This window comes from Micrasema longulum, unplaced genomic scaffold, assembly GCF_059751315.1.
Source record: "Micrasema longulum isolate JH-2025_06_02 unplaced genomic scaffold, ASM5975131v1 h1tg000112l, whole genome shotgun sequence".
Classification (NCBI taxonomy): Eukaryota; Metazoa; Arthropoda; class Insecta; order Trichoptera; family Brachycentridae; genus Micrasema; species Micrasema longulum.
This window is the reverse complement of record NW_028277318.1, coordinates 1,214,205-1,502,562: the sequence shown is the minus strand read 5'-3', so window position 1 is coordinate 1,502,562 and position 288,358 is coordinate 1,214,205. Positions and strand designations below refer to the sequence as shown.

At 31.4% G+C, this 288,358-nt stretch overlaps 1 protein-coding gene and 2 non-coding genes across 3 annotated transcripts; 2 read left to right on the top strand and 1 right to left on the bottom strand.

Annotated features, from left to right (window-relative positions):
- Positions 1-19,611: 19,611 nt before the first annotated feature.
- On the bottom strand, positions 19,612-19,684 carry TRNAA-AGC (transfer RNA alanine (anticodon AGC)). The gene has a single exon. It is a non-coding gene; the product is annotated as a tRNA-Ala (tRNA).
- A 46,759-nt stretch (positions 19,685-66,443) lies between these two features.
- On the top strand, positions 66,444-192,367 carry ham (hamlet). Its single transcript, XM_088238714.1, has 8 exons — positions 66,444-67,116; positions 84,600-85,267; positions 126,607-126,735; positions 128,992-129,115; positions 155,456-155,564; positions 187,239-187,395; positions 189,877-190,047; positions 190,188-192,367. The coding sequence occupies exons 1-8, from the start codon at positions 67,089-67,091 to the stop codon at positions 192,225-192,227; spliced, it is 3,426 nt and encodes a 1,141-aa protein (XP_088094840.1). The 5' UTR covers positions 66,444-67,088; the 3' UTR covers positions 192,228-192,367.
- Positions 124,964-125,034, top strand: TRNAG-GCC (transfer RNA glycine (anticodon GCC)). The gene has a single exon. It is a non-coding gene; the product is annotated as a tRNA-Gly (tRNA).
- Positions 192,368-288,358: the final 95,991 nt, after the last annotated feature.

The window sequence follows — 288,358 nt, the reverse complement described above, 5'->3', positions numbered from 1 at the left end:
GGTTCTGTGTGATACAACAACTCTCATCCATGAAATCAACTCAAACTATGTAACTTCATGATATATTATATTATATAGATATATTATACATTACTTTAATTCATAGCTCATTAAAAAATAAATTAAAAATACCATTATGAATTCAGTCAATATTAGGTATTCAATTGGAATGTCAACTGGCCGCATTGTTCTAGTTATTAATAGTGCTTAAAACAGCCGCTTGGAGCGCTATATGTCCTGCAATATGACTCATGAAAGTAAATATGGTCTTATGTCAAAAGTATCATCTCAAAGAAAAATAGTCCTTAAGAAACAATGTTTAAAATACTTTTTTTCAAATCAAAAATCTTCAAATAATTTGTGTAATCTGCGAGTTTAATCTAGGAGAAAAAACCCGCACTGGGGTTAATACATTTAAAATATAGTAAATTTATTTCTATGAAAAAATAAGCTGGAATAATCGTCTAGTTTCTTGACTCACCGCAGGCGCTGGGCGCGTTTTATTAAAATTTACATTTATATTAGGATAAAAATAGGAACGGTGGAAATTATTTAAAATACATGGTAATTATTTATTCGTTTTTCTGTAAATAAAGTTACAATAAAACATTATTATAGTTAGTCAAATATAATAGTAAGCTGTGCATAATCGCTTCTATACACGGTTTGCCCCTGGTATCTATTCACATATGTTTTATATTTTATTTACATTTAATTTTTACCATTTTTGTTGATACGAATTTTTTTGGATGTTCTTTTACTATTTTATGTATCGACCACAAGAATAAGAATTTGCGTATCTGCGAAGCACGTTTTCAAGAGATGGAAGAGTAGAAAAATATGTTGAAAGGAGAGTGAATGCGGGCAACAAAATGAACGGCGCACTAAGCACAGTAATTACTAATAAAACATGTCAATCAAAGCCTTACTGGCAGCGCACAACGGAGTTTTAGTCCCAACACTTATGTATGGAAGTGAAACATAGAACTGGCAGAGGAAGAATGAAAGCCGAGCGAATGCGGTTGAAATGCCATCTCTTAGACGAATGTGCGGGAAATCAATGTATGACAGGGTTACAAATGATGAAATAAGGCGAGAGTGTAAATCTGAATCAAGTATAATTGAAAAGACTAAGAAAGGGTCTTTGAGATGGTTTGGTCATGTAGAACGAATGGACGTCGAAAGAATGGTAAAACAAGTAAATATGGAGAAAATGAACGGCAACGTGAGGCAAGGACGACCAAGGAAGACGTGGCATGCTCAGATAAACCAAATTCTTAAGTCTGGTTATGTCAAAAGTAGACAGAACCGAAGGGCATGTATGACAAGATGTATGAATGTGGAAGAAGCTAGGAATATATGCAAGGATAGACGTGTGTGGCAGTCCATTCTCTCTGCCTACCCCTACAGTAAATGGCGTGATGGTAGAAGTAGTAGTAATAGATCATCGCAATTTTAGTGCAAGTACAGACTTTTCTAGCATTTCATTAAGTGTCTGCTTATAAATAAAAAATTCTTACCTGATATTCTTCTTTCTCAAATCTTGTATTGTTCTGCATTCATAAACATTTACATTTTCAATATTTTTAGCCGTTCTTTCGCCGTCCGTTCGCTCTGCATGTCAAAACCAACGCAGAAACAATTTCTCGATTTTGTCGATAGTGTTTATCTTAGTCTTACATAATGCACGGTTTTCGACATTTGAGCACCTTTCGTACAATCATTTGGTGAACAAATAAAATAGTAAAAAGTTACAATGAATTTCATAAATAAAATTTTTTTGGTTACGTTTTCGCATAAGGTACTTATTTGAAACATGTTGCTTCTAGAATGTTATATGTAGGTAGCTACACGATATTTACAATTATTTATCATTTTTTCAGGAAACTCCAAAAATATTTTCTGAGCTCGGGCACACTTTTAAAACGTACAAAACATGTTTTTTTATTTAAAGAATACAACTAACAAAATAATATTTTCATTCATGAAGTTTGATGATTTCAAAATAAAATATTGAAAAGTTAAGCTAGAACAACATTTTATTATTATTATCAACATTGTTTTGTATTAATTTCGTAGTACAAAAATTGATTTTTTTCAATTTAACGGATAAATTTAATGACCAACAATGTTTTATTTTATGAAGTGCTATAGTAATAGTAATAGTCATAGTAATAGTAATAGTAATAGTCAGTGTATCTGTCAGAAAGTCCATCAGATCATTATGACCCCATAATCCTACATTTCTACCTCCGTTCCACCCTAAGTCTTGCTACAGACACATTAATCACACTTATTGATATACTTCATCAGAATTGTTAGCTACCCCATCAAGTACCTATCTTATATTTTTATATCCGTTAACTCATTAGATTACATGGGTAATTATTACAAATTAGATATGGGTTAAAATCTGTCATTGTTTTTTAACATTTAGATATTACATGTGAAATTGAAAATACCTACATAAATTAATCATGACAACAAATTAAAAAAATAATTGTTTACATACGACTTTATTTCGACAATTTTGATATTGCGAGTTGTTTTGAGATTGTGATATGATTTTCACTTTCCAATTTTTACACCGCTAAATTGTCAATTTGTACACATTGGTTTCTTGTTGGCTTGTTTACATACTTCAAAAATATCAGAGTATTAATTTACGATCAGGTCATTTCAAATTAAAAATCACTTCTTGGTAATTATAAATCGAAAACGATGTAACTCGTTCATTTTAAATATTCGATTTTGAGATTTTGATTTTTTTGGTTTGGCTTAGATATACCTATTTTTATTAAAAAATTTCTACGTGTTTCAAAATCACTTTTCTTTTTTTACAAATTATTAAAATTTCAAATATCTAATGTTAGATTCAAAACTTGTATATTTTTGTATAAAAGGAAATATTCCTCCCTTTTTAATGTAACGTCAGTAAGTTTTTTTCCATATTATTCTGGCCGCAAATGCCATTAGGGCGATTTGATCGTATCAAATCGAAGGACGTAAAAATGCGGTTATCGGGAGCGCAGAATTATAAAGGAGGTGTCTCATTGAAAAATGGAGTGACTCTCTTTCCTTTGGCCGGGATTAAGACATCAATTCTTCCTTGACTGGCAGTCGCATTGCGATTCCCATCGTCTCTGCTTATTCCCCGTGACGGCACGCGGCCCTGACATCCCTTTGCTTTCGGCAGACCCTCTCGATCGTCTACCCACCCAACCTCCTGCACTTTCTGCCACCCCGGTACTTTGGTACTGCCTGTGAAATGTCTGATATCAATCCCGATGATCTAGGAGGTGATAATGGAAGTTTGAAGGAGTCAATTCGGAATCATATAACATAGTATAATAAGTGATTTTTCTATATTGAGTTGAACGTTTTTTCCATACTATAAAAATTAATTTAAAAAAAAATGTAGGTAGTATTTGTGTCATGATATTTATAATCATGAATACTGCAGCTAACGAAAAATGAAATTGATAATTGAGAAACGTAGTTGATATCGATTGCAGAATGTTAAAAATGTCAAAATTACTATTTTTTGGACTGCAGGTTTCATTATTTTTATTATTGTGCATTAAAAGATCAACCAAAAGATATAATAACATTGTAAATAAATTAATATGGAAACACAGTAAGTAGGTATATAAACCATACTATAATTAAAATAAGTAAAATAAAAATTTTGAAATGGTTTTAATTCCATGTTTATGTACATAAAATGAGTTTAAAAATATTTCATCTATTAGTTCAAGTTTGAAATAAAATCGTATTACATGTTTTTTTTCATATCACATTTACCTACACACTGATGGATAAAAAAATATACATACTTAAATGTGAATAAAAAAATAATTTGCTTAGATGTGACATTTTTTCACCACAACTTAAAGATAAAAGTTAAAGTTAAAAGTTAAAAGTTAAGTTGAAGTTAAAAGTTAAGTAAAAGTTAAAGTTAACTTAAAAAAAAACTTAAACTTAAAGATAAATATTATGTTAATATTTATGTATGATTTTGGAATCTTTGCCAGTCGCATTTTCACAACATTAGTTTTTTGAGCATCTGCCTATAAATTAACAAATTTATATTTTTATAATGAGGAAGTTCAGTGCTACGGAAATTTGGATATAAAACATGTTTTATTACGCACGATAAAAATTATAGCATTGAATTGTACGGCGAAATTTCGATGAAATGTAAGAAAAAAAATATTTTGATAAAAACGAACTAAGTACCTTAAACGGCGTAACTACTTCTTCCGAATCAACCAATGATAGTGTTGTCGTAGATATCCGGTTTACGGGAAACCAATTCGCAAATCAATTAACTACCTATATTATAATAACAATATTTCGAGTTTGTCCAAATTTTTGTAGACAAGGACTGGATTCAACTCCCCGGGGAGCTGTTTATATTAACATATTACAACAGAGATAAGAATATTTAAGAGAATGTAATATGGAAGTCTAGGCATCTACAGGGCTTATGACCTGTCAATGGCTGGTTAAAGTGGCCACTTTACACACTGGGTAACATTCACCATTTTGCCCATATTTGAACATCCATATTCCTTCAAATATAACAAATATGGGCAGAATGATGAATGTTACACAGTGTGTAAAGTGGCCACTTAAACCAGCCATTGACAGGTCAGAAGCCCTGTAAATACCTAGACTTCTACATTACCTTATCTTAAATATTCATCATCATTGTTGTAATATGTTAATATATTATAATAAATTATAAAATTAGTAAATACTTCTAGAATTTGTAGTAAAATAAATTATCTCAAAAATCTTAAGTAAACCTCAAAAAGACACAAAATACTTGAGATTGAATTTATTGTTTTCCTGTTAAAAGGGAGATTTTTAATATGGGGGTGTTAAGGCGCTTGAGCCTTTCTTAGCAAGTGTCGGAATATCACTGTGGGACATAAAATTTATAATTGAATCTCGTAAATTAAGGTGACAGTAGCAGTTGCCTCTTCCCCACTCGAGTTGTATGAAAACTTGTCGGTTATATTAGTGGGGTTAGGGGGTTTGGATGTTAAACCGACGCGCGACGGGGGTTCTTGACTTACAATTTGATGCTTTTATTTTCTTTCTGATTTAGACTACGAAACTTTTGAACTTTGCGTTTTGCGTTCTGGAATGGAAATTAAATTCTAGAAAATAATTATTTTTACTTTATTTGCGTAGAAGCGTTACAAGTTTTAAACAATTATTTTTTTACTTACGCACCCACACACACGCACCCTCTCCCTCATTCATTCACGCATACACACATTCACATACACATGAATACAAACGTCACACACATGCAATTACGTAAACTCTTTTCTTATAGATGAATTTATAAGAAAAGTGAACACTTTTTTTGAAAAAAGCAAAACTTGCCGACACAAAAAAATCTTTTTGATACGTTTTCGTAAAAAAAATCTAAATCGGTTCTGTTGTAGTGTTCGGAAAACGAGAATACGATAAGTTGATTTTTCCGATTTTAGTTGGACATAATCAGGTGTTTATAGTTAAGTTCTAATATATATATACATAATCTTACCTCTTATTGTAGAGAAATGCTTACATTCATAACTTTAAAAAAATTAATTATTAAAAAAATGTATCCCTAGAAAAACGCGACATGTTTGGCATTGATAACTGTGACGTCAATATTCATAGCGATGTTCGATAAAATTTTTACCAGTTACCAAAAAACTTCAAAATTAATATGAATCGTGACGTATTAGGGGCGTGGCCAATGCAATGATAGTTTTCGCGGGAATTCAAAATTATAAATTTAAAAATATTTTTTATGCTACTAATAAGCAGTAAACGAAAAAATATTTTTTTTCACTGAACCGTATTTGATAAATCCTGATTACTTCCCTTTTATAATTATTATAGTACGAAATAAATTAAAATGAACTTTATTAGGAATGTGACCAATTAGCTATTTGTAATTAACTTACACTGTTCACACCCCCCTTTCGTCAAAATTATCAGCTTAGCACTTTCATCTTGTCTTTTCCACGCTACACCCCTTTGATCTCACCCTCTCCACCTCCCGCTAGCCGTGACGTCACACGAGGGGTGTTGTAGAAGCCGACAAACATATGTTACGACGATTTTACACTCTATTATATTGATAAATGAAGCATCACCCTCCCCTGTAGTTTTCTCACTATTGGTACGTACATATACTGATTGATGGAAGCTATCAAACAGTCAAGTTTATAGCCGATAACAGAAAAATCGATTGATTTAATGTGCCCTGTTCTTAATTGATTGTTATCATAGAGATAATTATAATATTTGGAATTTTTTAAGGTCGTGATTTTTGTCGAAAGCCATTTTACATTGTAATTAAGCTCTCACTACATTTTAAACTGACTGATTTTAAAATTAAGGGTATGATAAACGAAAAACATAGGATTTCAGTTGAGATCTGAACTGACTGGAGCAGTTGATGATTTGAAGATGTGAAGGCAATTGATTTCTGGCAGAGGAATTGGCTTTGGCTTTGATCTCCCAACTTATTTAGAGTTTGAGCAGCGGAGTTCGACAAATTTTCCTCAGCCTGAATCAAATGCTGACCTAGGAGTAGATTTTCTTCGACATGTATAATATTTTCCCTAAAACAAAGTCAAAATCACTTTAAACACGTGTTAAAATATTAAACTGATTACAACATTTTCCAGTTTCTATTACTATGTCAAAAATATGAATTCTGTGGTCCAACATTTTAACTAATGTCAACAAATATTAGTAAATAACTACTTAACGACTTTTTACGACTTCCGTTTTTGAGACGTACCCGTCTCTATTTCTATAATATAGCCCACTTTTTTACTTAAAAATTAACCAATCGTGTAACTTCTAACCTCCTAGCCCTTTATTTTACCAACCGTCCTCCCCATACCTATTCTCCAACATACCACTAAATAATATTGTCTTCATTTTTAGTGCATGTTTGGACATGGTGATGATTGTATCCTCATGTAACTCGGCATGTAATTTATGTATTTTTTCGTAAAAACTATGTATGCTACGGTGGTGGTTAATGGTAGACTATAAAAATCACGTAGTCAGACTTGCTCTGGATATTCTCACACAAGTGACAACTCGAGGTTGTCCACAAGCCACCTGGTGGACCAATATTGAGAGGGACCTGAGGAGAGAGCAGCTGACCGGTGAGATGACACGAGACGGGGAGAGTTGGATACTGCGTACCAGAAGGGCCGACCCTAGATGGACTGGGAAAAGGCAAGGAAGAAGACTATGGTAATGGTAAAGGTGAAAGTGTATTTTGGAATTTGAATGTTGGTGAAGTGAGTATCCTGACGAAGAGACGGGTACGTCTCGAAACCGGTAAAAAGTCTGTAAGTAGTCATATACTAATATTTACTAACATTATTTTCCTTTCATCCTGAGAGTAGTTTAGGAATCAAGTTAAATTTCTCACACAGAAATGGGGCAAATGAACTAATTCGTTTTGTAAATTCATTCGTATTGTACGAGAAAAAATGAGAGCAAAATACGATTTTAATTGCGTTAGAGTGAGTTGGGTATATTATGAATGAACGAACTTACGAAACGAAATTGTGAAAGAATAAGCGTGCTGTATTTTTATCCGCCCGGACACGGAGATACTTAAAATAATTTTCATAAATTTAGCTGAAAACAGTTTACTCTGTTTTTTATTTTACTTTAGAGGATAAAATTGTCATTCAAAGATACAAAAGGGGGTGGATAGCTTCTGGAGTTTAGTTGACATTCTTTTATGTTATTTTCTTGAATTTCTGAGATCATCAATTATTATTCGTATCCCTGAGGATGTTGGACAACAATCAAGTCCCTTCTCGGTATTTATCTTGTCAAGATAGATTATTGTATTCAACGCTGGACGCTCCGCCAAACAATTCATCTTCTTAACTCTGCTTCTTTGTCGACAATGTAGAAAGGTGAATAAATGCGAATTAAAAAAAAATATTACGCACATCATTATGAATAGTAAAGGAATTCAAAATAAACTATATTTTATTGAATTATGTGCATTTAAAGATACAGGTAAGTCATATCTTGTAAATTGTTATTCTTCGACATAATGTTTTGCCTGTTTTAATTACATCTCGTTATTTTTATTAAATTATATGTAGATCGGACGATTTGTTCTTTTTAGACTACTCAGTCTCCCGCAGGACAGTTTTGGTATTAAATTTCTGGTGAGGCTACAATGTATTTTATATTATTAATATATAAAGAATTAACGTTGTGTTCAATCATTTTATCTCTAATTCCAAGCTAGTCAGAACCTAAAACAGAGAACCTCTGTTCACTACAAAAAGAGTGAAATAATTTTATAAAATAAAATAAAACAAAATTCACCAGCACACCACAAGGCGGGCAAATCTCCATTCGATTTTCTTTCAGGATTTTCACAAGGAGAATAGAGAATAGAACTATCAGCTATTGACTCGAAAAAACTCAGCCATGGTTCTAGTTCTATTTTTTTTTTATACAAAACTGTTTTCTTCATATAATGTAGGTTTAACGTAGCGTTTAACATTTAACATTAATAACATTTAACGTAACGTTTAACATTCTTCATATAATGTAGGTTTTCTTCATATAATTTTTTTCATGAAACTACTCACAAAATGTATAAAAACTGGCAGAAAGGTGAATCATGATGTTTGAAGCGGCTAGTATTTGATAGTAGCTATCAAGTCAAAAACACTCATCTAAGATTCTGTTTTTATTTTACAAATAAAAATATTATATTTATCTGCCAGATAGACTTATAATTACTTCAATACTTAGAAATTTGATCTGTTCAAAGGTGCGAAATAGGCAAATATTATAAATACTGTGAGCGTAACTAGTGGCACATACAGGTAGTGAAGTATTAAAATATTTTGGGAAATGCTACGCTAAGAAAAAAAATCTTAGTTTACTGTTAATAAACTATAATTTCTGGCGTCGCGGGTTTGATTCCCGCCAGTTGCAAGAAAAAAATCCAAGCAAGATTTTTATCTCAATTGGTCTGGGTTTTGTGGTGTATTTTCCTTTACTTCCTTATATATCCCCTCCATCCCACCTACTGACAAGCCTCTTATTTGAGACTTAGTGGGTTATTCAATTGAAAAAAAAATGCTTACATAAATATGGGCGAAAACGCTGTAAGCACAATTTTATTAAAAGTCATATTCGTACAAGCATATTTACTTCATAATTATTCATTAACACTTAAGATAATATATGAAGAACATTATAAAGTCCATAAAAAAATTAATTAAGTTGTGCATTTGTTCTGTCATTTACTTATTATAATATTTCCTATTATTCTTTTTTTATTTTATTTTGCTATGCACGATTTTCATATAAATTTGTAAAGAGTGAGAAAAGTGAATAATATTATTTTCTGATGAACACAATCATGTTTTTTTTAAAAATCGTTAAAAAAAATTATCTACGCGCACTTTTGCGTTCACTATACCACCCAAGGAGACCCTATCACCGGCCAGCACTTTCGCCTCCTCTCGCGCCAATTCCGCGTCCTTTAATTCCGCAGAATAAAGGCGAAAGCTCATCGTCGACAGCCTTCCAGGACAGCGGGAGCCCGTATGATAAAAGAAGAGGCCACTTGGGTTTAGGTTCTCCTGAGGCATGCGCACCCACGAGTCCAAGGCGCTCGTCATAGAAGGTTACTACGTCCGTTCTCGGACTCCATTAATAGTTATGAAATCGAACCAGCTTATGCCTAATGCACGTACTCTCAAAACTCAGAAGTTTGGTATTTATTCATCTACTATGAAAAACTTCACGCGAGCTCGCTAGCCTAGTGCCTCTCCTTAAATGGCTAATAAACATGGCATATGATATAGTGACTGACCAAAGTTTCAGTTTTGATTTTGGCCAGTTTCGGCCGGGGTTTCGGTTTCCGCCAAAAAATGACTGAAACTTCGGCTCAGCCGAAACCTGCGTTCGGGATGTGTCGGATTTCGTTCGGCTGTACTCGGGTAAATCATGTAATAAAACTTTTTTTAATGAACTTGCAAGGCTTAACAATGAAAACGCCTAGTTTTGGGCGTTTTTAAGTGATTTTCAACTTATTTCAATAAGTGTTGGTTTCGGTTTAAAATTATGTTTCGGGCGGTCAATAATACGATATGACTTTTTCTATGGGTAATAGATTTTTCTAACATTCGTTTGTATCGATCGTTATGTCCATTTCGTCTTAATGTTACATCTCCCTTTCGAGAGTTTTTCAATCCCATCACAGAGATACGTCACAATAAAACTTTAAATGAATTTAAAATCCTTTTCGATTCGAAATTCAAACGCATGGGCGGGTGTGAATTTATGGCCCCTTTCCATTGTCGGACCCGGTCAGATAGCGCCACTTTAGTTTTTAAATCGCCTCCCATTCAGTGTAGGAGCCCCTTCAATTCCATTGTAAACTACAAGGTATTGTAACGCGGGCGTTCTATCACCGATCGTTATGCCAAGGCTGCTTCACAATCGGCACCACTCCGCCAGGATCAACACTCGTCCATGATTTTTGTTATATTTTACACACAGAACTGTATTTTCATCCGCTTGGACACAGATAAATCACATCAGGTTGGAGAAATATGCGTTTTTACCAAAGTATATTTATTTCAAAATTCTAAACATTAATTTACCTTTAAATGTCACTTCTTTCCTATCCTCACTTACCCCCGAAGGAATTCGCCATATAAGAAGATTTCTGAGTGAGAATAGCGTGAAATTTTAGGTAGCTGATATTCCTACTTAGATCTTCTGAAATCTCAGTCTACATAAAATTATTTACAGGGATGGCAGAAATCATCCTTCATATGATGAATTGCAATATTTTTTATTTTTTTTAAATGTAGTATATAACCATGCAAGATTTTTTTTATTAACATCAATTTGAGGTAGAGCTGTGTTTGAACCTCGAACCTCTGATCCGGAGATCGCGATACTATAAGACGACTTTATTACATAAATTCAATCACTTGGTAAAGCATATTTAAAGATAATACAAATGTTGAGTTTTGGTAAATTAAACTTTGATAGATAATTTATATAGTTTTTGAAAATATTAATTTGTGGCTATCAATGAAAGTTGTAATTAATCTGAAATATTAATTTTCTAACTGCGTTTGTTAAAATAAACTTGAAAATAAAAATTTTACACGTAGAACGGATTTTTACGATTCTAATGATATCATACTAATTATTGGATTTAAAGACGAATAATTACAAAATGGCTAATAGTTGGCGTTACTTCACTTTGACGTCACATGTCATGTACCATTTTGACAAACATTAGGCTCGGTAATGTAACACTGCTGTTTGCCCCATAGGGCGGGAAATGTCTCGTTTTCAGGTAAATCAGAATAATATATTCGTATTTTAAACTATTGTAGAAAATTTACCCAACCTCGCATGAAAAAAATTATACTGTTACTATCGTAATTTAAAACAATTAAATGGTGAATTTTACTGAACACAATAAATTATCAAACCGACAAACTTTTTTAACAGGCCATTGTAAATTTTTCATAATTAAGGTCTTTTATGCGATATTAATTTTACTGAAACATTACGCACTGAATCCTGAAATTTAATTTTTAATAAATAAAACGTTTTTTCCCTATCTTATGATAAAAAATAACGTTGTGAATCCGTCCTTAAACAGAGTTCTAACAAAAAGTAGCAAGTCTCAAGTCGAGGAATGGACAAAGAATCGTTCTAGCAAAAAGTATTGGATCTGGAGCCAATAGAGTTTTATTTGAGTATTTTGGAATGTACGCCGAGTGAATTTAAAGTGGATTCGGGATGGTATCTCAAACGGATCGGATTGATTTGTGCTCATGCCCGGAGAAATGGACTTGGCTAGAAAGAGCTGAGAAATAAAGACAGAGAAGGGATAACTAACAATAGGAAATAACAAAGGTCAAAAGGTCATCATTTATATTGTTTTATTTTGTAATATAAATAATTCAAAATTGTATGTTTAAAACGATTAATGGACTTATCGGAATATTTGATACCATGTACCAGTAAGTGATAGTGAAACTTTTATGTACAATTTTATATAATTCGTGGTTGACTTTTTGAGCTATTTCTACAAGGCTCTTCTTTGCGTTATTACCCCTACAACTTAGCAAAGCACAAAGCGGTAACAGTCAAACTTTCGTGAGAGATGATTAATTAAAAAAAAAAATACTGTCATGGATACCTTATAAACCAAATACAATTCAAACTCTCGAGTATAGAAGAGTGTTTGCAGATCAGTTATTCCTGTTTTAACTAGTTAACAACGTCATAGACTGCCCTAGACTCACAAATTCTTTTGAACATTTTGTACCGAGCAGAAATAGACTCCATACTACATTTAATTTTCCAGTACCTAGGACTAACTCACGGAAAAAACTACTTTTTCTTTAGAGCATGTTATTATTATAATACTGCTCTCTCCGGTTACGCTGACATTTTTCTTCTCTTTTATATGAAATATAGAAGATTCCTTATAGACAGAACACCCGCTTAATTATACGATGTCAGTAATTAAGCATGAATGTTCATAATTATATTTTGTACGTTTTACAATATTTTTATGTAATTGTATTTTTTATCTTATTCTTTAAATAAAATTTATTTTTATTACTTTATATATATATATTTTTATACATATATGTATTTTTATTATATTATTTATTTGCAACTTCTAAGTGTCTAACATTTCTTCATTTTTAAATTGCTTTTATTTTGATACCTTTTATGTACTTAATTAATAGCTGACATCAATGTGAAAAATTTATATTGACTGTTTTTATAAAAAAACGATTGTTTTTTCCCCAAATATTTTTTTTATATATTTTTTTTAAACAATTTGTGGACTGTGTAAGTAAATTTGAAGTCGATGCTGCATCTAAGCCGCAACATATTTTTAAATTTTCCAAGATTCTTAACAGTAGGGAATCTGGAATTCCGTCCACAGTGTATTACAAACGCAAAATGGCAGACACACCACAGGAAGTTGCCAATTTATTTGCTGATTACTTTAGCAGTGTTTATAGTTCTACTTCTAATTCTAGGTTACACAGTATTGATAATACAGATTTAATTGATTTTAACGACTGTGTATTTACTGATTCTGATGTAAAAAAGGGGATTTGTGCCTTAGATCCAAAAAAAAGCGCTGGGCCAGACAATATCCCTACACTTCTTCTTATACAATGTTGTCCCTCTTTAACTGGTCCACTTACAAAAATTTTTAACTTGTCCTTGAAAACTGGAAACTTTCCCAAGAAATGGAAGATCTCATACTTAACCCCCATTTATAAAAAAGGAGATAAAACTGACGTCTCCAATTACCGACCCATTTGTATTCAGTCAGCCATTCCAAAGTTACTGGAATCTGTTTTGCTAACTAAGTTCACCAATGAAATTAGTAAAGTTATCACTCCGTTACAACATGGTTTCATAACTGGTAGATCAACTCTTACAAACCTTATGTTGCATCAGAATCGGTTGATCACATCAATGGAGAGACGTCATCAGACTGATACAATTTATACTGACTTTAGTAAAGCGTTCGACAAGGTTTCTCATACAATTTTAATACACAAACTTAGTTCATTGGGAATTACTGGTAATATCTTGGAATGGTTTAAAAGCTACCTGTCATCAAGGAAAATCTTAGTAAAAGTATTCGGTTATAACTCGTATCAGTTTGAGGCATCTAGTGGGGTACCCCAAGGCTCCCACCTGGGACCAGTACTGTTTTCTTTGTTTGTTAATGACATTGTGTCGATATTTGAGAAAGTAGACATTCTTCTCTTTGCCGACGATCTTAAAATTTCAAAAACTGTTACCTCTGATACCGATTGTGGAGTTCTTCAGTCTAATTTGGTAAGGCTGTACAACTGGTGCCAGAAAAATGAACTTTATTTAAATGTCGACAAGTGTTGTGTAATATCATTTACAAGAAGTAAAAAACCCATAATATTCGATTACAACATTAATAATATCAATCTGGGAAGAGTTACACAAATAAAGGATTTGGGGATAGTTTTTGACGAAAAATTGACATTTATTCCTCACATTGATACCATCACTAATAAGGCAATGAAATGTCTTGGATATTTGCAGCGAACCGTAAAGGATTTTAATTCCATCACTACCCTCAAAGTGCTATTTACTGCCTTGGTTAGAAGTAATTTAGAATTCAATTCAACAATTTGGTCACCTTATTACAATGTTCATATTTTAAAGTTAGAAAGAGTACAACGTAAATTCCTTAGATTCATCAATTACAAACTTAATATACCCGCTGAAAATATTGATTATGATAATTTATTATGTACACTAAATATGTCAACTCTATGTAAAAGAAGAATTATAAATGACTTATTAAATTTATATAAAATAGCGAATGGCGTATTGGACGTCCCGGAATTAACTAGTGTTATCAGCTTGAAAGTACCTCTTCGAAATACTCGGCAGCTAACGTTATTCTTTGAATCTCCTGGCAGTCACAATTATTATTACAATTCACCAATACCTAGACTACACCGGCTAGGTAACGAGTATGGTGAAGTTGATATATTTTGTCTGTCTTTATATAAATATAGGTTAAGTATTCAAAAGGTTATAAATTAATTTATGTAAAATTTCTTAATATTTTTCTTTTTTTACTATTTCTTTTTCTCATGTATCTCTTTAATAATGTATAAACTTATATGTATGTATATGTATGCGTGTATGTTTTCATATGTAAATTTTTTAAATATTTTTCTATGTACCATATACCTATGTTGGTACATTTCCTGATTTTTACTTATTATTGTATCTTTTAGCTTTTCTTATGTTATCTTTTATTTTTACCAAATTTACATACTTATGTTTCACTGCTGCACTTAAATGTAATTTCTAAAATATGTAAAAGCCCATTGGGCGTGTAAATCAATAAATAAATAAATAAATACTCAATGGTTAAAAAAAATGTTATTTGGAACTATTAGGTACCAGCTTCTCCTATCTATAAAATGCTGGAGAAGGGCCGTCCTGTATATAAAATACTCAAATATTACGAACCACAATCGGAATAACAACGTAAGCGACAAATAGTGAATTGTGCAGAAGTTTTTTATAAATTTTTGTTCCGTAAATATTTTTTTAAATAATTCAGTAAACGGGATTTAAAATGTTACTGCCGAAACTGAAATAATAGCTAAGTTGTTAAAATACCTTCCGCTTTTAAGATAATGGCGGTAACGCTGTTTTGCCAATAACTCTTGACAGTGGTGCGAGCTAGCGTAACCCCCTACATTGTCGGTGGTTACGTTGTTTTACTTAGCTAAAAAATAATATGTCAACATTTTTTTTTAAATTGGAATGATGCGGAGTAAAACATATTAAACTATAATTGGCCTATAATTTTGGTTTATTTGTAATTATTGTATTTTTTTGTTGTTATAATCGTGGTTGTTTTATTTTAATAATTAAAATAAATGAAAATAGAAAATTTTTAATGTGGCAGGTGAATTTAATAGAGCTTTGTTTTTAGCACTTGTGCAGGTGCAGGGGGCAATAAGGAACACTTTTCCTTAAAAAAACGCATTTCACCAAAAATGTCGTTCACGGTGTTCTGCCGATTATGGCTTGATTAAGTCAGTGTAAGTCCTTCTCCAAGAACAAGTCTTTATCTCTTTATTGGAGAGGAATAGCATAAGATAAAAATAGTAAAAACTGCAATAATATACACAATAAAATTGTTATAAATGTATTTACATGTAATATATTTAATAAATAAAAAAAACTGTAGGCCTTACCAAAAAGTGCGTTCCAGAAATGTTTCGAGGGTTGGAAAAAATGCTGGCGGAAGTAACTGGTGGTCATTTCTTGAAAGCAAACAATATTAATATTGAGGGACAATATATTTTTTTAAATATCCCCATTTTCCGTTTTCAAACACGCGGTTTCAAATCTTCTAGAATTTTTTTGATATTGTGTCGTTTCGAAGAAAAGCACATACGTAGAATTCCAAAGACTTAAAATACTTGGTACTTATTGAAGGTACCCGATTAAATCAATTATCACATGACAGTACTAAAATAAGACGAAAAATGATTAAAAATACCACAATAACACCAAAATAATAAGTCCGGAAAAAAAATATCTTTCAATGACGCACGTTAGATAATTATTGTCTTTATCAATTAAAATTACGAGCGAATCCCAAATAATGATGTGAAAAAGTTCGTATTATCTTTGTTAGATAAATTTATTAGCGTCGGTAAACCGCAAAATGTCAACAAATACACATACATTAACAACAAAACTGATGATTGTATCGACTACGTCATAAGTTCATGTACTGTTGTATTTATCGTGTGATGATTGTAACATCCGACATTCTGAGTGATAATTAACATAATGAGATTTAGTGAATCAATGCCCAGACTTCCGTAGTCCTCCTCAAAAATATTTTCCGTCTCCGTTGCAACAAATTTAGATCCAAATAAGACTCCCTAGCAGTGGCGAATGGTGATTTTATTTACAGGTATGCTAAATATATTTGTACCTATATAGAAGGTAAAAGGTAAATAATACAACGTAAGTAATATATACTAAAAATTTACATTTTTCTGTGGTTCTGTGTGATACAACTACTCTATGAAATCAACCCAAACGACGCAACTTCATGATTTATTATATTTTATAGATATATTATCCATTACTTTAATTCATAACTCATTAAAAAATAAATAAAATATAGCACCATGAATTCAGTTGATATTATGTATTCAATTGAAATATCAACTGGCCGAATTGTTCTAGAAATTAATAGTGCTAAAAACGGCCGCTTCGAGCGCCATACGTCCTGTAATATGACGCATGAAAGTAATTATGGTCTTATGGCAAAAGAACCATCTAAAAAAAAATAGGCCTTAAGAAATAATGTTTGAAATACTGTTTTCCAAATCAAAAATCTTCAAATATTTGTGTAATCTGCAAGTAGGAGAAAAAACATTCAAAATATAGTATACTTATTAGTATGAAAAAATAAGTTGGAATAGTTTCTTGACTCACCGCAGGCGCTGGGCGCGCTTTGTTAATATTAATATTTATAAGAGTATTAGGATAAAAATACAAACGGTGGAAATGATTTTAAATAAACAGTAATTATTAATTTGTTTTCCTGTAAATACAGTTACAATAAAACATTATTATGGTCAGTCAAATATAATGGTAAGCTGCGCATAATCGCTTCTATACACGGTTCGCCCCTGCTCCCTAGAGAGGAAATCCAACATGTATAAACATTTGGACAATCTCAAAACATTGTTGATTAAACTAACTGGAATTAGAACAATTTTCAGGCATTGCCTAGTAGGTGTGGTGTATTGGTTCAGCCGGATGAATCTCTCCCAAACGACAAAGGTTTCAGCTCCTTTACTTCACAAAAGTCAACGGATGGAAGATCTGAAGAAATGTGGATGTTTAAACATAGGCAGAATGGTGAAAGTTTCACAGTGAGTAAAGTGGCTACTTAAACCAGCCATTGACAGGTCATAAGTTTTGTAAATTTCTAGACTTCCATATTCTCTTTTCACAAATATTTTCTTTCTCTGTTGCCACAGATATAATAAAAAATTTATGTACTGTCAATATGTTTAAAAAATAATAATAATACACAGTTTGCTGACAACAAGACGAGAGCCTGTTATAAGGCTAACAAATTTTGGATTTACTGGTTTCAAAGAAAATGGAACATACAGGTTAATAAAGAAGAAAAATTATTTTAAGCATCAAAAGAAGAAAGAAAAAAATAAGTATTTTTATTTGGTTCACTGCGTAACCTGGATTGAATCATAAACCTTTTTTGTAGTCCTGTGCAGCAATCCACTTGGTTAAATTGACCTTTAACATATTGGAACGGATGGATATCACAGACAGCGTCAGCACAGATTTTTATTTCCGGGTTTCCAGAACTACCTTGCTTCTGGTCATGTCGATAGTAAGAGCAGTCGGGCAGCTGAAGATGTTCACTTTGGAGACGATATGTTTCACATCAGCGAAACTACATATTATATTCAAGAAGCAATACTCCAATGTAGGCCTTCGTAATATTGAGCCATTGTAAGAGGGTGCCAATTTAACGCCTTAAATATTTTGTTTTATTTGTGATGTTATTTCGATCCAATGAAAATTAATTTTAAGGTGCTTTTTTCCCCTTCATGTTTGGAAAAACACGTTACACAAGTTCTCAATAAAAAAACAAAATATTCAGTTATAGAGTTGGCAAGAAACACAAAAAAAAGTTTTTTTTAAAAATCGGGAAGAAATGGAAATGGAAAAAAAAGTATGAAGATCATTTTTAAAAAAGGTTTTGAAACGGAATTATAAGTTATTTATGGTCTCCTTTATGTACTGCAGTTTTCTTGAGAGTTAATTGCATAAACAGTAGAGGTGATGTTTTTACGTATAAAAGTTTTACCCTCTATAGACCAATTGTATGTTTTTTTCATTAGCAGCTATTCTAGAATGAAAAAGATTATTTTTTGTGTTAGGCTTGGCTTTAAGAGAATTGTTCAACTGTTAATGAATTTCAGAGGACAGTCCAGCTTACTGTACAGCCTCAGTGAAATAAAGGTGTATTGCCAAGTCCGTTTTTGCTCAAGGGTTACATAATTTTCAGCCAAAGCATATCTCAATTATCTGTTTTTATTTTTCTTTGTTCATTACATTAAATTAAGCATTTTTATTTTTTAATATAACGTGAATTCTTTTTTAAAAGTATTGAATTAAAAATTAATTAAAGAGTCCTCACTAGGGAAACCTGTTCTGAAAAGGACTTTACAGTGTTCAAATTTCATTTAACATATTTCATATGGCACTTAAATATTTATTTATTCTATGTAATTTAGTTTGTATTTGAGTTCAGTTCGTTTTTATTAAAAAAATATATTGTAATTACTTTGAAATTTGTAAAACAAGGTCTTTTACTGCCTTGAAATGTTTTTAATATAGTAAAATAGCTTATCGCTAGCGTGTGTAGAAAATAAAATAGTAATAATCATAAATGAGATAATAATATTGTAACGAAATATGTACATTTTGATTAGCGGTTATTTCTGCGGCTTAACCAGACAATCCCACGGGAAAATTCAAAGTTATCAAATGGATATGAGGATGATTTGTGACGTCACAGTGGGTGGGTATTCCACCTACGTTTTTAGAACAATGTAAATTCCAACATATTTTTTTTAAAGTTACTTAATAAGTGATACTGGTTTGTCCGTCTTGTGGTCTTATGGTCATCGCGTTTAAATACCATGGAAGAGGTCTCGGGTTCACAGTGTATATAGAGGACACTTAAACCAGCTGATGACAGATCATATACCGTGTAAATGCCTAGACTTCCATATTCCATTCTCTAAAATGTTCGGCATCTCTGTTGTATTATCTTAAAAATATTAGTCTTTAGATGTTTAATTAGCTGTACTGGTTGGCTATACATATATTAACAAATAATTTAATATGGATATTTAAAGAATAAAAATATGTAATCAATAAAAAAAAATATCTTGGAGGCGCCGGGTATCGATCCCGGTACCTCTCACATGCTAAGCGAGCGCTCTACCATCTGAGCTACGCCCCCGGTGGGAAAAGGAGTGCAAAATATCTATCTGTAGATTCGAATGACCTAGTTCTTATCAGTGACGTCAGTATTGATTAATGTCCTCTCATTGGACAAGATAGGTATCTAGTACTTACCCACCTTTCTCTTTTCATAAACAACAAAATATTGGTCCGCATTTTCATTATTGTCGTGCTCAGTAATGGGAACTAATAAAAACTTGTTTTTGAAATTTCCATACGATATATTCATAGTGGTAAATAGTTGGATTGTTTATAAAGTGGTTCAGTATAAATAGCAATTAAATTAAAGTGAGAAAAGGTATTTCAATCTTACTTGGAACTGATAATAATTATTAAATATTTTTATAATGTCTTTTAATATTCTGTATATTGCAGGAGACTGCTGTGAGCCATTGCATGGATTTATATATACTACAATATTAATCGCGTCATCCAGATGTTCATGTTATAATTTTTGTTGTAGTATTCTTTTATAAAATGCATGCTTCCACTTTCTGTTTTGTTGTATCCCAACTCTTGGCCTCACAGTAAGAGATACGTTTTTTTGTAAAATATTTAGATATCTTTATATTAATAAATAAATACACTTATTTGTTTATAAATTTGTATAAACCACTTTAATTTTTTCAATTACACTTCGACCGGTTTCGAAGTTACTACTTCATCGTCAGGAATTTAACTAACTTATAGTATTCTAATAGTGAGTTATTTACAACTCGTTGAAAATGGCCCTCAAAATTAAATATTTGGGTAAATCATAAGAACGCAAATATTTATTTTTTCTATAAAAAAAATAATAATAATTGCATGCGTTGCTATTTATATAATAAAATATTGTATGAAAGAAACAGAAAATTGAAAGAAAGAGAGAGAAAGAAGATAAAACAAATCATAACGGGAATAGTTTTAAAAAAGGACTCGAAGTTAAATTTAATTGATTATTTATTATTTCAAGTTTTTGATTAATGGCTTCACTAATTTCTAATCGTTCTAAATTATCTAAACGAAAACCATTTTTATTGACATGCAAAATTTCTACACCAGTTTCTTGATTAAATTCATGGTTTTCGGATATAAGATGATTTGCGAATTCTGAAAAATTATTATTACTCAGACATCTTATATGTTCTTTGATTCTTACTTTAAATTTACGTGAAGTTTTTCCAATATAGAAATTAGGGCAGTTTAAACAATTTAATTTATAAATTCCCGAATGATTTAATTTTTCATCCTTATCTTTACAATTTGTTAATATTTTACCTATGTTATTGTAATTATAAGTAAGTTTAATTCCTGGCGATGAGGTAGTCACCTCGAAACCAGTCGAAGTGTAATTGAAAAAATTAAAGTGGTTTATACAAAGTTATAAACAAATAAGTGTAAAATGTCATACCACAAAGTGAAAAATGTTTTTGATAACAATAATAAATAGATAATTTAAAAAAAAAACGTCATGGGTAATCGAATCCAAAACGTCAATCGTTATAGTTCTAACCACAACTCCACGATCAGAAAAAAAAAATACACGGAAAAAATAAAACGATTCAAAACATATATGTATGTACCTCAGAGGCAAACGGATGCAAATCCAAAACGTCAAATATTCAACAATAGCCTAAAGAATTTTCTTTTCCTGAGTAATTTCTAATAATTCAGCACATTTATTTGTATTTTCAGTATCTTAACACATTGATTCTTAAATTGTAAGACTTATATTTCTTCAAAATCAATGGAAATGATCATAAACTGGATACGAAAATTGAAATGTCATTTCATCAAATTTTGGATATGCATTCGTCTACCTCTGAAGTACAAATATTAACATCTAATTTCTACAATTGTTTAAATCATTAAATTACAAAATACAAATAAGTGAAAAAATCACCGTTATCGACATCGTTTCCCTATTCAAATTCATTGTTGCATATATAAGGTACTCTATTGGTACTCTAACAGCGTATCAAAATATTTATTGTTGCATGTAAGTTAAGACGACCAGTTTTACGCTTCAGGTGCCAGCGCGGGAACAATGAAGTATTGCAGCGTAAAAACATCTATAACACTAATATTTCTTGTTTATCCTGCTAGAAATATAACCCAGGACCTCAAAAATGGTAGGGGAATGCACCACAACACAACAAGACCGCGTTTTCTCTACTCTATTTCCTTTCCTTCAGAACTTTTACCCAAAAGTAGCTTTAGAGTCAAAAACACTCTTCTAGGGTCACGGTTCTTTTTCACACAAAGAACTGTATTCTTCATCCGTCCGGACACAGAAAAATAAGAATGTACACTAAACGTCTGTGAGTGCATTCTGTTTAATCGTATTTCTAATTTAGCCTGATAAAAAATGCGTGACTTCTCTGTGCCAAAAATGCGTGACCTCTCTGTGCCAAAAATGCGTGACTTCTCTGTGCCAAAAAATGTTTTCTTTCACTTGCAAATTTCTTCACAGCGGAGACCAAGGTGGGTATAAAAATAATGAAAAGGAATTTTAGGGTTAAAATAATGAGCAGGTGTGAGAAATATTTCGTTTGATAAGTTTGAACATATATAAGTAGGTTCCATTGCCTTAACGGTGTAATCAATCAACAGTATTTTGAGTATGTCCAAATTTTCGCAGACAAGGACTGGATTCGACCCGCTAGGGAGTTGCTAATATTGTCATTTTACAACAGAGATGAATAACATTTTCGAGAAAGGAATACAGAAGTCCTGGCATCTAGAGGGCTCATGACGTGTTATCAACTTGTTTAACTTCACAAACATCAAGAGATGGAAGAGTTGAAGAAGGATGTTCAAATACAGACAGAATGGTGAATGTTAAACAGTGTGTAAAGTGTCCACTTAAACCAGCCTAGATTTACGTATGTCCTTCTCTGAAATGTTCTTCATCTCTGTTGTAATTCGATTTTTTAATATGACACAGTATTATTTTATTTTTTTTATAATGAACCTTGAGGTTCAGGAAAAAAAAACGTAATTTCAAATGAAGCTCGAGGTGATAATAGCCTCAAACCTGTTGCCAAAATACTCTTATTTGTTATAGAATGTGATACATAAATTGTAAAAATTGGTACTCAAAGTTATTGTGTTTAGTAATAAGTGTGTTTAATCTATAATTGTTTTTTTTATATTAACCGTATACAGAAATTTACTTAAAACTAATTTCGAATGGTTAATTATAAAAATACATCTCTTTGCTTGCTTCAGCTGCTGATAACAGAAGACGGAATACCTACTTATTTTTAATTAACATAATTATTACCAATAATCAACCAATCAATCTTTAACAGCAATTGATAACATCGCGATGTATGTAATGTAGGTAAATTCTTTATTATTTCTCTGAGCGAAATTAAAAATTATGAATAAGAAGTTTTTTGGAGCGAAAGTCGAATGTGTTTTTATTATAAAATAAAACAGTAGGTATTAATTGAAACACTAATTCAAATATTAATTCTATTCAATTTGTTTTAGAAGCAATACATTTTGAAGAACATTGACAATTTTTAAATTTTTTAAAAATAATAATGGAACAAGGTGGGCTCCTTGAAGTACTCCAGAAGTAACTAAAAACAATATCGCTTCTTTTACATTTATACATCTTTTCATGCCCGCGCTCCAATGATTCAGACTGTTGATATCTCTAACTTCTAAGTATTTGTTGGATTTGGCCATGCCATGTCTTTCTCGATTTTTCTTGATTTCTGCATTCATCTACATTCATCTCGTTAATCTTTTTAGCCGTTATTTTGCTGTCCATTCACACACATGTCTTAACCAACGCAGAACTCCTTTTTTATTTCATCGATATTGTCTATCTCAGCCTCATATACACTGCTTCAGAGATTTTAATATCAATGAATTATTTTTCTAAGAAATGATTGTAAATTACTACTTACGGTAATTGAAGCGTATCTCAGCTTTTAATAGTTAGTAAAATTTATAACTGTATTTCTAAAAGAAAGGCGCTCTGATTTTATTTCAACTTAATACTGTGTGATGCATTATGACGCCAAATAACGGTTGCAACTAATTAAAGCGTCCCTTTTACCGAATCCCAAGTTGCATTCGATTTGCAAAATATCATTAGAGATAGAGGGGCAATAGAAAAAGTCTGTTTTCATTCAATGCGTCATTTGACCCGAGTCATTCTCGACAAAATGGGAAGATAATAACAGTGTTTAACTTGTAACGCTTTTGTTGGGCGCCAACAAAACATGAAAGAAACGTCACGTTATGTTCTATTGTGCGGTACTGAAAAGGTTACAGTTGCTTCCGAACTCCAAATGGCTTCCTTCGTTGTTCTGTCGTTCACAGTGAGGAGTGAGAGCTACAGTACTACAACGGTGCGCCATGAGAATCCGTCAATACCTTTTATTCCGTATTCAGTGATAGGCAACCTTTTTTGGAGTTCTATACAAGATAGTATTATGGCCAAGTAAAAAATATACGAGAACTGCTCGCGCAACCGCTTAAAGAAATACCGAACAGGAAGTCAAAATGACATAAACAGACTACAAAAACAACAAGATAAAGTTTTGTTAGTATCAGAACTCCCTTATCTACCAGCAACTAAAGAACTCTTTAACTAAACTAAACTATGAAATATTACTGAACTATTTTAACTAGAATCTTTACAATTTATTCATAAATTAGCCTTTTATTTCTGCGTAAAGCATGTAGAAAATAAGACGATGGAATATGTGAGAATTGTGACAGAATAATGAAATAAAAATATGCATGAAATCAGTGATGCAGTTCCACGTACTGCAGATTTCTTTGGAAGATCGTGTTAAAGCTGATAAGAAAATAAATAGTGTGGACAAATTGATTTCTCAAAAAGCTGAAAGAAGTAAGTTGTAGTGGGAGCAACGATGAAACTATTATTCTCGTGAACACAAAAAACAATTATGATCTAATGACCAATGAAGGTGATGCAGCGTGTGTTTACTGAAACACAGCGTATTTATTTAATTTCAAAGTAGAAAAATGTAGAATATGCATTGCATGAAAAAATTGCATGTTGTTTTATGGTTTATTTGATCACCCTACGATCTTAGTAAGATGGTGGAGTTCTATAATTGAGAATATATATAAAGAACGTTAGTAATGCTTACATAAAAAATGTATGTATTTTATGTATTCTTGTTGAACTTCAAAAAAAAAAAAAAAAGATTATTTCGCAATGGCTTGTGTTGTAATTTTAGTACAAAAATAATTGATATGTTTAAAACTTAATTTATTCCCTTAACACATCCTTTTTTTTAGTATTCTGATTAAATATTATGCCTGTTACTTGATATATGGACCTTCTTTTTTAGACAAATATTTCCTTTTTCATATTTATCCTTGTAAATCTTTAAGCATAGTCGTTAATTTATTTTCATAGTGCAGACGTGATAAACACTGAGTACAGTTATGCACTCGCATACATTTTTTAGGAATTTCGATCATTTTCTTCATTTCAACGCTCTGTTAAAAAAGGTACCCGATAAATGGACACTTTCCTCAATGGTCTTTTTGGTAGTTTGGATGCGTTCCGACTTTGGCTACCGTTGCAGGACTCGAGCTAAAACGTCGGCGTCGGAACGAATCTAACCTTGACGGGATTACCTAAAAAAGTCTAAACATATTAACAACAGTGACCGTGATAATCTACACACCTTGTTCTACTTTTTACTTTAACATGAAACTTAAATAATTCGTATGTTGTGAGTCGGCTAATATACCAAAATGGTGTGTGATATCTCATTAGCCTAAAAATGCCCTTAAAAAGGTTGGGTCCCCCTTTCACTACATGAAAGGAAGTACATTTGACTCCCCGAGTAGTGCACGAAGAGGGAAGGAATCTTGAATTGAATTGTTTGGTGGCAAGTGTATCTACCTCCGTAAGTATAATACTGTGTTTACGTTTCCTTTACGATTGTAAAATATTCACAAACTTTAACCATAGGTTAAAGAAAGATTGATTAACAAAAGCTGGTGCGTTCACAAAACTCACACAAACGCATTTAATATCTACAAGATGGTGATTTAAAAACGTTATATGCAATTTGAACCAATCTACTTAAAAAAAAATCTCAGTTGGATTGGTTGCGTATATAAAAAAAAAAGCAATGGATTAAGGAAATGTAATGAATTTGTTAGTCAATTTTTATTTAATATTTTGTGTTCATGATATTATAATAAAAATAAATATAATATAATTAAAATGCATAGCACAAGTTACATTTTTATAGTAGATTGTTTTAAGTACATAAATAATGGGATTTATTGTTTATCAATATATGTTTTCCCCAGTATAACTTGTACCATACATTTTATTTACTCGTATTGATTATTATTATAATAAACAGAAAATATTTTATCAAAAATATCCTAATATGAGACATTTTCTTAACAAATGTTTATTTTTCATATACACAACAGTCTAATACAAAAGATTTTTTTTAAAACATAGAATATTCTATTAAAATCTAATATTAAGGTTATTTAAGTCAACATTCTGTGCAATTAATAAAATAACTATTGTGATATGCTAACTTAGTTACTATATTTTTGATACTCGTAAAATATTGCTGTATAGATAGTAAAATTAAAATTTTTGCAGTTCTGCTTACGTTTGAATAGTCACATTTTTTAAATTTGACATATTTTGCTAATTACTATGAAAAATAGTTAAAATCTATTAGTTTAGGTGAGATAGCTTTCGAACTAATGACATAAACCGATGATATATACATACATATTATGTAAAAAGAAAGCGAGGAAAGGAGAGTAGGAACGGCATTATAACCATGTCCTCTCCCTTACATACTTTTCATTGAGTTTTTTTCTATTTTTTGTTGTTTAATTTTCCCTTCTCCTTCTTTATTCATATGAATATGTATGTAAAACTGTTGGTTTCCAAATAAAATAAAATATAAACAAAAATAATAAAAATAAAAATTAATAAATAAAAAAATAAAATAAAATAAAATAAAATAAAATAATATAAAATAAAATAAAATAAAGGGCTATGTATAGCGTGTGAGCTCGCCAATATATGACAGTTAAAATTTTATTGTCTTTGAATTTCCTAGATTTTTAACCATCGAAAAAAAAGAAGATTGCAAATCAAATCAACAGACAATGGAAATTTGATGTGTATTATTTTAATAGATTGTTTATAACAGAAAAATACATAGAGAAATATGCATTTTTATTTTTTGTAATAAAAACAGTCTAGTAAATTCGAATAAATAAAAATACGCTTTATATTAACAATATTATTTAAAATGCAAAAATAACATTGAATACTTGAAAAATAAATATTATTGAGTGTTACAAACATAATTTAAAAAACGGATAGCGATTTAAAATAAAAACTATCTTTAGTTTAATTCTTATAGCGATAAAAACATAAACATTATAAAACAGGAGTTATACAAATACAAAAATAATATTGTAACTAGGCGGCTACCTACACGGTTAAATTTCGAAACACCACGCAATTTCTTATCTCGGCTACGCTATGTAAAATGAACAAAAATATTTAAATTAATAATTTCATCACGTCATGAAGTCGCCCCTGGGTAGCGCCTGCTAACGTCAATCAACAAAAACATCCTCGTTTTAATTACAATATTTTGGCTACGCCATGAATCTCTTTTTTTAAATAACTTCTCACGTCAAAAGTCGCCCCTGGGTAGCGCCTGCTAACGTCAATCAACAAAAACATCCTCGTTTTTATAACAGTATTTCGGCTACGCCATGAATTTCTTATAAAAAAATGTCAAAACGTCACAAAGCCACTCTCTGAGTGTCGCTACTGACACCATTTACAAAAACATAATTATTTGTGCTTTTTTCAGGTACGCAACTTTTTTTTTTAAATACACCTACCTAACCGATAAAATACTATTATTAATTAAACCAAGGTGTGCTTTAAAGTTCCGTATGGCCAAATAATATTATTTATCATTAGAATATTATTGACATGTAGTTCAAGCATTGCTGCATTCACGTTGCTTTACTTCTGAGAGCTCAACTGCTATGTTTTTCTATGGTTATGTTTTCTGTCATCTGTCATGTATTGGCGAGCTCACAGGCTATACTTACGCCAAAATAAAATAAAATAAAATAAAATAAAATAAAATAAAATAAAATAAAACAATAAATATGAATGTGAAATCTGTAAATAATCATACTTTAAATTGTTCACTTGTGCCTTGTGTTTGTCAAAAAGACTACGAATTCCATAATAAATATGAACCGGGTTGTGGTCCCGCGGCTAGTGTCGCGGACTAACGGATCAAAGGTCCAAGGTTTGCACCCCGCTCTACCACAATTTGGTTTCATCATAAGAACTCACATATTTCTTTTACAAAATAAACATGTTCCTTCTTGATTGATTGAAAAAATATAAATATATTAAATGTTTCAGTGGTAAAAAATATATTTAAAACATAATTTTCAGAAGGTTTTACAAAAAAATATTTAGTTTTTCATTACAGTACTTATTTACATTCAAGCTGTGTTTTTAAATAAACTGTTTCCTTAATATTTTATAACGTGTAACTGAGGTTTACCATTGAGAAAATTGAGAGGCAAATGATTCAAATTCTCTACTAAACACCACACATTCATCCATCTACCCATAGTAGAATCTCAAAGAAAGAGTTCTTTACCCCCACAGAATTTGTTTCTCTCAGTAGTCTTTTTCTGAACCCTTTGAAGACTCCCACTTTGCACGAAGAAAAGTGCGTTTGCTCTTTAAAAACGAATAAAGACATTAACTGCTTTTTAAATTTATTATTTGCACCATGGAATCTTCGAATTAAAACATTCGATTCCATTCAATATGACGAATTGCTAAATATAATCGTTATCTTGTAAATAATTACCAATAAATTTATAAATACAAAAATATTTGTTCTTCTTACCAACTGTCTTATTCTGTTTAAAAGAAAATATTTTGTACTTATTGTGAATTTGGTTGATGGTAGTAGGTCGAATTACATTAAAATTTTTGGTAAGGAACAAAATATAAAATATTATTACTGAATGCAATTCTAATACGACGAAACGACTCCCTGTATATATTTCAAAAACACAAACAGATACATAAATTTACAGAATATTTTATTTATTTATATACGCATTATTAAGTTAGTTCATAACGTCTTAAGAACTAATAAAAACTTTAAACAATATTACAATTTTTTATTAATATCCCTACAGAGATGAGGTAGAATTTTTTCAAATTCAGGATTATGGATATTCTTAACTTCAATATCAATACATAGATGGCGCTCCAACACGCTTGTGAATGGTTTCTCATTTAATAACATATATACAAAAATCAAAAATGTTACCTGTGTCGATATTCGCTAATAAGCGGAATGGGGAATGTTGTAGTACGTAAAGTGGCCACTTAACCCAGCCAATGACAGGTCATAAGCCCTGTAAACGCTCGAATATCCATAATTTGGCGGCCTCCGTGGTGTAGTGGTCAAGACGCTTGACTCACGCACGGAAGGTTCCGGGTTCGATTCCCGGTGAGAACACAAAAATTAAAATGTGATTTTTCTCAAGCCTGGGTGCTCTGTGATGTAATTCACCACTGTAATTAGGCCTCCTGGCCTGTTGTGGTGCAAAAAAAAAAAAAATGTAAAATGTAAAAAAAAAAAAAAATCCTGAATTTGAAAAAATTCTACCTCATCTCTGTAGGGATATTAATAAAAAATATATACCTACTCCCCCTTGGGAGAAATCCAGATTTGCGTATGTACAAAATACACGTACCAAAAATAATATTACAATTGTTTATCAAAATTTCTCAAGAACATATTTTTTCAAATTAAATTGAAATATTTCAATCCTCTCTATTTCTTCAGGTAACTCATTGTACAGCTTCAATCCCCTGTACAACGAATTTTGAGATTCTGTTTTTCTCCTCATTAGTTTTCTTATCTTTATTTATCCCTAGTTTCATATGTATGATATTATGGTTAAATTTAATTATGTTTTTACTTTATTAATCCCCTTAAGTATTTTATCCATAAAAATTGCTTCATTACATTTTATTTGTTGCCTTACTGTATGCAAGCTAATCTTTTTACACAAGAATACAAATTTCCTTTGAGTAAAGTCCTCATTGCCTTATTTCGAAGAATTCATATATTTTTAATTTCCCCTTCATTAGATAAAAAAAATCAGTTTGCTATTATGTTACGACGAGAATAGGTCAAACAGACAAAGTGGTGTGGTATAGCAAAATATTTGTTCGGATCTATCGGTTCCTATATGGGCAATGTCTGTTCTAAAGGAACCGATATGCTCGTGCATAAAATAAAAATGAAGAAATGAAATTCAGTATTTTTTTTTGATCCATTACAAATAACTGTTACTTAGTAACAGTTGTTTGGTGTCCGGGCAGATAAAGAATGCAGTTTACCTTTATCTAGATTCGCTGCAATTGGAGAACCAGTGCCTTATGCACCACTGGGTGTGGATAGGGGAATGAGGATGACTGCTCATAATTAAAAACCACCAATATATTTTTTAAAATAATTATTTACAACCTGTGGTGTATTAGGAACTTCATTAGTACTTTGATTGCAGAAAAACTCAAACTATCCAGATTAATGAGTGCCAGACGTTATCCGGATAACGAGTAATTGAACAAATCATTAAAGCTGCTTGGTTTAATAACAATACATGTGCCAGCCAGGATTTGTAGACGGTACCACCTGTTTCATGTACCAATAAGTTAAACATCGTATATTAAAAATGCTTTTTTTCGTAGGACTTTTTCAATGTACAATACAAAATTTAAAAATATAGATTACACAAACATCACTCTGTCAGATTTAAAATTTACACTAAAAATGTATTATGTAACTTAGTAGACATTATAATAATAAATATGTACATCTCCCCTCCCCTCCTTATCTTCTCTCAAGCATTCTTGTCCTTATCCCGCCCAATTTACAGTAACTTAATGTTCTTAAAATAAATATTAAAAAATCTTTGATTATTGAGTACATGAAAATAACATTTTTATATGTATAAATTGTGTGTATTTATTTGATATGTAATATATTTTCTTTACTAACTTTGTATACTATGTGGAAATCTGTCATTAGTTCTGAGTTTATACACTATATCTGTTTGTTTACTAAAAATATGTATGTAGAACTGTTGATTTCCCAAATAAAAAATAAAATAAAATAAAAATCAAGGCAACGTTTTGGATGAAAATTTACTGAAATATTATTTTTAAAAGCTTTTGAAATAATACAGCAAATGAGAATCACATTAAAAACTTATTTAAACATGTCCAGCAAAGTTAATAGTTTTGACGAAGAAACATGTTTACGATTATTTTTTTGATAATTTATTTTTAATACAGGAATCTACAGTCATATATACAATAATACAATTATAATATAATAGATACTTAATACTAGACTAAAAATTATTTCAAACTTATAATTAACAATATACGTAACGTGTCATAAATAAAGTTATATTATAAAAGAATAGAATTTGGAAAACCATAAATAAAATGTTTGTACATATTTACCTTTGTAAATTTAAAATAAAATAAAATAAATAATATTGTATTTACCCATCACTACTCACCCGCGAAGACAATGCCCGTATGCTGTCGCTGATTTCCCTTTTTAATTTATTATTATTCAACTTGGATATATCACTCGCATTGGCTCCAATAATATTATAACACAAATTGCAAATTCTATGCATCCAAGAATTTTTTGCTGCATTATGCACATCAGTGCAGTTAAATAATTTAACATATCCTTTAATTTCAATAATGTTTGGCAATTCGGATTACTGGAGTTCGGACAAATGGAGTTCTACTGTAATTTGATCAGTTGATAAACTGATGAAGGCACATTTACAATAATTTATGATCAGTGTTATAATATTGATCCCGATTTACTTACGAGAAAAGTTTAATAATTATCCTTCTTTGATTAAAAATGATTTTGTAAAACTTATTACATAATTTTATAATATTTTTTTATTTATTAACTACATTATACATACATTTGTTAAGGACAGAGACACAGTTTCTATAAACTGTGTCTCTGTCCTTAACAAATGTCGCTATCGACACAATCAGGAACGACCCATGTCTGTGAACTTGCTCCGACTCGCTAGGAAATCCGTGTTGAGTCGGGGCACTTGTAATGCATTCATAACCATACATTCACACATACATATACATATATATTCGCAATATTCGCATACACATATTTATATTATATTTTATACATATATATTAAGTTTAAGTTTAAGTTTATACACATCATTGATACTTTATACAATATTACATTTTACATTTATAAATACATATTAATCATTTACCAGTTAGTCCACATTTGATCGCAGAAATCCATTCCTGTTCGAGCAAACCAGTTACTTAAACCAGATTTAAATTTCGAAAATGACTCAGATTCCTTTGTTACCTGATCTAGTAAATTAAAAGTTCTTGGACCTACCACAGAGAAATGTCTCTTGGCCAAAGTCATTTTACTTTTTGGTACGTAGTAATTTACTTTTGAGGAATCTTATTATTGTTTCCTGTTGTGTTCTTTGTTTACTACTTGTGATCCTAAAGTTGATCAGACATTACTTATAATAGATTTGTCTAATTGAAAGGACTTTGGCCTCTTTAAACAACATATAGAATATTTGAATATTATTTTAAATATGGTTTTTTGGGTTATCATGAGCGGTCTGAAGATTGTCTGAGCACAACCACCAATTATGCCATAATACCTAAAATTAACAATTTCCCTAAAATTTTAAATACATCTGATGCAAAAAAATTCAATGGGTTGCCAAAAATCGAATTTTCGAGGTGCTTTAAGAAGGGTTGAAGACTCCTTTCTCCTCTCACCTTTTGTGGGGAGGTCTGGCTTAAGGGTGAAATTGGAGGGGTGGGTAATTACCCTTGTCTTACATCCCCAACTAACCACTGCACCGTTGACTACTCCAAGACACCGTCCCACTCACTAGCGACATAAATCTCATCTTAATTCGTGGGGTGAGATAAAACATTCATTCAAACATCGGCAAAATTGTGAATTTTACATAGTGTGTTTTGCGGTACGACTGTATTTGGTAAGAAATATTTGCGCTCTTGTGATTTACTCAAATATTTCAATTTTGGGACCTTTTTTGATGAGTTGTAAATAACTCACTATTAGGAAATGAGAATCAAGTTGGGGTAGGGTGGGATTCGAACCTCGGACTTATATCCATGAATAAATCAAATTTAAATAATCTGAGAAATAATATAACTAAACGTCTTGCAGCTACAAAGCGCATGGACCAATGGAATTTTACCTTTTTTATATAAAAAAATAGAGCATTTCTTTAAATTTTAATGTATTATTTTTTTCATCACATCAGGCCAGGAGGCCCAATAACAGTGGTGAATTACATCACAGAATAACCCAGGCTTGAGAAAAATCACATTTGATTTTTGTGTTCTTACCGGGAATCGAACCCGGAACCTTCCGTGTGTGAGTCAAGCGTCTTGAACACTACACCACGGAGGCCGTTATTATGGTCAACGAAAGCGATGACCTTCTCAAGAATATTCTTTATTTCTGTTGTAATCAAATACTATTTTACACTCCACTTTCCTGTATTCTTCTTTTTCGTCATTTTCGTCATTTTATTTATTTTCCCTTCACACTTTCTCATTGTTTCGTCAGTATTTCTTTTCTTTGAATTCTTTTCAAAAATATTATTTTAATTACTTTTTTTAAAAAATGTATTGTTTGAACCGTCGCGTCTCTTTATTTTGTAAAATTTAAGTGAATACATATAATGGCAGGCCCTGTTATGTATCCTCTTTTTTAATATTTATTTCTCTAATTTGTTGATATGAAATATTATTTAGAAAGGTGTTTTTACACTAGAATATTTCATAGTCCCTAGACTAGTGCCTGAAGCGTAAGACTGATCACTTTACCTTCATGTCACAAAATTGATCAAGATACGCTGCGATTCGAGTACCAATGCATAAAGGGAATGATGATGATGATGATGAAGCATAAACATTTTAACCTGTCCAGCTGTTCGTATTCCAAATAAAATAAAATATCCACCAATTTGGATTTCGCTTTAAAATACACATCAAAAACAGATTTAAATTTGAGAATTAACTTTTCTCAATACGTTCTACATACTTGTGTTATCCAATTTCTTCAAACGATCGTTTCAATTCAAATTTCTTTAAAAACACTATAAATTGACACGCTGTGCTGACCCTTGGCTTTGTCCGTCGACCCCCTGTGGCCATACAACCACTACTTCCCTATAGCCACTAGCTAACCCTCCCTTTATCCTTCTACCCGGCCAGGGAAACGGAATGTCCGCAGCCTTTGCGAATAAAGGGAAATCTACAAAAGCCATTTCTGATACAAATGTCACGCCCAGAGAGTATCTGCCCACTTTTAAAATTGAAAAACCCTCAAAAAGAATCACACACACATATTTATCACGTACCTACTCTCTCGGCGAGGACGAATTAGGATTTAAAAAAAAAACAATTTTAACACACGAAAAATTTTAAATTACTATTTAATCAAATGAATATAAAATAACTTTGTCTTTAGGCACTTTTTTTTCTATAGACCGGTTTTAAAGCTACACAAGCTTCTTTATTTATTATATTTAATTTATTCAGGATTTTTACAGCTTTTACTTTTTTACGAAATTAAAAAGAAATGTATAAACAATACTAGAAGCAATTAGAAAAATCCACTGTTAATCTTATAATACATAATATATGAGAAAATAGTGCACAAAATTGTACTTGAGCGACGTTTGTATTCATGTGTGTGTATATAAATGTGTGTGAATAAAAGTGTGAGGGTGCGTGTGTGTGGTGCATAAGTAAAAAAAAATGATTTTAATTTTTTTATAAAATTGTAAGATTCAATATGTCCATGTATTTGTAATTTTCTCAAACTGAACGGTTTGGGTAGATAGGAAAAAAAATAAAGATTATAAAGTGTTAAATAAATAAATTTTAAAAAAGTAATTTAAAACGTGTATTCATATTGAAAAGGGTATAAAAGACAACTTGGTAAGAGGTTTGAATATAAAGAAAATATTTTGTAAATGTTTATACAGACTTTCGAAACCTTTTTAAAAATATTTTTCTCAAGTATTATTATGATGTTTTGATTTAAAAAAAAATAGTATAGTAAGTTTCAAACACTTATTTTGAATAAAACACTTTTATTTAAAATTTAATTCGTACATATCCAATGAATAATGTGCAACGAGTCCCATATACTTGTAATGCGTTAGGTAACCACAAAACGCAGTCCATCCGATGTATTGTCAGCAGTAAACAAGGTAGGCATGACAATATGCGTAGGTACGTTGGTTTAAAATAAACATAAATAATATATGGACCTACATAATAAAAATAAATACATATAAGTTTAATTCATATATCAAAGTTTAATTAACTAATGAATTCTATCCTATTTTATTTTAATAGTGATTACTAAATATTTTATTTAAACATGTTGGGCTAACGTGTCATGTCTTTTTGTCAGATTGTCTTGTAATTATGGGAAGAAGAGATCCTTTTTTATTCTAATGTGTAAAAGTTAACTTTATAAGAAATTTTAATATTTTCTGGTATCACCAATATGTGCTGCATTGGTACACCAATCGCAGCGTACCTTGATCATTTTTGTTGTATAAGGGTAAGATAATCAGTCTTACGCTTCAGGTACCAGTCAAGAGACTATAAAATATCCCCGGGTTAAAACACCATTTTAAATAAATATTCCCTATCAACCATGACGGGAATTGAACTTGAGACCTCTTGCATGGCAGGCAAACATGATAACCATTACTCCACGAGGACGATTCAGAATTAGAAAATGGGAATCAAGTTGTGATGGAGCGGGCTGCGAACTTCGAACCTTTGATCCGCGAGTCCGTGAGTCCGTGACGCTAGGCACGGGACTACAAGCTGATTATAAATATTATTTAATCTAACAGTTGGACCCAGTTCTTGCCCAAAAAAATTTGGATAAATTTGGATGTCGAAAAAAAAACGTGTCATAAATTTAGATGCGGAAAAAAATTGCATGGCTTCAGGAAAAGTAATATTTTTGTCGTTATTTCAACATTTTAAATAAGAAAATACTATTACCATTTTCAGTTCTTTCTCGCTTTTGCGCTGTAAAGCAAAACACATCGCGATTCATATTGAAGCAATATATTCGAATTAAGGATTCATCGCAAGCGGGGGAAGTGAAACATGAGGATCAAAGCATACGTCGAAGGGAAAGAATATTTCCCCTACGAAAAATATCCGAGGAGAAGTTACAAATATGTTTCGACTCGGGGGTTTGAATTGAATAGTTGCTATGACTTCTTGAAATCAGGTTGAATTTTCTATGCGTGACGTTTTCAGTTGTCGAGACAATTTTAGTAGATTTATGGTGAGATTTATCCTATCAAATAATGTATTCCTAACTTTGTACTGTCGTGTCGTGAACGAAGGGTTTATAGGAAGGTATGCGGCGTTGGATGATTGCATAATGTTTGACAATACACGAAATATATTGCGCAGATATATTTCAATTCCTGTGGTTTATTCGTTTAAGAGTAAAACATTCGCACGAAAAAATATTTTAAATTTCCTTTTCAAATAGAATAGGGAAATATCCATTTTTTATAATTTTAAATAAATAAGGGTCTATGAAATACTGTCGAGTAAAAACATTTTTTTTGTAATTAATTATGGTATAAAAAATATTTTTTCATTTATAATTTTAAATTCCCGCGAAAAAGGTTTATTGCATAGGTCATGCCTCTAATACTTCACGATTCAGTAAAATTTTGAACATTGTGATCATTCAAATTTTAATAAAACATCGCATCGTCACGAATCTTAACGTCGCATAGGGAAACATATTTATATATTTTTTTACATTTTTATTAAAATAAGGGTCTATAAAATACTGCCTAGCAAAAAAATAAATTATGACACTAATGATAGCAAAAAAATTTTTTTTTGCTGCTTATTCATTCATTATTCATTATTCCGTATCTTGACATTTTTTTGTTACATGAAGAGATAATCAGTCTTACGCTTCAGGGACTATGAGGAATCTAGTGTGAAAACACCTTTTTAAGTAAAAAAAAATTGTGCTACTTATTAGAAGCATAAAATATATTTTTAAATTTGTAATTTTGAATTCCCGCAAAAACGGTCATTGCATTGGACAGGCCCCTAATGCGTCACGATTCATGTTTATTTTTAACATGGTTTCTGGCCGTTCATATTTTTTAAGAACACCATCACGAATATTGACGTCAGAACTATCAATGCCAAACATGCCGCGTTTTTTTTAGTGACGTATTTTTGGTAATTTCTTTTTAATATAAAAATATTTCTCCACATTATCCATATTGATTTTGAATGTACAATTAATTATTCTAAATCAATTTCTTATATTTTTATCGGTATTCGTGGTATGTGATATTTCCCTATTGTCAAGGAGCATGTCGCGTTTTTGTAGAGACATGTTATTCAATAATTTTATTTTAAAAATTATGTATGGAAACATTTTTCCATAATACCCATATTGATTTCGAAAATACAATTATTAAAAAAAAATCCATTCCACAAGTTTTTATCGGTATTCGTATATTTCTCTATTGGAATAATATTCTGCAAACGTCAATCAATTATACTTATACAGTTAAATTTTATAATTTAATACAGAAAAACGTTTTCTTATTGCCAAGATGTATTATTTTTTAAATATTCTGTAATTTTATATATAGGCATTTTTTATAAAAGTACTAGATAATTTTACATTGTTTCTTTTTGATAAAAAATATTACATTTACAATATTTTAGGTTTGTCCAAATGTTTGTAGAGGAATAACTGGATTTCCATACTCCCTTATCCTTAATGTTCTCCATCCCTGTTGTGATTTGTAATATTAAATTTGTTAGTTAAAAAAAAAATACTGTTTGGTACTATAAATGACTTTTTACTTTATTGCAAGAGTCAGGGAAATTTAGATTTAAATAACAAGTAACTTAAAATACTAGAATCTAGCATGTTAACCAGCCAACGATAGGTCACAATCCCCTGTAAATGCCTAGACTTCCATATTCCCTTCTCAAAAATGTTCTCCATCTCTGTTGTAATTTGTTGATCATGGCTCCCTAAGGGGTGCATCCAGTCTTTTGTTTACAAACATTTGGATAAACTCAAAATATTGTAATAAAACCAACTGTTCCAAGAAGAAGATTACATATTTAAGAATTGATTTCTGGCGTTGCCTAGTATGTGAAATAATTCAATCAAACAAATCTCTTCATAACAATAAAGGTTTCAGATCTTTAACTTCACATAAATCAAAAGGTGGAAGAATTGATGAAATATGGATGTTCAAACATAGGCAAAATGATAAACGTTAGTTGCACAGTGTGTAAAGTGGCCAAACCTGCCAAACCAGCCAACGACGGGTCATAAGCCCTGTAAATGCCTAGACATTAATATTTCCTTCTCTAAAATGTTCTCCACCTTTGTCGTAATTTTGTAATCCACCCGAGGGGGTGAAATTCAGTCTTTTGCCTACAAACATTTGGATAAATTCAAAATATTGTAATCATCATCATCATCAGCCGTCTCTTGTCCAATGTTGAACATAGGCCTCCCCCTTTAGTCTCCATATTTCCCTATCCTGAGCCAACCGCATCCAACCACTTCCTGCAACTCGTCTTATGTCATCAGACCACCTTGTCTGAGGCCTGCCGACATTTCTTCTACCCGTTCTGGGTCGTAATATTGTAATGAAATCGAAAAAGTATTGATTTAATTTGTAGAAATTATTTTTTTTTAAATGGTGGAATTTACAAATTGTATTTGCACAAATGACATTGCACTATTCAGGATGTATAATATATAAAAAAATAGTTCACAAATGTTACCAAAGAAGTGAAGTTATAAATGTTTTAAAAAATACTTATGTGTATTTTTACATCACATTACCCCTTTGAAAAATGCGTTACGTATTAAAAAAGCTCACCCTTTCCAGCGATTAATTTTCTAATTTTTGTATTTATCAGCTATTAGATGTTCACTTAGGATTTTAAATGTTCCTTAAGTGACGCATCCCCTTTAACTGTATGCTAATAACACCTTTATAAGAAGCATCTTCACTATTGCTGTCCTTTGACGCGTAAGGATAAAAAAAACCTTGATCTGTTAGGGTAGCTCATCCTTTATTTAATTTATTTATGTATTTCAGACCAGTGACGTAGTGATAAATTGTGAACAAACTTGAATTTTGCCCGTAACACAAAAAAAGAAATTAAGATTTAAAAATGATTTGAGATGAGTATACATTGCGCACATAAACGACAATAGTGGCATAATTCCTAAATTTAAGTGCTAAGTTGTTTTTGTTTAGTGTGAAACAATGAGAATTTTTTTATTTATTAAGATTGACATACATACATACACATTTATTTATATGAGGGTATTAGAAGCAAACTTAGAAATCTCCACCAAAAACGGAAAATTAGCTGGTGTCAAAATAACCTATGTATAAAAACCTATCTACCTAAATAATAGCGTAAATCAAAACAGTCTCTAAATCTTGCGAAAACTGATTTCATTTATACGCATAAATTATGAACGTATAAATAAATGAATAAAAAAAATAGATGAAAAAGTACCATCAGGAATTTAAGTTAATTAAAAATTCCGTTGACCCAACAATCATTTATACAAAGAGGGCCCATATGAATTGCAGTCAAAAATTATAACAAGCTACCCAGAAAAATTAATGATACCAAAAAAAATTTAAGAGCGTCAAAAGTATCTCAAACAAATAAATGTTTCTATTTTCTTCTTCTTCTTCAGCCTTCTGTCCTCAACTGCTAAATATAGGCCTCTTCCATATCGTTCCATTTTTTTCGGTCAGTTGCTACTTGCAGCCAATTTTTACCCCCTACAGCAGCTATGTCGTCGGACCATCTTTCTTTAGGATAAATAAATATTTGGAAGATGCCATTGAATAAATTTTAATGTATTCAATGTAAATAACGTAAGCCATAGATACCACAGTAAATACAGTGTTGTTATAGTTTGTATTTTCTTAATTTTATATTGTTTTCATAGCATTAACTTTGTGTTCAAATACACTAACTTATGTGACTAAATAAACACTTAAGTGTTTATATACTGATATTTACTAACATTAAACATAATTTTATTTACTTATTTTTTATACGCCGCGTGATCAAATGGTCAGCCCGTTCGCCTACCATGCAAGAGGTCTCGGGTTCGATTTCCGACAGAAGGTAGTAAAAAAGTATTATGAAATGGAAAAAAAAACATTATTGAAGAAAAAAAAATAAACTCAAATATAAGGTTAAAAAAATGTGTGTTTAACTTATAAATTAAATATACGATTACATATCCATTGTTATTATTAGAACACAAAAAATAATAAGTTTTTGTGTAGGAAGCTACTATTTCAAGATTCGAAATATTTTTTTAAAAATAAAATGTATTATGTTAATATTTCATAGTCCCTGTCAGTACAGATCGTTTACCTTCACGTTATAAAATACGCGGCGGTTCGTGTACTAATGCAGTGCCTTATGCACCATTCGGTGCGAATAAATAATAGTGTTAGAACGTTATTATACTTTTATTTATTTATTTGTTGTTAGTTTTATCTTACGCCACTGACACAACTTGAAGGTACCTACTAATTCAGCTTCGGTACACTCCCACTTTTAAATTTATATCTTAATTTTGCAAATTTGTTTTCCGCGTGTATTCTTATTATTTTTTATTTATTTGAGAACGTATCGAAACTTTAAACATAACGGCAAATAAGTTTTAATATCGAGGTCTAAACCCATTTTGACAAAATTGTTACCTGCTCACATAAAAAAATATTTACGTCGGTATTTAACGGTTTCGATTTTATCACATTATTAATTATGTTTATAGTATGGCATTGCATTGGTAAAAAACAAACGACGCTTTTATAACGCCCGAATAACAACTATATTCGTTATTTTATTATTAATTATATATATACGCGAAAGTATGTGCATTAGTCTATGCGTTTATGTTCATGTGTGTATGTATGTATTTATACATATATATATATATTCATGTTCATGTGTGTATATGTATGTATGTATGTGTATGTATGTATTTATATATATATGGATATGTGTGTATGTATCTATATGTATATATGTTGTATGTGTATATTTATGTACTTTTTTATTTCTTTTTTCATTGTTTTATTTTTATTTACTATTTCTTCTTTTTCTCTTCCTTCCCTGTTTTCCTATCCCACTTCCTTTGACCCCTAGCGAACTGTACGTTTTGTTTTTTATGTTTTTGTTCCTAAATGAAACCCATAATTGGTCATGTTATCTGTTGTTATTCTTTTTGTATTGTTTATTACTATGACTGTGTTGGTTTTAAAAATAAATAAAAAATTTTTTTTTTTTAAATATTCTTTTATGTATGTGAATCGTGTTTTAAGAATATGTGTCTCAGAAGGATTCTGAGAGTGTGGTATTTTGTAAGGTATGTAAAATAAGATAACCGACGCAGCAACCTCTGTTATTGACTGTAGCTAATTAAGTGGGTACGATACGGCTTTATGAATCAGAGTGTATTTGAAACTGGCAAATAAAAAAAATGTGAAAAGGTTGCTCTGTATGAGCTGTAACGGAATGGCCGGTGGAAGGGTGGTGACGGGTCTGCTTCTCTCGGTTAACTAACAAGCAAACAAACAAAGGGTATGTTAGTTACGTCAGAATTGGGAAATTTAGATTAAGGGTTTAAGACAAATTCACTAAATATACGGAGGTGCACTGACGGTGATAAGGGGATAGAAAGCATTAAATGTAAATTCTAAGAAAACGTGAATATTTTGTACATAAATAATTTTAAAAAAGAAAAAAAAAATCGTTTAAAAACCGAAAAAATATAATTGTTTTTGCATTATGCGGATCTGAAAAGAGGCCACAAAACCTATTAAACGGATCCGGGTATGTGGGTGGGACTGTAAATGTAATATTTCATTGTTTCTGGACGGGCAACTGAAGCGTAAGGCTTATCACCTTACCTTCAATTTAACAAAAGAACATGTTGGTACCTAAATCGTATTTTTATTGTTAAACACTTAATATGCATAAAAGTATATTTTATATATACATACCTAATAGATATAAGGGCGGGCATATTACCTTTTTTTATTAAAAAAAAAAAAAAAAATGCATTCTTATGATTTACCTAAATTTTATCAACATTTTGAAGCCATTTTCAATGAGTTGTAAATAACTCACTATTTGGAAATGGTAATCAAGTTGGGGTAGAGTGTGATTCGAACCACGAACCTTAGAGCCGTTAGTCCGAGACTCTAGCCACGGAACTACAACCCGATTAAGGTGATTTTGTCTACCTACCCAAACTGTTCAGTTTGAGAAAATAAATAGTGAGAATATGGACATTTTCTAGGTATGTTCATGTAGAATCGTATAATTTGATTATAAAATTGCACTAACACTTTTATTTTTAGAAACTAAAATTGGCTAAAAATCTACCCTATACTATGAGGTGAGTAGGGGGAATGGAAGGGAAGAAGGAGGAGAAAGGAAATAATCAAATATTATTATAGTGAAATACACTGCAAATTAAGTGCCCTATGCATCACTGGGCGCGTGAGAAAATGATGATGATTTTTAAAAAGTACATTGTAATAATTTTGTAATACAATTTCGTCTCTTTTGCGATTTCAGTTTTTTCAATTGTCTCCTATTATCCTTGATCCTTTCTCTTTTCCCCTCAGCCGTCTCTTCCTCCCGTACGGAAGACACGTATATTCATCTCACCCCCTCTCGCGCAGATGCGCCTGTCTGTGCGCGTCATCTCGCTCGTGTCATCATCGGAGACCACGCCCCCACCGCGATCCCGCCCACTCACGCCCCGCCCACCGACGGAGACACTTATTTGAGTGACATCTCGCATGTCTATTCGAATGTCTTTGATTGAAAATTGTCTGTTATTATTACGCTGTCTCTAATTTGTATTTTTTTCTCTGGTTTTGTTTTCTGTCTATTTTAGTTCATATTTATTTCGAAACGGGTTGTGGTCCCGTGGCTAGTGTCGCGGACTAAAATCAGAAATCCGAGGTTCGAACACCGCTCTACCACAACTTTATTTTGATTTTCCTATAGTGAGTTCCTTACAACGAAAAATCTCAGTTGAAAATCCTCTCAAAATTGAAAAGTTTAAGTAAAACAAAAGAACGCAAATATGTCTTAAAAAATATGTTTAAAAATATTACAGTTTTAATTTGTTTTATTTAATCCTACACCAAGCGCAAGAGATTATCTTTTTATTTTGGTGTGGAAGATTGTTTTTTTTTGTTAAAACATATAATACATGAACAATATATTATACACTTATTTGTTTATAAATTTGTATAAACCACTTTTTTTTTTTTTAATTAATTACACTTCGACCGGTTTCGAGGTTACTACCTCATCGTCAGGAATTTAACTAACTTATAATTACACACGTTGCTATTTATATAATAAAATATTGTATGAAAGAGACAGAAAAGTAAGAGAAAAAAGAAAGAAAGATAGAGAATTGTATTTATAAGTTAGTTAAATTCCTGACGATGAGGTAGTAACCTCGAAACCGGTCGAAGAGTTATTAATAAAAAATAAAAAAATTAAGTGGTTTATACAAATTTATAAACAAATAAGTGTAAAATGTCATACCACAAAGTGAAAAATGTTTTTGATAACAATAAAATATATTATACACCCAGGAGTTAAAAAAAAATCATCTGGGACGGTACATAAAAAGAAAATATGTTTGTGACGATAAATAATATCAGTTATACAATCCAAAATTCCATTAAAACATAATATTAGAAACATGAAACACAGTATTGAACACAATTTAGAAAAATTATATGAATAACTATTACCATAAAAAAACTATTGGTACTCGTAGTTTAATTTCATTTGGACTTTTCATCTAATATGTATTGTTTTTATTTTTAAAAAATCAGTTTTAAAAAAAAAATACATTACCCAATTTGTTGTTTTTAATATTATTTTTATTAAAAAGTATTTTGCGAATATTTCAATTTGTATTATCTGTAAACAAAGTGTGTACTGTACCATTGATACCTATAATAAACAGTATAGTGCAGTTTTTTTTAAAATATCATCTTAATTTTATCGGCCTGGTAGTATAGTGGTCAGTACGTTTGCCTACCATGCATGAGGTATCGGGTTCGATTCCTGACGGTGTTGAAATAAAACATTTTATTTAACTTATGTGGGCTGTGGTGTAACACGAATCTACATAGGTTACAAAGTTTGAAAGATTTCAATTAAAAAAAAAAAAAAAAAATTGTTTTTTTACAATAAACATAAATGATAAAACAGAGTATTGAAAAAATAAAGCATAGTTACATAGCAATTAAATACATATTAATAGCAAAAATATTAAACAAATAATCCCACAAAGGCATGGCTTGTTCGTGGGTATCCAAGAAAATGTTAATGAATTTTTGCTCCTATAATAAATAATGGACAGTTACAACATTTTTGTGTAACATAAGAAAGAAAAAATAAGATATTCTGTAAAAGACAATATGGTATTTTTTTAAGTAATTAAAAAAGGAAATAAAAAATATTAAAAAAAACACAAAATATTCATTATTAATAAAGGGCAACAAAATAAATCATAGAAAAAAAGAGTTCATATCTTTAGTTTGAATCCAGGATAGTGCATGTTTTTTAAAAGAAGTATTCTTTAAATCTTCAAATGGATATTTCCATTGCAAAAATATTGATACAATTTAAATTTTATAGAATTTCACTCGTCCATGCGCTTTGTAGCTGCAAGATAATCAATATTCAATATGTAAATACTATCAACCATCAAATATGTATCAAAATTTTGTAAATGGGATCCATGAGTTCAGTAGCTGCAAGACCAGTTATAAACTAATTCCCACTTTTTGAAATGAGTTTTTTTTATTTATTTTAATATCATTCTAGTATCAGTTTTTTAGCAAGCAGCAAAGATGATTTGCAACAAATAGTCTCTAGAATGTGTGATGTATGCCTAGAGAGCGAACTGGCGATGAAGGAAATCAAGTCAAAAGTTATGGTATTTAAAAGGGATAGTGAGGTTACTGACTGCATAATAAATGTAAACAACGAATGTCTTGTGAACAAGTAGAAGAATTTGTGTATCTAGGAAGCATGTTTTCAAGAGATGGAAGAGTAGAAAAAGATGTTGAAAGGAGAGTGAATACGGGCAACAAAATGAACGGAGCACTAAGCACAGTAATTGCTAATAAAAATATGCCAATCGAAGATAAACTGGCAGTGCACAACGGAGTTTTAGTCCCAACACTTATGTATGGAAGTGAAATATGGAAGTGAAATATAGAAGAGAAATATGGAACTGGCAGAGGAAGGATGAAAACTGAGTGAACGCGGTTCAAATGTGATCTCTTAGACGAGTGTGTGGGAAATCAATGTATGACAGGGTTCCGAATGATGAAATCAGGCGAGAGTGTAAATCTGAGGCAAGTATAATTGATAAGATTAAGAAAGGGTCTCTGAGATGGTTTGGTCACGTAGAACGAATGGACGACGAAAGAATGGTAAAACAAATAAATATGGCGAATATGAAGGGTAACGTGAGACGAGGACGACCAAGGAAGAAGTGGCATGATCAGATAAACCAAAATCCTAAGTCTGGTCATGTCAAAAGCAGACAGAACCGAAGGACATGTATGACAAGATGTATGAATGTAGAAGAAGCTAGGAATGTATGCCAGGATAGACGTGTGTGGCGGTCCATTCGCTCTGCCTACCCCTACGGGGAAATGACGTTATGGTTGTAGTAGTAGTAGTAGTTCAAATACTAAATTTCATTTTCAAATTAAAACATAATATTACTGGGAACTTTTTTAACCGTCCATGAGCTTTGTAGCTGCGTGACGTGTTAAAATCTAGCTCCTATCTGTTAAATTTGAAAAATATCGTAATCGGAAACGAGGAACTAGAATCCCAATCGTCCATGCACTCTGTAGCTGCAAGACGTGAAGGGGTATTCAATTATAGTAAATATTATAGTACAATCACAAAAATACGCTATGTAAATTATCCAACGTATAAATTAATCATAATTGATTCCTTTTCCGCACCTAATGGTGAATAGGGCACTGCATTGGTACACCAATCGCAGCGTATCTTGATAACTTTTGTTACATGAAGGTAAGATGATCAGTGACTATGAAGTATTCCGGTGTGAAAACAATCAATAATTAAATATTTCATTTCAACCATGTCGGAAATCGAGCCAGAGATCTCTTGCATGATAGGCAAACGCGCAAACATTTAATTACAGCAAGCCAAACAATCATTGTGTGTATATTCAATAAATATTCTTTGTGTCGTATGTTCGAAAACGCAAAAAATACAATTTGAATTGTCGTGTCTAAACGAAAAGAAAACGCAACGTATCGAATTTCCATCGAACAAATCGCTCCTTTAATAATAAACTGAAATAACTCAAAAATCATGATTGTTGGGAAATTGCAGTTAAAGTTTTGCAAGTTTGGCGTCAACTATGTTTTGAAGAATATTTGTAAATATGGACATTCTACAGAGATGTAAAGGTGTTTCACGCATTGTGAATAAAATATTCTTTCAATTTATATTTATAAATATCTAGTGTTAAGCATATTTTATAAGATATTTAAGTTTAAAAATACTATTAGTGACTTAGTTCTGTTTTTGATTAAAAAGAAAAATTATTTTTAAATTTCGACTTAACACAAAACTTATTATTACAGTTTTGTTTTAAAAAAACTGATATTATGTATTAAACTTTAGGATATAATGTACTTTATTAGTAAAATATAAAATGACAATATTTGACTTTAGGAGTTATTACTGTTTAACACTAACAAAAAAGTCAATTATTATAATAACTTAGGTTTAATTCTATTTAATGTTAAATCAATGATAAAATTATGAATTGATCTGTAATTTAAGGTACCTATATAAAAAGTTAGGGGCTTAGAATATCGCTCCTTTAAAAATAAACCGAATTAACTCAAAAAATAGGTAAAACGAGATTTTACAATAAAACGAATTAAACGCGTGAAAAGAATAAGTACAGTTCAACAGGCTCCTTATTTAAAGCTATACAAGCGAGATAGAAGATCGTCCATCTCTTTTTGATTTACTCGGCCGCTTCCTTCGGGATTCACATCACGCGACGAATCAGTGTTACGCCGACAGTGTTCAAAGTGAATCCTTGTTCCCGTGGACGAATATCTATTATTTCATTTTATGATTAAAAGGTAAGGAAATAATTCATAATTATTTTAATTATAAATCGTGTTTTTGAGACTTGTTCCTCTTTATTTTTTTAAATCGTATAAATAATATTGAACTACTTAGACTTAACTCATTTTTTTATTAAAAACTACGATAGATTTGAAACACTAATCAGACTTGTTGCATTTTATTTCTAAAAGAAGTACAATTAGTTTGAGTCATTATAGTTTACATCGGTTTATTGTTAAAAATAATAATAAAAAATAGTTTGATTATCATTTCATGCAGTTTATTTTAAAAAGTGATGTGAATGTTCTTTAGCATAATTTAATTTGTTTCTGTTTTAGATAAAAATGTCATTGCGAATCCGAAAAATTATGGGCTTAGTCCAATCATCCGAAATTTCTGAAAGGGAAAAAGTCTCTAATTCAACGCCTGGAGAAACCTTATCGAATATTGATAACGACGCAGTAAGTAATTAAATACCTACGTTTTTTTTTCATTTAAAGCGTGCTACTCACACACCTGCCGCAGGGACAATCTGGCCCGTTACACGTAGCCCTACCAGTAAGTTATTGTCCCCACCGGTAGGACTAAGTAAAATTTAATGTATTTAATGTAAGTTTAGTCCTACCGGTAGGGACAACAGTCCCTGCGGCAGGTGTGTGAGTAGCTCGCTTAACATGGGCACAATGTATAAAAAATTATTATTTTTTCAGCTGCCTAAAAGTAAAAATGTGAACCTGTGCGACAGTGGATCTTCGTTGATTATAAATAATTTAACAATAAATGAAAGTCATTCAAACGATACAGAAGTAAGGTTTTACTCATTGCAAAATCTGATATTTTTGTGTTCACTTATTGTATTATATTATTACCAATACTAAATACCTAACTATTTTCCAGAAACCAACAGAAAAAGACGAGCTACACCCTATGCGGGATTCCCCCCAGAACGATGTAAGTTAAATGTTGCCACTTTTTCTGCTCGTATTATGATAATTAATTCCATAAATTACCATCGATAACTTACTTAAACAAAATTACAGGATCCTCAACTATGTACCTCGGTTGAAACTGAAGTGTTGATAAATAAATCGCGGCCTAACATTGAAATTAAAAATAAATCTTGTACCGGAGTACGACAGTGACAGCTTTTCGTATGAAGACGAGAAAGAAAATACCAAGGTAGTTGAAGAAATGAAGCTACCGTCGAGACGGATTTCTTCTTCTTCAAGTTCACCATGCTCGTCCTCGTCGTCGTCCTCATCATCGTCGTCGTCTTCGTCTTCGAATTCATCTCAAGAAATTTCAACCGATCCAACTGGAGAGAGCGGCAAGTCACAGGGTCACTTAGCTTCAGCCATTATACGCACGGCTACTGAATTAGAAGAAGATAATAGTATGGAGAATACAGAGCGAAGCGATTACAGATCTGATGTATGTGATATAATATGAAATAATTAATTAATTTTCTCTTTTAATTTATTTCTTATTTAATTAATTAATAAAAATATTCCTCTTTTAGACTTCGAATGCCACTGGTTCACGAATACGAAGATCTTGTGCGATGAACTCTTCAATAACCATTTATTCTCCTATGTACACTGATGAAAGCGACTTAGATGACGACGTGGATGATCCTAATTTCGATTTTGAGGACAGATTCGGAAAGATTTCTCAGCACAGAAAAAATAATTTCCTAATTCCATCATGCTCGGATTCTTCAAGCTCTGATATTGACACTGCAACACAGAGCTTAAAAAAAAGAGGTCTTAAGAGGGTAAAAAATCCTGCTAAATGGAGACAAAACAGAGTAAAAAAGATGCGTAACGAAGGAAGAGCTTATGTGTCAATGTCTAAAACTCGCAAAAATAAGCCCTCACGTTGTCTCAAGACTCCCTGTAATGAGAAGTGTAAATTAAAATGCATAGACAAAATAGACACTCAGGGAAGATATGAAATTTTTGATAAATTTTGGCAACTTGGTGATTTAAATAAGCAAAGAGCATTCATAAAAACTTGTATGGTTGATATAGAACCTAAATATAAATATACTAACGCCCAAACTCCCCGTCGCCCCAATAAGGCGTTCTACTTGACACTGGACAATAATAGAATTAGAGTGTGCAAAACTTTTTTTAGAAGTACTTTAGATATCAGTGATAGAATGATTTACACCATCATAACGAACACAAATGAGATGGGCTTCATAGAGGAGAAACGTGGCAAACATGGCAATAACAAAAAATTGGATCCTGAATTATTAGCTGAAATCAGAAAACACATTGAATCTATTCCTCGAATAGAAGGACACTATGTTAGAGCTCACAGTACAAGAGAGTATATTGAAGGAGGTAAGACAATTAAAGATTTGTACAGAGACTTTACAGGATTGCAAACTAAAAATAATAAAGAGGTTGGTAACTACATTGCTTACTATAAAATTTTTACAACAGAGTTTAATTTAAGTTTTCACAAACCAAAAAAAGACCAATGCGACCAATGTGTTGCCTATGCAAACTTAAATGGTAATGAAAAAGAAGAAGAAAAGTTTCAAATACATCTTAAAGAGAAAGAACTAAGTAGGAAGGAGAAATTGAATGACAGGAGAAATGTAAACAATGAAAATTTAAGTCGTAATTTACGATTTAGAAGCGGTATTGCAATGTCCCAGAGGTGACACTTCGGCTTTTTATTATAAAAGCAAGTTGAACAGTTACAACCTGACATTGACCGAACTCAATAATAAAGAAGGCAAACATGTATATGACAATGTTTACTGTTATTTCTGGACTGAGTCAGATGCAAAAAGAGGAGCGATTGAGATTGGGTCGTGTGTCTGGGAATATTTGAAAGGCATTAGTTCTGATGGAGAAGCTGCGAAAAACATAATATTCTACTCCGACAATTGCTGTGGACAGAACAAGAATAAGTTCATTGCAACCTTATATATGTATGCTGTGTATTATTTAAACATAAACAGTATAACTCATAAATTTTTAATTAGGGGCCACACCCAAAATGAGGCCGATAGTGTACACAGTCTTATAGAAAAAGAGGTCAAGAAAAATCTCAAGTCTGGCCCTATTTACACTCCAGACCAGTATATTGCCTTAATCAAAAACGCAAAAAAGAGTAGTCCAGCTATAAGTGTTCATGAAATGAGTTTCAACAAGAGGAGTGGGGGGGGGTATAATTTCAGTACCAACACAAATGGTCAAAATGTTATGTGGAATGAAATCAAACATTTAAAAATTACTAAAAGCGATCCATTTACATTTTGTTACAAAACGTCTTATTATGACAGTGAGTATAAAGAAGTGAACGTTAGAAATAAACGAAAGAAAATGATACCTCTCGAAGAAATAACGATTAAACAAGTATATTCTAAAAAACAGGAACTAAGCGCAAATAAAAAGAAGGACTTAAAAGAGTTAATAACTAAAGGATTAATCCCCTCATATTACGCAAATTTTTATAATTCCATTTTTTAATAAGATATCGTTACATACTGGTTTGTGATTGACATCCTAAATAAAATGTAATCACAATCATATAAAAAATAACGACATCTTATTAAAATTCGGATTTTTTTTACTAAATGTTTATTGATTATTTTTTAAATCTATTCTTAAGAATTATTTTTGATCTCGTTTCTGCCAATGAATATTATAATATTACTAATACGTAATACCCGACCCCGCAGCAATTTTCAAATATCCCTACTTAACGGATACCTACGTCATCATAACTGCTATCTGTATGCTAAATTTGAGCCCGATAGATCAGTCAGTCAGTCATGTTTTCCTTTTAAATAAAATTATTGTTTCATTACTGTCAATATTACAGAGTTCTAAGAGAAATATTATTTACTGATTGTGATTATAACTGCTGCATTCCTAAGTGATCTCAATATTATTAAGATAATAATATAAGAGAACAAGACTGCTATTATAAAAAAATAATAAAGGTCTTTTATAATGCTAAGCAAAGTTCATTTTTAATTATTTTTTGTTGATTTTGTATTAAGATTTCAATAAAATTATTATAAAAATAAAATGTGTTTCTTATTATATTTAATTATTAAATTTATTTGTAAAGATATTTACAAGTTAGTAGTCAGGTTATTATATCGCTCCTTTAATAATAAACTGAAATAACTCAAAAATCATGATTGTTGGGAAATTGCAGTTAAAGTTTTGCAAGTTTGGCGTCAACTATGTTTTGAAGAATATTTGTAAATATGGACATTCTACAGAGATGTAAAGGTGTTTCACGCATTGTGAATAAAATATTCTTTCAATTTATATTTATAAATATCTAGTGTTAAGCATATTTTATAAGATATTTAAGTTTAAAAATACTATTAGTGACTTAGTTCTGTTTTTGATTAAAAAGAAAAATTATTTTTAAATTTCGACTTAACACAAAACTTATTATTACAGTTTTGTTTTAAAAAAACTGATATTATGTATTAAACTTTAGGATATAATGTACTTTATTAGTAAAATATAAAATGACAATATTTGACTTTAGGAGTTATTACTGTTTAACACTAACAAAAAAGTCAATTATTATAATAACTTAGGTTTAATTCTATTTAATGTTAAATCAATGATAAAATTATGAATTGATCTGTAATTTAAGGTACCTATATAAAAAGTTAGGGGCTTAGAATATAATAACCTGACTACTAACTTGTAAATATCTTTACAAATAAATTTAACAATTAAATATAATAAGAAACACATTTTATTTTTATAATAATTTTATTGAAATCTTAATACAAAATCAACAAAAAATAATTAAAAATGAACTTTGCTTAGCATTATAAAAGACCTTTATTATTTTTTTATAATAGCAGTCTTGTTCTCTTATATTATTATCTTAATAATATTGAGATCACTTAGGAATGCAGCAGTTATAATCACAATCAGTAAATAATATTTCTCTTAGAACTCTGTAATATTGACAGTAATGAAACAATAATTTTATTTAAAAGGAAAACATGACTGACTGACTGATCTATCGGGCTCAAATTTAGCATACAGATAGCAGTTATGATGACGTAGGTATCCGTTAAGTAGGGATATTTGAAAATTGCTGCGGGGTCGGGTATTACGTATTAGTAATATTATAATATTCATTGGCAGAAACGAGATCAAAAATAATTCTTAAGAATAGATTTAAAAAATAATCAATAAACATTTAGTAAAAAAAATCCGAATTTTAATAAGATGTCGTTATTTTTTATATGATTGTGATTACATTTTATTTAGGATGTCAATCACAAACCAGTATGTAACGATATCTTATTAAAAAATGGAATTATAAAAATTTGCGTAATATGAGGGGATTAATCCTTTAGTTATTAACTCTTTTAAGTCCTTCTTTTTATTTGCGCTTAGTTCCTGTTTTTTAGAATATACTTGTTTAATCGTTATTTCTTCGAGAGGTATCATTTTCTTTCGTTTATTTCTAACGTTCACTTCTTTATACTCACTGTCATAATAAGACGTTTTGTAACAAAATGTAAATGGATCGCTTTTAGTAATTTTTAAATGTTTGATTTCATTCCACATAACATTTTGACCATTTGTGTTGGTACTGAAATTATACCCCCCCCCACTCCTCTTGTTGAAACTCATTTCATGAACACTTATAGCTGGACTACTCTTTTTTGCGTTTTTGATTAAGGCAATATACTGGTCTGGAGTGTAAATAGGGCCAGACTTGAGATTTTTCTTGACCTCTTTTTCTATAAGACTGTGTACACTATCGGCCTCATTTTGGGTGTGGCCCCTAATTAAAAATTTATGAGTTATACTGTTTATGTTTAAATAATACACAGCATACATATATAAGGTTGCAATGAACTTATTCTTGTTCTGTCCACAGCAATTGTCGGAGTAGAATATTATGTTTTTCGCAGCTTCTCCATCAGAACTAATGCCTTTCAAATATTCCCAGACACACGACCCAATCTCAATCGCTCCTCTTTTTGCATCTGACTCAGTCCAGAAATAACAGTAAACATTGTCATATACATGTTTGCCTTCTTTATTATTGAGTTCGGTCAATGTCAGGTTGTAACTGTTCAACTTGCTTTTATAATAAAAAGCCGAAGTGTCACCTCTGGGACATTGCAATACCGCTTCTAAATCGTAAATTACGACTTAAATTTTCATTGTTTACATTTCTCCTGTCATTCAATTTCTCCTTCCTACTTAGTTCTTTCTCTTTAAGATGTATTTGAAACTTTTCTTCTTCTTTTTCATTACCATTTAAGTTTGCATAGGCAACACATTGGTCGCATTGGTCTTTTTTTGGTTTGTGAAAACTTAAATTAAACTCTGTTGTAAAAATTTTATAGTAAGCAATGTAGTTACCAACCTCTTTATTATTTTTAGTTTGCAATCCTGTAAAGTCTCTGTACAAATCTTTAATTGTCTTACCTCCTTCAATATACTCTCTTGTACTGTGAGCTCTAACATAGTGTCCTTCTATTCGAGGAATAGATTCAATGTGTTTTCTGATTTCAGCTAATAATTCAGGATCCAATTTTTTGTTATTGCCATGTTTGCCACGTTTCTCCTCTATGAAGCCCATCTCATTTGTGTTCGTTATGATGGTGTAAATCATTCTATCACTGATATCTAAAGTACTTCTAAAAAAAGTTTTGCACACTCTAATTCTATTATTGTCCAGTGTCAAGTAGAACGCCTTATTGGGGCGACGGGGAGTTTGGGCGTTAGTATATTTATATTTAGGTTCTATATCAACCATACAAGTTTTTATGAATGCTCTTTGCTTATTTAAATCACCAAGTTGCCAAAATTTATCAAAAATTTCATATCTTCCCTGAGTGTCTATTTTGTCTATGCATTTTAATTTACACTTCTCATTACAGGGAGTCTTGAGACAACGTGAGGGCTTATTTTTGCGAGTTTTAGACATTGACACATAAGCTCTTCCTTCGTTACGCATCTTTTTTACTCTGTTTTGTCTCCATTTAGCAGGATTTTTTACCCTCTTAAGACCTCTTTTTTTTAAGCTCTGTGTTGCAGTGTCAATATCAGAGCTTGAAGAATCCGAGCATGATGGAATTAGGAAATTATTTTTTCTGTGCTGAGAAATCTTTCCGAATCTGTCCTCAAAATCGAAATTAGGATCATCCACGTCGTCATCTAAGTCGCTTTCATCAGTGTACATAGGAGAATAAATGGTTATTGAAGAGTTCATCGCACAAGATCTTCGTATTCGTGAACCAGTGGCATTCGAAGTCTAAAAGAGGAATATTTTTATTAATTAATTAAATAAGAAATAAATTAAAAGAGAAAATTAATTAATTATTTCATATTATATCACATACATCAGATCTGTAATCGCTTCGCTCTGTATTCTCCATACTATTATCTTCTTCTAATTCAGTAGCCGTGCGTATAATGGCTGAAGCTAAGTGACCCTGTGACTTGCCGCTCTCTCCAGTTGGATCGGTTGAAATTTCTTGAGATGAATTCGAAGACGAAGACGACGACGATGATGAGGACGACGACGAGGACGAGCATGGTGAACTTGAAGAAGAAGAAATCCGTCTCGACGGTAGCTTCATTTCTTCAACTACCTTGGTATTTTCTTTCTCGTCTTCATACGAAAAGCTGTCACTGTCGTACTCCGGTACAAGATTTATTTTTAATTTCAATGTTAGGCCGCGATTTATTTATCAACACTTCAGTTTCAACCGAGGTACATAGTTGAGGATCCTGTAATTTTGTTTAAGTAAGTTATCGATGGTAATTTATGGAATTAATTATCATAATACGAGCAGAAAAAGTGGCAACATTTAACTTACATCGTTCTGGGGGGAATCCCGCATAGGGTGTAGCTCGTCTTTTTCTGTTGGTTTCTGGAAAATAGTTAGGTATTTAGTATTGGTAATAATATAATACAATAAGTGAACACAAAAATATCAGATTTTGCAATGAGTAAAACCTTACTTCTGTATCGTTTGAATGACTTTCATTTATTGTTAAATTATTTATAATCAACGAAGATCCACTGTCGCACAGGTTCACATTTTTACTTTTAGGCAGCTGAAAAAATAATAATTTTTTATACATTGTGCCCATGTTAAGCGAGCTACTCACACACCTGCCGCAGGGACTGTTGTCCCTACCGGTAGGACTAAACTTACATTAAATACATTAAATTTTACTTAGTCCTACCGGTGGGGACAATAACTTACTGGTAGGGCTACGTGTAACGGGCCAGATTGTCCCTGCGGCAGGTGTGTGAGTAGCACGCTTTAAATGAAAAAAAAACGTAGGTATTTAATTACTTACTGCGTCGTTATCAATATTCGATAAGGTTTCTCCAGGCGTTGAATTAGAGACTTTTTCCCTTTCAGAAATTTCGGATGATTGGACTAAGCCCATAATTTTTCGGATTCGCAATGACATTTTTATCTAAAACAGAAACAAATTAAATTATGCTAAAGAACATTCACATCACTTTTTAAAATAAACTGCATGAAATGATAATCAAACTATTTTTTATTATTATTTTTAACAATAAACCGATGTAAACTATAATGACTCAAACTAATTGTACTTCTTTTAGAAATAAAATGCAACAAGTCTGATTAGTGTTTCAAATCTATCGTAGTTTTTAATAAAAAAATGAGTTAAGTCTAAGTAGTTCAATATTATTTATACGATTTAAAAAAATAAAGAGGAACAAGTCTCAAAAACACGATTTATAATTAAAATAATTATGAATTATTTCCTTACCTTTTAATCATAAAATGAAATAATAGATATTCGTCCACGGGAACAAGGATTCACTTTGAACACTGTCGGCGTAACACTGATTCGTCGCGTGATGTGAATCCCGAAGGAAGCGGCCGAGTAAATCAAAAAGAGATGGACGATCTTCTATCTCGCTTGTATAGCTTTAAATAAGGAGCCTGTTGAACTGTACTTATTCTTTTCACGCGTTTAATTCGTTTTATTGTAAAATCTCGTTTTACCTATTTTTTGAGTTAATTCGGTTTATTTTTAAAGGAGCGAAATAAGCAACAATAAAAATAAATTCTATCAGTAAACCTTCATTATAATAAATATTCGACGGTAAAAGAAACCTTTATTGAGACAAATCGTTATGGCAAGCAAAATCAAGCGCAAGAACGTAAAATCAAACTCACGAAGCCCCCGCTGCGAAAATGTTTATATGACGGAGTTAGACTTTTTTACTGCTCGGTGCTTTTCTTAATTTTTTGTTTACCCAAAGAGTATTCAATCTGGCTCATTGGTCGAATGTTCGCCATTTGTACAGAGAATGATTCTATTTGAGACTAAGGCGTTGTTTTGAAGAAAAATTCAAAGGTTTTGATAGAATTCGCCATTATTTGAGCACTTCCTGTTCAAGGGGAAGCCATTGATGCTTGTAAATAGGTATATTTTGATGTATAAAAACTTTAAAACAGTTTGACAATGGTAGTAAGTGTACTTAGTCAAGCGTATTTCTTACTATAATCAATATATTAGTTTATCTCTGCCTAACTTAAAAAATAAAGTGACCAACATATTTTTATCAAAAAGAGCAAATCATCTTCAGAAAATTGGGTTGGAATAGTTATAATTTAATTGATTAATGTATTTTGTTATTGTATAATTTCTTTAAAATATATATGTATTTCAAGTAATTAATAATGTGTACAGTACGAGTATTTTAATATTTCATACTCGATTTTTTTAAAATATTTTTATTTTTCAGCACTCTTTATACCACATATATGTAAATGGCAGAAATGCCGTATATAAATAAATAAATAAATAAATAAAATATAGGGTCAAAGCACCAGTAAATGACCACCCCCCAGTAAATGACCATTGGTTAATAAAACACAATATAATAAGAATTGCTGCATGTGTCCAGTCAAAAAACTTTTAACACTAGAAACTATGACAAAAGCAGTATGCGGACACATCTTTTGGTAAGAAAAAAATCTATCGGTTATGAACTGTGAGTTGTCAAAAGGTAATAGTGCGTCTTCCCGTCATTGTTCTGAAATTGATAGTGTTTTTATAAGGAAAGGTGTGGCGTCGTGGCGCAGTTGGTTAGACGGCCGACTGTGAAACTGGCGTCGCGGGTTCGATTCCCGCCAACTGGCGGAAAACTGTAAGAAAAAAATCCATGAAAGATTTTCTTCTCAATTGGTCTGGGTGTTGTGGTGAATTTTTCACTACCTCCTATCCATATCCCCCTTTTCCCACCTGCTGACAAGCCTCTAAAATAGAAGCTTAGCGGGTTATTCCTTTTTAAAAAAAAGTGTTTTATTTGATGCTATTTCTAATGCAAATCCTTGAATATATCCATATTCTAATGTGTTAAGGTGTTTTATAATGTTGTGATGTAACTAAATCTGAGTATTATTTTTACTGGGATAGTAGTGGTCATTCACTGGTGATTCTAATTGAGGTGAGTAATATTAATTATAATTGAAATACTCGTATTTCAATAAAAAAGTAAAAGTACTTAGAAAAATTAACACAATGTGTATTTTATTTTTACGCTTAAATAATGAAATTTATACCTTTAATGTGGATTTCACTACAAGCTGAACCTTAAACGGTCATTCATTGGTGCTTTGACTCTATATTTAAATCTAGGTTCCCTATGTTCGTGGCCGCAAATTTTGGAAAGTAACCGATGGATTGACTCAAAACTTTTACAAAACATTGAGTTTTAGCATAAGAGTGTTTCTATATCCTTCTATTCAGAAGTTTTAACGGAAACGGAACATTCTATGCGTTTAAAATTGACCCATAATTTGTCATAGTGAGTTTTTCAGAAATAAGGAAATCACAAATAATCTGCAGGCCAAAGTCTACAACTTTTGTGTTCTGCCGGTGGCAACATTCGGTCTTGAAACCATGTCACTCACTGCTAGAAGTGTTCACAAAATTAAGTGCACTCAGCGGTCTATGGAAAGACAAATGCTGGGCGTCTCCTTAAGAGATCGAATAAGGAACGAGGAGATAAGACGTTATACAAAGGTGACCGATATCGCAGAAAGAGTGGGAAGACAAAAATGGCAGTGGGCGGGTCATGTGGCGAGACAAGAAGTCGATAGGTGGACCCCCAGAATACTAAACTGGAGACCCCACGGAAGTAAAAGGAAAGTAGGGAGACCACAAAGGAGATGGACTGACGACGTCGTCGAACTCGTAGGCCATGGATGGAAACAGAGTGCCCAGGACAGAAGAACATGGAAAAAATTGGAAGAGGCCTATATCTAGCAGTGGAGAGAAACGGGCTGATAAGATGAAGAAGAAGAAGCAAGTACTGAATGACAGATACAATTTTCTTTCTTTATATTCGTCAGCATAGTCATAGCAACGCAAAATTAGATATTTAATTAAGCAATGTGTTTTCTCGGTAAATGTATAATTGCTGGACTATTTTTATTTACTCCCCAATAATTAATATCAGACAAAGCCACAGCGAAGCGTGATCGGGTTCAGCTAGTATAAATATCAAACAAATTAGTTAATTATACCTTGATGAAGAATTGTTGACAAACTGCAGGAAAACTCGTCTGGGTCTTAATGTTGATACCAAAAGACTCAGATCATGTGCAACAAATCTCGTCTCGACCCTGATCAGCTTATCCATAATAATGAGCAGAGGATCAAGCAAGATGACAGCTTTAAATACTCGGGAGTTCACATAACTGAGGATAGAAGCATGCCCAAAGACCTCTCAACCCGCCAAGGAACTACTAGAGCAACTTTTAACATGATGCGTGTTGTCTGGAACTCTACTCGGTCAAAACGAGGTGCCGATTATTTAACTCTTGTATAATACCAGTGCTCCTATATGGGCGCGAACCTTGGCATCTTGCATATGCTCAAAATACCAAACCTCTGAGTTTTGAGAGTAAGTTATTGAGGAACATATTAGGCATAAGATGGTTCGATTTTATAACTAACATTGAAGTCTGAGAACAGATGCAGCAGCCTCCTATAACGAGCGTCTTGAGGATGCGGCGGTGGATCTGATTTGGAAACGTGCTGCGCAATGCTTTACGGGAATCCAAATCCAAGTTCTTTTTCTCTTCTTCTTTACACCTACGGGCCCCCACCGTCGTAGAAGGTCGTCGATGACGATCTTTCGGCTTTATTTGGCGGAACTAAGGGACGCGGGGTTAACATGGGAGGAGGCGACAGTGCTGGTTGGTAATAGGGTCTCCTGGAGGCGTCTGGTGATGTCAGCGGATGCGGAAAAGAAGACGAAAAAGAATAATAATTTAATTGTTACGTATTTTTATGATTGTATTATAAATGAAATTAACCGACAACTATGTATTAACTTCCACATTAAATATTATGATCTGGAGATCAAATCACATACCATCTCAGTAAAAATAGATAATATTTATATTAAAATACTCGTACGTAGTGAACTCTTGAGTCCCTTCTTTTAAACGTTTTTCATCTCAGTTGAAATATATGATAATACATAGTACCTAGGTAACTAGATACTTGAAATTCAATTAAGAATACTGACATTTAAATGTAAATATTACTAGATCGGCCTAAAGTTAGGTACATGTACCTTTATTTCTTTGTAATTTATTTTGGGCAATTATTTAGTGTGCCAAACTATGAAACGTATTTAACCTGTTGATAAGTTCTTAAACAAAACGTGTATTTTAATGACGTCGACAAACATCTATCGTTAAATTAAAAATGGTTTTATAAATAAAACTTAATTGGTCTAATTTAATGTAAATCCATTATTGTTACCGTTAAAATAATAACTATCGGTGGATAACGTCGATTTATTACCATTAAACTATAAAACACCACCTAAAAGGCATTACACAATATTGGCGAAAAGTTAATGGCTGAAAAATGTTTTAAAGTCTTTTATTATCAACAGGTAAGTTATTAAACTACCGTTCTGAAAATTTTGGGTGTATTTTCGTATTGAAAGTTTTTGCTCGAAATTAAGGTTTGAACTCGACTACGACGTTGAATCGAAATACAGTGGTGCCTCGCATAACGAACGCCTCGCACAGCGAACGCTGCACACAACGAACTTCCTTTTCGTTCATTTCACGATTCATACAACGAACTTCGCTTCACACAACGAACTTCGCTTCACACAACGAAGTCGCCCACTTCACACGATCACTGCCGATTTATTGCATCCTTCCGCGCAGGCAGTCGTTAGTCACTGAGCAGTACGCTTAACTTACGCACGTGTCGCAGCAATCGTTGAAGAGGATGTAGAGGAGCTTATTGAGGAACACAAAGAAGAGCTGACAACTGAAGAGCTCCAAACACTTCTGGCCCAACAACAGGACAATGCTCAAAGGGAAGCGTCATCTGATAACGAGGAGCAACAATCAAACAATCAACCAATTCCAACTGCTGACATCAAGAACATCCTGGTCAAATGGAAAGCAGTTCAGGAGTTTACCAATGCCCACTATCCGGATTCCGCTGAAGCAAACAGGATCAACGACCTGTACTCCGATACTCTTGTCCGTTATTTCCGGCAGATGTTGAAGAAAAGAGAGAAACAAACGACATTGGACAGGTTTTTCACTGCATTATCGGCCAAAAAGCGGAAAATGGATGAAGATGTGCAAGATTCGATTATTTCTTAAAATTAAAAAATGTGTGTTTTTTTCATTATGTTTTTAGATGTATCTAAATAAAAATAATAACAAAAAAATTATCTTTTTTTTATGTCATCTTACCATATTTTATGCTACAGAACGAATTTTTTTTTTTAACATGTATTGTTATGGGAAAACGCGTTTCACATAACGAACTTTTCGCATAACGAACTTGCTCCTGGAACGAATTAAGTTCGTTGTGTGAGGCACCACTGTACTATCTTATTTGTGTATAAAGCATTCACTTTGTGGTCAAACATTTAACTAACTTAAGTAAATATTAGTATATATATATATATGTATATGAATATATTAAATACAATCATTTAATTCCCTTGTTTGTCTTTGCTTCATACGAGCAGTTTTATATTATTTTTGTTCGGTTTCTTGTACATATGTTTCTTCATATAACTGCTGTAATTGGCTTAGGCCGTATGATAAATAAACAAATAACCACTCAGTGACTTTTTATGTCTACCAGTTTCAAGAGGTACCCGTCTCTTCGTCAGGATGCTCACTGTACTAAGCTGCAGCTACTAAATACTATGTACACTACGGTGATGGTAAAGGTGAAAGTGTATTTTAGTATTTCAATTTTGGTTTAGTTAGCGTTCTGACAAAGAGACGCTCTCATGCACGCACGCTGATTATTCCTACTTTTGACATGTCCATCTTCAAGTATTTGATGGACTTAATCGTGCCATGTCTTTCTCGGTCTTCCTCGTTTTCTGCATCCATCAACATTCGCACAGTAGGTCCTTTTAGCCGTTCTTTCGCTGTCCATTCGCTCTCCATGTCCAAACCAACGCAGCACCCCTTTCTTGGTTTTGTCGATAATGCATGTCTCAGCCTTATATAGTTCACGGATCTTGATATTTGTGCACCTATCATACATCGTTTTACCACACATTCGCCAGAGGGATCGTATTTCAACAGCATTTAACCTACTTTCATTATCATTTTTCCAATTCCATACTTCGCTCCCATACATTAGAGTTAGCACTAGAACTCCATTGTGAACTGCTAGTTTAGCCTCCTGCGATAAACATTTGTTTGCCCAAGTAGATTTCAGTGCACCGTTCACCCTGTTCCCGGTACTCATCCTCCTTTCAATATCTTTCTCGGTCTTTCCATCCCTAGTAAACATACTTCTCAGATACACAAATTCTTCTGCCTGATTCAGAATATCTTCGTTCACACTGATCTCACATTTAGTTATATTTTCATCCGTTTCAAAAACCATCACTTTCGTTTTATCAACATTCATAAGCAAATCGATTTTCTTGCATACATCGTAGACTTTTGTTACTAAGAATGGCATGTCTTCTTTGCTGCTAGCAAGATGTACGGCATCATCCTCATATAGAAGACAGTTACCAGTTATACCACTTATTTTTGCTCCCATTCTTAAATATTTCAGTTCTTTCAAATGGTTATCGATGTATATACTAAACAACCATGGTGATATGATAACTTTGTTTGTGACTGTTTAAATTCAAACAGAGCATCATGGTCAAACAATGTCGCGTTTTTGGAGGGACACATTTTTCAATAATTTATTTTTTAAAGTCATGTATACATAACATACATTTTATACATTTCTCCACAATATTCATATTAATTTTGGATTTACAATTAATTTTTCTAAATCCGTTTCATATATTTTTATCGGTATTATTCTTAATGTGCCTGTGTACATTCAACATAAGTGTTATTTCATTTTTCTGATTTATAAATGTTATAGAACACGTAAATACATACATACATTCTGAAATAAACGTCATAAAAGTACTTAAATGCACGGCTCAAAAAAATAATATACAAAAGTGACCATAAAGTTCACGTAAGTATGAAGTCGTACAAAGAGAAAAATAATAGAAACGCCGTAAAAGAAGAAATGCATGGGGAAAAATCTATTCTGAAGTTTGAAAAAAATATTATACTCTCAGTGCAGGATGTAATTATTTATTTTTTTTCTTAATAATCCAACAACAAAAAAATACAAAGGTAGTGTAGGTTTCTACAAAAACACACTTTTTTATGTTTTTGATTCACGTTGATGCTCCACTGGCTATAATATACCCAAAGGGTTCTGGATAGGGCTCCAGTCTCGACACTAATTTGAGTCTCGAGACTAAGGTGAGACTCGAAGATTAGTATATAAATTTCGAGACTTTTTGCTTCGGACGTCTAGTACATCGAGAACCTGATGCCTAGTAAAGTAGGCAAGGGTTAAGGCTCTCAGGAGGCATCCGCAGTACGTGGCCAAGCCAACCGTATTGCCTCCGCTTGATGACAGCTGTCGCTGGAGTCTGCTGCATCCGTTTTTTTATTACTTTATTCCTTTCAAAGTCAAACCACCGCACACCCAAAATTCTTCTGAGACACCAATTCTCAAAACTCAAAGTTTTGCTGTTTTGAACCCTAGTGAGGTGCCACGATTCGCATCTATAGAGGAGAATAGATGTATGCAGGCGCTATAAAGTCGGCATTTGGTTTTCACTGAGTAAATACTAGATCTCCAAACAGGCTTCATACTGTTAAATGTGGTGTTTGCTTATCCTAACCGCACTTCCAGTTCTTTTTGAAAGCTGCCATTTTCTGGAATATACTATACTACCACGTATTTGAAACTCTCGAACCTTTTGGTGATTTGGTTTAATAAAATTAGATGATTCTGAGCATCAAGGCACTGAGTGTTACAAAGGACATTGGTTTTTGCAATATTGATTTTTAAACCCATGCATGCGGAGTATATATTAAGATAATCTACTTGTGACCTGAAGACCCCTAACTGAATCGTCAATTATAACCGCATCATCGGTCGCAGAGTTTTTGAGAGGAGGAGATGGATTTCCTCGATCTACTGGAATCGACTTCCCCAGGATGAAGTCCATAAGGATAAAAAAAAGGAACGTTGCAAGGACGCAACCTTGCCGAACTCCGGTGGTGACTTCAAACCAATATGTGAAAACACAATAGCCTTACTAAAATAACATCCTCGAAAAATCTTCTTACATCAACAACTACTTAAGGGCTAAGTCGGCTAGCAACCATCAGCCATCATGCTTCAGAGCTAAAATAAAATATGTGCAGCTTTCGCATACCTACATACGAGCAGTACCGCGCTGATCCAGCCTCAGTCTAGTTAAAAAATTGCAGTTTTCACCTGACGTCAATTTAAAATGCAAAGGAGATTCCGTTTCCGTTGAAACTTTCGAATAAAAAGTATAAAGAAACACTTATCTAGTAAAATGCAATGTTTTGTAAAAAAAAAAGTCAATCCATTGATTACTTTCTGAAATTTGCAGCCACAAACATACGGAACCAACATTTTTTTTATATATATATAATATATAGTTATAGTTTTTAACAAGTATTTAAATTACGCGATAGAAACGCGTTCTCTGCCCCCTAGAGATAGTTTAAAATCATTCTGCTGGTCTGTAAATTCCGATACTAGCATCTCAAGTCTCGATATTAAAAATGTCTTAAAACTCTCGAAATTTCGAGAGTTTCAAAACTCGAATTGAAGCCCTAGTTTGGGAAACAAATTATTATTTTTAAAATAAGTGTATCTCTCACGTTAATTACCTACAACGAATTTTTAGTATCGATAATGTTATATATTTTGAACAAGAGATTAAATAAAACAATCTATTATAATCAACTTACGAGTTTGTTCAATATTTTGTAAACAAGGGCTGTATTTCATTCCTTAGGGAGTTATGGATTGACATATAGAGAACCTATTGAGGTCTATTAAGGACCTCGGAGTTATCATGGACTGTAAACTTATCTTCAATGAACATATTGATACTATGATTAAAAAGTCACTAAAACTCTTTGGTCTTGTAAGCAGGACATCTAGTGACTTTATTTATATATTCACGGTTAAAATACTATATTGCTCACTTGTTCGTCCTCTTTTAGAATATGCATCCGTAATCTTGTGATTCTTCAAACACAGTTGCACAGATTCGATAAATCATATCGAATCTGCGCAACATCGTTTGCTAAGAAAGGTAGCATGGATGATTGGCCTCGAGAAAGGAGACTACACTTACGGAGAAATGGAGTCCATGTTAACAATCTCAAGTCTACAAAAACGTAGAAATAACATTAACTCCATATTTATGTTTAATACTGAATGGCTTAATTGATGTACCATCGTTACTGGAACAAGTGGCATTCAATGTGCCAATCCACCAGTTGCGAAATAATAATGTGCTGTTCCTTGATCAACACAGCACAAACTATGGCTTGCATGCACCACTGTCTTGATTGTGTCGTATTGTTAACTCGAGACAAGATCTGGAATTTTTTGGTGTAAGTCTTCATAGATTTAAAAAATCACTAAGATAGACCGGATCTTATCTTGAGGTAGTATTTTTTTTTTTCTCCTAGCTTTCATTTTATTTAGTTGTATTTTATTTTATTAGTGCCTGTATTTATTATAAAAAATGTATTTACCATCGTTAGAATGGACTGCATAAGTCCGTCAACTAAATAAATAAATATATGTTATAACAGATATGGAGAACATTTTAAAGCAGAAAACATGTAATTTTAGGAATTTACAGGGCTTATGACTTGTCATTGGTTGGTTTAAGTGGCCACTTTACGCACTGTGTAACATTCACCTACTGCCTATGTTTGAACATTCATATTTCTTCAACTTTTCCATCGGTTGATTTTCGTCAACGGTTAGAAAATTATCTTCAAACATAGTTAATATGGTGAATCTTACACAGTGTGTAAAGTTGCTAACAAAACCAAGGCCCGTATTACAATGGGAAGTTTACGTTCGTTAAAGTTTTAGTAAATTAAGCTTTTTATATTAAAATTAATTTATATTAAAATGTTCAATTACAGATTATCGACGAAGATAATTTTCGTACATAAATATGGATTTTACGTAATGCCGTCTCGTTTTGTACCGATGAAGATGGCGTTTGTAATTGCCCCCCAGGCAATGACAGGTCATAAGCCCTGTAAATGCCGAGACTTACAAATTTTTTTATTTAAAAAAAAAAAGAAATATTTGAGTTCTTATGATTTACCCAAATATTTAATTTTTTGAGGGCCATTTTCAACGAGTTGTAATTAACTCACTATCAGAAAATGGGAATCGAGTTGCGGTAGAGTGGGATTCGAGCCACGGTCCTTTAGTCCGTGAGTCGGAGACACAGCCACAGGACCACAACTCGATTTTACGATTCACGTCTCTAAAATGATCTGCATCTCTGTTGTAATATGATAATCTATGTTAATGTTTAAATATAAGATATAATATCACTCTTCAAATATATAATACCTATCGTAAATTTTATCGAATGATTTTAGAAATCGTTTGTCAAAAAAACTTTCCTCATAACGGCTTTTTTTTTCTCAAAAAAAATTGTTGATTTCATTCAAAATTCCATTGCCACGGAGGTCCATTGTCGATTGTCCAAAATACTATTTGTTCGGGCGGATTCTGACTAAGGGTGGGAACGGCGCAGTGTCTCCGCACTAGGCGTGGTCAGGCCGGGGGTGGCGCGGGGAGGGGGAACACCCCTTACCGGGAGGGGGAACCGAGGAAAAGAGGGGGGAGAGAGAAATCTCGCGCGCGACGGTTTATTCGTGTGCGGAACACAAGGCCGCACGCGACCTCTGCGCGTATCGTTGACAGTCGGAAGCGCAATCTAACAGCGAACGCTCCGTGAACTCTGACTGCTTCGACCCGAGTAAACAGTCGAGACGTCAAATTCAAATTGGGAAAAGAGGAGATGCAACGTTTGTGACTTTAATTTTAATTCTTCGCGAGACTGTGACATCAAATTCAAATTTAGAAAACACAATCTGCATTCTGTGCGGCGGATTCGAATTTGAAAGGCCGATAAAATTCGAATTTAAAGAAGACGATATCCAACTTCTTTGTGAGATTTTAAATTTAGAAGACTGTGACATCAAACTCAAAATTAAAGAGTGATACGAAATTTTTTTATGTTGATGGAAACATTAATTAAAATCGTCCAAGGTACATTCTAAGCGTATTTTGACGTAAAATTGAATTTAATGTGGACCGCTACATCGAATTAAAATTTTAAAAGACTGTTTCGTGAGTGTTGTGATTTCAAAATCGATTATTAAATCGTTGTCAAGTGAACAAATTTAAAGTAATTTCAAACCATTTGCCTTGTGTTATTTACAAACTGTGACATTTCAAAACAGTGTTATGGTTAACAATATTAGTGATTAGTGGAATATTTTGGTTCAATGGTTGACGCTCGTTATAGGATGTCAGGTATGATTATTATTATTTAAAAATGTTATTATAAATTCTTTTACATATTTAATTATCAATCAATATTTTACATTGAATAATAATTTTAATTTATTTTGTTATTGTTTTGATTTCGAAATAAAATTATTAATCGACCGATTAGTATTTTGTTAGTATTTGAATTGGCAGTTAAACATGTTTTAAAAGCGAATGTACTTAAATAAATTCTTGATTTCGTTTTAGTGGGTTTTTTGTCAGGAACATATTTTTATCGGTTTACTTATCAAAATCATTAATAAAAATTTCACTTTAAATATAATTTCCATTGAAAATGGCCTACTATAAACTAAAAGCAATAAATTTAAATTTGTCTTCTTAATGACAATTCGTAAATATTTGTGATTTAAGGTAAAATTCTTAGAAATGATTTTTGAAATTTTAAACAATAAAAAATATATTCCTGCCAATGAATGCACTAAAACGTAACATGTAAATTTATTTGAGTACAAATGTTTTTAAAACATTTTTGACTGGTATTACAAACGCCCAAAAAATACTGATATTTTATTTTATTTTTGCACCACAACAGGCCAGGAGGCCCAATTACAGTTGTGAATCACATCACAGAACACACAAGCTTGAGAAAAATCACATTTTAATTTTTGTGTACTCATCGGACATCGAATACTCTGACAATTTACGAATTGTTATAATATCGTTATGGGAAGATAGGTTATTTTTTTTTTGTTTTCACATTATTATTTTTAATAAAAGGGTGCGGAAAACCACCCACGGCTGATTAAAACGGGGTCAGGATAAAGATAACGTAAACGATTTATCTTTATTTTACATAATGCTATCTAATCACATATATGACGTTGATAATTACATGTAAATACATAGGTAAGTACAGCTAATAGTAACTTAAATAAAAATAGAAGTTATTAATATTTAAAACTTCTGGTATCTTATCATTAAATTTTATCGTTATGCGTTTTCTTATCATACATATCCTGTAAAAAACGTTGGATATTTTATTATATGCAATGGTTTAAGTACCTACCCACTTATATATTGTATACCTTTGTATAGAACGTCTGAATAAGGTACTATGGTTATAAATACTTTTAAATAAATATATACAGCAAATGGTAACTTAAACATTAAAGCTGGTTTCTATGCTTGTTCAAACCATTTTTCATGTTTTTTTTTAAATGCCACTATTCAATAATTTTAAAAGTCGTTTCACTTGAAAAACGTCGTTATTTGAATATATAAAATATGACTAAAAATGTAACATAACAAACATTTCTGAAGTTATTACTAATTAACATTTAAAGCATTAACTTTGTGGTCAAAAATTTTACTAAATGTTATTAAATATTTGTATGGAACCACTTAGCGACTTTTCTACGTCTACCGTCTCTTTGTCAGGACACCAATTAAGGTTTTATATTTTTGTGCAACTACTATGGTAAAGGTGTATAGTGTCCTGACGAAGAGACAGGTACGCCTCGAAACTGGAAGACATTGAAACGTCGGTAAGTGGTAATGTACAAATATTTGGTAACATTTAATTAGTAATCAATTAAATATGTTTTAGGGTTACTCTAGTATTTTACGAAATCATTGGACGTCGTATAAAAAATAAAATATTTAAATTATCTTAAATCTAATGTTCAAATGTTTTTTTTATTTTTTTAAATAGTTTCGTTTATAAATAATTATAAAATGCCGCAATAAGTTTTAATTAATTAATTAATATATTTCAAGCTACAAAAAGTGGCTTGGTGGGATTTTAGTTTTAGTAAAAAAATATAACAAGAGAAATATTTTTTTTTCAATTGTAAAAATGTATAATTATGCTATTAAATAAAAACATAAAAAAAAAAAAAAAAAAAAAAAAAATGAAAATATCTTCCATGAATCTAAGTGGATTTGAAATAATCTACCAATTAAAATTCTAAAGCCTTAACGATTATAATATTTATTGAATTTGAAAGTAACATTGTTTGGCAATGCAAAAATAAAAACTTTTATCTCAATCATTACCAATCATAATCTTATCAAGCTGTGACAAATTTTAGCATAGAATTTGGGAGATACCTTCCTACTTATGATTTTTAAATGGTGTTTCACCAAAAAAATTACGTGTTATTAAACATTTGTTTAAATTTCTTACACGCTTACGAAAGATGAAGAATTCTGTGTAAACTATGGCAATATTATGTCATTTGCTTGCCCGTTAACAAAATGGGGATATTGCTCAGGTGTCGCGAGATAAGTGTCGTATATCGCGCGTAAACCAGGCAGGATAGGTTGTATAGTTAGCTATGTGTTAAAGTATTATTATTTTTTATCGGTAGGTACTGTAGGTACTTAATTCAGTCAGTAAAAAGATGTGTGACAACCGCCATTAGAGTTAATTAGCCAACCGCAGCCGCCGGCGGCCTGCCTTATCTACCGCCCGATAACGGTCATCCCGCCGCAGAGAAAGTTAAATGCTCACTTATGTCCCAAGGGACGAACTGTCGAAAGGGTGCTAAACCACCTGGGCAAAGGTGAGAAGAGCTTTTTGCTGAAGAAATACGACTTAACTGTATATTAGTCGATTCGAAACTATTGCGCTGATTTCTTCCTACTTAGATATTCAAAAATAAATAAATAGGTAGGTAAACTATTTTAGTGGCAATGCATAAATTATTATTATGTAATATCATAATTTATTTTAGTGTTATTGTAAGTACTTGGCATGTTAAAGCCTTCTTTATTTAACACACCTACCTACTCTGATATCTAACCTGCATTTTTTTGTTTAAAATGAAAATATGTAAATGATAAAATCATTTGATTTTTTTTACAATCGGCCATAAATTCCTATAACGTAGGTACCTATATTTTATTAATGGTTGATATTTTGCAGGAAATTTAAAAATTGATAAAGCAAACTTCTCTTGCAAGTATTTAAGTGAGAAAAAGATACAAATTGTCATTTGTCTCATCATCATCATCATTCCATGTCAACTTCCTAGTTGGAGCATATGGTGTGCAGAGAAATCCTCCAAGTATATCTGTCATCTGCCAGTTTCTGTTCATCTTCCCAAGTCAGGCTCTGACACGAAATGCCGATGAGCAGTCAGCAGTGGATGTCCAGGATGTCGAAAACTTGATGCCTAATAAAGTGGGCAAGCGTGGTTAAAGCTCTCAGGAGGCATCCGCATCACATGGCCAAGCCAACCGTATCGCCCCCGCTTGATGAAAGTTGTCACCGGAGTTTGCTGCGTCCGTTCTCGTATTACTCCTTCCTTATCCTAATCCTTACAAAGTCAAACCACCGCACATCCAATATTTTTCTGAGACACCTATTCTCAAAACTTAGAATTTTGCTGTTTTGGACCCTAGTGAGGTGCCACGATTCGCATCCGTAGAGGAGAATGGGTGTAATGCAGGCGTTATATAGGCGGCATTTGGTTTTCACTGTGTAAATATCCGATCTCCAGACCACCTTTAAACTGTTGAATATGGCGCCTGCTATTCCTAGTCGCACTCGCAGTTCTTTTTGAAAGCTGCCATTTTCCGAAACATATACTTCCTTTCGATGACTTGATTTGACAGTCAAGGGATTTGGGGCATTGATTGATTTTTAAACCCATGGATGCAGAGTACCTATTTCGGCTATCTACAGTAGCCCGAAGACCCCCAATGAATCATGAATTATTACCGCATGATCGGCATACTCTAGGTTGCAGAGTTTTTAGGATATTCCTCGATCTTATGGAAGTGACTTCCTTAAAATCAAGTCCATGAGGATTATAAAAAGGAATGGTGCAAGGACGCAACCTTGACGAACTCCGGTGGTGACCTCAAACCAATCTGTGACACCATCGTTGATTCTGATTCGGCATTCGCTATTTGATAAGTCCGACTAGTTTTGTCAGTAGTCGACATAATGTTAAAAAAAACTCTTGCAATTCGCCCGTCTGTTAAAAAGTTACTGTTAAATAATACAGTAGGCAGAGAGGATGAACCACCTTGCACATCTATCCCGATACGCATCCCTAGCATCTTCCACATTCATCAATTTTGTCATACATATCCTTCGGTTATGCCCGCTTTTGACATGACCAGACTTTAGATTTTGGTTCATTTGATTATGTCACGTCTTTCCCGGTCGTCCTCGTGCTGCGTTACCATTCATTCTCGCCATATATATCTATTTTACCATTCTACATGACCGAACCGTCTCAGTGGCCCTTTTAAATTCAATCAATTAAGCCTGTCTCCAATTTGCACTCTGGGGTGATTTCGTTATTCGTAACCCTGTCATAAAATATTGATTTCTCTCGCATTCGTCTAATTATATCAAAAACATACCTAAATATGGTCATTTTTGATAAACGGCGGCATAAATATATACCTAAAAGGTAATAATTAATACATAAAATATTCGTTCCCACAATTTCGTTGTTTATAAACATAGGTGTAATGTGGTGCGGTACATATGCGGTTACAAAGATTTTTATATTTATATACCGAATCTTGAAAACATAACAGAAAGCGTAATATTTAATATTATAGATGCTTTTCATACAGTGTATTCCAAGTTACATAACGGCTCATGTATTTTTATCTGACCAATCTAATCACTTAATTAAATTTTGGGCTTTATTTGACGAGGTCCTTAAGTTGAGCGTATCTGTCCAATTAGAAACCGTTGTTTACGTTTTGTGGTATTTGCGGTGAGTGTTCCTATAGGTACAAAGATATGGAGAAATACGCATCCTATGGGCGTTTCATTACTTCCGCTTTTAGTTGAGGACATAATTTGCGTAATCGCGAGGTAAAAATAAAAAAAAACGTTTTAATTCATTTTTGCGTTCTTCGAACACAGTCCAATTCAAACATGTCTACAAGAAATATATTAAAATAATTTACAAAATAACTTAAATCCAAACAAAAAACAAATGGCAAATATATGAATGTAGGACAAATAAGACGGTAACATATAGCACGAATTAACTCAACAGATCTTTAAGTTATTTTATGACAAATGTTAAAAAACCGTTCTCACGTAGACAATACAATATTGTTTTGTCACAGGACTTGACCATTATCCACGGGTGAACAGCAGTTTGTAGGGCAAAACATTGTCCCGAGACATCGCTACCGAGACAGACGGGCAGGCTATCTCCGCGGAACAATGATTACTTCCACCTCCCACCACTGCGCGCGACCGCCAGCGGGCACATTGTCGTCATGTAAACAAGTACGAAGAGGACCTTGTGACAATAGCGATTTGCTTGACGTGAACATGTCGCTCCAAAAAAATTTAACGAAAAATATCATTTTTTTAACCAAAAATTCATTCTTTTACAATACCAGTATTAAAAGTATTAAAAGAATAATATCACAACGGTGATGAACCTATAGCACAAATAAACTCAACAGATCTTGAAATTGTTTTATGACAAATGTTCACTTCACTTCAAAATAATCAAGACTGAAATCGTCGCTTCAGTTCGTTTTTGTCCAACAGACCAAAACATAAATCTGCAGAAATAGATATTTAATGTTTTTTTAAAATGAAATATGCATAAATAATAACCACAACTTAAGACGACATTCGTAAAACAACACCTAACTATGAAAAAAAATTCTTGTCATGACCGAGAATTATTTTATTATTCCTAAGCTCGCAAATAGGTTGTTAGTTAGCCAATTGACCGGCTAACTAAAAGTACTTAGGGTTCGGCATTAAATGTAATAATATCTGTATCTTAGAAGATAGACTATGGGAGCCTATTTTTTACCGTTTTGAAGTTAACAATGAATAAATTATCGCAATTAGCTATTTTATTCGTGAATAAAACACTGAAGTCCACATTCGTCGTAAAAATGTTTTTAAAGTTGATATAAAAATCTGTCCAAATTTTTTTAATGCAAAAAAATATAAGTAGTCCCAGATACGTTATTTTAATATATAGTATATTATTATTTATTGAATTTGGTAATGTATCCAAAATAAAACACGTTTATTGGATTTTTATTCAACTTTATTTTTTAAGATATGCAAGAGGGTATATTGTGATGCGTTTCATTTTGCTAGGACATTTTCAGACTTGACATTTCAAGAGTTTGAAAATGTCCTAACAAGACAAAACGCGTCCCAATATACTGTCTTGTATATTAAAAAAAATAAAGTAGAATTAAAATCCAATAAACGAATTTTATTTTGGATACATTACCAAATTCAATATGAAATTCTACCAATTGTCTGAATACACAATAAATATTATATTATTAAAAAAAAACATTATTTAACATTGGAAGTTCTTTATAGATTAAAATTATCTCATTTGGTTCAAAAGTAATGATGATTTGGAAATTGTACTTTTGTTTCCTGAACATTTAGTTTAATGTGACTCCCGTGGTTTATCCTAAAGGTATAGATATAATGCTGTCTGAACTTAACCTAAAAACAATAAAGTTAATTATTTTAAAAAAAGTAAAAAATAATATACATCGCGCGGTAACGGCATGATCCAAGCAGACATGGCATTGGAAAAGTGAATTACTTTTAAAAAATAACAAAATATTTTTCTGAGTTATAATATTTTGCAAGGTAACCACCAATACGACATAATATTACGGAGCACGTACAATAGGTATCTTATTTTTTGGGAAAACATTAAATAAGACATTTTTACATACATCATGTGAAAGTATTACTTGCAAACCTGAGCGAAAACCAAAATCTTAAAAAGTGAGTTTCGAATTAAAATTTATTCAGAATACATTTTTTTACAATAACTATAACGTTGTAAGTTCAAAATTCGGTTTTATTTGTGAGAATCTGACTTTCAAACCATTGAGTTTGTTGCCGATCTTTACTTGAGTATTGCGAAATTAGCAACCTCCAAAATTAAATGAATTATTCCACTATTATTCATTGACACAATCATTATTATTTCATCACTAGTAAAATATACAATACTAACTGGTTATAATAAAAATTTGAAAACATAAAATAAATAAAAAAACATAAGATAAAAATAAAGAAAGATGGATTTTGTCGGGTTAGCAAATAGTTTCCTCATATATACGTCGAAAAAGCCCAGAAAAAAACATTACTTATAAATACAAACATTAAGAAATAGATGAAAAATAAATCTGTAGAAAAATTGTGCTTTAAAGAAAAACCAATCAAAAATTATAAAACATTAGATCAAAATGATTGTCAACATCATTAATTCCAATTAAAAAAATATATTTTAAAATTTCCAATCATTATTTCAAAACTTTTGAACATGCAAACGAAATAACTTTTTTGTGGTAAAGTATTATTTTATCTATTATAATCTATTATGAATGTTGAATACAATACCGCAATTAATTGAGGGATTGAGATATCAACATTGCACGTCGTCATAAAACAGCCCCATCAAAATATTAACAAAAGCCAAAAAATGATATCTGATCGTATAAGGCGATAAACTCCGATTCCAAACTAAGGGTAGATGTACGAATTTTTCATTGTTATAAATACTGTATACGTACAATTGAGATGTTTTTGATAAAAAAAAATGTTACATTGAATCCTATTATCGCTGTAATTGTAGTTTTTAAATTATAATTTAAGTTTTAAAAAGTGATTTAGTTCGGCCTTCAGAAAATTATTGGTAAAAGAAAAAAAATATGTAGAAGTCTGTGCACCTTTAATGTGGAGGACCTGTCAGTAGTTAGTTTGACAGATCACTTTACAAACTGTATAATATTTACCATTCTCATCAAAAGTAATATATTCATAATCATCATAATTCCCTTTCTGCACCTAATGATGCGTGATGAAATATTCTATTCTACCGTATTAAATAAATATTTCATGTCAATCATGTCGGGAATCGAACCCGAGACCTCTTGCATGGCAGACAAACGCGCTGACCCCACGATACACCACGAGGCCAACTAGCCCATTAAAGCTTATTCTTATTCTTAAATCACTATTTTTTTAAATTATAAGCGTTCGTAATTAAAGTAGGTATAATAAGCTTCGATTCCCAAATGGCACATGAAACGTAAGACTTACTTATTTACCTTCATGTAACAGATTTTTTTTATCAAATACGCTGCGGTTGATATAACAATGCAGTGCCCTATGCACCATTAGTTGCGGAAAGGTACTGGTGATGATAATAAGGTTAATTGTAAATCTGCTCGTATTAACAATAACCGATTGTGACATAGATATATAATTTAGGAGCGATTTTTGAATAGTTTTACCTTTTAAAAAGTCAATAAAAACGTTCCGTTTTTCTTTTACAGCAAATTATTATTTTTCAATTTCGTTTTTATATACCTAAGTACAATGTGCTTCTGTTGCATTTCACTAACCGTAATTTTGTATAAGAAAAAGCCCTTTGGGCGTGCATCAAATACGCCGTTCATTGGATCCGTTACCTCATTATTTATTATCCAATATTTTTTATTGCTTATTCGTGTTTATCTGCGAATATGAACCCAGCTAACGCCTTATCTCTAGTAAACACATCTCTTTCTTTCTGTTATGTTTTCTATCTCGTTAGCACCCGTTTCGAGAAAACGGTTTTGTTTACAAAAGACCCTCAAACGTTTTCTTTAATTTAGCATTCATTAAACGATATTTTGAAAAGGTACATGTGGGGGTCATGGGACTTGCTTTATTTGGTTAATTTGGTTTGCTTTTTGTTTTAGTTTTGTAGTAGGATTTTAGATTTGCGACGATGCGACAATGCGACGTCGCCATAGACTAACGGACAGTCCTTTATTTTTCTCAGCGATAGTCGGAGGACTGCCAATCTATACAAGCTTCTTTCTGTCCCGAAAAAATATATCATTCCATTGGGAAAATTCTTGTTGCTAAACGACAAAACTAATTCATTACCAAATTAATTTCTCCCTAATACCACGTGAGCGAAGCTGCGGGTAAAAAATTGTATGAATATATTTTACAAAAATAATATAAATATAAAAACATAATAGTACAAATTCAGAAATTATAGAATTAAAATGTAAAATCATTTAAAAAAAAAATCTTAGCGCAGAAAATAAGATTTACAAGAGAATTGCTGATTGAAAAAATCGAAAGAAAAAATATGTTTAAAAAAAAAAAATGAAAATAAATATTTGCGTTTTTATATATTTAATTTTGAGGGCCATTTTTGACGGGTTGTAAATAACTCACTATTAGAAAATGGGAATCGAGTTGGGGTAGAGTGGGATTTAAACCACAGACCTTTGTTCCGTGAGTCCGAGACACTAGCCACAAGACCACAACCCGATAAACCAACGTTGCTGATATCGATATATTGAAGAAAAATGGACAAATAAACATACTTGGAAGTTTGAGAATGCTCTAAAATAGGGGCATTATTCCAAATTGGGGTCTAGTTTTACGCCATGTTGACAAACCCTCTTGACGCGAAAAGCTGATTTGATTTGTTCCGGCGATTTTGGTTCCTGGTATCGTCGCGCGTCGGTTCCTCAAAGGAGATAAAATAGTCCTTTTGTTTGTTCGGCACATTTCGGCGTTTGCTCGTCAGTTTTCGGCTCTCTCCGCCGTTTGGTATCGGGAGGACATTATTATCTGTCAATATGAAGATTCCCGGAATTTCGACTGTGAGAAATATTTAAATATTGTTTATAGTATTCTTGTAAGAGACAGCTATCTCAATTTAAGAGAAAAAGTAAAAAAAAATTGAGTTTGTTCTAATGTTTGTAGACAAAGATGATTTCAATCCCTTGGAAGTAAATACAATTGAAATATCACACCAGAAACAAATAACATTTTAGAAAGGCACCCCCATCAAATGAAGTTTCAGCTCTTTGACTTCACAAAAACCAACAAATGCAAGAATTAGACATATGGATGTTCAAACAAAGCGAATTGGTGGATGTTACACATAATGTAAAGTGGCAACGTAAACCAACCAATGACAGGTCATAAGGCTTATAAATGCCTACACATCCATATTTCCTTACACATTAAAAAAAGTTGTGTTTGTGACTTTGTATAATATCTGTTATTTTATTCTTTTTTAAACGTATTCAATTTAATGTGTTTTTTTGGACTGTTATTCTTAATGTTCTTACTGTACAATATATATCTACTTCTTTAATTTACTATTTTTCTCATGGTAATTATTATGACTTTACACGGGTACAGCCTAAAAATCCATTAAAAGTTTATAAATGTGTATGAATTTTAACTTAATTTGATTTTTTAAATATTTTTTTTTAGTTTTATAGAGTCTTTATTCAATAAAATATACATATTATTACAATATTAATACATTATAAAGAAAACAAAGTATTAAGATACATTTTGTCCCGATAAACTATTCAATAATAGTTTGTCAGCGGGTGCTCAGACATTAGTTTTAATTAATAGTCAAATAAGAAGAGTACAGACAAAATACTGTATACGTATAAAATAATAAACATAAAAATAGTTTATTTATTTTTTTTTTTTTAAGTAAGAAAATAGAGTAAAATAATACAATTAAAATTAAAGGATAGTAATTTACTTAAATATATTTTAAATATAAGAAAAAAAATAGACACATATATATAAATAGTGTGTGCTCATAAATGTAATCAAAACAAGATAAAAAATAAATAAAACAAATTAAAGTAAATCGAGAATTTCAATTCATATCTACAGAAAAAAAAAATTAATAAGAAAATTAAAAGTACATATTAAAATTAAGATCTAAAAAATGTAAATGAAATAAGAAAGTAATACAAGAAAAGAAAAGGTTAACCCAAGAAAATAACAAAAATGTATTCAATGAGGGATAAAAAAAAATATATTAAAAAAAAAAATATATATAATAATAATAAATAAAAAATATTTTAAAAAAAAAGTATTACATAAATAATAAATCAATATAGGAACGTTTTATCTACTAACCACTTACGTAATAGAAACTTAATTTTATTTTTACTATGACATGTTTTCATGTCAAGTGGCAACAAATTAAATACTTTTGGAACAATATAATCCAACGTACGTTGTCCATATTTATTTTTAAATTTTGGTACTACTAGGCCATCAACAGATGTAAATCTTGTTAGATAGCTGTGTTCCAATTTTATTTTTATAAATCGAGCTGAACATCTGTTGGATACTAATTTTGCTCCATAAAATACCCTTGACTGGTAAAACATTTAATTTATTATACATAAATGGGGTACTATTCCTCTGATTGTATACATAATTGGTTGCAATCAATTTGACAAGTGCATTTTGAACATTTTGTACATATTTAATGTTTGTTGCACAAGAATGTCCCCAAGCGGTGATCCCGTATCTTAATATAAGTGTGGAGAGAGGAACTAAAAACTTTGATTTGTGTAGTTGACTAACTACAGATCTTAACCGTTTGCATGTTTTCATAACATGAATATTCCACTTAAAAATGTTATCAATAGTTAAACCTAAATAAACATATTCATTCACAATTTTTAATTTTATGATTGAATGAATTGATTATTAATTTTGTACATTAATATTAAAATACACCGTAATTTTCACCATCCTTACACAATACATGGTAGAACATGTAAGTTTACCTTTGTGGACTACCTACTTTGTACTATGTTTAACATATATATTTACGTATTCCATTTACATGAATGTATAAAATAAAAGAACATCCAAAAAAACATTTATTAGAATCAATGAATTAAACAATATTTGTTAACGTATTTTTATTTTATTAATAACTTTTGTTCGGGACGAAAATTCTTCTTTAGTTTTTGGTACTTAATTATCATAATAAAATGATTATAAAATATTAAAAAATATCCAAGAAATAGTTTTAAAAATATGTAACGTTAATGACGCATGGCACGTGTATAAATTACATAATTGAGTGACTTTGAATATTGCGATCCGCAATTTTAGTATCTGCTACTGATTACTGAACAAATACAAACTGAATACTTCCACTTGTTTGAGTAATATTTTATTATTTGCAGAATTATTTTGATTCACCTGTGCAAAGATGCATCGCTATATAAACATGATAATTTCTGCATACGTTTACAAACATTTGTCTTGTAGGTATCATGCAAAACCAGTACAGAATTATGACCTGCTTTTATTATCATGGACTGTCTTGAAAACCACAATATTTTTAACGTTGTATTTCGTATTTATGAATGGTTTTTCCCTCACCAGTATCATAAATTTAATTATGAATTAAAACTGGTGGCATTTAAAAACAATTTAAGGCTTTACATTAAGTATGTGTCGAAGCGGATAAAAAAAAACAGCTATGCGTGTGAAACAAAACCGGAATCCCAGATGAGTGTTTTTGACTCGATCGCTACTCTCTGGTGAAAATCAAAAAAAAAAAATTGAGTGGAAAAAAGTCCGCTTCGTGGTGCAGTGGTCAGCGAATTTGTCTACCATATTGGAAATCCTGGGTTCGATTCCAAGGAGGGTCAACAAAAAACATTATTTTATTAAGAGTTTTTTTTACAGCAATATTCCACTGCCTCTTGTAAGACTGATCATTTTTCCTTCCCGAAACATATAATCATGACACTCACTATATAGTTAACCAATGCAGTGCCTTATGCACCATCAAATCGGGTTGAGTTTCCGTGGCTAATTATTATTATTATTATTATTATGGATAACTTATAAAGCGCCATTTTCGTAATAAAATACCTCAAGAGCGCTTTAAATAGTGATTCTATTGTTAAATTAATTTGATTGAAGTTTTTAAATTTGTAATTTAATTAAAACAATTTATTTTGTTGTCACATGCTACGGATTTATTCAAATGATTTAGAGAACAAGTGGGTTTTAAGTTTTTTCCGAAACATCACTTCACTTTCACAGCCTCGCACCTCTGCTGGGAGAGCATTCCATGCCATAGGGCCTGCGACCGCAAATGCGCGTTCACTAAATTTAGTGCGCTGTTTGCGTAGAGGTATAATAACTTTTCCTCTTGCCGTAGACGTAGCTGATCTAAGCGTGAGAAGCCTGTCAGTTGTTGCGGACTAACGGATCTGAGGTCCGAGGTTTGAACCCTACTCTACCCCAATTTTATTTCCATTTTCTAATAGTCGGTTATTTTTAACTAGTTGAAAATGGTCGTTTGTTTTTTTTTAACGTGGCATGCTTTATTTTATTTGATTTCAAGCCTTTAAAATAGAATGTCAATTAGACAAAAGTAGGTAAGCATTTTCGACACCTTTTCTATTCGCGTTCAATCAAGGAAATAAAGTTGTCAAAGTTGTTCGCGATATTTGGGTAGTGTAGATGCTATAAAATTGACTGATTTGTTTTAAAATAATGGAGGAAAATACATTATTATGTAGCTTGATGAATTTTTTTTGTGTCCTTTTGTTCTCTTAATTTGGGAAAAACGGACATAACTTATGTTTTTAACATCTTTAGACCGGGCTAAAAATATCATCTGTAAACGGTGCTGTAACGTCTTGTTACATTAAGCAAAAAAAGGGATAACTTGAAATATATACAGATATTTAAAAAGTAATCATAAATAATACTCGTATACTGTGTTATAATTTATTTTCCATTATTCAAAAATTATCATAATACTTAGGCCAAAAATACGACTTCATTATTTAAAAAATTAAAGATGTACATATATCATCGCCGTTCTCGTAAAAGTTACTAAAAAAGTCAGCTTTGTGTTAAATATGCGTAAAATTATGTTTTTTCAAAGGTAAAATTCACCAAGTAAAAAAAAATGTTACTTAGAAAAATGTTGCGTAAATCCAAATGATTTTCATTAGTGATAAACAACAAAAACAGTGGAGTGACTTTCAATAAAATCTCAACAAGCATAAATCACTAAATGCAGATAGAATTTATTGATAGTGAAGGCAGATTTTTAAAAAAATTTTAGTATGTCAGTTTTCTTAGTAAAAACAACATTTTGTTTGTGTTTAGGTATTTGAATAATTAAACACAAAACGATAAAAAAAATACTTATTTGTTATATTTCCTTTCTGTCACTTACTTTTTGGGTTGCATTGTCCGGATTATAAGAAAGCAAAAGTCATTAAACCAAATTTTAGCCACCTTGCCACAGTCAAAATCTTTCAGATAAATGAAAATATATCTGAAAGAATAAAATACCAATGGAATTTATAAAACAAGCACTAAAAAATGTGTTGCATACATTAAACTTATAAAACGTGAAAAACATTCGAATGCAATTTCTCAAAATGGTGTTTTTTGATTAGAGACTTTTGCGTGAACGGCGACGTAATATCTTGTATTCTATGTAGACTCATGTAAAACACACAAGAGTTAATGTCCTGCTTTTTTTTACTTTTTAAGAACGTAGATTGCTATATTAATAGCGGGTATTATCCTTGGCTCTACCCGACCGAGTTTCTCCAGGGTATGCTTGGCTACAACAATTTAGAGACTAGAAGGAATGTGTATTTGACTACACATTTTTATCGATTGTTGCGCAGTATGATCGATAATTCTGAAATTATGATGAGCATTGGTTTGTATGTTCCTGATAATTACCTAAGACAACGTCAGCATAGATTGTTTCATATTCCGATATTCAGGACCAACCTGCCTATGGTTATGCCTGTTGGAAGGGCTACCGCTATGCTGAACAACACCGCTCTGGATATTGATCTGTTCCATGTATCCGAAGGGGTTTTCCGGAGCAGGATTCTTCTACTACTTTGACATGAGTCTCTTTCGTGTATTTTTTTTATCTTTTTTATAATGTACGTATTGAATATATTTTTGTAATGTATATGTTATATTTAAAATAAATGAATTGAATTGAATTGAATTAAAACTCACAACTAGCAGTTAGTTCATTTCACCACATTTTAGGAATTAACTATATTAAATATATTCTGTCAAACAAAAAGGGAGAAATTATATGCGTCGCACCGAAGTGATCCATTTCCAGGAAGAAATTTGTATTAAAATGAATATCCCAAACGTGACTCGGAGACCAGACTCTTCAGCGATGATGGCCAGCGATTCTCCACGCCTTGTACCACCTGTTCTGCTGAGATGCAAAACAATGAGTTCGTTTTTGAAATACTCCATTGTGAGACCAAATCTGCATCTGAATGCACGTTAGATTCGAGTTGCCCTTTAGGATTCAATAAAGTTCGAGATATCTTCTGACCATAACTTTAGCTTTTGTCTGGCGCGTGAGCGAGCAAAATTAGCGCGTATGAAAATTAGGATGACAATGGGTGCGAATATTGAAGATGGCAGTTTATTCATTCATAATTTTGTAACGTGTTTAAAAGGCGTACAATGTACATACTGTACGTGCCATTTTCATTCCATTTCTCCCTTTTAATTTCCGTATAAATGTATTATGTATGATTGTAAATAAAACTATCGAAATATATTATAAGTAAATCACTTTGTATGTACACACGCAAATTTAGTAAATGGGGTCTAGAATTTCAACCGTCCATGCGCTCAGTAGCTGCAAGACTTGTTGTAATCTAACTTCTATTTTTAAAAAAATGTTTTTTTTTCGTTTTTTAAAATTTCACTTAAACTCTAAACTTCATTGTTAAATAAAAAATAAAAAAAATGTAAATAGGTGCTAGATTTTTTACTGTCAATGAGTTCTGTAGCTGCAAGACGTGCTGGAATATTTATTTCTTGTACAGCGCCCTTGAGGTGATGTTCACAATAATGGCGATATATAAATGATCCAAACAAATAAGGGTTTAACCCTTTATTGCATGATATTATTTTTTGTGCTTTTTTATTTTATTGAAAATGATATTTCATTCACTAAAAATGGATGAAAAAATAGTTTCAAAATCCTAGATACAAAATATTAGTAAAAACAGGGCCGCGATTATGAACGGCTATCTTCATCGGTATATACTGAGACGGTAAAACTAATATCGATATTTATGGACAAAAGTGTGTATATTTGTATGCAAATTTAAAGTATCTTCGTCGGTAACCGGTAATTAAACATGTTTAGAAAAAAAAATGTAAACATATTTTATATTTCATACTGAAAACTTAATTTTACTTTGTAGAATAAATTGAAGATAAATTTTAACTTCCCTTTAGAATACGTACCCAGGTATGTATTAAATTTGCTACACTATGCAATGGTTACATTCCTAGAAATATTATGTATGAAAAAATGCATTTTTCTTAAGTCCGTTTATTGATAGAAAGCGAGAAAGTATTTGGAATATTTTGCTATACATAATTGTACAGCAGATTGACATTTGAATTTAGGCCATTTACAGCCTTACCTTGTTGATTCATATACCACCCGATGACTCGTTTCATCTTTGTGAACTTAGGATGGAGGAATCTGAGCCATAGGACTTTCACGCTTCTTTTGTATTATCTCGGCTACGTATCTAATTCGTAACATCACTAAATCATTTGTATTATTTGTTTTAGGAAATTTTATGATAATTTTTGTGGTATGTATCAAATTAAATACACCATGCAGTTAAGGGAATATTAGATAGAACACAACCCGATGCTGGGTTATTTTGAATACTCAAAAGAAGTTGTGATCTGACTAATATTAAATTCATGTAAAACATATATTTTTATAGAAAGTTACTATTTAAAACATGTTTAAAATGTTATTCCAAAAAAGCAAATGTTTAAACGATAAATATTAGAAAACTATCAAACTCTGATTGCGTTAAATTATACTACAATGTGTTTTTTATAAATTCTCATACAACCTTTTGAAAGGGGGAAAAGAACCAATATACATATGAACAGAAATGCTTGAAATTTTGCTTTCTACTGCAGTCTGAATTATATTTTTTGGTCCTTTTCGATAAAACATCTACAGAAGTATCATTTATTATAATTTTTGCGAAACCCATCTAAGCGCTAAAAGTAAATTGAACAGTGTAAAATAAATATAAGATATGAGCGATAAAACTTGCACCTGCAATCACCTGTTACCCTATTCTATCCAATGTTTGTTCTACATACAATAATAAAATTTTGTATTTGTGTACAAATAATAATTATTAATTTGAACTATCAAATATAGAGCATTTAACTATGCACGTATTATTTTATTGTTACACTGGTTAATTACTCGCTAAATTGCGGGTGAAAAAAATAACCGGCAATCCTTTGTGCAAAAGTAAATTTTAGATTGATTTTAATTTTTGCACAATTTAATGTTGACTGTGGCAAAGGGGCGATAATGTCACACCTGTCAAAGTTCCACAGTGGCTCGCACAAATTTGTCATTTTTAGAGACACCCTCATACGTAAATTATCAAAGTAAACAGAAATGTTATAATACTCTTATTTGTTTTGCAATTTTTTGTGGTGTTGTAAAAATAATCTATTATTTAATACGGGGTATTTAGTCAGATGAAGTTTGGGATACTTCTTGCTGTATTTTTGTAATAAATCAATTATATGCAGCACTTTTGAATTCGGAACACAAATTGATTTGAAATATTTTTGATTACAGGGAGTAGCGGTGACGAGATGGAAGTATCTGGAGTAACCACAGGTGAAGAAGAAGACCCCGATTCTATGGATTCAGGACAACTGTCTCCTAAAACTTCTCGAAACCAAAACGCAATAGAAATAATACCGATCACAACTGAAAGTCAACCTTTACACAGCCAAGAAAATTACCACAGAAGAAAGAATACTCCCCAACAAATAATAGAAAACTCGTACTATCAAACCGGTATAAATGAAAGCGATGAATCAGACACTGTGAAACAAACTAGATTACAATACAGCCCGGCAAGAGTGACAGTTTCAAGCTCTGAAGAATCTCATTACAGTCCTAGAGAACATCCATTCACTGAAACGCTCAAATACAGATCTCACGAAGGTATGGAGGAGTTAGAACAAAAACGTAAGTCAGTAGAGCAAAGAGTAGAAAACTTGAGGGTCAAATCTACCGAGGCTCTTTTACGAGGACACGAGAAGTTCTCAGAAGCGAGTTTAAAGGATATCAGACCGAAAAACCAAGATATTGGTGTTCCCGCTGAGCTGCTAGTGAGGAGTGGCAGAGATGGCATTGAAGGAGTTTGGGCAAGAGGAACTGTTTTGCGGGGAGTTAAATATGGACCGTATGCTGGAAAATGGGCTTCTCTACCAGCTGATCCTAAGTATGCTTGGGAGGTAGGTGGAAATTTGATATGTTTGAAAAGGCGGATTTATTTTAAGATAATTAACGGATTTCAGAGAACGTGTACCTTTATGATTTCGGATAGATTGTAATTAGAGAATATCATCTTTTTAGTTTCGGTATTATGACTATTGTATTGGGGACAAAACGATTAAAATTGAATATTTAAAACAAAGTATTTGAAAGAAATCGAATTATTGCAAGATAAGAGCATTCATCAAATGAAGTACAGATATTTTCAGAAATAAATGAATTGCGGCTATCTAGGAATTCAACTTTGCACAAATAACATCGTTTCTGTTAGAAATGCCATCAATTCAGTTTTGCTCAGTCTTGATGTATTCTATTTTATTGACGAAAAAATTGCCATTATTGATTTTATCGCTATGTCACGTTTTTAATCCGATTTTCTAATAATTGGGTAAAAATCCTGAAAAAAACTTAATCGTGTTAAGTTAGTTAAATCTTCCCCTATTAGATCAAAAGCTCGGAAGCAAACGTTTTCTAAATGATGCCACTTCTGATGTTCGCTCAACTAGAAAATCCCTTTGTACAGATGGTTATTAGTGTTTGGTTGAATTGTGGCCATGAGTTACATCAAGTATATTGATGTTCTTTGTATTTCCGTTTACAGTAAGTTATATATTTAATAATATAACAAAAACAATGTTTTAGAAAATCGTAGAAACATGTCAAATGTTTGAGTTGGTCGAAATGGCATCCTTTACTTCATAACTCATTAAAAATTCAATAATTAAAGGGGTTCGAAATAAGTCAATTTGTATTTGAGACAATAGAATCAGCGAATTTCTTCAGCAAAATCATGCATTCAAGAAGCAAGCGGTCTATCACTCCTGACTTGAAATGACACACGTTCCATGTCTGCCTAGATCATGCCATGACTATCTATACCCATTGTACATTTAAATAGATTCAAAGATTGTTGAGGTTACGTTCTACTACTACTACTACTACCATCACGCCATTTCCCCGTAGAAGTAGGCAGAGAGAATGGACCGCCACACACGTCTATCCTAGCATATATTCCTAGCTTCTTCCACTTGTCATACATGGCCTTCGGTTCTGTCTGCTTTAGACATGAACAGACTTAAGATTTTGGTTTATCTTATCATGCCACTTCTTCCTTGGTCGTTCTCGTCTCACGTTACCGTTCATTTTCGCCATATATACTAGTTTTACCATTTTTTCATCGTCCATTCGTTCTACATGACCAAACCATCTCAGAGACCCTTTCTTAATCTTATCAATTTTACTTGACTCAGACAATTTATGTAGCGCCGTTTTTGTGAAAATCACCTCAAAGGCGCTGTACAATAAATAAATATCCCACCACGTCTTGCAGCTACAGAGTTAATGGATTGTTGGAATTCTTGTTCCTCGTCTCCAATTATGATATATAGGAGCTAGATTACAGGACGTCTTGCAGCTACAGAGCGCATAGACAATATGAAATCTAGCCCCTATTTACATTTTTTATTTTTTATTTGACAATAAAGTTTAGATATTTAGTGATATTTAAAAAAAAGAAATAAAAAAAAAATTAAAAAAAATAGAAGTTAGATTACAAGTCTTGCAGCTACTGAGCACATGGATGGTTGGAATGCTAGACCTCATTTACTAAATTTGGATATTTGATAGTTGATAACATTTACTTATTGTAGCTAGATTACTAATCGTCTTGCAGCTACAAAGTACATGGACGAGTGAAATTCTGGCAACTTAAAATTATCCATAAATTTACAAAAACAAACCTGGAGCATAATAGTAAATTTGTAAAATGTTCGTGCTAAAAAGTAAACAATAAAAAACTAAACAGATAAAGCACCGTTTCAACACTATATTATATATCATTAATGCCAATCTTTTAGGGCTCTTATAAACCTGTTGATTGGCTTAAAAAACCATTGATATCTTTCCAATTTATATCCAGTGGTGCATAGGGCACTGCATTTGTTGGCACTCTAATCGCAGTAACGAGAGAGTTACGTGCATAGTGAGATGGTAAAAAAATGTTGACTTACCTTATTTAGGTCAATTGCTGATTTATATGCGGCAGCATAACTTATCTATATTCAACCATTAGATTTTTTTTACAGTACACAATAAAAAAATGGCGGTTACTAATTTACAAGATACCGTAAAAAATATACGAAAACCCGTTTTACCGCTTTTTTAGTTTCCCGGAATAAGAAATTGTGACAAATAAAAATCGTTGCACAAATAAATGAAAATAATTAGATAGAGGGGTCACACACAAACAGAAGAATTAGGGCATGAACCCGAAGTGGTTACACGGCGAGAAAGAACACAATTGTCAACAGTTTTTTTTTTGACATTTCGTCAATTTTTCACAGGAATATTATTATTGGCTCTATCTTTTTGAGTGGTGTTTGACGAGGGGTTTATTGTTGAAGAATCACATAAAAACAACTTGTAATCTCGAGTAGGTATGTACGTATACATCACTATAAAATTCTAAAGAATGGTTCCTCCATCTGCAAACATTTTATTTTCCTATTTATCACTTTAATATTATTAATACGATTAATCATACTTAATCAAATTCAAAAGTAAACTTAAATTTATTGCAACAGAGAAGGAAAATATTTTTTGAGAAGGGAATATGGAAGTCTAAGCATTAACAAGCATTCAAAGCATTATTTAAAAAAATTACAAATAACATAATCCTAACACTGCGCTCATTATTACGTACTCAATACACAATACAATTTTCTAACAAAGACGTGGTGGTATGTGGTATGTGTGTTGTATATATGTTAAAAACCGATGTTTCCTTTTAAAATGATAATCGATAAAGTAGCATGTCGTTTTTTTGGTCAATTACCTGGTGTATGACTGATTGAATAACCATATTATGCCTCTTCCGTTTGGTCTCTTCAACATGTCACACATTCAGAAAGGTTCGAGAAAATTCAATGGACATTTCTTCGACATCTTTACTGGAGAAGCTGGTTGACCGATCTAAATTATACGTCTTCCTGCGAAAAGCACCACTTGCTTAGTTTAGAAGATCGTCGTCTACTATTAGACATGGATTAGGGGTCCTTCATGACATACTTAGTGGACGCCTTGATAGCCGGCTCTTATGCCGGAGTTATCATTAAATGCCCTTGGCTACCGCACCCGTCACACGTCAAGCTCTTTATTTCATGTGCCAGCAGTTCGCACGAACTATGCCTAGAACTCTCTATTTAAACGTTTAGCTCGTGAGTATAATCTGAACTTTTTTCATATCGATCACTTTCTTCTTCTTCTTTAGCCTTATTCTTTCCACTGCTGGAAAAAAGCCTCTTCCAAACGTCTACATTCCTTCCTTTCACCCGCTTGCATCATCCACGTTTTACCGGCAATAGAGGCAATGTTGTCGACCCATCTTTTCTGTGGCCTTCCAATACTTCTTTTGTTTGCCCATGGTCTCCACTTTATTATTCTGGGTGTCCACCTGTCATCATTTTGCCTCGCCAAGTCTCCTGCCGACTGCAATTTCAATTTCGCTGCACGACATACGATATCCACGACTCTGGTTCGGCGTTTTATTTCTTCATTTCTTACTCTGTCTCTTAGACATACATAAATTAACAGTTAAAATGAGCATTTTATAACACACATTTTTCTCTTATCTTTTCTCTATTTAACTTTAATAAAATCTTATTTTATATCTAATTGTTTATATTTTATATCTTTTTGACACTTGTGCTATAATATACACATACATGTCTACTAACCTATGCAACTAATTTCTAAAACATATTTTACACATGCAAAGACACCGATTTATGTATATTTCATGTTTTTCTGTGGATATCTGTCATTGGTTTTGTTCTCTGTATATTTTGTTTGCTAAATTTTTTCACATGTAATTGTTGATATCCCCAATTAATAAAATATAAAAAAAACATAAAATAGAATCGTTTTTCGAAATTTGATAAGTAGAAAATTTACTCCCTCAATTCTTTCAACAAGCTGTGATTCAAAAACGATAGACATAACACCAAATATAGATACAAAGATAAATAAAGGAGTCGGGATTTGTGACGTGTCGTCCCAGGTCCCCAGGTGTCGATATGATTGACAACTATTCACCCGGCAGAGTTACCCTTACCGTGCCATTGTATGGGGCAATCTAAGTTCCTAAACATTTACAAATTTTACAATTATTGCCTTTGGTGTCAATGCCAGGCTGAAGGAATCCGAATATACAAACATATACGGATAGTGAGAAAATAACTTTTTAAAAATCTACTTATTTTGAACGAGACACTTAATTTTCGTTTTGGTTACAAATAAAAAATAGAATCATCATTTCATCGGATTTCTGGCATAAGTTGGTAACTAAATTTTACTAGTTGTGAGATGTTGGGCTTTTAAAGTTAAAAGCTTAAGAAAAATGATTTCCCTTACCTACTTGTGCCAGAAACCCGACAATATTATATACAATATTTTAGATACATACATATTATATGGATTGTGGTAAACCAAAATTTATTCGAAATTATTTAGGTATAACAGAAAGGGAAAACATTTCGAGAAAGGAACTTGTAAGTCTAGGCATTGAGAGGGCTTACGACCTATTGTTGGCTGGTTTCAGTGATCACTTTATACACTGTGCAACATTCACCATTTATTCCAATTGAAGGTATAAAAATAAGTATTATCATCGAAAAGTATGCCTGGTAGGTGCTTTAACTTAGCTAGATGAATCTTAATATTGGCACCAATTTTCTAATTATGTTACTGTAGATAGAATGGATTACAAAAACCGAAGAATATTAGATACTTAACTATTTTACAAAACCATGATATTTGTAAAAAAAAAATATTTAAAAAAGTAGAATTTAAAATTAAAATTGTCAACTGATGTCCATCAATAAAACAAATAACTTGTAAAAAAAAAACGAAGCCACAAAATTCGATTTTATATAAGGCAGTAAAAATATTATTATTTGATATGGGAAAAAACATTTATGTAGAAAAAAAATCTAATTTAAAAATTAAAGTTAATGTATCTGTTAAATAATTTATAATTAAGAGATATAATATAAAGATCGTTATTATTAGAGCACACAAAATAATATGTTTATGTGTGCACTATTTCAAGATTCAAAATAAACAAAAATGTATTATTTTTTTGTAAGTGATATTATCTAGATGACGAAGATAAAGGATAACATCTATTCCGTTATTTATCTAAAAAAAATATAAAGATATCAATATAACTGTCAGTGATCCTTCCCGTATGTGGTAGCAGGACATCAAATAACAAATAATCCTCGCTAAAAAGGCGATAATTCCATTTCGGGTGAAATATTAGTCCTTGGGGGAATCTATACAACACACTCCTTTTTGTAAATCTTCACTTTGTGTTCGATTTAAAAGAAGAGACATTCCTCTAGGCTGAGAAAACGATTTATTATACCTGAATACTATACGTTCCATCCTCTCCGCCTACCCCTACGGAGAAATGGCGTGATGGTAGTAGTAGTGAATACTGAATACCATACATAAAAGAGCGATGTTATTACTTTTATTTTATGTAATAAACATATATTATTTTTATTGTTTTTTCACATACCAACGTATTAACAATAAAAAGTTTTAAAAAAATCGGTTGGCTGGGAAATGCCATTTGCCCGCTAATGTACGGTAAGTTAAATAAATAATAATATTTTTCCACCAAATGTCATTTAATTGATAAGAAAAAACTTTGATTTTATTGCACTGTTAAGTGATATTTTTTACTAATCTTCTGCTTTTTTAAACAAATATATATAGTTAGGAAAAAACCCCTATAAAATATTTATGCTCATATGTAAACTTACCAACAATTTAAAAATTACAATAGAAATAAAAAAACATTTTAGAGAAGGGAATATGGAAGTCGAGGTATTAACCGTGCTAATGACTTGGCTGGTTTAAATGGCCACTTTACACGCTGTGTAACATTCAAAAATTTGTCTATAATTTAATTTTTTATTGAAAAAAATATTAATAAAATAAGTACAAAATTACTAATGTTTTGTATGTACATAATTGATATTAACGTTTCTACCTCTCCAATATAGTGAAAACTCGTGTTTAGAGAAGGAGTTCGTTTTTATATTCATTTTCATTTTTATTCATGCATTATATTTTATTTACACTTCATTTTACTATCTAAAACAGATTCATTTAAATAAGATATTCTTTTCTAAAAGATACACAATTTTTTTCCGTATGGAGTTCAGAATAGGGCGGGTCTCGTGTAATTTTTAAATTTATGTCGAAATGTTTTGATATTTGCCATTGATTTTGAGATTTTTGGAAGATTGTATAGCATAAACGAAAAATGTTTTTTTTTTGTCAATCTAGGGTTTAAACACTTTTGTAAATGAATCAAGCATATCTCTTTAATTCTTCCACCTGTTGTTTTTTATGAAGTTAAAAAGAGATTTTCCGACTTAATTATTTCACGTACATACTAGTCAACGCCAATCAATTTTTAAACTCAATTTTTTGACTATTCCAAATGTGTCAAACTCCCCTTTAGTTTTACGGGTAAACTGATGATGTTAATATTTATTGCAGGATAATATAATTCTACATAGATTTAAATTCGTAAGTTACATTGAATAATGATTCGCATATATTATTAGACGTTTCATAAAATTGTATCATGCAAATTCACAATGGAAGCTCATACGGTTACTCCTATTGTAAACTCAATAATGTCGTTATATTGAAACTACCTGTTTTCGACAAGAAAATGTCCAGCCAGAGTCACCCAATGACAATCAGAGTGTCAGGGCACCATTGTATCGTGACATATCAACTTGCTTATGATATTTGTATAATTTCTGTCTCCTGGCTTGACCGACCTCTGAGAGTCGCGGACAATGGCGTCGAACGAGGGTATCTTTCACACTGACAGACAATTCAGTTCTTACACAATACGTAACTGATTCCGTGGAAACGTGTCCCCATAAAAATACTCATTTTTAGGGATATGTCATATTATTTGATGTGAAAAAGACAAACTTAAACTTTCGTGTATTTATTTTACATAATAATTCATAAGACGTTCTTAAGGTGTAAAATTTTGTTTGATCAGATCAAGGGGAAAGCTAAATGCGATAGTGTACCTTTGGTTATATTATTTTTGTAATGTAATATATTTTAGTTAGTCATATAAATAAAATTTAAACACCCAGTTATACCTTAACTATTAAACAATACACAAAAATAATTTCAAAAACAAAACAATGTTCTAGCAAAATCTAGACGCTTTCCGATGATACTCAATTTACCTTTTTATTTTTATTTTTTGTTTTTAACAAAAATCATCGCCATCCCACGAAACGATGCGATGGACTCAGCATCCTTTTCTCTTATGGCAACTCATCAAATACCTTAAATCCTTTATTGAAAAGACCGGACATATTTTTTTATTGTAATTATAAGTTATACTGAAAATATTTACTAATTAAAAATTAAATAAACAAATTATTGTACGACGTCACTTCCCATTATGGGCACAAGAATTTTATTTTTTATGTAATGGGAAACGTTCATGTAAATATATGTCTTAAATTATATTTATCATCATTCCCTTTCTGCACCTAATGGTGCATAGGGCTCTGCATTAGAGCACTAACCGCGGCATATCTTGATATTTTTTAATACATGAAGGTAAGATGATCAGTCTTACGCTTCAGGTCCATGGACTATGAAATATTTTGGTGTGATAACACCCTTTTTAATAAATATTTTATTATCAACCATGTAGGGTATCGAACCCGAGACCTCTTGCATTATAGGCAAGGGCGCTTACCATTACACCACGAAGCCGAATTGTAATATGGGATACTTATATTTTTTACCTGAATTAAGTTTAAAAAAAGAGATTGTTTTGGGTTGCCTGGATTCTTGCATTGGGGAATCTGAAACCTTTACCTACCCTCGTAGGATAGCGATAGATTTTGTAATTACGCTGTACATTACTAAATATGTATTCGGGTATCAAGTTATATTTTTATCAATTATTTACATCGGCTATTCTCTTTCATAGTCCATGACACCCAGATAATATAGTTTACTTACGATTTATTTATTTTTTTAAAATTCCTAAACACAAAAAGTCTTACACACAATAAAATAAAACATTGCTAATTATATTTCATTATCGATTGTTATTGCTTGGATTTCATAAGTTACACTTGACATTTGTTTAGTTATTTTTATTTTATTTTTTTATATTTTTTATTAATAAATTTCATAAAAGGAACATGTTTTTAAAAAATTCTATACATATCTACTTTAACACATCTAGTAAATGTTATCACTGTAACTCTTCAGAAAAAGAGACGAACTCTTGTGCTTGGAGAGAGACATACGCTGTTGTAGTTGTTTATTTATAAGAGTTTATATAATTTTAAATACGAGTACATGAGAAAATAAAACATTGAAAATATAAAGATAACGCATAAAACAATAATATATTCATACTAATTAAAATTTAATGTAGTTTTTGCACGTGTTTAAACACGTGTTTTCAAAAACTTCTTTAAATTTATTTTAAATTTATTAAGTTTGTTTGGTTTTTTTACTAATACTTACACAAATAACTAATTAGTATTTGTAATTGCAAATAAAGCCGTAAATATTTTTATAAGTAATTTTTTTCTTATACCGGGTATAAATTGTTACGCCGGTTGAAGTTATTCCTTTGTATCCAAATCTAATAAGTAAGGCCCCATGTCTCTGAAATTACATCCGTAAAATAAATGCGGAGCACCTAAGAAGGTTAGATAAGAGCCACAGATTTATTAAATACATCTATTCAGTGCTCCTTGCCGACCCTTGCGTAAAAATGATTGCATTCTCGACATTGTACCATCCTTCACTTGACTTCAAAAAATGCATTAAAAAAACAACATTTAGTCCCCGCTCCTCATAAATGCAAAAATGTACTGAATAATTAATACGGAGAATATCGGTTAGTTAGGGTGGCAAAATATCTGTTTTACAAAGTCATCAATACAGAATTAAATTATTCAAATTTTAACTGTCAAACGTCAATCACGGATCTCCGTGGCAGTGCCAATTCTAAATTATAATCTAATCAAAAATTCATTTGTTAAATTACAAATCGATGAGCAACCCAATTTTTAATAACCGTGGCTCAATTAAATTTATTCATAATTCTTCTTCTAATAATTGAATGGAATCGCTTGTGACAAAATAAGCGTTGCTGAATTATTTATTTGTAAGTAGGTAACTCGTTTACGTTTAAAATATACATGTTTTGATATGGTTTACTTGTAAATTTATGATGATAATCCCATTTTGAATAATTACATGCATGAATGTATCAATTTATTGAGATGAATTACTTTTATTTCACACGACCATAAAAAAATCGTTGGTACCTACACTGATATGCATTTTTTATTAACTTTTCATTGAGTAGGGTTGCTGTTTCATAGTAAAAATATTCAATAGTAAAGATAAAAAATATTTAATAATACAATTATGTCCGTGGTCATGGTCAGCGGAAAAGCAAACTTCTAATTTGTTATGAAACGTTGTTTTTTTATTTATTTATTTTATCAAAAAACAACGACAGACTGCTGGATATACATATAAACAAGTCATTATTATTATAATTATTACGGATAACTGATATAGCGCCATTTTCGAAATATAATACCTTAATGGCGCTTTACATATTGATTCTATTAATAAATGAAATTAATTAAAGTTTTAAAATTTAATTAAAACAATTTATTTTGTCTTCACACGCTACGGTTTTCTTAAACTGTTAAGAGAACAAGTGGGTTTTAAGCTTTTTCCAAAACATCACTTCACTCTCACAGCCTCGCACCATTGCTAGGAGAGCATTCTATGTCATAGAGCCTGCGACCGCAAATGCGCGTTCACTGAATTGAGTGAGCTGTTTGCGTAGTGGTATAATAACTTTTGCTCTCGCCGTAGACGTTGCTGGTCTAAGAGAATGTATTGTAGAAGAGTCGAGTACAAATAGACATTCCATTGTGACTGGTGGGACATTTGATTTCAGAATTTGACCAACTTTGAGTTGTAACTACGTCCTCAGAATTCATACAAATTCAAAGAGTCAATGTGTTATGAATCAGGTGATCTCGTGTAAGTTGGATTCGTTACGACGTTTCGGCTACCCATGCATGAGCTATATTTAGAATAAACTGTGTGTTTTGTAGAAAAAAACATGTGTTCATGTACTTGTAATTTGTACCGTGTCGCAGTCGGCAGCGGGCACATTCCGTGTCATTTTTGTGGTGTGTAGTGCCGGGAACCATGTTGAGTTTAATGTTCGGAAATAACACAATGTAAATTACTCGATAATCCGAGTTTTTTTTGTTGTAGTTCTTGAATTTATAGTTATACATTTTTGTTTTTAAAGAGCTTTTTAGGCGTATATACATGTTAAAATGAATTATCGGAACATTGTGATTTGATACAAATGTGTCCGATCTGTCATAAGTTTCGGCAGAAGTATGGTCACCACTGATCGATGTTGTCGGTGGGACAGGAGCGGTGAGGGGGAGATGGGGGTAGAGACGGTGACCATAACTCAACGGGACGGCGACTGTTTGTAATTGCTGGGTATTTGTCATAGATAACTGGACAGTGTTATCAGGGATGTGCCAAATTAAAAAAATATGTTTAAAAAAACAAACGATGGTTTTTAAGAAACTGTTGATTCATTATCTTTATTTCGATTCTTTTACCGATGGTGGATGTATTTTGATTGAGAGTAATAGCCGCAGATCTCTGGAGGGTGACGCAGCTTATGCATTAAATAAAGTAGCCGATTGTGGTATTCGACACAAATTGAGTTTTGCTCCCAAGAAACCTAATTTTCACTGTTAAAAGGCAATTTCGTGTGTTTCATTTCACGATATACTCATTGAATATTTGAGTTGTGCATTAAATCAATTCAAAAGTTTAAAGAAAACAGTCCTTCCACGTATCCGAAAATTATTTTCGTTTGACTAATTTTGTTTTAATTAATAAGAACTTTTTTTCCTAAGCCAATCCATATTCGATACATCTCCTTTATTATTTTCGTACATTTTTTTCTTAAAATATAATATATTTAAATTGGCAATTATTCATTTAAGTAGATATTGCGGATATCCTAATCAATCTTCTGAACACATCCTGTGGTCTTGTCTTGTCATTCCCCCTCTCTATGACAACCAAATGAAACTTTTCGGTACTATCTGTAGTCCTGTTATTGGTCCTATCAGATAAACAGATCTGGTGGCTTCCAAAAATAATTTCAAGGCTTTTAAATAGTTTTGTAATAATTTCCGTAAATTGATCATGTACAATCAGTTTAATCTCAGTCGGTACAGAATTCACTTCCTTTTTTTCTCAATGCAAAGATGCTAAGGCTACCAGGTTACAGAGAGCTCTTTCGGACACCTTTCGTTTGTTCTTTAACGAGCTATTTTTCCGTGTATGTGGGCACCGTCACGGAGACTTATGTCCTCAGATGCGGTGTGCGGTATGTGGTGGGCAAGCTATCTTTATTTCGATGGCCGATATTTGACAGTATACACAGAAGTTTAAGTTTATCTGAATGTCTAACTTTTTTTTATTATGTTATTCTTTTTTTGTAGATGGCATTTTTTGTTTCTCATGGTGCTTAAACATTATTAAATACATCTATTTTTGTTTGCCTTTAAGTAGAATTTGTTTGCACACAGGCACATGAGTGGCAATTTTCTTCAATAAAACAATTTCTAAAGCATATTGGCATGCTATATGAAAAACAATGACGTACTTGCTGCGCATGTCTTCACACAATTTTCGGCAAAATAAATTGTACAAGAAATAGTACAAATTACGGTACCATTTACTTCACACTATTAAATCTAACTTTACAGTAATCAATTATAGTAAAATATTTTATACAGCACGTAAGAATCATTTCGAAAATGCTCATTTTTAGTAATTTAAGGTTATCTAACATAACTCTTTATTCATAAATTTGACAGAATATTTTTTCAAAGCGCCAGCCCTAATTTTCTAGCTGAAATCGTAATTCATGTGAAAAAATCATAAGGGCATCAGATGCTACATGAGGCTGGGTGGGAGAAATATTAACGGTGGGGGTAGAATCTAGTTCGACGGGGAGGGGGGTACACACATTTGTCACGTGACTACTAACACAAGCTGGTGCCCTTGGAGCCCCGATCACTCTAATAGATGTGTTTTATGACATCGCAAAATAAAGAAATATTGATATAAAGAACAAAATACTCAACAATATTTTGAGTTTGTCCAAATGTTTGTAGACAAAGACTGGATTTCACCCCCTAGATATTACATTGGAGGTTGAGAACATTTTAGAGAAGGAAATATGGAGAAATATACCAAGAAAGGAGTGTTGCGTTGGTTTGGACATGCAGGGCGAATAGACAGAGGAAGATCGGTTAAAAATGTTTAAGATACTATTTTGGTAGATGCAGAAAACGAGGAAGACTGAAAAAGACTAGTACAAACAAATTCAACAAATACTCGAAGATGGACATGTCAAAAGTTGGAATAACTGGCGTGCGTGCATGAGAAGAAGTATGAATATAGAGGAAGCGATATATGTGTGCAAAGACAGAGTGATATGGCGTTTTATCCTAGAGAGGATATCCCTATAGTGAAACGGCGAGATGGTTCATTTGTTTGTTTTGTTTTAAAATATTAAAGTCTAGGATTTTTAGAGTTTATGACCTGTTATTGGCTGGTTTCAGTGGCCATTTTACACACTGCAACATTCACTACTTTTCCTATGTTTGAATATCCGTATTCCTTTAATTCTTCCATTTTTTAATTAACTCCTCAACATTATCCCAATTTAGCTGTAATAATGAAATCTTAATTTCTAATAATAAGGTATAAATTTATGATACATTGAACTGCACTATAGTAGAATGGCATATACCATACGAGTATTTTCACAAAAATGGCGCTATATAAATTTATCCAACTATAGTATAAAAACGAAAAAGAACAAAAAATGTAAAATGTTATAAATTGTGGCAACGAGGTACCATTGACAATCATTGAATTTTATATAAATTTATATAAATAAGTGTAGTTTTATTTTTAAAAAAAACGAAAAAATTTACTTAATAGAGGTTTGCCATAAAGTTTCTGTCGAATTACTCTAAAAAAACCAAATCACTTATGCTCTTCTACGTGGGCATAATTCAATTATAGTAGGGCCAATTTAATAGGTCACATTTGACACTTCATCAAAATTCAACAACATAACCATATAAGGGCGGTAATAACATATTATTTATTTTTTCAATGACGATTACATATTTATTGTAATAATGACAAAAGACGGTAATTTTACGATTTACTTTTACTAATAAACCATTCTAAACATAAAAACTTTTTCTGTTCTAAACGTCGTTACAATGTTGCATCAGTGAACCCCATTTCCTTTTAAACACTAGGGATGTTACCCAGAAAAATCGAATATTGATAATTTTGTTAATTATGTACTTATCTTATTTTGTTCCTAAAATTTACGATAGAAAATAATATTGGGGCAGGGATTCGACTTCTGATTTTAAAAATAAAATTACAGTACCTATAAGTACTTTTTATAGTAACTGAATTCAATTTACATATCTTATGTTTAAAGTAGGAATCGATTCATTCACTTTAATCGATGTTTTAAAGCAGGTCACCTCACTATGAAGCTAAAACCGACAACTGTCAAATGTGGCCTATTAAATTGGCCCTACTATAATTATAAATGATACTGTTATAATGTAAATTTTAAAAAGGTACTTAAATGTTCAAATATCATTAGTGATATAAACAAATGAAGCAAATTCAACCAACTTTTTACCAATTTTGTTTTTTAGTATGAATTTTTTACTAACTCATCTTTTGACCAGTGTATTTTTTGGTTGTCTGGAAGATTTTTCTTTCAGCAATAAGTTAGCTGAAGTATTTATTGCTTCTACACAGTTAAAGATTTAAATACCCCTAATAAATATTTAGAAGTAGAAATACATTTAGATTAACCAGTCAGAAAAGTCGTCTTCTATAACTTTCCGTGCTTAATAATTGAATACTTATACACCACCTTGAAGTTTCTGTATTCATATTACACGATGGGACAATAATATTTTATTTTAAAATATTAAGTGTCTGATTAAAGGTAACTTGATTTGTCTGGTAGACGTTGTTGTGCCGAGACTTGTTAATTATACTCTGATCTTATTAATAAATGCGCGTAATTGCGCATTTGATTCATTTCAGGCGCCACGGAATTAACCTTCGTCAAATACTTCAATTAAGAACATAAGGATTACAAATTAATGAACTGTTAAAACTGTCATGTGATTTTTTAATTGTGCAGCATAATATAATGTGTATAACATGAACCCCGAAAGATATGAGTACTCGTACGGAGAGTTCGTAATTAAAAAGTTTAGTACAATGTTATAAGATAAAAAAATAAGTGATTCCTCTCAAGAATTTTATTCGTAAGTAAAAATCATATTTAACGTAACGTAAATTGTACTTGGCGGTAATTAATGTTCTAAAAACTGTTTTCTCGTGCCGCGAGAGCGGTTCAGAATAGCACCCCTGATCTAATATTGATTGAAACTTCATACAAACTCAGAATGTATGAGGTGACATTCATTTTCACGACATTTTGACATCGTGGAATTTTCAGAAGGTGATTATTACAGTTTTTTGTAGGAAAGCGGCCTGGCTGTTTTAAGCAGAACATAGAGTTTACCTTTCTGATAACACCAATATCTTATTTTTCCAAAATCCGAAACCAAAACCGCGGGAGAAACTCGTTTTATTTGCCGAAACTGGTCGAAATCGAAATTAAAACCGAACCTTCGGTCCGTACCTATACTAACTTACTAAAGTCTGTTCATTATTACAAGAATTTCCAAATAAATAAACCAGTCGTGTGATATCCGACGGAGCATAGCCTATTTCACACATATCATCTTAATATAAACGGCACGGTAATTATAGTGGATTGACATTAATTAGGTTTGTTTGTACCTATTAAAATTTGATAATGTTTATATTTTTAGTTTTTATTTATAAAACTCCGCAGTTTATGAATTTCATAAAAATATCAATAAAATCGCCTCGGTTAATATATTATTTAAAAAATATATATGTATAAAATTTACTCAAATATTTCAATTTTGGTGACCATTTTCAACGAGTTGTAAATAACTCACTATTAGAAAATGGAAATCAAGTTGGGGTAGAGTGGGGTTCGAACCTCAGATCTTTGATCCGTGAGCCCGCAATACTAGCCACGGGACCACAACCCGATTAAAATAATATGGCAAAACTTAATAAAAAAAAAATTAATGACAATTTTATCAAAATCATTATTTATATTTAGCGAGTACTATCAGGTAAAAAACCTGCAAAAGGAAATCGACGAAGGTTATTGCGTTTGCCAGGCATTAAATAAATAAAAAAAAATAAAACAATAAATATCGATCCACCGTATTGTATTTTATCATGCCGTGTAGATTTTTGATATCACGCAGTGGGCTCATGGTTTGCACGCGTACAGCGGGCCAGTCTCGTGAATGTACGGTACTTATTTTATTCATATTAATTATAGTATAGATTTATCAAATTTAAGCAAATGCACTGCAAGTGTATCAAGGTATACTTGTATATAGGTAATGTTTAGGTACAATTGTACAACCAGGTAAAGTCTATTTTGTTTCCCTTTTCTTTACAAATGTTTGAATTTGATTTGATAAAAGTCAAACGACCTTCATCCGTGCAGATTATGATTCTGCCCAGACCTGTAGGCTAGCTTTTTTGCATTTTGAAAGCATTTAGCGCACTTTCATCGCTGTTTTTCCCACTCCAAATCAACGCAGGTAATGTAAATACTGCGGTTTTGGCATAGAAATCCAACTTCAATATTTACACGGTAAATTTTCCCATTATTTCAAAGCATGACAAGGGACGTGGAAATGATTTTCTATGTTTTCACTAAACCAATATGTCCCCAGTCAGTAAACACTGTTAGTTGGTTGCATTGTGGCAACACGAAACACGGTACATATTGATATTATGGCCCACCGCACATTTGCCGAGTGCGGAACTGTACTAAAGCGTACATCATGCGCCGGTTTCTATTTACCTAAAAACAAAAATATTAGGTAACGTGTTCATTTGTTCGATCACGCGGTAACGTGTGTAAAATATGGTTTTCAAAAAATAATAACTCTGTTGTAAAAATAAAGTAAAAGTATATTAAATTAAAAAAAAGAAAATCACTGTATGAAGGTTGGAGATAAGGGAAAAAAGGGGAGGAGTGGAGGAGAGGGATTTGAAATTGATATACGATAATAACATAAACATAGTTAAAGATACATAAATTAATTATATACATACAAATATTTTATTTTAGAATGTTTCAAAAAGGTTTTATTTAAGTCAGAAAATTTAGTACGAAAAATATCTAAATGAGGACAAATAAATTTCAACTTCTTCTTTCTTCTTTTCTACATCCGCTCATAAGTGGAGCATGTGGACATCACCAGTTGCCTCCAGGAGACCCTATCGCCAGCCAGCATATTTGCCTCGTACCACGTCTATACAGCGCCCTTTAGTTCCACCGAATAAAGCCGAAAGATCGTCATCAACAAACTTCCAGGACAGGGTGAACCCGCAGGTTTAAATAAGAGGCAGCATGGGTTTAGGTTCTCCTGAGGCATGCGCAGCACGTGTCTATGCCAGGTCTACCACCGCATCCTCAAGACGCTCGTTATAGGAGGCTGCTGTGTCCGTTCTCGGACTTCAATTGCAACAGAGAGGAAAAACATATTAGAGAAGGCGAAATGTAAGTCTAGGCGTTTATAGGGCTCATGACCTGTCATTGGCTGGTTTAAGAGGCCACTTTACACGCTATGTAACATTCACTATTTTGCCTATGTTTGATAGAAGAGTTCAGGAAATGTGGATGTTTAAACACAGGCAGAATGGTGAATGTTATACAGTGTGTAAAGTAGCCACTTACACCAGCTAATGACAGGTCGTAAGCCATGTAAATGTGTAGACTTCCATATTCTCTGTTCAGAAAAGTATTTCGTCTCTGTTGCAACAAATTTATATGTAAATAACTCCCCAGGGAGGAAATCCAGCCAGTTTGCAAACATTTTGACGTATTCAAAACATTGTTGGGGACAAATTTAGTTAAATTTAGAACCGGTAGGATAGATAAATAAGTTTTAACATGTTTTTTTTGGGATTGGATTATAAAATATAAGAATATTAGGAAAGTCAGTGAAGGTTGAAATGAGTTTCATATGATTCTATAGTTTGGATTTGAATACTTTTTATTCCAGAATGTATCTAATACTCGCATGTTGAAATTATTTTTCCAGATAAGGAATTGTGATTTTATGCTGCGCTTACGTTGCATAGATGTGCAACGTAAGCGCAGCAAAAATCACTGATTAAAAGATTTTTCTTATTTTGTCGCTTACACCGTAGGTTGGCGACCATCATTCTGGACGCTTGAATCAAAGAAAAAATCAGTTTTTTAGGATGGATCATTTAACTTAAGGAGATAATAAAAATTCTGAAAAGAAAGAACATTATGAAATTCATAGCATAAATTATCAAGGCTTTTAATTAGTCATGAATTAGTTTGAGTTTCAACTTTATACATTGTGTAACATTGTTGATAAGGAAAGGATATGAGACTTTTATTAAAAAATGATCATCATTTAACAATAACAAAAGAGGATGAATATACCGAGGGTAAAAAATAAGGAGTAAACAAGAAAACAGGGGAGACTTTCCTAATTCTTCATCTTTCATATTTCTGTTCTATCAATTTGTCTTGTCTTCTGCAGTGTTGCACGGACCATTACCTCTAACTACGAACAGAACAATAACAAACCAATACCAAATCATATCTCGTGGTAATAAAGAAAATAAGACAAATTATGCACACTTTATTATTCAGATGGAAAAAACACAGATTTAAGAATTAACGCGTATTTAAAATAAATATTGATAGTTTTGATTTTCCAATCTAAACATCTCTTCAGCCAAACACAAACGATTTTTAGTTTTAAATTAAAAAATGCTCAACTTATAAATATTAAAAATGATAACTTTATATTTTTGAGTTAATCATCCGTGAAGATATTTATTGGATATTAAAAATGGAAAAATCATGAGAAAAAAACAAAAAATGTATAATTTCCGCCTTCAAAATAATAAAATTAATTTACATTTTTTTTTGCACCACAACAGGCCAGGAGGCCTAATTACAGTGGTGAATTACATCACAGAGCACCCAGGCTTGAGACAATCACATTTTAATTTTTGTGTTCTCACCGGGAATCGAACCCGGAACCTACCGTGCGTGAACATATCAAGCGTCTTGACCACTACACCACGGAGGCCGCCAATGGCACAATAATGGCACAACAATGTTTTGAGTATGTCCAAATGCTTGCAGATTGGCTGGATTTCCTCCCTAAGGAGTTATTCATAATAAAATTTATTGCAACAGAGAGGGAAAACATTATTATGAAGGGAATATGGAAGTCTAGGAATTTACAGGGCTTATAACCTGTCATTGACTGGTTTAAGTGGCCACTTACACACTGTGTAACATTCACCATTCTGCCTATGTTAAAACATTTACATTTCCTCAACTCTTCCATCTGTTGACTTTTGTGAAGCAAAAGAGCTGAAACCTTTATCAGGTGGGTGAGATTTATCCGGCTGAACCAATTCACCTACTAGGAAACGCCTGAAAACAATTTCATCAGGCAGTTGTTCATTGGCAGAATGGTGAATAGTATGTAAAGTAGATACTCAAATCAGCCATCACAGGTCATAGGCCCTGTAAATGCTCAGACTTCCATATTCCCTTTTCAAGAAAGTTTTCCCTCTCTATTGCAACAGATTTAAAAATAAATGGTACTTTATATAATTCAGGTTTGTATTTATGAATGGTCAATTCGGTAGATATTAATTAATTTTGAAAATATGTTATTAAATTTATCAAATAATAAAAGCTTCTCTAAAATAGAGACAACGACATTGTTGGACAGAAAAATAAGGCATTTACAGGGCTTACTTGTCAGACGTCTATAAATAGGGCTTACAGAAATCTGGGCTTTATTATACGCACCACTGAACCATTGAAAACAACCGCATCCCTCAAAATCTTATATAATGCATACGTTCGCAGCCATCTTGAGTTTGCATCTGTTGTTTGGAATCCTCGATATACAATTTATGTATCACAACTAGATAAAATATAGAATAGATTCCTTAAACTTCTGGATCGTAAATCTCTTACATATTTTGACTCGTATGAAAACTCTTCTTCCTTTCATAGTTTAACTTCCCTTACTAAACGTAGAAGCATTTCTAATCTGTCTATCCTCTTCAAAATTTTGAACACTTTTATCGACAGTCCATATCTCTTGGAGCGTATTTCAATCAGTTGTCCCGTAAAGTCAACACGATAAGTTCATTTTTTAAATAATTTATTGCCCAAACAAAATTATGTTCAAAACTTGTTTATTTATCGTAGCTGCTGCAAATTTAATTTATATTTTTATAGATATTTTTAATACAAAATTTTGTGACTTCAAAAAAAAACTTTTTGAAACACTGTGAAATAAAAATTTGTCAGTGTGTAATATGTTTATGTTCCTTTAATTATGTTTATTGTATTACAATATCAAAATTTTGAATTGGTCAACTATATTATGAAAATCCCCCTCTTCCACTCCTCTGCTCTATTTCCTCATCTTTTTCAGACCTTTTTTTTTTCTCATGTCTTATATAATATTTTTTTTTTCTCTTTACTGTGTAACATGTTCTCTCATTATATTTGTGAAAAACTTTAACTGGATGTATGTACTATTTTTTATATAACAACTGTTGTTTTTCCTTAATAAATAAAAATAAAAAGTAAAAATTAAAATAAAATGTCTAATTTAAATGGTCACATTAAACACTGTATTTGGTTTCATGGATTTTTTCATCTATATATTATATATATAAATAGATAAAATATTCCATTATTAATAATGTATTGAGCCTTTTGTATTACATCGGTCCGTCAGACATAACATAAGTTGCATAAAAGCGTAATGGATGAGCGATGATCTAGCAGATGTTTCTGGCGGCCAAGCGAAAAATCAAACCATATCCATTAAAATAATTAATTTCCACACCGTCTTACTTTAGATGTTTCTTAATGGCGTTTTTTGCATGCGCGTGCATAAATCTGAAAAAAATACTGTTTATAAAATTTCAACAACCACTTCTCATACTATAGTATTATTTTTTGAAAACACGTAGCAACATTACAACAGATGACGCTATTTATTAAATGCAACACTTTTTCGTCCACGTAAAAAGTTATCTTATTGTGATGGTTTATAAGTATTAAAATAAGAAATGTACGTAACAAAAAAATATATTCCAACCATTCTAATTTACCCAAAAATTATTATGATACCTGAAAGGCCATAATAACGAACACTAAAATGTTACTATGCAAAAATAAATATTCTCTCATTGCGTGCATACTTGAAACAACCAGCAATAATATAATGGAGATATACGTAGTATTTTTTGTGTTTATAAGTTCCTAATTTAACTTATTTTTCATAATAAGGACTTAATTTCTAAAGGCAACAATAATGTTTAAAATTCATCTAAATCAGTTAAGTACTCTAAACCAGTGGCGAATAGTGATTTTACTTACAGGTAAGCTATAAAAAAATATAAAATTTTTTCTGTGGTTCTATTTGATACAACAACCCTCATCCATGAAATTGACTCAAACGATGTAACTTCGTGATGTATTATATTATCCGTTATTTTAATATATAATTCATTGAAAAATAAATAATAAATACCACTATGAATCAGTCAATATTAGGTATTCGATTGAAATGTCAACTGGTCGCATTGTTCTAGTAATTAATAGTGCTAAAAACGGCCGCGTGGAGCGCTATATGTTCTGCAAAATGACGCATGAAAGTAATTATGGTCTTATGTCAAAAGTACTATCTCAAAGAAAAATAGTCCTCAAGAAATAATGTTTGATATACTGTTTTCCAAATCAAGAATCTTCAAATAATTTGTGTAATCTGCAAGTTTAATCTAAGAGAAAAAACCCGCACTGGGGTTAATACATTCAAAATATAGTATACTTATTTGTATGAAAAATAAGCTTAAATAATCGGCTAGTTTCTTGGCTAACCGCAGGCGCTGGGCGCGTTTTATTAATATTAATATTTATATTAGGGTAAAGATACAAACGGTGGAAATGATTTAAAATAAAAATTAATTATTTATTCGTTTTTCTGTAAATAAAATAACAGTAAAACATTATAATGGTTAGTCAAATATAATGGTAAGCTGCGCATAATCGCTTCTATACACGGTTCGCCCCTGCTCTACACATATTTATAAAATAAGCCGATACGACGATTGTTTAGCGGAAACGTGATCTGACTTTTCTTCATCTTTTTTTTTCTGGCGGCCTCCGTGGTGTAGTGGTCAAGACGCTAGACTCACGCACGGAAGGTTCCGGGTTCGATTCCCGGTGAGAACACAAAAATTAAAAATGTGATTTTTCTCAAGCCTGGGTGCTCTGTGATGTAATTCACAACTGTAATTAGGCCTCCTGGCCTGTTGTGGTGCAAAAAAAAAATGTAAAAAAATACAAACGTATTCCCGTTTTTTCTCCCTGGATAATGGCACTAGAGTAGTGACGCACTATAGCTGTTTATTTACCTTTGGCAAGTGCCCGTCGTTTTTCCTTTTTGATAAAATGTTTCTCATGGAAGCTAGAACCATCCAAAACACATAAAAGCGCCCAGCTTTATCTGCCGTATTCGGACGTACGGAATACAAATACGATAAATAATTTTGGAAAACGGAAAAGGCACCTACACAAAAAAATTAATTCTGAAACTTTTTGTAAAAAAAAAAGGCAAAATCGGTTCACTTTTGGGGTGCGAAAAACGGGACAGTGAAATTTCGATTTTAGTCAGGCATAATCAGTCTAATGTGCAGTTGTCTTTTCTGCACAATATTGGGGAGGCGTCTGCGATAGAGCAATAGAAAACTATGTTCAAGTACCTAAATATTACATTTCGCTGCAACCGCATTACCTCTCAATACTATTTTTTAAAAACACACGTTTGATCTCCGCGTATAAAAATAGAAGGACGGCCTTCACATTTCACCAGACTGACCTATTTTTTTCCCAAAAACACGTTTATATTATAGATTATTTTCAATATTGATTGCTCGCTTAGTTTACACAGACTCATCGTCTGAAGATTGTTTACGTTGCATGATTTATGTATGCGTCTGTACATAGTGATGCCATCTTGTACAACAAATGCAACTACATATTTGCTTTGGTTCAAATAAGACAGCAAAAATGCACGTCTGCACCTGGTAGGAAAAATGAAAACGTTTTTGGAAACGCATTGCGCTGAAGTTTCTATGAATTTGTATTAAAATACATATTTCCTTTCTTATTAAAAAAATACGTTTCTGAATCATAAATATTAAATTAACAAATTACAACAGGGATGGAGAATACTTTAGAAAAGGGAATATGGAAGTCTAGGCATCTACAGGGCTTATGACCTGTCATTGGCTGGTTTAAGTGGCCACCTTACACACTGTGTAACATTGACCATTTTGCCTATGTTTGAACATTTATATTTTTTAATTTCTTCCATTTTTTGATTTTAGTGAAGTTAAATATTAATCTTAATGACTCCCGAGGTGGTTAAATCCAGTTTTATGTCTACAAACATTTGGAAAAACTCAAATATTGTAATATTATATTGAATAAAAATTAGATTTGTAGAAAAATGCTTGAGTGATTAAAAAAATGGCAGGAATGTATATAATTTAGGTAAAATATGGTATTAAAATTACAATTTATTTTCCTCAAATTATAATTAGGTACCTTCGATTTTTTTTCGTTTTAATTTGTCGAAAAATTAATAAGGTTAAAATAATCACTTTTTAAAATCAATATTCATTTTTTTTCTCTAATTATAATGTGAATTTTAGCTAAGACCATAAGCATTGTGAAGAACTTCTTACTAAAAGATAAATTTTTTCTACTGACATTTCTTGGTGGAACTGCATTTTAATTATAATAATATTATAATTTGTTACTACTTTTCTAAATCCTAATTTAATATAAGGACATCATTAATCTTATGTTTCCGGTTGGTTTCAAAGGCATCATCTTCATGATTGCACTAAATCTGATATAACAAGTTGTTAAACCGTTTGCTGAAGGGGATCAAATCTATAAAGAGAAGGGGATGTTTTTCTATCCACCCTTGAGGCTGTAGTCCGATAAAAAGTAAGAAAATCATACGATTTAACCATTTTGAAAAAAACGTACCGTTAAAAAAATAAAGTTTTATAAATTAACATTAGATATCTACAATTATTTTTTAAGGTACGACTGATAAAAAATATTTACTTAAGTTTTATATAATTACATTTCTACAGGCAGATTACGCCTTTTGAAGCCTATGCAGAACTTACATTGGTACTAATATAAAAACAAAATATTGAATTAAAATTTGAAAAATATTTTTTTATTAATGTCATTAAATATTTGTAAAAAACCACTTATCGACTTTTCTATGACAGATAATTACCGGTTTCAAGACGTACCCGTAGAGACGTAAGATTCGAACACTTCAAAGAGTCGTCAGGACTTCAATCAAACTAATACGCAAAACTCACCTTCATCATAGATTTTGTACAAAAGTATACAACCAACACGACATGCATTTCAAATATTCAATTACATTTAGTAAAATGTTTGACCACAAAGTTAATGCTTTAATTATTAATATAAATATTTTTTTGAAAAAAGAGTTGTGGAAAAAAACAAGCAAGTTTTGATTTTTTTTTTAATTACATGCACTACACAAATTTTGTGCATTTTTAAAAATTAAATTCTGAGTTAACTATGTCTTCAATTAATTAAAAATAATTGTTTTAAAAAAAAATTACCAATAAATATGAGTCCTTATGACGTCACGTCATTTACTTGTAAGGATATGCAGAAAGAAAAGGACGCCAGTCTTTACACAAAAATAATATTTATATGCGAATAAGCAACTTTATACAAACAATCCCATTATAATTGTTTTTATAAAAGCAGTTGGTTGAAAAACAAGTAAGAAAAGGTGTTTTTAATGAAAGGTTAAAGTCTTCGACTTCACAAAAATCAGCCAGTGAAATAATTAAAGGCATGTAAATGCTAAAACACATTAAAGAGTGTAAAAATATCTCCTAATTGAAATATACCTTTCAAAAATGTTTGTCCATTTCTGTTGAGATATCGATCTATTTCGCTAAAATTATCATTGTTGAATTAACGTAGGTATGCTGATGAAATCAAATTACATTGATATGAAATATTCAATTTACGTGTTTTGTTTTGGCATAATACCTTTGCAAAATAAACCACCCTGATTCAGGAGGGGAAGTTCAGAGGGTACGAACCGCTCAAAGGGGTGGTTTAGGGGTAGCCTTCTTCTCCGGCAAATTGTTTTATGATTCCTTTTTTCTGCGTGTTATTTAAGACTGATTTTAGAGGGAGTGCTAAATGCACCGTTAAACGGAGAATGGGGGTTGAAAACGCATAAAGAAAAACAAAGCCAACTAAAAGACTAATTAAAAACTAAAAGTTTGATATCTTTGATTTATCTAGGATCAATATCATCCCCCCTTTCACACCCAGTGGTGCATAGGGCATTGCGTTGTTAAACGAAATGCATCGTGTTTTGATTATCTGTTACATGAAGGCCAGGTGATTAGTCTTACCCCTCATTGCATAGGAACGATGAGTTCCAACAGCTTAGATAGAAGGAATGCGTATTTGACCACACATGTTTATCGATTGTTGCGCAGTATGGTCGATAATCCTGAGATTATTACGAACATTAGTTTGTATATTCCTGATGATTACCTAATACAGCTTCAGCATATATGGTTTCATATTCCAATTTACAGGACTAATCTGTCGATGGTTATGCCTGTTGGAAGGGCTACCGCTATGCTGAATAACATCGTTCTGGATGTTGATCTGTTCCATATTTCCGAAGGGGTTTTCTGGAAAAGGATTCTCCCACTTCTTTGACAAGAGTCTCTGTTACGTATTATTATTTTTTTTTTTATATTATGAACGTCTTAAATTTAAGTTTATAATGTACATATTATTTATGAAATAAAATCGATATTAATGAATTTTGCTGTTTAGGTTGTTAATCGTCAAAATCAATACTTCACTTATAATCTAATCCAGAGAATGTAAATATGATAGACATAGGTAATTGGAATGCTTCATCTAAGGTTCGATCGGTGTCCGGCGGATAAAGAAAACAGCTCTGTGTGTGAAAAAGAACTAGAATTTTGAACGTGTGTTTTTGAGTAGATTCCTTCTCTTGTGTAAAAAATGCATTAAATTAGATTTTATTGCAGTAATTTATATTTATTTTATTGATTTGACGCTTTAAATACTCGTACATATACAATTTATTTAAGGACGGGCATATTTCCTTAAGGCAATTTCTTCCTACCTACCCAAACCGTTCAGTTTAAGAAAATTACAAGTACATGGACATATTCGAGGTATTTTTTATGATAAAATTTTATTTGTATCATACCGTAAAATTTGTATTTTTGAAATTTTATTTTAAGTTAAATTAAAATGATAATTTATTTTGATTCGTTGAATAATCATTTGAAGCATCTTGTATTTCCTATGTGGCTGAATACGGCAGTAAAATTGGAGGGAATGTTTTCTGGCTGCAAATATTGGCGCGGTAAAAGTTGGCGGGCAAAACCTTCGGAGCATGAAAATTGAGGAGTTTAATCAACGCTAGACGACTCTGGAGCAGGGTCGGGTTCACTGTTACCAGTTTACATTTTAAAAAGTACCTAATATTTTTATTATAAAGATAAAATTTATTTTAATAATACCAGATCGCACTAAATTCGCGTATTATGTGGTGCTTATTTTTTTAAAAACAAATTGTACATTAGGTTTTTTCATATGTTTTGTCGGTTTTTTTACAAATTTAAAATAAGCAGCAAAAAAAAAATAAATAAAGGTTTGGCGGCCTCCGTGATGTAGTGATCAAGACGCTTGACTCATAGACGGAAAGTTCCGGGTTCGATTCCCGGTGAGAATTCAAAAATTTTAATGGGATTTTCCTCAAACCTTGGTATTCTGTAATGTAATTCACTACTGTAATTGGGCCTCCTGGCCTGTTGTGGCGCAAAAAAACGTAATACGTCATTCGAAAGAAGGTTTTCTGCTTTACAAGATATTGTATTGACTTTTACGTTACACGTGGTATTTTATTTGATTACAAACCTTCAAAGAGAAGAATATTCCGGTGCAACGATAGTGATGGAGGGGGGTTATGGCGTGTCACAACACAATGTTTCTAGAAATGTCTCCTTATTGCATTGAATCACTTTACTATTCGTAGCTAGGCAAGAATGTTGGAAGTAAATGCAAGTAAACACGACAAAAACGCCGTCAACACACCAAACCACTCTACAGCAGAACATAAAAATGTAATCCTATCTTTAGTTTACCGATAGCATAGGTTTGTGTTTTGTGTAAGTGCTCTCGTAAGTGAGGTTTTTTAGTTGTGCCGCTGTTTTGGTTCACTGACAGGCACCAACATATGTGAGAAAATAAATATACTGTAATATCAATATGTTTCGTTTCTTTATACGTTTATAAATTTTAGTGGAATTAATCAATAAAATCTATACATTCATAGTAATGTTGTTTAATTAATATATTTATTTAAAAAGATCAACTTTAAAAACATCCGATTCAGCCCTGTCCGCTTATATAGGTTTTGCAGGTTGCACAACTCCATTCATATAATTAATAATATAGGTAATAGGTACCTACACATTTACACATAGCCTTTCATACCAACATCAACGACATGGTTAATGAGTTATGCATGTGTGCATAACACGTGTTTTCATGTACTCATTTCGCAGAAATGATTTTCACATCAACGTGCATTTCGACGTCAAAACTCAATACAATATTTTGATACATTCTTTTCTGGACCACAAAAGCAAGCATTTAACGTTCCTTGCATGCACTCAGAACAGTAAACATTAAATTGCATTAAAATATGAAAACGATCAAACAAATCATTACTGTATTTTCCTCAGGGGAAGGCAGAGAGGATCAAAAGCCAAATCTATTTATTTAAAACATTACATTTAAAAACACACTTAAAAACATTTTAATCTTAAATGACTTAAATCCCACCAAGCCACTTTTTGTGTCTTGTTGGAGGAGGTTTATATTAGTAAACATTTTATTATGCCTTTCCTGCACCTAATGGTGCATAGGGCACTGGTAAGGTGATCAATCCTACGCTTCAGGTACCAGTCCAGGGACTGTGAAATAATCTGGTGGGAAAACACCGTTTCAAATTAATATTTTATATCAACCGTGTCGGGAATCGAACCCGAGACCTCTTGCATGGCAGGCAAACGCGCTGATTATTACATCACATGACGTAAGACCCACGGTCTTTAAAATGGTTTCGGGTATACCTCGAAAAAAAACATTTTTTTTCTGATTCGTGATTTCGGGATTGATATAACTCTATTTTCGTGACGTCGCTATGACGTTTAGTGCCTATACTCTATTCACCACTAGACGCACTCGCATCGACACAGATAGTACATTATTGGGGTGTGGAGTATCAGGGACCCAGCGAGGGGTCAGGTCAGGGATAGCGATAGACTCGTGACATCATAATAACGAGCATAATCCATTATGTCATCACACTGCTCCTGTGGTGTGAATGATCTATATCTCGATACTAACCATAGGCCCTTCAATAACATTGTATATTTTTTCAAATCTATTAAAACATGTTTTTTGGAAAATGAAAATATTTTTTTGTAAGAAAATATTGAAGTCTAAGCATCAGTATTACATATGGCTTTTCAGTGCCATTCACAATTTTACAATAATTTTTGTTGTGTTTGAACTTTTATATTTATTCAATTTGTTTGTGTAAAAACAAAATTGATTGCTGTACGACAGGCGCCGTGGCGTAGTTGGTTAGACGGCTAACCATGAAACCGTCGCGGGTTTGAATCCCGCCAGTTGCAAGAGAAAAATCCATGAAAGATTTTTTTCTAAATTAGTCTGGGTGTTGTGCGGAATTTTTACAACTTTTTTATCCTCTCTCTAATAGTAGAGGCTGAGCGGAATGTTACTCAGTGTGTAAAGTGTCCACTTAAACCAGCCAATGACAAATTATTAGCCCTCTGTATGTCTAGACTTCCAGATTTCCTCTCCTCAAATGTTATCTTTCTCTGTTTTAATATATTACTCAATGGATTTATAATTGTTGTCAATCTGATAATAACGCTATGGAAATTTGTATAAAAACCTATTTTTAAAATAAAACAAATAATTTAATTTTCCTGCCGTTCAATTGAAAATATATTTTTTACAGTTTGAGAACGCGCGTATTGAAATATAATAATGCATCCTTTTTTATGTCAGTTTTTCATTCTACCCTGCGAGGGGTGGAAAAAAGCAAGAAAAAGCTTTTAATTTTCCTCTGTCCTTTCATCTAAGGTTTCTGAACCCGACAGACATCTGAAAAATCTTTATTGGGGTGTCTGGCTGCCAACTTAGATAGAATGTAAATTATGACCACTTTTAGACTCATTTTTTGATGTGGCTATGTATAATAAACTCCAATTAATTCGAAGTTGTAAACTTACATTGGTGAAGAAGGTTTCTTTGTTAAAACTCCCGATTAGTCAAATTGAATTTATGTATTGACCCTTTGCTCCCTGACGGTACAATTTTGTCCTGGTACAAAATAACTCATATATCAGAATGTATTTGATGTAACTAATCACTTCCGTTACATATTAAAACGTTTTTGAGAAATTTTGGTCAATTTGAAAAAAAATAAAAAAGACTCCTGGGGATCAGTTTTACGTAAAGCTGTCGCCCGTAAGTAAGGTAGCAAGTGAGTTTTTTTTAAAAAGATATTTTAGTTTTTTGATTACATTTTTGGTTTTTCACCTATTTTTGTAAATTCATCGTATTAAAAAATAACAACTTATTTAAATTGCAATTTCTTGACGGAACAAATTTGTGCCACTATTTGTTTATTGTATGTAAAGTTAAAAAAAAAAATACGATTGTTTTAATGCCATGAATAACATAATTCAAAAATAAAAAAATCTAAAACTCTTTAAGCAATTATTTGTTAGTGTTATGACCTTAGAGTATATATATCTTATACTCTAAGGTTATGACAGTAGGCTAGAAGTTCATTACTCTCAGAAACTAGTCTAAAATAAATTTTGCTAGTCATCTGGGTAGGCTGACGATTGTAAGTATTTTATTGTTACAAACACAATATCTACACCTCTCACACGAAGGAATACTAAGCAAAGTATTTGGGTTGTGGTCCTGTGGTAATTGTAATGTCGTAGACGGAGCCGATGGTTCTATGTTTAAACTCGTCACTACCCTAGTTTTTTACTCATTTTAAAACGAAGTTATTTACAACTAGTAAAAAAAATCATAATTTTTTTTAAATGAAAATGCGTTTTCTGTGACAATATACCGCAGTTTGCACAATTTTATTCAGCAATATTTGGAACATATTTAAATCTTTGTAGATGATCGCGCTACTCGTCAGATAGCTGATGGACACTCGAATTTTGCGTGGTTTGCCGGTTCGCGGGATTTGGCGTTGCTATGCGTTCTCTATATTTACTTTACCACCGAACCCCATTACAAAGAAATGCAATAACCTACCTTGTACAAGGAATCTTCCAACCTTCATGTTCGAACTTCTCTTGCGGCAGGCTCTATCAGATCCTGTGGTTAGATCGGCATTTGTCGGTTTCTTGTTTTAAAATTTATGCGATAACAAGACACGGTGGATTGGAGTGACTTATTGATGGCTTAAATAAATCACATGGCCATTCATTGACAGTTCAGTTGTTATTGGGCAAAAGATAAAAACATTGAACCCACAGTAAGATAATTACAACATTTTCACTAGGGCTCAGTAGGTAGCAATAAATTTAACACAGCTACCTACATAGTGTGCAAAACACAATAAACATAGTACATGTGGCGCGACTAGTAGACAAGTAAGTGCAGACGTATGAGAAGAAAATTACGTATTTATCGGGCCCATTAATGCTATTAGCGGAAGTGATCACATTACGACGGAATTTTTAAAGAAATATAGATGTTTGAACATTGTCTGAAAGTACAGTGCGTGAAGTAATAACTAAAACAAACTGACAGTTTGTAAGTCCTGCAATTTTCAAATTGTCCAAGAAGTTTTAGTAACCCAAAACGAGAACTGTATTATGTTACGGCTTTATATTACATATATCAAATAAATAGCCATCAAAATACTAATTATTATTACAAAATGTTATAATTATAATATTAAATGAGTAAAGGATAATGAAATAACTAACTGTATTACAAAATAAAGCCTTTGGATTCATTTTGAAAAAAAACAGATATACGAGGGTAAAGTCGATGGTAAATGAAATGAAATTATTAACATATAAACAAAGAATATTTTACAATACAATGATATTTGTTCATAAAATTATAAACTCTAATAAAAAAACAGAATTTTGGAAAAAAATTGATCGGAACCAGCATGAACACAATCACAATACTAGAGAAAAGAACAAAATTAGACTTCCATTTAGGAAAAAGGCAAAGTCACAAAATTCAATTTTATTTAAAGCAATTAAAAAGTATTACGAAATGGAAAAAAATATTTATGAAGAAAAAAACATATCAAAATTTAAAATAATGGTCAAGACATATGTGATAAACAATTTATAAATTAAATATATTTGCAATGTTATTATTAGAACACACATAACAATATGTATGATATGTGTGCCCTATTTTAAGATTTAAATTTAAAAAAATAAAAAATACATACTTCATTATTCCAGTACAAAAGTGTATCAAAATCTCCTGAAATTGTAGAATACTGGGGTTGCCGTTAGTTCTAAGCCTGAATAGTTGGTAAAGGGAACGAAGGTTTTCCTGACCGGAAACTATCATAGACACGATGGCGGCGTTCCTTATGGAGGTATCACTTCCGTTACAACTTCCTTTAGAACGAGTGTTGTGGATGACTCAAATTGTCGTTTTATTTCTTGTAGTCTATTTTCAATTCAATTATAGGGTTTTCGTGCTTATAATTGCATCGTAAATTTGTGGCAAACAAGGGGTTGTGTTTACGTTTTGTTATTTAAACAAGGATTAGAATTAAGTACTTTTATCAAATCCCATGGATTCGTACCTTTAAAGGTTCGATTAATTAATGTTTTTTTAATTAAATGTTTTTTAATAAAGTTTAAAAGATAACTTAAATACTAGATATTTCGGTGTTGTGTTTATTTTGGTGTTGATTAAAAATTTTAAAACATTTTTAATCTTTGTGTCCGGGCGGATTAAGAAAACAGTTTTGGTGTGAAATAGAACTGGAATCCTGGACGAGTTTAAGGCTGATCAGTGATGATCGATGTACGCTGCCATAAGTGTACAAATGTAGTGCCCTATGCACCATCAAGATATTTTATCACGATAATGTTTATTTAAATTATTCAATAAAAAATATTATTTTAACGTGAATCTTGTAATATGTATACTTACAATTAATTTTTAAAGAAATGAAAAGAACGAAACGTTCATTTCGTCTTTTTTTTTATTTTTAAAAGCTTTAACTCATTCATTATTTCAGTGCTCTACGCACAGTTGCAAGTAGACAGGAATTAGAAAGCTTTCATAAGTGAAAGTATCAAAGATAGGATATTTGCTTTTAGAACCAATAAATTTTATTCAAATAATTAAACGGTTTAAAGTCACATGATGTACTTAAAAGTAAAAGCAATTCACATCTTCATCCAAAAATAGTTGTTTTTAAGCTGTAACCAATACTGTAAAAACGTCGTATAATTCCACTATTTTTCGAAGGAAAAACCGTGTTTGTTATCTACATTTTTACTCAACCGTGACACACGATTTCCGGCGCTGCGCTAACACTTCCGGTCGGATCTATCTTCGCATCTTATCTTCGTTTCCGTTTTCCGTTTCCTCGAATCAGAGCCTTCACATCCCTCATGACAGCTTAACGTAGCGGTTAATTCCCCTCTAAATACTGTTGAAGGCTTTCTTACAGAACTTATCGAGGAGACAATAGAAAAACTATCTGATAAACACTCATGGTAGTTTTTCGTCTTTAAGGGTTGATATTTTGTTTTGTTTAGGTTTCAACAATTTTTTTAGCGTGCTCAGGATATTTTCTTGCAAGGTAAAAGGTTACCATAATAATGTTTATTCTTAACTACAAAAAAAAAAAAAATGTAATCATTCTCTCCGATGGCGATACAACCCATATCGAGCTTTGGTCTCCTGTTACTTTCACCTTCAACTCCGTCTATCTAATATCAGCTGAAAGCTGCTCGCTTAAAGTTAACATTATAATAACAGCGATCCTAAAATCGTTCAAATGTTGCCATAATGTCTATTGAATATTCCTGCCTTCTTTTTTTCCCATTATTAGGGTCTTTTAACAAAACATTATAACATCAGCCGAAAATAAGCTACGTGCATTAATTTGCAAATTACAATAACAATAACAAAGCCAAAAAAGAGAATAAATAACAAAATGTACAGAAACATAAAAACAATGATAGTGGTAATAATAAACACTCAACTAAACTAATAAAGTTTTAAGATCAATTAAATTGAGCACTATAAAAAAAAAACCCACCAAAAACCTTATAGTGCCTATTTAACAGAAAATGTATCATTAAATTAAAATACATATAGATAGATAGAACTTCTTGTCTTAAAAATCGCTAAAAAATAGAACACAAAAATATTTTTTATGAACGATAAATTTTGTCAAATTCTAAAATAATATTTCTAAAATATTCAGTTATTTTTTTCGATTTATTTAAAAATTGGAATACCAATCTTGCGTAGGATATTCATAATTTGTTAAGCACAACCCGGGTAATATTTTACAGTACTTATTTATACATAATATTATAATTCTAAATACAGTTATGTATAATTTTAAATTTAGTTAAGTATCGTATGCGAAGGTATGCACAAGACACAGGTCAAGGAAAATTATGTAAGAACATTATTAATGATTCTAAACAATCGAATTCGTCAAAAAAATATCTAACATAAACATCTTTGAAAGGGTAAACATTTTGTTTATATGTGACAGAGAACACTTGTGTCATTCTTGTTTTGTGTTCAAATTGAGTGTTGTAAAGTATTATAACAGAATAATAACTTATCGCACGGTCTCTTTGAAATATAATAAATTTGTCACGTCGCAGTGACAACAGATCGATCACATCTCACAACGTCAACGCCCCCAATACAGTCCTGCCCTTACATTACCCTATTCATGGTCTTTGTGGATAATCATAGAAAAGTAGGGGCCTTTTCAGCCCATAACCCACAACTGTAAACTGATTTTGTTTATTTACAATATTTATAGTTTGGTTTTACTAGACTGTGATTTGGTTTCATGTTGGTACTACATACATAATGGAACCATTAACGTCTAATCGGGTTTATGGATTTTTATTTTTAATAGTTACTAACGGGTAGTATGCATCTACTGCAAGTTGCTCGTCACTGGGCAAATCAATACATAATATTTGATATAAATACATTTACTTCTTCTTACGTTGGTATGTGTTGTGAACTGCTCATTGAGAAAAACGACTACAAAAAAAAAACGACTACACCAATCTGAATTAAAATTTTGATACGCCACGTTTTACTCGATCATTTAGAATAACCGTTGCACTCAAATGGTATACGCACATAATTCATACTGTCGCAGCCATCTTCAGTTTGGTCCTGTTGTTTGGAATTCTCAATATATAATTTATATAATCACTACTAGAGCATACAAAATACATCGATTTCTGAAACTTATGGATTGTAAATCTCACATTTATTTTGACTCATACGAAGACCCTTCTTCTATTAACAATTAAACTTCCCTAACTCAACGTTAAAGCATTTCTGATCTCTTTTTCCCGAGTATAATTTTATCGATATTCCATATACCTTTATTTCAATACATTGTCCACCTAAATGAACACTTCAGCTTTAATTTATTCATAATTCATTGCCAAAAAAATCTATGTTCAAGTTAAACCAACCCTGTCTCGATTTCGATTTTTTTAAAACTAAATTTTAAAATGTGATATTTATCAGAGTATAATTAATTGAGCGATTAAGTAGGTTAATTAAAAATTTGACAATTTTTTTGTAAAAATTCCTCTTCCTCTTTTGTTTTATCTCCTTAGCACGTAATATGTTTGGTTTAATTTCTGTTGTTTTTCCTGATAAAAATAAAATACTATAGGTATGGATTCTCGCAATTAGGTAATTTATTATTTTACTAACCGAAGCTATTAATCTAAATCTACCTTTTCTAGTCTCGGCTAAAGTAAGGACTTGAGGTTTAGTGCCTAACTTCGACGGTATGAAGCGTGGCGTCACAACTGCGGCGGCTCCCCGTACCTACCGAAGTGACACTCACAGCTACCTCCCTTATCCGCGCGGGCTTTACTTGAACGAAGCTTTGTCGAAATTTCGGGAGTTATCAATGCTCACAGCGGGACACCGCTCAATGGAGGTGTCAAGCGATACACGTTTGGTAAACTGTGCCTACACTAATACAGAGTTTCCTAAATATCATAAAGCATAAATTATTTCGTATGAATATACGCAAATACTAAATATTCGTCAAATAACTTGTAATATTGTAAGTCAAATTATTTTTGTACATATTGAGAATGATGTAAGTTGAAGTTGTAACTAGTTGATAAGTATTTTTTACAACTATCTATTTAATATTATGTAATGTATTTATTTAAATACATCACATAAAATTATATTATTCTTCATTAACCCTTATTGCGTTGTGTATCTGATTTGATACATACCACAAAAATAACCATAACATTACCTTTAACAAATAATACAAATGATTTTGCGATGTTACGAATTAGATACACAGCTGAGATAGTACAAAAGAAGCGTAAAGGTCCGATGGCTCAGGTTCCTCCATCTGAAGTTTACAAAGATGAAACGACAAGGCAATGCGGTAAATAGTCTAAATTCAAACTTCAATTTGCTTTACAATATTATGAATAACAAAATATAATAATTAATTTCTCGCCTTCCATCAATAAATGTGTTTAAGATAAACACATTTTTTTATCAATATGTTTCTATTTTGGGTGATTCCGTGTCCGTGGCTACCATTGCAGGAGCCATTTTCAGGGTAAAATGTGTGTTTTGTTTTGTTTCACACATTGAAAACAGTGACCGTGAAAACCTTCGCTCCTATTTTACATTTTTTATGTCTAATATTTCCACAAGTGTCACCATTGCACACTGTAGCAAATTCCAAACATATGTACTTCTTTTTTCTAATATTTTTTATATATTTAATTTTTACTTACGCTTTTACTCAATACTGCAGTGCAAAACCACCTTTAAAATCAATATTTCAAGTCTACCCTGCCATGAATCGCAACCGGGAAATAGGTAACTGAATCCGCCGACCACTACACTACGAGGGGGACTCATCTCCACTCGATTTCCTCATTCCTGTTTTCGTAACTTAGAGCTGCTATAGAGTCTGGTTCTGCATCTATTTCACACACCGAAATTATTCTTCATACGCCCGGACAAAGAGAAAACTAACAACGCATCCCATCCGTAACTTTTAAACCGCATTTATTTATCTCTGACTAAAAATAGGCCAATAATTGAATCGTCAACAAAAAAATAATAAAATACGAAACAACAAAAAAAAACATACAAAACATTTTACAGTTTTAAAATACGTTTTTCGGTTTGTCTTACTCGTATGTCTCGTATTAGTATAAATACAGTGGTGCCTCACACAACGAACTTAATTCGTTCCAGGAGCAAGTTCGTTATGCGAAAAGTTCGTTATGTGAAACGCGTTTTCCCATAACAATACATGTTAAAAAAAATAATTCGTTCTGTAGCATAAAATATGGTAAGATGACATAAAAAAAAGATAAATTTTTTGTTATTATTTTTATTTAGATACATCTAAAAACATAATGAAAAAAACACACATTTTTTAATTTTAAGAAATAATCGAATCTTGCACATCTTCATCCATTTTCCGCTTTTTGGCCGATGGTGCAGTGAAAAACCTGTCCAAAGTCGTTTGTTTCTCTCTTTTCTTCAACATCTGCCGGAAATAACGGACAAGAGTATCGGAGTACAGGTCGTTGATCCTGTTTGCTTCAGCGGAATCCGGATAGTGGGCATTGGTAAACTCCTGAACTGCTTTCCATTTGACCAGGATGTTCTTGATGTCAGCAGTTGGAATTGGTTGATTGTTTGATTGTTGCTCCTCGTTATCAGATGACGCTTCCCTTTGAGCATTGTCCTGTTGTTGGGCCAGAAGTGTTTGGAGCTCTTCAGTTGCCAGCTCTTCTTTGTGTTCCTCAATAAGCTCCTCTACATCCTCTTCAACGATTGCTGCGACACGTGCGTAAGTTAAGCGTACTGCTCAGTGACTAACGACTGCCTGCGCGGAAGGATGCAATAAATCGGCAGTGATCGTGTGAAGTGGGCGACTTCGTTGTGTGAAGCGAAGTTCGTTGTGTGAAGCGAAGTTCGTTGTATGAATCGTGAAATGAACGAAAAGGAAGTTCGTTGTGTGCAGCGTTCGCTGTGCGAGGCGTTCGTTATGCGAGGCACCACTGTATATCTAATGTCAGTCAGCGTAAAATTACGGTCAGAATTTCTTAGGCAGACCAATGGTCGCCGCACTGGTGTATCAAAGATCCTGGGTAGCGAGGGATATTGGATTTCTCGCTTGGAAGAAATCAGTGAAGCCTCAAATTCTTTTAGTATTTCGTAGATTTAACAGGTGGCGTGGGTCTGCGAAAATCCTTTATGATTTTACGTGTAATCGCCACTGGAGGCACGGCGAAAAAAGGTTAATTGTTGAATTTATACATTTCTATTTAAGTACAAAGTTGTTGCCTATTTGTCCACATAATTTTAAAATCGTTATAAATATTGATTTGTTTTTTTTTTTATTATTAAAATAAAATAAAATTTCGCATAAAGAATAATAAATTACAACAGAGATGGACATTTTAGAGATGGAAATATGAAAGTCTAGCCATTAACAGGCCTTTATATTTCAAAAAGGGATTATTTAAATAAAAAGTAATAATTTGATAATTAATTTGCCCACATCCACCGTTGAATTTTAATAAATTGACACTTAATACATTTCCTAGCTCCATTTTAGATGAAAAGAAATATTGCTTTTCCCTCAACGATTAGTTAAAATAGAGATAGCGAATCACGATATACATGAAAATGTTTATGAGAGAAAGATATGAAAGGAAAGCCTTCGAATTGAAATGTCATGTAGAATGTCACGCGTTTGTAATATTCATATTTAATTATACGTCTTCATCATTTCAAATAATGGTAAAAACTAAAGGGATTTTTGTATGCAAATAAAAAAAATCACAAATTTGTTTGTGCAAATCGTAGACCATCAAAAAGATTAATGCCAAATATGCGGAATTCAGTATAACTCGTAAGCTAATCATAAAAAAGAGGACCAATTTTGACCAAAAAAATATTGTCAGGAATATAAAGTTTTAAACACCCATCTACGGTAAAAACTAAAATTTCTTAAGTTAATAATGCTTGACAAATGATTATAAGGCGAGTTGAAGTTTAAGTTGATGAAAAGTATTTTTTCATCAAACAAACAAAATGAGTTGCATAGTCCAAAGTTCTGTTTTATTTTTCTTTTTGTTTTATAAAACAAAAACAAAACAAACCCAATATAAAAATGGATTAACTTAGGTACGCTTTTAATCCTTACTTTTTATCCTGCAACTGCCAAAGCTTTTGAAAGTCATGTAATTTATTTATTTTTGTCTGTAAATTCAGAATAAATCGTTCGAAAATTCAGAATTTATATTGTTGTTTATTATCTTAGAGACCATTGCAGGAGACTGCTACGAGACATTGCATAACTATATATTTATATATTATTAATCGCGTTTGTCTAGATGTAAAGTAAAATTTACGTTTATGTAATACATAAATTGTTAATTTTGTATCCTTGAAAATATATAACCTTTGTATTTAAACAAATATGTGTGTTTATGTAAAGTTGTGAGTTAGTTACCAAAAATACGGATTTCCATATTAGCTTTTTACAAAGTGGTTTCGCCTTGTTAAAATCTGTTTTGCAGTTGGCTGATTATTTTAGGGCCCACGAAAATATCAAATGTTAGGCTGGAGGATGTCCTCTATTATATTAACGTAATTCAATGTGCATTCGGATATATTCCCAAGAAAGGGACAAGTCCCATTGTGTGGGTGCGAAATATTTCCGGTACGAACGGTTCGCTCCACCCCAGCATTTTAATTCTCGTGTTCTGAACGCCCGTTTAGCGGCTAACCTCCAGTTGGATGCTGCAATTTCCTAGACGTTATCTGCGGTTCGAGTTTGATTGTCACTTAACAATGAGACACTGACCTGGTACCTTTGAAAGACATTCGGATGGTTCGAGTCTTCTCGGGTTTCGCCAGAAAAAAAATATGAATGGACTGTATTAAGATAGCAGGAAATTGAATTCTTTTGTACTTTTTTTGGACATTGCACTTGTGTAAGTTCATTCAAACACTTGAACAACATTATTAGGTCTGATTATATTTTATAATAACAACATCCAGAAAAGCATAAATTATGTACGTATTTTTTCTTATTTTTGGCTAAGTAAATTATTATCATAAGGAAGATATAATAATTAAAAACAATTATGTGGGTCTTAAACGTAACAAAAAAATGACGCTCAAATAAAGAATATCTTGATAATTATTACCTATATTACCCTAATTTATTTAAGCCGAAAATATATCTTACGAGCGATTAACAATTTATTTGAATTATAAACTTTTATTTTTGGTCAAAAAAATTTAGACGCAATAAAATTTCATGTTAGGTATCGATATCGATTACGTCTTAGACTGATAATATTTTGAATTATTTAAACTAACTACAAATAATTTTGGTATCAATTACAAAATATTTTTCATAACAATTTTTAAACATTGAATATTAGCGCCATCTGTTATTTTAGCCAAAAGTATCCAAGGTATCCGGTATTCAAACCATATTTACTCGCATTACTTATGTACTTCAAGCTCAGTTCTATAGTTACCTTAATCTTGCACAGGTGGCACTAGTAACACTATATTTTTTAAATCATTTTTATACTTATCGTTTCGATTGTTTATTTTACTTAACTTGATTCTTTTATTCGACGACAATGTAATAATACAACAAACAATTTGAATGTATTTTTGGATAAACAGCCGTTTTTGTTAAAGTACATTTACACAGAGATTTCATGCATCGGTGGTTCAGTGGTAGAATGCTCGCCTGCCACGCGGGCGGCCCGGGTTCGATTCCCGGCCGATGCAATCTATTTTTGGCTTTACATGTATATTTTTAGTCTGATCAATTTTAAATGTAAATAAAAACATAGTTATCAATTATATTTTATTTACGCTTTGTTTATTATATTTTTTCAACTTCTTACCACACACGGTGGTTCTTATGGCACTGTATTATTACCTTCACCAACCGTACGTATCTTTATTCATTTATCTTATTTTTAAGCTTTATTTAGAAAACATACTTCATAATTTCATATTACATTCCCACGGAGTCCACAAAAAATCGTTTAGTGTTCACATTATAAGCGTTTAAAATTTATATTTGTTTCTAATTAAATTATAATATCATGTTTTAACCGGGTTGTGGCCCCGTGGTAGAATTGTGGACTCATGGGCCAAATGTCCAATGTTCAAATCCCACTCTACCACAACTCGATTTTCATTTTTCCAGCGCAAGTTATTTATGATTATAGGAAATAGTCTGAAAATTTCAATAATTGACTAAAAAATAAGAACTCGAGTATTTCTCTTTTTTAAAAAAAAAAATTAAATTACCTATAATTGTGTATCGACGAAACAATTTTATAAATATTATATCTGAGTGATCATAAGTTTGTCATAATATTTTTTTGAAACATCATTTCACTCGTACAGTTTTGCAGGAACCTACGTCAGGGCCATTATAAACGTTATGTTCATCGGTACATATCAAAACGGTATAAAGTAGCATCGATATTTATATACAAAAATTACCAAATCTTTGTATGAAAATTAAAAGTATCTTCGTCGGTAACTTGTGAAATGAAAATTGTAAACATACTTATTCTATTTTCCATACGGAAAACTTAATTTGACTTTATAGATAAAATTGAAGATAAATGTTTACTTTTCATTGTTATCCGGGCCCAGGGCCCCGATTACAATTGAAATTTAACAGAGTTATGTTCGACTGTCAATGAAGAAAAACCGATATTTGTAAACGAAAATGAGTATAAATATACAAACATTCAGAGTATCTTCGTCGTTAACATACAATTGAACAATTTTATAAGAAAAAAATGTACGCATATTCTGCTTTTTATACAGAAAACTTAATTTTACTTTGCAGATAAAATTGAAGATAAATATTAACTTTTCATTGTAATCAGGGCCCAGGGCTGCTATTCCAAACACTCTCGCGGCCGAAGAAAGACTTTTATCTCGTGTGTTTACATACAAAATACGCTAGATAAAAGTGTTTTCTACGGGCACGAGAGCGTTCGGAGCGTGTATTTAGTACGTAAGAACTCGTTAAAAATGCATTTTCTACCCGCGCTTTTGCGTTCATAATACCACCCCAGGTGAGAGACATTTCCATAGGGTCTGCAACTACAAATGCAAATTGAGTGAATTTAGTAAGCTGGTTGCCCACAGATACCAACGTCTTGGTAGCTACTTTTATGTTCGTATCTACCTATGTAAATATATAACAGAGTCATCGTTATAGGTATACGTATTTGTATAAAACAAACTTTGAAAAATAGTTTATTTTATGAATATTTATGTAATACCCATAAATATTAATGAATTATTAATTGAATCATCGTGTGTTGACAGGTAATTGCCGGAACGGGAGTCCGCGGTTGGCTGGAAGCATCACACGAGCCATCTAATTGGCTGAAGTTCGTCCGCTCATCCAATCACAGCCATGAGGTCAATTTGCAGCACATCTTATTGGCCGGACAGGTGAGATATTAGAAATTAGAATTCTGAATTCAGAATACACCGTTCGCGTCGCAAAAACAAAATGCTAACAATTTTTAACCACATACTAAAAAAGCATTAATAACAAGTTAATAAAGTTATTTCGAGTGTTTAAATACTGAATGCCTTTTTACTCAAAACTTTGCTAAGGTAGATTTTTTTTTTGATTTTTATATTGTGCTAATGAGCGTATCGAAGAAGCTTCATTGTTACTCTTATTTACTTTTTTTACATATTATTATTATAACGTTCAACTTTACGAATGGTTGAGCATATGTGATTCATGAAGCGTGTATATATGTTATTATCTATTTATATTTCAATATGGCCATCTGATTGGTTCAAAACTAAATAATAGCTCAAATTTTATATAATCTGCAGTCTCATGAGATGAAGCCATAATAAAGCTAAAATATAATGTATCTATGTCTAGATTCTAGATTCTAAATCAGCAGATGTTTCTACAGAAATGAAAAACATGTTTTAGAAGATAACGTTTTTTCTAAATTTGTTGCAACCTAAACAATTTTGTAATTTTTATACTTTCTAAAACTGGAAAACTGTTCAGGCGTTGCCTAGTAGGTGAATTGGTTCAGCCGGATGAATCTCACTCACATGATAAAGGTTTCAGCTCTTTTACTCCACAAAATTGAACAGATGGAAAAGTTGAGGAAATTATAAAATAGGCAGAATGGTGAATGTTACACAGTGTGTAAAGTGGCCACTTAAACCAGCCAGTGACAGGTCATAAGCCCTGAAAATGCCTAGACTTCCATATTCCCTTCTCAAAAAGTGTTTTCCCTCTCTATTGCAACAAGTTTAGACCTAAATAACTCCCTAGGGAGGAAATTCAGCCCGTCAGCAAACATTTTGAATTAGTCAAAACATTGTTGATAATATTTTTTGACCATAGTGATCGTTTTTATCCACTTTATATTACAAATAATTAAGACCACGTTCTAAAAACATCAAATTTCCAAAATTTTATTATTCTCTGTCTATGCGTCCATACAATCGTTTTTTCAATTAAAAAAAATAAAATCGTAGATACTTCAAATTCACTATAAAAGTATGGTGTTTTTGTGAAAACAGCGATTTCCCACATGAATGAAAAGAGCAATTGCCCATTCAATATTTTATGAATGAACTAAAATATCATTTAATTAGCATTTCTACTACTATGTATCGCCACTTTCACTCATTGTTTGACAGTTCAAAAATATTCGGGATATACGATTAGATGGGTTTTTAGCAGTTTGTTTAGTTTGCACAAAAAACCACAAAGGTTCAAATATTATCTAAAAACTGCCATGTCTCACAAACATTTTATTTAATATTTAAATACACATACAATATTTAAAAAAATACGATTATTTTAGTGCACTTAAAGTATATTTTGGATTTTATTTCATTAAAACATATCAAAACAATAGTAAAATCGTAGAATTCAATTCAAACACTGCAGGAAAAAATGTTGGTTTATGACATTTGAGGTTTTTCAAGGCTTCAATTAAGCTACGCTGCTTTTGGCGTACCAAAGAAGTGTCCTATGCACCTCTGGATGCGGATAGAGAACAGACAACTATAAGTAGTATTACATTGAGGGGGTTTTTTTATGACCCAAGCAACAATTTAATTCCGCTGAAATTCTTACGAATTACATTATTTTAGTGGCTTTTTGCAATCTTACTAGTGAATTAGATAACATTTTTTTACATAATTCTGCATAGATACTTACCGTACTTAAAACTGGTTTATTTGGATCTTGCATAGTAAATTGAACGACCATTATTTCAAGTTTTTTTATAGGGTATTTTCACGAAGCGGGAAGAACGTTGAAATTATATTTTTTATTTAAAGCGGATTTTTACGATTCTAATGATAAAACTATAAATGAATAAAAAACAAGTTTTAATCGTTAATTATTGGGTTTAAAAACAAGCTCATATAAAACAGCTCGCAGTTGGCGGCACGTCATTTTGACGTCACACGTTATGCCCGCTGAGTGCGCTTCTTACAAACATTGCGTGCAAGTATTGCGCGTTAATGTAATACGTGTGGGAAACTTCTCGTTTTCAGGTAACTCAAAAAGTGCACATTTAACTCCATTGTCGAACATTTATTCGAACTCGCACGGAGAAACAAAAAAATAAAAACTGTAATATAAAAGTGGGAAAAATACTTTTCAGTCGGTTGAATTTTTGGGAGTAACATGAGAATACTTTGTTTTATTTTCAGCTATGGTATTCTGTTTCTCGAGACATTCCTGTGGGGGCCGAGCTGGTGCTGGGACCGAGGGATCCTCTTCTTCTGCAGGAGCTGCTCCAAGCTCCTCAAGATGATCGTCAGGACAGAGATGCCGGTAAGAAAAAACTGTTTCGCTGACACTTTTTTGTCAACATAAAATATATATATATATATTTGCGTTCCCAAATACCCGTTTACCAATCCCGTTTACGCAAATATTTAATTTTGAGGGCCATTTTCAACGAGTTTTAAATAACTCACTATTAGAAAATGGGTATCAAGTTGGGGTACAGTGGGATTTGAACAAGGGACCTTTGGTCCGTGAGTCCGATTGTTGATTCAGCGGAAAAAAAATAAGTGACGCGTAAAAATTTAGTATAAAAGTACTTTCAGGCGTTGCCTAGTAGGTGAACTAGTTTAGTCATAAGTAAGAAAAATCATATGGATAAGCAGCTCTATTTTTTAATTATATTTATATTTACATTAATTTTGCATTACAATAGTCCAGAAGGCCCCATTACAGTAGTCGATTATAAGACAGGGCTCAGGCTAGAAGAAAATAACATTTCTATTTTTGTGTTCACATCTTTTTTGTTTTGTGAACCGAACTTGGAAGATGGGGATGATGAAAAGAATTAGAGGAATTAAGCAGAGGGATTTTTATAATGTAATTAACCAATTCGAGATTTACTTACGATATTAAGAAACATATTAAAAGGTACATACATTTATTACACAATGACAATTGTTTCATTTTTAGAGTGTTTCAGAAAGATTTTTTTTATTATGCCCAAATACATGTTTAGTGATGTTCAGCGTAATTAAGAAATTTATCGCTATCCTACGAGGGAAGGTGAAGGTTTCAGGCTCCCCAAAACAAGAATCCAGGCAACTCAAAACAATCTGTATCATAAAGAATTTAAGATGTTTAATGAGTTGCCTAAAGATATTAGGGATGCTGAGTCTATCGCGTCGTTTCGTGGGATGGCGATGACTTTTGTTAAAACCAAACATCTATATAGGTAGAGTGTCATCGGAAAGAGTCTGGATTCTATAACAATGTTTTGTTTTTGAAATTATTTTTGTAAATATTGTTTTCATTTTTGTTTTTGCACCACAACAGGCCAAGAGGCCCCATTACAGTGGTGAATTACATCACAGAACACACAGGCTTGAGGAAAATCACATTGATTATTACTCAAGCTATAACTAGGTGTTCAAATTTTATTTGTACAACCATCTAAACAAATAAATTACATTTCATTAAAGACGAATTACTTATCTTTCATAGATTTTTGTAATGGAATTAAAAATCTGGTTATTTTGGGGGTTATATTATGGGGTGGACAGCGGGTAAAGTCACCTTTGGTTTATTCACTCATAATAATCTTTTCCCACACAAATATCGTTATTATAATGTACTGAACGGGGGTGTGCTCGTGTGCTGACCCCCTCCCCATCTGCTAGAATTATTTTAAAAATAATCTGTACACGGTGAATACAAAAATCAAGTACTTACGTGCTCTTGAAAAATAAAAATTCAATATATTCAAAGCAAGAAGAGAAAAAATGACAAAGCACCCAAACAAAGTTGCTAAAAAACGTTTATGTGGTCAATTTTCACAATACTTCGTGTAAATTCAAATCTTTGTAGACAATTGATAAATATGTCATATAGATTTCATAAACATAGGTAGGAAAGTGAATGTGACGCAGTGTGCAAAGTAATAACTTGCATTTGTAGACAGCTTGCCCACCACATACCGCACACTGCATCTGAGGACATAAGACTTCCACATACACGGAAAATTTGCTCTTTGTCAAACGAGAAAAGCTGCCCGTAGGAGCTCTCTGAAATCTGGTAGCCTTAGCATCTTTGTGCTGAATGAAAGAAATCCAGAAGTACATAATTTGTACTTCATTGGATTGAGAAGAGAGGGAAGTGAATTCTTCACTGACTGGGATTAAATTGATTGGACATGATCAATTTGCCGAAATGATAACAAAACTTTTGAAAAGCCTTGAAATTCTTTTTGGAAGTCACCAGATCTGTACATCTGACAGAATTTATAATAGGCCTATGGATTTGTAGACAGTACCTATTACAATGATGTAATAACCTATATTTACATTTAAGTTACTAATTAAAAATACTAGGTATACTTCCACTTATTTGTTTGACCAATTAGCGCTTTCACCCTCTAATGGACATCTTCAGCCAAAGTACACAAATAAATCGCGAAAAACATTCATATCTTAAAATTATTGTTGCCGTACATAATTTTTTTGCAAATGAATACCTCCTGCTTTTATTTTGTTCACACTACAAATTTTCTTTTTTAATTATTAAGTCAAGTATTTATTTTATTTTTGCTTCATTTTATAATTCATTTATAACTCGTTATGAATGTATCTTGCATTTTTGGTTATATTTTTTGTTGTGTATTAATTAATTTATTTATTTGACAATAATTGAAAATTATTGTAGTCTGCATTACTTTACTGGCTACTGAAAATAAAAGTTAGAGTAACATTGCGCATTGTCATTACAAGTTGATGAACCGAGAGCAGATAGCTGCTGAACTGCCAATATGTACAAAAAAAAATTGGTTTATATCGGCGCTGGAAAGGAAAAAGTTACCAAACGACATGTAGCAACTTAGTATCAACAGTTCTGTTTGTGAAATAGAAACATAATCCTTGACGAACGTTTTTGACTTGATGGCTAATCTAGGTAAAAATACTAAACAAAATATATCGATTGGGAATAAGAGTAGTAGTTGGCGCGTTCGCCTAACATTCTTGAGTTCCCGGGTACGATCCTTTGCCGGGCCGACAAAAAATATTTGTTTAAATTGTGTTTTGACACTGTAAAATTTCACTGTCCCTAGACGAAACTGAAACGTAAAACAGATCACCTTACACCACTGGGTACGGATACGAATAAGAAAATTACGATGATGATGATGTGTTATTCAATTGTATTGCCTCGGATATCGATATATTTCATGACGGTGGGATTTCTCTTAGGAAAGCAATTTCCCAATTGTAATATATGTATTTCCATTTTAAATGACTTTTTTTTTTCTCTTTTCTATTTAATAAATCTGCTGTGTATATTTTGTAATGCATTGAGAATGACTTGAATACTCTGTTATGTTCGCAATGTAACTAAAAATTAAAATTAAATGACCTTAAAATTCTAAAGTAAGTCATTCTTTCCCGTCAAATACTGAAAAAAATCAGAATAATTGGTAACCGTATTAAATCTACAAAAAAAAACAAACTGTGATATTCACCCTAGAAAAAAGTTCGCAGACAAACGTTCTTACTACAAAAGGGGATTTTTATCCATCCGATGGCTACTTCCGCAGCGTCGGCCATTTTACTTCCGGTTGGCGCGTGTGGCTTTCCTTCCCCTGTATAAGTTTGTCCCCAATTTTACCTGAAATCGTCCGATACAACCCGCGAAACTTGTAGATACTACTGGTCGAAACATTTCGTGACCGTTTAGAGAGGGATTGTATTGGTTTGTCGTTCTGATTCCTGAACTCGAAAATCAAATTCAAAAGTCATTCGAGGGAGCAAAGGTGAGGGTGTATGTTCCTAATTGAGAAAATCACCTGGCGGCATTTTAACCCCAATTTTGATTTGTAATTTTATTCGTTATTTCACATGCAGGGAAAATAAAACCTTACCAAAGATATTTTGCACATGTCGAAATGTTTGTAGACACGAATTGAAAACTAAATTGAAATAAAGGGATTTTTAATAAGAAGAAGAAACTCTTTTACTTTTTTAAAAAACATCGATAAATTAAAGAAAAATGGATGATTTTCCTTGTCTTTTGTAATATGTAGGTATAAATATTGAAATTTATTGCAAAAGAGAGGGAAAATATTTTAGAGAAGAGAATATATTAGTCAGGTATTTAGAGGGCTTACGACCTGTCATTGGGTGGTTAAATTGGTCACTTTACACACTGTGTAACATTCAGCATTTGTCATCACCAAAGTACTTTCGAAACGACTCAAATTTTTACCGGACACGGAGCTATGAGAAGTTACCTACATACGTTTAAATTAAGGAATGATGACTTTTGTCCATGCGATAATATTTCTTCACAGCGTATCGAACATCTGTTATTTCAGTGCCCATTTATCAGTTTATAACGACATAATCTTGAAGCAGAACGCAGGAAAGATGGAATATCCTTAACAAATATCCACACTGTCGTTAAAAATAGTTATCACGCGCCATTGTTCTTGGACTTTGCAACAATGGTGATTGGACTCATAAAGGTAATAAACCAAAATCAGTGATCGAACATCCCATTTCTAAGACAAACAAAAACGATTTTTTCCGAGTACCTTAGCTTTGTACATGACACGTAAGGCTACTAAACACAGGGGTCCAAATATATATTTAAAAAAAAACATTCAACATTCTACTTCACCCTTCAGTGCCAAATTGATCTAATTTTAACTAAAAAAATATACTTGTGTATGTTTTTTTATGGACGTAAAATAATGTTAAAAAAACAGTTTTATTTTCAAATTTTAGTTATGTAGACAATATGATACATCTGGCATAAAAGGTTTAAAAATACAAAAATACAAAAAAACCATAAAATAACCTTTTTTATTAACATTTTTTTTATCCAATCTTTATTTTACTTTTATTTGAGTACTTTGAGGAAACAATTCGAATTAAAAAAAAAAAAGAAATCACCATTTGGACTTTAGCTTAATTACACGTCTGACAGAACACGTGCAACTGACTTTTTGTTACATATCGATCAATTTTTCCATAGTGGCAATTTTTTGAATAAATTATAAAGGCTAGTGATAAAATATTTGAAATCACATTTATACTCCGATTATCGGTATGTAGCAGATCGTCTACAGTGGGCTCAACTCTTTCATCTGTTTACTTTTTAGATGTATTATAATAGAGCTGAAACATTTTTTGATGTAGGCAAGATTGACCTGACTCAATTATTTCACCTACTTGGCAATGCCTGAAACCATTTTTTAAATTTTTGTACTTCCTCTTATACCTGTTAGTTGAACCAACATTATTTTTTAGTATTATCGAATTTTTAGACAATGTTGAATTTCACTCCCTAGAGAGTAATTAGCTTATATTTAATTTGAAAAAAAATGCGTGAATACTTTAATATAAAGTAAATGTTTTAATTTAAAAAAAATAATTCTCGCGTACTATGGCGCCAATTTGAAATGATTGTATAACTCAAATCTAACATCTGTCCCAGCGGGTTTGGTGAGTAAGCGGTTTAGTTGATGCAAATCATTAAATATAATAAATCTCCACAATGATAAGGGTAGTGGAACATTCAGTTAACCCCTTCGATCTGACAAAGATAAGAAAATCGCAATAGCGCTCTGTTCAGTCAGTCACGCGCCGCGAAAGGGTTATAATTATTAAATTGGGCGGATGGGGATTATTTTTTCGAATGAATAAGTCAAAATCATGTAGGTGCCTATTTATTGCGGTGAATCGAATGACAAAAGTTTATAAAAAGAAATAAACAGATTTTTATCTTGTTTTTGTTGACTCCCTAAAAATCTGCATACTTCTACGAATGATGCATAGGGACGAAATAAATATTTAGTTTTTCTGAATACAAATATATTTAGTTCGACATATATTTCCTCACTCTAAACAACAATAAAGAAAATGCTAGAAACTTAATTGCAAATAATAGCTATAATTTAATTTAACTATACCCATTAAAAAGGTTTTAGATGCTGAACTTTTTTTGTATACTTTCATATTATATTATATTTACTTTATCTTGTTTGAAAAAAGAAAAGAAGAAACGCTGGTGTGGGGTTACTCCGTGTGCAACCGCTGATGAAAGGATTTTTTAAGAAAGAGTCAACAAAAAAAAATCATAACTGTTTTATTTTATGGTTTTATAAGTGGATAATACGGAGTAGTGGCTTTTCACGGGTACGATTTAAAATTATTAAAAAAATATATATATTTACATTAACTTATATTTATTTGTAAAACTATAATTGGCATATAATTCGGGTTTATTTGTAAATATGGTATTTTTTAATAGAATTAAATACAATATAAGATAAATTATACAGTTTTACAAGGGAAATAGATACAGAATCCTGAACAGGTGCTTTCAGCTCGATGGTTACTCTCAGGTAAAAGTCCTGAATAAGGTAATCGAGTGGAGATAAATCCGCCTCGCAGTGTAGTGGGTAGCGCGTTTGCCTATCAACCTTAAAGCCCCAGGTTCGATTCCTAGGAAGGTCGTCATGAAATATTGATTAGGAAGGTGGTTATACACTGCAATATTTCACGTACCTGGATTGGCAATTAAAGTGTAAGGCTGATCCCCTTACCTTCATGTAACAGCGGATTGTTATACTGCCTTTCCAAACTTAAAGGCTGTATCAAGCAAACATTAAAAAATGTGATTGTTGGTGATTTCTAAACAACCTATTGTCAAAAATGCATCTAAAGTTTTTAAAAATGATTTGTTGTCAAAAAATACCAAATACGTAAAAATCCACAATTTCCTCAAAACTTTAAAAACGTTTGTAACTGTCTTCTTGCTTGGAACGGCAGTGTACGCTGCATCTAGTGTACCAATGCACTGCCCTAAGCACCGGGAATCGAACTCGAGACATCATCATAATTTCTTTTCCGCATCTAATGGTGCATAGGCCATTGCATTGGTGCACCTATCGCTATCGCTGTGTATCTTGATCTTTTTTTTGTATTGAGGTAAGATGAGCAGTATTTACGCATCAGGTATCAGTCTAGGGACTATGAAATATTCCAGCGTAAAAACACGTTTTAAAATAAATATTTCGTATCAACCATGGCAGGAATCGAAACCGAGATCTCTTTCATGATAGACAAACTCGCTGACCATACACCACAAGGCAAACAATCTTATTTTGATTGCGCCGGGAATCGAACCCGAGATACCGTTACCATTATTAATGTTAGATATTTTTAATTTTTCTTTTAACTGTTTTCAACAATTACCATTGAATATAATTCGAGCTCAGGTTACCTTAGACAATTACTACCCCTAGATGTTATTACAATGCACCTACCCCAATAATAACACACATAACATGGCAATGAGGGGGTTGGCAGGAGGGTTGAAGCGACCGTTTGGCTTTTGCCCCGTTCCACATAAAGCAGTGCGGATGGAAACGATTGATACAAATAAAGCAGTCAAGGGATGTTAAAAAATATATTCTCGTTCCTTCGCAACCTTAAATTTAAAATAAATTTTAGGGAAACCGAATGGAAATCAAATAATGTTTACTTTAAAGCCCCCTCGAAAATAAATAAATTGGAAAAAAAGAAAACAATATTTAAACGAAATACGAACGTATGTATAAAGAAAACACAGCTTTGAAATAAAATAAATTATGGGTAGTTGTAATTTTTTTAAAGATATTTAGTTTTTATTGATATTTGAGTACGTCAATATTAAAAGGCACCTAACCACTATTTTACATTTTTTAGTAGATTTGAAAACAAATGATTTCTTCGCAATCATTGCTTTAATTAAGAACTTTAATGATTATTTAATTGTATTTTAATCAGTTATTACTTGTTAAAATATCAACAATTCATTGTTTCGTTTCAAAATGTACATGAATCTACGTGCTTCTGTTTCAAAAACTACTTTAATACATCGTTTAGTTTTAAAACGTTCTTATATTTATGATTCAATATTAAATATTTAATCATGTTTATGTAGAGTATTGTTTACATGTGGACAATACAATAAAATTACAATATTGTCCTGTCTCAGCTACGTGAACAGTCCCCAAAGCACAGATCAGAACGCTGGGACAATACGAAAATTCAGCCGCAGTTCACACATGACGCGTTTATTAGGAGCGAGTTCACGAAAAATACGGTTTATTTTATGCCAAGTTGTATTGAAATAGCTAAAGAACGTACCAAATAAAAAAAACCAAAGAAATAAAATAGTAAAAATAAAAAAAGTCTGCCGCCATTTTAGTTGAAAGTAGAAAAAATGAGCGGGAGCTACACGTTTACGTCGATCAAATCGATATTGACACAAGGTCCCGCCCGTGCACGTTCACAATAGCCTGCCCGTCTATTTCGGTGACAAAGTCTCGGAACAATGTTTTGTCCTACAAATTTTACATTTTGTTTTTTTTTTAAATATTTTCGCTCCTATATGAAACCCGTAATTGGTCTTGTTTTTTATTGTTATTCTTTTTGTATTGTTTATAACTATGACTGTGTTGGTTTCAAAAATAAAGAAAATAAAATAGGGTTGTGGTCCCGTGGCTAGTTTTGCGGACTCACAGGCCAGAGGCTCGAGTTTCATACCCCACTCTACCCCAACTTGATTTCAATTTTCTAATAGTGAGTTATATAAAACTTGTTGAAAATGGCCACCAAAAGTTATATATTTTGGTAAATTATAAGGACGCTCATATTTATTTATATACATTATTATACACGAAGACAGTAGTCGATTTAAGCCAAAACAATATCGTCCACTTGTAAATGGTCATGCCTCATATTTATTTAAGATAGTTGTGCAAATAAAATTTGAACATCTAGTTATATTTTAACTAATAAACAAAACCATTTCAAAAACAAAACATTGTTATAAAATCCAGACGCTTTTTGATGACACTCTACCCACATGGGTAAATCATGCTTTCACAAAATTACTTGTACTCACATTTGTATGTATTTTATACAATTACACATAATCATAATAAATAAATAATTTATTTTTTTTAAATACAGTCGTAATTTATTACTTAAAATAATTCATTTTAAATTGAATAAAACACCAATTGAGATCGAGAATTCAAACGGTTTAATTTAAATTGTCCGTTTCGTAGTCTAATGTCCGTTAGTGTTTTTGGTAAAACAAAGGGGTTCCATATTAAACGCAGGTTCCATTTTCCCACCTTTTCCCATACCATTTTATATGATTTGTAACTAATATAAAAATATCGGAGTTACTACAGAATATTTGTATCTAATATACTAAAAAAACGTTTTATTTATTCGAAGATTTTCCCGTATCCCTGTTATTTCTGCGTGTTCCCGTTTGGATGGGTGGAATGGCGTCAATGAGATACCGATCAAAACATTATATGACGCAATCAAAGCGTGACGACACGGCGCGCAGCGTCATCTGGTGAACACTTACCCTAAGCAAGTACTTTTAAAAACAATAGGCCATATCGCTACCAGTTTCAGAAGGTGATTAATACAATTTTTTTTTATGAAACCGGTCTGGCTGTTTTTAGCAGAACATACAATTGACCTTACTACACCCGATAACATCAATGTCTCATATTTTTTTAAATTGTGGACTAGCTGCTATCTGCACATAACTAAGTTAAATTGTTCTTACATAATGAGTGCGTACGATAATAACCTACTACGTTGCTTTTTTTACAACTAAAAATTACAGTGAAGTTGCGCTTTATTTTTTCTTTAAAAATGTTTAAGCCCAAAAAAACATTTGATTCCCTATTAGATACCAATAATATCTAAAATTATTTGAAAATTGTATTGACAAAAAAACGCGAGTGATTGTCATAATATGGTTCTAGGTTTTTTATTCTACTTACTGAAATTGCTATGCAATCTTTCACAAACAATGTAAGTGAACTTTTAAAACGTAAAATCACAAACATGCCCCCTTCTAAAATAAATGAGTGTTTTTCTCAAAACTAAACTGAATGCACCTAAAAATCTCATTGTTACTTAAATTTGATGAAAGTGTTTCGAACAGTAAAGAAAAGTGCATTAAAATATATGTAAATCATGTTGAGTATTGTAGAATTGGATTTAATATCAGCCAGAGTTGAGAACGTGCAATCAATTGAATTTGTGTATCGATGTTATAATTTATATATTGGTTATTGAATATTTAAAAAAAAACAGGCTCGCATTACAATGTGAAGTCAAAAGAGTTATTTTCAACGGTCCATTAATTTCAATTGAGTTTTCTGATCGACAAAAAGGATATTAATATATATTTATTTCAAACATGTTTAAATAATAAGTTACCAACAAAGATACTTCAACTTTTCATTAATATTTACAAATTTCCGTAAGGAAAAATAAATTTTACTTTATTAATAATATTAAGGATAACTCCGTTAAGTCCACATTGTAATCAGGGCCCTGCCCTGATACGAGTAGTATCTACTATTAATAGTTTAACCTTAATTTTATCTACAAAGGTAAATATGAACTAATTGGGTTAAAACTTTATATTTTGTCGTAAATTTTTATACTGTACGTCATGATAATGTTTTGTCTATAAAATAGTATAAAAAAAACAACTTTACTTTAAAAAAGTAAGTAAATGAGAAAACCTAATGCAAAATATACTTTAATTCCACCGAGTTATCATGTAGAGAAAACACTAGCGTTACTTTTTTGAAGACATTTAATTTTTTTTTTATGCCCAATTACTGTTATGCCCAATTACTGAATTACATCACATAACAACCAGACGAAAAATCCCATGAATTTTTATGTGTTCTCACCGGGAATCGAACCCAAAACTTTCCGTGTGTGATTTAAGTGTTTCACTACACCACGTAGAACGCCAATATTAAATAAGGAAGTTTTGAATGAATTGAATTGAGTTGATTCGTCTGAAAATGTTGATACATATATATTGTCGTGGTCATAGAACAACGACGAATGTGCAAAAAATGCGACATTGACTTTCTTTTATATTTAATCTTAAAAAGGTTTTACAAAGGCTTCGAATTCCAGATGTGAAAAAAATATATACGTAAACCAATTATTAAAGGATATACTTTTGTTTTTGTCGAGTTGTGATATAAAACAGTTCTTATGTAAAATTGAAGAAAGTCAGATGCATCGTTTTTCTACGATTATGACGATATGACTTTAATTTTTTAATTATAAAAAGTACAAAGTAACTCATTAGTAAAGCTTTAATTCTTCGAAAAAAGCAGGGAGGGAGAAAATAGACGGCAAAAAAATGAAAAAAAACTAAGATTCGTTATTGGAATACATTTATTACGTCTGTATATGACATTATAGTCATCTTAATTTGAATGGAATAGCAGATAGTGTCAAGAATACTTTACTTTCACTCACGTATAAATTATTATAAAAATGAATTTACGCAATAAACTTTTTCCATTTTATGTATGTACATACAAAATACAAGCTAAACACTACTTTGAATACGGTAATGCTACAAATAAAACTGATCATGTTATAAAAAGAAACGAATCTAAATAAATAATCATGAATACCTTTGTGGTAGAGAAAAAAACAATGTTGCATCAGTGAAAGACATTATAAAAATCATTCTTCTCAAATGATTTATTGAATGATTATTTTCTACTCTGAAGCCTGTGCGGTTAGATTGCAAGTTCCGTCATATGCTTTTTTACGATCGGAAATCCGACGTGGATTGAACATTGCGCGTTGTACAATCTCGCCGTATCCGGATCTTAAGTTTTTTTAAGATCTTGATAGAATGTGTTATGGATATCAGTGAACAAATACTTTAACCGTAGCCAATAAACTATTGCAGTTGCATTTGTTTGCTTGTTTTAGTTTTTCGTTTAGTTGTAATATTTTAACAATTTATTACTTCTAGTTATAAATAAAATAATAGAATACAATAGATTTCATTTAATTTATTTCAAATTTGAAAATAACGGAATGTACAAATTAACATGTACTTGTCCTGGTTTATATATAGGACAAAGCGGGAGAGCAATTAAATATAGACTGAAAGAACATTTAGCTTCACATAGATTAAATAACGACATATCAAACTATGCATCTTTTTTAAATGAATTAAAACATAATTTTGAAAAATCAAACAACATAAAAATTTTACATGGTGGACATAAAGGTAAAAAGTTAGATAGATTGGAAATTTTAGAAATAAATAGGAAAAAAAATAATAGCGATAGAATTTTAATAAATCAGCAGATAGAATTCAAAAACTCACCCTTATTAGCCCCCTTAGTTGGACCATGTACATTGTAATAAAACAATAAATATTTTTCATATAATAGAATATTCTCTTTAAGTACACCACCAACACATGTTTCAATATTTTGTCTCACTCTGTTCCATTCAAATATTGGGTATTGTATTTTTTTCAATTAATTTTAAATGTACCTACACTTAAATATTTGGTTTTTAAAAATTATCCTTACACTGTATAATATTCACCAGTCTGAAGATGTCCATTAGAGGGTGAAAGCGCTAATTAGTCAAAATAAATAAGTGGAAGTGTACCAAGTATTAAAAAAAAAAAAAAACTTTTATATAAAAATATAAGTTATTACATCATGAATACAATAGAAATAAATTACGGTATCAAAATTTAAACAGAAATTTAGTTAAATTAAAATAAAACACTCGGTTTTTAATTACTCATTATTTATTTAATTACCCACCATTTTCTGAGGTACTACGGGCTCTTTTATCAAGGTGTTATTTACAATTGAATTATATCTTGATAAAGGAGTAAACAGTAAACCAACAATGTTTTAAGTATGTCCTAATGTTTGTGGTCTAGTTTTACTGCTAGAGAGTTTAATTTAAAGTTATATCATCTCTGTTGCAACAAATTTACATCTAAATTACTCTTTAAAGAGGAAATCAAGCCTGTCTACAAATATTTGGACATACTCAAAACATTGTTGATATAACTTACTAGTAAAAGAAGAATAAAAATTGAAAAATTGTTTTCAGGCGATGCCTAAAATGTCACCCACATGATAAAGTTTACTGCTCTTTTTCTTCACATAAAACAACAGACAGAAGAGTTGGGGAAATCTGGATGTTTTAACATAGTGAACATTACACAGTATGTAAAGTGGCCACATAAACCACCCAATAGCAGGTCATAATTCCTGTGAATGCCTAGACTTCCATATTCCCCTTTCAAACGTATTTTCACTCTCTGTTAAAACAAAAAAGACTACAAAGTTGCTCAGAAACCGGCCGGTAAATAAATATGTAATTTACGAATAAATTAAATCTTGATAAAGTAGCACGTAATGGCTGAGAAACCTGCCGACAATTTAATAAATAATAACAAAGTACGGCAATTTTAATAATAATAAATAGGTAACCACAAGGCTTGCGCTTTAATTAAGAATTTTATAAAAACAAAGTATTTTAACCACCCAAGAAGCCGATTTAGATAATAATATGTGGGTAAATATATTTTTTACCATACAATTCCAAGTACAGCTTAAAAAAAATAACATAAAAATTTAGCTTTTCACATAAAAGAATCATTGCTCTCAGTCCAATTAAATGAACGTATCTTCACAAATTTAATAGTGATTGACACCTTATCTTAAGGTTTAAATTCCTGAATAAGTTTCAGCACTTGGTTTATAATATTCAGTTTAATCTTCGTCACACGCTGTGTTCAAAATAATTTCTTCAGTCAGTCGTAAGTCAGCAGAGATATTAGAAATTACTGCCATTTGTAGACAGATTGAATCTACTATCAACTTGAATGCTTTCCTTCACGACACAACTCCAGTAATTATAACTTAATTAACGAATGTTGCTTTAACAGCTCCCAGTTTTGCTTTGGCCATTCGTTGAAGCGACCTGTCACGCTAAAGAAGCGATTCCCAACTGGCGTTCCGCAAGGAAAGCCATGGGTGCTTCCTAAGTGAAAGAATCTTGAAAAACAAGTTTACTTGTGTTATTTATTGTTTCGGCATTTACTTATATAAACGGGATAACATGATTAAATTAAAATTTAAAATCAGTTTGTATTTTTCGCCACGAAAGAGTATTCAATAAACATTACTAGTTTTATACGTACACCTGATGATGGGTAGGTTTGAAAAAATACTTTGCTCATTAAATGAAATATTGGCAATTTTTATCTAACATTTTCATTTGAACAATAAAAACACTAAAAAAATTATGTTCCGTACAACAAATCATTTTTTAAAATTTGATGTAGGTATACTATTAAAACTTTAAATTGTTTGAGTGATATTGAGTGGAAGTAAAAAATGTATTTTTAAAAGGTTTAATATTTAAAAACTATGAAGGAAAAACAAGGTTTTAGAATTTTATCTTGTGCTTATTTGAAAACGAATACCAACAAAATACCAATAAAATTCTTACCAATAAGTACGCAGTTTTTTATAAAATATAATTAGTGAATCACGTTAGTAATTGGTTCTAATCGAATTAATTACCTGACTACAGGATTTAGAATTGATAATAATAAATTTTGTCGATTTTGATACGCCGGTTTCTTAAATGATTACTTTAGGGGCGCTGTATATTTTATTAAAAAAAGTGTATCTATAGTCTAACTCTTAGCCAATATTTACTTACAGACTAATTGATAGTTAATAAAAAAACAAAACAGTCACAATGTTTGTATCATGATAGTTAATAAAAAAACAAAACCGTCATAATGTTTGTATCATATGTCTTTGCATAGATTATATCAAAACAGCACTTTAAAAGTCACACGGAAACGATTTCACCAGTAAATATATGTAGTGAGAACTTTAGGTCTGAATAAAATCAACGATTCCCGTAGAAACGAATTTCTTTCAACAGCAGATCATCAAAATTTCATAATTTCAAAGCACGAAACGCACGAAGAATCTTTAATTGAGGATCCCTGTCGTGTCGGGTTTATCGTCTTAGGGTAGAGTGTAAAGTGGAGGAAGCCATAATGATTTTCCGAGGGTTTAACAGTTCAGATGAAGCACAGATGCTTTTTATTGTCTTTCAGTTCCATTTCAAAGGAATAGAATTCGTAACGATTTTCTCAGATTTAATTTCTCTTTCGAAGATTATTTAATAATGTATGCAGCACAACTCACGAGTCAGCATTCTGTAAATGTTTATGACTGTTTATCATGAAAATAAAGTGCTTATTAAGATTGCGAAAACGCCGTTAATAATTTTGATAATACTTTGATAATGATATATTTATGACTTGGAAAATGTTATGAACTAACACATTTTTATTGCGTCCTTAAATAAAGTCTAGGTTTCTCTTAAATGGTATCTACTAGATCAAAAATGTCAAATAACATTTTTGAAAGGGTGATCTGTAGAGTAAAAGTTTACCGGGCTTACGACCTGTCTGTGTAACATTCACTACTTTGTCAAATTTGAATATCTATCAAACTCTTTATGGGATTTTGCATCCAGTACATATCTACAAGGATTTGGATGTACTCATAATAGCGAAAATAGTGGCTACATCCAAATCCTTTGTAATGATGTAATAACTTATATTTACATAAAAGTTGTGTTAGTTTTTTTCCAAATGTAAAATCAGTTACAAAAAAAACAAAATAGTAAAGGTCATACGTCATTTGAAAGAAAATTTTTGACTGTGTGTTCGCTTTTATGATTACGAGCCTTCGAAATGGAATTTCAAATAGACGAAAGTGAGCATTTTCGTACGATGTGAGCACCTCCTTCTGTTTGCGTTTAATTGAGGAATAAAGCTGCCAAAGCAGCTCGCGATATAAGCGCAGTGTACGGTGAAGGTGCCATGAATGATTTACTGATTTGTTGTAAAATAATAAAGGAGAATAGATTATTGTCTGATTTGCGTTTCTTGATAATTAGTATTAGATTTTATTTTTTATTTATGATATCTTACGTTCACTCCTTGTACTGTGTATGGTAGATATCCAAATTAATAAATATAAAAATAAAATAAAAAAATTCACAAGACATACAAACTTCAGACCATCCCACGCCTTTCTACTTATCCATATACACTGTTGGCATACATTGTAAGAACACTAACTGGACTTTTTACGTAAACAGTTATATTAAACCTTCCGTCAATACAGAACCCTTTTCAATTGTCATTGTATGCATCGTAAAGACTCAATGCGGGGGATTATTTTATGGAATTATAATATTTTTAATTATTTAAAATGACGGTCGTGCTCAAAGGAAGAGGATTTGTCAATCACAGAGACTTATAAAATTATTCCGAATGATTAACACCATTTAAAATTAATGCTCCCAACAGATATACGAAGATAAATATAATGTGGTCGTCCATTTAACACAGTTTCTTTAGGATGCAACTGTAAAATTTTTATAAATATTTTGAAAAGTGTATTTCTTTTTATTAAATAAAATTTAAAAAAAACAATTATTATAAGGTTTAAAAAAAAATATTAGTAAAATGCGAGCAACGAAATCAATTCAGTTTTCGTTACTATATCTGTATGCGAAAGGTAAACTTCAGTATCTCTAGCTATTAGTGTTTTTTTTTTTTTTTAACATTTTTTTTTCTTAATGAGAGGCATCCAAGAAAAATTGTTTTTTAAAATGAATAAATTTTTATGTGCTATTAATTTTATAATGTTTTTTTTAATTAGTTTGAAGCCTTTTAGATTACTCAAAATGGGGATACATTTGTTTTACTCTTAAATATATTTGCGGTACAATATTTAATGTATTAGAAAACAACAGTAAATCCAAAGAAATTTTTATCCAGGGTAGAAAAAAACACTGATTAGTAAAAAATAAGTGTTTTTTATTAATCATATTTTTTTTGTAAGGCCAAAAAAGTTAATTACAAAATTTTAAGAGGGTGTTAAACATCAACAATAGGTTTTAAAATTCATGGCTTTATTGTCCCATAAAATTAGTTTTATTTTATATAAACCAACTGTAGTCATTTTCTTTGACAAAAAATAAGTTTAAAGGTATTCATAAGTAATACTGTCATTATTTTTTTCTGTAAAAAAATATTAAAAGTGTTTTATTTTCAACAATGTTTGAGTATGTCCAAATGCTTGCAGACTGGCTTGATTTCTTCCCTAGGGAGTTATTCATATTAAAATTTATTTCAACAGGAAGGGAAAACATTTTTGAGCAGGGAATACAGAAGTCTAAGCATTTATACTTAACTTAGAACTGTTTGTTTTCTTACTGTCCTTTACCTCTAATGTGGTATGGAGTAACAATAAAATATAAAAATATATCTTTGTTGTTAAAGAAATTTAGGAGTTAATGCTATTTACCCGGTAATGGAGTAGAAACAATTTGGTTTCGAAATACTAATAACTCAATTTTGTCATATTTGGAGTGACCCTAGTTATATTTGAAATTCACACATTTAAATGGTATCTTCATAATTAAAAAAAAAAAGACTTATACTTACTTGCAACCATGCATAGTAATAAAGAACCCGTGTTTATATTTAAATTGATTATTTAATTCATGTATTTTTTTATCACTCTATTAAAGAGTGGATCTGTAATCCATCACGAGGATATAATAAATGCAAATCCCGTCCTTCGTTGTATGTACACGGTACGCGTTCTAAGCACACACTACACAATACAAGAAATATGACAATAATTTTAAGCGCCCTGTAAAAAGATTTTAAATGACCAAACCATAAAAATGGTGTTTCGCAAAAATAAAGACTCACCCCTGCTAATACGACATAGAAATCAGTCAAGTATTCTCAAACATTTGATAATTGAACCGATTTAAAAAAAAATAAAATAATAATAATAAATTCAGGCATTGCTAACAGTTTTTTTTATAGATTTTGTCAAGCACAGCCTGTTTGGAAAGATAAATAAGATTTATAGTTATAATCCTATATAAATTATAATAATAATAATATACCGTACGCCTGAATACAGCTGATAAAAAATATAAAAAAACGTTCAGAACACACCAATAGTAAATCTATAGCGCGTAAAAAATTCATTACTCTAGTGCTATAATCCAGGGAGAGAATACGGGTATACATTTGTTTAAAGGAAAGTGAGACCGCATTTCTGACTCTCTTCTGAATTTAATATTTGACTATGGGTTCCGAATTTGATTCCTGAAACGAAAATTCAAGGAACTCAATTTTGACCACATGAAATTTTGATTTCAAAAAGTGTTGTTGGTTTGTTTAATTGGACATTTGACACTATGAATAACACGAAACATTTTGCCAATTTTAAATTACGTTTTGGTTCATCATGCCATAGCCGCTTCTTAAGGCAACTGCTCTTATCAAGTTCGTAACGGAACCACCAACCGGGCCGTGGACCAGTATCAGAACTTCAGATCAGAGGTGTGTGGTTCGATCCCTACTCTACCATCCCGTGTAATGGCACAGATATTTACGAGCATTTAAAAATAGCCTTAATTTTGAAATATTTGTGTGTGAGATCCCGGTTCGATTCTCGCCAAGAGAAACGTGGTATTTTTTCACGCAAACATTTTTTGGTCCCTTAACTGGCACTTGAAGAATAAGACTGGTCATCTTACCTTCATAATTGTAAGATGACCAGTCACACATGTAATAAAAAACATTACGGTAAATGCTGCACTTGAATACCTTTACGTGAATACCTTTTAAAGCAGCGAGGAAAGTTGCACGAAAGAAAACCTCGATTTTTTTTTTCAATCGTTCTGAGTGTTGTGGTATATTTTTCATATCTTTCTTCCATGCGCTCTTCCCCACCTGTTGACCATTTATTTTAAATAGAAGATACGTGGGTTATTATTATATAATTATATTAAAATATACCCAAAATATATATAAAAATATTTTAGGAACGTTGATAAAAATATGAAAAATAAAAATATGCAATATGTCATCGGCCTCCTGTCATAATCCTCATATTATTTCAACAAAGACTTTATTATCAAAAAGGGATGGGGCGCGTGCAGGACTCTACATTTACAGCCCTTCGGTAGCTCGTTGGTTAGATGTAATAAAGGGTTTGTATTCCCGTTCACATCCCGGCAGGAGATTTATAAAAGACAATGTGCATTTTCACATTTCTGACGCGTGAAATGAATTTATCGTTTTGCCGATACGAATGTGGATATAAAAGAAATGTGTCGAGTGTTTAATTCTGGTAGTTAACTTTGTATTAGATTATGCATAGAACCTCAATTAATAAAATATGAAAAAAAAGCTAAATGATCGTGAAATGTCAATTTTTATTATATTTAGAATAAATAATAATGTATTATTGTTGATATTTCGATATTTTTATCGTTTGGAGTGTGGTTGAACATTTGAAATATTACTATGCGTAATTTTAAAATTGATAAATTAATTATAAAGAAGATACAATATTTCATCTAATATGTTAATGAATAAGAGAAGACAATATATTTCTAGGCCTAGGCTAAAAGTCTAAGCATTTACAGGGCTTATGACTTGTATCTGGCTGGTTTAAGTGGCCACTTTACAGATACTTACTATTCTGCCAGTGCATGTTTAGTTTTTATACTTCTTGAATCAGTGAGTTAAATCTGCAATATTTAAGTGCATTTAATTTCCATATAGAACTAATGAAGTTTACCCCTTAGCGAATTTAACAAATATTTATTTTATAGAAAATAAGAATATGTCATATTTATCATCACTAAAAAACAAAAACTTTTCGTTGATCAAAAATTTGGCAATGATCAAAAATTTTGTAGTGAACAAAATTTAGCGCTGACCAAGATATTTATCATCATCATCATTCTCTTTCCGAACCTAATGGTGCATAAGGCACTGCATTGATACACCAATCACAACGTATTTTGATGAGTTTTTCTTACATTAAGATCATTCACAGAGCATTATCAGTCCTACGCTTCAGATACCCGTCCAGGGACTATGAAATATTCTGGTGTCTGCTTTTTGGGTTCTTTCTTATAATGTCTTCGAAATAGCTTGCTTATCATATACTACACACCGCATTTAAGAACTTAAGTCACCTTGACGGTGCCGACATACCACATATAAAAGATGGTCGAAGGAGCTCTCTGTAATCTGGTAGTCTTGGCATCTTTATGCTGAACGAAGGTAATCCAGAAGAATATTTCCAAAACAGTATTCCGCTAATTGATGTTCCTAGAGAATAAAAACGTTGATGCCCAACTCAGTGACGTAATATTTTTTTCAATGAGTTAAATAACCAAATAGAACTAAAATAATTCCAAATATTGCACAATTGACCATAACGGGTTAATTCAGCTCCCCTATTTTTGCTTGTGATAGTTGAATGTTATAAACACCGTAACCCTACGATGCGCAAAAGGGCACATAGTGGGGTTTGAAATAACACGATTTTTTTTTGCTCCCATGTAACAATTTCACTCCCAAAAGGACATAAGAGAAAATTTTGTGGTAAAGGGTTTTAGGATTTATTGCAGTTATGGGTTAAAATGATCTGTACATATTACCATGAATAATTCTTAATAAATGGCATATTTTTTTCCTCGTATGGGCGGGTTTGACAAATGAATTCATTATTACAATTGTATTGTTGCATTATTGGTTATGTTTATTTCTATTGTGTAAATTAGTTTCGGTTCCCTTAGATAATATTTGGTTTGTCACGTGGTAGAAAGGGATTAAAACAGTCTCCCACTAAATTCGTATATATTTTTTTTAAATCCCTATTTATTTTTAATGTTGTATTTTTTTTTGTCTTATAAAGTTAAAAGGATGCCCGTTTTGACTTTTCTTCATACAAACGTATTTCCGTATTTTTTCCCCCGATTAAAGTACTTTTTTACACACAATGGATATCCACCATTGGCGTGTTTTTATTTTGGTTTTGTTAATAAATTATTTTTCTTTTCGAACTAGAACCATCCAAAAAACCCTTGAAGCGTCTCTTTTTATCTGCCATCTTAGAACGTATGGTATAAAAAATGAGAACTGTTTTTAAAAAACGCAAAAAATATGATACATTTTATTTTTAAAAATCACAATCGGTTCAGTATAGTCGTGCAGTTGTCTTTTTTGCACAGTATTTGGAAAGGCATCTGCGAGAGAGTGATAAAAAATATATTTTCAAACACCCATTCATTAAACCGCTCTTCGACGCATATCCAATTAAAAACCCAATTTTAGTGCGTGTGCACAGTTCAGTTCGTTTGAAAGTTCAAAAGCCTGTATTAACATGTCTGTCGCTGAACCCGGAAATAAACGAACGAATTTTATTAAGGATATTTCATACGCATATCCAAATAATTTATTAGAAAACTTTTTGTTACTGCTCTTTCTACTAATATAAACAAAGATTTAAACAGGCTGTAGTTAATTTGAACAAGTATAAGTAAATATAATCATTTAACCACTAACCGACCACTTAATATTTCACTATGTATAAAGTGACTATATATTTTAGTATTTACATGACAGTATCGTAAGAGTCCTGACGAAGAGACAAATACATCTCAGAACCCGTAGCCTTAAAAAAATAATTAAAAGATGTGAATTTTTAAAATTCACATTACTTCGTTTTCTTAACCGTTCCTAATGGTACATAGGGCACTGCATTTGAACACCAAGTGCAGCGAATCTTGATATTGTTTTTGTTACATTAACAAGATAATCAGTCTTATGCGTGAGGTGCCAGTTTAGGAGAAAAAACATTCTCGACTTCTTGCATGGCAGGCAAACGCACTGACTGTTGGACCACGAGGCGGATAAAACTACAAATTCATTCATGTGAGTTTATTCCAGATGTTTTGCTACTGCAAAACAATTCACAAAAAATAAAAACAAAAAATAAAAAATTGCTTTGATTTTTTAAATTTGTAAGTTCTTATACCATTCATCCAATTACGATGGAACGATGAGTTGTTGCGCGCAGGCCCGCGAAGGTTTATGAATAAAAAAAATATAGTAATAGTAAAATAACAAAATTTATAAAATCCATGCTTTTCAGATGAACAGCTTTATGTGACCAGCCCACGCGTCGGAAAATTTTCTGATTTATTCGACTACGCAACAGATGGAAAATAAATAAAAAAGTGTATCCAAATGCAATTAAATAAATATAATGTATTAAATACTATCTTTGTGAACTAACTCGAGAATCTTTTCCGCTTGATTTTGAGATGTTTGATTACTACATATTCGTATTATATTTACCTATATTTTGTAAATGATGCAACAACATGTTGTTAACGTCTATTAGCAATAATAATCGTCGGTCTGTCAATAAGGGTGCAGCAATGCAAGGGATGCAGAAAGGGGTAGAGGTCATCCATCATCTCGCGCTCTTATCATTAGTGGCGTGCGCGACAGGCGCGTGTCGTGCAATGTGGGCCCGCCAAAATTAATGGATCGATTTTGGGAAAAAGAATTGCGCAAATATAATCTATTTAATAATGCAACTATGGAAACAAATACAATAGTTATGGTGGGTGAAAATTTTAAATGCAGTTAGGGATAATGTGTGAATTGTTTAAAAAAAAAAAGATTAAATAGTATAAATTGTTTCTCTCAATATTAAAACATATTTTTTTATTAATACTAAAATAATAATAAATCTTTATTAACCATAATATTTACATACTATGTAATACATATAAATATTTATTTTAATATAAAACAAAGGTATACACGGTTAAAAAGTGAACTTATTGCCATTAGCGATTTCTTATAGTCCGACTAAAAACATCAAAATTACAGTAATGAACAATAGTAAAAAATGAATAATAATAAAAAAGAAATAATAAAGAAAATAAATAAAATGGTTAGAGAATACTAACAGAAATATTATTTATTTATTTATTTATTTATTATATATATACGGCCTAAGCCAATTACAACAGTTACATGAAGAAACATAAATGCAAGAAACTGAACAAAAAGTACATAAAACTATTTAGTTAAGACAAACAAGGGCAAAACAATAATCGTATACAATATATTTAAAAAAAAACGAAAGACCAAAAACTTTGAGCTGAACCATGCCAATCCAACTTTATCCTACACTGTTTGGTCGCGAAGAGATCTACGAAAAGCCGGAAGATTTATCCCAAAAAATTCCAAGTCGTGTGATGAATTGACCAATCTACACATTCTGGACATTGGGGCATAAAAACCAAAGTTGCTCTTAGAAGATTTTATAAATAGCAGATTTTGACTTCTGGTGACACGGTTGGGAACATGAAAATAAATTTGATTGCAACAGATATAGGACATCACTTAAAGCATTAAGTATTTTTTATTATATAAGTTATGTTGTTTATTGCTTACGCTATTTATTTAAAACGTTCTTTTCCTTCTATTGAATAATTATTTCAATAATTGGCTTCAAAACTTCAGTTTGTACAAATATTTGCAGACAAAAGACTGGATTTCACCCCCTAGGGAGTTGTTAAAATTATTATTATGCTGAGACCGCAATAAGGACGATATAAGAGTTTCTGTTTTATTAGATCACATTTATTTAAAAATCATTCAATTATTATGTTCCTCTTTTTTTCCTTAAAAGTAATAAAAAAAATTTTTTTTTTTTTTAGTATATTACATTTTTTATTTTTTGGTAATATTTTTTTTTTAAAACCGTATTCGTATATTATTCGAGGACATATTATGTAAGTCATCTCTACATTGTTGTATTAAAATGGAATATGTTTTTGTTTTCTATGGTAGAATTGGCTCGGCACTATTTAATAATACGAGTAGCCATTAAATAATAAAATAAATACGATAAATTTATTTAATTTTATTTTTTTACAGAAGTGTTTCTTTTTGTTAAAACGCTAAAATCAAAATTTATTCTTAAATGTTGCACTATTTCTCATTAATATAATTTATTTTAATAATATTTAAAACATTAGAAACATTTAAAGATACGTGTATTAAATAATATATGTTGTGTTTCTTGAAATATTAGGGCAAAATTAAAGTACTGTTGACTTTTCTCGTTTAAAAAATAGATACCGAGTGAATTATATCATTATCAACAACAGAGTATAATTAAAAATAATATTTTTTTAAATGTATGTGATAATACGTAAGGGTTGATAAAGAAATTATCAAATTTAAAAAATGTGAAATGAAATATCTATTTATTAATTAATTCGAAGATATAAATAAAAATAATAACGTATCCCTAAACCTATGAGGCCAAGAGCCCTGTTTTGAGTTGGGACACAACATAATGGAAAGCATAAGAATTATGAAAGAATACAAAAATAACAATTATTAAATAAATATTTATTTTAATCAACATTTGGATAACACGATTAATGGTTTATAAATCTCCCGCAATAGACTCTTATTTAAAATTAGTGAGTTTGAAATTGTTTACAAACAAATGACAATGCATATAGTATATATTGAGGGCGGCGAACGGTTTTCATGATATGAAATACAGGTTAAATGGAAATCAATTCAAATTGTGCTAGTTCAAAAGTCAGGTGAGACGACAGGTGGCCTAGACGTTATGGCGCATACTGATGTAGATTACTGGCCAACATTCAGGGTTCGGTTTGCGGCTCGGACAGGAAGCGATGGACTTCACTACTGTCGCATGTGATAGGGGTGAATCTAATCAAAGTTAATATTCAAAATACACAACGTTTTTACAATATGGGGTGCTTTACGTAGTATGTGGTAGTAAATTTATTCTGATTTTTATAATTTAACGTTTTTTGATTTTATTCAATTATTTTACATGCAATAATTTAACTTTGTAAAATATACAAAAACTACCAGAAATCACATTTACAATTTCATTTTTTGATTCTATAACATATTTAATTGAATTTGTTGTTTAACGTTAAAAATTCAAAACTAGTGTACAAATATTAGTTTTCATTTTAGAAAGTGGGAAATTATTTTCTTTTGTCAATGAGCCTTTTTTTCCCAAGCTTATGATAAGGAAAATTATACCATTACCTTATCCATTCACTTTAAAGTATGTAAGTAGTACTTAACAAGAATTTAAAATCGTTGTTGTGAATACGTAAATTTACCTATATTAGATACTTTTGACCGATTGATAAAAATATTGAGTTACCCCTTGATGAGGTAAATCAAAGGGTGGTTTAAAAACTATTTTATTAGAAAATTATTATTTCAGTTAATCATTCATGTAAACGTTAATGAATGTAATATCAACTATTGGGCGACTAAGAAACTTAAAAATTTGTCAAAATTATCAAATATTTGAGTAAAAATTTTATAACGACGATAGATAGGGAAAAATAACTAAGCGACATGAAGCTAACTTTACTTAATAGTCAATTAAAGTTTTTTCTAATTAATGAAAAACATATAATATTTACCTATTATATTGGAGTGATTCCTGCAGAATTTCAATAAAAATATGAAATACGAGAATTTTTCTTAAATAAAAAAAATAAATCAATTTGCCTAGTATTTTTTTACATTTTCATAATTGAAATTTTTTATAAAAATCCCTTATTCAGTAATTGTAAAAAAGTTCAAAAGGATAAATAAAATTTATAACGCCAAACTTGCATTTTACTTTTAAAAATGCGTATTTTTTATTGCTTGCCTAGCTAAAGTAACACATCTTTTTCCAATTCTAAGTAGCAATGTAACCCAGTTCAATGTAAAAAATAAATAAAAATGTCACAGATTACAAACAAAATAAAATAAATGCGAGAGCTTAATTGTATTTTTTCTAAATAATAAAAGAAATGCGTTCTTATTAACCCAAACATGATTTTTTTAGACGATTTTCAATGAGATGTTAATAACGCGCCATAACAAAATCGAAATCAAGTTGTGCTAGAGCGGGGTTTTAACCTCGGACCTCTGATCCGTTAGTCCGCGACACTATCCACGGGACTACATCCTTTGAGCTCAAGGGAGGCTTGCCGGAAAAATCGGCATAAAAAATTATATTTGGAACAAAAAACGATAGATGTTGATCTACCCCAGAACACCTGTGAGGGTGTCTAAAGCCAGCACTATTTTCCCTCGTTTTTTATCATTCGGTGTAGCGGACTGTGCATGTATTGGTCAATATTACGCGCGTGTGTGTGCTAGGGGTGGGGGGTTAATGCCAATTTGACACGCCTTTTGTTTTGAGTGCCACTCGTGCTCTATGGAACACTAAAGTTTTGTATTGTACGGAAGGACGACATCACCTGTATAAAATACTACTTTTGCGTCAGTGATTTTCTAATAACGATTTATTATCTAATAATTGATTAACCCACCACATCTTCATTTAATAAAAGTAAAAAAAGGTTTTATTTTTTAAATTATTTCCGTGGCGTTATTTTTTTTTTGACAGTACAAATATTTAATCAAAACATGTGAAATAATTTTTAAAAATATAAAAAGTGCATTTTTATGAAAATTCATAAAAATTGAACAATTATATGTTTTGGATTTTTTTTAAATTACGCGAAAAAGTGTTTTCAAGTAAAAATAAATTATATTTAAAAAATGCAAAACGTATATTTTTGTTGTTGCATTTAAATAAAGTTATGTGTCCGTTAGTCTAGACTAAATAAATATTATTACGCTTTTCAAGTTCACATAAAAATTGTGGGATATAAGTTTTATGAAAAACGATTTATGGAAGCACAAAGAACTAACAACTAGATGAAGCGGGAATGTGACGACGCGAATATAAAAATAATTTCATTTTTTTTTCAGGTTCTCAACACAGCGGTACTATTGAAGATGACCGCGAAGAAGATGAACCAGAAGATTCTAGCGATCTGCGTTGCTCTGTGTGCGACCATCTCTTTCAAGATATAGACCAGTAAGTGATTTTCTTGTTTTGGTTTAAACATCTCTTGATTGCTATGTTTTCCCGGTCAGTTTTTACTTAAATTTATCTATTGACCGCTTAACACTTAAGAAGTTTACTTGAAATTAAAAAGAATACTTTTTCATAAATTTTATTTAACAAAACCTACTGTTCATTTCAACACATTGACTTAGTAACTGATCCACAACTGTTAGGGATCATATCATATTTTGTGAAAAGATCCCCAAAATATTTCACTGATATAGTTGATATTTTAGTCCAATATTATGTTTAGTTGTTGGTTTTTATACAATGATACTTACAGGGTTGTTAGATCTGGTTTTGCAAACTAATTAATTGTCAAAATATTTTTTTAATGGGTTTTTTACCGATGTCTTTCATTATAATAACTAAAATATTATAAAAAAATATATGGAGGTTCCTATTTCAATAATTGGGTGTACAAAAACTTGCATATGATATTTCTTTGAGTTATTGTGTTTGCATTTTTAAATGGAATTGAGCTGAATAAAAGTATGATGCAACTCAATAACATTAAAATAATATCCAATAAGAACTTTGATATAAGTTATAAATAAATATCTAGACGTTTCTTTTAATCTGTACTAATGTCACATAATTATGAGTATATTGAAAGGAATAATAATTTTATATAAAACTCTAAGTTCGATTACTATTTCAGATTACTTTAAGTTATTAAACATTAAGTCTTAAAAGATTTTGGAATAATAGCGGTTGAAACAGTAAATGTGTAACGATATAATTTCTTCTGCGGTAAAATTACTCTGATTTATTTCGCATTACGTTGTATGTGGGTTTATGCGCCATGTAGAGGGCGTGATGAGTGATTTGATAATAAATATTATTAAAAAAAACTCCTTAGTTTGCATGTCCATCGAAGGTAATAATTAAATTAATCTTTGCGTGCTCAGTTCTAAATCTGAAGCACTGGTCGAAGAGTTACCGAGGCACGCGTTTGATGTAACTAATGATAAAAATATAAAAATGCGATTTATTTTCAAAGACCATGAAATAATAGATGACCGAAATGGCCAAGAAAACGATAATATAAGTTACCATGATTTTATTTCTTTAAATTGACGACGTTATAACTCCATTGTTTTAATATACAAATGGTAAGTCAATTAACTGGAAACAAATACACTATTTTTACTGCTGGTAACAATCCATTTAATGTTATTAATGTTTTAAGCGATAATTGAAAAGAAAACTGTATGAAAAATACCATTGACTTTATAAAATCATGCATCTATGGAATATCGTGACAAACAGCATGTTTGTTTGTAATTTTCTCTGAGAGCCTCTTCCAAAGCTGATGTCCACTAGTGATTTGTTAGGCATGCAATGCATTTTAAGCGTGATGGTAAATATTACCTGACATGTTTGTCGACGCGATTAAATATCAGTTGGAGATCCACATGGTTCCAAGCGAGGGCCGTTCTTATTTTTGTATTAAATGGTTGTTTAAACAAAGATTTGATTAGTAAGATTTACTGGCGGCCAGTATGAGTTTTTCTTACTTGTTTTTTAGTTTTATTATCTCGAATTTAGTATAAAAATACTTAACCTTTTATACGACTAACTAAATTATTGCTTATGTTTAAATGAGTAATAGATTCCTTTTTACTTATACCTATAGAATAGATATATACTTATACTTATATAGAACCTTCAATATCACCAAATATACTCCATAATATATCACAATTTCGAAGAGCAGGAATAATTGTATCAATAAACACATATCCCAGAATAACAAAATATTTTTTTAAATATTTAAGTAAAAATTAACATACTTTCATAACTTACGAGATAAAATAATAAAATGATTAATGAAAGAGAGATTATGATATCGAAATATAAAATTGGTTATTTAAAAAACATGAAGATAACTGGTTTAAACGCTTTTATGAACCGCCATTTAAGCTAACCAAAATTAATCTTCTGTCATCTAGAACATATAATTGGCTGTATGAATTGAACTAATTTTAAGTTAATTTTATTAAGACTGATACAAAAATGTTATTACTGGAAGAAAAAAAAAAAGTTACAATTTCAAAATTCACCAAATGCATGTGATGTGGTTAAATCATGCTATATGATTCATTTTTCGTTTTTGAAAAAGTGATTTGTTGCTACATTTCCTTTTCCATCAATCTCTTTACACCACTAAAAGATTTGAGTAACCTTTATGATCTTACAAGAATTATTTCGGGGTTTCTTCCCCTTTCCTGAAAGTAGCAATTACCGTCAGAAAAGAACACCTCTTTATAATTTACAAACTTAATGTTAAGGACTTTAATATCTAATTTGCGTTTACAAGCATACTAAATCCTTTCTCGTACATAAATCTTCAGATTTGATGATAAAAATATAACAAAATCACATAAAACAAGCGTAAAATACAGATATTCTGCATGATACATTCATAAACACAAAGTAGTTTTTTAGGAATATGAACGTTAAAAATGGTGATCGAAATCTGGATTAATTTTGTTCATAATTTCACATCAAAATAACAGCATAAATCACCAGTACTACTAGTTTATTAAATGTCAGACAGTAAAAAAGCAGTTTCTTTGCAAGAATTAGGCAAAAAATAATTAATTAGTATTAGGTAAACCGTGATTTAATGAATAAATTAAAATAGAATTAATAGCGGGCGTTTCTAAGTGAAATACATACAAACGTGTTTGTAAAAATGAAAAAAAAAATACACTTCGTGCAAGGAAAATAAATAATCCAAACAAGAAAAAAACAAGTAAACAATATTTTGAGTATGTCCAAATGTTTGAAGACAAGGCTGAGTCAACATTGTTTGCCAATATTCGGACATATTAATGTAATATAATTGACGAAGTATTTGACAAAATGATGAATTAACCGATTGAACCACAACCTTTTTGACTGCAATACTCGTATTGTTTTCTATACTATTTATTTGTGTATGATATTTGTGTTATTAATATTAGAAGTGTTCGTGTCGAAGTTGAAGTACCAATTCACATTTGTATATCACGAAATCTCACTCGATCACTATCTTTCGGAAGTTCACCAACATCCCTTATTACTCCTTTTAAAACCATTAATAATTAATAACCCATTTATCAAACAAAATGATCCAATGGAAAATCCATCACCTGTTTTGTACTGGTTTTTTGGTATTTTGAATATTTTGTAACATTAAAAATATCCAATGCTCAGTAGAAAATAAAATAATAATGTAGAATTATGACTTTCTTTTTAATTTTTGACTATTTTTCAAAAATATTATAAACATAGTCATTGTGTAGTTTTCCAAGGAAAATGATAACAAAATATTTGTACGTAGAAAAATATAAAATATTTTTGGTATGGAAATTTTTATGTAAATAAGTTTCACTTTACACGTTTTGTAAAAAAAGAAAACAATAGTAATAATTTATTTATTTAACACTATACATACTATTACATTTAATATTTAATACATATAAGGACGAGCACATTGCCTCAAAGCAATTTCTCCCTACCCACCAAAATCGTTCAGTTTGAGAAAATAAGAAGTACATGGATGTATTCTAGGTTTATTAATACAGAATCTTATAATTCTAAACAAAAATAAACTAAAAATCTACACCATACTATGAAGAGAGATGGAGAGATAGGAAGAAAATAAAAAAATGAAAGTGATACTCAAATTTTAAGATAGAGACAATAAAATATATTTTTATACTGTTTAATGATCAGTGTGTTTGTCTACCACGCAAGAGCTCTCGGGTTCAATTTCGCCATGGTTGACATGTAACATATGTTTTTTTTTACACTGCCATATTTTTAAGTTCTTGGACTGGCACCTGAACCAAGACTGATAATCTTACATTTATGAAAAAAATCTATATACGCTTCCAATATCAATGCTTTGTCTTATGAAACGGGGAATAAAAAACATATTTGTATGCTCATATACCGTTAGACTAATCTTACATTAATGTAATATATGATCGAAGTTCACCGCGTTTGGTTTAAAAATGCAGTGCCCTATACACCACTGGGTGCAAAAAGAGATCTGACGATGATGTTATATAATTTAAAAGATCGTATTTTTACTGAGAAATAAATGAATGGTTTTTAATTTTTTTATTTGTTTTGGATCGGCTTGTAGTCCCGTGTTGTGAACTCACGGATCAATGGTCCGCCCTGGCACAAATTGATTTCTAATTTCTGTAAATGAGTTATTTAGTGGTTAAAAACAAAGTTGTTTTATTTATTTTATTTTCAATTCGTTTAAAATGGCCGCGAAAATTGAAATATTTGGGTAAATCATAAGAACTTATGTGTTTCTTTTGAAAAAAAAAATATTTGTACGTAACCACTTACCGACTTCTATGTCTCCCATTTTGAGACTTACCCGTCTCTATATCAGGATACTTTCTTATAGATTTATACAATTTTTTCAATAAAATACTATCTGTTTTAGACGTGAAATAAATAAGCGAAGTGAATAAAGTTTTTAAAAAAAAATAATTTACCTAAAAAAATTTTTTGGTTTTAATTTCATTTGGGCCTTTTCTTTCTAGTACAATTACAATTTTTCAAATAAAGAACACTTGACGAATAATAACCGATGTAGGGTGTGAGGAAAAACATTGTGGGTAGGAAAGTTGAAAGTTGATGCCCTCTATAATCTACAACGATCAATTTGATCAAAACCATCACTGAAGATAATCTGTTTTGTTTTCCAATAATGTTGGTACCATTTTGTTTGTGGAACAGAAAATAGTATCATCAAAAGTAACATCAATTTCAAAGACCCTCAAACATTTTTTGCCGCAAAACAACACTACGCGTTTTTGATGCCTTAGAAGGCTTAGGTTTTTTGTAGAATTTATTTAACGGTCAACAACAACAACAAACAACAAACCATCACGCCGTTACCCCTACGGGTAGGCGGAGAGGATAGAACGCCATAACACTCTATCTTGGCATACAGACCTCGCTTCCTCTACATTCATACATCTTCTTATGCACGCACGCCGATTATTCCTACTTTTGACACGTCCATCTTCAAGTATTTGATGGACTTGATCGTGCCATGTCTTTCTCGGTCTTCCTCGTTTTCTGCATCCATCAACATTTGCATCGTAGATCCTTTTAGCCGTTCTTTCGCTGTCCATTCGCTCTACATGTCCAAACCAACGCAGCGCCCCTTTCTTAATTCTGTCAATAATGCATATCTCAGCCTTACACACTTCACGGATCTCGACATTTGTGCACCTATCATACATCGTTTTACCACACATTCGCTTGAGGGATTGCATTTCGACAGCATTCAACCTACTTTCATCATTATTTTTCCAATTCCATACTTCGCTCCCATACATTAGAGTTGGAACTAGAACTCCGTTGTGAACTGCTAGTTTAGCCTCCTGCGATAAACATTTGTTTGCCAAAGTAGATTTTAGTGCACCGTTCACCCTGTTCCCGGCACTCACCCTTCTTTCAATATCTTTATCGGCCTTTCCGTCCCTAGTAAACATACTTCCCAGGTACACAAATTCTTCTACCTGATTCAAAATATCTCCGTTCACGCTGATCTCACATTTAGTTATATTTTCATCCCTTTCAAAAACCATCACTTTCGATTTATCAACATTCATAAGCAAATCGCTTTTCTTGCATACCTCGTAGACTTTTGTTACTAAAAATTGAAGGTCTTCTTTGCTGCTAGCAAGAAGCACGGCATCATCCGCATACAGAAGACAGTTAACAGTTATACCATTCATTTTTGCTCCCATTCTTAAATCTTTCAGTTCTGGTTATATAATAATAATAATCCTTTATTAAGTATGTTATCTAAAAAATAAAAGTGACATAAAATTTTAATTATGGAATCTCCGTTCTTTTTGTGATACTTTTTAGAAAAAAAAAGTTTTTTTTAATGAAACGAATACAAAAATATATAGCAGGCGCCGTGGCGCAGTTGGTTAGACGATCAACTGTAAAACTAGCGTCGCGGGTTCGATTCCCGCCAGTTGCAAGAAAAATATCCAAGAAAGATTTTTTTCTCAATTGGTCTGGGTGTTGTGGGGTAATTTTTATTACCTCTTTCCATATTCCCTCTGACAAGCCTCCTAATAGAGGCTTTGCGGATTATTCCTAAAAAAAAAACATTTTTCACTATGAATGATCGATATTAACAATGATTTACAATATGTTCGAAATAATTAAATCTTAAAATTTGTAAGATGCCATGAATAAAAAAAGCATATTTCAAAACACATTTTTTTTTTGTTTTTTGACATAATGTTGACATAATTTAAATTGTACATTGGCAAGCTCAATGGCGATTGCTTCCAACCAACCAACGATGTTTTTTGACAAATATTTAACTGTCTAAATATTTAAATTATGATGCCCATTTTTAACGAGTTGTAAATAACTAAATATTGGAAAATGGGAATCAAGTTTTGGTAAAGTGGGGTTCCAAATTAGGAAGTCTAATTCGTGAGTCCACGACACTAGCCACTGGACCTACGACCCGGTTCTGTAAGCTAATAATTTATGACGAATAAAATAGTGTACTACAAATCAAATAACAAATTTAAAAAAACATGAAGAGAGATAAAAAAATTTAAAAAATAAATAAAAAAATAATAAAAACCAGAGGTTTAGAAATAATAAATATAAAGTAACAGTAAAATTGAAAAACATTAAAATACGCTGGAACATTTTTTCACACGGGATACATTTCACACAGTCGAATAAGTTTCCTAGCATAAAAATAAATTCGGAATTTCAATAAAATGAAATTATTCACTATTTTTTGGCATCAAAATACTTTAAAAAATCTTTGTAAAAATTATTCCCTACGCACCATTTTATCATATTATACGCCAAGTAAGTAAAATAGCGATATACGTACGGCATTCCAATAAGGAATAGTATAATTATATTAATATTACACATTGTTAAATTAATGTTTAAAAAAAATATTTATTTAATTTTTGTACTGTGTTATTTCGAAATCGTGTAAAACGAGGTTCCAACGTAAAAAGATTTAAAAATAAAAACTAAAAATTTAACAAAAAACTGGAATGCATGTTTTCGAACAGAAACGTAACGAAAACATTGTCATTGCCAATTATTATTGATTTCTCATTTGTCAATTAAAAATATATTGACACTGGAAAGAAAAAAGGTACCAAGCGACATGTAGCAACTTTACAGAAGAGTTCGTTCTTGGTTTAATTCCTCAAAGATTTTTTTTACTGATTAATAAAGAACGTACTCTCAATTTTTATTTTAATTCTATAGAAATCACGTTAAAATAATGCGTATGTAAGAGATTTATTTATTATTTAAAAAATAAATACATGACTATGCTCTTCTGTAAAGTTTCTACATGTCAATTGGTATCTTTTTCCTTTCCAGCGTCGATATGTTCTTTTCATTATTAACTACAATAGTATGACATATATTGAAGTTAATGTTTGAAAACCACTGAAGCTACATATTGACAGCTTAAACATAATATCTGTTTTTACATTAGTGACACCTGCGATTTTTCCCTCGCGTTATTTGAGGAATATTATTGAACTTTAAGCCTCACTAACTTAAAAGGATAAAGTGTAAAAAAAACTGTATCTTACATGTGTAAACAATGCAAAAGGAAGTAATTAATTTTATCCTTTCTTAGAATACCGAAACTTGCTAATAGACATTTACATAATTATTTTTTTGTAAATTTGATCAGATTGACAAAAAGTTGCCACATTGAAAAAAAAACGCACTCAATTACAATGAAGTAATTGTTTTCTTTTCATCATTAGTAATTGGTGCATATAAAACTGCATATTTACCCTTGCTTATTTCTTTTAATTTAAAATTAAATTACGACTCATTTTATCTGGCTGAGATGCGCTCCCACTTGCTTTTAGTGATGCATACGCTTAAACACACCCGAAAACTTACTCTCATGCAAATACACACAAACACGTCCTCTTACGTATATATATACGCACGCACGCACACATTAAAGAATGTACCACAATTTAATCTACATGATTATTATTTCTAAACTTCGCCGATCTATCTTTCAACATTTATATGTAGTTTAATCATTGTTGACTGTATGTTTCTAAAAAATAAAATTGTCAATATGTATCGAAGCTAGGATGATTTGAATTTGAACCAGTCGAGGAACAGAAATTTACTATGGTAAAAAAACTTATGAGTGCATAATATTATTTTTCAGTAAATATTTTAACGCCCTCTTAGAAAATACCAATCGAATATACGAGTATGATATGTTTATAAAAGTTACCATCAATATTATTTTTACTGCTACTTAAAAAGATTTCGATTGTCACTTTAATAAATCCTAATGTATTGGAGTACAAAACACGTTATAATGAGTGACAAAATCCGGTATTAAAACATGTTTTAACGATGGTGTTAGATGCACTTATAATCATAAATGCAGCAATGCAGTTATTATTTGTTTCTTACATGACTTTGATGGCGTTTTGTACTTTAACAGTACTAAATATTTTATTGATATGCAGTTTAACTATAATCCTTTCCGGATTACATTATAATACGAGACTCAAAATAGAGAATTAAACATTTCAAATAATAAAAAGCAATTTTATTTTTTAATGTTTCTTGAATAGAAACGCAAAAATGCTAACACTCTTTAATATACAAAAGTATAAACTGTTTTGTACGGCGTGTTTTTTGTGTAAAGTAAATCAAATAGTTACAAAGCATCTGTTGCAAGAAATCAAGCTATGTTTAAGTATTTTCTCCAAATAAAATACTAGTAATTCATTATAAATATTTAAAAAAATATTTCGAATATAAAACCGAATTACTAATTTTTAGTGATTTGTATTCACCTACCCTTGAAATAATAAAAAAAAAAATCAAACTATATTAATGAGAGTTTCATCATAATCATCATTCTTTCTGGTGGTGCATAGAGCATTACATTCAAACACCAAATGTAGCGTACCTTGAATATATTTTACAAAAAGGTATAATGATCAGTCTTACGCTACATGTAGTCCAGGGACAGTGAATTATGGTAGTGAAAACCACTATTTAAAAAAATATTTCACGATGCTCTGCCATTAATGAAACTCGGATATCAAGTATGGTATTGAGAGTTAACCTGACGTTAGAACTCAATCCAAAATAAGGATAAAAAATTCCACACAGAGAAAATATAAATGTCATCTTTACAATTTTATTATATCTATTGAGTTTTCCTATCAAAGTTTTGCCGACGATTTACCTACAAAATAAAATAATACCAGTATTTCAATAGTAAAATTTTTTTTTTGGTCAGTAACGATAAGTTAGTAATGAGTTGATCAAACTTATTTGACTTTTTTTAAAAGTCTTTTTATTCGTGTTGATCATTTGAGTTAATTTGCGGTTAATGTAAGATGTTTTTCTTAAATAATTCTGCTAAGTTAAAATATATTTAAAAATTAGAAAGTGAGTGTGTTACCATCAATAAACTATTTTGGTGTACATCATATATATCTTATTAGTAGGGAATCACGTTAAAAGTATAGGAAAATCATTCATATCCAAGCTTCATTGGAACTTACAGTAATTATTTGGCATTTCGTATTTGACATTTGCATATCTAATTGCGATTTATACGAAATATAACTTATTGCAGAAAATACGGGAGAGGCGAAATAGCATTTACGGAACATTTTAATTGGCATCCATAATAATAAATTATGCTATATTAATGCAAACAATTCTAAAAACGTTGATTTATGTAGACACAATTTTTTTAAACCTATTAAACCAGTTCCAAAGATGGCGCTCGATATTATGTAGATCGAAATATCATCTAATTTCTGATTTTCTCCGTTGGACGTGGTTGAACATATTTGGTATAATGATATAAAATTTAAGCGTTCAATCTTGTAATAACTTTACTAAACACATGAGTTAGTAAGCAATCATAGTTTTATTTTTAAGCAATTCTCATTTGTTAACGCTGTTTGTCAAAATACATCCTAACGAAAGTAAGAGTTTAATTTTTTTTGTTTACGCCTAGACATAGGCATATTCGTAGAATAAGGGTGGTATTTGTATTCTTATTTTTCCTCCTATGCCTAGGCGTAACTATATACCAGGTTTATAAGTAAGGCTCAGAGATAAAACATCTTATGTTATTTTAATTTTACTAGGCAAAAAGCGTGCGCCTATTTGAGACGAATTGTACACATTATCGAAACGTCTTTTGGGGGACTTTTAAAAATTAAAAAATATCTAAATTCATTTTCTTTATCATCAAAAACACGCTATGATATTGCCTTCTTTTTTGGAATGAAAATATGTAAATCCAAAATTTAAAAAAATACTAAACGCCGATCCTCCCTGGAATTGAACAAAGGATCTTAACACTTTGAGCACCGGCCGAATACACATAAAATTTACCCTGCGCCATGCCTATTTTTGTAAAATTAATGCTTTGTAAAGGGTTTCTTAAAAGTGTCATAATTATAAAAATACTTAGTTAAAATCAATTGAAACTTTTCGTATTTATTTTATAACAATTTATTAAGTCATTTATGTATTACAGTTTTGCCAACATTGGCCTTTATGGAGAGCCACATTGCAATGTTCGCACATATACAGGGTCTCACTACTTTTATTGTGCTTTGTATCACCGAGCCGTGTATACACGTGTTTATAATAACCGTTGAACCCGTTACCGTATTTTCACGTGGTTTAACAGCAGCGAAAAAGTACTAATAAAAGTCACTAGATGTCAATAAAATTCACTTTTTTCGACAACTGGTAAATCACGTGAAAACACGGCTCCGGATACAAAGTGTTAAGAATGGTAAGCGGACGCGCCAACCATCACACTACGAGGTGGAATTATCTCTAATATTTTAAAGATTTTTACCTGAGCCTGACCTTACCTGACCATTGAATCGAAACGAAATTCTTTCTACATATTCCGACAAACACAGAACTGTATTTTTATCCATCACGATACACATAAACGAGTGAAACCTTGTGAAAAGTAACAGACCAAGATGAAAATGCCCAGACTTCTCCATCCTCAATAACTTCATCTCTGTTGAAAAAAGATAAAATATTAATGGAAAATTATTTTTGCAAATACATATTGTATAATAGTAAAACATTCAATGAAAATGTTTTCATTTTGAAGTATTATAATATTGTATTGATAACCACAACAAAGTGTCTGGTATGGCATGCAAGTTTAGTTGACCTGGTTCGATAGACACGTGCACGTTATAATGACACTGATTTTCAAAATGGATTTCCAAAACTAATTACAAAAAACACGAAAGGATGGCGAACATGCATAAATAAAACCGTCCTAATTATGTTGATTCTCTCGTCTATTACTTTGCACGCATTAGAAATAATATGGGTAACAAAAGCTATTTGAAAAATGGACACAATTTAAATTTCCCCGGAGTGTCGAGTAACGATTTTTGAAAAATGAAAAATGAGCACAACATTTTCTAAAATCAATTTCAGGACACCAATAAAACCAACATGCAAAACCCTTTCTAAACCTTTCACCATAGTTGTTGCACAAAAATATAAAACGAACATGCCCTGCATTTTAATAAGTAATGCACTGATTAGGCTACGAAAACATTTTATGTTGTCGGTGAAATAGATGAAAAAAGAGAGAGAGGGGATGAAGGAAGGGGCGTGAGCTTATTAGGTATAGAATGACCATTTCAATAGAACATCGCATAATATATCATATTGAAACGTTGTTTGATTATTGATTAAAGGAACATTACTTTTAAAATCGGGTACGTCTCGAAACCGGTAGACAAAAAAACGTCTCAAATCAAAAACATTTATCAATGATAAATTGTATAATTAAATGTTGTAAAACTGTAGAATAAATATAATATTAGGTAATGATGTAATTGTTTATTTTTGCATAAAAATATCTGCTTTAAAACAGGTTGTACCTAGTTAGGCAGACTAGACATAATCCAGAGAAATCTATTACCTAAGTTTGTATGTAGTAAATAAAGAAATTGTAATTTTTTGTTATTAAACCAAGATTATCATTATTATTAGTATTACATAAACCTTAATTAAAATAAACATCTGGACAACACAAAAATTTTTAATAGAGTCATTATTCAATAAAAACATGTTTTATAGAGTCTTTATTTAATTAAATATACACATTATTACAATATTTATACATTATAAAGAAAACAAAGTATTAAAATATATTTTGTCCCGATAAACTTTTCAATAATAGTTTGTCATCGGGTGCTCAGACATTAGTTTTAATTGATAATCTAATAAAAGAGTACAGACATAATACTGTATGCGTATAAAATAATGAACATTTATTATTTTGTTTTTGATGCTTTGAAAAATATTATTAAGAAGAAAAAACTCAACAAAACCAGATGAAAATGGTTTAAAGAAGTAATTTTCGAAAAGTAAGAAAATATAGTAAAATAAAACAATTAAAATTAAAAATAGTACGAGTTTATAAATCTATGCAATTTATTGCAGCAGTCTACTGTTATATTATATTTCAACAGAGATGTAGACCATTTAAGATAATGAAATATGGAAGTCTATGCATTTACAAGGTTTATGACCTGTCGTTGGCCGGTTTAAGTGGCTCAATATTGATTTCTCTAAAATGTTCTCCATGTCTGTTATAATATGTTTATCTTATTAACTCCCTAGAGGGTGAAACTCAGTATTCGTCTACGAACGTTTGGACAAAATCAAAATATTGTTTGTATTATATTTCTTTAAAACCCGCAAAGGAATCTGTGACGTCATCGTAAACGAGAAGCATCTAGAATAAAATGCTGTAAAATATCCTGCGGTGTAAGTTTCACGTACTTCTGTTGTAATTTAAATAGCGGATAATTGGCCACTAAATGCGCAGACGTGATTTGGGTTTTAATTGAAAAAATATCCCTAGCTTGATTTTAATCATATCACGATTACAGGTAGTGGCCCATCTTGCACTTACCTGCGTAATATTCACAACCAGTAACAGGTCTTTTTTTGGTTTAATTAAAAAAATTCTCATGCTTGGAAAAATAATGTTGGCTTACTTACGAGTTTATCATTAACACTCTTTATCACACACACAGTACCGCAATTAAAAATAACAATATTTTGTTTCATTATTTTTTTTTAAAAATGCAATGGAATACGTTTCCATACAAATAAAATATATTATTTTAACGTTTCCTATTACGTAACAGAAAATAAAACAATTCTTATGTACCATAATTAGGAGTAAAGTCTGATTCGGAATCGTCTGGAAGGGAATTTTCAAAAAGGTTTTTTAAATACTTTTTAATTTTTAATTCTACCTGTATGCACACATAACACAATATACGTTTTTTCGTTGTCCTTGAATCGTACAATATATCAATATAATCCATACCGCCTTAGAAATGATTTACTTTTTGTATTTTACTGGGCTACCAATCAAATCGTCGTGATCGTAGAACAACGACGGATGTGCGAAAATGAGACATTAAATTGCTTTTATATTTGATCTTGAAAAGGCTTAATATTCCAAATTAGAAAAAAAAAATTTTTTTTTAAAACTAGCCCACTAATTATTACTTATAAAGTTGTGATATAAAATAAGATATAAACGGCAAAGTTGAAGAAAATTACATGCGTCGTTGTTCTACTACCATCACGAATAACAACTCAAATGAAAATTTTGTTGCCCCAAATAATTTCCACCTATTAAAAAAAATTTATTCATTTTTTGTTGTTTTTAGTACAAATCAAATATAAATTTTTCGTTTTATAAAGCTAAAAATATTTTTGTGATCACAAAGAATGCGTCTTTTTTACACAAATTATATTAAAAAGTTCCTTATTCATAATAGCCGCCTTTATTATTGAATCTCAGCAGGCATCGAATCCAAAACGCTTAAGCGCTGGAAACGACTTAGCCATTACTTTACCCAGTATATTTAAAACAAAAAGGTAATCATTGTTTGTTATATAGAATGCATTAAAAAAGATTGATCAAACTTTTTACTCTTTAGGAAGCCTCAAATAACACTAATATTATTTCTAGCTATTCGGGACATAAAAATCATATTGTAAATTACATAAATAAAAATAAAATACATTTATTTGATATTCCTGATTAAAAATATACTGCATTCATTTTTGCACTATAAGGTGTACATATTTACAATAATGTCAAACTGAAAAATGTTATTCAGCCAACAAACATTGATGAAAAAAAAACGCGACGAAAGTCGGATAGTCGGATAAGGCGCGTTTTTTGTACATTAAATGAGAGTGTGTTAAAATAATTTTAATTAACCATGTTTTGGTTTTTCGACAACATGTATTGCCTTGCGCTCCTGGGTTTGTGATTTTTTTTCATAATCAGTTGCGCGATCTTCTAGGTGAAAAGTTAATCAGACGTCCACCGGTCGATAAATGGCTTAATTATTTTAGGCCGATGATAAATACAGTGAAAAGTGGTTATTTTAAAAACGTGATAATTTCTCAACAGATTCGAGTTAAAATATCACCACTTACAGAGCGAACATAAACCATATATAATAAGGTGCTTAATTTTGAAGCAGAGACAATTTATATTTTGAATCGAGTTTGAACATTTTGCCGCAAATTTTTTTTTGTATCATTGTCTGATAAATCTCAATAAAAATATTTGGTCACTAGTTCATTTAAGATAATTATGATCCACCAGACATGTCCGACTTTTTTACAATCCTGCACCATTTGATAAAAAAACTTTTCCCTTAAAACTCCTTGATTATATAGAATATTACAACGTTTGTTCCTTCCTCGATATATTCTATCCTAAACGATCTAATTTTAAAAACAAATTATTAGAACTACTTTGATTAAATATGTATCACTATCACGTTGTTCTCCTGTCGTTTTTTATTGGAATTTTTTATTTGTAAACTCCTCAACAGAATCCCTTCTTCTTCCTATCTTATCCTATCCTAATCATAATATTTCGTTATCCTTTGCATCCTTTCTAATGCCCAGAGAACGGAATTATTATTTTTAACTCGTTCATATTATTTTCATTTTTATAGTTCATTTATATGGTTTCAAAAGTGTTGTATAGTATAGAAAAACTTTAATTGGACTCATACATTACTTGTTATGTAAACTGGTCTGAAATCAGTAAAATGTATTTATAAAAATATAATAAATAATAAAGGTACACAATATAAATTAGAAAATTTATTCATTTTCAAAACTGTTTAACAAATCTGAGTCGTGTGCCTAAAAGAGCCAATGTCGAATTATTTATGTGGTTTTAAGAAAAAATAAGGTAATTTATGTGATTTAAAGTAAAAATAATGAAAAGTATTTAAGTAACAATAAAAAATAATAAAAAATAATATTTACTTACATTTGTTAAAAAATAAGGCTTTAAAATTTTCCGCACCAGGCACAAGAGGTTTCCTCTTGTTTTTATGTGATATTCGTTTCGTTTTCTTCATGCGTACTTATCGTGTATTTCTTTTGAAATAATTTTGTAACTTATTAAACATGTTAAATAAAAATTTAAAGGTTTTCAATATGACAAGAAACAATTGAGATTAATAATATTTCCCTTACTATTATGGCCTGATTGTTGTATTGATGAGAATCGAACCCACGACCTCGTAAATGCCAGCACCTCTATGCGCTTTCCTGATGGATGTTAAAATAATGAATTATCGATTCTTTGACCCGTCCTTGCTCATAGAAAATAATTAGATAGATCATTTAATATTTAAAATCTATTAACATGATTCGAACACGCTAGTTTGGATTTATGTATAATCCTCATATTCTGAGAAAATACGGTTTGTAAGATTCGGAACTCGCTTCTGTGTTAACTCGTTGATTAATGCTCGAGAAGAAATGATAACTAGTGTACAAAAAACGTATTAATGATTTTAAAGAGGTAAATTGATGTGGTTAATTTACATAATCGTTCTATCAATGTCAATACGTGGATGTTGCGCCAGAGGAAATAAGAAGTTTAGCCGATATAATAATTTCAATTAAAGGTTACTTCTGAATTTAATTACAAACACTAGTTTTTTTTAAATACAGCGACTTATAAAATCAATCCGTCTCATTCTTATTCTTAGATGTGGGGTCAGTGCTATGCAAGCTCCTGACGTCACTGCGACATGTGAAGATCTATTGTGACGGGTCCCCGTAAATAATTCTTGCCCTCTAAGCCGAGATCTATAAAAAGCCTACTGGCTACTGTGTGGAAGGCGAGAGTTCTCATTTTGCTAAATCTTCTTCTCCGAGCCCAATCCGTAAAGTATCGAGCTATCAGGTAGGGGACGAGCTCTTTGGCATCCTCAGGTTTAACCAGTGGTTTCCCGGGGATGAGGCTTCTTTTATGATGTAAAGCATCACATAAACATATAATAAGTATAGGTGTTTCCATATTTGCACTGCAGAACTCAAATCTAAAAGTTTCAAAATGGTACAACAAAATATTTATTTATTTATTTTATAAAGTAAACAAACAGCTTGTACAAATATGTTTTCGTATTTTAAACATGGGACGCCCATGCACACAACATTTTTTTTTTACCGAATACATATTATCAATAATTCAAAAAATTGGTCTTGTTTTTTAATTATAATATATTTTAAAGCCAATTGACATGTTTACAAAAGCCCTAATAAATATTTTATTTTTTTAATAGATTCATTGAACTAACTGAACCTAATCAATCTTAGAATCTATTCAAATATACAATAGGTAATCATGGCATGGTCTAGGCAGACATGGGAAGTGTGTCACCTGAAGTCAGGAATGATAACACCGCTTGCTTCTTAAATGCTTATCTTTGCTGTAGGACTGTACTGTTTAGTGAGATTTTGTTAACTATTCTGAGGATTCTTGGCAAAAGGGAAAATAATCCAACATTGGTTCTCAAATTTCCCACAGCAAAGGCAGCATTGGTACGCATATTACGGTGAGGTACTTTAAGGTTAATTTGAGCAAGGATGTAATGGCCGAGGCGATCTTTTCCGAAAGGGCATGCTCGATGAGCCCAGAATTCCCCGCATGATGGGGGTCTCAAAATTCTAAAAGGGCTCCTTTCTTAAAGCCCCAACCATTATGTACCTAAGAGCCGCTGCATGACCTAAGATGGCCCTGATCATGGTCATCTGTATAGTTAGATATTTTTTTATGCAATAATATTAAAAGACAAGAAATAAAAGTTAATTGAAAAGACAACTTCAAAAATGATAACAAATTATGGCAAGAAAAGTAATATATTCTTTTTAAAAATCAATTCTAAAAGTAATTAAAAGTAGCTTAAAAAAAAAAAACATGCTTAGGGTAATTTAAAAGAAAGAAAAAAGTACTATGTACATAAATATATAAATTGATTCGTAAAGTTTTTTTTTTATAAAATAATTTTTAATTAAAAAAAAAAAAATTTGAAAAATCAATAATATATTAAACGAATAAGATTTTAATAATAATATCATAATATCATTGGGTTTATTTAAAAACGTAATACTTTCCTGGGCCGCGATTACAAACGCTATCTTTATCGGTACATATCGAGACATTTTAAGTCTCGATATGTATTAAGTATTTTCGTCGGTAACAAGTAATTGAACATGTTAAAAAAATGTAAGTATACACATTCTATTCTGTATACAGAAAACTTAATTCTGCTTAACTTAAATCGAAGATAAATGTCAATTTCCCATTGTAATATGGACCCTAAACCAGCCATGTTGTTCAATTGGGCGCCTCGACCAAGTGAAAGAATTTTTTTTATTGGCTCTAGAGGGCGTCCGGACATGACGTTAAATTTTATTATAAAAATATATTTTGTGATATAATTGGGCTATTATGGTATAAATAAATGATGATAATTATGCTGTAATTGTAAATTCGGATGATTTTCTTCGTAGAATCGACATAATACAATTTCGCCTTGAAATGGCTATTGAAGCCAGAAATCCGGCCTAGCACCAAGTGGTCGTTTAACCTGTATTCGCCCTAGGGCAACTTTCCTTAATGGAGAACCATCCATCTTCTGCTGTAGGGTGACCATGAGCCTGATAGATGCTGGACGCTAATTTGGGTTGATTGATTCCGGCTTAATGGAAGCTGAGTGGGCGAAAATGGAACAGTATGAATCAAAAATTGAAGCAAATAATGGGTGTTGAAAGCAAACGTTATGATGTTCTAGCGGCTAAAAAAAATCTGACTGAATTTAAAATTATCTGTAAAATTATAAAAAAGATAATTTATAATAATGAAACGATTGTAAACGTACATGGTTTTGTATGTGTTTTCGCATTTGACATTATATCCTCATTTGATAAATGCATATTCCGAATAAAATGCACTTATTCTAATATAATTAAATCGATAAGCATTTAAATAGAAAATCAAAGAAAATATATTTAATGTGTGAGCTTGTAATCGAAACATGTGGTTTTACGTATCACAAACTCTGAATTCGGGCAAATAAATTTCAGGTTTCTGGGCCCCAAAATATTCAATCTGTTACCCAAACATTGCAAAACCATGACCCGGATTCAATTTAATAAATTTTTTGGAAATTACTGGGTTTAGGTCGAGAAAAATCGGAAAATTTACTCAAAATATATTCTTGAATAATTAATTAATATTGAATAACTGTATAGAAAATTAACAAGTAAGTAGTAAGGTTATTGTTTATTTTGGCATAAAAATGTCTGCCTTAAAACAGATTGTACCTAGTTAGGTAGACTAGACATGATCCAGAAAAAGACGACGACATAATATTAGTCAAAAATGCTGACATACACAAATACAACACCAGACAACAACAGCACTATCATATTGAAAAAGCAAAGACAAACACAGGACAGTCAAAAATACTACATAATGGACTTAAACACTACAACGACCTACCTTACTACTTGAAAACTTTTACTGGAGACAAATTTAAAATAAATCTGAAAAAAGCACATGATGACTGAACTAACTAGACTAGACGAGACATAAAATGACTAGACAATATTGAATTTCTAATGTAACCCTAACGGGTTTTTTAAAATTGTAAATAAAAAAAAAATAAACAAAATGTAGTAGATAAAGTTATTGTTATTTTTGTTAATGAACTACGGTTATTATTATCATTATTATGACATGTGTAAAAAATAACCAGAATTTCTGAAGTGTTTTCGACAGTGCCTTTTTTTAGGTAAAATAATTTGAAATAGAAAATAAAGTGGAGATTAGTCCGCCTTGTCCTTTATTGGTTAGTGCATTTGCCTACAACGTCCGAGGTTCTAGGTTCAACATTTTATTTACCCTTGCCCGGTGCCTTCAGTGTGAATGAGATCAACTTGCATTCATAATTACAAGCAATCGCTGAAACGCTACAATTGAAATACCAACGCCGCGCCCTTTACAACTAATGCAAAAAGAATATTAACTAACATTTATCATCACTCATTTCATGGCGTGGACAAGCGAATGATGATGATGATAGTAAATGTGCCCAGATGGACAGCGCTGGATAAAACAATTTAAATATGAATCAATCGTCTAATGCAGTCAATAGTTATTCCAAAACAAGTCATTAATGATGCTTCACAATATAATTGTATGTAAAATATGGACTTACAAAATAGATTCTTACTCTAATACAAAAACAGTTAAACATTTACATAATATATTAACAATATTTATACTTGCCAATTGGAGGTTAGACAAATAGCCTTTGGGTTGATTTTGGATATTAAATGTTAATATGTGGGAGGGCTTTTAGGCATGATTCACACTCAAAAAATGGCCAAAAATAGTGCAAGGCTCCTTAGTAATTAGTTTACTTTCGTACTTGACAGAATATCAAGTGTTGAATTACAAGATTTATTTTACACCTAACCTAACCCATGCGAGGTCTGCAGGAATTGTCAAGAGAGGTAATATTATAAAGGATAGATATAGTTAAGGCAATTAAAGGTATCATTGATAGAAGGACTCAAAATGCTGAACACTCTTCCAGCAGTCCACCTTCTCCTGGCGAATTCTTGTGGTTTCCTCGTCATTAGAGCAAATACGAAGAACCATCTAAAACGGGGCGGGGCGTCTCTGACATTAGAGGGTAGATTATTCCAAAATCATTTTTTTTTAAAGTAAAGAAGAAATAACCATGCATTTGAAGTAAATGTGAACCTTATACATATCAAGCAAGGTAAATAATAATTTTTCGGCCTTGTGGTGTAGTGGTCATCGTGTTTGCTTGCCATGCAAAAGGTCTCGGGATCGATTACCGACATGGTTGAAATAAAATATTTATATAATAAGATGTTTTTACGGTTAAATATTTCATAATGCTTAGACTTGTTTCTGAAGCGTAAGACCGATCATTTAACTATCATGTTCCTAAGAAAATGATCAAGATACGCTGCGTTCGGTGTTTTAATGTAGTGCCCTATGCACCATTAGGTGCGGAAAGGGAATGAAGAAGAATAAAAATGGAACCTTTTTATTTAAAAAAATCTACACCAGTAGGTAATCGTCTAAATTAGTGTTTGATTATTATCAATTCGAAATCAGTATCAGATATACATATCTATGACGAATTAATTATCATTTAAATGTTACACAAATAGACCTTATAGAGTTTTAAGGGTAACTTACTTGATATAAAAAATAAAATCCATGTTTAAATATCCAAACGCAAATTGAATGAATAATTCACCCCATTTATATTCCAAATAAAAAAATACACAATTGTGTTTTTTATTAACTGTTTTTATTTATATTTAGTAATAATTAATTTCATTAAAAACCAATTAGACCCATCCATCAAATAATAATGTAGGTACTTTGGATTATATTTGCTTTCTGATTAATTATTTATTTATGCGAAGTTCGCAAGTCTATTTAATTTTTTTATAAATAAAAAATTTCAACACCTTTTGAATATGACAGATAAGAAAAGAGTTGATGAGTGTAGATAAACCAAAAGTAAAATGAATATTCATTTAGAGTTTTAAGTGACCAGCATTCAAACACCTGCAATTACTAACACGAATAATTTGTCAGTTTCGCAAAAGAAATTCACAATAAAAAATGTAGAAAAGTAATGATTTTTTACAAGTTTCTGTCTAACGCTTTACACTTCATTTATAATTTTGAAACATATACTGGAGGTCAAATGCATTAATAATATAAACTTTTTGTTAACGTAGTTGTAGGGTAGGAACTTAATATTTAATCGAACAGTGAATAGAGTCGACTTAGATAAATTTTCTTGGCATTATTGGGACATTTTCAAATGAATGAAAACGCATTTAATATTACGTTCCTAACTAAAGTTGAGTTTTACAAATTAACAGCTCAATAAACAAAGGAATATTGTTATTATTATCATTAAAACATTAATTTTAAGCGAGCAGCTTAAAGCTGATATGCTTAAATCTATTTGAACGAAAATTAGTTCTTGGTGCCCTTTAACTTTTCCGAAACAAACCTAGTCCATTTTTAAACCCATTGAGATCAGCTCTTGTGGCAGCTTATTCCAACTATCAACAACCCTATTGCTCAGGAAATGCTTCGATGGATTACGATTGAATCTCATTTTCTCCAGCCTCAAAGATGAGCACCTTGTTTAAGATTAAACATGGGATCCAAATTTGGACAGCTATAGTGACTGTTGAGTATCTGTGAATGTCTCTCATAGGTAATATGATAGTAAGTTTGTAAAAATCATCAGTGCAAATTAAAAAAAAAAAATGACCGTCATGATTTCATAGTTTAGTTGCTATAAATAAGTGAATATTTTTGTATGTACTTTTGTAGATGCTTATTTGTTTTTATTTTGTTTTATGAAGTTTACTACATAATGTATATATTTATCGACGTTTCGAAGAAAACGATAAAATAACGTCAACGTTTCAAACCTTAACTTTTGTAGGCTTAGGTTACTGGCCCTAAAAGTATTATGTGTTCTTAACACAATTAATGGTTTTACAACTGGTTGAACGTCCGTATTATACCGTATTAATAACTGAGGAATAATATATTATGAAAAAACCCACACGATGTTAATAATAGGTATACGAAGTACGATAATTATTCAAAATTATTTTGATATTTTGACATCGATCTAGTTACAGACGTGTCAAGGTGGCGTTAGTGAGTCCTGTCAAGATGGTATCGATTTTTTCTCCTGATCCCAGACATGAATGAGGTTTAGTACAGAGCGACCTTGGGGTCCGGTGTTGGCTAACTCAGCGAGTAGTGCGTAGTAATTGTGAGATTGAACCTGATATCAAATACGAGTACTTAGATGTACGATGAGGCTCCTACATTAATTATTTCAAAACAGTGGTAATGGAAAACAGTCAAATTGGTAACGAATACTTGGAATAGAAAAATTAGAGAACATTCAAAGAGTTCACTTCACCGGCAATGGGCTCATGGAAAAAAATAGGCCCATATCAAGAAAAACAAAAACTCGTCTCGTAAATCTCGAGTGTTCTCCATTGCGATAAATATGGACACCGAGAAAAAAGGAAAGGCGTATGCCTGATGTCTTTGAAATGTGGTTCTGGAGACAGATGATATGCATATCGTGGACTGCAATATACACAAACGTCTTCATCCTTCATCTTTTTAGTCATTTGTTCTTGGCAAAGCAGTCGTGGTCACATTGTCAGGGGGAAGCACTGCTTAGTAAATAACAGCATTTATCTATATTATTCCTGGCCGATTACCTTTCTTTCCCATCCTTTTCTTGACCCATCCATATGGTACCTACCTGACATCAAGATAGGAGGAATTCAAAATTAAAGATTCGAATTTGGAACAAAACACACAACATTTTTGACATAACATCACATTACATAAAAACTCCTGAATCGTCGCGCGTCATTCTATAGTTATCATAAATAGTTACATATACCATAATGCATTTCATCATCATTCACATCATATCAAAGGTAGGTGTCCATTCCATGTTTCTATCCTTTATTCAAATACTCCTAACCTCTTACAAAACTGATTAAAATTCGTTTTTCCATTATAGTCCGCTTTTTTGTTAACAAGCACGTCGCGTCGATACGATCCGCCTCTATCTGCTTCTCTCATCAGCGCTTCTTAAGGCCTTCTGAGGGACGCCAGTCACTTCTATCACCATGCCTGTCCATCTGGTAGGACAGCTTGGAATATTTTTTTACTCCCGTAATAAGCCTTGCTGCTGCATTGAAAACAGATTGAAGTTTATTAGTTTGATATTTTGAGAGATTTGCGTATATTCCATTACAGTAATCTAGACGCGAAACGTAGGTTGGCTCGATGCGTGTAGGTATTATACTTCCGAAAGCATTGAAATATTCCAAGTTCTTCACTATCTGAAGCTTCCAAGCAAAGTTCAATAGGAAATTGATGGGTAGTTAAAAACTAAAGAATTTGATTTAATGCGAGCAATTAATAATAATCAATAGAATCAATTAGTTTGATCATTAATGGATTAACTTTTGATCTTAGCTACCCATTTTAGGATCTCAGCGTGATGGCATTTAGGAACGACATTTTGTTAAGAGGTGAGTTGAAAATCATTATTTCTGATATAGGAATGCTTCTACGTATTATACATTATACTCATACAAACATTTTTAATCTGCGCAAGAATTTAGGTAAACCGTTAACATTTTGGTCTTACCTCGAATTTTTGTAATTTATTTTATAAAAATACACCAAGTTTGTGTAAATTAAAAGAAAAAACTTTATTTCTACCTCGGGTGTTCTCTTTAAAGTAATTACCATGAGATATAAAACGCTTATGCCTGCTTTTTTCCAATCCTGGAATCAATTCCTGGAACGCACCTTTGGTATGCCCTTCAATACCGTTGATTCGGTCGTTATCTTCTCTATGGTCAAGATAAGTCAGTTTTTCATAGTCTTTTTCATCTTTGGAAACAGAAAACAGTTGCAAAGGGCCAAATCTATGAATAGGGTTGCTGAGGCTTCAATGCGGTCTGTTTTTTTGGTCACAAAGGTTAAGATCAATGTGGCTACGGTAGTTTAGTTGAGAATAAATTGTGTTACGATGAAAAAATATTCTGGAATGGCCTTGACCAACCTGACGTTTGGCAATGGAAATAGCAAGGGTCTTTTGTGCTTCTTTAAGGAATTCATAATGGCGTTGGTAGATCAACTGCAATCACCCAATGATGATATGAGACTTGTGTCTCAGTACTTGTATACTGGATTTAAGCTCCACTGAGTTATTAAGATCGACAAATGTTTAAACAAAGCTTGATATTTTTAATGAAAGGTGAATACCAATCGAAGTTTTGGCATTTTCAGGGTTTGTGATCAGAGTTCCATGTTTTTAAACAAAAGTTGTCGAAATATCTATGAGTTAATACATAAAATTCTCAGATATTTCGGCCATTTTTTCATGTTTCTGGCATTTGTTTTTAAATATTTTAAGAAGATTTTGGTTTCTGTTCCTCGCTCCTTAAAACTAGATTGATTTCTAGAAACCAGTTTTTTAAGTGACGGGTACCTCAAATGTACAAAGTTCGTGTAGAAAATCACATGGAGTCTTGTTTCGTGTGATAATAAATTTATTCCAAATGCTAATTTATTTAGCCCACCTCATCTCAGCTGAAGACAGATGAAGCGACCGAATGGTATCGCTTCCGTGTTGTATTTAGAGAGAACCTACTTGATTTATTCTGAACCAGATCTCAAAGTACAACAACAGTTCTATCAAAAGTAATGCATAGTCAAAGTAATAATCGATGTTTTTTTTTTAAAGTACCTGCCGCTAATTCGCGGGGTATCTTGGTAGATTAGTAAATCTATTTGGTTTCTATGCAAAAGTAGGGATATACGTGTTTTGGTTTGATTAAGCATGAAATACTAAACAGAAATGTGTTTTTTTATTCAAATAACTTTTTTTAATATTTTCATTGATAAATATAATTACATAATGGATATTTGATATTTTAATGATATATGTTTACGTCTAAGGTGCTATTTATAAAACAAAAAGAGTAAAGATGTAAAAAATAACAAGTAAAATAATATACTGAGTTTTTCTACTGACATTTCTTGGTGGAACTGCATTTTAATTATAATAATAAAAATACTTAATGGTTTTTTTCCACTTTTATTTATAATTATTTTATAAATATAAGTGGAATAAAACTATAAAGTATTTTTATTATTATAAGTAAAATAGTGTTAAAAAAAGAAATAAAAATATAATTAAATAATCACTGTAAAAATATTAACATGTTACAATAGAAAATTACGCGATGTTAATAGAATATGAAAATCCACAGTTTGGAGAATACTTTTCCGGCTTTTTAAAATGATTTTATTTTTATTTATTAATCTCTTGTTGCGTACCAAATTACCGCTTGATCGGTAAAAGTTTATTTATATATTTTCAAATTTAACTTAAGTTATTACCCTAAAGTAAAAGCGGATCTGATGATATCAGACGAGTAAAATAATTGTGTTAAAATCCAATGCTAATACAATGTTTTGATGAAAAAAAAAACTCTATGTGATAAGGGCAAGTTTTTAGGAAGAAATCATTTTAATGGTAGAACTGAGTGAGATGAAAAATAAATTCGTTTGAATTTGCAAAAAAATATTTTTTGTTCATTGCCTCATTAAACATAAGTTGAATGACAGTGAGGATCAAGATTATGAATAAATGAAAATTGAAATTGCTGTGCCTTAAACTTCAAGCAGTTATGAAAAAATGTAGAATATAATTGCTTGAAAATCAAGGAACGCTCTTTTTTACGGTGAAATAAATAAAAAGTATAGCTAAAGTGGTTTGGAAAATCTCTTTCTTAAATTCTAAAATCAGCGCGTGTTTTTAAAAATATTTTACTATTTTTATTATTTTATTTTTTCTTTTTATTCTAACATTTCATTACCTAATAAGGACGTTAGTTATTTTTCAACTTTATTTTGTTGAATTTATTTAATATTAGACTAGATGTGAAAGAGGTAAATATATCTCTGAAAAAAAACGGGGTCTGCAATTTGATGGGAATTTTAGTGTGTGTACATAAAATTATGAATGTGAAACATTTTGAATATAAAAAATATGCTTAATGAACGCGTTACGACAGTACTTTCTTTCGTAATTTTTCTAAGGGACATTACTTTTCAGACGCTTTATTACTCGGTTCAAAACGATTACAGTACATCAAACAAATGGCTAGTGCACATTTGTAATTTAATGGTTCTAGCCTTTGATAAAAAAACATACGGGCAATAGTAACAATCTACTTGTCTTCTTTGTGTGTATCTACCGAATACCGAATCCTGTGTCGAGTTATTGATGTTCTGTCGTGCATGTAGGCGTAATTTATAACAAACTGACCAATATTAAATCCAGTATATAATTAAAAAGAAGATCGAACTGATTGAATTATGTTTATTCCATTTCTCAGAGACTTATGCCTCGAAGCGGTCTGGATAAGTTATAGTGTTGTTCGAGAACAGTAAGAGATTCGGCATTTTTGTAGCACCTAAAAGTTTAATTAAACGAATAACGTTTTTTGTCTTCGGGTATTGAATTCTCCAATTGATGGGCAGCTCGCGTAATTTTTTTCTACTCGTAAACGGTCTGATTTGTACTGCAGTTGGCCAGACACGCGGACCAATATAAAATCTTCGCAATCTTCGCAGTTGAATATTTCTGTAATTCTGATAATTTCTATCTGTTGATGGTATGGAGTTGGAGAAATGATGATGAAAGTAGGTTGAATGCTGTCGAAATGCGATCCCTCAGACAAATGTGTGGTAAAACGATGCATGATAGGTGCACAAATGTCGAGATCCGTGAACTGTGTAAGGCTGAGCGCGAGGCGGCCTCCGTGGTGTAGTTGTCAAGACGCTTGACTCACGCACGGTAGGTTCCGGGTTCGATTCCCGGTGAGAACACAAAAAATTAAAATGTGATTTTTCTCAAGCCTGGGTGCTCTGTGATGTAAATCACCACTGTAATTAGGCCTCCTGGCCTGTTGTAATGCAAAAAAAAAGGAAAAAAATGTAAATGTAACCGAGATATGCATTATCGACAGAATCAAGAAAGGGGTGCTGCGAATGGACTACGAAAGTTCGGCTAAAAAGATCTACGATGCGAATGTTGATGGATGCAGAAAACGAATAAGCCTGATAAAGACATGGCACGATCAAGTCCATCAAATACTTAAAGATGGACATGTCAAAAGTAGGAATAATCGGTGTGCGTGTATGAGAAGATGTATGAATGTAGAGGAAGCGAGGTCTGTATGCAAAGATATGATACAGCGTTCTATCTTCTCTGCTTATCCATACGGGGAAGCGGCGTGATGGTCTATTTGTTTGTTTTTTGTCTATCTGTTGATTTTGTGAAATTTGGATGATCTAAGACGAGAAGTACGGTAAATGTTAGAGAGTGATCAATTAAATTAGCCAGGAGGTCACAAGCCCGGTAAATGATTTTTTTTCTCATTATTTCCATCTCAAAGAAGTTTTTTTTACCTCTGTTGAAGTACCCATCTATCAAAGGAAGGTTTGCTTTTTGTCTTAAGGACATACCACAACAAAAAAGGTAAAATAAAACAGGTTCAAATTAATTCATCTTTGCGTTTTCATCATAACGGGTGAAACGGCTTATTTTTATCGTGTTTTTTTATTTATAACCAATTTAGTTTTTTTTTTGCTTTGAATATTGTTTTGGTGCAACTGGTCTCTACTCTCAATATACCATATTTATATATATATTTATAAAACATGCAGGTCTGGTAAAGTTCACATTCGCTGGTAATGAAAACAACACACTTCTAAAGGTTGTTTTATGGTTGTCTTTACTTATGATTCTTATAGATGATTCTTGTAGTAATTTTATTAAAGGATGAGGCAAAAGGTTCTCAGAACTTGTACTGTCAAAATAAAAAAAAGAATATTCAATACGTATGACTCACGCGCGGTAGGTTCCGGGTTCGATTCCCGGTGAGAACACAAAAATAAATAAATGTGATTTTTCTCAAGCCTGGGTGTTCCGTGATGTAATTCACCACTGTATTTGAGCCTCCTGGCCTGTTGTGGTGCAAAAAAAAAATACAATAAAAAACAATGAGAACGTATATTTTTTTTGGGTAATCCCGTGTAAGTAGGATTCGTTTTGACGTTTCGGCTACCATTGCAGGAGCCATCTTCAAGATAAGCTGTGTTTACACAGACTGTGTTTAACACACTGCGTTTAAATATACAGCTTATCCTGAAGATGGCTCCTGCAATGGTAGCCGAAACGTTGAAACTAATCCAACTTTTCAAAAAGTAAGAAACCTTTAATTTTTAACTATTTGTTGAACCACGCAACAATTGAAAGAGTTGATTTCATTAGGGATCTTGGCGTAATTTTTGATGATAAACTTACATTTATCAAACATATTGACAAGATTTCAAATGAGGCGCTAAGTATGTTGGGATTTATTTGTAGGGTTACTAATAAATTTGAAAGTATCGCACCAATCAAGTCACTTTATTGCTCCCTGGTTAGAAGTCGTTTAGAATATATTTCTCCAGTCTGGTCGCCCCATTATCGTGTACATTCTGATTCACTCGAGCGCGTCCAGAAGAAATATCTAAAATATATTAATTTTAAACTTCATATTCCTGCTGCTTTATTTAATTATAATCAATTGTTGTCTTCAGCAAATCTTTTAAGACTTTCTGATAGAAGAATCCTAACTGACCTAATATTACTTTTTAAGGTGATCAATTCATTAATTGACTGTCCAGATTTGCTGGAGTTGGTGTGTTTCCGTGTACCTGGTCGACATACCCGCCACAGATCTCCTTTTTGTTCTGCAAGTTCTAGAACCAACTATCACATGCACTCGCCTATCCCTAGGCTCCATAGATATGGCAATCAGTATGAGGACAAGGCTGATATATTTGGTTCTGGACTTGATAGTTATAAAACGAGTCTGATTTCTTTTTTTCTCTCGCAATATTATTCTTAAACTTTTCTTTTTATTTAAAAATGTTTTTTCCTTTTTTGTTTTTTCATATTTATGTATTTATTTCGTTATTATTTTTGGTTGCTTTTATGTATTTACCTGCTTGTTACTATTGTTATAGTTATGCAATTTTTATAATTTTTTGTTATGTTTCTATATATGTATTTTTTTTTTTTTTTTTCATATTTATGTTCAATATATGTTAAAGGCAATTTCTGCCGTTTATGTAAAATAAATAAATAAATAAATAAATAAATAAACTTACACAGAATCACCCAAAAAAAATATACGGATTGAATTTTTTTTTTTTTTAATTTTTACATTACAAGTTCTTAGAACCTTTCGCCACATCTTTTAATAAATATAAATAAAATAAAATTACTATAAGAATTATATAACCATAAGAATTATAAGTAAAGAAAACCATAAAATAACCTTTAGAAGTGGTGTTGTAGAAACGTCGGAACGAATCTATCTTACACTGGATCACTTGAAAAGATACATATAACAGTGACCCTGAAAATGTACGCAACTATTTCATCATCATTCGCTTTCCGCACCTAATGTGCATTGGGCACTGCATTGATATCTACACGAACCGTTGCGTATTTTGATATTTTTTTGTAACGTGAAGGTGAGATGATCAGTCTTACGCTTCAGGTACCAGTCCAGGGACAATGAAATATTCATGAGTGAAAACACCCTTTGAAATAAATATTTAATACGTCGGGAATCTAAACACAAACGCGCTGACTTTTTCACCACGAGACCGATGCACCTATTTTAATAAACTATTTTTGAACAGTTTTTAATTTATTAAAAAAAAAAAAAAAAAGTTTTACGAAAATTCTTATCTAAAAACGATGACGCATTATGCGTATAAATTTATCTTGAATATTTATAGTATACTTAATTGAAAATCCACAGAACCGATTCAGTGCTGCACTTTTCAAGGGAAAAAATATATAAACACATCTACTGTCTCTACAAAATGCATTATTAAAATGAGTGAATACAAAACGTTTTTATAATTAACTACCAATGCGTTTAATTACTGAAATGAGGCTTGAAATACACGTAACAGCGACACTCTTTACCGTTGAAATAAAAATAGTTATCTTTTAAAAACGAAATCCCGTTTGGGTGGTCGCCGGTCGTCTTGTTTATAAATGTGGTTTTATTTAATTAAATGCGATGTGTAATGTATTCGATTTACAGGAAGACGTCTTGGCCAATTGCAAGTGGAGAAGCAGTGAGGCTTCAGACACGTAAACGTCAGTAATTGCATCTCTTTACGTCCAAACATGCAATTATTGACACGTCAGAACTTTCGTTTTATAAAACGCTATCTCAAGATGTTTCCATTCATGATAAATTTTGTTTTTCGTGCATAGGATTAAGAATTTATTAACGAATAGATTTGTTTGAGTAATTAGTTATTTGCCTAACACAAAATTTTATAAAGAAATGTTCAAATGTGTGTAAAAACTCAAATGAATATTATTGTATGTTAACTAAGTTGGCCGACGATTCATTTACATGGGTTGTTATACATTTGAACGTAGTTATGCCGAAAAACGCCAGTCCACAATTTTGAAAAAAATATATATATTGGTGTTATCGGGTGCAGTAAGGTCAATTCTTGGTTCTGCTATAAACAACCAGACCGCTTTTACAAAAAAGCTGTAATAATCACCTTCCGAAAATAGTGTCGATCACAAAAACGGCATTTCTTAATTTCCAGAAAACACCTACAGCACTGGAAAAATCTTACGTTACTTAAAAAAATCATTAAAACCAATAAAACACATCATTAGATTTTTGTTTGTAGTGCAAATAAACAAATGTGATCATTCTTGATTATTTGCTAAAGTCAAAAACATTCTAACTGTTGCTTATATTTGATTATTTTCTCTTTTCACAAAAGTGCTTTTATCGCAGTTTCACATTTCCGTGACTGGCTGCTTTCTGCATAACTGCGTTCATTAAAACCCATGTTTTTATTAATGCATATTACTACTTAAAAATTTATGTTAATTTTCTTTATAAATATCGTTTTTAAAAATTTATGGTATATAACAATAACATTTTTCAAGATTTTTTTTTCGTGTAACCTCAGATGAATTTTCAAAAATTAAATACGCTATTTTGAATAGCTCTAAAACGTTGAAAATGTTAAGAGCGGGTGTTAAAGAATATATCTCTCTCTCCGTGTCTCGGCAAACTTTGATTAGGCCAACTTTTAAGTATTTGTGTAAAAAAAAAACTGTATTTTTATGTTATGTTGATTTGAATTTTGTTTATTACATGTTTTTTAAATTATTTTTTTTAATAAAATTTTGACGGAGGCATTGAGAAAGACAAGGATAAGATGAGCGTGTATATTTATTGGTTCCCCTATTTTTTTTATTAAAATAACTTGGTTAAAATTGAGTAAATTCGTTAAAATAGCATAGCCAACAGAGTCCTGGAGGACTTTATTACAGTTGTGGGTGGATGGTGTAATATTTCTCTCTCTTCTTAATGAAATATTTAATTGGTTTTGGACTGACTTAGATTGTATTTTTGTCCCTGAAATAATAAATATTTAAATCTTCTTTTCAGATTGGACGATCATTTGGTTTCTGCACATCGTTATCAAGCTGGCCAGCATCGCTGTGAAGCCTGCCCTCGTTCGTTTTCCTTCAGACCTGGTCTCATCAAGCACCGCACGACTGCTCACCCCGATCTTCGGAGGTATCCCTGCGAGAACTGTTCCAAGGTTTGTTACATATAATGTTTTTTTTTATACCTTTACAAAATATATAAAACACATTTTTTAATACAAAAAACGTTAAATGCATGATAAAATTGGTCATTATTGCATTTAATTTTAAAAAATCTTAAATTTTGTTTGCAATGAACAAATCGCAGTCCCAAAAGTTTACTGTAGTATATCTAAATCGGCAGATTTGCAGGAATGCAATTATGAATCTTATCACGGGGTAGGCAAGACAGAAATTTGGGGCATGCGATTAACTCTAAATCATTTATGGCTACTCTGATAAATAAACGTCAAATAAATGCAACACGCGAATTAAAATCTAAAGATCTTCTTACAATATTTCGTTTGTCAAAATGTGTTGCAGACAAAATTTTGGATTTTACCCCCCGGGAGTCATTACGATAAACAAATTACAACAGGGATGGAGAACATTTAAGAGAAGGGAATATGGAAGTCTAGGCATTTACAGGGCTTATGACCTGTCATTGGCTGGTTTAAGTGGCCATTTCAAACATTGTGTTGTTTTTTCACCATTGTGCCTACGTTTAAACGTCCATATTTATTCAATTTTTCACAACAAAAAAGGTTTCAGCTCATTAACTTCACTGAAATCAACAGATGGGAGAGTTGAAGACGTATGGATTTTTAAACAAAGGCAAAATGATAAATGTTTCATAGTGTGTGAAGTGGCCACTTAAACCAGCCAATGACAGGTCATAAGCCCTGCAAATATGCCTAGACCTACATGTTCTCTTCTCTAAAATCTTCTTCATCCTTGTTGAAATGTGTCAATTATAATGATTTTTATTTAGAATATTATTTTGGCCTTAAGTTTTACCCAAAGCACTTAATTAGATAAATTGAATTATGATGTAATAACTTATATTTACATATAAATTATTAATTTAAAAAATACTTGGTACACTTCCACTTATTTATTTTGACAGTCTAAAGATGCCCATTAGAGGGTGAAAGCGCTATTTGGTCAAAATAAATTAGTGGAAGTGTACCAAGTATTTTTTTAATTAATAACTTATATGTAAATATAAGTTATTACATCATTACAATGGAATTCCATCAAGAATTGTAAATAAAAATTTTAAATAAAAAAACAAGTTACATTGAAAAAAAAAATATCCCCGAATTAACTACTTTCTAGGGTAGAGAAGATTCATAATACCCCCCCAGCGGTGCTTTTCTAAACCGTTCTGGCAGCTGTAGAAAACACTTTTGTTTCAATTATTTCCATACGAAATACGCGAGATAAAAGTGTTTTCTACGACCGCGAGAACGTTTGGAATATCACTCTAGGGTTAGTATTCTGAACCACTTTCGCGGTACGAGAAAACAGTTTTTCTCGTGTATTTTGTATGTAAACATACAAAATAATACTGCCGCGAGAGCGTTTGGAATACCAGCCCGGAGAGCAGATTTAAAAAAAAAATATGTTTCCCCAGTATTTTTTGTGCTACTTGTTTATTTTTATTTTTATTTCAATATAAAAAGAACACTGTTAACCGCAATTTTTTTTCGATACTTTCTCAATTAATTTGAAATAAAACTGAAGTTTGTATATTTTGCTCAAAAAAGCCAAAAACTGCAAAACAGCCCCATTTAAATATACACAGTGTACTTTTGGAAGTGCAAATAATTTGTGTTTGAATAAATAAGAGTTTACCTTTGACCATGTCTCTCTTTCGTTGGATAAAATGATTTCTACCAACTAATCTGGTAGGTACGTAACATTACTCATTTTAATATTATTAATTAATAGCACCTGTATGTAACATTATGTATTGTAACATACTTGTTTTGATACAATTGATGATTGGAACTAATTAATTTAGCATTTTTCTAAGGAGTAAAGCTTGCTAAAAATACATTTTTAGTTTTCTCGTACAATAATTCAGTAGTCAGATGGCAGAAGGGACCATCTGTAATTTTCAAAAATGTTCAGGAGAGCTGAAATAAGACTAAATTTCAAGACTTCAATCCACAACTTAGTGTTGTTTTTAAATAACAAATTACCATTCTATATAATGCTGTTTTTATTTTTTTTATTTAGTATTAACCGAAATATTTATTCAAACTTTTAAAAACTAAAACACAGAAAAAATACAAATGGTCCCTTCTGCCTTCTGCCATCTGACAACTGAATTATTTTTGATTAAATTAATATAAAACATCATGATTTGTTGCATTATTTATATTTTATTCTTTATATCTTATTCTTATATCTTATTCTTGCTGTTCTATGGCGATAGAATAAATTAATGCAAATACAAAAGTGTTTAAGTTAAGTAATAGTATTGCATTTGTTATTATTTGAAAACTGTATTTCAACCGATTCATTAGAAATTGTAATCACACGCTTTAAAACGAATATACTGCTTTATTTTTCTACCAGTTGCAATTTGCCCTACATGGTTTAAGAAAGTATTTTTACTAATATTAACAAATTGTAAATTCATGTTCTAGGTTTTTACGGATCCTTCCAATCTTCAGCGTCACATTCGCACTCATCACGTGGGAGCTCGGTCGCACGCTTGTCCTGAATGTGGGAAGACTTTTGCTACATCAAGTGGACTAAAACAACACACGCACATTCACTCTAGCGTCAAGCCATTCCAATGTGAAGTCTGTTTCAAGGTACGATTACAGTGGTATTTGAACAATTTGATGTTTACTTATTTACTTTGCAAATTACAGTCAAAACAATTTAATATTTGCGCGTTGAATAAACTAGGCTTAAAAAGGTTTTAATACATGCGTTTTTCTTTTTGTTGCAGTCTTACACGCAATTTTCCAACCTGTGTCGTCATAAGCGCATGCATGCTGATTGCCGTATGCAAATAAAGTGCGTCAAGTGTGGACAGTCATTTTCCACCGTTACTTCACTATCGAAGCACAAGAGGTTCTGCGACTCGACCGGACAAACCCAAGGCCAGAGCCATCCTAATCAAGGAAACCAACTACCCCCACTTCCTCAAATCTCAAACATGCCGGTAAATAATCCTTCCGGTCAAAATCCGTTCTCGATGTACAGGCCACCCGCGGGGCTGCCGTTCCCATTTCCACCAAATTTCGGCCCATATCCTGGACTTTTTCATCCGTCCGCTCCGCCTGGATTTCTCGCTAATCCATTATTATTCAATTCACACCTAAATAGAAGTCAGCTAGAGATGGAAGTCCACCATAACAATGTGATAAATGAAAGGTCAGAATCTGTAGAGAGTCAAAAGCGTCAAACAGATTCAAATATTGATATTATTTCTCACAACTCCGAAAACAAGGATAGAAGTATTCGAAATCACCTGGAAAAACTTTTTAACCCCAAATCTGATCGTTTCACTCCTCCGAGGCAGCAAAACTATTTGGCAAAAGTATCACCTCCTACAGCCGAGGAGGCGAGTTCTCAGCTGCGTCCATCGCCAGCTCGTCCACCTCTACGGAATCCATCTATTAGTATTTTTTCGAATCCACGAGAAATTATTGGCTCTCAACCAAATCAATTAAAATCTAGACCTCTGATCACAGAAATCACGCAAATTGACATTGATACAGATATGACTACTGCACCAAAGGATTTTTCTAAAACTGCTAAAAAATCACCAAAACCTCATATCACTACTGAAGATGAAGATGATGTTATTGGCAGAAAGTCTGTTGGTTTAAAGAGAAAACCTGAATCGAACGGGGAGCAGCCTTTGGATTTGAGTGTAACTCGTAAACGCCACAGGACTGAATGTTCGGATGATGAAACTTATGCTCAAAAAAGTCCTTCAATAAGATCGTGTGAAACTCCGGAGACTTCAAAAAATAGTCATGACGACACAAATAATACGCAAAGTCCTGATAATGAAACAATCGATATCGATGTGGAAGAAGAGAAACATCCAGCCTCGCCGAAATCTACTATACTAGAAAAGATTTCAGCAACTCCACCAATGGCGTACCCACGACCAATTCATCCTATGTTTTTAGAAGCCATGTATAGACCGGGTGGGTTCCCAGGATTTGCTGGACCCGGAGACAGATTACTTGGACCGCCACCGCCTCCTTTTGGCCCATCAAGATCGTTCCCTTTTTTAGGACCACTTCTCGGAGCAAATGGAGCCAATAGAAATAATTTCGATTTGCTCCGAGCCCCAATATCAAATTTTGGGGCAAGTAAATATCAAGACGTTCTGTTAGGAGGTAATCATGGCGGAAAACTGAAAGATCGATATGCTTGTAAATTTTGCGGTAAAGTATTCCCTAGAAGCGCTAATCTCACAAGACATCTGCGCACACATACCGGTGAACAGCCATATAAGTGCAAGTATTGCGAAAGATCATTTTCGATCTCGAGCAATTTACAGCGTCACGTAAGAAACATTCATAATAAAGAAAAACCATTCAAATGCACACTGTGCGACAGGTGTTTCGGACAACAGACCAATTTAGATCGTCATCTGAAGAAACACGAGGCCGATGAATCCGGAATTGGACCAATTGCTGATTCTCCCGGTAGTTCTAATGAAACAGAGAGAGAAGATGCATACTTCGACGAGATACGGTCGTTCATGGGTAAAGTAACTTACAGCGGGCAAGATCCGTATCTATCATCCACGATTCCTCTTCATTTATACAATCCTCATCAGGTTAATGAACTCTCCCAGAAAGATAACGATGAAGATTCAGAGAGCTTCGCCAGCGAAGATTTGAATTCGGAAGTACTCGGGAGAAGCGGGGGTTTATCCCTTAACCGCTTTGAAAGTATTAAAGTAAAACAAGAAAAAGAAGAACTACTGAATAATAATGACGCAGTTATTGAAGTTTCGACTTAGCGCCCAGAATTCAACAGCGAATCTCTTCAAATTTTGTGAACACGCAATGTAAGATGCATTTTAACTTATAAAAGTGATTAGGTATAAATTATTAAATGATCAAGATTAAATCACAAATAAACATTTAACACTGCTGCATTTTGCACAGCGGTAGAATTTGGTTTAAGTAAAAAAGTTCCTAAAACGTTTTCTTAATGAATTGTATGAGACATGTCAGCGGAGAGATCACGAAATTAAAATAATAATATGAATTTAGAAAATATTGTTACGACTTTTGAAATATGTATCAGCATGTGTCGATTTGATTGTACTTAATTAGAATCGTGTATTGTATGCACTTAGGCTAGTTTTTATTATTTTAGTTTATAAGATTAACTGATTTTATTTTTACGGGCACATAAAACAACACCATAAGATGGATTTTCTTTTAATTTTTGTGATAGTCAATTTTAACCAAAGTTATGTAAAATTGTTGTAAAATAAGGTGTTTTTTTCGTTGAAATTTTATAAAATGTATTTCGTTTCGTTTGACTGTGTTCTTAAAACGAAATATTCTAGATTTTTTTTTAATTCCGTACATTTAGGCTTAACCGTGTTGTGATAACTGTTAAAAATAAGGAATTTGTTTTTGTAGAAATTTCTTATTAATTTAGGATTATATTCTTGTGCTTATTAAAATATACTATTGTAAACTATTAAAACGTACTTTTTCCACTGTAAAATAGGAAAACCACTCTAAATTATAAAATAAAACTGACGTGTGTTTATCAATTGAAAAATGTATATCACATTAAAAATTTGAGTAAAATTACAATGATTCATTTTGTTCACTTTGGACTAGTAAAATATTGTACAATTATTATTAGCATAAGGTTCTTTTTTGTAAATAAATCACATTGTTCTGATTTTATAACTAACTTTGATAACTAACTACTTAGACCAATCATAATGTAGATATGGGCATTACAACTTATTAAGTTTTAATCAAATTTCTTCTGTCACTTACAAAAACCAATTATAATATTTGGTAATTATTTTAAAAAACTAGAAAATTTAAATACAATCGTGTACTTTATATCGATAAATCTATTTAAAATTCTTAAAATATTTGTTTTAGTTATAAAATAATTCACAATAAATCTATTAAACTTGGTTTTTAGGTTAATTTTTCTCTTGACATGTTCTGAAATCAGCTAATGTGTACTATTACTAAATACTATGTTATTGTTACTATATTATATTTAAGGTCGTCATATTATTGCCATTAAACACAAAAACCTTAAAATATGTGAAAAATATTAAAAAATAAATTAATATATGCATTCTACACTTTGTTTTCATTTTGTTGAAAGAAGGAAAGCGCAAATTTGCGCATTTGAATTGCAATGTTACTCTCTTATATGTATCTGTATGCGAGAGACAAACTACAGTGTCTAAAACTACAACTATAAAAGAAAGACAAATTGTGACTTTAAACATCTGTTATTTCCTAATAAGAGGCTTAAAAGTAATTTTAAAAAAATTTAAATATAAACCTTCGTTCATGCAAAGGTCACAAACCTTAAAAATAACAGTTTTGAGTTAAATATGCCACTCGAAGCTGTAAAATTATGTTTTAAGAGGCAAACGTCACCTAGGTAATTAAGTTTGGAAAAAGTTTGCGTGAATCCGAATTATAACTAAACAAAAGTCACTTAACAAAATTTTGGTCACCTAGCCCCATAAAAACCTTCCAGATCTTAAAATACGTATCAGAAAGAAAAAGTTACGAATGGAATTTTTAAAAAAGGATATAAACAAATTATGTTGTGTACACAAAACCTCCAAAATAACAACCATTAATTTTAAAATTGCGATTTCTAAAAATGATGTTTTTGGGTTAGTGACTTCTTCTTGCGGTGCTATTCTAAATCGCTCTCGCGGCCGCAGAGAACAATTTTTCTTTCGTATTGACATACAAAATACGAGAGCTTTTTCTATAAACTTTGTCTATGGCCGTGAAAGCGTTTGGAATATCACCCCTGGACGGCGCGGCGACATTATATCTTATTTTACGGGTTCTTGGGAAAGCAAAAATCAGCGTTAATGCTGTAATGTTTTCTTTTTAGTTTTTGGATTTTTTTTGTTTTCAAAATGGAGATACATTTGTTGACCCTTAATATCTTTATTATTATTCATTATTACATTACATATTATATGAGAAAACATCAGTTAATTCATAGGATTTTTTCTTGCGGTGCTTTATCAGGTCTCCCTGATGTTGGCGATCACTACAGCAAAAGCATCTCGGTCCTGTGCTACTCCGAGGCCAGGACATTTGCTTGTTGGATTTACTCGCCATAGTGATTCCTGGGAAAAGATGACCAGACTGGTTGTCCATTGCCTTTTCTGATCTTTTATTTATTAATCATGTAAACATTTATGCAAGGATAATACAATTTAATGTTTTTTAAACAATGAAATTCTAATTGGGTGTAACAACAGATTTTCCTTTTCTAGAGTTTATGTGGTGTTATCTCATTGGTGGTCGCATACATAATTCTGATATTCTGAATGAATTCGGTCTATTTGTCTCTAATAAATATCTTCGACAAAGGCAACACAGGTTGCTCTATTTGCCACGATGCAGAACCAACATGCCAATGGTTATACCAATAGGTAGAGCAATCGTGTTATTCAATCGTATCGCCTCGGATGTCGATATATTTCATGGGAGTAATCCCACCGTCATGAAATATATATAAACTCTTGGGAGGGCAATTTCCACATTGTAATATGTATGTCAATTTACAAGACAATTTACTTTTTTTTTCTCTTTTCTATTTGATAAATCTGATATGTATATTTTGTGTGTTGTGTGTTGAGAATTCATTGGATACTCTGTAATGTTTTCAATGTAACTAAAAATAAATAGATGTCTTACAAAATTTTAGTCAACCAATAGCAAAGGAATAAAAACTCTATTTTATGACCCTTTAAGACCTTATTTTGCGCAGCAGCGGTTTCAAGTGGTTTGAAGAATTCTTGTGTGGCTGCGGGGGATTTGCCGACAATATTAAGGCCGTTCGCATATTTTATTTTATTTTATTTGGGAAATCAACAGTTCTACATACATATTTTTAGTAAACAAACAGATATAGTGTATAAACTCAGAACTAATAACAGATTTCCACATAGTATACAAAGTTAGTAAAGAAAATATATTACAAATCAAATAAATACATACAATTTATACATATAAAAATGTTATTTTCATGTACTCAATATTCAAAGATTTTTTAGATATTTATTTAAAAAACATTAAGTTACTGTAAATTGGGCAGGATAAGGACAAAAATGCTTGAAGAGAGGATAAGGAGGGGAGGGGAGATGTACATATTTATTATTATAATGTCTACTAAGTTACATAATACATTTTTAGTGTAAATTTTAAATCTGACAAGAGTGATGTTTGTGTAATCTATATTTTTAAATTTTGTATTGTACATTGAAAAAGTCCTAGGAAAAAAAGCATTTTTAACATACGATGTTTTACTTATTGGTACATGAAACAGGTGGTACCGTCTACAAATCCTGGCTGGCACATGTATTATTATTAAACCAAGCAGCTCTGTACAGTCAACCATTGATAAGTATTGATTATGATTAATCATAAATAAAATATATTTCTTTTTACAATAAATAAATACTGACTTTCGTTTGGGAAATGCTGCGGCTACAATACTTTCTTCGTCTTTGTTGAGATATCTGTCTTTATTATTGGACGCTATTAAAAACATTAAAACGTATTTAGGTCAATCAGTTGTGCAAGACTAGACTATATGCGATTAATAAAAGACGTGCGGATCATGTCGGCAAATTGAAAACGTAACTGGTTGAACTCTCTACCTATTGTTGGGTAACATTATTGTTGTTCGACAATAATTAGGTCATTAGTTCAATGGTCATCACTAGAGAACGATCACAGAAAAAGAGACATGTCCATCTTCATGTATTTGTTGGATTGAATTTTTTTCACTGTGTAACATTCACCATTCTGACCATATTTGAACATCTTTATTCCTTAAATTCTTTAATCTGTTGATGTTTGTGAATTTAAAGAGCTGAAACCTTTTTTTATGCGGGTGAGATTAAATTAATGCGATTTTCAAAAATCCAGTTAAAAGAAATAAATAAGAAGATATTATAAAGAATTTAAAAAAAGAATCTGATTAGGATCCATAAAAGGCGAATGTTGTTTGTAAACATTCAAAAACAACAATTCACAGTTTTAACTACAATTTAATCTACAAACACGCACAGCGCAAAGACCTACATTTTGCTGAAAACCGCATGTAAATTGGTTAAGCCGCTCAGGAGAAGTGACATCACCCGCACAGAGGAATTATATATATAAAAAGATAATGTAGAATCGGTAATGGATCTTAGAAAACTGATGATATAAACTGAACTCTACTGATTTTCTGATGGTACCTAAGGATAGTTACTGCTTTTAAAGTAGTTTTTCATTGTGTTTTCTTTACTTCTGATGGAGAAATTGGGTCATCTTCTATTTCCCTTACTGTCAGTAATTTGACATCCGCGTTATCCGTGTTATTTTTGTTGTTTACGTACAGGAGATGCATGAGTAACCTTCTGCACTGTGCTTAATAAAACAGTAGATCAAACGACAGAAGGCAATGGTTTTCGGGTGAGTTCTTTTATGTAGATAATCGCTGTGTTGAGTATTGAATACATAAATATAATGAAAGTTTATTTTATTGTGGAAGTACACAAATTAATAACAAAAGAAGAGAATAATTAATTAATATTCCTTTTAATACAGATAAACGAGAGGAGAATGAAAGTGTATAGATAGTGGTGACCAACCAAAGCAAGATTTTTGGTCTAAACCGAAATCAAAACCGAAACTTGATTAAATAAGTTAAAAGTAACTTCAAAACTTGTAAAACAATACAAGTTCATTAAAATATCGTACTTATAACTAATGTTCATCAATGTACTGGAAACTTTAACTTGATAACTATAAAGACTTCTTATTCTTGTTTCTAAGAGCCAAAATCACTCGCAAACGAGCGGAGGCGTATAAAAAAAAAACTATAAAGACATTAAATGATTATGAAAATTATAAAAATACGAAAGATCTTAAAACTTCCAAATATAGTTAACAAATTACGAGTCATGCGGCCGATTCACAAGCCATAAAATTCACACGACTACGACTGAACGTAATCCGACACATCCCGACCGCAGGTTTCGGCTGAGCCGAAGTTTCGGCCAATTTTTAGCCAAATCCAAAACCGCAGCCGAAATTAGTTTTATTGGCCGAAACCGTAACTGAAACCGAAACATTGGTCGGTCACTAATAAATAGGCACTAAGAACACCTTTGTAGAAACTTATATGGGATAATCTATTGAACTTAAATGATTAATGCTAAACGCTATTAAAAAAATCCAATATTCCTTCGTTAAGAAAGGTTAATTTTTATTGTTATAAATTGAGTGGAACCGATTGTCGATTATTTGTATCAATCGAAAAAGGATTTTTATTACGGACGCGTAGAAAATTAATGATGCATAAAAAAATTCAATGAATAAACAGATTAACTGCCCATAATAATTATTTCATTACCTTACACGCACCAAAAAGTGCATTGGGCACTGTTTTAGTACACCAACTGTAGCGTCTCTAGATCATTTTTGTAAAATTTTGGATAAGGTGATCAGTCTTAGTCAGTCCGGGGACTATGCAATTAATATTGTAGTGTAAAAATTATTAATATTTAAATAATTGGCAATGCTTTGAGTGGGTCCCAATGTTTGTAGACGGGCTTGATCCCCAGAGAGTTCACAAAAGTCAACAGATGGAACAGTTTAGGAGATGTGGATGTTTAAACATAGGCAGAATGGTGAATGTTACGCAGTGTGTAAAGCGAATACTTAAACCAGCTAATGTCAGATCATAAGTCCTAGACTTTCATGATCCTTTCTTGAAAATTTTCTCCATTCCCGTTTTTGTTAATCTTAATGAGTTATATGTTTAACATAACACCGAAAAGCGTAAAAGATAAACGAATTTACTCATTAAATTCATGCCATTCATTGTGTATTTATTTTAACACTTATTTTGATAAACTCGTATGTTTCAACAATAAAAAGCCTTATTTTGGGCGTTTTGAAATAACGTCCAACTTATTCAAATAATGCGTTGGCGTAAAAAAAAATTAAAAGGGATAGCAAATCATAAATAGCAGATGAGAAAGAAATATACGTACCCATGTTCTGATTTCATATTTACTAGTCACCATTCAAAAAACGATACTTTCTGGCAGTTCTTATTGCTTTTTTCTATGGTCCACTTTATATTGTGAAAATGTAATTTCAAATAATATAATTTTTGTCACCGTATTTATAAATGAAAAGATATGTCCCAAAGTTCCAAATGCAAATATATGCAAAAAATATTATAATACGGGAAAAAATCATTTAAAAAAAAAATCAAACAGAAGGTTAATAAATGTGCGTTAAACTACTTAGAAATGAAATATATGTACATTGTTATTACAAGAGCACACCTTAGAATTTAGAATGTTTTTTTGTGTGCCCTATTTCAAGATTTAAAAAAAACACAAATATTAGTAAGGTTTGGTTTTTGAGCAAAAATGTTAAAACAGGTATTTATGTTAATATATGTAAGTATCGAAGTCCTAATTTTATTTATTCAAAAAATTATTATATTATACAAGTACAATACAACATATTACAAAGTAAGGGAATTCGCAATACTTTATGCTCAATATAAATTTATAAAAAAAAATTGCAAACTCACTTAATTTTTTACTTTTGCTATGGATTTTAATAAAGTATCGACATTAAATAAAATGGTAGGTTAGTTATCATAAAAATTCTTAGATTTATTGAATATAAGTAAAATAAAAGTTTATTTAGCAAAGACTCAAACCAAAACAATTGGAGACTGAAAAGTATGGAAAAATGACGCACCCCGGCGTATTTTTTTAGGGGTTAGCTCTAGCGTTGAATTGTCAAAGCTATACGACGAATTTTAAATCGCAAAGTGGAAGATAGATGGCAGAAATGATAAAATACAGGCATATTTTATATCTTTGATTATTTATTGTCATTAATGTCTAACTCATTTTTAATTATATTGACATTTCTTTAAAAAAAGTTCATTATATTTTAAAATATATTATCATTTCTTAACAAAATATATTCGTTACATTTTTAAAATTATTTTACCTTCCAAGAAGTTATAAAATGAAATATTCAGCTTTTTGCATCTAATGTTGTGTAAATCACTGCATTGGTTCACCAATCGCAGCTTGTCTTGATCATTTCTTTTTAAATGAAGGTAGGATATCGGTTTTAAGCATCCGGTGCCAGTACAGGGACAATAAATTATTATTGAGGGGAGATCCTTAAGCCTACCATCTACCTGCAGCTGTTATAAAGTTCTGGGAGACTCTCTGTCAGCTGCGCATAGAGGAAAATTGTTATAAATATTCTTAAGGAATACTAACTCTATGCAGATTAAGGATAGGGGAGGAGGGTGTATGGACAGACGCCAACACGTCGTCTCCACCCCTCAGGATCCCCTCAATGCCTCTGTTTTTTTATTAAAAAATTATGTATTTACACAAAAAATTTAGATAAATAAACGTATCCAAATATACAAAAACAATTTCTTAAAACCATAGTAACACAACAAACATGACTTACACAACAAACTAAGGTTAAAACACGGGTATTTACAATGAGAGAACGACTTTGAATAAAGAAGGACTCCCTGGGTTGTCAGAGGCAGAGGATCCGAATACCACCACCGTAAGGGGAGGATAAAACAAAAGAACGTGTGCGTTCCGCTCGGAAGGAAGTACAGTCCCAACTGAATGAGCATCCCACAGGAACAGTTGCTTGTCCCACCATATCTTACTCACCTAGACGCCCGCGCATCTGAGGAGCTCCCAACGCAATATCCAAGTCCGAACAAACTGACGGAAGTGTGCAAAATTTGTACTGTTGGCCATCAGATCCACATTCCACGCTGGTCGCATGACCCCTGTCAGACCATTCAGCATCTCATCTCTGGCATCATCCAATAGCACACAGTGTCACAAGATATGTTCGGCCGATTGATGGTTATCTCTGTAAGCACAGCTCGAGACAGGGGCAAGTCCAAGTTAAATTATCATTGTGTAAAATGACCTTTTTAAATAAACATATAATTTCAAGTACACCGAGAATCGAACTCGAGATGTCTTTCATGGTAAAAAAAAGCACTGACCACTGCAGCAACAATTATAAAATTGGCAGTGTCAAAAAATTTTGAATTTGTAATGGTGTATCGTAAATCCGTAGTCTACAATTTTTTATCAAAATATTACTTAGGCGGAGGTTAATGCCAAATGAAATATAAAAATCTTCTGCTTTGACTACGCCATTTCGTGGGTGAACTCAATTAAATTTGAAAAAATAACAAAAATAAGCGTCTACTAGATTAACGTCTTCATTTGATGAGAGTATTGACATGATGATGGAAAGCATTACCTCGAGAAAATAATACTTCAGTATTAATTATAATATACGAGTATGACCAGTATCTCGTACTTCTTCACGCGATAGAGTAATAAAGCTTTAAATCTTGCAAAGGCATTTCGGTTATTAATACTCATCGGGTGCCAGAGTCAGAACACTGGTGAAATTATCTCTGGTGATTTTGATTCATTTTAATCATTATTTTTACGTGTAGATTTTTTGATTGGGTAAAATTACGTAGATAAATCGGATAACATCATAAACATACTTCTAGTAAAAATCTATAGTCTAGGACTGGCTTCTACTACTGAAGGCTTTTATCTCAGAAGTTCCAACTGAAGAAATACGGATCTTCATACACAGGCAGAATATGAAATGATACGCAGTGTCTGAAGAAATCATTATCAATTGAATCGGCATTCACTTCTCAAAAAATAATTATAAATTATTATAAAAATAAAACGTTGTTATTAGTGTTATGTGATTTTATTTAACACTAAGCGAACACTACTATAGTTTTGGGAGAATACTCCTCATAATCACACTCTAAAACTATCGTAACAAGTAAGCAATAAAGGCCTCAACATTAATAATATCGAAATAACAGAAATTCTCAGAACAAACTAATTAATAATCACATATTTTTATTTTTTTTTAAATATAAAAAAACATTAGTGCTCCTATTATTTGCATAAATATTTCAATTTTGGTGGCCATTTTCAACAAGTTGTAAATAACTCACTATTAGAAAATTAAAATCAAGTTGGAATAGAGTGGGGCTCGAACCTCGGACCTCAACGGATTTTTAATCACCCGTCGCTTTTATTGACAATGTTCCCTTTGCAGTGTGATACTGGACCTTCCCCACTTCGCTTTGCAACCCTTGTATGTATTCACGATTGTATTTTAAGCTGCAAATCAAATAAGATTATTAAAATATGGTTATAAAATAATAATGATTTAGCCAGCAAAATAATGCCTCGAGGTATTGGCAATTCTTTCGAGATGCTGTTGTTCTTGATGACTATCTGTTAGTTATTAAACAAAATGCCATTGTTAGCATTGATACCGGTTTAAAACTGATTATATCAGAAACATATTAAACTCGAAAAAAAGGCGTACATAATTTGCTGGTAGGAACCATAATTCGATAGCCGGTGCAAGAGGTGTTGAAATGTAGATGCAAAGGCTTATTATTATATGAGATAATGTGGGCAACGTAATGTTTTAATAATTATCCATAACACGAAAACCGTCACGGAGAGGCTTAACATTCGATACAGCCAGAGGCCATTTTTAAAGTTGATACAACTTTGACCAAATACGCTAATTGTTTTCTTGATTAATTCGAGTTCAATTATAACCTACGTGGTTTTAATTGATTGGAAAGGTTTGACCAAAATTATAATGCAAAAATAAACGGCTATTTTGGAACCTTAAATAAACAGATTGAAAAAATCATGTTAATCAGGATTGATTGCATTTTAATGATGTTATGTTTCACATAGCATCTGTAATTTAAAAGTCATTCTTCTTCTTGCGGTGCCTTGTCAGGTCCCCCCAACGTTAACGATAAAGCATCTTGGTCCTACCTTTAAATTTCGCAGCCAGGCCGACCATTTATTGATGTATTTGGCATAGTTATTCCCGGGATATAATGACCAGAGTTATTTCCCGTTGACTTCTCTTTTGGAGGCGCCAGAAACTCACCTTTCATCCTCTCGTTATCTGACGTGATCACACTATTATGAGTGTAATCCTATTGCCCAGGATTCGAACGCTAACAAGTTGTTCTAGTCAGTAGTGTTGCCGGTGGAATGCAACTGGGCGTCCGCAGCATTTTGTAGAATCACACCCTCTGGCGAGATGTGACTCACTGCAACTCTACTGACAGTTTGAACCCCAGAACCCTAAAGAGTCTTTAGTGAACGAATACAATAATGTATTGTGTTTTTTAGAATTGATTTTTTTTTCCAAATGTAAAATCTGCTCATTTGATATGATTTAATCGTTTTAAAAGATAGACTACGACTTGCAGCCATACGACGAGGAATTAACTATGAATAATTTATATTTAAATACACTTGAATAATCTTCTGTCGGCCTCGTGGTCAGCGCGTTAGCCTGCCATGCAAGAGGTCTCGGGTTCAATTCCCGACATGGTTGGTGTGAAATATTTATTTGAATGGGTGTTTTCACACTAAAATATTTCATAGTCCCAGGACTGGTACCTGAAGCGTAATACTATACATTATAGGAGGCCTAATTACAGTGGTGAATTACATCACAGAACACCCAGGCTTGAGAAAAATCACATTTTTAATTTTTGTCTTCTCACCGGGAATCGAACCCGGAACCTTCCGTGCGTGAGTCAAGCGTCTTGACCACTACACCACGGAGGCCGCCGTAATACTGATCATCTTGCCTTCATGTAACAAAAATGATCAAGATACGCTGCGATTAGAGTACCAATGCAGTGCCCTATGCACAATTCGGTGCGAAAAGGGAACGATGATGACGATGATGATGAATAATCTTTCTCTATCTAAGCCATCTTCCCACAGCAGGATACAGGTCTCTTCTGATATTTTCCATTTTTTATTACTTTCATAATCTACCCATCTTTTCTGTTTTTTTGTTTTCCCAGAGTGTCTATTTAAGAAATACTTATTATGTTAATGAACTAACCATACTAATTATATTGCAATTTGAAAAATAAAATATACGTATGCTCGTATAGTAACAATCACATTGAAATTCTCTTTTCAAAGTTCTGTCAACTTATATAATAATTTATAAATCATGATATATGAGGTTCAAAATAACTACCCTGTGCTACACTTACTTGAATGTCAAAGTTGTTTGCCAAAAATATCATTATTTTGATCCTTCTTTTCTTAAGAGAAGCTGGTAAAATTTCAATGAAAAAATGGATTTCTAATATTAACATGTTTGGCGAAACAAATTTTACCGTCTGAAAAGAAAAAAAATCATCTGAAAATAATTATGAAAGCTTCAAATGTTGTACCTACCAATAAAAAATCATTAAAATTTATAACTTTCTGACATATTATATGGGTAAACAGTAGATATTTTTGACTTGGTAACAGAAATGTGTCATTACGATACAGATCATTAGAAATAATGTTTAATTACAAAAATAAGGACCCGACAAAACATATTTCACCAAATGATGAATGTCAAATGGTTAGGGCAACTTATTGGTAGGATATATATTAAACCACTAGCTTCGACACAGTTCAAATTAGAACCATGACGAATTCTAAAATACAGTGAGATTTTGTTTTAATAAATGCTAATGGCGTATGTCGACGTTAAGTTATTGCTTGCTAGACAAATTATTAATGAGCTGAACTACTGATCACATACATATACTTAAATATGCTTTAATGATAAATAAACCAACAATACTTGGAGTATGTCCATGTTTGTACATAGGCGGGATCTCCTCTTCAGGATATGTAATAATCTGCAAGATGTGTAATATGTCGATGTCACTGTTATTGAAGGTAATATATATTCATCGAAGAGTGCTGTTTTTTTTATTAATTAGTCTGTAAGTGTGAAATATCGAAAAATACAGAATGAGAAGTTCTGAAGAAATGAGAAGCTATCAATTAGATCATTAAAAAAATATTAAGATAGTTCACATGTATCCAACATAGCGTTGCGAGATTTTGAATTGTATAAAAAAAAATATTTTAAGTAATTTATATACAAATCAACAATATTTTAAGTAGACAAGGACTGGATTCATTAACATATTACAACAGTGATGGAGAACTTTTAATAGAATGTAATATAGAGGTATAAATAACAATGAATCTCACCCGCTAAATAAAGCTTTCAGCTTTTTAACTTCACAAACATCAACAGATGAAAGAATCAAAGGAATATAGATGTTCAAATATGGGCAGAATGGTGAATATTACACATTTGTAAAGTGACCACTTAAACCAGCCAATGGCAAGTCATAGGCCCTGTAGATGCCTAGACTTCTATATTACCTTATAAATGCTCTTCATCTCTGTTGTAATAGGTCATATACAAATATGTTTTTTTTGTATAGATTTAGCTATTTATTTTATTTTCTATTGAATTCGTTCAAAAAATAAATTATATTATTGAAGTTTTATTTTATTGCTTAAAACAAATCGTCATTTGATAATTAGGCCGCCAATGTAATATATAATTTAGATTATGTACAAAAAGTAAAATGAACATTTGAAAATTTAATGTGTTGTATAACAGGTGAGAATTTGGTTGATTTGACTTAATAATGAGTATTACTTAATTATTGGCAAAATAAATAGACACTTGATCAAAAATATTTACATACAAACATTTATATTTTTATATATTGGAGAGAAGAGAAATAAGAAGAAGAAAAAAAAACGTACATAGTTTATTATATTACATTTGGATTTTACAATTTGTCGCCCAACTAGACAATACTGTTTTCTAATGTTAAGACATTGAGAATTTACTTTTTTGCGATGGAACATAGTAATAATAAAGATATACTAAAGAAAAATTACACTATTCATTAAGGAGAAATAATATTTTAAAAAAAAAGAAATATTTGCATTCTCATGATTTACTCAAATATTTAATTTTGACGGCCATTTTTAACGAGTTGTGAATAACTCACTGTTAGAATATAGGAACAGTTGGGATAGAGTGGGGTTCAAACCTCAGATCTTTGAGCCGTGAGTCCGAGGCACTAAGTTACGACCCGATAATGTATAATACATTTTATGTTGGATTCACTGCATAGCCTGGAGTTAATACATGTTTTTTTGTAGTCCTTTATTTATTAAATTATTTTTATATGAACGGCATAGATTGCCTTAAACATGTACGTTGAACATAAATATGAAGAAAAAATACACATGTACTCATAAACATTGGCCAAACACTTCACGCAAAAAAATGTGAAAATAAAATGCGAAAAAAACTTTTAGAATATATAAAATCATAAGCTGATTCGCTTAAAAATTTGGGTTGGGTATAAAGTTATTGAAATAAACGATTGCTTCAGTCGTCTTGCAATCGACATAAAAAAAAACTGTTCTATTCGATTGAGCAAAAAATTAAAAATTGATTACCTACCACTTATTAAATTATAATCATTAATCTCTTTGCATATCGCTTTAACAATGCTATTACAATTCGCTATTTGCGAAGTTCTACGAGTCCGCTATTCTACACATCAACGATAGCCTGAGGTCAGATGAATCCTTTGGGCCGGGCAGTTAGACATTCCACAGATGATCTTCTCTGTTCTGTGATGTGAAATCAATCATCGGAACGTGAATCAATCATACAACGATGACATAGATTACCATGGAACTCCACTCGGTAACGTGGATTGCGAATCGAATATTATTTTAGTTTAGTAATAAAATAAAAATCATTTTCAATGTTTTTTATACCACAAACTTTTAAAAAAACCATTGAACTTTTGCTTGTATAATTCGCGTCTAAATAACCTTAGATAAATTTTCTACTAAAATACGCATATTCTGAGTTATCTTAAAAAAAAATGTAAGCAATGATTGTTAGAATCGCACTAGGGCACTGGAAAATCCCTTCTTCTACCTTTGTGCATTTGAAAAAGAATTTATTCTAAATTATAATTGATGAGTTTTTTTTGTTGTAAAACATGTAATTTTGAATACTTATGTTTTGATAAAAAAAAACCTAATAAATGTTTTCTAAATATTAAATATGTGTGAGGTCGGCCTCGTGGTCTAATGGTCAGCGCATTTGCCTACCATGCAAGAGGTCTCGGGTTCGATTCCCGACATGGTTAATATGAAATATTATTTAAAAGGGTGTTTTTACATTGGAATATTTCATAGTCCTTAGACTGGTACCTGAAGCGTAAGACTGATCACCTTACCTTCATGTAACAAAAATGATCAAGATACGCTGCGATTGGTGTACCAACGCAGTGCCCTATGCACCATTAGGTGCGGGAATGGAATGATGACGATGATGTTATAGTTTTCGTTGACAAAAAAGTCCTTATTTATTATTTTGTAAAATTATTTTTTTAATGTTAGAGCTCCTACCCAAGTTGGAGATTGGCAAAAGACGCAAAAGTGACGTTTAATGTGTATTTATTATATGAGGAATAAATAAACGGAACTGAAGCACGAGCGTAGTGGCAATGATGAGTTGAACTGACTGCGCTTTGACTACATGCCGGAACTGAGTGACTGGGTTGAGTTGACTTGATTAGGCTGACTCTTTGGGCTGACTCGTTAGGCTGACTGGGCGATACGATGCCTATTGGTCTCTTTATAGGCTACGTTTCTTTGTTCTTCATGTCTCTATGATAAGAACAATGTGTGTTATAAAAATAATTTACTGTCGGACATTTCTCTTATGTAGACGGACGTTTTATGTGTAATACTGTTAGTCTTGCAGAATATATTATATTATATTCAATATAAAATGATGATTTGATTCGTCGATCGTTGCTCTATATATCGGGTGTAATCATTTCACGCGTATTTGCTATTGATCAATGGCCTATAACCCGCACAGATTCATAAAAAAATATGTTTGGCTGTGTTATTTTTTAATTAGAGGTGATAAATGGGAATTCAAAATTTACGTCATTTTCCCACTGTATTTAGAATGTCACTTTATTTTTAACGTGACTGATTACCCTGTTGTACCTAGGATATTAAAAGATTGAAAGTTTCATAAGTAATTAGAGCAGTGTTTCCCAAGGTAGGGCGTAAGCCCCACTGGTGGGGCATAACGCCTCAGAGGTGGGGCACCGCGCTTCAGAGATGACACACGTCGGAGTTCCACTTATAAAGGGGAATACTCTTCGGTCATACAAAAAAATGCCTGAGATGTACAAAATTAAAATATATGCCAAATTGTACTTGTGAAGTGACCGATAATGCTTAACTTGTTATTTTCGACTATCTGCAAACTTTATTTAGTGATGTTAAAGAACGATTTGCCAATTTAAAGGAAATACATTTTCCATCTCGGTTGACACAACCAATGCTGGTAGATATTTCAAATGAACTGTACGGAAAGGAACTTTCAAAAATGCAAAATAATGATTCGATTACAAATTTATTAAATATAAAAGGAATATTTTCATGAGTTTTCTTGCGAAAAAACTAACACAAAATATCCTAATATTACTTTGCATGCCAGAAAATGATTATTACCCTTTCCCTCATCTTATTTGGTGGAATGTGGTTTTAGCGCCTTACGAAATATACTCATTAAAAATTAAATCGATTGGATATAACAAATAGGGGTATAGAGGGGACCTGAGACTGAAATTAACTAAGTTAGATCCGGACATCAAATTTCTTCGTAGCAAGCGTAACTGATTTTAATCATGAATTAGGCGTCGAGATATGTGTGTGTTTGTACTCAATTTTAACTGTCATTTTTTTTATTATTGTTTTAATTTTTTTTTATTCTACTTAATTACATTTTCAATTTATGTTTTGTAATAATTTCACTTTTCATAAAATATGTATTAGAATAGGTTTTATTTCATTCCATTAGGGGTTCATATGTTTACAAACATATTACAATATGATTTGAAAATTTACCTGCTGTTTAGTTAAAAAGATTTTTGAAAAGACTATGGTGGGGCATGGCATAAAAAAGGCTGGGAAACACTGAATTAGAGCCTTACCGTAAATCGTTTTAATAAATTAAGAAAATAATGTAATTGGTGTAATTTGTTTTATTGTTATAAGTTTATGCTCTCCTGCTGTTTTATTGTACATTATGAGCATGTTTACTAACCGGCGGTAATTTACAAGAACAATGGAATACTTTACTAATACGACTCAATTCTCACAATATACCACACACGTTGATCAGATGTATGATTTAATATGTAGATAGATATTTATCATGAATTATTATTTCGAGTTTGACACATATGTATTGAAGTGGTTGCTGATATAACTGAAAGGATACTGATAACGGCTTTTAAAAACTGTATTTATTTATTTATTTTATGTATTCAATAGAAATTACACTACCCATTTTAGATTACGCTGATGTTTCCATGACTGATTTAAGCTGTGAGCAACTCGATAAACTTGAACGACTTTAGAATACATGCATAAGGTACATTTTTGGTCTTAGGAAATATGACCACATTTCTGATTATCGTAGGCAACTTTAATGGCTCAAAATTTAGACAGCGGAGAGACTATCAGTCCCTCTCACTTCTGTTCAATGTACTTCATAGTCCTAACGCTCCTATATACCTGTGTGAAAAATTTCAACGCTTATCAGTTCATGGTTTACCTCTTCGTTCTCATTCTCAAGGCATTCTCTTTATACCCATCCACAATTCGTCTTTCTTCTCTAACTCATATAGTGTCCATGCGGCTCGACTGTGTAATCATCTCCCATCCACCATCAATAATGTTACTACATTATCTCTGTTTAAATCACGTCTCAAGACACATCTCCTTAATCTCTCCTCCTTTCCTTTTTCCTCTTTCCTCTTTTTTCCTTTTTCCCATTGAGTAATAGTTTTGATTTAAGGTAATTTATAAACAAATACGTTTATTTCTATTTTTATACATTTTTAACTTTTAATTTTTTTTTCTATTGAATATGTTCTGTAACTTGAATTATAAAAATAAAACTTTTATTTTATTGGTTGGTTGGAAGAAATTGCCAATTGGCAATAAGCCCGCCAATGTACAAATAACATTATGTACAAAAAAAATACACTAGATAAAATATTAATGAACTTATTAAGGCTTTCTAGGCTATGCTCTCGTGTCAAGCCATAATAAATAACAATAAAAATAGATAATAAAATTAATAAGATTAAACTATAATGACATGTGATGCAATAGAATAATAATCTAGAAAAAATAGAAAAAGCAATAAATAATAAAATTCCAGAAAAAACAAAAAAGATTTGATTTGAGAAATGATTTTTAAAATATAAATTATACAAATCAAGATTCACACAATATCAAATAAACAAAATAATGGTATCATTAAAATCAGAAAAATAATAGTAAAATATAGTTGTATTAAAAAAACAAAATAAGAGTATCATTGATATCAACAGAAAAATAATGTATAGATATATAAAAACATAATTGAAATGATAATTGAGAAACTCACTCAATACTATATAGTAAGAAATATAAATCATAAATAATATGCCAAATAATAGTACGTACTAAATTAAATAATACATAAATACACAATGAAAAAACATAAAAATATCAAGATGTATAAAAAGATAATAAAAGTAAAAGTATGGAAGGAAAGCAGATTTGTAAATTTTTGCTAATTGCTAATCTCGAACTTTAAAAAAATTGACAACCTCGTCCCTATCGATGTGCAGCAACCAATGCCAAACATTTTTCTTAAATACATTGGCACTTGTGGGGTTTTTATGGCTGCCGGAAGTTGATTAAAAAAATTCGGAGCCATACTATTAATAAATACGAATCTACTTATTTATAAATTCGTATGATGGCAGATAAAATAACATATTATTTTGTAAAAGGTATTTGCATAAAAACATACATATAGTTGAATGCAGTTATTTTGGTATAATAACAAATGAATTGAATTTAGATTGTAAAAAAAAATACATAAGTCCAGGATGCTCAATTGCATTGGAAATTTTAGCACAGAATACTCATGCATGAAAAATGATAAGAGTTTATTTAAAATGAAACACTTTGTAATTTTTACCACATACGAGTTTAATGTATTATAACACAACTAGTTTCAGGTATTCTGAATTACCCATCATCAGGTGTAAATACAGTAATATTTAAATAAATATTTTCAGAACTGATTGCCCTTCACGGGCGCGGGAGGGATTTGAGTTGGAACCTTCTTGATGATTTTTCAATGAGGAAGTTCAGTGGTTTGTTTGGTTTGTACACTTTTTTTAAAATTATTATTATTTTATTTTTTTAAACGAAAAAGAAATATTAGCGCTCTTATAATTTGGCTAAATATTTCAAGTTTGGTGGCCATTTTCAACGAGTTGTAAATAACTCACTATTAGAAAATGGAAATCAAGTTGAGGTAGAGTGGGGCTCGAGCCTCGGACCTCTGATCCGTGAGTCCGCAATGCTAGCCACGGGACCATAACCCCACTTGTTAATAGACCATCAAACTAAGCTAAAAAAAAACATGGTATTATCATGGCGATGGTTTTGTAGTTTTGAAATTACAGCACCCGTGACGTCACGAGCTGTCGTCGATGAGTTGAGCTGACATTTAAAAGATAACCCGTGCATATAAAAACACGCTAAACATGGTTTACCGAAAGCTGGAAATCTATCACAACCATAAACGATTGACTATTCTAAACGACTGTTGACCAGAACCAATGACGTTTTAAAGTATTTTTTATCAAAAGGTATTTTTATGATTTTTAAATACCTTTTTGAGAATTTTTTTAAAAAGAAATACCACGCGCCTTTATTTAGAGGCTTGTCAGCAAGTGGAAAAAGAGGGATATAGAAAGAGGAACTGAAAGATATGCAACACCCAGACCGATAGAGAAAAAAAAAAACTTGATTTTTTTCTTGCAACTGGCGGGAATCGAGCTCGCGAGGCGGATTTCACAGTTGGCCGTCTAACTATCTGCGCCATGGTGCTTGTCTTTGTACAATTAAATGCTCTTATTTTTACCGAGGATAAGAAAACATTTTTAATGTCTTATTTTCCGTAGCACTGAACTTCCTCATTATTAAAGTTGGTTATTTCATGTAAATCAAATGTTAGAAATTGCTTGTACGTATTATACGCGTAATTTTTTAATGACGTTTTTTTTATCAAAAAAAAATTGCCTTAAGAACTTGTAAATACCTTGCTATTAGAAAATAGGAATCAAGTTGAGGTTAAGTAGACTTTGAACCTCGGATGTTTGAATCATGAGTCCGCGACACGAACCACAACCCGTTTCGTGTATTATTATTGTTGTATAATATTATTTAATTATATTATTTGTTCCAATTGAACGCAGGACTTTAGTCTCATGGACTTCGGACTTGTGTCTCAATAAATGTTTTTTTAAGTGTATAAATAAATAAATGTAAATAAAAACTAACGAAGAATTTTAACTTTAACCTATCTTAAATAATTATCGAAAAACCCGGTGACCGCTCAATATAAACACGTATTCAATTAAATGAAAATAAGTTTTGGTACTCCAACATTCGAATTCGTAGACTACGACACTAACACGGAACTAATGTCCATCTTAAAATAATAAGAGTTTGCATTGTAAATTAAATAAATTAGAGCGCATTACATACCATGATTTCCACACTACGAGTAGGTACTAGCACTCATAGTAGTAAAATAATAAGTATAAATAAGGATTAATGAGCCTTGTTTATCCCTCGTATCTCATTATGTATAAAGCTTGGTAACCCTATCGTTGTGATGTCACTGGAATGGCGGCAGGCGATGCTCAGCAGCGGGAGAAGACTGCGCGTGCGCAGAACTGGGTGACGCAACCGTCCGGCCATTGAGTGGACCACTTGTTAGTTTCTCATTATATTTATGGGCTACAAACGTGTTATTATGATATCCATTTTAATTGTATCACGAAACTCTGTAGTACAGTGGATTATTTTCTATTTATTTTATTTTAAATCAATTAAATACAAACACTAAATATCAAAAAAAATAACGAAAATGTATCACAATCAATATTACAAACTCATGTATATATTATGATAATTTATATTTTCCGATTTAAATATATAATCTGTTTTGGATTGATTTGTTTTTTACATATTTCAATATTAAAAAATAATAATACTCATCATATTTTTATGTTTGTGTAATACGTTTTATTGTGTCGTTTGTAATGTTAGGGTATTAAATTTTATTAATTAAAATAAAATAAATTACAGTAAAACACTTCTCGGTTTTAAACATTTTATTTTCTTGGGAGATTTTACAAATATGTGAAAGATAAAATGTTTCTAGTTTCCTTGTTATATTTATCTTTCGGCAAGTCCTGTAAAGTGAGGCTCTATTTGACGTCGTAAGTTTCTACAAGTATTCTGATCGTCAGATCAGGGGGTATAAATCCATTTAAACTTGATCGAAACAAATGAAATCATTCTATATCTCTAACAAGACCTAATGGCGATATGTAGCTGTGTGGAATCTATTTTTTTGCGATTCGATTTCTTACTAACCGCTTTTACCCATGCGCTTAGGGCATACGTTATCAAAGGCTATACCGCTCCTTTATATGTTTGTTGTATAACCTCCGATGATGCTCTTCATGCAGGTTTGGCTGTTTAAACAATTTTATTTGTCACAGCTGCTGCTTTTTTGAGTTGAGGTAACAATTTAGAGTAAGACCCAGAACTTTACATTTGAAGTATACTCGTACATAATGCATCCATATGGTTGGTTGGTGTTCTTTTTTAGATATAAACATTATATTCGTTTTATTATGTGCAGAGTAAAGTTTGAGTGATCTCCAGCGCATCTTCGGTCTTCTTTTCAAGATCTATAGTTTTATCAGCTAACACTATCAACAAAACATCAACGATGTAATTGGAGCTTAGTCCAGATGAGGATGCTTTAACGCAATCTTTGGTTGTGATTTTTTCCAAGGCAACATGAGGTGTAATAATTTGACTTATCTCTAATTAAAACTTTAAGCAATCATAAACAATAACTTTTTATTGTTTAGTTGACCCATTAAAAATAGCAACCAAGAATTCTAAGAGTAGTTCCAAATTGCTTTTGACTTAACCTACAGTTTAGATGATCATGACAGTTTGTAAAATTTATTTATGTATTATTTTTTCATAAATAAAACGTTTTTTTAAAAATATTATCATCTTTTATATATTCAGTTAGATAAGATTAGAGTTAGATTTATTAGTGTGTTTTCACGGTCCCAAAAATTGAAATGATACAAATCAATTGGTTTACCCGTATAGGTAGATTCAATTTATTCTAGGTCCTTTTTTCCGGTCAACAAATCCCTATGATCCTGGCTATTTACCACTAACTAGGAAAGTTGCTAATTATAAAACCCATAACTGTTCTATCAATGTTGAAAAATGAAGACGGAATTTTGCATTAAAGTGATGTTTCCTGGATTAATGTTTGATGTAATATTCTACATAAAAAAAAAAAAGATTTTACAATTCATCTGTCAGTCAAGGGACTATGAAATATTGAACTGTAAAAACACATTTTTATTTGATATTTTTTGTCAATCATAGCAAAAATCTAATATGAGACGGCGAATGAGTTTCCTACCATTTTGCATGGTAGGCAAATTCCCGAACATGAGACAACATGTTATATTCTTCATGCAAAATTTAGAAAAAAATATTCATGTAGGTACTAGTATACGTTTGAAAACGGTTTATATTTTATTTTACAGGCACATATTTTTTAATTGCTTTTTTTTACAAACTGCAATTTGCAATCGTTTTTGACTGAATGAAAAATGACCGACATTAATTTTTTTTCATTTCTATTTTGACTAAAACGGGATTGTCTTTTATCGATATCCCCGAAGCAAAAACCACACTTGCTCCTATGCGGTATGTTTTCATACTATAAGTAAGTGTTCAAAGTAGCTATACGGACAAAGTTACATTATTAATTATAGTTCAATGATCAGTCTTACGCTTACGCAATTGACAGAGGACATATTTGCGTGTCCATAACCTAGCATTAGATCCTCATAAATTATGCATCACGTCAAATTATGTTCAGTCAATCCGTGGCTAAAGAGATTTCAGTTGGTAAAAAAGCGTACTGATACAGATTTAGAGCAGATTATCTTATTCGGGTTTCGGATTATGGTAACTTTTTTCTGCGTCTTTAATAACCGTACTGTAGAACAATAAATGACGGTCGACTCGCGAGTCTGCCCAAGAAAAACAGATAAAAAGCGTCCAAGTGACTTTCACTGATTCTTGATGTTTTGAGACGTTGGCAGGTGGCACTAGTTGTAATTCAAAATTGCAAAACAATCTTTAATACTGGTAGTCTATTAGTTCATTAGTTTATGTATTCATAGACGATCCTCATATTGGCGGGTAATATGAAAGATTTCCATTAGAAAAACCATGTTTTACATTATTAAACATTTAAAAATTACAAACCAAAAAAATCACACATAGGCCATGGCTTGGGTATAATTTTTATCATTCTGAAGAGAAGAGCAGTGGTGTAGTCCTAAATAAAAAGCACCCGAGCGTACTGCCACCGCTACGGTGAAGTCGTCGGGAAGTGGAGGTGGGGGGGAGACACATGTTTAGACATTTGCTAGTTATCGGCAATAAATGCGTTTGTTGTTATTTCGAATTGTTTCAAGTAGATTTTTTTTGAAACGCAATATTTGTTCCTGACCAGAGCCGGAGCGCCTCTCCGCTCAGATAAAAAGATCTGGAGCGCCGCTCCGGTGCGCTCCGGCCCGACTACACCCCTAGTGAGGAGGTTCGCTATCCTGCTTTGCTAAAGAACCTGAAGTCTGTTGCAACGCCTAAGAAATTCCAACAATACGCTTCTCCGATTCACTGCATGGTGGAGCAATGGAGTGGCAATTCACGATTATAAAAATGTCATCGAGACATTATTGTTTATTGACTTGACGTTAATTTTGTAGAATACCACTTTAATTTTTAAAAAACGCTGATTTGAGTCTTGGTATTGTATTTTTTTTGTAAAAAAAAAAACGAAGAATCAGTGTTTTAGATAATGGATTAAAATTGATATAGATCTTTAAATTCTGACATTATTGTATATTAGAAGTGTCTATAACATTGTTTTGAGTTTCTCTAAATTTGTGTATACCCTTGCCAATCAAAATTTGCAAACAAGGACTGAATTTATCCCCCTAAGAAGATGTTCATATTAACACATTACAACAGAAATTAACGTTTTAGAGACAGGAACATAGAAGTCTAGACATCAAAAGGCCTAAAACCTGTCATCAGCTAGTTAAAGTGGCTAAATTGAGCATAATTATTCCTTAAATTCATCCATTTGTTGAAGTTTGTGAAGTCAAAAAGCTGAAACCTGAATTGACGCTAGTGAGATTCTTTTGACAGAATTATTTCACCTGCATACATGGCAACGCTTCTATATATATATATATATATATATATATGTATATATATCAACAATGATTTGAGTTTGTCCAAATTTTAGTAGAGAGGTACTGGATTCAACCTCCAAGGAAGCTGTTAATAATAACATAAAAAAAAAAAAGATCAAGAACATTTTAAACCAGCCAATGACAGGTCATAAGCCCGTAGATAATATGTTAGAAGTGTCTCATTAAAGTTGGATTGTTTTAGTAAAAATTCATTCATTTTTCTTTCCTTACCATTTATGTTTTTTTTAAACATTGTTCATTTTGTTATTGTTGGATGCTCGATACTTTTGACATCGGGACTGTAAACAAGGCATGCCCTATTGCGATACGCGTGTTCGAAGAAAACAGGGAACGTTTGATTTTATGTAAACTAATGGTTGACGTTATTGGAATGAATGAAAGGAGTAAGAACTTACGATTTTCTCCCTTGCACTGCAGTGGTCCAGAAAAAACACCGTTATTGTTAGCACAAATCCTTTTTAACGTTTCGTAATTCGTTTTAAAGTTAGTGATTCGAATCACTGGTTACGCTCGCGGTACGGTTTTCGTTGTTGTCGCGCGTTCGTTTCTTGACTCGCCGTCAGGGAGGAGTAGGTACATTGGGATTCAAAACAAGGACCACCGGAATCAAAGGAAGGAATGGCTTGACACTTGAATAAAAAGATAATGAATCCGAAACAGTTATAATATTATTTAAACTTGTTTTCTTAGTACTTGTATTGATTATTTTCGTTACGTCAAATTTTTTTGCATCATGAATTGTTATTATTTTGTTTATATGGTAAAATGAGTTTTTTGGTACTATTCAGCCTTTTTACTGGATTAAATTAATGTTATTTCTGTTATAAAATATTTTTTCTTTTTTAATTTATGATATTATCCGACTGTGAATACTGAAAACGTATGTAGGAGTATAACTGATACCATTTCAACACATCTGTAGCAGGTAATGAGTTTGTCAAAACTCGTTTTCTAATAAAAAAAACACAACGCAATTGATCATACTCTAGTGCGAGAAGATTAAGAGTCCCCCTTAATCATCTGGTTTAGAAGTACTCGTACTTCAATTCTGTTCTGATTACCATAACTTAACATAACTAATGCGACTCATATCTGTTGTATTCAAATTATGCATTGGGATAGGCTAAAAATTTAAGTTTTACAGTCCATACTAAAAATTCACAGATAACTACTTACGCACATACTTAAACAATAGGGTTAACCAAGAACGTAAGTATTTATTTTTTCTTTTTATTTATTAATATATTAGAAAAGTCACATAAGCCAAATATTTAACTTTAAAACTAAGGATAAATCAAGCAAGCGAAGGAGTGCGGTATAGCAGAATACTTACAGATCTACCGGTTCCTATATAGGGTGTTCTTTAAACCCTGTCACATCCGAAACCACGATGATCAGTATGGGCAAGAAGACACATTAGCATATTAAAAAAAATATTTAGAACGAACAAATTTTTTGAAAAGAAAATATTTAAAAAAAACAAATGTTTGCGTACTTCTGCGGGGGTGAAGAGGGATCCGCCGCGCGGTGGATGGTATATCAGACTCCCTCCTCCCCCTCCTCATTTCTCCCCTGCAGGAGTAAGTAACCATTTGTTTTTTAAATATTTTATTACTGTAAATTTTATTCGTTCTAAAAATTTATTTTAATATGCCAATATGTCTTCTTGCTCATACTGATCATCGTGGTTTCGGATGTGACAGGGTTAAAAAAACACCCTATATAGGCAATGCCTGTTCTAAAGATCCGATATGTTGTTATTAAAATAATATCATAATTAAGGGTCATATTGGCAAGTGTACACGGATATAATAAGTATGAATGTTTTCTATATGTGTGTATATAATAAAATAAGTATGTATATAATATAAAAAATATGTAAGAAGGTAAGTATATAACATATAACATATAGGTACAAATAAGGCTATAATTGTCAACAAATTTTCTGACTATTAACCATTTGCCTTTTTTCCCCAAAACATGTTCTACTTTCGTTTTTCCAGATGTAAGTTATATAGCTTTGATCTCGTAAAAAAAAGATCTTTGAAACACCATTATAATATAATATAAGTAACTAACTCCTAGTTGTTGCAATTACTGTTTTTAAATCCTGGGTCAGAAGCACATAAGAGTTTAATTATATAATATACATAGCAAATTAAATCCGTGCAACGCAAATTTCTTAGAAAAATTACCTACCGCAATAATTTAATCCATACTTTTGATAATTACTTTAATAGACTGGAATATCTTCATATTTTTAGCCAGGAATTCAGGAGAACTTAAGTTTCATTAATTTTTACATAAAGTTTTATCCGGTAAGATAAATGCTCAAGATATTTTATTTCAAATTAAACATTAATGTACCAAATCGCACCACTCGTACTTGCATTTTAATTGCTGTGAAAAATTACAGAACAAACACTGGCTTCTTTTTTCCAATGCCAAAAATGCTTATGCTTTACAACGAAGTATTAAAAAACAGTTTGGTTGATGTATTCCTACAGCAAAGAGAGTTTTAAAAAAGGAGTAATAATTAGCTCTCTTTTTGAAAGATTAAACTAACCGACAGGGCAATAATGTCTTGTCTCTTGATTCACTGAGATAACAATTGTAACATCGTTTTTTTTTCCTTATATTATGTTGTTTACTTATGTTAACTTATATTGCTTGTTGCTTTGGTCTTATTTTTTTTAATATTTTTTTTTTTAAAAGATATATTGTTTATACGCCAATCCCTAAGAGTTTATTTAATAACCTATCGATTGATTTAAATTTAAAAAATGTTCTTTGATTCCTATTTTAAATTCAGGCGAAGTTTTTCCAACATGAAAATTTGGGCAATTTAAACTAAATAGTTGAAATTAAAAAAAAATATTATGAGTTTTGTTTTTCACAGTTTACACGATTACTCAAAATTACATGATTACTCAAAGCATTTTTTCATTACACACGACGGCATATTTCTGCACCACATCCGACCATGATAAAAGTCCATAAATTATGGACTAAGGCGTGGATGGAAATTATCTACGAATTGAAATGCCATTTTCTTCGCACTTATTAAGTGTCAGTTTTATTGTGCATCGTTAATGATACTAATAATCTATATACTCCCTGTGGGTAGTTTCGCGAACAAAAATATGCATCGAATGCACTTAAAAAACCCACAGAGGAACACTCATTCAAAACAGGTACAGTCCATTCAAACCTTTAAAAAAATTGCTAATGCGTGCGTAGCAAATAGTTTTCATATGAATCATTAAAATGTGCGTCCTTACACATGAAAAATTGTATGTTTACTTGGTTCACCGTCTAGTACTAATACATTAACATAGACTTTGAAAAAAATATGTACTGGAGTTGCAGTATTATTGACCTTGCTTATAATGTACAAGGTTTATGTTTCACAACTGGATTTTGTTTCCTGGTCATCTTTATCTGATTTGTTTTGGAAAAAGCAGAGAATTTCGGCTGTGGACCTTTATGGAAACTTTTCCGCTTTGCTCAATGAAAAAAAATCCACAGAAAACTCATTCAAGAGAAGACGGACCATTGATAGATATCATTACGCCTCCCGTTTCACTTGAAGCGATTAAGGCATTTTGTGTTCTATTATCATAAATTGTTCTTATTAACTGTGTTATCGTAACCATTAAAGATACTACTTCTTTTGATGAATCGTTGTGACTTTTTACGGAGATGTCCTTTAGAACTGCACTAACACCTCTACATCGTGCTTTTAGGTTATATCTGTCATCGCTAATAAGGAGCAATGCATGGAGAACATCATAAAGGATTTCATCATCACATACACAGCAGTTAATATTAAAATGTTTAAAACGGTAAAGATAGCTCATAAACCCGCCATGACTCGTGAGGATTTGTTAGTTTGAAGCTCATACGTGGCTTTTCCCTAAAATCAGAGCATCAAAAATAGTAGGAATGATTTTTTTTCTGTCGTACCTGTGGTTTCGTTCAAACAACGTTATGTTACGTTATTAACATCGGCTTACTAAACATTAGAACGCCCTGTATCTGTATTTAAAGATAAATAAATAAGTGTAAATACGTATTTCTTTCCATAAAATGTATCCTAATCGTGAAGTAATTATTGTAAATTGGTGTCGTTAAAAATAATATCAAAATAAAATTGACGTAAAAGCCAACATGATTAGAATTATTCAAGTCTATAGGCAATTTCCAATCACTACAATAACCGTTGATACTAATGACTTGTTTTGAATAAAAAATGGTCTTGCTTAATTCATGCTCCCGTGATACATACAATTATATTACGAGACAATCAATACATCGCGTTGACCATACGATCGATGGATCCTTAAAAGGATTCCTTAATGTTTATGCAAAGTGAATCACAAGGAAAATGCTAATCAATCAAGTGGGATTAAAATTAGAATACATTGATTAAGCATTTAAGCTTCTGGAGGTAGATAACGAGTTACGCGTCTTAAATTTAAATTTGGGTCCGTTCGTTGGTTTTACCTCGTCTAGGATTATGCAATGACTTGAAGCCTGAATAATATAATCAAATAGTTTCAGTAGAAGAAACATCTACAAAGTGAGCGAATGGCGATGTTTTAATTTATGTATATGGAGCAGTCATGAAATGATTATGTTAAATTGATTTATGTCATGGGTATGTGCATATTATTAAAAGATGAAAGTGGATTTGAAACTGACCAATAGCTTGCAGACTTGTACCTTTGTATATGACATAATATAAAAAAACTGTCTTATTCAGAATATCGTCGCCGTTTGGGCAAAATCACTAACAGCATTTTGAGAAATCGCAATTTGAAAATTTGGAGAACGAGGAAAACCCGATTTTTTTGTTAGAAGTTTTATGTATACTACACAATTTCTTCACGTCTTTTTTATAAATTCCACGTGCAACTTTTTCTTTCAGATACATTTTCATATATCTGGAAGATTTTTTATGTGGTATGGTGGCTAAAACAAATTAACTAAAAAAAGCCAAAGTCACTAAACCAAAGTTTAGTGACTTTGGCTTGTGGATAATCTGGACAATGCAACCCAAAGGAATTAATGATATAAAGGAAATATGACCAAAAATATTATATTTTGAGGTTTAAATATGTTTTATAAAAACAAATAACTTTTAACATGTTTATTGATTTATTATACAAATACCTAAACACAAACAAAATGTTGCTTTTAGGAAGAAAACTATGATACATAATAAATTATAAAAATCTGCTTAAACTGTCAATAAATACTCTGTCTTTAGTGATTTATGCATGTTGAGACTTTATTGAAAGTGACACCACTATTTTAATAACGGGTTAACTAATAAACCTGGTATAAAGTTACGCCGAGGCATAATGGTAAAATAAGGATGGAAATCATTATCATCATAACTCCCTTTCCGCACTTAATGGTGCATAGGGCACTGCATTAGTGCACCAATTGCAGCGTATCTTGATTTTTTTTGTTACAGTTAAGATGATCAATCTAACGCTTCAGGTACCAGTCCAGGGACTATGAAATACTCTAGTGTATAAATACCCTTTTAATAAATATTTCACATCAACCATGTCAGGAATCGAACCCGAGACCTCTAGCATGGTAGGCAAACGCACCGACCATTACATCATGAGGCCAACCGAACGATGGAAATACCATCCTTATTATGGTGGAAGAATAAGGATGATATTCCCATTCTTTTTTTACCACTATATCTAGGCGTAACTTACCCGGTTTATAAGTAAAGCCATATTTTACGCTTTGAATGGCACATTCAACTCAAAACAGACTTTTTTAGGGTTACGTTTTAGGGATTTTAGAGCGACGATATAATAAATTTAATAAGAATTAATAACGAATTTACTCTACCTAATCTAACTTAATGATAATCAAAAGTTAATATGTGTATTCATTTGAAAAACATGTATTCAGTTTTAACGGAGAGATTACTTAACATCAAATTATTGTTTTAAAACAAAAAAACTCTTTTTTTGCGTGCGTGCTTCCATTGAGTTTCAGAAGCAAAAAATATCATTAAATACATGTTACAAAATAAGAAAAAAAGCATCATTTTCATCAATAATAGCAATAATCATTTAACAAAGATTCGTTCTTTAAAGCATTTCAAACAATACATCATTACAACATCTTGTTTTGGAAAATTCTTGACATCATTCGTCATCATGTTTCCTTAAAATATTTGACCCAATAAGCTGGTAATAAAATGGCAGACAGTTTGTAATATGCCAAAACAATTAGCGCATACTTGCTGCTTGTTGGCTAATTAAGGAATTTGAGATGCTATGGTTGCAATTTTATGATGAGTTATTAAATTTACAACAATTAAAGTATTGTGGATATTTTTAATGATTATAAAACCGCTATTGATATTACTAAAAAAAACTCTGTGTCATAATTTTCGATGAACCCTTAAACTGGGCTAATGTCGAAGAAATCGAGAGCCATAGCTGAAGACCTTATCAAAAAGAGATGTCAGTTTTGGTTCAAACGTTCATCACCATAATTTTTCTTTTCCACGCCTAGTGGCGTACAGGAAGCAGAATTTGTAAACCAAATTCTGCGTATTTCGATCATCTGTTGCATACAGTTAAGGTACTCTCACGTTTCAGGTGCCAGTTTAGAAATAATTCAACGTTGCTGTTAAAACAACGTGTAAAGTCAATATTTCATAATTATCCTGCCAGTAATAGAACCTTGGTCCGCAACAACCATCGCTATATTCATCGATACATATCGAGACGGTATACTTAACTTTTCTACTATCTATGTCTTCCTGGGTATGGGAAATTTTGATCTACCAAGATATCGATACTTGATGCGTGTTTTTATTACGTCATCTCAGACGTCATATGACCAAATTCAACCAATCGGTGGCGCTGAAATTTTACTCTGCGTTCAGCGCTAAATTAAAATTATTTCTCTTCAAAGATAATTACTTCTGTTTCGTATTTAAAATATGCATTTGCGTATTAAATATAAACAATTAAAATAAATAGTAATTTCAGCAAAAATTGCTCGGTGGAACAAATTTTGAGGTACATCAACGGGATCGTTCTGGAGTTCTTAAAATATACGACGGGATAGTTTTTTTTATTTTGTTTATTATTTTATTTATTATATTATTTTATTTTGTTTTTTTATTGTGACGACAATAAAGGTCAATTAGAATTGAAGACACAAAGGTGCGTATATATGCATACCGCACATAGGATTCCATTTTTTGCCATTTTGAAGCTGAAAATGCAAAAATTTTCGGAATAAGCTCTTTTATATGTAAAATCCATTTTGTTATATGCAAATAACATCAGAAAACCCAGATAAGCTACTTAAATATGTACTTTTATCATTAAAATAATAATTATTTTACCATAAAAGTTCAAAAGTAGATATATATTGAAATTATCTCATTTGGTTCAAAAGTAATGAAGTTTTGGAAATCGCTCAGTTACAAAATCATTTTTTTCTGAACATTTAGTTTAAAAAAAAAAATTAAATATTTTTTTTACGAAAGTACGAAATAAGCAAAAATTTACAAATCTGCTTTCCTTGCATACTCTTTTACTTTTATTTGCTTTTTATATATATTGATAATTTTTATGTTTTTCTTATTATGTATTTTTGTATGATTTAATTTAGTACGTACTATTATTTGGCATATGATTTATTGCTCCTATTCCTTATATTTCTTACTAATGTGAATTTCTAGAAAACATAGCTCAATTATCATTTCAATTATGGTTTTATATATATATATATATATATATATATATATTCTTTTTCTGTTGATTTAAATCATGCTCTTATTTGTGTTATTTTTTTTAATACTACTATATTTTACTATTATTTTTTTGATTTTTATGATACCACTATTTTGTATATTTGATTATATGTGATTCTTAATATGTATAATTTATATTTTAAAAATTATTTCTGATTATCTTTTTTGCATTGTATTCTTTGGAATTTGATTATTTATTACATTTACCTTTTTTTCTAGATTGTGATTCTATGTCATTATAATTTGATCTAATTAATTTGACTATGTATTTTTATTGTTATTTATTGTGGCTTGACACGGGCATAGCCTAAAAAGCCTTAATAAATTCATAAATATTTAATTTTGAATGAATAAATAAATAAATGTGACTTCCGTGGTTTTACCCTTTTATCCTATTAAAAGTACAGATATTACTTGAACGATGTCGCGTGCCTAATCAATGGCAATGCTGTATTTTGACCTCATAAATTTTACCACATCAGCATGGTGTACAGCGTTTTGTATTTCAATGTATAAAAAAATCAAGTGGTTACGACCAATTTAAGCATCTTGAAGCGATTACCCGGTGTGCAATTGTTCGAAGCGTGCAATTTCGATATTGTTTCATGGTTGGATTAGAAATTTGGTCATAAATCTTCAACGAATATCGGCCGTTAAAACAATGAAGGAGTCGGATCTATCAATCTCCGGGCCGCTGCGGCACTAAGGCGCGTGCGGGCACCGAATGCCGGCACGGGCGACCTTGGCTTGAACGCCCCTGGCGACCACACCCGGAATCTTCACTTAACCCGCCGAAGTGGAAGCGACAACCCACAGATGCAATTATAAATTACAATCGCAAAAACTGAGGCGCCAAGCGCAACAAGGAGAATGCAAATTAGATGAAAATACGCTGAGTTGTATAATTATTGTAATTCAAGTCTTCGCCTAGTATTTTTATATTAAGGGGAATGTGGGGTATCTTCGAATAACCACTCTGAAAATAAAATCTCAATAGGTCCGATGCCCTTATTTTTATATCCACAAATCACAGGATAATCGGGTTTATCTGGACTTGTCATTGATTAGAGGTCAACTCCCAATATAATATAATTTGATTACCATTTTCTATAAATGAGCTATTTCTTGCGTTTTGAAAATACAGTCGAATCTGGGTATTAGAAACCTGGGCATAAGAGAAACCTCTAAAAGAGAGCTGGCTTAAGGTCCCTTTATTTTATTCCTAAAAATCTCTATTGAAGAGAGCGGGAACCGCGACCTCTATTAAAGAGCATTTGGTTTGCAGATTAGCTGTAGCGTCACTGTTTGGGTAAATTTGGGTAAATAATAATAATGACTTACCCAAATATATTTGAAACAAAGCGTTTCACGAAAAACATTTTTAACTGTTTTATTTTGGTAAACAACATGGGGCATTATTATCCAGGCAATATATAGAGACTTACTATTCAAAAGACATTTTCCAAAGATTTTCAGATCGGAATATATATATAAAATATGATTTAATGATTGTGGAGATATTTGAAAAAAAAAACGATAAACACTAAAAAAAAACAATATTGGATATACAGTGACAATATCAACTATAAAAACCTATAGTAACTATACGTAAATGGGAATAATTGAAAAACAAACGTAAGTAATTAACATAAATCCCTAGTGTTTAAAACTGTCCTTTAATTTTTGCTAATTATCTTTGTATATTAAGTGTTCTTTGTATATTATTACATGTTAAAATATAAACAAAGTATAATGTTAAGTGTCCTTGGCACGGAGATTCAAATTACGGGGACACAGGTCAAACATATTATTGTTTATAATGGAAAAAATGAATAAATAAATGAATTAATTTTAGGGTTATAAAGAAAAAAATACGGAGATATCTGGGTGTAAAAATACCCAATTCCTTAATACTCCAGTTAATGAAGGGGACGCAATACGCTTCAAAATATCTCACACCTAAATTCATTGACACCCAAGTGTGTACTAAGTTCATGGTTTCAATTTTGTAAACATATTTGATTAACTGGCAAAAACAGCTACATACCCATGTAAAAATTATGCACCAATGTCTCGATTGTGTCGCGTTGTAAACTCGAGACAAGATCTGGACATATTTGGTGTAAATTTTTCTAGATTTTAACAATCACTAAGTTTTTGAATGGACCAAGTCCGTTAATAAATAAATAAATAAAACACTGTACGATAACGACTTGTTGGAAGTTTTTACCATTCAGATTTAACCGCTCTGTCTGAAGTTATCCCGTTCTACCCCACTGTAAAAAATATTGAGCTTTGAAAGATTTTTTTTGTAGTTACAAACAACATTTGAAAATGGCTTCATTAGACCAAAGTCAGTTTGAATATTTTTTGTAGACTTCTAACAAAGATATCACAAATATTAGCGTTAATACGACACGAGTCTCTTTGTGAAATTATTCCTCACAGCAATTATACGAGTATCTCTTGATCATTGATTGAGTGACATTAAAAACATCATTTGAATAACCGTACAAGTAAAAGTTTAACCAATTAAAACATTTCGACTAATTTAATTTTTACTTCCTATCTTACATCAGAATAAAATTGAATTAATTTGGTTCAACTAATAAAAACAAAGCAGTTTTAATTGATTACTGTTATATTTTATGATTATAACATAAATAAAATATTTAAATTTATTGCAAGGGAGGGGGAAAATTTTTTTGAAAAGGAAATATGGAAGTCTAGGCAGTTACAGGGTTTATGACCTGTCATTATAATTCTGGATAACTTATATAGCGCCATTTTCGTAATATAATACCTCAAAGGCGCTTTAAAAAGTGATTATATAAAGATATAAATTTAATTTTAACTTTTTAATTTAAGAAAAATAATGTACTTTTTCATACGTCATTGGCTGGTTTATGTAGCCACTTCAAACATTGTGTAACATTCACCATTCTGTCCGTGTTTAAACATCCACATTTCCTCGACTCTTCCATTTGTTGACTTTTGTGAAGTAAAGGAGCTAAAACCTTTATTATGCGTGTGAGATGCATCCGGCTGAACCAAATCACCTACTAGGCAACGCCTGAAAACAATTTTCCATTTTTTACACTTATTTTTTAACCAGCTAGTTAATTAAACAATGTTTGTTAATTAAACAATGTTTGTCTGCAAAACTGCAAAGCTGGACATACTCAAACATTGTTGAACAAATAAAATATGCTATAAACATAAATATGTAACTGTATAATAAAATCACTAGTAGAATTAGTAACTTGTATTATTTATATACATTCAGGCAGGTAATATATTTAGCAGCCACCGTGGTATGATAGCTAAGACGCTTGCCTCACACATGAAGGGTCTTGAGTTTGATACTTGGTGAGACCAAAATTATTAAATGTGACATTTCTCAAGCGCTGGTGTTTTGTGATGTAATTCACCTCTATAATTAGGTTTTTTGGCCAGTTGTGGTTAAATAGTATTTTTAAAAATGCAATAAGATATTCTGTATTCCCTGTATTTGTGACCGGTGCAGTGCCTTATGCACCATTATGTGCAACTGATGATGATAATAATATAACTCTAGACGAATGTTTTTGAAAAGTTCCCCTTTTCGCTCCCAGTGGTGCATAAATTGGTTCACCAAATGTAGCGAATTTCGATCATCCGTTATATAAAGGTATATGTCCTGCATGGGTGCGAATCTTGGAACTTTTTCCGAATTCTAAGCACCAAATTTTCAAATTTTGATGAGAATACAAAAATTATGATGAGAATATTAGGCATAAGATGATGAAATTTTATAACAAACATTTAAGTCTGCGACCGGACGCAGCAGCCTCCTCTAACGAGCGTCTTGAGAACGCTGCAGTGGACCTGGCCTGGACATGTGCTGCGCGTGCCCCAGGATAACTGAAACTCAAGATGCCTCTTCTTTACACCTGCGGGCTCCTGCCGTTCTCGAAGGCCGATCAAATGTCCGGCGATGTCCTTCTAAGAGCGGATGTGAATAGAACAAGAAAAAGTCACGTAAAGGTAAGGCGATCAGCGTTACTCTTCAGGTGTCAATCGAGGAATGATGAAATACAGTTTAAACAATCTTTAAAATCAATATTTTACGTTCAACTTGCCAGAAATCGAACCCAGGGCACCAACAACTCATCACAATGAGGCGAACTTATCCCAACTTGATTTCATTTTTTAGGATTTTTACCGGAGTGCAGCCATCGAGTTGAAAACACTCGTCCAGGGTTTTGGTTCTATTTCATACAATAACTGTATTCTTTATCGGTACGGATAAAGAGATTTTTTTTAAGCCTAGCTGTTTTGTGCCATAATTCACCACTTTACAAATTCCTTAATTTGGTCACCTCTATGCTACTCATTGTTACTAAATTGAAAAAATCCAACAAGTTTTTCTACGGTTCATAACTTTAAACAGCATTTACCCCGAAAAATAAATACCTACAACCTTTAATATTCAATTATATTCTCGTGCATTGATTAAACTAAAAATTAGTGATCAAAGAATAATACCTTATCTGGTTTTTTGCATGAAATTGTAAATCACCTTTTGGATGTTCCTGATAAGGTCCAATGTATCTATTTCAATGTTCATAATAGGCCAAAAAGGAAAAATATTTATTTTAAATACATGAAAATATCAAAGTCTAATTCGCAAATAAATTATCTGTTCCAGAGAATTCTCTCTCTCGGGAACAAATACACAGATTACCAAAAAAACTTTAAGTACAATTAAAAAAAAAAAAGAGTTTCAAGAATTTTTGTCGGCCTCATGGTGTAATGATCGGCGCGTTTGCCTACCATGCAATAGGTCTCAGGTTCGATTCCCGACATGGTTGATATGAAATATTCATTAAGAAGGGTGTTTTCACACCAGAATATTACATATAAACAAAGAATATTTTACAATACAATGATATTTGTTCATAAAATTATAAACTCTAATAAAAAAACAGAATTTTGGAAAAAAATTGATCGGAACCAGCATGAACACGATCACAATACTAGAGAAAAGAACAAAATTAGACTTCCATTTAGGAAAAAGGCAAAGTCACAAAATTCAATTTTATTTAAAGCAATTAAAAAGTATTACGAAATGGAAAAAAATATTTATGAAGAAAAAAACATATCAAAATTTAAAATAATGGTCAAGACATATGTGATAAACAATTTATAAATTAAATATATTTTCAATGTTATTATTAGAACACACATAACAATATGTATGATATGTGTGCCCTACTTTAAGATTTAAATAAATAAATAAATATTACCTGGACTGGTACCTGAAGCGTCATCTTACCTTCATGTAACAAAAATGATCAAGATAAGTTGCGATTGTGGTACCAATGCAGTGCCCTATGCACCATTCGGTGCGGATGATGGTGGCGATAACACTTTTCCTTGCGAATATTATTTTCATTTTTTTTTTTCATGATTACCCTTTCGATTGACTGTACCAATGTCCGAACATTTCCTCATCAAACCGTACAGTTTTATGAGTTATTGTATTTCTTTTTCAGTTCTGGCGAAGTAAGAACTGGCCAATGTCTGTATAGGGATGTGCGATGCTATCTCAGTTAAACTATGGCCATATATTTTATTTATTTCATTGCGTTAGCGTTATATAAAATCGCCCGAGGGTGTTCACAGTACTAGTCGGAGCCATTTCTCGACCATTTTTAGTACCAACATTTTACCGCTCAAATTTTAGTGTTTAAAATTTATCACTTTATTTCGATTGCATACATTCTAAAAAGTATGTAGCTACTATTGATTTTGCTCACTTTAGTAGAATAAAATAATTTTTTTTTTTATTATTAATCATCATTTTTGTTTAAATATTTTTTTAAACTTTACAGACAACTAACTTTTAACCGCTGTTTCAATCACGAGGTATAACGGAGAAATTTGTTCAACAATGTTTTGAGTATGTCCAAATGTTTGCAGACTGGCTGGATTTCCTCCCTAGGGGGTTATACAGATCTAAATTTGTTGCCACAGAGAGAAAACATTTTCGAGAAAGGAAAATGTTTTCATGGTTTACCTCTTCGTTCTCATTCTCAAAGCACTCTCTTAATACCCATACACAATTCCTCTTTCTTCTCTAACTCATATAGTGTCCATGCGGCTCGACTGTGGAATCATCTCCCATCCACCATCAAAGATGTTACTACATTATCTCTGTTTAAATCACGTCTGAAGAAACATCTCCTTTCTCTTCCTTAATCTCTCCTCCTTTCCTTTTTCCTCTTTCCTCTTTCCTCTTTCCTCTTTTTTCCTTTTTCCCATTGAGTAATAGTTTCGATTTAAGGTAATTTATAAACAAATACGTTTATTTCTATTTTTATATATCTTTAAATTTTTAATCTTTTTTTTCTATTGAATATGCTCTGTTACTTGAATTATAAAAATAAAACTTTTATTTTATTGGTTGGTTGGAAGAAATTGCCATTTGGCAATAAGCCCGCCAATGTACAAATAACATTATGTACAAAAAGTTAAATAAATAAATAAAATGGAAGTCTAGGCATTAACAGGGATTATCACTATTCGTTGGCTGGTTTAAGTGGCCATTTTATACACTCCGTAACATTCACTTTCTGCCTAAGTTTTAATATCTACTTATTCTCAACTCATCAATCTGTTGACTTTTGTGAAGGAAAAGAGCTGAAACCTTATTCTGTGGGTAAATCGGGTTGTGGTCCCGTGGCTAGTGTCTCGGACTCACGGACCAAAGGTCCGTAGTTCGAATCCCACTCTACCCCAACTTGATTCCATTTTTTAATAGTGAGTTATTTACAACTCGTTGAAAATGGCCCTCAAAATAAAATATTTAGGTAAATCATAAGAACGTAAATATTTCTTTTAAAAAAGTAAAAAAAAAAGATTAAACATAGGCAGAATATTGAATGTTACACATAGTGTAAAGCGGCCATTTAAACCAGCTAACGACAGGTCATAAGCCCCGTAAATGCCCAGACTTACATATTTCCTTCTCAAAAATGTTTTTATTCTGTTGCAACAAATTTAGATAGAGAAATTAGTTCATTAATTAGTTTTGTCTTTTGGCAATCAAATTTTTACCGATAAAATTATATATTTATTCTGGAAAAAAGTAGCTTGTATCGATTGCCGGTTTTCTAACTATCACTACGAAAAACGATGATGTATGTTGTCTATGGCGACGTAGCATTGTTTTTATGTTCAGATTTTCAAAATCGACTTAAAATCAAAAAGAAAAGCAAACCAAACTATCCTTAGATAAAACAAGTAAATTATAGAAAAGAAAAAATAATTATTTCAAGTTGAATATTTTTGATATTCCACTTTATCGCCTACTCATATAAAAAAATGTTGCTCCTTTTTGTTATATTTCATTATTTTTTTGCACTTTTTCAATTTCAAAATAAGTATCTACATGTAGACAATAATGCATTTGACAATATTATCTTGGCCTAGCTCTCTGAACATCTTCGACCGCGGAGAACAGAACTTGGAGACAGTACGAAAATTCGGCCGCAGTTCACTTATGAGCGCTGCGAAAATTAATGCACGACGGCGCGGCGCGGCGTTTATTACGAGCAAGTTTACAGAAAATACGATTTTTTGTACAAAATGTGTACTGAAACTGTTAAAAACGAACTTAATAACCAATATTATATTTTTCAGTCTCCATTTTCGACAGAAAAAATACGAGAGAGCGTTGAGCAAATCGCTATTGTCGTACGGTCTTGTCCGTGCGCGGTCACACGAGGACAATAAGGCCGCGCGCGGTAGTGGGGACAGTCATTGTTCCGTGGAGATACTCCTCCCGTCTATCTCGGTGGGAATGTCTCAGAACAATGTTTTGTCCATGAAATTGCTGGTTATACGTGGACAAAGGTTGACTTCTGTAACAAAATAATATTGTATTTTTCACGTGTAAAAAGCCTTACATCGCCAATTTTCAGTAAGTTAGATGGTGACAGAAAATGCAAAAAATTAACAGATAAAAGAATTAAGGAATCATGGATGCATGAATCTAGGCAGAATGGTAAATAAAATATAAATTTAATATCTGGATTTTCAAATATTTGGAAATGCTTGAATTGTAATTCAGAACAGTTATTTTTAGTTATAACTGTTGATAATTGTATAAAACTATTTGTAAGTTTAGTTTGCGTGTACTCAGAGTAAAAAAAACGCAATAACGACACAAGTCGAGTAGTTACGTGTTTCTACCTTCAAAATTCAGAGTTGATGTCTATCTAAAATGTGGGCAGTCGTGACCAACTCTGCTACCGGCCTCGACCTCTGAACTATCTGACACACCACATTTTTTGCTCCGAATATTTCAAACTTGTGCCTCTCTTTTGTAATGATTCAGCTAATGTTCAACTTTTGAACGCGAAAAATATTGATAAAAAAACATAAAACTTGGACAGATGATAAAATATACAGCTCAGTTATCAACGTAAATATCGATAGATGTTTCAACCGAGTTGATAATTTTCTTGATAAGGGAATATGAAAATTAAGGCTTACAGAGCTTAAGATCTGACTGGTTTAGTTGTTAACCTTTTCAGATACTTAAATACCATCTCCTAAACTGAAATTCTACACTTTTTGATGAATAAGATGCGGATTTGAATAATCGTTGTTGTATATTTGCAGCATTTACAACAACGTTGTTGTATATGTACAACAACAATTATTCAAAACCGTAATGTATATTTGCAATATTTACAACAACGTTGTTGTATATTTACAAAATTCACAACAACGTTGTTGTATATGTACAACAACAATTATTCAAAACCGTATCTTATGCATCAAACAGTGTAGATATACTGTTAAGAAGATGGCATTCCTCAGAGTACAGTACCCGGAAGTTGATTAAATATATCGGGCTTAAGAAAGAGATTGTCGACTTAGTATAGCGTCGTTTTTGTCGCACGATTTCGGTACCTGTATGTATGACCAATACGGCACTCTACAAAGTTGAACTTATCTGATTTGGCCGGCAATATCTTCCTTAAACCCGATGTTATTTAATGACGGTTATTGTAATAAGACGCGACAGCTGTAGAGCAGCCCATACAGACAAAAATCCCTCAAGGATTATCAATAACGAAGTTAGCTATAGTTTACAGAAAAACAATGGCCCGTAGGTGTTCAGGTTGAGAATCGCAAGCGCTAACCGGAACCGTTTGTTACACGTTTGTTGTTGAACCAAAAACTAAACCAAAAATTTGCAACACTTTTGTTCTATAAATTTTCTATATCGTGGCGCCTTGTTACTGTGAGGTTTATACTTATAACCACTTTTTTATGTTTGGACTGTCAGTTTTGAGTTAGATTTCATTGGCAGTCGAAGCGTAAGATTGATGAACATCTCCTTACGTAACTTACAAACGTGATACTGCGATTGGTATGTGGAAGTGCGAATAAGGGAATTTATGAATAGCATAGTGTGATGTTAAGACGCTATTCTTCTGGTTTTCATTTCTAGGAGAAGATTACGATCAGAAGATACGAAAGCCATACCTTTACTTTGCCTGTAGAAGATAAAGATTAATTCTCCCGAGCGATTACAAAAATAAATTATCGCTCCTGTATCTTCGAGGTTTGAGGTAAGTACGTCAATAGTCAATACTTTCCAGGGCACCAGTACACCGCGGTACACTTTTTGCTTTACTTGCGATTTACTTTAATTTTAAATCGTTTTGAGGAGGCTCCATTTTATCACAGATGAAAAAACGCGGAGCAATGTTTGACAGTTAAAACAGCACGTTTAGCAGCTATGTTTCGGAAATTCGAAATATTTACAACGCGTGCGTGAGAGCGTTTAAAATGACATAATACGCATGCGCCATAATGTGCAATGACAACGCTTCGGAAGAAATGTTGCATATATATAAATTAAAATTTTACCATTTCCGTTTTTTTTTGCATCGATAGCCATATATCTTCAGGTATTGACATGTCAGTAGAGCCGGATTCGTAATACCAAAGTAGACAGAAATAGTATAAAAGTTATGTATAACGCCTCGATACATACCGATGAAGATGGCGTTTGTAATCGCCCTCATGGGATTCGATCGCTTTTCCATTTATTTCTTTTCTCAGCAGCTCTTTCCAACTGACGATATGAAATGGGGTTGATATTATACATTGTCACCGTTCAGGCAAAAATCACTAGCCATAAAATAGTTATTTTTGAGTTGAATTTATCCTTCAAAGCGTAAAAAATGAGTCTAAAAAGATGCAAAAGTCACCAAGGTTACTTACTCGTACTTTAAAAAAAGTTGCGTAAATCGAAGTTATTTGTTGTTATTGTTTCGGTGCGACTTTTAATAAAATCTCAAAAAGGATAAACCACCAAAAGATATAATTTTTTGACAATTAAGATAGATTTTTATAATTTTTTTAAGTACTTAAGTTTTCTTCATAAAATAAGCATTTTGTTTATGTTTAGGTATTTGTATAATAAAACAATTAACACTTAAAACATATTTGTTTTTAAACATATTTTTAAACACAAAATTTAATCATTATTTGTGGTGTAAAAAAAAGGCGACCCTTCACCCGAAAGTTCTGTATGTGATTGTTTTCATGTAGCACTGTTGGTTTGAGCGCAAACAATTAGCATGTTTCCTTCCTGTTACAAACTCTTTTGGATTGCATTGTCTATATTATAAACAAAGAAATGTCTCAACCAAATTTTAGCCACCTTGCCCCATTAAAAACCTTCCAGATGTATGAAAATGTGTCAGAAAGAAAAAACTACCAATGGAATTTATCTAAAAGACAAAAATAAATTATGCTGTGTACAAACAACTTCCAAAACATAAAAAAAAAATTTTCATCTCTCGTCGTTCTCTTAACTTTCAAATTGCGTTTTTGGGTTATTGAAAGCATCCACCACATACCCGAATCCGTTTTAAAGACTAAATGTCTTTCATTAGATTCACTCATACAAGCAAGCAATTTTTTTTCATTACGAATTGATTATATTTCTTCCTCTCTGAACAAATTTAGTAAGGAAAAGCGCGAACAAATATTTACATTTACAACTTTCAACGTCCCTTTCAATGTGGTTCTAAAACTTCCCCTAATCGTCTACAAGGTAGGGTCAAGAGGAAGTATAAATAAAATAAATAAATAAATCCTTAACTCAGTTCAAACGCCTTTTATGTCAAGTTTTTTGGGTTAGTAATTTTAACCTGAAATTGATTTATTTTACTTTAATCAAGTTAGTCTCATCGGGGTCGTCCTTTGTTGTTGCCAATAAAATATGCCCACGGTTTGAGGATTTCTGTGATTATTCTTATCTAAGATGGGTCGACTCATTATTTTATTAAACAGTTTAATATAAATCAAACTCTAAATGAATTGAAAAATGTCAAGATTTGTCAGATTAACATAAAATAGAATGCAAATAGTAGAATGAAAACGAAGACGTGATTCATGATCCCGATTTAAACTTCAAAACATTGCATTAAGTATTATAAAAATATTTAAAAAAACCATTAACTAATAAAAAACAAGTTTTTAACATAACCATTATCATCATTCTTTATTTTTAATCCAATGGTGCATAGGACACTGCATCGGAACACCAAATGCAGCGCAGTTTAATAATACGTTACACGAAGGTGAGGTCATGAGAATTATGCTTTAGGGGCCAGTCCATGGCCCGTATTCCAATAGGATGTCGACATTTATTTTCAATTTTATCAACAAAGCAACATTAAGTATTCTGTATGAAAAATAATATATGGCATGTGTACAATATGTTGAGTTACACGTCACCAACAAAGATATCTTAAATCATATAAATATACACATTTTTATGCATAAATGTCGATATATACCGATGAAGATAACGTTCATAATCGCGGCCCAGTAACAATGAAGATAAAAAAAGTTTATTTATTATTTCATAAGAAACCCTGCGGTTTAAAACTGTTCATCATCAGGTAAATTTGTTGGTTTTTATCAGATTTTTTAAATTTTCTTTTGGATTTCTGTGTAGTCATTGTTTTGATATTGTAAGGTAAGTTATTGAACGTTTTTAGTCCATTTTTCATAAGTCGGCATTAGCCTGTTATTGTTTTGGCTCTTTGTATGTGGTAGTGTTGTGATCTTCTCGTATTGTGATTGCGTATGTCAGTTACTCTTGTCAGAGAGATGTCATGATCTTTGCAATTTTACAACCTTTTAAATCAATATTTCACGTCCACCCTGTAAGGAATCGAACCCAAGACCTCAAGAATGGTAGGGAAATTTGCTTACTCAAATTAAGTCAAAATGCTCGTTCAGAATTTTGGGTCCATTTCACACACATAACTGTATTCTTCATTTGCCTGGATACGGAGTTCGTTAAAAGTATGTATCCTATAAGCAGGATGATTTTTTATTTTTGTGCAACTACGACGATGAAGATGTATTTTTAGATTTACAAGTTAGTGTAATTAGTATTCCGACGAAGAGATGGGTACGTCTCAAAACCGGTAGACATAGAAAAATGGTTAAATACGTGTAAAAATAAATGCGAAAAGAATACACAATCAAAACGCAAAAAGAAAACAATTACGTATTTTACAGTACAAATAATTATCATCACCTGCATCTGATGGTGCATAGGGCACGAAATTAATAGCCAATTCCAGAATTTGTTGATCATTTGGTACATGAAGGTTAGGTGCTCAACAATGTTAGCATGGATGCTTGGACTAGAGAGAGATAATTATTCTTATGCTGAAATAGAGTCAATGTTAAATATTTCTAGTCTACAAAAACGTAGAACTAATATTGACTCCATATATATGTTCGGCATACTAAATGGTATAATCGATGTTCCATCATTACTGGGACAAGTAAAATTCAATATTCCGACTCGTAGATTGAGAAACAATGAAGTACTGTTCATCGATCAGCATAGAACAAACTATGGCCTAAATTCTCCAATGACCCGCTTTTGTCGTATTGTTTACTCAAGACAGGATCTGGACTTTTTTGGTTTGAGTTTACAAAGATTTTAACGAGCACTAAATAAATAGTCCAGATCTTGTCTCGATGTCTCTTATGTTTGTCAATGCTTCTTTCTTTTTTTAAAAAAATATTTTAAACTATTCTTTTATTGTAATATTTAAACCTTATAAATTGTATACATGGACAATGTCCGTTAACAAATAAATAAATAAATAAATGTTTTAAGTAAATATACTATTTATAGTAAATACAATATAATAGTAATAATAATAGTAAAAATAATATAGTAAATACAATATTTGAATACAAATATTTGAAGACACGACGGATTTACTATCTAAGGAGTTTTTAAGATTATTTTTTTTGCAACAGAGGAAAAACATTTTGAAAATGGTATCTAGTAGTCTAGTCATTTACATGGCTTATGACTTGTTTTAAAAATTTCAGTTCTTTTACTTCACAAAAGTCAACAGTGCACTAAATTTATCCACATATCCGAAACCGTTTTAAAGACCGGAGTCTTCCTATCGGTTTCACTCATGCCAAAAAAAAAGTTTTTTGTCAATAAATGAGTGACGTGATTATAATTGACTTCAGCTCAACTACTTTTACTACCCCTTCTACTGTGAGTTTGGCAAATTATAGTGAGGGCTTTTTTCGGATCTAGTCGTTCATCCTCATGACCATTTTACAAACACAAATGGTAGCAAAAACTGTATTTACTTGTATCACAATAGTATGTGTCCATTAAAGTAATTTAATAAATGTAATAACTTAAGATTGGATAATTATTAATATTTTTTGAATTTTTTTCGACTCCGACGCGCTTCATGTAAGTAACTGAAAGAAAAATCACACAATCATGAACGAAGCACTGCTTTTTTGTAGGTTATTTATTAATTACATCATTTTGATCAGGTCACAGTGAAAGGATTGTCGGTAGGTTGGAACTACATTTGAAAATTTCAACACCAAGAGTTAGCAACACTACTTGCCTTACAATGAAAGCCTCCACCCCTTTCCTGAAACTGTTCATAAAGACTTGCGCCTTTCTTCAGTTTTGCAAATCAATATCAGTTTTTTGAAAACTAACTAAGCGAAAATTTAATATTTCTTTACAATCAAACCGCGGAAATAACAAAACAAAGAAACTTTAAAAGCTTTCATTGTACCCCTCACTACAGTATCGTCAATTTGTGATCAATCAAATACACATGGTCGGTATAATCACCTTTTTCTTATTTTCTAGTATGACAGTGAAGGAATACAGTGTTAGTTCAAAATTGAGACCGCGGCCGCACGCTCCAGATCCCGCCTTGGAAAGGAAGAGGAACGTAGTAATACAAACAAATCAAACAACGACACAAAACCCAAATACATATGGAAAACATTAGAATAATTTGCCCTATACAACATGCATTCAAGCAACAGAAGAAAAACAATACGTATCTATACCAAATCACAGAGGAACATCAAATTATCAAGACACTACTGGCAAAATCCTAACACAGATCCCAACATGATCCCTATCGAACTCAGGCAAAATTACTTCTCGTCATAATACTGAATTCCTCACAAAAACCATCTTCCTAATACCAAAAGTAGAAACAGTCCGATGCAAAGACTCTAATCGTACTAACAATCTCTTAGACCTTAGAGCAGAGGAAACGGGTCCTAGAGCATAGCCAGCGCGTGGTTCTCTTGAGTTAGTCTACTATTTAGATTTGTAATTTACCACTTCCCTTCAATGGGACAAAAACAACACAGACGGACAAGAACAACACAGACGGACAAGAGTTCAGTTCAGACAACCGATGCTAGTACCCAAGTATGTATCCTTTTATCTGAAACTTAGACAAAAGTCAACAGATGGAAGTGTTGAGGATATTTGGATGTTTTACATAGGCAAATTAGATAATGTTACACTGAGCATAATGTGGCCACTTAAAACAGCTAATGACAGGTCGTAGGCCAATGAAATATCACTATTTTTTTTTTTTTTTTTTTGCAGCCGTTCCATAAGTGTTACCTAACCTATGCAGTCTCGGTATCAATGAATTGTTTTGTTGGTTGGAAGAAGTACTGGCGCAATGAAACAATAACGTACTCCTTGTGTTGACAGCAGGTACTCAGTTCATCCTCTCTCAATTTTATACAGTACAATGAGATCATTAATAGTTTTTCTTTCAGAAAGTGTTGTTAGGTTATGCCAAATAGCAGCGAGTGTTTAATTAAATAATATGAAAATAAATAATGAAAAAAACATTAAAATACCATGATAAATAATCAGCAAATAAAAGTATGGAAGGAAAGCAGATAAGTAAATTTTTACTAGTCACAAATTTAAAAAGATTGACAGCCTTGTCCCTATCGATGTGCAGAAGCCAATTGCAAATATTTTTTTTCATTTACATTGACACTTGCGGAGTTCTTTATGGCTGCCAGAAGATGATTAAACATTTAAGGAGCCAGGAAGGTAAAGTTTTTTTGAGCTAGCTTTAAATGAGTGGTCCGACCAAGGTAATTTATTCCTGCCGCAGATCGCGATTTGTATGTAAAGTGTGTAAATAAATAAATAAAAATAAAGTGTTTAAAACGCGTAAAATATCAGAAAAAACATTATTTAAATACCATTTTTAAAAAGTAAATACTTTTTGAAATGGGTACTGATCCGGAATTTTCAAATGCTCGAATAAAAAATAAAGAGCGATTAATTTTAAAATGGCGGGTTCGAGCCGAAAATAGAAAAAGTAAAATGGCAGATTCTCTTTCACCCTTTTTGCACGTAGTTCAGCGTACCGTGGCACGATAAGCGCTCAAAGCCAAACTCTTTTTTCCATTTTTATATGAAAAAGTAGGTTAAAGACTTTTTCGATTTCCATTTAAACTGCCCCACAACCAATTAAGTCTTCGTTAAACGCAACCAAACGTTTTTGTTAATCTTTCGCAATTCTGAACAAAAATCTTATTTCAGTCGATGGACGGCGTTAAACATAAAGGAACCATTATCCACATCTGATAAATAAATTCCAGTATTGAAATTAATTGCAACAGAGAGGGAAAATATATGATTTTTGAAAAGGGAATATGGAAGTCTAGGTGTTAACATATTAAATCATCTATCGTTGGCTTGGGATTTTCCTTTCATTTTCTTCTTTCCTTCCCACTCCCTCCTATTTTAATAGTATAATGTAAACTTTTGGTTTGTTTTTGATTCAAATTTTGCATTAAATCATATGATCCTGTATTAAAAATCATAGAATATTTCCATTAACTTCTTATTTTCTCAAATAGAACGGTTTGGGTAGGTAGTTTATTTTATTTTATTCAGGATTTTTACAGCTTTTACATAAAAAATGAGTCGAAATATATTAATAATACAAGAGCCAATAAGAAAAGTTCACTGTAAATCTTCTAAAGAAGAATATATACGAAAAGCGTTTACATAATTTTATGTGTGCGACGTTTGTATTGATGTGTCTGTATATGAAAGAGGGTGTATGAGCGTGGGTGAATGAATGTGTGGGGGTGCATATGCGTGGGCGCTTAAGAAAAAAAAGTAACTGTAAACGTGTATTTATATTACAAAGGGTATCGGAGAGAACTTGGAAGGCAGTTTGACTATAAAATAAAATACAAAAATAAACAGTTTATATACAATTTCAAAATCTTTTTGACTAAATTTTTCCTAAGTAATGTTATGATGCTTTGATTGTATTTTTAAAAAGTATGGTGTGTTTCAAACCCTTATTCCGAATAAAGCAATTTATTTAAAAATTTCATTGATAATTGAAAAAATTTGCCTTAACGCAATATTTGAATGTAAAATGAATATGTATATTACGTAAAGTGTTAAATAAATAAATCAATAAATTGTCTGTTTTACATAAGTGGCGAGTAATTAGAGCTGAAACCTTTATTGGTGTGGGTGAGATTCATCGGGCTGAATTGTTCCACCTACTTGGCAACGCTGAAAATGTTATTTATTTTTTTAACTTCTTTTCATACCAGTTAGTGAAATCAGCAATATATTGAATATGGCCAAATGTGTGTAGACATGACTGAATTTTACTCGGACGAACCTCATCCACATCAATAGAGATTTACGCTCTCTTATTTCACAAAAGTCAATAGATGTTTAAAAATCAGAATGGTGAATGTTACACAGTGTGTAAAGTGGCCACTAATGACCAATGACAGGTCATAAGCCTTGTAAATGCCTAGACTTTCATATTTCCCTCCTTAAAAAGGTTTTCCATTTCTGTTGTTCACAACAGAGCACAAATAAATAAAAAAAATGGCAAACATTTTTTTTTTGAATACATACTGGCACAATTGAATAAAATAAAAATAAAGAAAATTAAATCAAGGACAAAAAAAAATAACTACCTCAAGACAAGATCTGGTCTATCTTAATAATTGTTTAAGTCTAGAAAGACTTACACAAAAAAGTCCAGATCCTGTCTCGAGTTTGCGATGCGACACAATCGGGACATTGGTGCATACAAGCCTTAGTTTGTGATGTGCTGATCAAGGATTTGCACATTATTATTTCGCAACCAGCGGATCGTAACATTGAATGCCACTTGTTTCAGTAACAATGGTCCATCAATTAAGCCATTTAGTAAATTAAACATAAATACAGAGTCAATGTTATTTGATAATTAAAGAGTTATAAATAGTGTGTGGCTTGGCTTACTGTTGAAAAATAAACTCACCGTGATATCAACAACCTAGCCACATTGTCATAAAGATGGTCATAAACTGCTCCGCATTATTGATTTTAATGAGAAATGCGGAAAAAGTTTCCTAACTATAGTAAAACGGTAAAAAAGGTTACTCGTAAAGAACTTTCATACTGGAGATTGTAGACGATATATTCAATAGAATAAAATCAGTAAGAAAGTAGCGGGTAAGTGTATTTATTGATAATACAAATAATTATCTTTTGCGGCAACCACATTATTTATGCAAAGCAAATACGTAAAAAGTTCAATCGATTCGGTTGAGCACGATATAATAATGCTGTGATATAAACAGTCTTAAATTTCCACGCAAAAATTACGAATTGAAATAATACGCAAAAACTATGTTTGGTCTCCTGTTTTTTCGTAAATATAGGAGATTCAGAACTTTTACATTGAGACAACAAATTTGAGAAATAAAATGCAGAAGCTCTAAAAGTTAAGATTTTAAATGGCATTCAAATAAAACACATATTAAAGCGACTGGCATTTTGGAAAATCAACAAGTTTTCTCGAAATCGTCAAACGTTTAGTCCAGAGGATCGATAACCCCCAAAAGATGGTGTTATTCAAACGAAGAGTAATTGAATTTTATATTTGGATTAATTGTGTAACACTGTTTATAGCAGCATTGTTAACGCACAAAAAAAAATATTGTAGTTCATTTTTTTTATAACTGATTTTTAAGCAATTTTTTGCTGTATATACCCACTTAGGGTAAACTTATACAATAATTTTCTTTTGATTAGCTTCACACATTTTTTGCAAGGCGTGTCATATTGGGTTAGATTATGAAAAATATTTTTTATATGGTAGGTACATGTTCGTACAAAACAAAATTACCTCTCGCTTTTTTATTTGGGTGGTTCCATGTTTAATCTACCTGACAAGAATTGGAATTTTTCGGTCCCTTTTACGCATACAAAAAGCTCACTCAACTTACAAATAAAAAAAATTCCAAACGGACTTTGGATAAGAAAATTCTCCATATGAAAGTTTTGTGTTTTTTTTCCAAAATGTAATTCTGCCAAATTTTTATATGCGTTTGTCATATAAACGGGAGTTGCATTTCGTTTTTTATATTTTACCAAAGTATAATGTCAAACAAACAAACAATAATGTCAATAAAAGAGCATTTTTACAAGTCAGGAATAACGTTCAAAATATAATATGAATTAAGAGTGTATTCTTATGATTCTAATGATATAAATAACTATCAATGAGTTTAAAAATGAGCACATACAAAACAAAATTTGGCATGACGTCATTCTGACGTCTCGCGTCATGGTTACTTACTGCGCTACTAATAAATATTGAGCAAGAGTATGGCGCGAAAACGTCATACATGCCATTTGTCGTATTTTTTTTGCTTATTTAAAAATATAGAAAAGGTGAAAAGACCCTATTGTTCGATTTTTTTTCAATGAATTTATTTTACACCATTTTGTGTATGATCATATTTTTACAGGAAATACTTAGTTTTACCCCATAAAAAACTATCATGATTTCATTTACTTAAAAAAAACAATATTTTATTTATTTTGGATATCACAATAGTACAAATATAAAATCATAAATTTAAACCAACAACAGAAATCCACAAATAGGTATATTCTATGTCTATTGAATACATTTTAAATTGCTGTTTGAACGAATTATTTTATGGGCACCTTATATAGATAAGACCTTAATTTGCTTTTGAAGGAAAAGAAAGAAAAACACATTTTAATTTTAAATAAAAATTTGAAAATAGGTTTGTCATGGAGTAGCTCACCAATTTTAGAGACATTTTGAGCAGGCGTAAATCGCGGAAGTCTATTCACGAAACAGTTTTGACGAATTTTTTGTCCGACATTCCGCTCGTTCGCCGACTGACCGATAAGTCGTGACACCAGATCGCGCGAGATACAGTCAGATAGATATAAAACGACATTATTAGCCTGTCGAACTCAATAATTGACACTTCGCTTCTGCCAGAAGTCTTTCTTTGTCAGTCGGTAAATGGTTAAATCATCGGTCATGTCGACAGACCGAAGGCCGGTCGCATAAAAGATTTGTAACGATAAATCAAAAATAATTGAGTCTATTTATGCGCTTTGTACCTAGACCGCTTTATAATGTTTTCATTATTATACTTGGAAAGGAAAAATGACACCTTTGATTCATTATAACTGCTGCGTTAGTCAGTATAAATATTTTAAAATATGTCGTTTTGATGAGTTTGTCGGCGCCATGGCCGTATGGTTAGCGTTGTAGGTATTTGACTAACGTTGATGATGTTTTGAATTCGATTAACGAAAAAATCAACATGTAAACATATTTACTAAACGAGATATCTTATGGTATTATTTTTCAATAATGTAAAATAATATTTTTGATTTGAAAATGATTAAAAATCACTTTCTATAACAGTAGAAAATTTACCGAAAATAATGAATTCGAAATAAAATCTTTATACGACTAACGTTGATGATGTCTTTTATTCGACTAACGAAAAAATCAACATGTAAACATATTTACAAAACGAAATATTTTACGGTATTATTTTTCAATAGTGTAAAATAATATTTTTGATATGAAAATTATTAAAAATCACTTTCTATAACAGTAGAAAATTTACCGAAAATAATAAATAAGAAATAAAATCGTTCTCATTTCCCTACCTGAACTCAGTAGTGCATAGGTCACTACATTGATAGTGTCCAGAGCGAGATCCAATTACCCCTAATATATACCTGTTGTGCGTGCAAGCGAGGAACTTGGAAGACCTTGACAACATCCTAAGTCTGTCTAATTTGGGGATTAAAAACAGCTATGCTCGTTGGCACTTCGCTCCTTACAGTACCTACTGGAACAGTTAAGCAGAATAACAAACACAATTGTAAGAAATTAGGTTCGTTTATTTATCACAACAATTACTTTTGAAAAGGGACAAAATAACTAGCGATGAAACCTTGGCGGGGGGTGGTGCCCCGTCCACGCACTCAACTCAATAAAAGATAAGGTCATTCACATACTAGCCACACGTTCGTAATCAAAATATTGAAAAGCGAAAAAAAAAATTGTTTCCTTCCACCGAGGCGCCTTCCGGGATTCGGCGCCTAGAGTGGCCGCTTCGTTTGCCCTATGGTAGAAAAATATAAACACTCGTTCAGCAACACAAATCGACTGTATTGTCCCAAAAAACGTAGTACTTTATACAATTGGTACACATTTTATTTATGTTTTTATGTATTTCATTGCTTTATACTTGTATTTTATCATATATTATACTATATTATTTATGTTTAAGTAACATGTATTCTTGGCACTTTATATTTGTATAATAACAATTTTTTTTTTAATGTTACTGTTTTATTAGTTTAGGAGGACTTGTGCTCTAAAATATAAAAATTTTCCATCTAAGAACAAGCTGAGCCATATTAGATGGAGACTATCATAAACAGAGAACACTCCGTTTTCATTTGATATTTATTAGTTTTATATAGATTCCCTGTTATTAATACTAATTTCATGCAATAAATATGTTAAAAAAAAAAAAAAAAAATGGTAGGGCCAGCCCTGCAGTATCAGTTAAGAATAAGATGATAAGTCTTACGCTTTACATCCAACCCAGGGGCCATGAAATTATTGCATCCAAAATCTTCGTTTTAAATAAACATGTTAACCCAGGATCTCAAGCAGGGTAAGCAAATACCCTTTTTACTTTTAAAAAAAATTATTGCAACACATAAGAAAAAAAAATTGAAAATAAATATGGAAGTCTAGGCATTAACAGGGCTGGTTTAAGTGGCCACTTTAAGCACTGTGCAATATTCTTCCTATGTTTGAACATCCACATTTCCTCCACTCTTCCATCTGTTGACTTTTGTAAAGTAAATTGTGGTGTGAAATTCATCCAGCTAAACCAATTCACTTACTAGCCAACGTCTGAAAATAATTTTCCAATTTTTATACTCCTTCTGTTACCAGGTAGTTAATTCGACAATGTTTTGAGTATGTCCAAATGCTTGCAGACTGGCTGGATTTCCACCCTATTTCAATTTTGCCCGAGAGTCGTTATCGAACACCCGTTAAGATTTCTAGTTCTTTTTCACACACAGCATTGTTCATTTCGTCCGGATACGGATTTATGTAACGTTTGATGAAGAAAAATTGAGACGTTGATGAAAATTTATATCGACTCTCTCTAAGATCTCTGATTATTCCCATGTAGAGGGTCAATATCGATAAAAAAAACTTGTATATTAAACTGTTTTATACAAAAATACATGTGTTGTAATGTTTTTTTTATCAATATTTGTCATTAAAGATGTCAAATAGTTAATTGTTACGCCATAAAACGGCCAAATAATTACTCAATCTAATCTAAAGATTTTTGATCCTAATACCAACAGTGCGTACGACCCGGTGAATTTTTTTACAATTTTTGTCCCTGACAACTTTTCATGCCTTGCTTGCTTGCTGATCCAACTATAATATATATAGGTAGAAAAACAAAAAAGAAAATCCCTTAATCTTTCTAAATTAATTAAGGCCATTTTCATTTTTAGTTAGATGACCACCTGGCCACGGTTAAGAAACCCTCATATGGGTACCAAGACAAACGATGCCCATGCATTAAAAATGACTTATGTGTTCCTATATTTACCGTTGCGCAATTTGCATCGTGCACGCGACTCTTATTATGCTATTACCAAATCTATGATACTCCGCCGTATTTATTCCTCATACGATTGCTTCATCACTTATTAGTATTAGCTATTACTATCATCATCTAAACATGCTTCAGGCAAACAGTAGTACAGACTGACCGTTATTACTTTTGTACTCTAAGACGAAACTGAAAACGAACAGACAACGAAACGAAACGAACGTATAAAAATACTTTGTTACGGTATTTTTATGCTTTCCTCGAAATCTAATTATTGATTTTTAGCACTTTTATAGTTATATTATTTATATTTTTACACCATAAGTCTATAACGACAGTGAGAAAATTAAGTGTTTTTTTTTATTGTTAAAAGACTTGTTTCGTTTTTTAAAATATCACTTAAACTCTGAACTTCATGTCAAAAAAAAAAAAAAAAAATGTAAATAGGGGCTAGATTTCTTATTGTCCATGCGCTCTTTAGCTGCAAGACGTTCTGTTATCTAGCTCATATATATCATAATTGTAATATTTCATAATTGGAGACGAGGAACTAGAATCCCAACCGTCCATGCGCTCTGTAGCTGCAAGACGTGTTGGGATATTTATTTATTGTACAGCGCCCTTTTACAGGTGATTTTCACAAAAATGGCGCTTTATAAATTATCCAAACATTATTATTTATTATTATTATTATTAGCCAAAAAAAAAAAATATGTATCGTATTATCGGCGCCATAATATTTTTTTTTGTAATTTAAAAGTTATTCCGTCCGTGACGTTACAAGTTCCATCGGAGAGTTCTGCTAACTGTGACGTAGGTCGTAAGCCCTGTAAATACCTAGAAATCTATATCCCCTTCTCAAAAACGTTTTCACATTCGGTTGCAACAAATTTAGTTCAAAGTAGTTGATTTTTTAAAAATCATTTTTGGTAATTCAGTCCTTGTCTTAAAAATTTGGATAAATTCAAAATATTCTTGAATTTTTTCATACAATTTCACTTAAAAATTAAATGCTCTAATTTTTACCGCGTGTAAAAAAACGTTTTTTAAATCCGATTTCCCGTCGCACTGAACTTCTTCATTACGTTATGTAATATGTCAAGAAAGAAAATCTTTACAAACAAAACATAAATATATTTAACAATGACAAAACGAGGACAATAATATAAGGCAATAAAGTTTATTCTAAATCATGTTAATTTCTACGTACTGAAACTTCGGAGTTTAGCCTTATTAATTCCTTCTGCATCCTATACAATATTGCATAATAGTGATAATTTAAAAGGATTAACGTAATTATCCCAAATAACTCCAAGTTGTGTAAATATTATTGTGCACACTGTGGAGATTAAGTAAAAAAACGATTTTGAAGAATAACAAAAAAGGGAAAATAAAAAGAAATTGGTTGCAACAGAGTTGTGCATTTACTTTGAGCATGCATAGTTGTTTTTGTTTATTTCATTAGGTATTAAGTTCTACTGTAATTCTTTGATTAATTAAGTTAACTAAAAACTATTTTATTATTACTACTAATAACTGTTTACAAATATAAAATACAATAAAAGCTTACCAGTGTTTAAAAATACTCATTTAGTTTACTTATTTTTTTCATAAGGAGGCATACAAGTAAACTCCTTAGATTTTGTTGAAAAAATTGTTGGTGATCTTCAGGAATGTTGACAAAATGCAGGAAAATTCCGCGCGTCTGGGTCTTAATATTAATACCAAAAAACTCAAATTTTATGCAACAACTCTTATCCTGACCCTGATCCGTTTTTCTAAAATAATGGGCAGAGGATTGAGAAAGTTGACCAGTTACCATCAAATCACGAATTAAATAAACAAAGCTCTCATTATACTTCTCAGAGTACAAAAATCAATACAAGATTAATCAAATACACAAGGTATTAACTTTAACTCTATTTTAGTTTCCCAGTTTCACAGAAGACAGCTTTTTTTTCGTAAAAATTCTTAATAAGTGCTTCGAATAGAGGGCTATTTTTTGTACATTAAAGTTTTAATACTATTATTAGATATTAGAGATTTAATACTATTATTAACAGAAAACTAAAATCCAAAACCACTTACGGAATTATAATAAGATTAAAATGGAAATTGTAAAGAATATTCAATTGATCTAGCTCTTAAATCTTGATTAAATACATATTAAAATAAATTATAGGTGTGTCCTCGAATTTGAAATACGATAAGCAGTTACTTATAAACATTTAAGCCAATATGCAAATAAGATAAAATCACATATTTATCTAATCAAATTCAGTTATTCTTCATATACAATATACCCCGTGACTAAAGACTCAAGATCGTATCTAAGCATCAGAGGAAAATTGTCGTAAGTGCTCTTTTGACCATAAAAAAAGACAATTTATAAATGAAATAATTCGTTATTTCAAATGATGACGGAAATTCAGCAAAGGCAATAAATTTAGTTTAAACAACCCTTTCAATCAATATTTCACGTCCATTTCGCCAGAAATCGAACCCAGGACCACAAAAACAGTTGGCGAACGCGCCAACTAATACACAAAAGAGGTGGACTTATCTCCGCTAGATTTCATTAGTCATGATTTTTACCTGGGAGTAGTAGTTGAGTTGAAAGCACTCGTCCGGGATTTTGGTTTTATTTAACACGCATAATACATTGTATTCTAACCCGGACACAGAAAGAATAAAAGGGGAATATGATTAGAAAATCAAATATTACTTGAGTCACGTGCAGCAATCCATTAATATAAATATACAAACGTAAAATAAACATCTAACATATTAAAAAAAATCAATGGGTCTATTACAGATTTTTACTGCTTTAATTGTTAATTACTGTAATCAGTGGGAAAATAAGTGAAAATAATAACAAAATGGTTCACTCAGTAAGGAGAACGTTAGTGAGGGTTCGTGTTAATAAGGATATGTACATATGTATATCCGGGGTGAATCGCCCATATAAGCGATTATGCGCAGCTTACCATTTATTTATTAATTAATTAAAAATTACACTTGTTTAAATATGAATGAACTTATTAAGGCTTTTTAGGCTGGGTCCGTGACAAATCATAAGAATTAACAATAAGAAATGCATAGTAAAATTAATAAGATTAAATTATAATGACCTTTGATGCAATAGAATAACTATCTTGAAAAATAAGGTATAAGTAATAAATAATTGAATTCCAAAGATTACAATGTAAAAAAGATAGTCAGATATAAATATTAAAATATAAATTTTACAAATTTTCATTCAAATATACAAAATAATAGTATCATTGAAATCAATGGAAAAAGAATATACATATATAAACAAATATTTATATTTATATATGTGAAAATAATTGAAATGATAGTTGAGATATGGTTTCTAGAGACTCACTCTATACTATAGTAAAAAATTGGAGTAATAAATAATATGCCAAATATGAGTGAGTACCAAATTAAATAATACAAAAACACTTAATGAAAAAACAAAAAATATTTATTAAAAATGTCAATTTTTGCTTGTCACTAATCTCAAACTTTTAAATAAAACTGACTGAAAAACTTCGTCCCTATCGATGTGCCGCAACCAATTGCAAACATTTTTCTTAAATACATTATATAGGACTATCGATAATGTTTAAGTAGTTATAATTATGAGGAAATAAACAAGTAATTTGTTATTCATTATAAATTACAGTCATCGTTTATGTCTTCCTCCAAAAATAAACAAAAACATCGACAAATAGCATCAAACGCCTCAGTTAATAAAAAAAGTAGCAGTTTTACTCAAGCTTATTTCTTCATACAAAAATGTGAAGGTTAATTAAATTATTAAAACGCAATTCTTGTTATTTTCTACTTAAGTAAGCTTGCAGATTACATAAATTATTTGAAGATGTCTATTTGAAAAATAGTATTTCGAACATGATTTCTTAAGGACTATTTTTCTTTCATATGATACAGTTTACATATGACATAATACGTGTGGCGTTCGAAGCAACCCTCTTTGGCATTATTTATTTCTAGAAGGAATCGACACAGTGCTTAGTTTCGTTATTTCAATCATAATGGAAACATATCTACTAAAAGTTAATGTCATATTTTTTAATTAATTTTTGTAGCAGTGTTGCGTCAAAATAATTTATTATAGAATATCGCCACATAATATTGGCGAAGTTAATAATAATTGTTTGAGTTAGTTTGATAGATTACTGGTAATAATATTTTATTGTCAACCTATGAAGTAGAGAGATGATGTTCACAGAAACACAGAAAAGGTAGCCATGTAGGTATTACTATTATATACCTATGTGTAGGAACAAATTTATGAATATTTTTTGTAGCTTACCTATAAAAAAAATCACCGTTCGCTACTGATGTTTGCGTATAAGAAATGTGTGTGATGTTTTTCGATTTATCTATGTAATTGTCCAAGCCCGTTGGAAATGTGATGGGTGATAAACCATGTAAGTACTAATATTCTAGGAGAGGCAGTATTACAAGCTTTTGAAAAAAATCAAAAATCACCAAATAAAAAAACGCTTTCACAAGTAATCAATTGTTTTGCTTTGGAAGTGATTTAATCAACGAAAAGAACAGCTACAAAAAAAAAAAAATTTTTTTTTTGGTTTAATATTTACATAGGACTGTTTGCCCCTGAGGTGGAGATATACAAGAGAGAGAATCGGTCATAGTCGATCCAAGGTCACTTTTTACAACTGTTACTGTAATTATTATTTGATCAACACTGGACCAAGTTGAAAAAATCGTGTTCCGAGAAAAAATGAACATAAAGCATCGAGCAAATTATACGACACCCATTGTGTGGTTTAGGGTAATAGAAGAATAGAAATAGATTAACCGTAAAATTAATATTTTTTTTCCTTAAACTTAATATATTGTGAAGGTCAAGTATTTGCATATCATTTAGATACCATCAAAATTATTGAAAGTATTATGATCCATGGATCTAAGAAAAAGAGAACAAGAATACAAACGTTATTATTTCACTTACAAGATTTGAAAAAAGCCGTTAAAAAGACTTGTATTCAAGGTTTTTTGCTTAACTAAAGGAATTTTAAGTTTGTTTTCAGACATTAGATCTTCTTTATGTTTATTTATATCAATTTACAAAAAAGTCCATATTAGAACACACAAACACAAGTTAAATTTAAACTACATACAGCGGACAAGAGTATACAGTATAGTTACAGATAAATAATTACTTTTAAACATTTGGTAAAGTATCCAAAACAAAATACTTTTATTGGATTAAATATTAAATTCATTTTTTTAAATAAACAAGACTGTATAATGTGTAATGTGTGTAATGTGAATCGTGGAAATAGATTCACCTTTGCGTTTTAAAAATAATTTTATGATAGCGGATAGTAAATTCATTCTCCAAACTGACTGACTTTGCAGCAATAACCGATGAACCGGAGATTCAGTCTGTTTGTATAATATACTCAAATAAATGTCTATTTTCGTTTATTTTTACTGAATTTTTGTACCTCACAATGTGTGCCTATGTAAGATTTACAAACCTAAAATAAATATCCTTTTTATTACTTTTTTTCTACACATAAATCTTTTACTTTAAATCTTTTATTCTTGTTTTTTTACCATACATTACTTTTACTAAGTTTTACCATAACAATAAATTATATTTTCTTTATATTATATAACATTGCATGAAACTTTAATTTTGTACAAATTGGCTACGGCTGTTAGTTATAATAATAAATAAATATGAGCCATCGGATGCGGCCAACAATCTATTAGAAATGTACTCAGAGCAGAAAAAATCAACATGTAATAACACTGACCTGGTGTTAAGTCCTCTTTCTTGTCGGTGATCAGCTCTCGCTTCAGGGAAATCGATGATCGGGAACACTGCAGGCACACAATTTCGTCTGGAGGCGACGGATGATGGTAAACGGCGATGGATGATGAAATGTTTGCGGCGTTGTGCGAGTTTAGACGAAGTTACATTAACTTTCACGACGAAAATAGTAAAATACCTTTGTCAATACAAAAGGCGTTTGAACATAACTCGTTGAAAAAGCGAAGAGAAGCGCGTGGGCCAAACAGTGGAGCAAAACCAAAAATGTCCCGTCAGGCGTGGCAAACTCACAAATCCAAAATTAGGCAGTATCCACTTAAATATGATTCTTCTGGTTAAAGTACATCGAAATAAATAATTGGCTTAAATAGTACCAATAAAAGTATTTTATTTTGGATACCTCGCTAAATTTAAATATGGGATTCTGACAAAACACTGCATACACAATATATAAATATTTTTTCAGTTTGCAGATTTGAAAAAATAAGAAATATTCATGCATTCAAAATCAAAAATGTAAACGAAAGCCTTTTTCATGTTATAAATACTATTATGTTGAATTAATATTTTATGTATTTCAAGAAGATTAACTTTTTTAATGAACATTTGCTTATTAAAATGGTTAAAGTATAAAGTTTGAGTTAGAATGGAATTATATTACCGATGAATTTCTAAAACACTTTTCTATATAAACAAAAACCTACATTTTCACTGTTAGAATAACCACATTCTCTAAAGAATGAAAGAGAAAATATGAAAGAGCCATGCCATTGAGCATATAAAGTTCTCTGACAGGATAAAAAACACAAAAACACGTAGAAGATCGGGAGTACCGGACGTAGTTGAAAGGGTGGCTAAGTTAATGGTCGTTTGTGGGACATGCTGTTAGACCAAAAGACCAAAGATGGACTAAAGGGTAGTCAAGTGGAAACCTCGCGGAGATAAAGTAGTAGAGGGAGACCCCGCACAATGGTCAGATGATATAAAGAAAATTGCTGGTGACTGGACATAGAAAGCGCAAGACAGTAGAGTATGGGGAGGCTTAAGTTCATCAGTGGACAAAAATGGCTGGGTGATAAAAACAAAAACCTGACGAAGAAAAAAAGTAATTTATTAATAGATATAAACGACATCGACTTCATGAAGAAAGTTTTTTGTTTTAAATTGACAAATAATGACATGAAATAAAGGACGTAGTCTATCCTTATCTACTCAATCCATTACATTTTCACCTCTAATCATTAATATAGTAAAACATTAATAAACATTCAATATGTGTTACCATTGAGCAACAGTATTTCTTGTTCAACATGTCTATTTCTCTATTGTTTGCGAGTCTTAAAATGACTTATATCCTTGGAAAATAAAGGTCATAATATAGCTAAACATATTGTTATATTTTACGCAAAAAGTCTTCCTAGGTGTATTATGAACAAACATATAAAAGTTAATCGAAGGGAAACAGGAAAAAAAATCACACACGTAAGCGCGCTTTGAAATAAATTATACCATTGCCTGTATTGATTAGGTAAATCCAGAAATTGGTTAAAAGGCTTACGGTCACGTTTTTTTTCAAATACGTGAGTTACCCATAATAATATTAAATAAAATAACACTTCCGTTATTTTCTTTCACAATTATTACCAGATAGTAAATAATGTATTGAGTTTAAAATCAAAATGAAGTATTATTAGTAAAGGTACAAGCGCGTTACATTTAGCTGACCTTAACAGCTTTCGAACTCTCCATTTGTAGTTTTATATGACTATCTTACGGCATGAAATTATTGAGGAAGTAATAATCCGTAGCGTCAAAAGAAGGAAGCTAAAATTTGTTTAAAAAAAGTCCTTTTTATACCTGTCACCATTGGTTATTTATGCTTTATTAAGTAAGTTCATAACATCTTAAGAACTAATATCAACTTCTAATAATATTATATTTTTTTATCAAATTTTTCAATAACATATTTTTTAAAATTATTTTTATATATTTCGATTTTTTCTATTTCCTTTATTTCTTCAGATAACTCATTATACAGCTTCAATCCCTTGTACAATGAGTTTAGAGATTCTGTTTTTCTCCTCATTGGTAATCTTATCTTTTTTTACCCCTTGTTTCATATGTATGACATTGTTGGTTAAATTTTATTATTGTTTTTATTTTATTCACCCCCTTAATTATTTTATGTATAAAAAATTTAATTTCATTTGTTGCTTTTCTGTGAGCAAGCCAATTTTTTGTGTATTTTTTCTACATTAGAATAGATATTTCTTTGGAGTATAATCCTCATCGCCTTATTTTGAAGAATTTCTATATTTTCAATTTCTCCTTCATTTTTATTTCAAATTTCATAGATTAATATTGTATCAAAATACAATTTGAAAAAACTTGATTAGAATTTTTTCCACTTTAATGTAAAAACATTAAAAAATATTTACATTAAAAGTAAGTACCGTCATTAAAATCGAAAGCAAAGCAGTTTAAAAATACAAAAGTGTTACTTTAATCTGAAAGCCGTTCTGCTCTGATAAATCACCATCACTGTCTATCTGGATTAATTCTTTAATTACATTTGACAAGATCAATGTCTCACTGAAGAAATTACTTGACTGCGTCAACAAATAAAGGTGTTTTTGGACTTAAACATTTGATAAACTATTTAAGTTCAATAATGAAAACAAACAATAAATCATGACATTTTTTTTATTTTATTTTTTTTTTATTTTTATTATATTGAAAACATATTATACATAATTATATACAATATTCCCAAGGAGTTTTTTAAAAAAAAAACTCATTTAGGGACATACAGATAATAATTTTTTTAGAGACGTTTTTAAATTTTAAACTATAATATTATTTAACAAAAGCAGAAAAATTAAAATTATGATATACTACAAATTAAAAAGGGTATGAAAAATACTTGAAAATAACAGAATAAACAGAATACTAGGCAAGGAAATAAATTCAAAATAATGTTTACATTATGCAATCTGGGAAAGAAAATTGAAAAAGTTTAAAAATTACATGGATGTATATATACATACTGAACTAGTACAAAATAAAATCATTTTTTTTAATTAACAAAATATGCGCACACCCAATACAGGTTATTTTTTTTTATCAAAAACGTTGAAAAAATTGAAATTATGTATACAAGCCAAAAAAAGTATATAAAAAGAAAAAAACACAAATAACATTTAAATAGTATTAAAAATTACATAAACATTTTCAAAAAAACAATATCTACCGTGTTAAAAATTAACACGTAAATTTATTAAATATATAAAAGACCAATTATATATTAATCCACAAAGTCGGAATACTCAGTATACAATTTCATCGCCTTCGCTATATCCTCAAAAACAATGACATTAATCAATAAATTAAATGAATTTACAAAAAAAAACAGTACCTGGATGGAGAATTCAAAATTATTTTATATGAATTATTTTTAATTAATATTATCTGAAGGACCTTTTACGTGATTACGGAGAAAATACAAGAGTTATTTTAATGAGTTTAAATCGGAACAACCATAGATGGCTTCAGCCAGACAACAGAATTTGATTTACAATACGGCACTACACGATGTAGGAGTACCGCTTTACCCACCCTCAAACTACTGTAAGTCTTCCTTAATTCTGGCGCCTTCTTTAATGTTTAAATTAGCAGGACGATAAGTTTATGCTTCTACCAGATAAGACAAATCAAATGCATGGACGAAAATTTTCCGGTTGATGCCGCTCTTCTATCGATATATGCGTTTGTAGTGTCTAGAGTCGATTATTGTAATAGCATTTATGCAGTATCTACCAATGAATAAAATGACTCGCTTAATTTCTGTATCAAATACCATAGCGAGAAATATTTTTAGAATCTCGAAATTCAGTCACAATACTCCACTACTTTGGGGAATACACTGGCTATGTTTTTTTCCAGAGGGTGGAATACAAACTCTGTTGGCTTATTTCTAAGACACTGAACAACCCTGGTGCGGAATATCTAAAAGGACTATGCATTCCTCGATGACAGACGTCTAACGTTTAGATCAGCTACATCCTATGGCGAGAGAAAAAGTTATTATAAACGCAACCAGCACAATATAATTCGGTGAACGTGGATTTGCAGTCGCAAGTCCTATGACATGGAATGCTCTCCCAGCAAAAGTGCGAAAGTGTGGTAGTGAAGAGATGTTGATGAAAAAACTTAATTTTTTTTCTAAATAATTTGAATACATCCGTAGCATGTGATAACAAAATAAATAATTTAATTTAAATTAGACATTTTAAAATTTAAACATTTTAGAGAAGGAAACACAAAAATCTATATATGGGAATTTAGAGTGAAATAATTCAATCAGATGAATCAAATAATATTAAGGTTTAAAATATAAACACGTATGTAAATAAATATTATAATCTGCATGTCCCTAAACCAGCTTTTTCCAAAAACTCCCGGGAATATAATATTAAGGATGAATAATATGTTTTTTGTGTATTAGGGAGCAAGCTGGCTCCCTCACACACAACACCACAACACACCGCACCAGAATACACAATCCAATCGTTATTGTATTCTGGGTTTTAAAAAGATCTATTGTTTGTTTGAGTAAATTAGCACAATTTCTCAATCAAAAACATTTATAAGTATTTAAAAAAAAAATCAGTGTCACATATTGAACCTTTGATAGCACGAGCAATACTATAAGTTTGCCATTTTTTTTGTAAAATATTAACAAACACCAAACAAGTACTGAATTTCGTCCCTTAGGGAGTAATAACAAAAATAGAAAAAAATTTGGAAAAAGAAATATGGATGTCTAGGTTTGTTACAGTGATCAGTTTACACACACAGATATAATGAGTGCTTATATATTTATAAACAATTAAAGGGGCATGTTAAATATGTGAACAGATGGAAAAAAAAAGAATTATAATTTATGCTAGAACTATGGAAGAAAGTGTGTTGTGCATGCACGTTGCGTTATGTTATTTATTTATTTACTGCCATTGTCCATTTAAACAATTCATAGGGATAAATATTAGCATCTAAGAACAGTAAAAAATATTAAAAAAGAATAAACAAAGCGTTGATAAACCTAAATAATATCAAGACAAGATCTGGACTATCTTGTTTTTTTATTGATATTTCATGTCAATTATGTTAGGAATCAAACCCTAGACCTCTTGCCCGGTAGGCGAACGCGTTGCCCATTACACCACGAGGTGGATTATTTTATTCGGTTCGATAGCCGAAACCTTTATTGATGTGGGTAAGATTCATCCTACTGAATTATTTCACCATATGAATTTTTTTAAATAGGGAAATATCACTTTAAAAAAAATAATTTTTAAAGCAATACATATCTATAAAATACTATCTGGTGAATTTGCTAATTATTATTTTTGCTAATTATTAGTAGCATAAAAAATACCGCAAAAACGGTGATTCCATTGAAATTTGTGTGGAACAATTTCATAAATTTTGACGTCACAACAACCAAGGCCAAACACGTCGCGTTTTTCTACTAACATATTTTTATTAAATTTCTTTTTTACATTTATGTATGGAAACATTTCTCAACGATATCCATATTGATTTTGAAAATGTAATAAATTATTCAAAATCCATTTGATATATTTTTAAAGGTAATCGTAGTATGCTCGTGGTGTAATGGTCAGCGGGTTAGCCTGCCATGCAAGAGGTCTCGGGTTCGATTCCCGACATGGTTGATGTGAAATATTTATTTAAATGGGTGTTTTCACACTAGAATATTTTATAGTCCCTGGACTGGTACCTGAAGCGAAGACTGATCATCTTACCTTCATGTAGCAAAAATGGTCAAGATACGCTGCGATTGGTGTACCAATGCAGTGTCCTATGCACCATTAGGCGCGGAAAGGGAACGATGATGATGAATCGTAGTATGTGATATTTCTCTATTACTGAAACATGGATGTTCAAACATGGGTGAAATTGTAAATATTACAGTGCGTAAAGTGGCCACTTATACCTGCCAATGACAGGTCATTAGCCCCGTTAAAGGGAAGATTTTCTTATTGACTTCCCCTAAAAATTCTCCATCTCTGTTGTAATGTATCAATGTATGATAACTTATTTGATACTAACAATATAAAAAATGAATAACAGCACTAGATATTCGGTTGCGTAGTTTATGATTAGTATTTCGCTATACGGTTTAAGCGGCCATTTTACAACAACATTTCCTGTTGCAAAACTAAACACCCCGTTTTTATTGCTTTACAATTTGCACTAGAATATAAAATGATCATTCCAATTAGGATGTTATTACACCTGTGAGCTCGTGCGACTGAAATATAATACCCAGAAACTTGTTTTTTCATAACAATTGTATCAATAAATACCGAACCGTTTTCTTATCACGATATGCAACAGAAAAAAAACAAACAACTCTTGGCGTGGCCTTGCGACCGGAAAACATCGGCATCTAGGCGTTTGGCATGTTAGTTAAGTAATTGTTAAAACGCCCGATCATCTCTCATTTGAGTAAAACTGCGTAGCTACAATAATTAAGTTTGATTTATTCCACGTAGGCGTGTATATGAGCATTTATTGAAATTCAACAGCACAAAGAAAAAAAATGAGTGTAATAAAAAAGCACATATTGATCGCCATATTTGAAAAAATATTTAAAAATAAAAAATAATTCTAAAAACTGATTAAAATAAGATTTAAAAAGAACAATGGTAGAAAAGGTTAAGGTTAATAGAAGTCCTTCTATATTACCTTCTCTTAGATGTTCTTCATCTCTGTTGTGAAATGTTAATATAAACAGCTCCCCAGAGAGTTGAATCCAGTCCTTGTCTACAAAAAATTGGACAAACTCAAAATATTGTTGATGAATTACCTGGTCCATGAAGAAGTATAGAAATTGAAAAAATAATATTTTCAGGCGTTGCCTAGTATGTAGGTGAAATGATTCAATTAGATGAATCTCACCCGCATAAATAAAGGTTTCAGCTCTTTAACTTCACAAACATCAACAAATGAAAGAATTGAAGGAATATAGATGTTCAAATATAGGCGGAATGGTGAATGTTACACAGTGTGTAAAGTGGCCACTTAAACCAGCCATTGACAGGTCATAAGCCCTGTAGATGCCTAGACTTCTATATTACCTTCTCTTAGATGTTCTTCATCTCTGTTGTGAAATGTTAATAATTCACCATTTTGCCTATTTTAAAACAGCCACATTTTCACAACTCTTTTGTGAAGTAAATGAGCTAAAATCTTTATCATGTGGGTGAGATTCATCCGGCTGAACCAATTCACCCACTATTCAAAGCCTGAAAACAATTTTTCAGTTTTTATACTTCTACTCATACCAATTAATTCAATCAACAATGCTTTGAGTATGTCCAAATGTTTGTAGACCGAGTGGACTTTCTACCTAGGAAGTTATTTGTATCTAAATTTGTAGCAACAGAGAGTGAAAAAAATTTTGAGAATGGAATATGAAAGTTTAGGCATTTACAGGGCCAACGACCTGCCATAGGCTGGTTTAAATGGCCACTTGGCACACTGGTTAACATTCATCAGAAGTCAGAAGACCTCAGAAAAGATGGTCCGGCGACATAGGGGCAAAAATTGGATGCAAGTAGCAACCGACCGAGAAAAATGGAAGAAAATGGAAAAAGCCTATATCCAACAGTGTAAGACTGAAGGCTGAAGAAGAAAAAGAAGAAACATTCATCATTCTGGCCATGTTTAACAATCCACATTTCCTCAATTATTCCATCTGTTGAGTTTTGTGAAGTAAATGAGCCGGTAATTCAAGTGCATAATGTATCATACGCAAACAAATAGCAAGATAAAAAAATATTACACACTTCGAAAATTTGACGATTTTATTTGTGTTGAGTGCCCAGTTGACTAATCATAAAAATCAACGCCAGGTAAAAACAAAAAAAGGTTTTTGTGTGTCCTTGAAACCGGAAAATATCAAAGTGATCTAATACTCTGTTTTGAAATGACAACTTTTCAGAAGGCAGAATTATTGCAATAATACAATTATCTGCGCGTTCCAATCAAAATGAATCACGGCTGAGTAAATTTTTAACTTAATCATTTATAAAATGAAATGACAAGTAGAATACATTTTGTTAAAATACTATTGAAGCAGACGTAAACAACTAGATGTCTATTTATTAATTCGATTTCTAACTCGGCATTCGGGTTTAATAAAAAACATTATTCTTTGTTATAATTAAAATACAGTTAAATACTTTCATTAAAAAACTTCAAATGTTGCAAACAAACAATTTTTCATGAGTATTTTTAAAAAAAATATTTTTTTAAATATATTTGGAAACCTGTATTTAGTAGCTACTTGGGAAAATTCGTAATTTTTTATCTTGGAAATGGGACTTTTGATCACTGAATTTGGTTTATTAACTTTAAGAGTCCAATCACCATTGTTGTAATGTCTAAGAACAATAGCGCCTGATAACTACTTTTCACGAAAATGTTAAGGATATTTCTATTAAGGTAATCTATTTGGAATATTTCATTCTTCCTGCATTTTGCTTCAAGATTATGGGTGTTTAAACTGACTTCCACGGTTTTGCAATTGTTTACATGTCTTTCCACCATCATCATTCCCTTTTCACCTAATGGTGCATTGGGCACTGCATTGGTACACCAATCTCATCGTAACTTGATATTTTTTTGTTATTTTTTTAAATTTTTATTTTATTTTATTAGGTAATTCAACAAATATACACACTAGAGAACATACAATTTGAAAGCATTTGTCGATACATTTTTACATACATATATATCTTTAATTCAATAATTGTAAAAAGTGATATCTCGGATAATACTTTCAAAAAAGCCAATATATGTATAACTATTATCAAGGAGTGGTTAGATCGAAATCTTCTCTCGCTAAATTCTAATAAAACACTTTTTATTCCATTTTACAACTCAAAATCATCTTCCCCTTGTTTCTCCCTTAGTGTAATGTTTCATAATAAATATTATAATCTTGACATGTGTAATAACTGCGAAAACATGAAGTCTGAAAGATGCATAAAATACCTGGGAGTAATCATTGACTGTCAACTTAAATGGACTAATTATCTTGAAGTAATTGTTAATAAACTTGGATATTTAACCTATGTGTTCAAAAGACTAAGTATTTACGCCCAGCTAAATACGATTAAAATGGTATATTATGCACTTGTACAGTCATCGCTTTCCTATGGGATAATTGGATGGGGGGGAACTTACAACAAACATATTAAACCATTAGAAACTGTTTATATTTTAAATAATTCTTTATATTTTAAATAATTCTTTACAAAAATTGCACTTTTCCCTCTTTCCAATTGCTTCAAGAAGCTAAACTTTTAGATCTAAGACAAATATGTTGTTTTCAATGTTTAAAATATATATTTAAGAACCAAAATTGACTTACAAGTAATTCAAATAGATCAAGTCAAAGAAGGAATCGTGTGTTAGAAATACCATATTGTAAAACGAGGCTCGCACAGAGATATGCATATTTTATAGGCCCAAAAGTTTTTAATTCTTTTTTTACTGAAAATATTTAATTGATTCCAAGCTTTCAAAATTTTTCTTCTTTTAAAAAACATGCACTATCCTGGATTCAAACTAAAGATATAATTTTTTTTTCTATGATTTATTTTGGCCTTTATATAATAAGCAATATTTTTGTGTTTTTTGAAAATATTTTTTATTTACTTTTTTAATTACTATAAAAAACAAACATTTATCTTTTACAGAATATTTTATTTTTTCTTTCTTATGTTATACAAAAATATTATAACTGTCCATTATTTACATATTATAGGAGCAAAAATTCATTAACATTTTCTTATATACCCACGAACAGGCCATGCCTTTGTGGGGTTTCTTTGTTTATAATTTTTCTATTAATATGTATTTCATTGATATGTAATTATGCTTTCCTTTTTTGTTACTCTTACTATTTTTTTATACAACTTTTTTCGTATACTTTTTTAATGTTTTATTATTATGTTTATTGTAAAAAAACAAAAAAAAAGAAAATTAAAGAATTACACAAAATAGATTTATATATTAAGTTGTAACCAGGATTGGTACTTGAAGAGTAAGACTGATCATCTTACCTTAATGTAACAAAAAACGATCAAGATACGCTGCGATTGGTGTACCAATGCAGTAACCTATGCACCATCTGGTGTGGAAATGGGGACGATGAGTGTTTAAATAAATAAATAAAAAAATTACGTGGGATATTTGCCGTTTTTAGACAATATTTGAACCTTTTCGGTTAAACTGCAAATTAAACAAAAACTGGTTTGAATAATTGAAAAAAAAAATTGTGGTTTTTTAAAAATTTGTGTAGTTGTTATACTCTCTATTTTTGGATTCGAATAAATATTCTGTAAACACTACTAAAAACCCATTGAAAAGTATATTCAAAACACATTAAAATTGTCAAAAAGTTATAGTGTCGCTACACTGTAGTAAAAATGCTAATCAAGGGGTAGTTTTGGTTCATTTATGAAGATTGATTTTGACAATAGCTGTTTTAAAACAAATTGATGATAAATTTGATCAATACCTTTCTTCCGAATTCCGTATGACATTAACTATTTTAATGATGTTTTAACTTATATTTACATATAAGTTATTGATTTAAAAATACTTGGTAAACTTCCAGTTATTAATTTGACCAATTAGTGCATTCACCCTCTAATGGGCATCTTTAGACTTGTTTACTTTTACTTTTACTTTTTACTTTTGTCAAGTCTAAAGATGTCCATTAGAGGGTGAAAGCGCTCATTGGTCAAGTGAAAGTGTACCAAGTATTTTAAAATTAAAAACTTATAAGTAAATACAAGTTATTACATCATTAAAATGGAATTCCACCAAGAATTGTTAATAAATAATTTAAATACAATTAACTATTTTATTTTATTTTTGATGTTCATTTTTAAATTTAGAAAAAAACGGTAAAAACTTGGGGTTCAGGATTACAGAGGTCTAAACTACAAAAATTCCAATTGTGAGTTTAGCTCAGTTTCTGTAATACCGTTTCATAAGATCGAAATCTGTATTTGAGTTCATCACAAAACCGTATTTTTGTAATTACCTCTTTGTGATCCTAAATCCTGAAATGTAATTATGGCATCACTGAAAATAAGCTCAACTCAAGTTTCGTAGCTACGTTTAGTTAGCTTTTCTGATCCTTAATCCCCGAATTTACACCCAATACCGAGGTGCGTTGAACAATTCAAAATTCATATTATTTCATTTAAGAATATTTTAATAATTTACAAGAAATAATTGCTCTATAATTTAAATAAAGGATTTTTAAAAAATATATGTAAGTAGTGGTAACATGAATTGAAATGTTTCTTTTTTTGAGTTGACAATCAAAATATAATTTTCAATTATTTTAATTCGCCTTTACGTTTTAACTAGCACGTATACACGTATCAAAAATTAAAATTATCATTCCTGTGTGATTGTGTTGTCCTTGTGTTAGTAGATCAGAATCGAGAAGAAAGCGCGGCATTTATGTTTTTGTTTCCCGCGTAATTCCTGGCGGCAAAAAGCGACGCGCAGGCGCATTCCGAATGCGCGGGAATCCCTTTCGCATTTTTGGCTAATAAATCTGTCCACATCTGTCACTCGCTCTGACCACCTCAGGGGGTCCGTCGCTCTTCATAACAGGAAGAATAAATTTGGCCGGAAATTGGGGTAACAATACGTTTGTAGACACATGAAATAAGATTTTATGGATTTTTAAAAGTGATTTTTGATGTTTAGTAACTATTTATCTTTTCAGATAATGTGGAGTCTTGATTAAAATTCTACTACTACAAAATGTATACCATAATGTACTTTTAAAAAAAAGCTAATCCAGGCAAGCCTTATCTCCCAATTGAAAAACAGTTGTTAGTTTGAATTTATTAGGTTTTTTTTATTTTATATTTGTATCTTTTGAAATATACTTATGTTTTTTGGAATAAAATTTCCATCAACTCTTCTTTTGACCATTCTGTTTTTCGATTGACTCAAAGATATTGCTTTTAGCAATAAGTCTGCTGAAATATTTATTCACTGTACTCGAAGTTTTTAAATAAAATATATTTTTTTTAATAATAAAAAAAGGAATAGCCCGCTACACCTTTATTTTGAGGCTTATCAGCAGATGGGATAGAGAGGATATGGAAGAAAGTAATAAAAAATACACGACAAAACCCAGACTAATTAAGAAAAACATCTTTCCTGGATTTTTTTCTTGCAACTGGCGGGAATTGAACCCGCGACGCCAGTTTCACAGTCGGCCGTCTAATTACGGCGCCTGCCTGTCAATTGGTATGAACTATATTTTCAGTTATTTTTAAAGGAACCACTCACTACGTTTTTAACTTAGAAGATTATCAGCAAGTGGAAATTTAAAAGTAAGTTAAAAAATTAGACTACAATTAACCAATTGAGACAAAAAAAAAAATTTGCAACTGGCGTTGGTTTTCTAATCAGCTGCGTAACGGAGCCTGCTTACATAATAACGTAATCCATTGTTTTTTTGGAAAAAACATAGTTAAAAAAATGGTCACTCTTCCCGAAATGAAATGCTGTCTCAATTATTGTCAATAATCACAGCCACATTTCGCTTTGTATTCGCGACTGAATTACTAAAAGCTGTTTAACACAAATAATAAAATGGCGGAATTTTCTTGAAATGTTGGTAACACTCGCATACCGTGTGAAACGCAGGCCTCAACTTGCAACACATTAATTATTAAGGTAGGTAGGTACTTGCCCAACTAGCATAAATATATTTTACATCAGTTTAAAAATATGGTCCCAGGTCAAGAAAATATAACTTACTGAAATTGCACCATTTTATTTCCACTGATCGGTATTCAATCGGAATACAAAAAATAATTAAAATATTTTAATTAAACCATTAGTCCCAGGTCAAGAAAATATAACTTACTGAAATTGCACCATTTTATTTCCACTGATCGGTATTCAAACGGAATACAAAAAATAATTAAAATATTTTAATTAAACCGAATAAAATATATTCATTCAGTACACGTCAATGTATAAATATAAAATCATATAACTTTTTTTTAAACGTCATTTAATTTTTTAATATTTATGTAATATTTTTATATGAACAAATCAAAGCTTAATTATTGATGTTATCCTATATATTTACATAAACATACAAACATGTATGTGTGTATGTGAGTATTCACATAAATATTTATTTCTATTTTTTTTATTACTTTTATTTATTTTGACATATTTTCAAATTGAGGTTTTAGGCCGTTAACAATTTTACATCGATCGATAAGGTGGTTGGTAGGTTTCTTCATTAACGTTTAAGGAAACAAATAATGTTTGATAATAATTTAATTTAAAAAAAATTTAAATTTTAATTTATTTATAAAAATACATACCAACATATTACAAAAAAAACTTATCCCAAATTCTTGAGGCCAGGGGCACTGTGTTGAGTTGGGACACAACATAGTGGAAAGTAGAAGCACTGAAGTTTAAAAAGTCCACTTATTAACAAATTACAACAGGGAATGAGAATACCTTAATAAAGGGAATATGGAAGTTGGGGCATTTACAGGGCTTATGACCTGTCAATGACTGGTTTAAGTGGTAAAATCAACAAATTGAAGAAATATGGATGTTCAAACATAGGCAAAATTATGAATTTTACACAGTGTGCAAGTGACAAAACATTAATGAGAAGGGAATATGGAAGTCTATGTTTTCCCTCTCTGTTGCAATAAATATAAATATGAACAACTCCCTAGGGAGAAAATCCAGCCAGTCTGCAAGCATTTGGACACACTCAAACATTGTTGAGTCTTACGCTTTATTTATTTATTTAACTTTATGTACATAATGTTATTTGTACATTGGCGGGCTTATTGTCAAATGGCAATTTCTTCCAACCAACCAATAAAATGAAAGTTTTATTTTTATAATTCAAGTAACAGAACATGTTCAATAGAAAAAAAGATTAAAAAGCCAAAGATATTTAAAAATATAAATAAACGTATTTGTTTATAAACTACAATTAATCGAAACTATTACTCAATGAGAAAAAGGAAAATAGAGGAAAAAAGAAAGGAGGAGAGATTAAGGAAGAGAAAGGACCAGTCCAGTATAAAATATTCTAGTGTGAAAAACACCCTTTTAAATAAATATTTCATATAAACCATGTCGGGAATCAAACCCGAGACCTCTCGCATGGCAGGAAAACGCTCTCACCTTTACACCACGTCGCCGAATATTACTTACGATTAAGATTTTTTTGCATCGACATTTATTAATTATTTTCATACAAAAAAACATAATTCGTTAATTTATGACGTAAAATGTCCTTAGCAAAAGTTTTTGTTATCAAAAAAACTGCACTATATCAAATGTTTTATGCATCACTTATATTATGACACGAAAATATAAAAGAAAGTTACTTCCCTACAAGATTGTCTTGATATGCAAGATGATCTTGAAAACTGCTCTACTTATTTAATCCGCTTAAATGAAAAACAATTACCTTTACGAGAATAAAAATCCGATAGATTATTCGTATTCTCTATCGGGTACAATCTTGCAACGTGTCCAAGAAATACGAGATCTAGGTGTAGTTCTGGACACAAAAATGACATTTCAATCATATATTGATAAAATTCGACACTCTCCGATTCCGCGTTTACATTCCTTAGCCAACAAATTTACTTGTGAAATAGACATTTTTAATACGACAATTATCAATTTTAAAACGTTCTTAAATGCACTGTTTGAAACAAATTATTAATGTCGTAATGAAACTTTCTTTTTCATACAATTCATTCTCTGTTTTTGATGTGTATTATTATTATCTTATCTCTTTCTGATATTAATTTATCAAATATTTTTGTGTACCGTATATTATATTATTTTCACATATATACTTACTGTTAACTAATTTTCATTATTTGTTTTTAAGATTAATTTGTTAATAACATTTTTTTATACGTATATATGTGTATATATGTGTGTATATATATATTTAGAATTCTTAACAAGTTATTTACAATTTGTTTTTTAATTTTAACATTGTTCTTATATTCATATTTTTAATCTTTTTTTAATGCAAAGTTTCGCTTTTTATTTTGCATTGCAGTTTGCTTTTTATTGTTTCTACATGTATATAAAATCTTTTTTTATTTCTTTTAATGTGTTGTGTATTTATAAAATTATTACTTTCTTTGTTTGTAGTTACCTGTATATTTATTTTTATACTTATAAGTATATGAAAATGTATTTATTTTTTTGTTTGAATTCTTTACAAGTTACTTACAATTTGCTTTTTAATTCAATTACTTTTATTATATCCATATAAAATTATTTTTTTCTTTTTTACCATGTAAAGTTTCACTTTTTATTTTGCATGGCAGTATGCTTCTTATTGTTTCAAAATGTATTGTTTATCTTTTAAATTTTTACGCACTATGTTTGTACTTAACTGTATATTTTTTGTAAATGCCCCTTGGGCGTATTGTAAAATTAAATAAATAAATTATTGAAAAAGCATATAAAATGTTAGGTTTTATTAAACGCGTATCTAAGCCCTTTAAAAGTGATAAAACAATAAAAAATCTTTTTTATAGTTATGTAAGAACCCATTTTGAATTTGCGTCTATCATTTGGAATCCACAATACATTACTTATATTGACAGGCTGGAGAAAGTACAAAACACATTTTTAAAAAATTTGAATTTCCTATGCTCTCTTATATTTCCAAATTATGACTTTTCTGTACGTTTTCACAAACTTATTAACCTTGAAAAAAAAAGAACATTAATAGACCTCACTTTCCTCTACAAAATTATTAACAGTCTAGCTGATTCGTCCCAGCTCCTAAATAAAATTCAAATTAACTGTCCATCACGTGCCCTACGAAATCACCCAACCTTTCGAGTACCTAGAGTCAATATGAACTATTGTCAGAACTCGTTTTAACATAGATTGTGTTCTACTTTTAACAGCTTTTTCAACCATATAGATATCTATCATACAGGATTACAACTATTTGAAAATAGTGTATTAAAAGCTTTTAAATAAAACTCTCTTTGGTCCCTTTTTCTCTAACATCATTTCAGATAACAAACATTAATATTGTTAATTTTAATCAAATTTTTCTACTGAAATTTTAATTACTGCTAAAATTGCTTTAATGAAATTTTGTCAATTACCTTTGGTTTAAAATCTTCTGCTTATATTGCTTTTTTCAAATTTGAAATATTACTTGCTATACCTGTTATTCTTTTATTTTTCTCTGCTGCATTGACATGTTTTTATACTTTTGACTTGACCATTTTTTATTACTTATACTGTATATGTATATAAAATCAATATATTGCTGCTTTTACTATAATATGTCATTAATTTCGAAGATTTTTTTTAATTGACTTAAATTTATTGTCTTATTTAAAGATTCTTCTCATCGTTTCTCTGAATCCCTTAAAATATGTATGTGTATATTTATGTTTTTCCTTTTTAAAAATGTTATTATTATTTTATTTTATTTTTACATCTGAGCATGTTTTTCATTCTTTATTTTAATTCTTAACTTAAAATTACTTTCACAATTTTTAAAAATTTAATGTTAATTTTTAAACCACTTCTATTTATGTTTTTTTCCCTTCTCTTTTATGTACTTTAATTAATAACCTCACATATAATTACTTTATAATATGTAAACTTCACTGGTCCATCAGAATAAAGTCTAACTGTGTAAAATATAAAAATATGTAACTGTACTGTATGTTGCCTAATGAAAAGAAAATAAAAAGAAAAAAAAATATATGTTCGAATATGTGTACGAGTATCCACTGTATTGGATAACTTTTGTATACACCCCTAAAATAAAATTTGACTTTCTGTAATAAATTATCAATATTACATGACGTCAATTACATGTTGAGCCAGATTAAACAAACCATTTTTGAATTACCAAAAAACGCAGGTTGTTTAATACTTTGGCATCCGACAAAGTATGCAGAATGGATCACAGAGTTGTTAAGTAGACGGATATAAATCGGCATCCCTCCTTTGTCGGCTGTCCTCCGCATGTGTAGGCACTTTGCTCAGCGCCGCTGTAGTTTGTAAAACGGTATTGTCGGCAATTTGGCGACAAGCCAGACTTTTGTATGGATCACTCGAGCACAAAGGGATTCTTTATTTTACAAATTATAACAACTATCTTCGGCCACCGGTTTCGTGTCTGCCCGCCTGCCGATGTCGGCAGTTGCGTGCAGCGGCACTTGTTGGGAAACCGCTCTTTATTTCATGAAAGCTTGAGATTCGTGTTCTCATCAATTAAAAGTTGTACACGAAGTATTCTCATGCACTAATCTATACTTGAAATAAACAGATGAATGAAAACTTTGAATAAAACAATGTTTGAGTATAAATAGGTGCGAAGGTTTTCACGGTCACTGTTATCAATATTATGTATCTTTTTTGGGTGATACCGTGTATGTTGGATTTGATCCGACGTTTCGGCTACCATTGCAGGAGCCATCTTCAGGGAAAACTGTGTCACACAGTTTTCCCTGAAGATGGCTCCTGCAATGGTAGCCGAAACGTCGGATCAAATCCAACATACACGGTATCACCCAAAAAAGATACATAATATTGAATGTTTGAGTATGTCCAAATGCTTGCAGACTGGCTGGATTGATGGTTTGATTGGAACATTGTTAAATTACTACCTGGTAAAAAAGAAGTATAAAAATTAGAAAATGGTTTTCAGGCGTTGCTTAGTAGGTGATTTGGTTCAGCCGGATGAATCTCACCCACGTGATAAAGGTTTCAGCTCTTTTACTTCACAAAAGTCAACAGATGGAAGAGTTGAGGAAATGTGGACGTTCAAACATGGGCAGAATGGTGAATGTTACACAGTGTGTAAAGTGGCAACATAAATCAACAAATGACAGGTCATAAGCCCAGTAAATGCCTAGACTTCCATATTCCCTTCTCAAAAACGTTTATCCTCTCTGTTAAAATAAATTTATACTTTGAATAGATTTTGTAAGGCAAAAATTGATGAATAAACTGATTTTGGAAAAAGATTGGATATGAACTAAGTAATGTATTATTTTTATCAATGTTTTGAGAATGCCCAAATGCTTGCAGACTTGCTGGATTTTCTCCCTAGGGAGTTGTTCATATTTAAATTTGTTGCAACAGAGAGGGAAAACATTTTTGAAAAGGGAATATGGGAGTCTAGGCGTTTACAGGGCTAATGACCTATCATTGGCTGGTTTAAGTGGCCACTTAACCAGCCTTTTAAATGCCTAGACTCCCATATTCTCTTCTCAAAAATGTTTTCCCTCTTTGTTGCAACAAATTTAAATATTATTTTTATGTTTATAAATAGACATACAAAAACAAATTTTGAACAACTCGTTAGTTAAACCCTTACTTATGAGCAATATAAAATCCCTGTTTAATAATTTTAAAGATGATGAACGTTAATTTACATTTTTTAAATTATAGTGCTTTCTATGTTTACTTTTGTATGGGTACTATTGTGTACCATATTTACGTGTATATTTATTTTTTAAATTAATTTTATTTTCATAACTATAACTTTTTTTTTTTTTTTTAATTTGAGACAAAAGAATTAAATTGTATTTAATATATTTATATTTTGTGCCTTTTAAAGAAAAATATATATAAATTCTTTTCCTTTAAAAATGTTATCTGCACACATTGTTTAATTATTTTTTTTATCTAAACATGTTCTTTATACAAAAATGCTGTGTTATATATAAAGTATTTATGTAAAAAAAAAAATGATTTTTTTTTTATAGTTTTTCACATTATATTGAAATGTTTATACTATCTTAAATATGTATCTTTTTAAAGTAAAAGGCACTGCGTGCCATGTTTATCAATAAAGAAATAAATATATATTTCGTAACAAAACATTGTTATTAAATAAAGACGTTTACACTTTATCTACCTATATGGATGTTTGTTTTTAATAAAAACCATCGCTTTCCCACCAAACAATGCGATAGACCCAGCATTCCTAACCTCTGCTGGTAACTCATTAAACATTCTTTGAGATTAACGTATATTCTTATTTATAGAAATATGTCTAAATAAGGGTGCCTTTAAAACTGAAAAATGTTCTGAAAGGGTGGTTTTGTACGAGCTGGTATAAAAACGCCGGTGGAGGAGTGGTAACGCTTCGAGTTGCTCAATCGGAATTGCCTTTCCCGCTCTACTAACAAGATAATAAACTAATATGCCCAATCGCAACCAGAAATAGAAAAATTAAATTGATGCTAACAGGAAAAAAATCTACCTGTATATACTTAGGAGGTGGCTGACAGTAAAAAAATAATAAAAGTAGTAAATTGAAGTTTGAAAAACACAAGTTTTAAAGAAAAGTGTTTAAAAAAAAAATCGTCCGTTTATTACAGTCGTTGTTTTGCTCTGGGCGAATCTGTTAAGAGGGCACAATACCTCGAAAACGGACATTGGTGAGTGAAGAAAACTTTCAACGTTCACTTTAACCCAAGTCTTTATCACATAATGGTATCGTATAATGAGGTTCATTAATGTAAAAATAAAGAAAAATCGCAATGTATGTAAGGCTACAACCACATTATAATATATAAGTGTACAATAAGATATATTCAAAAATAACTGTTACTTTTTATTTTTGACAATAATTGATACAGTCAGCCCTCGTAAAGCGCGGTATTCTTAGAACTTGGTTCCCATATAACGCGAAGCGATAATTGCGAATAACCCAACCCTCTTATATCGTGGTTTCCATATAACTCGTTTTGCATACATGACAACATTCAAGCAACTTAAATGACTTTAATCTAATGAAAAAGTTTATCTATTGCGTTCATCTGCACGTTGTTTGTTTGGGAAGTACAAATGTCATTTATGTACTATCAGGGAATAAATCGATAAAGCACCGCGATCTTTTAATTTAATCTGAGATTGTCTTTTAAAAGGGTTAGGTCAATAATATGACCAGGGTGATGAATGAAAACCATCTAATATGTATTAAATTAAGTTTTTTATTGAAAACCATTTTTTAAGTTTGAATTTTATAACACGAAGAATGTACTTTACTCAAATATAACAAAATACAAATATTCATCGCCATTTGCGTATATCTTTTATTATTATAATTTTATAATTTTATTTAATAAACGTATCTTTCAAAACTTGGACTTTGAGGACTAAATTTTTATAAATGTATGTATGAAATAGCCCGATCAGCATTTAATGACATGATATCATTCGTCTGCAGTGATAGTCTTAATTTAAAACTGAGACAGAGGATCAAGAGGTCAAGTTCTATGTGTGGTCAATACTGCTCTACGGGGTTGAAACATAGACTCTCAAGGTGAACTCCATGAACCGATTAAAGGCTTTTGAAATGTGGCTTCACCGGAGAATGCTGAGAATTCCATGGACAGATTTAGTGACCAACATGGAGGTGTTGAGACGACCCAGTGCCGAAAAAGAACTACTGTTCTCAATAAAACAGAGAAAACTCGCATATCTAGGCCATATCATGCGTGGAAGCAAATATGCGCTTCCACAGCTGATTATAATAGGAAAGATCGAGGGAAAGCATGGAGTTGGAAGGCGACAGATGTCTTGGCTGAAAAACATCCGTCGAGGCGCTGTTCCAGTTGGCGCAGGACCGGAAGGCCTACTCTAGAGTGATCGCCAACGTCGGGGAGACCTGATATGGCACATATCAGGTCATATCATATCAGATATGAATAAGAATGTGATTTAAAGAAAAAATCCATATTCCGACTCATAGGTTGAGAAAAAATAAAGTACTATTCATCGATCAACAAAGAACAAACTATGGCCTTAATTCTCCAATGACCTGTCTTTGTGGTATTGTTAACTCAACTTTCTGGACTTTTTTGGTTTGAGTTCACAGCGATTCAAACGAGCACTAAATAAATAGATCAGATCTTGTCTTGATGTCCTTTATGTTTGTCGATGCTTTTTAAAAAAAAACTGTTCTTATATTGTAATATTAAAACCCTATAAATTGTATAAAAAGACGATGTCCAATAATAAATAGATAAGTTTAAAACGAATCTCTCTAATTGATTTATTTATTTATTTATTTATTAAGGAAATCATACAGTCTTTATATAAATACAAGGTACGAAAAAATAATTTTAGAAAGTAAGACCTATTACAGATTTCCCACTAATTCATTGTGAATGCAGGAGAGGGGGAAAAATAGTGAAATTCTAAAAAAGGAAAAAATGAATATTTAATAAAAAGTGAATAAAAGGGAAAATACATTGTATAGCTCCAACTTTATACACAACCAACAATAATTAATTAGATTAAATTATTATAAAAATAATTAATTAGACTGTCGGGTTGTGGTCCCGTGGCTAGTGTCTCGGACTCACGGACCAAAGGTCCGTGGTTCGAATCCCACTCTACCCCAACTTGATTCCATTTTCTAATAGTGAGTTATTTACAACTCGTTGAAAATGGCCCTCAAAATTAAAGATTTGGGTAAATCATAAGAACGCAAATATTTCTTTTAGAATTTAAAAAAAAAAAAAAAAAGATGCAGGCAGTAGATGTACATATGAATAAGTATAAATTCAGAGTTGAAATTAAACGTTAAAATGAAAATCAAAAGTAAAAGTTATAATTAAAATTGAAAGTTTGAATTCAAATTCAAATTCAAAGTTTAAATTAAAAGTTTAAAATGAAAGTAGATCTAATGCTGTCGAAATGCGATCCCTCCAGCGAATGTGTGGTAAAACGATGTATGATAGGTGCACAAATGTCGAGATCCGTGAAGTGTGTAAGGCTGAGACATGCATTATTGACAGAATCAAGAAAGGGGTGCTGCGTTGGTTTGGACATGTAGAGCGAATGGACAGCGAAAGAACGGCTAAAAGAATCTACGATGCAAATGTTGATGGATGCAGAAAACGAGGAAGACCGAGAAAGACATGGCACGATCAAGTCCATCAAATACTTGAAGATGGACATGTCAAAAGTAGAAATAATCGGCGTGCGTGCATGAGAAGATGTATGAATGTAGAGGAAGCGAGATCTGTATGCCAAGATAGAGTGTTATGGCGTTCTATCCTCTCTGCCTACCCCTACGGGGAAACGTCGTGATGGCTTGTTGTTGTTGTTGTAAATTAAAAGTTGAAATAAGAATTTAAATTAAAAAGTTAAAATTGAAAGATAAAATTAAAAGTCAAATAAAAAGTTATAAGTCAAAAGTCAAATTTACAATTTTATTGTTTCTGAAACTTACTTAACGTGGATTTTATATAATGAGGTACGAATAAAATAATTTGTATTTATTTAAGTTTATTATAGCGTGGTTTACATAAAACGCAGTAGTGGTTTGTATATACCGCAGTACGAATAATCTGATTAGTATTAGTTCAGGATTTCTTAGAGCGCGGTGTCCACATGACGCGGTACGAATTGAACGCATTGTAGGAAGCTTGACTGTACTATTTTAATGTCAGTAATAACATCTCCCAAATAAAATTATCATGTAATACGTACGCATTATGCATTTTATGCATTTTCTGCATTTAAACTGCAGCGAGTATTGCAACATGTATTAATTTAATGCATCGATCCGCCTCGCAAAGCTTCAGCAAGAACATTAAAATTCAATTTCATCCACGATTTTATTGATTGCCGGAATAAAAACAGTATTTTAAAACTCATAAAAAATAATTTTCTGTCCGCTGAATTACATACGAACGAGTTTTATTTACTTTGAAGCAAATGGGAGGGGCCAGAAGATCGGAAAGAGAATTCGTTTTATAACAAGTATCATCCCACATTACTCAGAAACGATTGACTGTGAGAGGAGTCGGCGTGATTACCTCTCATTGTTTTGAGTATGTGAAAGAATTCGGTACAAATAAAATGCATTACTCAAGAGTACACAAAAACTTCTTTTTAAACCAGGTACGTTCCACAGTACCCTATAAAAAAAGTGTCGAAAAGATTTTCAATAAAAAGATAAATGCTTGAATGAAAACGAGTTTGGGATTTAAACAAAATTAGTTTTTTATTATTCATTATTTCTCAGTTAAAAAAAAAACATGACATAAAAAAAAAAGTAACGTAGATTATTTATTGATTTGGCGTTTATTTTGATGAATTCTATATTTCAACTTTTAATATTAAAATCAAAGACTGATTTGAGTCATAGTTTTATTTTTAAAATATAAAAAGAAAAATTCCTGTGACAATAGTTTCACCTTGTTAGGGCATTTACAAACGAATGTGTCACACATATGTTTGAAAATGCCCTAACAAGGCAAAACAATTGTCACAGACAATTTTGATTTCATTTTGTAAAAAAAAAAAAAAAACAAAAATACGTTGTATTTTTATCTAAACATTTCACAGCTTGCATTTTTTATGCTAACATTTTGTAATTTCTCTAATTTTTTTATTATTAAACTGTTGACTGGTCTCGGAGCAATTCGTGCTCTTTTTTCGAGGTATTATTGAGAATTCTCAATAATTCCATAATTAATAGTAGGGAAAAAAACTCTGAACGGATTCCATTTATTTAACAAAATAATTTTTGTTTTTTGAATATATATTATATTGTTAGTCAAAATATGTTTAACATCTTTTGTGAAGGTTGTCTGAGTCTTTTGTTTAGTTTTGTCTGGTTGGTTATTGTATAATTTCAGTCCCTAGTTTATTAGTCTCGACTATCCTTTATTAGTCTCGTTTTAGAATGTTTTACATGATATTGTTCTGATATTCTCGTATTGTGTCCATTTTTACTACAATATTTCTCAAATTTTAGTTCTTTGTCTACATTTAAATTAGTAACTAATTGATGAACAAATTTTAAGTTTTTTTTTGAAAGAGTTCAGTTTTATTTAATTGTTGAGTTTATTTAAAAAGTTCATTAGTTGCTGTTAGATAATTTCAGTCAGTCATTTCAGGAAGTAGCATACTAATTTAATTTTTTTATTTTGCTATCGTTGTAGTCTGTTTATCTAATATTGATTTCCTGTTCCCCATAGTAGTTGCATATAACAAATTTTAGTTTTTACATGGGCCATACATTCGAATTTTTTCCATTTTTGGAACAAAATTTTTGATTTTGAAGAGAAGACTCGATAGTGTCGCCACATTACAAATTAAATTATTGATATGATTGTTTTATGTCAATTGTCGGTCTTTATTTAATCCTAAATATTGAACATGTTTAATTTTAATAGTGGTTCATCATTTATGTAAGCATTTATTTATGTCATTTTTTTCTAGATCTAAAATAGATCATATTACATTTTTAAAGTTTATGATAATAAAGTTAACAGAGGAAAAATGATTTTGTTTTATTTTTTTATATTTTTTTATATAATTTTTTTGAATTAAATACATATAAACTTTGAAAATGAAAAACGAGGTTGGGTAGTAATGATAAAACTCCCATAAAAGTAAAAGAGCAGAAACTTTTATATAATATGTGGGTGAGATTCATCTGACTGAATTAATTTACCTACGAGGCAAGGCCCGAAAAATATTTTTTCCATTTTAATGACTTCTTCTACGACTAATTGGTTTTCAACAATATTTAAAAGTATTTATCAGTTATAAAAAATAATTTATTTGACGTGTTTGCAAAGCTAAAATAAAAAAAATAATAAATGCATACTGTAAAAGTATACATGACGAAAACGAAACGAATACAACAGAGGAAACCTATTGTGCTTGGTGTAGAAAAGTAGTTCCAAAATTTTAAGGACAAGAGCTGGATTTCGCCCTTAAGAAAGTTATCAAAATTAACATATTGTAACAGAAACGGAAAACATGTATGAAAATGAAATAAGTTCTTTCACTGAAACCAGCGAATAACAGGTCAGAAGCCGTGTAAATATTTTTATTCTTGTTAATATTCTTATTAAAAATATTCTCCGTCTCTGGTTTAAAATTTAAATCTTGATAACTTTCTCAGGGTTGAAATCGAATCTCTTATATTAATTAACCCCAATTCTCCTATTCTGTGATAAATGAGTCCAAATTGCACACCATATTATTTTTTATGTATCGAAATGCTTCATGATAATGGGTTGCGTTATTATTATCTTTTGCACTTATAATTCTCCCTTTATATCCGTTTCAAAAAATGACGAGGTACGAATGATGTGACAAGTATTGAAACTTAAAGGCAGTTTACACGTAGACAATACACTATGGTCATGTCCCAGAACTCGACCATTGTCCACGCGTAAACAGCAATTTGCAAGACAAAAAATTGAGAGACATTGTAACAAAAATAGACGGGCAGGCTATCTCCGCGGTACAATGATTCACCCCACATCGTACGGACATGAACTTATGACAATAGCGATTTGCTAGACGTGTACGTGTCGCTCTCTCATATTTTTCCTGCCAAAAAAGGCGTTTTTTAACAATTCCAATACATACTTATATAAATTAAATAATACTTATCGTGTACTCAATCGAAATTAAAAATGTCGTGAATATTTATTTTTGCAGTGCTCACAAGTAAACGGCGGCCGAACTTTCGTTTTGTCTTGCGCGGTCGAGGCTGCTCACGGAGCTGGGACAAGACAATATTATCATATTTATTGTATTGTCCACATGTAAACGATACTTTATTGCGAAACGGGATTGCAAAATTTCTCATTGGGAGGTGCGTGACGTCGTTGCGTTATTTCTGCAAAAAACTCCGCCGCCGGACAGATGAAGACGATTTAGAACCAAAATCGAAAACAAATATTTTTACCCCCTCTCTAAACGCGAGAAGTTTGCTCATATAGAGGTAGTTACACATTTAATAAAACTTAACTTTTCTATTTACGATTTTTTGTTAATATTTTAAATTTTTGTTCATTTGTGTTATTAAAAATGCATACATATAAAAAAAAATATCCGTTAACAGTGATTTATCTACCTCAGAGTAACAATTATTTGAATTCTATCTTCAGATTTTCTAAGATTTTATCGCTATTATTTTTTTCCTCTTTATTTCTAAAATTTCTAAACTTTAAGTTAGATATATTAGAAATATTTAAAAACTCACTCCTATTAGTCCTCTTAGTTGGACACTGTACATTGTAATAAAACAATAAATGTTTTTCACATAATAGAATCCTCTCTTGCAATACACCGGCAACACATGTTTAAACAATTTGTCCCACCCTGTTCTGTTGAATTGTTATTATGTCTCTTTCAACTTATTTTTAAATATACCTACACTTAATATAAAATTTAGTTTTATATAAATTAGGATTATTATCCTTACACTGTATCATATTAGTCGTTAGTTCATGTATTAAAAATAACTCGTTATTTCTCACCAACATTTTTGAGAAAGTACAACAAAAACACAACAAAGCACAGATCAGCACACATTTTAACAATGAACTAACCACAAAAGGGCAAATTGCACCAGTGGTTGAGCCTTTATTGTAGATAATTTTAATTTAACCATATTTATTGCCCGGTGTAATGTAAAAGAAAATCACCGTTGAATTTTTCGGTGGTATTCGGCCCATATATTTTTTTGGCAAATCACCATAAATTTCGTTATCCGCATTTTCTTGCTAATTTTACAACCTCAGTATTGTAACAATTCAAATTAGAAGGTATCTCCTACTTACATTACATCACCTTGATTTGATAAAACTATATTGCATTTTTTTTGTTTCTTTATGCACCCTAGAGGTTATGACATTAACAAATAATACATTTAATGCAGTTAGAAACAATTATGAAGAAAAACACTTACAGTATACATAATCAAAACTATTACTTTTGAAAAGTAATAAGTAATACTATATGCGGCTTGGATTTAGAAGGGCTAATGTCAGATGTCATATTTTTCTTGCCGCCATTTTGTAAACGGTCGATGTCAATAAAAAAAGTTGAATATTTAACTATTTTATTCACCCACGCATGTGTTGTAAAATTTTCAATTCATATTTGTTATTAAATACGTCAAAAAGTTTATTGTGACGTCACAAAATGGCGAAATTATTACTCTTCCGTATTATTACGATTTACGACATAACTAAATAAACAACAAACAAACATTTACATTCACTCTAAAAGTATGCAGTAAAATCCTTAAATATTAAATCAAATAAAATAAAGTTGCAATTAAATGAAATTTCAGAAGCGTTTAACCTAAAATTTTAAAAAATTAACGAAATATTAATCCATCCATAATAACCAAACCAGTGCAATTTGAGGATTGGAGAGTTAAAAAATTAATAATTTTGACAGAATATTATGTAACATACTTAAAGAAGAAACTTTTTGATGCTTGTGTTCTCCCTGTACTGACATATGGCTGTGAAACTTTTGTGTTCACGAAAAAAAATTTACACAAATTATCAGTGACACAGAGAGCCATGGAAAGGAGAATGCTGGGTATTTCGTTGAGAGACAGAAAAACCAATACATGGATTAGAGCGAGAACAAAGATCGCCGATGTGGTACATAGGGCTGCCAACCAGAAATGGAGCTGGGCTGGTCATATAGCTAGAATCACAGACTCTAGATGGACCAAAAAAGTCCTGGAATGGCGACCCAGAACGGGTAGAAGAAGTGTCGGCAGGCCTCAGACAAGGTGGTCTGATGACATAAGACGAGTTGCAGGAAGTGGTTGGATGCGGTTGGCTCAGGATAGGGAAATATGGAGACTAAAGGGGGAGGCCTATGTTCAACATTGGACAAGAGACGGCTGATGATGATGATGATGATGATTATGTAACATCCACAGCTTGCCCCCCACACACCGCACCCTGAGGACATAAGCCAGAGAAAGCTCTCTGCAATCTAGTAGCTTTGGTATCTTTATACTAAAAGAAGATAATTTAGAAATATACAACATGCACTTTATTGGATTGTGGAAAATAGTGAAGTGAACTCTTTACCGACTGGGTTTACATGATCAATTCGCTAAAATGATAACAAAACTTTTTAAAGGACTTTTTAAAGGAAGTTCCATTCATTATCACAGAGAAAAAGAAAGAGACAAGATCATAAAATATGTTTAGAATATTGATAACAATATCATCGCAATATCATCCAAAATGATTTTTTTATTTTATTTTATTGATTTATTAGAGATAATACATGCAAAAAAAAACTGACATATAAAATATACAGAGAATAAAACATATGACAGATATCCACAAAAATACATAAAATACTCGTACAATACATGCTAGTGTGTTTGTGTTAGTGTAAGTGTATGAGAGGGAGGTGAGTGGGTGTTAAAATGGAATGGGGGTGGACATGTGTGTAAATATTATAGCACAAGTGTCAAAAATATAAAATGTAATATAACGACCAAATGGTAATATAAAATTACCAATTTAAATATATTATGAAAAGAAATAAATTTACAAAAAAGATGGAGATGTATCGAATATGGATTAGCTTAGGGAAAAAAGTTCTTACTAATCAAAATAAAATTGTTTTTAGTACGAGCAAAAACGAAACTGATTTTCGGAAGCATTGAGTGTTTTTTTTTTAAAATTGATTTATTGTACAACTCCAATATTCAATTAGTATTTACTGAAATGAAACAAATTAAACACTGGTACTGAGTTGTTCTTGATTATCGCCTCAGTACCAATCTTGTACATTAATTGATACGCAATTTAGATTGGATTATTTTTCTTGACTTCGTCGACCTTCTCAATGCTGAGCGTCGTAGTCTCTAGCAGCTCAATCACAGGTGTTTATCACGTCGTTAAAAAGTCCTTAACCAATTTGACCGATCACAGTGGAAGTAGATTAGTTTATAAAATTTGAGATTCGAATGATTTGTCCGGGTTTCAGTTTATCGGTTTGTTGTTTATTTTCCTCATTGCAAGGTTTTTTTTTTCTAAAAGAACTTAATTAAAACTATATACACAAGAATTTTATTCAAGTACAAAAATGTTTGGATTTTTATTTTGTATTAATTATTTCATTTGCTAATATTTAAAGCATTAACTTTGTGGTCAAACATTTGAATGAATTTTATTAAATAATGTTAAATAATGTTGTTAAACAAATAATGTTTCTTTGATCAATAATCAATATAGTCCTTTATACGATGTTCCACTGTAATGGTCACCCTATTAAACCTATTAAGCGTACCCCCTCCCTCCATCCCCTCTATCTTTTTCGTTAATTTAATAAGTGCATGTCTGTCCTAATCAGTACATGTGCTCAATAAAATGCATGTCGTGATGGTTTTATATTTTTGTGCAACAACTATGGTGAAGGTGTATGGTAGGTTTTGCATGTTGGTTTGCATTTTGGTTTAATTGGTGTCCTGACGAAGAGACGGGTACGTCTCGAAACCGGTAGACATAGAAAAGTCAGTAAGTGGTTTATACGAATATTTAATAACATTTATTAATTCATTTACGATCATATTAATCACGATATTATCGCATAATATTATTACCTAGTTCAACTAATGTATTTTTTTTGTCTGTCTCAAATTCAGTTTAAAAAATAAAATATATGTGCATAATAAATTGCGCACAAATAATAAAAACATTATTTTAAAAAAAATTTTAATATTTTCCATTCGTTAATTAATGCAATAATTAAACGGTGCTAAATATCGTTAATTGGAAAAAGTAAATATTTTGAGTCTGACAATATTAAAAAACATGTTTATCCCCGAAAGATGAATTTTAGTCTATGTTCCATTGGAATCGCTTGAACGTTAAACAATCACGGCGAGAAAATTTCATCGCATCGGACTGACAAAGTGCGGCCATTATGATTGAGCACCATGGATATAAAGCATTAGGTACATTATTCGCCTTCATTTCTCAGTATCCAGGGCCAAGTTGAGGGCAGCACTTAGTAAGGACTGTGTTTATTATCTTATTTATATTTGATAGAATGGATTTAAATAATTAAAAATGACGAAAAAATTAAGGACATTCAGCTCACAGTTTCAGGAAGTGGTGATGACAAAAAAATTTGTAGAAAAATTAGTGTGTTTATCAAAGGACAATGAATTCGATGTGCGAGTTTTTTTTATTAAATAGCCCCGAAGCTATGGAGTTTACAAAATTGCACAATACGAATGTATAGCGCTAAAACGCATTTTTTACATTTCCAATTTTGCCTCATTCGTGGCTTATCAGTAAATAATTTATTGCTGAGTTCATGTCCTTGTAATCAAACTACAAATAGTAACTGGCTGACTTTATTATATATAATGGATACCACATCAACCTTCATAAAAATTGTAAACAAAATATTTATGCATAAATAATAATAATACAATAATGCGAGTAACGCCTTTTTATTATGGGCATATTAGAAAGAACACACAGTTACAATGCATATATATTTTTAAATACTAATTTAATAAGCCTGGGAAGCTTGTTTGTGCAAGTGTTTTTTTTGTGAATGTAAATATATAAGTGTTTGTTAAAATATAAGTATAATGATGATTTCTTTTATGGTGGAATGTGACAAAAAAAAAACTTTATATATTGGTAGTGTGGTGGCAAAAGGGTTTATTTTTCACTTTTTCCAACACGTACATTTTTATATAAAACAGGTTAAAACTTGATAATTTTTAATGTGACAAAACGCATATCTACTGAGTTTCTTTCAAAACGGCCATGTTCAAATATGGAGTTCATCTGTTCTTACACACTTGAAATTTACAACAATAATATTTTTACAATTGGAAGTGTTAAATTTGGTTCTCTCAATTTATGAGTTTTTTATTTACAAAAATAAACAAAGAAGCCCAGGACTCCTAAAAAAGATGCAAGAATGAATGATTAATTTATTAATAGTGCAATAGTTAACATCTCCACAGTAAACTTTCTCAGCAAACGTAAATTTGGGTAACGCAATTTCTGTCATTCAAACAGAAATTCGAAACCTAACAGAGAGCCATCATGATCTGAAACTAAATATGGCTTTCGATGCAAAAAATAGGATAAGGTTCTAAGGCAGAAAACATCATACAGAAATTAAATATAAAAAATTAGAGTTGGAAGCCAAAATCTAAAAACTGGAGAAAGCTGCAGAGACACAAGATCTCGAATAAAAATGTGCAATGTTGATATTAGAGGAGTTCTTAAGGATGTAGAAATTGATGACAATTTTCACAGAATATGCAAAATAATGAAACCATCAGTTACTGCACTGGACGCGGATATCACCAGGAGACAACTCGCCAAGACCAATGATTTTAAAATTAAAATTCAAGGAGAAGAAGTGGGAATTTTTTAAGGATGTTAGAAATTTTAATGGAAACAAAAACCGGAAGAAAAACTATGCTCTAAACAAACCAGCTTCACTGCCGCAAATCGTCAACTATACGTAACGTAACACGTGACATTTCGTGCCGAACACCTTTCTACCCAGGTTTGCTGCTGAAAAAGAATATAAATAACTAACTAACTTCTTACTTCTTGACTCTGGATTCTGCCTCTTTAGGGTTTCTCTGTGATTGCCTTTAGCACTTTCATCTCTGACTTTTTGAGCAGTGATTTGGTTTTTCGTATTTTTTATTTTCGGAGTTTTAGTCCCAACACTTATGTATAGAAGTGAAACATGGAACTGGCAGAGGAAGGATGAAAGCCGAGTGAACGCGGTTGAAATGCGATCTCTTAGACGAATGTGTGGGAAATCAATGTATGACAGGGTTACGAATGATGATATCAGGCGAGAGTGTAAATCTGAGACAAGTATAATTGATAAGATTAAGAAAGGGTCTCTGAGATGGTTTGGTCACGTAGAACGAATGGACGACGAGAGAATGGTAAAACAAGTATATATGGCAAAAATGAACGGCAACGTTAGACGAGGACGACCAAGGAAGACGTGGCATGATCAGATAAACCAAAATCTTAAGTCTGGTCATGTCAAAAGCAGACAGAACCGAAGGGCATGTATGACAAGATGTATGAATGTGGAAGAGGCTAGGAGTGTATGCCAGGATAGACGTGTGTGGCGGTCCATTCTCTCTGCCTACCCCTACGGGGAAATAGCGTGATGGTAGTAGTAGTAGTAGTAGTCTATCTATCCTCGTCTCTTTTGTATACACCATGATCTGTCTGACACACGTTTTGTATTTCCGAATTATGTTTCCAATAATCATATGTTCATTGTACTATACGACATTTCTTAGGCATCCAGATGTTTACTTACTGAGATGGATATGTTTTCATCATCACTATAGCTGCATCATCTGCATGGCATGTGATGTTAATGGCCTTATCTCCCTTAGTAGATTCGCTCCTTTTTTAATTCTTAAAAGCGTTTTTTTTTTATACATATTATATTTATTCTGTTTATGTAAGAAAAGGTTTTTGGCGTATATATTGTCGTGGTATATTTAGTTATAAAGGTGCTAAACTTGCTTTGTTTCTTTGTTGTTCTCAATATGTGTTATTTTTTGTTAATATTATTTGTGTCCCGAATTGAACTGTCGTAACTCCTGTAAAGTAATGTGGAATGTAATTCAACGTATTATACTTGAAAAATACTTTGTGTTATATGATTTATAAATTACAAAAAAATAAAATGATACGTCTGGAATAAGAATGGAAGAGTACATACGCGTAAGGGTGTTGAAGCCCCATTTATCACAATATCACAATAGAGGACTAACTTCCAGAATAGAACAACACTTAGGTTTTTAACAAATTCAATTACTAAATATCTCTATCTTCTAAAATCTGTACACATTATGAGAAGTTCGTGTAAACAATGGTACAAAGTCTTATTATAATTTCTGTCATAACAATTTATTATGATATTATTTAAATAAATTTCATTTCACCAAAACAGGCCAGACGGCCCAAATACAGTGGTGAATTAAAACATAAAACACCCATGCTTGAGAAAAAACACATCAAATTTTTGTGTTCTTACCGGGAATCGAATCTGTAACCTTTCGTGCATGATTTAAGCGTCTTGACTACTACAACACGGAGGCCGCCGCAAAGTAAATCAAAAAATTTGTCGATTAAATAGAGATCGTTGGAATTTGGTTGAAATTGGGATGAATAATTAAATTATTTAATTTTATTGTTAAATAATCACTATTGTCTATTTTTGTGATGTAAAATGTTCGTACCAGTAAAACTTCATCGATTTTTGAGGAGCTAAAAAAGTTAATCACAGTGGTAAAACATTGATTTGAAAGATTTTGGCTTTGCTTTGAAAGTTGCTGATTAAAGGTTATAACATTTTAATTGTAATAAATATTATAAATACTTAATAAAATAGAATTAAGAATAGTCCAGAAGCCGCATACGCACATCAAACAGAAGGCGACTAAACTAATCATAAATGAGTAGGTTTACGTTTTGACCTATTAGTTTCTTTGTAGACGTCGCTCAGTACGCAACTCCTGATTTAAATTCAACTATGCCGTGTTGTGTCCTTTTAAAGTGTAGAAATACTGATAGGATCTTAAAGAAACAGGATGCAATCCCATTTCATATGTGATTAGCAAATATTTGTGTATGTAACAAATGCATTACTTAAAAATTGAATTATTTTTCCATCTGACAGATTGTCGTAGAAACAAAATGAACATTTCGTTAGTGTTGCCAGGGTAGTAAATTTTTTTACTCTACTTTGCTCATCTAATGAAATAACTAATGAAAATTAGACCTCAGATTAAACAACGCCGTGGGGCACATTTGAACGACATTATCTTTAAAACATCAAATATCATTTAACATGATATAAAAAAATATCCGTTTTATGTAAAATAAATTAGTTTTTTATGTTAAGATCAAAGTTCATTAATTCAAGTACTCTTATTAAATGACCTTTTACTTGTCTACTCTGTTGTGTCAATCAATGTTTCCGCGTGCACAATAAAATTTTAGAAAAATTAACAGATTGCTTTTTTTTTACCTTACATTTGTGTTATGATTTTTTTTCCTAATCAAGCAAAATTACGCGGCGACATCACGAATGCGCGCGGCAAAAATAGGACATGGTAAGGGGATGATTGGACACAGTCCGACGAATTCAAATATGATTCTACGCTCCTTCTGGACTATTCCTAATTCTGTGCTTAATAACTTAAAAAGCATCACTTTACATCAATACCATTTAATCACCATAACCATTATTCACTCAAACTCTCTGTAACATAATCGTATCTTGACATCTCTATCTAATACCTACGTTTCGAAAATTTGATATGCTTGCAAAAGCCGTTTATAATAACGTAATTTATTTTAAATGCTGGCGTAGGCGGACTACCGATTGTTTCCAAAGACTACGCGCTCCGTATAACCTATAAATGTTTGGGTTGGGTTATTTGATGCTAAGATGTTTGCAGCCAAAAAAAAAGGTAGACTTGAAGTACTTTTGTCTGTCTCTTGATCTAATATTCAACATGTTTGCCTTCCATGTAAGAAGTCTCGGGTTCAACTCCCGACATGGGTGACATGGGATATTTATTATTCAAGGTATTTTTAGATTAGAATATTTCACAGTCCCTGGACGGGTACTTGCAGCCTAATGCTGATCATCTTTTAAAAAAAAATTATATTAGAGTAACGCGATTTTTTGCCTTGCATCTACAAGGTTTATATTTACTTCAAAGGGATAGTTATTTATTTGTGTACTTCAAAAAACCATATTCTATGAAATTAACTTCGATAAAAAACTTCATTTTGTTGATATTTATTTGGGAAAAAAACAAAAATTTTTACTTGCATATATAAATTTTATATGTAAGTTATATTGTGTACCTTTTACATTATTTTTAAATTACTTTTTTATTTTCTTATTCTATTTAATTTAAATTTATCTTGTTACTTTTTACTTTATTTTTATGACTGTATATAAATATATGTATTATTATTTTATTTGCAACTTCATAGTGCCTAACATTTCTTAATTGTTAAATTGCTTTTATTTTGATACAGATAATGTACTTAATCAATAGCTTACACCAATATTTTGAGTTTGTCCAAATTTTTGTAGACAAGAACCATTGACAGGTCATAAGCCCTGTAGATGCCTAGATTTCTATACTACCTTCTCTTAAATGTTCTTCATCTCTGTTGTAATATTTTAATAGCTTACATCACTGTGGAAAAATTCTATTGACTGTTTTCACAATTTTCGTTTATATACGAGTATATTCTTATATTCTGTACACAATAAATGTAAAAACTGTTGTATTATTCCCAAATAAAAATAAATAAATTAATATATTGCACACAGAAAATAAGGATATATTCTAAGAACAGTTAATATAAATTTTTCACAGTGATGTGAGCTGTTGATTAAGTACCTACATTATTGGTATTAAAATAAAAAAAATAAAAAAAATGAGAAACGTTAGATTTAAAATATGTAAGAAGTTGGTGTAATGTTTTGGCTGTGGCCTGTTTTAGGAGCTTCCCCGCATTTGCTCTAGTGACGAGAAAACCACAGAAAACTCATCAAGAAAAAGCGAACTGTTGTCATTCGTCAACCGAGCTTCCGATCCGCTTGAAGAGTGTTTGACATTTGGCGTCCTGCTATCAACAATAAACTTTATTACTTATACTAAATATATCATTAATAATGTTACCCTTCTTGACAAGTTCTCATGAATAATCACTATTCGAACATCGTGTTGATCATTTTGCCTTCACGTAACAAAAATGACACTCTGCAATTGATGTACAAATAATGCAGTGCCTTACCCAGTATTAGGTGCGAAATTGGAATAATGATGATTCGTAAGATATGTGCAACACTTTATTTGAAGATTTCTCATAGTGTGTTTTGAATTATTTAAATGCCTTTACGACCAACGCAGGGTTAAGTCCAATCTTATTCCTAGATGAAGTAGTTTTATTGCCCATTGTGATGTGATGTATTCCTATAGAAGGAGGATTAACACTACACATAAGAGGTGATCATCTTTGTCGTAATAGGAACAAGGTTGCGCATTCTTCATCATTTGGGTAAATTGGTGAAACTAATTTGTCAGTTAAGCTCCATTCTGTTTCAATTTATTACGCTTCGTTATACATATGTATATATTTTATATACAGTAAATAGCTAAGGGCCTTGATTATAATGGGAAGTTAATAGAGTCGTCTTAAAAACTTATTGTCTATGAAGTAAAATCGATTTTTTGTACGAAAATGTGTATGTTATGGACAAAAACTTTAAGAAAGTATATTCATCAGTAATAGTAAGTTTTAATATTTTTTTAATGTAAATATTCCAAGTCCCAATACGAATCATCTTTTTT

Coding starts and splice junctions, on each gene's coding strand:
- ham (XM_088238714.1), top strand. CDS start 67,089: ATGGTTGACGCTCGTTATAGGATGTCAG. Junction 67,117..84,599: donor CGCTCGTTATAGGATGTCAG/GTATGATTATTA, acceptor TTTTGATTACAG/GGAGTAGCGGTGACGAGATG. Junction 155,565..187,238: donor CTCTTTCAAGATATAGACCA/GTAAGTGATTTT, acceptor TCTTCTTTTCAG/ATTGGACGATCATTTGGTTT.